Source organism: Drosophila subobscura, chromosome E, assembly GCF_008121235.1.
Source record: "Drosophila subobscura isolate 14011-0131.10 chromosome E, UCBerk_Dsub_1.0, whole genome shotgun sequence".
NCBI lineage: Eukaryota > Metazoa > Arthropoda > Insecta > Diptera > Drosophilidae > Drosophila > Drosophila subobscura.
Window position 1 is genome coordinate 673,537 of NC_048531.1, and position 243,793 is coordinate 917,329.

At 40.5% G+C, this 243,793-nt stretch overlaps 23 protein-coding genes and 5 long non-coding RNA genes across 44 annotated transcripts; 15 read left to right on the forward strand and 13 right to left on the reverse strand.

Annotated features, from left to right (window-relative positions):
- Nucleotides 1–2,954: 2,954 nt before the first annotated feature.
- Nucleotides 2,955–29,870, forward strand: LOC117890413 (laccase-2). 3 transcript variants are annotated; one of them, XM_034795225.1, is made up of 8 exons: nucleotides 2,960–3,336; nucleotides 15,605–16,094; nucleotides 16,831–17,591; nucleotides 18,371–18,555; nucleotides 19,055–19,250; nucleotides 19,303–19,515; nucleotides 19,573–19,803; nucleotides 19,869–20,213. In XM_034795225.1, the coding sequence occupies exons 1-8, from the start codon at nucleotides 3,216–3,218 to the stop codon at nucleotides 20,015–20,017; spliced, it is 2,346 nt and encodes a 781-aa protein (XP_034651116.1). In that variant the 5' UTR covers nucleotides 2,960–3,215; the 3' UTR covers nucleotides 20,018–20,213. The 3 variants fall into 3 exon arrangements, with proteins under 3 accessions (XP_034651115.1, XP_034651118.1, XP_034651116.1); XM_034795224.1 differs by lacking the exons at nucleotides 19,055–19,250; nucleotides 19,303–19,515; nucleotides 19,573–19,803; nucleotides 19,869–20,213 and adding exons at nucleotides 27,814–28,009; nucleotides 29,106–29,870 and having other exon boundaries at nucleotides 2,955–3,336; XM_034795227.1 differs by lacking the exons at nucleotides 19,055–19,250; nucleotides 19,303–19,515; nucleotides 19,573–19,803; nucleotides 19,869–20,213 and adding exons at nucleotides 27,814–28,009; nucleotides 28,180–28,901 and having other exon boundaries at nucleotides 2,955–3,336.
- On the forward strand, nucleotides 13,055–13,582 carry LOC117890414. Its single transcript, XR_004648573.1, has 2 exons — nucleotides 13,055–13,402; nucleotides 13,459–13,582. It is a non-coding gene; the product is annotated as an uncharacterized LOC117890414 (long non-coding RNA).
- Nucleotides 29,871–34,312: 4,442 nt separating the features above from the next.
- LOC117891039 (presequence protease, mitochondrial-like) lies at nucleotides 34,313–37,716 on the forward strand. 2 transcript variants are annotated; one of them, XM_034796208.1, is made up of 3 exons: nucleotides 34,313–35,046; nucleotides 35,109–35,383; nucleotides 35,426–37,716. In XM_034796208.1, the coding sequence occupies exons 1-3, from the start codon at nucleotides 34,463–34,465 to the stop codon at nucleotides 37,633–37,635; spliced, it is 3,069 nt and encodes a 1,022-aa protein (XP_034652099.1). In that variant the 5' UTR covers nucleotides 34,313–34,462; the 3' UTR covers nucleotides 37,636–37,716. The 2 variants fall into 2 exon arrangements, with proteins under 2 accessions (XP_034652099.1, XP_034652098.1); XM_034796207.1 differs by having other exon boundaries at nucleotides 34,315–35,046; nucleotides 35,109–37,715.
- A 32,662-nt stretch (nucleotides 37,717–70,378) lies between these two features.
- LOC117891321 (INO80 complex subunit B) lies at nucleotides 70,379–71,621 on the forward strand. The gene is made up of 2 exons (XM_034796736.1): nucleotides 70,379–70,507; nucleotides 70,581–71,621. The coding sequence occupies exons 1-2, from the start codon at nucleotides 70,492–70,494 to the stop codon at nucleotides 71,507–71,509; spliced, it is 945 nt and encodes a 314-aa protein (XP_034652627.1). The 5' UTR covers nucleotides 70,379–70,491; the 3' UTR covers nucleotides 71,510–71,621.
- LOC117891322 (intraflagellar transport protein 20 homolog) lies at nucleotides 71,526–72,018 on the reverse strand. The gene has a single exon (XM_034796737.1). It carries the CDS (start codon nucleotides 71,920–71,922, stop codon nucleotides 71,530–71,532), a length of 393 nt encoding a protein of 130 aa, XP_034652628.1. The 5' UTR covers nucleotides 71,923–72,018; the 3' UTR covers nucleotides 71,526–71,529.
- Nucleotides 72,019–77,295: 5,277 nt separating this feature from the next.
- On the reverse strand, nucleotides 77,296–78,713 carry LOC117891315 (BTB/POZ domain-containing adapter for CUL3-mediated RhoA degradation protein 3). The gene is made up of 2 exons (XM_034796727.1): nucleotides 78,256–78,713; nucleotides 77,296–78,198 (listed from the first exon to the last, which is right to left on the reverse strand). The coding sequence occupies exons 1-2, from the start codon at nucleotides 78,422–78,424 to the stop codon at nucleotides 77,474–77,476; spliced, it is 894 nt and encodes a 297-aa protein (XP_034652618.1). The 5' UTR covers nucleotides 78,425–78,713; the 3' UTR covers nucleotides 77,296–77,473.
- A 3,728-nt stretch (nucleotides 78,714–82,441) lies between these two features.
- Nucleotides 82,442–85,181, reverse strand: LOC117892268 (probable protein phosphatase CG10417). Its single transcript, XM_034798390.1, has 4 exons — nucleotides 84,755–85,181; nucleotides 83,633–84,700; nucleotides 83,048–83,581; nucleotides 82,442–82,986 (listed from the first exon to the last, which is right to left on the reverse strand). The coding sequence occupies exons 1-4, from the start codon at nucleotides 84,863–84,865 to the stop codon at nucleotides 82,603–82,605; spliced, it is 2,097 nt and encodes a 698-aa protein (XP_034654281.1). The 5' UTR covers nucleotides 84,866–85,181; the 3' UTR covers nucleotides 82,442–82,602.
- A 2,171-nt stretch (nucleotides 85,182–87,352) lies between these two features.
- Nucleotides 87,353–87,868, reverse strand: LOC117892275. The gene is made up of 2 exons (XR_004648714.1): nucleotides 87,724–87,868; nucleotides 87,353–87,606 (listed from the first exon to the last, which is right to left on the reverse strand). It is a non-coding gene; the product is annotated as an uncharacterized LOC117892275 (long non-coding RNA).
- Nucleotides 87,869–103,207: 15,339 nt separating this feature from the next.
- LOC117892273 lies at nucleotides 103,208–112,959 on the forward strand. The gene is made up of 4 exons (XM_034798395.1): nucleotides 103,208–103,326; nucleotides 112,212–112,386; nucleotides 112,446–112,788; nucleotides 112,861–112,959. Exons 2-4 carry the CDS (start codon nucleotides 112,236–112,238, stop codon nucleotides 112,937–112,939), a joined length of 573 nt encoding a protein of 190 aa, XP_034654286.1. The 5' UTR covers nucleotides 103,208–103,326; nucleotides 112,212–112,235; the 3' UTR covers nucleotides 112,940–112,959.
- LOC117892271 lies at nucleotides 109,432–111,798 on the reverse strand. The gene has a single exon (XM_034798392.1). It carries the CDS (start codon nucleotides 110,932–110,934, stop codon nucleotides 110,236–110,238), a length of 699 nt encoding a protein of 232 aa, XP_034654283.1. The 5' UTR covers nucleotides 110,935–111,798; the 3' UTR covers nucleotides 109,432–110,235.
- Nucleotides 112,960–114,459: 1,500 nt separating the features above from the next.
- On the reverse strand, nucleotides 114,460–116,208 carry LOC117892269 (methyltransferase-like protein 25). Its single transcript, XM_034798391.1, has 2 exons — nucleotides 114,906–116,208; nucleotides 114,460–114,832 (listed from the first exon to the last, which is right to left on the reverse strand). The coding sequence occupies exons 1-2, from the start codon at nucleotides 116,148–116,150 to the stop codon at nucleotides 114,677–114,679; spliced, it is 1,401 nt and encodes a 466-aa protein (XP_034654282.1). The 5' UTR covers nucleotides 116,151–116,208; the 3' UTR covers nucleotides 114,460–114,676.
- Nucleotides 116,209–117,052: 844 nt separating this feature from the next.
- Nucleotides 117,053–128,738, reverse strand: LOC117892272 (presequence protease, mitochondrial-like). 2 transcript variants are annotated; one of them, XM_034798394.1, is made up of 4 exons: nucleotides 128,694–128,738; nucleotides 117,981–118,494; nucleotides 117,654–117,928; nucleotides 117,053–117,611 (listed from the first exon to the last, which is right to left on the reverse strand). In XM_034798394.1, the coding sequence occupies exons 2-4, from the start codon at nucleotides 118,034–118,036 to the stop codon at nucleotides 117,409–117,411; spliced, it is 534 nt and encodes a 177-aa protein (XP_034654285.1). In that variant the 5' UTR covers nucleotides 118,037–118,494; nucleotides 128,694–128,738; the 3' UTR covers nucleotides 117,053–117,408. The 2 variants fall into 2 exon arrangements, with proteins under 2 accessions (XP_034654285.1, XP_034654284.1); XM_034798393.1 differs by having other exon boundaries at nucleotides 117,055–117,928; nucleotides 128,694–128,734.
- Nucleotides 125,171–128,651, reverse strand: LOC117892267 (presequence protease, mitochondrial-like). 2 transcript variants are annotated; one of them, XM_034798389.1, is made up of 3 exons: nucleotides 127,836–128,651; nucleotides 127,505–127,779; nucleotides 125,172–127,462 (listed from the first exon to the last, which is right to left on the reverse strand). In XM_034798389.1, exons 1-3 carry the CDS (start codon nucleotides 128,417–128,419, stop codon nucleotides 125,253–125,255), a joined length of 3,069 nt encoding a protein of 1,022 aa, XP_034654280.1. In that variant the 5' UTR covers nucleotides 128,420–128,651; the 3' UTR covers nucleotides 125,172–125,252. The 2 variants fall into 2 exon arrangements, with proteins under 2 accessions (XP_034654279.1, XP_034654280.1); XM_034798388.1 differs by having other exon boundaries at nucleotides 125,171–127,779.
- A 4,349-nt stretch (nucleotides 128,739–133,087) lies between the features above and the next one.
- LOC117890681 lies at nucleotides 133,088–134,776 on the forward strand. Its single transcript, XR_004648592.1, has 2 exons — nucleotides 133,088–133,204; nucleotides 134,144–134,776. It is a non-coding gene; the product is annotated as an uncharacterized LOC117890681 (long non-coding RNA).
- On the forward strand, nucleotides 133,402–134,776 carry LOC117890680 (ARL14 effector protein). The gene has a single exon (XM_034795664.1). It carries the CDS (start codon nucleotides 133,473–133,475, stop codon nucleotides 133,833–133,835), a length of 363 nt encoding a protein of 120 aa, XP_034651555.1. The 5' UTR covers nucleotides 133,402–133,472; the 3' UTR covers nucleotides 133,836–134,776.
- Nucleotides 134,777–135,301: 525 nt separating this feature from the next.
- Nucleotides 135,302–136,484, reverse strand: LOC117890679. The gene is made up of 4 exons (XM_034795663.1): nucleotides 136,187–136,484; nucleotides 135,894–136,129; nucleotides 135,708–135,818; nucleotides 135,302–135,644 (listed from the first exon to the last, which is right to left on the reverse strand). Exons 1-4 carry the CDS (start codon nucleotides 136,391–136,393, stop codon nucleotides 135,500–135,502), a joined length of 699 nt encoding a protein of 232 aa, XP_034651554.1. The 5' UTR covers nucleotides 136,394–136,484; the 3' UTR covers nucleotides 135,302–135,499.
- Nucleotides 136,485–137,164: 680 nt separating this feature from the next.
- Nucleotides 137,165–139,204, reverse strand: LOC117890678 (zinc finger protein DPF3). Of its 2 annotated transcripts, XM_034795660.1 has the most exons (4): nucleotides 138,545–139,204; nucleotides 138,097–138,366; nucleotides 137,956–138,032; nucleotides 137,165–137,904 (listed from the first exon to the last, which is right to left on the reverse strand). In XM_034795660.1, the coding sequence occupies exons 1-4, from the start codon at nucleotides 138,984–138,986 to the stop codon at nucleotides 137,227–137,229; spliced, it is 1,467 nt and encodes a 488-aa protein (XP_034651551.1). In that variant the 5' UTR covers nucleotides 138,987–139,204; the 3' UTR covers nucleotides 137,165–137,226. The 2 variants fall into 2 exon arrangements, with proteins under 2 accessions (XP_034651551.1, XP_034651550.1); XM_034795659.1 differs by having other exon boundaries at nucleotides 137,165–138,032.
- A 1,085-nt stretch (nucleotides 139,205–140,289) lies between these two features.
- Nucleotides 140,290–141,300, forward strand: LOC117891138. Its single transcript, XM_034796347.1, has one exon. It carries the CDS (start codon nucleotides 140,295–140,297, stop codon nucleotides 141,156–141,158), a length of 864 nt encoding a protein of 287 aa, XP_034652238.1. The 5' UTR covers nucleotides 140,290–140,294; the 3' UTR covers nucleotides 141,159–141,300.
- A 75-nt stretch (nucleotides 141,301–141,375) lies between these two features.
- On the reverse strand, nucleotides 141,376–142,337 carry LOC117891139 (josephin-like protein). Its single transcript, XM_034796348.1, has 2 exons — nucleotides 142,183–142,337; nucleotides 141,376–142,070 (listed from the first exon to the last, which is right to left on the reverse strand). Exons 1-2 carry the CDS (start codon nucleotides 142,259–142,261, stop codon nucleotides 141,565–141,567), a joined length of 585 nt encoding a protein of 194 aa, XP_034652239.1. The 5' UTR covers nucleotides 142,262–142,337; the 3' UTR covers nucleotides 141,376–141,564.
- An 8,393-nt stretch (nucleotides 142,338–150,730) lies between these two features.
- On the forward strand, nucleotides 150,731–155,974 carry LOC117892003. The gene is made up of 3 exons (XR_004648672.1): nucleotides 150,731–150,743; nucleotides 155,166–155,172; nucleotides 155,334–155,974. It is a non-coding gene; the product is annotated as an uncharacterized LOC117892003 (long non-coding RNA).
- Nucleotides 152,006–152,950, forward strand: LOC117892001 (ribonuclease kappa). Its single transcript, XM_034797889.1, has 3 exons — nucleotides 152,006–152,166; nucleotides 152,288–152,407; nucleotides 152,577–152,950. Exons 1-3 carry the CDS (start codon nucleotides 152,098–152,100, stop codon nucleotides 152,673–152,675), a joined length of 288 nt encoding a protein of 95 aa, XP_034653780.1. The 5' UTR covers nucleotides 152,006–152,097; the 3' UTR covers nucleotides 152,676–152,950.
- Nucleotides 155,975–156,243: 269 nt separating the features above from the next.
- Nucleotides 156,244–216,634, reverse strand: LOC117891994 (guanine nucleotide exchange factor DBS). 8 transcript variants are annotated; one of them, XM_034797875.1, is made up of 18 exons: nucleotides 216,351–216,616; nucleotides 207,234–207,762; nucleotides 206,653–206,743; nucleotides 206,342–206,572; nucleotides 206,119–206,268; nucleotides 205,953–206,065; nucleotides 200,963–201,083; nucleotides 200,588–200,896; nucleotides 200,311–200,520; nucleotides 183,652–183,822; nucleotides 167,904–168,017; nucleotides 167,681–167,776; nucleotides 165,814–165,999; nucleotides 165,439–165,756; nucleotides 165,181–165,378; nucleotides 164,652–165,104; nucleotides 156,628–156,754; nucleotides 156,244–156,501 (listed from the first exon to the last, which is right to left on the reverse strand). In XM_034797875.1, the coding sequence occupies exons 1-18, from the start codon at nucleotides 216,583–216,585 to the stop codon at nucleotides 156,398–156,400; spliced, it is 3,756 nt and encodes a 1,251-aa protein (XP_034653766.1). In that variant the 5' UTR covers nucleotides 216,586–216,616; the 3' UTR covers nucleotides 156,244–156,397. The 8 variants fall into 8 exon arrangements, with proteins under 8 accessions (XP_034653766.1, XP_034653765.1, XP_034653769.1 ...); XM_034797874.1 differs by having other exon boundaries at nucleotides 200,963–201,185; XM_034797878.1 differs by lacking the exon at nucleotides 216,351–216,616 and adding an exon at nucleotides 210,085–210,234 and having other exon boundaries at nucleotides 200,963–201,185.
- On the forward strand, nucleotides 157,849–162,485 carry LOC117892002. Its single transcript, XR_004648671.1, has 3 exons — nucleotides 157,849–157,994; nucleotides 161,219–161,221; nucleotides 162,476–162,485. It is a non-coding gene; the product is annotated as an uncharacterized LOC117892002 (long non-coding RNA).
- LOC117891467 lies at nucleotides 178,089–180,522 on the forward strand. Its single transcript, XM_034796950.1, has 7 exons — nucleotides 178,089–178,478; nucleotides 178,538–178,694; nucleotides 178,756–179,003; nucleotides 179,062–179,200; nucleotides 179,278–179,897; nucleotides 179,950–180,064; nucleotides 180,131–180,522. Exons 1-7 carry the CDS (start codon nucleotides 178,110–178,112, stop codon nucleotides 180,520–180,522), a joined length of 2,040 nt encoding a protein of 679 aa, XP_034652841.1. The 5' UTR covers nucleotides 178,089–178,109.
- Nucleotides 184,705–187,030, forward strand: LOC117891996. The gene is made up of 2 exons (XM_034797882.1): nucleotides 184,705–184,873; nucleotides 184,934–187,030. The coding sequence occupies exons 1-2, from the start codon at nucleotides 184,793–184,795 to the stop codon at nucleotides 186,941–186,943; spliced, it is 2,091 nt and encodes a 696-aa protein (XP_034653773.1). The 5' UTR covers nucleotides 184,705–184,792; the 3' UTR covers nucleotides 186,944–187,030.
- A 5,345-nt stretch (nucleotides 216,635–221,979) lies between the features above and the next one.
- Nucleotides 221,980–223,281, forward strand: LOC117892000 (craniofacial development protein 1). Its single transcript, XM_034797888.1, has 2 exons — nucleotides 221,980–222,864; nucleotides 222,926–223,281. The coding sequence occupies exons 1-2, from the start codon at nucleotides 222,167–222,169 to the stop codon at nucleotides 223,014–223,016; spliced, it is 789 nt and encodes a 262-aa protein (XP_034653779.1). The 5' UTR covers nucleotides 221,980–222,166; the 3' UTR covers nucleotides 223,017–223,281.
- A 1,049-nt stretch (nucleotides 223,282–224,330) lies between these two features.
- On the forward strand, nucleotides 224,331–236,200 carry LOC117891998 (2-hydroxyacylsphingosine 1-beta-galactosyltransferase). Of its 4 annotated transcripts, XM_034797887.1 has the most exons (7): nucleotides 224,332–224,944; nucleotides 232,646–232,728; nucleotides 232,852–232,909; nucleotides 233,783–233,966; nucleotides 234,556–234,852; nucleotides 234,910–235,697; nucleotides 235,762–236,199. In XM_034797887.1, the coding sequence occupies exons 2-7, from the start codon at nucleotides 232,650–232,652 to the stop codon at nucleotides 235,925–235,927; spliced, it is 1,572 nt and encodes a 523-aa protein (XP_034653778.1). In that variant the 5' UTR covers nucleotides 224,332–224,944; nucleotides 232,646–232,649; the 3' UTR covers nucleotides 235,928–236,199. The 4 variants fall into 4 exon arrangements, with proteins under 4 accessions (XP_034653775.1, XP_034653776.1, XP_034653778.1 ...); XM_034797884.1 differs by having other exon boundaries at nucleotides 224,331–224,944; nucleotides 234,556–235,697; nucleotides 235,762–236,200; XM_034797885.1 differs by having other exon boundaries at nucleotides 224,331–224,914; nucleotides 234,556–235,697; nucleotides 235,762–236,200.
- Nucleotides 236,201–238,007: 1,807 nt separating this feature from the next.
- LOC117891997 lies at nucleotides 238,008–243,490 on the reverse strand. Its single transcript, XM_034797883.1, has 3 exons — nucleotides 242,293–243,490; nucleotides 238,382–238,987; nucleotides 238,008–238,314 (listed from the first exon to the last, which is right to left on the reverse strand). The coding sequence occupies exons 1-3, from the start codon at nucleotides 243,138–243,140 to the stop codon at nucleotides 238,104–238,106; spliced, it is 1,665 nt and encodes a 554-aa protein (XP_034653774.1). The 5' UTR covers nucleotides 243,141–243,490; the 3' UTR covers nucleotides 238,008–238,103.
- Between the last annotated feature and the right edge of the window lie 303 nt (nucleotides 243,491–243,793).

A 243,793-nucleotide genomic window follows, 5' to 3' on the forward strand; every position in this document is an offset into this window, starting at 1 on the left:
TTAGTGAATGTGCAAAAATAACCAAAGCTGCTGGAAGGGGTGGGGAATAGAAATTGCAATGAATTTTCTCATTCTTTATTCGGAGATCTAATAGATATGACCATCCTTTACGGAACTGTTTTGAAGGGGGCGGGGATAATTTTTTTAAAACACTTGAATCATTGTGATATCACTGCAGTCTGGATGGAAAATTTGGTTGCTCTAGCTCCTATAGTCTGTAAGTTCTAGCCGTCAAACAAGACGTATAGGCGAAATGACAGACAGACAGGCATAGACTCGGGTACTGATGCTGATCAAGAAACATGTACATACATATGTATGTATATTTAATGGGGTCGGTAATGATTTCTTCTGTGCGTTACAAACACCCCCTTTCGACCAAAAATACAATGTACTCTATTTATTATTCGAGAACAGTGTATAATAACAATGTCCAATCGCCAAATGATTTCTGCACGAAAATTCTTGATAAGTCGAGGTCCTGTGTGTGTTTCTTTTTTTGCGGTTCAATTAACATACATAGGCTTTTATATCGAACATAAGACTTTCAGACTGAGGTTATTCGATTCGAACTTTCTGGAAAGGCGTCCAATATTATATACATTTATTTATATATAAAAATAGAAGTTTAGGGCGTAACCCATCAATAAATAAGCGGTAATCCCTGTTCAAATGCGCATATGTTGTACGTTTGGCTGAGCCAAACATTTTTTGTATAACCGTACTCGAAGAGTAAGTAGGGTATATTGTATTTGTGGGGAATAACGGATGTATTTTTTTTTTTTTTTTAGCCGTTTTTTAACTTTTATTTAAGATCTGTCTTTTTGCAGACAATTATTAAATTTCCTCTATTTTGGGTACTTTAACAATCTTATTTCAGTTATCTTTATCGGTTGTTGAGTCCGAAAATCCTTAGCAGGCTGCTGGATATGCTGTTATGTTATTATCATTACTAGCATTTGAACCACTGACGTTTGTTCGGTTCGGTTGTGGCAGCCAGATGAGAGTTTAACGCTCAGCACCATGGCTTGTGCCACGGATGTATGTAACGCACAGAAGGAAACGTTTCCGACCCCATAAAGTACATATGTATATATATTCTTGATCAGCATCAATAGCCACGTCGATAGAGCCATGTCTGTCTTTCCGTCTGTCTCTCCGTCTGTCCGCCCGTCTTGTTAAGCGCCTGGATCTCAGAGACTATAAAAGCTACCGACACCAAGTTTACACTGTTACTCACACTGTAACAAGTGTATTTAAAAAATGAGCCCCGCCCCCACAAAGAGCGAAAATCTCCCACAGCCACTACTTTGAATATAAAAGAAAACTAAAAACGCCATTCCGAGGGGATGGACTATCTATCAGATCAGACCAATATTGGGATCAGATTGTATTATTATATATATAAAGAAATAAATAAATATATAAAATGTTTGTAAATTACACTACTCGATAGGATTTTGCTGATTCGATCCAGACTCATTTTTTCTGAAAGGTAAGTATGGGCACTAAGCAAACTGAGTTGTTTGCTTAGTGGTATGGGGCTTAGAAATGATTTGATAATTGTCTTTTTTTAAGAAAGAATTTTTTTTTAAGAATTACAAAAATTGGAAATTTGTTTTATCGCTTTTTTTCACATAACTTAAGTAAAAAACTTACTACTCTAAAAGTTCTATAAAAAAAAAACATGCCATAGAAAGAAACCATAATTCTTAAAAAAACTGTAAAGGCCTCAGTCTATCAGAAAAAGTCGGTTTGGTTCGAAGCGGGAAAAAAGTTCGATTTTGTCGAGTAGTGTTATCTATTGAGTGGTCGTGTCCTGCGAGCCTTTTTTCAAAGGGCCTTGGTGGGGTAAACATAAAAATTAATGGTGATGGTGTTACCTGTATTCGCTTTTTCCACAAATTTTTCATAAATAAATACAATTACTTTTTTTATTATTTAAGTTTCTTCTTGATTTTGAAGCCTGCCAGACGCCATTGAATGAATTCTTGTCGATATATAAAAACGACATAAGACGCTTCTTACACGTCACAACTTAAATAGTACGTCAGTAAATACCTTATTTTTTTCCGAATTTTACATATGATATTTTACATTTGTTCTACATCTTTTATCTACATCTACATCACTTCTCAAGAAAACACGATCTTTTAGCTCACCTTCGTAGAGCCGCACCCTACACGAAGGAGAATGTGGAATTAGTGAATGTGCAAAACTAACCAAAGCTGCTGGAGTGGGTGGGGGTCCAATCTAATCTCAATTTGGAGATCAGATAGAAATGGTCATTCTCTACGGAATGGCATTTTCAGTTTTCTTTTATCTTTAAAATTGTGGATACAGCAGATTTTCGCCCTTTGTGTGGGTGGAAGGGGTCGGGGTGAATTTTGAAATACACGTATAACACTGGATGCATCATTTGGTTGCCCGATCTCCTATGGTCTTAGAGTACTAGGCCGGACGGGCAGACCGTCACACCAGAACCAGGTACTTATATTTTGTATTCATTTGCTAATTATGGTCCGAACTAATGAAATATATACATGATTTTGATAATATATATATATATATGTATGTACACCTATTTATGCATGTACATACATATGTATGCACATATGTATGTATGATTGTCTACATATTGGAATTAAATCCATTTTACAGCCTTTAAACGCCCAAAACACTCTCTAATTTGGACTTCAGACGCAGAAATAAAAAAGCTGACTACGTTGTCTTTTTATAATTGTATTTCTCCATTCGTGCTTTACGAAGCTTTTGTGCGCTGTGGCAGCTCTGAGCTGAACGACTTACTCTGAGATCATGATCAAGTTGGCTGCTGCAATTTCTTGCGCTCTTTGAGCCATGCCATGGAATGATTCACACAGCCATTCCTTTCCCCTATTCGTTTGTAAGCTTGGTTTGCATTGACTTTTACGTTTGAAAGATTTTATATAGTCATACGTTCGGAGCTACTGCTTCAGTTTGGTGGTTAATCGCGTTGTGCGTACTTCGTAACGTGGTACTCGACTCAGCTGGAGTATCTTTCACTTAGTATATAAGGAAAAATCTTGTCTCATTGTTAACTGCGCCTGCTTCCTGCTTCACATAAAAGATACTAGGAAAAAATTGTGTTATTGGGACGTGGCTAAAACTCCAAGTGAAAGAAAGAAATAATAATTGCATACTTTGTTTTGAAAATTTAACCCATACCGCTGAAGATGAAGCGCAAAGGATTTAAGCAGGTTATTACTCTTTTCTCGTTAATGACCATATATTTGGATTTTCCTGATGTTGAGGCGGTGCGCGTCGCCAGTTTGCAGCCAAAGCAACGTGTTAAAGGTAAAACAGAAAACAAAAATCCATTTCACTTTCTCCTAGCACCTAACTATTTTTTGAAAGTCGGATATTAATATGAATGTGCTTTTCGTTATTAAGCCCAACTCAGACTTAGTTTCAAGAATTGTAACTATACTTATATTGCTTGCCTAAACCCACCAAATCAAGAAAATTAAATTAAATTTTTTAACAAATGGGTTCGCACTCAAAGAAAAACATAATGGTCCGGCCTTGTCCATGAGTACTTTCATTTTTTGATGGCAAGAAATAGCGTCTTTTATGTAAAATATTCAAACGGATATGCACAAAATACTCTACAACGAGCATAACACGTTATCACGCTACACAACACACGTACACAAAGAAACTGTGAAAAGCCAAGAGTTGATGCAGGTTTCAAACTTTGTAGCAGGCATTATGTACACATGTATATTTATGTGAGTAAGTACATACATATCAGAGTATGTACAAATTCACAGTTAAACCACAGTAGCAAGTTTACGTTCACTAAGGCAATAAATTCAAATTCAAAGAATGCTACAATTGAGAGTGCTTGAGTACAAGATAACCGGTACCCAGTTACAAAACACAGGCCAAATGAGGGCTTTTCCTCGCCGAAGCTGGTATGCTCTAGCCAATGCACCATACGATATAAGGTTGGATCAAACTTATTAAATTATTATTTGTATTCCATATTTAAAATTAATTTAGCCTTGAAGAAAGGTGACCTGACTTTTTTTTAAGAACAGGAGAATCTACATTCACATGTGTACATATAAGACACACATAAATATATTGTACCTCTTGTATAGTAAAAGTCTTATGCTGTAACAAAAAATAAATTGTCCGAAGTTTAGAAAAACATAGAAACCAGAGAAACCCGGTAATTATCAACAATTTTTAGGCAAGCCTACATCCGTTGTAGCTCAACTAGGGAATTGTTTTAATATTTACTAATAACAGTAAATGGATTGCATTGAAATGAATTTGGGAAGTAAACACAAGGTGTACAAATGTACATACACACATATGCATGATTATTTAAACTATGTTTAATGCCGGAAATGGTATGATGAATATATTTTTAAAAATTTCATAGTCTCCGATTAAGATCGACTAAACGAAAAAATGCATGGATTATTCAGGACTACTTAAAATTTTAAACTTCAGTAAGAAGTGCAAGCTTCTTGGATTTCATTTAACTTAGGAAAAGCTTTTATAAGTTTACACTATCAAAACAAAAAAACAGCAACTGCACTATGTGAGTATTACTGTTCGTCATTTCGCGATGTTTATTGTGGTGTTGTCTGTGCTACCACACCCCAAATACATACATATGTATATATGTATGTACATACATACAAATGTAGAAAAGTGCATGCATGCTAGAGCAATCAAAGACAATACAATAATTATATAATATTGTATATGTATATTCATACATACATAGTTACATATATACATATATATATATACATATATAATAATTAATATTATATTGTCTTTGGTGGAATTGTGTCAGCCAGATGTGACATTTTAGCTTTGACGGAAAAAAAACACACAAAAAACCAAATGCAATTAATAATTTAAAAAAATAATAAAACAAAAATGTATTTAAAAACACTCATTTTTCTATACATCCATTTGTATGATTTTACCAAAATATTCTGCAAATAGTATTTGGGAATTTTTCGCGCATAGTAAAAACGTCAGTGGTACTTTAATGTGTGGTTATGTATGATTTTTAAACAATAAAGTATACAGATGCTTATATAAAGTGCATATATTTGCATATAGTATGCATGTATATTTATGTGCACATAAGATAAATTTAAATTCAGCAACAAACCCGTTCAACGTGTTGTCTCGATTTGTTGATTAGGGGTCTGAGACTGGTATGTATGCACATGTTCCCTATAACGCAAAGGTTGAGTGCAAATGTCACGATTGATTATTGACAAAATAACGATATCTTGAAAATTTTAACTATTTTTTTAAACTAAAAAATAGTTAATTCCATGTCTTTAATATTGGATATGTAAATTCATATTGCATTTATTGGACGTTATTATTTAATTGTATAGAATCGGCCACACATATCATTAGGAAACACACTAATTAATCCAAATCAGTGTTAAAACATTATAACCCTTATAAAAACTGGTAGATGTAACTATAGGACTCTAGTACTATAGGATGTACATTGTATGTTCAATCTAACTCCATACTATTTAATAGCCATAGTCTCGTAATTTGGAGTATATTTCAATATCAATTGGAAATATACATATTTGTATTACTTTTCCAATATAAATGACATAAATAATATATGCCTTATAGATTCGCTTAAGTTTTAAACCGGTCCATAACGGGTCTAAAATTGTGCAGCTTTAAAACGAGACAGAGAGAAGGCTTGGCCACTTAAACCCACAAATTTCTATGTGTACTTTTTTAAAACTTGGCGAAAATTTGCATAAGCAGAGTGGAATAATATTCTAATTCATATACATACAAACATACATACATACATATGTACATATGTACATATATATTCATGTATCGATACTTTTGTTTTACTAAAGGCAGGTTCACATTCAAATTTCAGAAGAAGAGAATGGAAGTAACTTTGTCATAAAAAAGTTTACATATACTCATGCAAATAAATCGGAATTTAAAGGAAATCACACTGATTTGCAAATTGATATAAATTACTACAAAATAAATAAAACAATCTGGGTCAAAACCACTCCAATTTTTGTCTGAATTTATGGTGGATTCAAACCACAATTTCACACACAGAAATATAAATCCATAGACATATGTATGTATGTACATACATATATACGGATGTATGTATGTATGTATTTAATTTGTATACAGGCACGGGACTAACCATCATGATAAGCAACGAACAAGGTCTCAATCTTTCAAATGGTTAGCTAATTTTTAGATGATGAACGAGAAAAAGACAAGTATTTCCTTCAAAATTGCAAAAAATACAAAACTGACTTGGAAGAAATTGAGAAAAAGGCCTGTTTTAATATAATTTGTACTGCAGTCAGTTTCCTTATTCTATGGAGGTTACTGAGTGTGTTCCACTTGTTTATAGCGTGGGTTTCCCCTTTCAAGAAATTTGATTTGTTGTGACAGCTATGTATGTACATATGTATGTACATGCGAATTCTTGACTACTATGCAGAAATAATTTGTGCCAAATAAAATGCGGGCCAAATCAGTCAAAATAACCTACAAAAAGAGACGGCATTATGGAGCAAACTAGTCGACACTGCATCTGTATATGTAATGAATGTACAGTTATATGAACATTTCTATATACAAATGCATAATCGCTTTTGTATGTATGCAACAAGCTTTGTGTAAGCTCAACGAAATGGAGCAGAAAAACTTGTTGACGCTGAAGCTAAATGCGACAAGAAACGAGAAACTAGTAGTGCTGTTTCAGTCACTCATACTGGCCAAAACATTTTAGCAATAAACTAATATAAAACCGACCACAAACTAACAAACCAGACTCTACGACCAACGAACCTTAGCAAATGAAAAACTAATCTTAAACGCAATTTACTTTGTCTACTACGTGGACTGATCTTGTTACCCCACAACGTTTGCAATTGACAGCAGGCTGCATACTTATGTACATATGTATGCACGATATGTACATATGTATGTATGTATACACTATATACATACATACATACTTACTCTTACATATAAATGTATATACATACATATTTATGAATCTATGTACATACATATGTGAGTACTTACAACACCTCCTACACATTTACTTACATACATACGTTAGCGAAACCAACTTTCTTCTTAAGAAACGGATACATGAACATGTACATATGAACAGTGAGAAAAAATATCCAGAAAATAAATTTGGCGGTGTTAAGCTCATACATATGTATGTATTTATGTACATACATACACATATATACAAACACATACATATACATATGTACACGTATGTACATACATACATACATACATATGTATGAGCTAAAGACTGGATAATGTGCATATTTTTTCTAATTGTTCTTTACTTTAAATGATATATGTACTCGTATGTGTGTGTAACATGCTCACAAAATAATCGTATCCAAAAATATTTGGGGGAAAAAAGTAACCCCTGTTATTTGCTGTTACGAGTATACATATGTATGTATGTATGTATGTACATACATATGTAAATACATCAACAACTAATGGCTACAGTAGGCCGGGTGACTTTGACTCAATCATAACAATACACACCTGTGAAAGTAGGTAAATGATTGCTAAAAAAAGGTTTAACTAATTCTTATTAATTTAATAATTTTCAGACCTTGATCTTGATTTGAATTTACACATACAATGTGCATAGTATGTATTGCTGTACATATGTATGTACAACAATAAACAAAAATGCCACCGCTTGATTACACTACCCGACTTGATTTTCCCTCATGGAACAAATTATCCTTTTTCTGAAAGAAATTGCCTGAAGATACTTTTTTTCTAAAACATAACTTTTTTTTTTTTAATTGTAAAAATTTGTATTTTTTTAGGTTTTTTTTCAGAGGTGGCGGTTCTTTTCTTCACACAACTTAAGTATATTACATTTGGTTGTAAAGAACTTTGTCATTTTGAAAAGGTAGTTGATGCAACAAAACTTAAAAATACTCAGGAAATTTAAAAAAAAAATTAAATTAATAGACCTAAAAAAATATAAGGACACAGGATATAATTTTGTTCAAGTTTTCCTGAGTTTTTTAAGTCGAAATTTCGTAAAATATACCGCACAAAAATAGTCATTTTTTAATTTTAAGGCTTATTAATCTCTAAACGGTAAACTAAAACCACAAAGTGTTTGTGTTAATCTTTTCCGATTGGCAATGTTATGTACAATCACATGTAAGATTCTTAAGCTACTTATGTGTAAAAAAAAAAGCCGATACTTCTGAAGAAAGCTTAAAAACAAAAGAAAAGAATATAAAAATCTTTCATAAAGTATTCTGACGATTTTGCGCGATAATTCTGTAAAAAACCCATTTGATAAAGAAGCATTTTTAAACGTACTAGTACAAACTGTACAACCAAATTGATTTAAAAAAATTTACTCGTTCGTTGTTAAGAGAAAAAGCGACAAGGCATTTTTCGAGTTTTTTATGGCATACAAATGCACTTACTTATATATTGAGACATTTTCGCATGGCTTTCAACATAGGACCCAGAAAAAGTTGCAAATCTTGTTAAAATTTAACAAGAAACAAGGGTAGCTTTCGGGGACGAAGCTTTAGCTGCCGTTGCATCAAAACTATCAAAAATTTAAAATTGTTAATATTTTAAAATACACAAAACAGCCAAAACAGAAGCACTAGTGGAATAAAAGAAGCAACTTATAAAAATATAAAGGAATATTTTAAAAATGTTTGCAATTAGATAATAATAAGGGAAGGAATTTTTACCAAAGCAATGTTTTATATTTTTTATACCCGGTACCCGGTACCATAAAGTATATATATTCTTGACCAGCATCAATAGCCTAGTCGATTGAGCCATGTCTGTCTGTCTGTCCGTCCGTCCGTCTTGTTGAGCGCCTGGATCTCAGAGACCATAAAAGCTAGAGCCACAAAATAGCCCCCGCAAAAGGGCGAAAACCTCCCAAAGCTAAAATTGTTCCTTCATTCCGTAGGGAATGACCATATCTATCAGATCACCGAATTGGGATCCGATGGAATCGTTATTCTAGCAAGAATGAAGAAATTACTCTTGCAGTTGCTAAACCCACCCCGTCCAGCAGCTTTTGTTGTTTTTTTCACATCCTCTCATTCACACTCTGCTTCTGCAGTGTGCGGCCTCTGCCTTTGCCGCGCCTCTGCCTCTGCCGTGACTCTGTAGTGTGCGGCTCTAAAGGAGGCGAACTTACCTGAAGAGCTGCAGTTTTTTCTTATCTTCAAAATTGTGGATATGCGAGATTTTCGCCCTTTGTGGGTGCGACACGCCGTCTAAATTTTTAAACAATTTTGTTTGAGTGTAATAAGTACTACACGAGCTTTCACACAAAATTTGGTGACTCTAGGTCTTATAGTCTCTGAAAAAATGGCATCAGACGAACAAATAGACAGACCGACGGACAGACAGGCATGGCTATATCGACTCGGCTATTGATGCTTAGATCCTATACTGGGTATCTATACTGGGTTCGTTACATACATACATGTATGTATATGTATGTATCTTTAACATCCATACATATGTCACACTTATGTACATATGTACATACATGTGTATGTATGTACATATTAGATTTCATAAACAGATTGACATAAGGAAATTGCTATAAGACAGTTGAAGCTACATACAAGTTTAGAAGTTCGAGCTACTGTTTTGGCCTATGCTTATAACTATAACTGCTTATAACATAAAATATTTTTTTTTTCTTAAACTCTTTTTATTAAGAATATATGTAAGTGGAAACTAAAATGTACAGATACATGTTAACGACGACCACAACGATGACTCGTACTATTGGGGAAAATCGTTACGGTCTCATTGCGCTGGCTTTTGAAGCAGCTACATATGTACATATGTATGTATAAATTCATTTTATTTTCGATCACTTATTCACCGATTCTGTCGGTTATGCTGGTGCTCCACTATTGCTGCAGATTTCACAATATAACTTTTCCATTTCCATTCTGTACATCATCTCTCATATTCAATTAATAAATGGGCACAAAAAAAACATTTCCATATAATTCTGTAGCGATATTTTTATCAAAATTAATTAAATTATTCATTTAATTAATTAATTTTTCTGATTGAAAGGTAATTAATTTTCCATTTTGGGATGGAATTTTATTAACTTTTATGTGAAATCCTATTCCACTAAGCAAAACTTCAATGTTGCGGTATTTTTGATATTTTTCATGTTGTTTAATTTTACTTTATCTCATAAAATAAAGGTGTTCCTTGAGAAAAGCTTTTCGGCAAGTCTTTCTAAAATATTAAAATATTTTTAACTATATTCAAGACGGGTGCTTTAATTTAATTTTTAAAAAGTACGAATCGTATTTTTTTAAAACTTTATAAACACTTTAATGGACCACATTTATCAGAAATTCGCATTTATTTATTACAAAAAGTTTCGCTGAAATCTGGGTTTGAATCTTCCGTATTTATCCCGTACGAATCACTGGGTTTTTTTAACCAAACCAATATCTGGGGTATATACAGCTTTCAAATGTTGTGCAAGTTGGTTGTTTCTTTGTACAACTCCATCTTTTTGCTGCACGCAGTATTATTATATATGTATATATTATGTACATAGTATGTGTGTATGTATTATATATTACGTACATATGTATGTATGTATTATATATTATATATGCTGCAGAAAGACACGGATATGTATGTACATATATATGGACTCTGCTTTCTAGGCTGATTAAAATATAGTGTCAGATACATACATACATATGTATGTACATATGTACATACATATGTACATACATATACATATATGTATGAACACAGGGTCACTTATGCTTATTTTTTTCCAGGTTAGTTTACGAATACAGAATAAAAAGTTTACTAAAAAGCATCTATGTATGTATACAACTTCAGCATAAAACGAGAAGGGACGTGTGAGACGCTTCTTACGTGTCACAACTTTTATACCCGGCACTCAGTGCTACATCTGCACTTTAGCGGTTATTTGTCAAATTTTACATTTTTTCTTCATCTTTTATCTACATCAACAACACTACTCACGCCAACACGCTCCTTAAGCTCGCCACCCTCCCCTAGAAACACACACTGCAGAGTCAGGGCAGAGTCGCGGCAGAGGCAGCGGCAGCGGCAGAGACGTGTGAGGGGCAGAGGCCATAAACTGCGCGAAGCAGAGTGTGCTGCTATAAGCTGCGGGAAAATTTCTCCATTGTGGCTATAATAATGATCCAATCGGATCCCAATTTGGTGATCTGATAGATATGGTCATTCCCTACGGAATGACGTTTTCTGTTATCTTCAAAATTGTAGATTTGGGAAGTTTTCGCCCTTTTGCAGGGGCGGAAGGGGGCGGGGCTCATTTTTTAAATATACTGGTTTCAGTGTGAGCATACAGCAGTCTGGAGCCAAAATTTGGTGGCTCTTGCTCTTATAGTCTCTGAGAACTAGCCGACAAACAAGACGGACAGACGGACGGACGGACAGACAGACATGGCTCAATCGACTCGGCTATTGATGCTGATCAAGAATATATATACTTTATGGGGTCGGAAACGTTTCCTTCTGTGCGTTACATACAACCGTTATCCGCACAAATACAATATACCCTATTTACTCTTCGAGTACCGGGTATAAAAAGCAATTGAAAAACAATAAGAGCTTTAAAGCATTGTATGTATCAGTGCACTTTGGTATAAAAGAAAAAAAATACACAAGCAGCTCAAAAGTTTTAAACCTCAAAGATATACATATAAGTTTGGAAAGGCAAATTTTTTGACCTTTCAAGTTACACTTACATTTTTGTTGCAGCTTTTGTTACACTTTCCCCTATGTCAGGCGATGTATTTTTAGTTGAAAACGGTGGGCTGTTTCAAATAAATGAAGTCATTTTAAATCCAATTGAAAGGAAACGTGAAGGGACGTGTGAGACGCTTCTTAGGCGTCACAACTTTTATACCCGGTACTCAGAACTACATCTGCACCTTAGCGGTTTTTTGTCAAATTTTACATTTTTACATACAGATCCACGGCAGAGACGCGGCAGAGGCCGAGGCAGGGGCCGCACACTGCAGAAGCAGAGTGTGAATGAGAGAATATGCAAAAAACAAACATAAGCTGCGGGACGGGGTGGGTTTAGTCACTGCCAATGAATTTCTCCATTCTGGCCATAATAATGATCCAATCGGATCCAAATTCGGTGATCTGATAGATATGGTCATTCCCAACGGAATGGTTTTAGTTTTCTTTTATCTTCAAAATTGTAGCTTTGGGAGGTTTTCGCCCTTTTGCGGGGGCGGGGCTAATTTTTGGAAATACGCTTGTAACAGTGTGAGCATACAGAAGTCTGGATGCACAATTTTATAGTCTCTGAGATCCAGGCACTCATAAGGACGGACAGACGGACAGACGGACGGACGGACGGAGAGGACAGACATGGCTCAATCGACTCGGCTATTGATGCTGATCAAGAATATATATACTTTACGGGGTCGGAAACGTTTCCTTCTGTGCGTTACATACAACCGTTATTCCCCACATATACAATGTACCCTATTTACTCTTCGAGTACCGGGTATAAAAACTGGAATACAGTACGGTGATTGTATCAACCTTATATCTCAAAAATAATGTGTGCAACTGTTTCTCAACATTCAAGTTGTTTGCTTGAGTGAGTAAACTGCATCAAAGGGGCAGCAAGCATGCACAACTCCTAGAACGTGCACATCCGCCAGAAGAAAGAATAATAGACGTTTTTTTTGTTCGCCTCTTGTACATATGTATGTATATATGTATGTACATATGTATGTATGTATGTATGTACATATGTATATTTATTAACATTCACAAATAACATGCATGCATACATATTTATGTAAATACTTTATAAATACAATGATGACAAAGGTACAAAAGTCATATTATACCATACGTATATTTTAAGCAATTCTTTGCAGAGAAAAAGTGAAAGTTCATTTGAGCTTTTACTGAGCAAGCACAAAAAGCTACAAGGCGCGGCCAACGTAAGGTGACCTTGATAGATATAACCCAAATGAATAGCGAAAATTTTAAGTTATAACATACTTTATTCAAACCAGGCAGTCCCAACACTCAGACTCGTTGCATGACCATACAGATTAAATTAATTTCGCAGTAAAACTATTGAGAAGATGTAAATAATTCCTGGTATATTTCTATATAAAACGAGACAGAGGAAAATTCATTTAAAGGCAAAGTCTTTTCTCAAATATAAATGAATTACCTGATAAACTTTCACTCTGGAGCTTTCAAAAGGTTTTTTATTTATAATTTTTGGTTCGGCCTTTGCTTTATTGTGAGTATGCTACCCTTTCAAGTATATGAAATGTATTCATTTAAATTTAAATAAAGACAGACAACAATGGATTTGAAAGTACATGGCCGTTGCTCCATTGAAATTGTAAACCTGGCTTATCCGACATTGAAAATACACTCGATATTCCCAATCGCAATTGCCTCTACTTTCTATTTGGATCCAATGAAAAATTGCAACATTTAACCACATAGACTACATTACCTCACTTCATATACATTTGTAAATTTAATATATACATACATACATATGTACAAATGTATATCGACGCTTAAGAAAAGCTATCTCGTACATTTTTTTACAAGATTTTCAAGCTTTGAAAATAGATAATAAATAAAAGAATCGAATCTACCAAATTATTATATAATTGAATAAAAATTTATATAAATATTCTGGAAAAACAATGGCATAGAAACGAACTTTTCTTCGAATTATTTTATTATACCCGGTATTCGAAGAGTAAATAGGGTATATTGTATTTGTGCGAATAACGGTTGTATGTAACGCACAGAAGGAAACGTTTCCGACCCCATAAAGTATATATATTCTTGATCAGCATCAATAGCCGAGTCGATTGAGCCATGTCTGTCTGTCCGTCCGTCCGTCTGTCCGTCTTGTTTGTCGGCTAGTTCTCAGAGACTATAAGAGCTAGAGCCACCAAATTTTGGCACTAGACTGCTGTATGCTCACACTGAAACCAGTGTATTTCAAAAATGAGCCCCGCCCTCTTCCGCCATCGCAAAAGGGCGAAAACCTACCAAATCTACAATTTTGAAGATAAAAGAAAACTAAAAACACCATTCCGTAGGGAATGACCATGTCTATCTGATCACTGAATTGGGATCCGCGACTCTGGCGTGAGTAGTGTTGTAGATGTAGATGACAGATGAAGAAAATATGTAAAATTTGACAAATAACCGCATAAGTTGCAGATGTAGTACTGAGTGCCGGGTATAAAAGTTGTGACGCGTAAGAAGCGTCTCACACGTCCCTTATCGTTTTTATATATGTATATCATAGCATATGTATATATGTACATATGTATGTATGTATGTACATATATATCAAAGTAGTCAGGTAGTTTATTGTATTTTATTAAATGGTGAAAATTGGATTATATCCGGTACTCGAAAAGTTAAAAGGTTATAGTGTACTTGTGGTCGAAAGTGGATGCATGTAACGCACAGAAGGAAATGTTTCCGACCCTATAAAGTATTTATATTCTTGATCAGCATTAATAGCCGAGTCGATATAGCCATGGCTCTCTGTCCGCCTTATTTGACGCTTCGTTATCAGAGACTATAAGAGCTAGTTCTTTGTGTGAAGACTCATGTGATATCACACTTAATTGAGTTTGTTTCAAAAGTGATGTAGATGTAGATGACAGATGTAGCACAAATGTAAAATGTAAAACTCGAAAAAATTAAAAGGTTACATATGTACACTTGTTCGTACAAACAAATATGCACATACATATGTATGTATCACACTAAGGTTACATAGACACATGCATATGAATGAACATATATGTATGTATGTACATATACATACATATGTACATATGTACGTATGAGTACTGATTGAGTACCGGGTATAAAAGATACAACGCGTACGAGACGTCTCACGTTCCTACTCTTTTTTTTCCAAAAAATGTAACACGCATAAGGAAACGTTTCCGATTCTATGAAGCAGTTCTCTGCACGCATACATTCACCCCGCCATTTTTGCGTTTGTGTGCGAAGACACGCGCAAAACGGAACATTGCAATGTATTGATATTGGTACGAATCACTATCATCCACGCGTATGTGAGCGGCAGCGCCGCGACGGAGCCTTTCCTGTGCACAATGGATAGGTCCGTGCCGAGCCCTGCTATTCAGTATTCTTGATCAGCATCAATAGCCGAGTTGATATACATACATACATATGTATATACATACTATGTACATAGCTATTTTTGTCTGTCCGTCTGCCCGCCCTAATGAGAGCCTAGTTCTTACAGACGATAAGACTGCTATAGACTACCACACTGTTAAAAGTGGCCCCCGGCCACCACTGGATTCCACTGGATTGCCAACTTAAACTTAGATAACGTACATATTACGTTTTCCCAAGATACGGAATTATTATTTAAGAAAATGTATTTTATTACATAACGGAAATTGTTTTTGCTTATTCTTTTCAGACAATCAATCGGACCTCACGCCTTCCGGCTCTTACTGGCAGCAGCACGTGGCCACACCCAGCAGCTCGACCCCCTTCGAATCGCCCTTCTATTCGGCCACACATGGCCTCGTACAGACCCACCCCTCTTTAAGTGGGGGTCATCCACGCCCTGTACCTCTGAGTAGCAATAGTTTGGGGTCTGGAGTGCCTGTGTCAGGGGCTACCAGCGGGAACCCATCCCTGACCGCTGGCAGTGGCTATCTCAACTCCCGCGGAAGTCTGCCGAGCTCCGCACGTTATCCAGTCAACAAAATCACCGGAACCGTAGTTGAGCCCAATCCAAAGTCTCCATTTCGTCACTTAGATTTCTCTACAAGTGCGACTGCGGAACTACGACGCAATCCTGCCCTTTCTGCGCCAGACGAATGTGCTCGGGCTTGCCGAGAAGGAGAGCCGCCAAGAATATGCTACTATCACTTTACACTGGAATACTACACCGTCCTGGGCGCGTGAGTACTGATTAATTGTTCAAAGAGTTGATTCTTGATATTCAGATTCAGGGTTAGACGTTTTTTATACTCTTACAGCTTTATCGCTCTCATGGTAGTGGATATTTGATTTGCATTTAATCCCATAATTATTCATTTGGTTTTGAATGTGTTCAGAAATAAACAGTCCTGACATTGTGAATCGCATCACACGTGCGACTGTGAAACTGCCCTATCGGGCTCTGCGCAAGTGCCGTGTGATATTCATATGACAAAAATCTGACCACGAAATTTGGTTGTTTGGGCTATTTGCATAGTATGAGAAATAATTATGACAAAATAAGAGGGAGGAACGGACATGGCTATGTCGACTTGGGTATTGAGATTGATAAACAATAACACATACATCATATGTATATATGTACATATGTTTACTTTATGGCTCAAAAAACTTCGTTTGTTTCCTGTTTTACTTATGTAGATCCGCACTAATCTAAAATGCCACTTTTCCTTTCGAGTAACTGTTTTTTTTTTTGTTTGGTGGGTCTTTGTCAAAGTTTACATACTGCAAGAAGAACATACCGACAATTGTTATATTTAATTTTATTTATTTGAATCACTTTGAGGAGTCCGAAATTTTCTTTTCCTGTCATTGTATCCACCTCGTCAAGAACACAAAACCATCTGCATAACGAAATATTCACCACTTAATTATCTTAAAGTTTCTCACATTCTCGTTTCCTATTATTTAATACAGCGCTTGCCAGGTATGCACGCCAAATGCAACGAACACTGTTTGGAGTCACTGCCAATGTGTCTTAGCTGATGGCGTTGAGCGTGGAATACTTACAGCGAATCGCATGATACCTGGACCCAGCATTCAGGTGTGCGAAAACGATAAGGTTGTTATTGACGTGGAGAACCATATGGAGGGAATGGAAGTGACCATCCATTGGCACGGTATATGGCAACGTGGTTCGCAATACTATGATGGTGTACCGTTCGTCACCCAGTGTCCCATTCAGCAAGGTAATACTTTCCGTTATCAGTGGACAGGAAATGCTGGCACACACTTCTGGCACGCCCACACAGGTCTTCAGAAACTGGATGGACTTTACGGTAGCGTTGTTGTCCGTCAGCCCCCCTCTAGAGACCCGAACTCGCATCTATATGATTTCGATTTGACCACTCATATAATGCTTATAAGCGACTGGTTGCATGAGGATGCTGCAGAACGCTATCCTGGCCGTCTGGCCGTCAACACAGGTCAAGATCCTGAATCAATGCTGATTAATGGCAAGGGCCAGTTCCGCGACCCCAACACTGGTTTCATGACCAATACACCGCTCGAAATATTTACGATTACACCCGGCCGTCGTTACCGTTTCCGTATGATTAATGCGTTTGCCTCTGTCTGTCCGGCCCAAGTGACGATAGAGGGTCATGGTATGACTGTTATTGCGACTGATGGTGAGCCTGTTCATCCTGTTGATGTCAACACAATCATTTCCTTCTCAGGTACGTTAAACGTATGTATATACATTTTACATAAGTTAGCAAAAATTGTCTATTATAATTACATAATATCGAGTATTTTTATATAATTGTATAATGAATCATTTGCATATATTTTGTGTTTACATAGCATATGTAAAAACATAACGAGAAATGGCGTGTGAGACGCTTCTTACGCGTCACAACTTTTTTACCCCGTACTCAGTGGTACATCTGTACCTTAGCAGTTTTTCAAATTTTAAATTTTACATTTTACGCTTTTTCTACATCTGTCATCTACATCATCACTTCTCACGCCAACATGCTCTTTTAGCTCGCCCCCTTCGTAAGAAACGTCTCACACGTCTTCTACAATTTTTGTACAATTATGTGCATATGTACATTGTAAAATGATAAGTCAAGGTCCCCGTTTCCTTGTGGGATTTTAATTAGTCAAGATATATGCATGTATTCGATGAATGTTCCAATTGCTGGTTGATCATGCACATACATATACATATAACCACATACATAAATACATGTTTATATGTATACTCGTACATATCAATATACAAAGTGCCTTTCACTTTTCTGACCATTCCGAGTAGCATTCCATTCTTCAGGTGAGCAAAAATACTAGCTATGTAGCTCAGACATAATCAGCATCAACTTAAAATGCCCGAGAGGCGGAGATAGTAAAGAATAGTCCATGTATTAGAAACTGAAAAAATTGCATTACAAGTTTCAAAGAACAAGTGGTGTTGAGCAGTGTAACTTATCTCTGCACTAACTTGTAATTTTAGGCGAGCGATACGATTTCGTTATCACTGCGGATCAGCCCGTAGGAGCATATTGGATACAATTACGTGGCCTTGGTGAGTGCGGCATTCGTCGTGCTCAACAGCTTGCAATTCTACGATACGCCCGTGGTCCATATCAGCCTGCGTCGGCTCCCCCAACATACGATGTAGGAATACCTCAGGGTGTGGTAAGTACCAATAACATATTTTAATTTTACTGAATTTGGAAATTAGGTCGATTTTTGGATAAATGGGGCTATGGGGTTGTATAGTATTGTAAAATATATGTTCAATACATACATATACTTATATGCATATACATATATATATACAGCTAATTTCTTTAAAAATTATGACATTTCTGGCTAAGTAATCTAACACATATGTATTTACATACCGTAACTCCTTACTATTATAAGTAGAAAATAAATGTCCCTAACTTTAGTCAGTACAGCGTGGCGACAACAATTCTTAAAAACAATTAAAGATAATGCGCACCTAAAGTAAAATGTATAATTATATACATATGTATATCTATGTAATCCCTTTCTATATTCTTTTTTCAAAATCTCAAATGTGTAAATACCGACACTTTCAAATCGACTTAATCGTTTTCTTATGCACCTGTAAATAAAAAACGACACAAATAATGGTAAATCTTGACGAACGAAAAATACGACAAAAAAGGTCATGAATCCCCTGGATGCTCAATGCAACCGTCAACGGAACGATGCCATATGCGTGAGTCAATTGAAAAACGCTCTTGAAATAGATCGCGGAATTTTGGCAGAGAAGCCAGACGTGAAGATTTTCCTGCCGTTCCGATTCTTTGTATACCGTGCAGAGGATCTTTTCCAGCCAAACACATATAACAGATTTCTGGGTAAGCAGTTTAAAAGCTACAAAAAATTCAATTTTAATTAAATATATTGCAGTGGCACCCACGGGAGATCATGTTATTTCGCTTATCGACGAAATATCCTATCTTTCTGCACCAGCGCCACTCACATCGCAGTACAGTGACATTAACCCCGAACAATTCTGCAACGGCGACAATCGACCAGCCGACTGTGGACCGAATTGCATGTGCACTCATAAGATCGATATACCTCTTAATGCTATTGTGGAAGTTGTTTTGGTGGACGAAGGTAAGCAGCACCAATAAAATCCTCGAGATTTATTTTGTCATATATATATATTTTTAGTGCAACAACCAAACCTGTCCCATCCATTCCATTTGCACGGGTACGGGTTCAGTGTTATTGGTATTGGCCGATCGCCTGATTCATCAGTAAAGAAAATTAATCTAAAGCATGCTTTAGACTTAGACAGACGGGGACTTTTGCACAGACAGTATAATTTGCCACCGACTAAGGATACGATTGCGGTGCCAAACAATGGCTATGTCGTGCTCCGCTTCAGGGCCGATAATCCCGGTAAGTTGTTTGGACATAGTAAACATTTAATGCAATAAAGGCTAATGCAGCGTTCTCTTCTTCAGGCTTCTGGCTTTTTCACTGTCATTTTCTATTCCACATCGTTATTGGTATGAATTTAATTTTGCAGGTCGGCACTAACGCTGACCTGCCACCCGTGCCTCCAGGTTTTCCAACATGTGGCGATCACACTCCACCCATACCCATAAATTAGGCAATGGCAATGCCAGCAATGGAAATGCCAGTAGCACACAAACAGACCAAGTTTAATACGGATGCTCATCAATTGAAACACGACTTAAAAAATGATGCATTTAAACTTAAAGAAAAGACGACACCTACTGATTGTAGTGTGTAGACAATTTCCGTATATATGTATTTGTACGTGTATATGAATGTACATAGATGCACGTATAGATGTATGTACATACATACATATGTATATACTTATAAGTACTGTATCCTAAAGAAAAGCACTGCCAACTTCCAATTGTATGATAATGACAACATTCGATAAAATTTTGACTATTTCTCCTTACAAACACAACCAGGTGATCTGATTCTTATACACATGCACATATGTTTAAAATATTTTTTATATACATTACCGTGTCAGGCGAAAAGATGTCTATACCTATTCAATAAACCTCACTTCAGCGCATGGCATACTTAGTAACGTGCATAATACGCTCTCAATCTGCACATGCACCACCTAATACACATCTTCATAATTGTGTACATTTTGTATTCCCCTGTATGTTTGAAATGACTGCAAGCATCCGAATTATTTCTTTAATTTCTGCAGATCAAACCGTGTTCACTATATTATAAACTAGTAGCTTTTTCAATGTTTAGTTAATTCCCTTTTTAAAAGATGTACATATATATAGGTATAGGTATATACATACACAAGCCTGTATTATGCTCGCATATATATACCATATACCTTACCTGCTGGTGCCTAATCGTTCAACACCTGTAAAAGCATTTGATGAAAAATGAAATAGTATCGTTTTACATTCAAAATATTTCGTCTATATAAGTTGTATTTATATACATATGTATACATATCAATAAAACAATAATGCTATTAATTTTTAATGTATATACAATGTTTATATAAATAAAATATCTATAACGCTTAAACTTGTACTTATAGCACTTCTAGGAACACGTCCACATATTGCACATATACACATATGTACATATGTATGTACACATTTGTCACTCAATGTACTCCATGCAACAGTTAGAAAACGAGAAGGGACGTGTGAGACGCTTCTTACGCGTCACAACATTTATACACGGTAGCGGTGTTTCGTCAAATTTTAAATTTTTTCTTCATCTGTCATCTACATCTACAACACTTCTCACGCGCTCCTTTAGCTCGCCCCCCTTTCCTAGAGCCACACACTGTAGAGTCTGTGTGAATGAGAGAATGTGCAAAAAACAAATATAAGCTGCGGAACGGGGTGGGTTTAGCCACTGCAAATTAATTTCTTCATTGTGGCTATAATAATTATCCAATCGGATCCCAATTTGGTGATCTGATAGATATGGTCATTCCCTACGGAATGGTTTTCTGTTATCTTCAAAAAGGGAAGGGCGGAAAGGGGCGGGGCTCATTTTTGAAATACACTAATTTCAGTGTGAGCATACAGCAGTCTGGATGCAAAATTTGGTGGCTCTAGCTCTTATAGTCTCTGAAAACTAGCCGACAAACAAGACGGACAGACGGACGGACGGACAGACAGGCATGGCTCAATCGACTCGGCTATTGATGCTGATCAAGATCCTTCTGTGCGTTACATACAACCGTTATTCGCACAAATACAATATACCCTATTTACTCTTCGAGTACCGGGTATAACTAGAAATGCTAAGCTTAAATGTATGGGTTTACTGATAAAGTATGTATGTACATGTTGAATATTTTTAACCGGTCAAATATATATTCGAATTTGGGATCATCTAAAAGATTTAGGCTTAGATTTAGGTTAGGATACCATTTTATTAGGCAGCCTGACACAGGCGAGACTTTGGCGTTTTTGTATACCCGGTACCATAGAGTACTATATGTATGTGTAAATATATATATATATATATATATATATATATCTTCTGTGCGTTACACCAACTTTCGGCCGGAAGCGACCAACTTCGAAAGCCGAAAGTTGGTGTAACGCACAGAAGAAAACGTTTCCGAACCGATAATATACATATATATATTCTAGATCAGCTTCAATAGCCGAGTCGATATTGCCATGTCTGTCTGTCCGTCTATCCGTCATCCGTTTGTCCGTATGTCCATCCGTCTTGATGAACGCGTGGATCTCAGAGACTATAAAAGCTACACATTGTGCATTGAAACTGCTGTGATACCAAATATCAGTCGTCCCCAAAAAGGACGAAAATATGTGGCATCCACAATTTTGTGGAACAACACGCTGTTCCGAATTAGGGTCAGATTGGATCATTATTATAGCCAGAATGAAGAAATTTATTTGCAGTAGCTATCCACACCCCTCTGGGAGCTCATCGACAACTTACTCATTCTAAATGATAGAGATGTAGATGTATGCATAATATGCATAATATATACATTGTATATAGATGACAGTTGTTGAAATAATGTAAAGAGAAAATTTTAAAAAATCATACGGTTTAATTAATCTTCTTTATATAAAATTCTCGTGTCACGGGGCTTGTAACTGAACCTAAGCGGAGAAACGTTTTGAAATTTTTGTTGCATATTAAGTAAGTCTGCGAATCGCATTTAAACTATTTTTCGTCTCCATATTTTTTAATCGCGGTTTTAGTAATTTTGGTCAAGTTGCCTTTGCGTGAGCTGTCAGTTTTTGACATAAAATAATTTTCGTCTATGTTTATATTTTATTTATTTTTTTAAATTGTTCAATTTGCTTTAATTTGTTAAAAAATTAACATTTCCAGCAAAGAGGTATATTTTTATTTATTTTTTTAAATTGTTCAATTTGTTTTTATGTTTTTGCAAGATCCATCAAGAACCAAGGTCCCTGTTGCACCGTCGAACAGAAAGGGCATACGATCAAAGAAGAGAACATAAATGTGCATATGGGCATGTCGTTTTTTCTTTAATATCAGTTACAAGAGGTGCAAAATGGTCGAAATCAACATAGAACAATGAAAAGGAGACAACCGCGACTGCTCATAATTGACACTGTCAAACAACATTACCAACAACTCCAACAAACTCTAACAGGAGTCAGATGGCAGGAAGAGTGCAACTATCTGGCCCCATCCAAAAAATTTAGCGGTCTGCTGATAGGCACAGATCAACAAGACTATTCGTACATTCAAGAGAAGGTTAGGTTAGGTTAGGTTAAGGCGGTTGTCGGGATTTCACAATCCCGACACACTTAGGCCGGTGGTGATTCCGCTTGGTTCTTTTCCTCTTCTCTTCCCGTTTGTCAAGGTGTCAACAGTGCTTCCATCCAGATGCTCCCACTAAGTTTGCTATCTTCCTGGGGCCTATAGTAGACATTTCTGAAATGTGGTTAAGAAAAGGTGAGCCCAGGTGAGCCTCCTTCTACTGAGAGCCGGGCAGGAGCAGAACAGATGTTCTACTGTCTCCTCCTCATCCTCGTCTCTACAGCTACGACAGAAGTCGTTATAGGGGGCACACAGCCTATTTACATGGTTGCCTATCAGCCAACGACCTGTAAGGAAGCGAATGACTACGCTGCACCTATGTCTGCTGAGTTTGCATAATTCAGCGATGCGTTTTTTCGAGATGTCTGGCCACGTTTGTCGGGTGATGCGACATCCCGTGACCATTTTATGTCCCGGAACCCATATAAGGCTAATAGCATATTGCATTGCCATCTCATGTAGAGATTTGCGACAATTGTTACGCGCGGAACCCAGCCCTCCTCCCGCCCAACCGACCGAGGGGCGCTGCCGCATGACGCGTGGCGCGATTTTTATCAGAAACAATGCAAAGCTAAAATGAAACTAACTACGGGAGAGGTAGGCTAGTATAAGAGATTTAAGAAGAGGAAGGGAGTTAGTTGAGGATATAATGTGGTACAGGGAATTATAATCCGAGCATAAAACCCTAAAGGGTTCGTGTTAGGCATAATTCGATCTACACATTGGAAGGAACAAAGGAATATAGTTTCTAGTGGGTCTAATGGGAATCGTAAAGTTTACGCGGCTCAACAAGTCAGGGCTGTCTACATCACCCCTGATCAAGTTGTGCATAACAATTACACAAAGCATTTTTCTACCATTAACTAAGGATGGATGGTTTATTAGAAGGAGTCTACTACGGTAGGATGACAGTATCATAGTTGCATCCCAGTTGAGGCCACGCAGGGCAAAAAAGTAAAAAGTTGTTCTGCACTGATTCAATCCGGTCCTGATGTATGTATGTTGTACTGAGGGCACATGAGCCGTATTCTAAAATCGGACGAACAAGCGAAATATAGAGAGTCTTCGTTATATAGGGGTCATCAAATTCCTTTGACCACCTCTTTGTAAACCCAAGCTTTATTCACCATGGTAGAAATGTGTTCAGAATACTTTAACTTGGGGTCTAGTTTAACACCTAGATCATCAACCAATGTAATTCTCTCAAGAGAACTACCGCAGAGGGTGTAAGGAGCCAGGAAGGGGCTGGAGCGATAAAAAGTCATTACATTGCATTCGAGGCATTAAGGTGTGACATACATATATAAAATATATATAATATATTAAACGATAAAATTGTATTACGACTGCTTCACAAATGTTGTTGGTCCAGACCTCCAGCAGCGCTGCATGAGTAAACTCATAAGCATCTGCAAATTTTAAAATTTTCCGAAAAGGGGCAAAAACGGGCAAAAAGCATTAACAACACATGATTCTATAATATTTGGTTAATAACATGTAGCTTGCACCTCTGTGCAGTGGTGTGCTGTGCAAAAGTAATATTCCACAGAAAACACGTGCAATTGTTAGTACCAACATTGGACAATTAAATAACTACACACAACTATACAAAAACATGTATAAATAATTAATTTAAATACATCTGCCTGTTATTTCCATATTTTTACTTGTATATAAAGTTTGTAGTCGAGCTACAACTACTGATGCAAGTTGCTCAATTTTTCCAGCACTTTTTCACAAGTCAAAGCATCTCAAAATCAGCATCTCAAAACATTTTACCCAAAAAAATTACATAAATGCCAAAAATTCGGGCTTTTTACCCATAGTGCAGTTGATGGGTTGGTCCCCAGCCTTCTGAAGTTGAGCTGGGACGACCTTGTCTGGACCTGGCGATTCGAACGGTTTAAAGCTGTTCACCGCCCAGCAAATATTCCGTTTTGTGAGGAGGTGCGACATCGAGTTGGTTCGGTGGTTGTGCACCCTGGGAAGTGGGTATCGAGTAGGATGTGTAGGGACTCCTTGCTGGAGTTGGTCCACGCACCATCTGTACTCTTGATGTATCCCACAGAGGTATTTGTTTTCGATAGGATCTTGCGCAGCCTTGCGGCCTCTGCCGTCTCTTCGATTTCGGTACAGAATTTTTGCCAGGAGGCTCTTTTCGCTCACATAGTTTCTTTTTTTTATAGGGCAAGGCTGGTCTTGTAGTCTGCCCATAGTTCGTCCTCGTTGTTGTTTTTGGCTTTATTAAAATTAGCCCTGCAGCTTTTACGTAGGACTTCAATGTTCTTCGACCACCAAGGGGGTTTCTTTTTATACCCGGTACTCGAAGAGTAAATAGGGTTTATTGCATTTGTGCGAATAACGGTTGTATGTAACGCACAGAAGGAAACGTTTCCGACCCTATAATGTAGGGACAGACGGACGGACAGCCACACATGACTATATCGACTCTGCTGTTGATGCTGAACAAGAATATAAATACTTTGTGGGGTCGGAAACGTTTCCTTTTCTGCGTTATATATGTATTTATGTACATCTACTTTTCCACAAAAATACAATATACTCTATTAACTCTTCGAGTACCGGGTATAAAAATCTTGGATACTTTACAGCAGCATTCTTATTGCAAACTGTATCAATAGATTTGTTTGATATCAATTTTCCTAGCAACAAGTGCTATATGTTGAAGTTTAATGAGTCGAAATTCACATTTTTAATTGCCAAAATGGCTGTTACTGCCAGCCATGCAAGATTTAGGTATTGTTTTTCTACATCTGGAAAGACATGTTTAATGAGATAAACAACAAATTCGCAGTTTAAGGCAGCATTTTTTTTTTTTTTTAGCTTTTCCATCGCTGATATCAAGCATCAATCGTCCATCATCTTTTTCACACATTCTCTCATTCCACCCTCTGCTTCGTGCTGTTTGCGGCTGCTGGGAGGACAGACGGACGGACAAAGACTCGGCTATTGATGCTGAACAAAAATATACATATATACTTTATGTGGTCGGAATCGTTTTCTTCTCTGCGTTACATACATCCACTTTTGTCAAAAAATACAATATACCCAATAGCGAACTTAATAATAATATAATAATAATACTCTTTGAGTAACGGGTACAAAAACAATAAGGTACAGATAAACTGACTGAGTACCGGGTATAAAAGTTGTGACACGTATAAAGCGTCTCACACGTTCCTACTCGATCAACTTTGTCTTGATTTTAAAAAAGTATACCGATACATTTTCCCAAGTTATTTGTGTTATATTTTCGTTGAAAATTCTTCTGTCTAAGTTTAAAAGCGCATCCTATCTTAGCGCATCTTATCCGCTCGGCAAAAAGCGGTCAAATAAGATTTTGTGGGATCCTTTCTGGTATATTTTCTGTTGATATGAATACTCAACTGCAAAATTCTTGCTACAACATTTTCTGTCGAACAAAAAGCAGGGTTGACTTCTTATCGTTTGTGTGGGAAAATCATCACTTTTTTGTGTCTGAGTACTGGGCTTTAGAAATAACGAGAAGGGACGTGTGAGACGCTTCTTACGCGTCACAACTTTTATTCCAGGTACTTAGTACTACATCTATACCTTAGTGGTTTTTTTTCAAATTTTAAATTGTTTCTTCATCTGTCATCTACATCTACATCAGTTCTCACGCCAACACGCTCTTCAAAATTGCGACTGTGGGAGATTTTCTCATATTTAAAATACAGTGGTTTCAGTGTGAGCATACATAGTCTGGATGCAAAATTTGGTGGCTCTAGCTTTTATAGTCTCTGAGATCCAGGCGCTCAACAAGACGGACGGACGGACAGACAGACATGGCTCTATCGAATCGGCTATTGATGCTGATCAAGAATAAATATACTATTCTGTGGACGGAAACGTTTCCTTCTGTGCGTTACATATATACATCCTTAATTTCTCACAGATACAATATAAGTACCCTATTTACTCTTCGAGTACCGGGCATAAACAATTGTCGGTAAGTATTTATTGAAGTGAATAAAGGGTTTACGAGTATACTGTTCAAGAATATACTTTACTTTGAGGTTTTTTTTTTCCAACGAACAATTGTGCTCCCCCTTGGTAAGATCCAAGGCGCTGAAGAAATTTTAAATTTTTGATTTGAAATCGCACTATTACGATTCAATTCTTATAAATGTTAAGGCCTTCGACCAGTTTTGCCATGCAATTAAGATTGTATATGAGTCGTTCGAGAGGGGTATTTCATCTAAAGCTAGAACAGTTTTAAAATCAATATCGGACTTGTTTCATTAACGCATTGTAGGATTTCTTTTAAAAACCTTGTTCATTCGAAACCTTTTCTACTAGCAACCAGTGATAGCTTGCTTGGTTGTCTCAGAAACTGATTTTGTCGTATGTAATCATTTGAATTTATGTGTGCATTTCTGTATTTTCATATTGTAAGTAAATATAAGACAGTAAATAATCTAATCAAATTAAGTTCTTACCTGTTATACATATTTCTAGCATGATAATTAATGTTCATATTTAAAATAAATATGATATGAATTAAGACATGGATATATGTATATGGTTATATATTTCAACAATGTTTCATATTCACAGATTCTCAACCCACTTGATGCTGTTTGTGATCGCAAACGGCAAGATGCAATTTGCGTTTCAAACTTAAAAAATGCAAAAAAGGTCGATAAGGGCGTTTTAGTCGAGAGGCCAGATGTGAAAATCTTTTTACCTTTCAGATTTTTTGTTTATGAACCAAAAACTCTCTTCATACCAAATACATACAACAGATTCTTAGGTATGTACGTTTCCTTATTTATATTTTTGTCGAATGACTAACTTCCGTGACTAATATGTTTATTTTCATATACACACGTACCTAACTTTGATTTTTTTTTAAAATATGTATATACGCTTAAATGGGTATTAACCAAAAACAAAATCATCAACTCTCACCGTTTCTCACAGTTGTGCCTAGTGGTGATCATCTGACATCTCTGGTCGATGAAATTTCGTACATATCACCGCCGGCACCCCCTCTTTCACAAATTGATGATGTACCATCAGAATATTTCTGCAACGGTGACAATCGGCCTCCCAACTGTGGACCCAACTGCGAATGCACGCACATGGTCGATATACCTCTCGGAGCGATCGTCGAAGTAGTTTTGGTCGATGAAGTGCAACAGGTTAATCTAAGCCACCCCTTCCATTTACATGGCACTGCATTCTATGTCGTAGGACTGGGCCGCTCGCCGGATAAATCAATAAAAAAAATCAACCTAAAACATGCTCTTGAGTTGGACCGAATGGGAATGCTTGAGCGAGATTTCTCGAAGCCTCCACTTAAGGACACGATAGCTGTGCCCAATAACGGATATGTTGTTATGCGGTTTCGAGCTGATAACCCAGGCTATTGGCTTTTCCATTGTCATTTCCTTTTTCACATCGTCATTGGCATGAATTTGATATTCCATATCGGCACGCAAGCTGACCTACCGCCAGTACCACCTCGATTTCCCACGTGCGGAGACCATGTACCACCCGTAACTTGGTACTGAAATAGCAGCTAAAAGTAGCTAATATTCACCATAGTATACTCTGTGCTTTTACTTTTCAACCCTACATTACGTGTGTATGTATTTATTAACTGTTCGCCTTAGCTTAAGTTACTCTTAGTCCGAAATAATAATGCGCAATAGAAAAGAAATTAAATATTTAGTCTGAAGATACTGAGTATCTCGCCTGTTTATGTAGATATGTATCTAAAAACATGATCTGTCTGTATTTATTTTAAAAACTAAACAGCTGGTCGGTATGTAATAAAACTGTCTTATAACCAGAAATGAACAGCACCAGTAATAACATCCGCACTGACCAATTTAATTTTATAGTCGCTTCTGACGCGGACCATCTCGTATCGCTAATCGATGAGGTTTCTTATGTATCGCCACCATCGCCAATGCTTTCACAGTACAACGACATACCTGAGGAGTACTACTGCAACGGGGATAATCGACCATCCGACTGTGGCGAAAACTGTCAATGTACTCACAAGATCGATATACCACTTAATGCAATCGTCGAGGTGGTTCTGGTCGATGAAGTTCAACAGATAAATATTAGCCATCCATTTCATTTGCACGGTACGTCATTTTATGTAATAGGACTTGGACGTTCACCTGACGCAAATATCAAGCGAATGAACTTAAAGCATGCACTGGACTTAGATCAACGCGGTATGCTTGAAAGGCAATATCAGAAGCCCTCGTTAAAGGATACAGTTGCGGTACCAAATAATGGATATGCTGTATTGCGTTTTCGAGCAGACAATCCCGGTTTCTGGCTTTTTCATTGTCATTTCCAATATCACATTGTAATTGGCATGAACTTGGTCTTTCAAATTGGTACTCTTAATGATCTGCCTCCTGTGCCTCCAAACTTCCCGCGATGTGGTAATCATCTACCCCCGATAACGCCCACCAACGTATGGTAGTAACAATGGCCAGTCCTAAGTGAACCTTGTCGACTGGCTTCTTTTAGTATAAATTATCTATCTGAATATGTGTGTAGCGTATGGCTGAGAGCCATCTTTTCTAACGCCATTAAGTTCTTATCATTGAATAAAAAGCCAATACTTTATGAATTAAAATTTATCAGTCTGGCAATATTTAAATTTGTTTTATTACTTTGCTTCATGAACGGTGCTCTACTACTTAGGAAACAATTCCATTTCAAGTTTCATTTACGGTACGATTTCGGGGAAAAGGCGCTCGGGCTTTTCAGAATGGCAATGTTCGTTACAACCAGATCTAAGATACTTCAGTTATGTGAAAAAACAAAGCGCTACCTCTGAAAAAAAGCATTAACAAAAAAATACCAGTTTTTAAAGACTCTTCAAAAAAATGTCTTCCATAAACCCAGTACTGAGCATAAAGCAACTATAAAAGAGGTCTCGTCGGCTTTGTAGAGGGAAGCGTACCAATGCTGTCAATAAGTGCAAGTGAGAGGGCGTGCAGAGAGAGAGAGAGAGCAACTTTACAATAATAAGAGTACAAGCTGCTCATACTTGCGTCCCACCACTGCCATCAATAGCCGAGTCGATAGAGGCATGTTTGTCTGTCCGTCCGTCGTATATACTTTGTGGGGTCGGAAACGTTTCCTTCTCTGTGTTACATACATCCACTTTGTGCACAAATATAATAAAAAAGGTATAAAACCCACTGAGGTTCAGATGTAGTACTGAGTGCCGGGTATAAAAGTTGTGACGCGTAAGAAGCGTCTCACACATACCTTCTCGTTTTATACTATATATTAGACAATATTTTCATAGTTCAGGTTTCACAAGACCTGGAATTCCTCTGTGTCAGACTGACTCTTCCCGGCCAGTCAATTTATGTCACCTGTCACAGTATTGAACCTACTGTATTGGATTGTGCGGGTATGCTTTCTGAACGCGTCCGCTGCTTTCGTAAAACCGAGTTTACGAAGCTCAATTACTTAATAAGGGATTTTGATTGGTCCGCTCTGTACTCGTGCACTGACGTTATTGAAGGCACAAACATTTTTTACAATGTACTTGACACAATTTTTGACTCGTGTGTCCCATTCTCATGTCCGACTAGATCTGCGAAGCCAAAGAGGCTTCACCAAAGGGTTATCCAGTCTAAAAAACCTAAAATCAAGACTATTTAAAAAATCTCAAGAAGTCGGTTCTCCCTCTTCTCTTTCTAGTTACTTAATAACTCGGTCAAATTTCACTGTTCTTAATGCTCAATGCTATAGGAACTACCTACTTCGATGCAGGATACGTTCTACAGCTTTGTAAACAGTAAGCGTAGAACGTCCGCACATCCATCCTTGCTATAATTTTTGAATTTGTCGGCAAACAATGATCAGGCAATCGCCGATCTTACCCAGGAAAGCTACCCAGGTCATGTGTAGTTTACCAAGGTCGAATGGCATTTTCTGCCCTTTGTTTAAAGAAAGCTCCTTACTTCATGAACTTCAATTAGTTAAGCCGGTATTTTCACCGGGCCCTGACGGAGTTCCCGGCTGTGTACTGTGTGCCGAGTCTCTGCGCGGACCTTTGCTTAAACTATTCACTCTATCCATCCATTCTTGATTTCCCCCATCTGGAAGGAATCCTTTGTAATTCCTTTCCATAAGAAAGGTAGCAAGTCTGACGCTAAAAACTATAGAGGTATATCTAAGTTATCCGCTATTCCTAAAATGTTCTAGAAAATTTTAACTCCGCACTTGCAACATCTCTGCAAATCACTTATATCTCCAGCTCAGCAGGGATTTATACGGCGACGATCAACAACCACTAATCTTTAAGAGTTCACCTCCTTTGTCATTAAAGGCTTCCAAGGTAACCTACAGACGGATGTTATTTACACTGACTTCAGTAAGGCTACCTGTGTTCTAGGTCTCAAAGAGTCCTCTTCAAAAACTCCTCATCTTTACCTCTTATGGTTACTTCTGGAGTACCACATGGTAGCCATTTAGGCCCCTTACTTTTCAGACTCTATATTAATGACCGCCTTCTGTATTGACAAATTCTCGAGTACTTATATATGGGAATGATGTTAAGCTCTGCGTCCAGTCTGTCTGTCCGTCCGTTCGTCTTGTTTGTCGGCTAGTTCTCAGAGACTATAAGAGCTAGAGCCACCAAATTTTGGCACCAGACTGCTGTATGCTCACACTGAAACCAGTGTATTTCAAAAATGAGCCCCGCTCCCTTCCGCCCACGCAAAAGGGCGAAAACCTCCCAAATCTAGAATTTTGAAGATAATAGAAAACTAAAAACGCCATTCCGTAGGGAATGACCGTATCTATCAGATCACCAGATCAGATTGGTCAGATTGGATCATTATTATAGCCACAATGGACAATGGATTATAATTTTCAGTGGCCAAACCCACCCCGTCCCGCAGCTTATAGCAGCTCTGCTTCGCGCACTTTATGGCCTCTGCCCCTGACACATCTCTGCCGCTGCCTCTACCGCTGCCTCTGCCGCGACTCTTTTATTTATTTATTTATTTCAATTAACAATTATCTGCAAATAATGGAATAGGAATAATAATAAACTAATTATATATGTACAAGAGAGAAAGGAAAGATACAATTTAAACATTTTCTAAACTAAGGTAATGATAAATGTTAAATATAATTTTTTCAAGGGATAATTCGGGGGATATTAGATGGTACAAGTAATTATAATTATTGCATAAAACCCGGAAAGGTTCATGCTGGGAGTAGTTAGATCTACATATGAATAATCGGATGGGGCGGAAAGTGGGGGTTGGTCTGGAGGGAACCGAAAAATAGATTCGTCCCAAAAGCGTTTGGGAGTCCACAATCCCAAGAATGAGCTTATGCATGAATACCACACCATTGCAAATTCTGCGATGGTGTCCTGACTCTACAAAGTGTGTCTCTAGGGGAGGGTGGCGAGCTAAAGGAGCGTGTTGGCGTGATGTAGTTGTTGATGTAGATGACAGATAAAAAAAAATTTGACAAATAACCGCTAAGTTGCAGATGTAGTACTGAGTGCCGGGAATAAAAGTTGTGACGCGTAAGAAGCGTCTCACACGTCCCTTCTCGTTTTAATATATAATAAGTCGACTTTTATTACGTATTACTATGTTTCCAAGCACAATGAAATTAAATGTGAATGTACATATTTTAATTGTGACAGGTTTGTGTTATTTATTTTTTTTTTGTTTTTTTTTAATTTCTATGTTTCTTATACATATATATTCTTTGTTTATGGCTGTGTATAAAGGAGCTTATTTCAAAAGCAAGTTCCATTCAAATAATATGTACTAAACACAAAAATGAACCATCTCGGCACGCCCGCACACTCTAGCAATACTCAACAACTCTGGTGAACAATAATACGATACAAGAGCTCTTTAATTTTTACTCTTTGAAAATCAGGTATAAAAATGTGTATAATAAACAAAAACATGTTAAAAATGTTATGAGAAAATTTTTGAAAAAGTTGTATGTCTGTTTGAATGTTAAATAGGTAGCGCCATAGGTTAGCCACGGCCGCCACGTTAAGCGTGAGCCTGACACATCACCCAAAGCTACAATTTTGAAGATACACCATTCCGTAGTGAATGACCATATCTATCAGATCAGCGATTTGGGATCAGATAGGATCATTATTAAAGCCAGAATGAAGAAATTAATTTGCAGTGGCTAAACCCACCCCGTCCAGCAGCTTTTGTTGTTTTTTTCCCATTCTCTCATTCACACTCTGCTTCTGCAGTGTGCGGCCTCTGCCGCGCCTCTGCCTCTGCCGTGACTCTGCAGTGTGCTGATCTTGGGAAGGGGGGCGACCTAAAGGAGCTTGTTGGCGTGAGAAGTGTTGTAGATGTAGATGATAGATGAAGAAAAAAATTTTGATAAATACCTATAACGGGCAGATGTTGTACTGAGCACCGGGTATAAAAGCTGTGATGCGTAAGAAGCTTCTCACACGTCCCTTCTCGTTGCTTTGTATACAGGTGCATTAATTTGGAGTCGAGCTGACCAGATTCCGCACTACACTCCCCTTCACCAAGACAAGGAGAATAAGTATTTGTATGCCAATGTCCACCTGTAAGCGCACCATAAAGAAGAAATATGCGCTACTAACAAATAGTATATTGGAAACGGGACCACGATGTCGTATAACTTGGCAAACATAGCCTAACACTGAGCAATGCCAACTCTTTAGGGGTAGGTACAGCGTGGTCATACGTTCCCTCACAGGACATTGGCTATTAGGCAACCATGGGATGGGACCACTGCAAACTTTATATACCACAGGATGAAGAAGAGGAAACGATCTAAAAACCGGCCTAAGTGAGCCTGGATCGTGACGATCCCGACAACAGCCTCAACCTAACCTCACTTAACGAACAGCAAGTACCGCTCTAGTAACAGAAAACTTTGTTAAAATTAAAATCTCTATTTGTTTCATAGGATACGTAAATTACAGAAAGTAAATCAATTTTCTAGCTCGTTATATCTACATATTTCCGAGAATCTTGTCATCGGTTCTGGGTTACGAATATAAATGTTTTAACATAAAACATAATATATTTACCTGTATTCAATGAATGCCTGGCTGATGTAACTGAAGTTCAAACGTGTGTTGCCATTGCGTTAAACAATTCAGTTGTTATTCTGTCTGATGGTTTCATCATCTCATCTGAAATCTATATTGTGTATTTATCATTCGTAGCTAAATACAATGTTATCACGTTTCAAATTTATGAGTTTGGCTTCGCATAGGACGACTGTGCTGCGTGCTCAACGGTCAAGAACCCATTGCAAATCTGTGTCCAAATTTGATGACATATTAAGCGGTGCAAATCCAAAGGAAGCAAATGTTGCGACCTCATCTCAGATACAAGTCCCACATTTCATACAAAAGCAAGAATACAAATTTAATGAAGGCAAGCTGTATCATGGGTTCCAATGTGAACGCGTCGAACGTATACCTGACTTTGATCTTACGTCCTATACACTGCGACATGAAGGAACTGGCACGGAATTATGGCATATCGACCGAAATGACGCAAATAACGTATTCTCAATTAATTTTCGGACCACACCCTTTGATTCCACAGGTCTTCCGCATATTTTGGAACATCTAGCGTTATGTGGATCAAAAAACTATCCCGTCCGAGACCCATTCTTTAAGATGCTTAATCGCTCTGTAGCTACGTTAATGAATGCCATGACAGGACCTGATTACACACTCTATCATTTATCAACCATGAATGAAGTGGACTTTAGGAATTTACAACGTATTTACTTGGACGCTGTTTTTAAGTGAGTCCGCGTGTGTTAAATTATAAAACTTAAATTCTAATTCTGCTAATTCTTCATTATAGCCCCAACCTTGCGTATTTGGACTTTCTGCAAGAGGGTTGGCGTTTAGAACATAAGGACTTACATAATCGGGAGTCCGAACTTGTTATCAAGGGTGTGGTTTATAATGAAATGAAAGGCGCGTTTTCGGATAATTCTAAAGTTTTTAATCGGAACCTCCGAAATAATATTTTACCTGACCACACATATGGACATGTATACGGTGGAAATCCATTGGAGATACCTAAATTAACGCACGAGGACTTGATTGAATTCCATCGCAAATACTATCATCCAAGTAACGCCCGTATCTACTCGTATGGTTCTTTCGATTTGACAAAGACGCTCGCGCTTATTGATAAAGAATATTTATCTCTACACACCAGAATAGACAACTCTTATAGCCGTATCCCTCTTCAACAGCGATGGTCACAGCCACGACACGTACACATTTCCAGCAGACTGGACAATATGGGCGCTGCTTTCGATCGACAGAATCAAATTGCCATTGCTTTGCTTATGTGCGAGATAACCAACATACAAGAAACGTTTGAATTAAACGTCCTCTCCGAAATATTGATCCGTGGACCTAACTCTGCGTTCTACAAGAGCCTAATGGAACCAAACTTTTCCGGGGGCTACAATCAGAGCACTGGGTATTCTTCAGGCACTAAGGATACGGTTTTTGTTGTAGGTCTGCAAGACCTGCTCGTTAAAGACTTCGAAAAGTTCAACGACTTCTTTAACCTAACAATATACAAAGCCTTGAAGGAGGGATTTGAGTCCCAGCATGTAGAAAGTATTCTCTACAATATTGAATTGTCCTTACAACATCAAAGCCCACATTTTGGTAATGCTTTGTTATTTAACTCAACAGCACTGTGGAACCATGATGGCGATGTAGTGAGCAACCTTAGGGTTTCGGATATGATAGCAAGGCTGCGAACATGCTTAAAGCAGAATAAGAACTACTTCCAAGAAAAATTGAACACATATTTTGAAAATAACTTGCATAAACTGACACTTACGATGTCGCCTGACGAGTTGTACGAAGAAAACTTTAAACAGGCTGAATTGGAAATGCTAAAGCACAAAACTGATGAACTCGATAATGAAAAGTTGGAAGAAATATATCAGAATGGGTTGAAATTGGACGCCTCTCAAAAGGCCACACCGAATACCAACCTTTTGCCCTGTCTATCGCTTACCGATGTGAAAAAACAACCGATTTGGCCAAAGTTGAGAATCCAAACTATTCAAGGAGTTCAAACTCAGATTTGTGAAGTTCCGACCAACGAGATAACCTATTTGAAATGCCTATTTAATATAACTGGTCTCAGTGAAGATGAAGTGAAGCTCGTTCCACTATTTTGCAATATTATAAATGATATGGGAACCATCAAGCATGACTTTCGTGAATTTAACAAACTTGTACTCTCTAATACTGCTGGTATCGACTTCAAGCTAAATTTCGTCGAAAATGTTGAAGATGCCAAAAGCTACCAGCTGAGCTTGATGATGACAACACATGCACTAGATAAAAATGTGCCAGATATGTTCCCATTGTGCCAAGATTTGCTGCAAAACTTCACGCTTGAAGACACGGTCCGTCTAAAAATGCTTATTGAAAATTATATATCCAATATTTCAATAGACATCGCAAACTCTGGTCACTTGTATGCAATGTTAGGAGCGGCCGCGTTAGTTAGCAGTGCAAGTAAATTGAAGTCTCTTCTATCAGGAATCGATCACATAGAGTTCATGAAGAATTTTGTGCAGAAAAACAACACAGCGGACATTCGAGACCAGTTGAAGTCAATTGGCAAAAAGGTTTTTAATAAGAGCAATATGCGTGTGGCCATTAACAGCTCAGATTCATACCTACCAAAGGCCGTAGACCATTTGAAAAATTTTTTGGACAAAATGCCCACTCTAGAAAAATTTAACGAAAGCAGCGATATTACTCTCTTGCATCCAAGCTGTCAACAATACCTCATGAACATACCTGTCAACTACTGTGCAAAAGCATTCTTTGCAGCTCCATATTTGCATAAAGATCATCCCTCGTTGTGCGTTCTTGCCAAGCTTTTGTCGTCTAAGTATCTTCTGCCTGTGGTTCGTGAACAGAATGGGGCCTATGGAGCGGGCGCTAAAATAAGTTCGGATGGAATTTTTAGCTTCTACAGCTATCGTGACCCCCATTCAACTAAAACGCTAGATGCGTTTGAAAAAACATATGAGTGGTTGCAATCGGAGAATAAACAGATGGATCAACAGGCTATTCTTGAGGCGAAACTCGGAGTACTACAGCAGCTGGATTCGCCAATTGCACCTGGAAATATTGGGACGGATTACTTTTTGAATGATGTATCGCAAGAGATGCTAACGAAATATCGTTCTCGAATGCTATCTATAACTATTGATAAACTCCACGACGTAATTGAACGTTACTTTAAGGAAAACTCAAAGAATTATGGAAAGTGCATTTTGGGGCCACCCATTGAAGGTTTGGAGCTGGAAACTAGTGAGAAATGGAGAATAATAGCCTAGAAATTCGTATTTAAAACTTCGACAGAAGTGTAACTGCTTTATGTAAACTTAAAATTATGTGTTTCATTCTCGTTAAATATGTATGTATATTAATACGTATTATGTAAAAATAGATAATATATATAAAAGATAATATAAAATGTTCTATCTATTTCAATCCTCCGAACTGTACATTTTCAGAATGTTTGCCAATCCTGAGAATAATTTTGTGTCAATAGTAACATTATCGACATAAGATTCACCTTCTTCGTTAGTCTTTTCCGCACGTGGCGGGTGGAATAATCAGGAATAAACCAAACAAGAACAAACATACATGGTACATTCCCGGCAAAAATGTTCGCAAGAAACACCGCAAATGAAATGGCTCAGAGGCGGATAGCGAACGGCTATCTCGGTAGGTAGGTGAGCTGCGAAAAAGCGGTAATCCCAAATAATGTTCATTGTCTCATAAGTAGTGTATTGAGAATAAGCAGTTCCGACAGCCAGCGGGTGTTTGCGAAGCAGCAACACTGACAATGCGCTTGTGGTGCCGCCGCCTAGAAGTAGCTTACACACTTTCCTTCCTTACATACTTACCACAAACATCCCAAGGTATCATTCGACCTGTGCCGAAAGTCAGCTTGACTGGGGCTCGGTATAAATACTGGCCCAGTCGTTTACGGGGAGCTCAGGGAATTGGAAGCCCCTGTTTTAACGATGTTTTACCCGGGCAACGTGGATCTTTGCCGGGGCTGAACGTTCCCCTTCTCTGCATCTCTTGGGATTATTATGGATCAAAAATAATAATAATAAACGAGAAGGGACGTGTGAGACCCTTCTTACGCGTCACAACTTTTATACCCGGCACTCAGTACTACAATGTTCGGTTATTTGTCAAATTTTACATATTTTCTTCATCTGTCATCTACGTCAACAACACTACTCACGCCAACACGCTCCTTTAGCTCGCCACCCTCCCCTAGAAACTCACACTGCAGAGTCAGGGCAGAGTCGCGGCGGAGGCAGCGGCAGAGACGTGTCAGGGGCAGAGGCCATAAACTGCGCGAAGCAGAGTGTGCTGCTATAAGCTGCGGGACGGGGTGGGTTTGGCCACTGAAAATTAATCTTCATTGTGGCTATAATAATGATCCAATTCGATCCCAATTTGGTGATCTGATACATATGGTCATTCCCTACGGAATGGCGTTTAGTTTTCTGTTATGTTCAAAATTGTAGATTTGGGAGGTTTTCGCCCTTTTGCGGGGGCAAATATCAAATATCAGTTCTCAAATATCACCATGGGAAGAGTTCTCATTCATAATTTTTCAGCCATCAATAATTTTTGTTACTGCAGTGTAACTGCTTTATGTAAATTTAAAATGATTTGCTTCACTCTCGTTATATATGTATGTATATGCATACGTGTTATGTAAAACATTCGTAGCTGAATAAAGTGAACTGAGAATATTAAATTGTATATCTATTTAAATACTCAGAAATGTCCATGCTCAGCCCGATTGTAAATCCTGAGAATTATTTTGTGTCAAGCCCAGTACTCAGGTGCGCGATAGAAACGATAAAAAATTAACCGTATTTTATATTATATTTATTTTTATAGTATACATATATATTTTTATACCCGGTACTCGGAGAGCAAATAGGGTATATTGTATTTGTGCGAATAACGGATGTATGTAACGCACAGAAGGAAACGTTTCCGACCCCTTAAAGTATATATTCTTGATCAGTATCAATAGCCGAGTCGATTGAGCCATGTCTCTTTGTCCGTCCGTCTGTCCGTCCGTCCATCCGTCCGTCCGTCTTGTTGAGCGCCTGGATCTCATAGACTATAAAAGCTAGAGCCACCAAATTTTGCATCCAGACTTCTGTATGCTCACACTGTTACAAGTGTATTTAAAAAATGAGCCCCCTTCAGCCCCCGCAAAAGGGCGAAAACCTCCCAAATCAATTTTACAATTTTGAAGATAAAAGAAAACTAAAAACGCCATTCCGTATGGAATGACCATATCTATCAGATCACCAAATTGGGATCCGATTGGATTATTATTATAGCCACAATGAAGAAATTAATTTTCAGTGGCTAAATCCAACCCGTCCCTCAGCTTGTATTTGTTTTTTGCACATTCTCTCATTCACACTCTGCTTCGCGCAGTGGCTGCACACTGGCCGTTGGCCGCTGGCTCTGCCTCTGCCGTGAGTCTGCAGTGTGTGGGTCTAGGGAAGGGGGCGAGCTAAAGGAGCGTGTTGGTGTGAGAAGTGTTGAAGATACATATAAATGAAGAATGAAGATGTAGATGTACAATTTGACAAATAACCGATAATGTACAGATTTAGTATTGAGTGCCGGGTATAAAAGTTGTGACGCGTAAGAAGCGTCTCACACGTCCCTACGCGTCACACCTTTTATACCCGGTACTCTGTCAGAGGTTCTGTACCTTTAGTCGATGAGAGAATGTTCAAAAAAAGCTGCGGGATGGGGTGAGTTTAGACAATGGTCATTCCCTACGGAATTGCGTTTAGATTTCTTGTTTCTTCAAAATTGTGAATTAAGCAGATTTTCGCACTTTTTGTGGTCGGAAAAGGGCGGGCGATATCTTAAAATACACTTGTAACAGTGTGAGCATACAGCCATCTGGATGCAAAACTGGGGGTCTCTAGCCTTTATAGTCTCTGAGATCCAGGCGCTCAACAAGACGACTATATCGACTCGGCTATTGATGCTGATCAAGAATATTTATACTTTGTGGGGTAGGAAACGTTTCCTTCTCTGCGTTACATACATCCACTTCTTGCACAAATACAATATACCCTATTTACTCTTCGAGTACGGGTATAAAAACTGCTGGACACCCCGTCCCACGGGTTTATCCCACAGTTGCAAAGTTTGCTAGCAAACGTTTTTTTTTATACCCGGTACTCGAAGAGTAAATAGGGTATATTGTATTTGTGCGGATAACAGTTGTATGTAACGCACAGAAGGAAACGTTTCCGACCCCATAAAGTATATATATTCTTGATCAGCATCAATAGCGGAGTCGATTGAGCCATGTCTGTCTGTCAGTCTGTCCGTCTTGTTTGTCGGCTAGTTCTCAGAGACTGTAAGAGCTAGAGCCACCAAATTTTGGCACCCCACTGAAACCAGTGTATTTCAAAAATGAACCCCGCTCCCTTCCGCCCACGCAAAAGGGCGAAAACCTCCCAAATCTACCTAAATTTTGAAGATAATAGAAAACTAAAAACGCCATTCCGTAAAGAATGACCATATCTATCAGATCACCAAATTGGGATCCGATTGGATCATTATTATAGCCACAATGAAGAAATTAATTTTCAGTGGCCAAACCCACCCCGTTCCGCAGCTTATATTTGCTTCGCGCAGTGTGTGGCGGTCTGCCCATGCCGTTCCTCCGCCTTTGCCTTAGCCGTGGCTAAACCCACCCCGTCCCGCAGCTTATATTTGTTTTTTGAAAATTCTCTCATTCACACTCTGCTTCGCTCAGTGGCCGCACACTGGCCGTCTGCCGCTGGCTCTGCCTCTGCCGTGAGTCTGCAGTGTGTGGGTCTAGGGAAGGGGGGCGAGCTAAAGGAGCGTGTTGGTGTGAGAAGTGTTGTAGATGTAGATGACAGATGAAGAAAAAGTTTAAAATTTGACAAATAACCGCTTATGTACAGATGTAGTACTGAGTGCCGGGTATAAAAGTTGTGACGCGTAAGAAGCGTCTCACACGTCCCTTCTCGTTTGATCTGAGTACTAGGCTTTAAACATAAAATCCTAGTACTCAGATCGCAAAACGCGGTTGCTAGCAAACAGTGGCACTTTGCTAACAGCAGAGTGTGACCAGAGGTTAAAAAGCGCATTCCGTACGGATACACTTCTCAGGAAGACGTTTAGATTTGTTTACATCTTTGAAAATGTGTGAAAATTGAAGAAAAGGGTAACAAGACAATGAAAGCAATATGGATCCATGCAAGACATTTCTTTTAGTGGGATTGGCGGCTCTTGCATTAGCGGAGGAGCAGGACAATCAACGAAATAAGCGCCGACAACTTTAATTAAACCCATATCTGCAGGAGAGGAGGGTTTGTCTATACATGTATTATAAATACGAGTAGGTTAGGTTAGGTTAGGTTGAGGCGGCTGTCGGGGTTGTCAGAGACCCGACACACTTAGGCCGGTTTCGGCCCATTGTGATACCGCATGTTTCGTTCCCTTCTCTCCCGTGAGACCCTATTTTATCCATTATCCCATCCAGATGCCCTTATGAAGCCTGCGATCCGTCTGGAACTTTTTGTAGACATGTCCGAAATGTCATTTAGAAAAGGAGCGCCCAAGTATAGGAGTCTCCTTCTACTGAGAGCCGGGCAGGAGCAGAACAAGTGTTCCACAGTCTCCTCCTTGTCCTCATCTCTACAGCTTCGACAGAAGTCGTTATATGGGGCTCCCAGCCTGTTTGCATGTGTGCCTATTAGCCAGTGTCCCGTAAGGGAGCGTACGACTGAGCTGCACCTACTCCTACTGAGTTTGCAGAGCTCATCGGTGCGCTTCCTATTAATGTTAGACCATGTTTGCCGAGTTATGCGACATAGTGGCACAGTTTGCCATTTGTCATTTATTAGTTGCTTAAAATGTTCTTTTATTTTGAGCTTGCAGGTGGCCATTGGCATACGAATATCCTCCTTATCATTGAGAAGGGGGATTGTTGTTCCAGCTCTGGCCAGCTCGTCTGCTATACAGTTGCCTTCAATGTCCTGGTGGCCCGGGACCCATATTAGGCTGATGCCGAACTGATAAGCCATCTCATGAAGAGATTTGCGACAGTTTGCCACGGTAGCCGAGCTTGTTGTTATCGCATTCAGTGATTTGATTGCAGCTTGGCTATCACTATAGATGTTTATGTGAGTTGCCGCAGGGGTTAGTTCCTGAAGACAGCTCAAAGCTTCCTTGATCGCTATGACCTCCGCTTGGAAGACACTGCAGTGATCCGGGAGCCATAAGGAGTAACTTATGTTCAGCTGTTCGGAGTAGATTCCTCCTCCGACCTTTTTGGCCAGCTTTGAGCCATCAGTAAAGATTCGAATGGCTCCCTTTGGACCAGGTGGTCCCTCAAGCCAGTTGTTTCTGTGAGGGATGATTGTTTCAAAGGGGGTATCTGCATACTCCCTCGGAACGCAGTAGTCCGTTTTTGTGGGGACGATTTTGTTTTCATTTAGGATGGACGCATGGCCGGTGTGATGTGACACCCATTGGTCAGAGTCTCTAAGACGGATTGCTGCCATGTCTGCCTGCTCCTTACCTGCAAGGTCAAGGCTCTGCAGGCATAGTATAGCACTTAGCGCATCCGTTGGTGTTGTGCTCAGAGCTCCACTGATGCTTAGGGCTGCAGTACGCTGCACCTTGCCTAGTTGTTTAGTGATGGTCCCCGTCGATAGGGCAGTCTACCACACTGCGACTCCGTAGAGCAGTATTGGTCTTACTATTGCTAGGTAGATCCATTGGACTATTCTTGGGTTCATGCCCCATTTTAGCCCAATGGCCTTCTTGCAAGTGTAGAGGGCTATCGTAGCCTTCTTCACTCTGTCTTTGATGCTAAGTAACTGGCACTGTCGCTGAAGGAGAGCCTGCATCCGTTTAGTATTGGGGGGTTGACGGACGGGATTTTGTATTTGGTTGTAAACAACACAAGTTCCGTTTTAGAGGGACCGCGAGCTTCGCGGTCATTAGTTCGCAGAGTGTTTGAGGGAATTTTCCCGAGAAGATAATGGCAACGTCGTCCGCGTATGCTACCACCTTGCAGCCCTCCCCTTCCAAGTCACACAAGATCTTATTGACGGCTATGTTCCATAGAAGGGGAGACAGGACACCGCCTTGCGGGGTGCCTCTGTTGACATACCTTGACTGAGTGGACGATCCCATTGATGATGTCACTGTCCTGCATGAGCAATTGATCTATGAGCATCACCAAGTGACGATCCACTCCCAGGTCAGTCAGGGCCTCTGTGATGGCTCCCGGTATGACGTTGTTAAAAGCTCCCTCAATGTCTAGGAAAGCGATTAAGGAGTATTCTTTGACGTGTAGAGATTTCTCTACCGCCGAGATTACTTCATGGAGTGCCGTTTCCTTGGATTTCCCTTTTCGGTAGGCATGTTGAGCGCCTGACAGCCACTGAGGATTAATGGTTGTTCTCAGCTGCAGCCCGACTAGTCTTTCAAAGGTTTTGAGAAGGAAGGACGATAGACTTATTGGTCTGAAGTCTTTTGGGGTTGTGTGTGAGGGTTTCCCTGCTTTGGGGATAAAGACTATTTTAGCCTTTAGCCAAGCGCGGGGGATTTTTCCCACTGTCAGTATCTTCCTGAAGATACTTTGTAGCCAGTTGATGGCCATGTCCCCGGCTTTTTGTAGCTGAGCCGGAATGACTTGGTCCGGGCCAGGCCATTTGTAGGATTTAAAGCTGTTTACTGCCCAGCTAATATTCCGTTTTGTGAGGATGTGCCCCTTCGAGGTTTCCGGGCCTTCACTTGGGGTGTCTGCCGGCTCGATGGTCGTACACCCAGGAAAATGAGTTTCGAGAAGAATGTGTAGGGAGTCCTCGCTAGAGTTTGTCCACGTACCATCAGTTCTCTTGAGATATCCCACCGAGGGGGATGTTTTTGACAGGATCTTGCGTAGCCTTGCGGCTTCTGACGTGTCCTCAATTTCGGAGCACAATTTTTGCCAAGAGGCCCTTTTTGCTCTCCTTGTTTCTTTTTTGTATAGGGTTAGCTTACTTTTGTAATTTTCCCAGTGCGCTACCTCGCTGCTGCTTTTGGCTCTGTTAAAGAGAGTAATGCAGTCTTTCCGGAGGGTATCTATGTATATGTTTAGACCACCAGGGGGTTTCTTTTTATACCCGGTACTCGAAGAGTAAATAGGGGATATTGTATTTGTGCGGATAACGGTTGTATGTAACGCACAGAAGGAAACGTTTCCGACCCCATAAAGTATATATATTCTTGATCAGCATCAATAGCCGAGTCGATTGAGCCATGTCTGTCTGTCTGTCTGTCCGTCTGTCCGTCCGTCCGTCTGTCCGTCTTGTTTGTCGGCTAGTTCTCAGAGACTATAAGAGCTAGAGCCAACAAATTTTGGCACCAGACTGCTGTATGCTCACACTGAAACCAGTGTATTTCAAACATGAGCCCCGCCCCCGCAAAAGGGCGAAAACCTTTTGAAGATAACAGAAAACTAAAAACGCCATTCCGTAGGGAATGACCATATCTATCAGATCACCAAATTGGGATACGATTGGATCATTATTATGGCCACAATGAAGAAATTAATTTGCAGTGGCCAAACCCACCCCGTCCCGCAGCATTCACACTGCTTCGCGCTGTTTATGGCCTCTCCCCCTGACAAGTCTCTGCCTCTGCCTCTGCCGCGACTCTGCAGTGTGTGTCTATAGGGGAGGGTGGCGAGCTAAAGGAGCGTGTTGGCGTGAGTAGTGTTGTTGATGTAGATGACAGATGAAAAAAAAAATTTAAAATTTGACAAATAACCGCTAAGTTGCAGATGTAGTACTGAGTGCCGGGTATAAAAGTTGTGACGCGTAAGAAGCGTCTCACACGTCCCTTCTCGTTCCCTCTTGGTTTGGTTGAGGGGCAAGCTGCCATGAAGGCCTTGTTGCAAGCTTCCGTGAAATTGTCCACAAGACGATTAAGATCGTCGTGTGTGTCCGGGCATTTTGGGGCTAGAGGGGGGAGTAATTCCTCCATTTTTGCACTATACGTATCCGAGTTGGCTTTTCTTGGGTTTATATAGCTAGTGGGTGTGGTGATTTCGAGCGATAGGATTGTCTCGATGTACCTGTGGTCGGAGAAGGAGTGGTCCTCTAGGACTCTCCAACTTTTCATTATGTCTGACAGTTTGTGAGACAATAGAGTGAGGTCAATAACCTCTTGACGGTTTTTTATGATAAAAGTGGGGTCATTACCCCGATTACCAATAATTAGGTTGGAGTTTAGGATGAAGCTGAAAAGTGACTCACCCCTTACATTTGTATCCGAGCTCCCCCATTGGGTGTGATGAGCGTTGGCATCGCAGCCTATTAGTAGGCTTGTATCCGACCTCTCGCTGTCGCTGGCAATCTTGCGAACGAGGTCACGGGGAGGATCGCTTTCCTCATGAGCCATGTAGGACGACACCAGGTTCAGGCGAGTCCCTTGTAGCTCTAGGCTAGCCGCCGTGTTGTCGCCATTGCTAAAATTGTGGAGCAGAAAGATATTTAAGTGCTTTCTTGCTAATATGCAGGTTCTAATTATACCCGGTACTCGAAGAGTAAATAGGGTATATTGTATTTGTGCACATAACGGTTGTATGTAACGCACAGAAGGAAACGTTTCCGACCCCATAAAGTATATATATTCTTGATCAGCACCAATAGCCGAGTCTATGTCTGTCTGTCTGTCTGTCCGTCTGTCCGTCTGTCCGACTGTCCGTCTGTCCGTCTGTCCGTCTGTCCGTCCGTCTTGTTGAGCGCCTGGATCTCAGACACCATTAAAGCTAGAGCCACCAAATTTTGCATCCATACTTCTGTATGCTCACACTGTTACAAGTGTATTTCAAAAATGAGCCACGCCCCCTTCCGCCGCCGCAAAAGGGCGAAAACCTCCCAAATCTACAATTTTGAAGATAGCAGAAAACTAAAAACGCCATTCCGTAGGGAATGACCATATCTATCAGATCACCAAATTGGGATACGATTGGATCATTATTATAGCCACAATGAAGAAATTAATTTGCAGTAGCCAAACCCACCCCGTCCCGCAGCATTCACACTCTGCTTCGCGCTGTTTATGGCCTGGCCCCCTGACACGTCACTGCCTCTGCCTCTGCCGCTGCCTCTGCCGCTGACTCTGCCGCGACTCTGCAGTGTGTGTTTCTAGGGGAGGGTGGCGAGCTAAAGGAGCGTGTTGGCGTGAGTAGTGTTGTTGATGTAGATGACAGATGAAGAAAAAATGTAAAATTTGACAAATAACCGCTAAAGTGCAGATGTAGTACTGAGTGCCGGGTATAAAAGTTGTGACGCGTAAGAAGCGTCTCACACGTCCCTTCTCGTTTTACCTTCCGTTTGGGCTACAATCAGCTTGCAGTCCTTCGTCGCTAATCCACAGACCCTGCCTCCTACCACCCAGGGCTCTTGGATTAGGACTATGTCCCCTCCGCTCGCGACTAAGCGGAGTATCATGGCAGCGGATGCTGCTTTACAGTGGTGGAGATTTATATGCAGAAGCCTCAGAGACTTCATTAGAGTCATTCTCCACCACTGTTATATCGGCGTCCGAGTCGTCGAGGATATCGTCCCGACACATCGCCTCAAAATCGAGCAACAGCTCCGTCTCCGAGGAGTAGCTCTCCAGGGCCGGCTCCGGCTCCGGGTCTACTTCGGGTGCCTCGATCTCCGAGACAACGTCCTGCTCAACTGGGTTGTTGACAGAACGCGCCTCGGCCGCTGCATCCTACTTATAGACCTTCATGGTCACCGAGCTGAACCCGAAGTTAAGCTCTCCCCTGGCTGCCTCGATCGGGGCTAGCGATTCCTTGTTCAGGATAACCACCGCCTGATTTGTGGGGCCCTTTGATGCCTCCACTTTAACCACCTTCCAATCTGAGGTTGGCAGTGTGGGGTTGCATCTCTGCAACATCGTGAGGATCCGCTCGGGCTCCTTGAAAGTGGCCGGTACCCATATACGGGCCCTTGGTCTACTGGGCACCTCGACCCGGCGTAGACCTCACCGATTTGCGCCACCGCAGCTTTGTATAGCTTTACGGAGCGCTCATCCTCGCAGGCTACCACTTTGATGCTTCCCTGGAACCATCCCATGTCTTTGCAGACTGGGGGTGGCCCGGGATCCTTCTCGAGAAGCTCGAAGCAGCGGTCGGCCAGTGCCGCTTCCACCCACTTCCATTGGCTTCTGGGTATTTTCCCCTCCGCGCTGCCTTTGTCGAGAACGCCTATCAGCGTCCTCTCCTTGGCAATCTGCGCGAAGGATACGTTAGGTAGAACCCTGGATCGCTTCGCGGCAGGTCCGGGCGTCTCTTGAGAGCGTTGCATCTTCGGTTGTGCGGCCACCTTCTGTGGCTCCACACTGAAGTTGGGCAACACCACCGAGGCCCATTCCACTTTCTTCAGCCAGTCTGCTGTTGGACTGACTTCCTGGCTGGCGTTCTGCCGACGGAGTATGTGCCCACTCCTCTTTTCGGCATAGCTATATTTTTTGGTTTGGACGCTGGTTGATGGTAAGCCATCACCCGCCGCTTCACCGGAAGGTTGAGCAGCCGCAATATTGCTTAGCTGCCCTACCATGGTATCAGTTTTGGGTGTTGGCTTTCCACCCATCCCAGGTTTGGGATGGGACCCACCGTGCAGGTCTTTCCTGCGTCTGAGCGGATCGGGCCAGGCCTTTGGGCCGCTGCCTTCTCCCGCTTGGGATTTCTCCCTGCCGGCATTTGGGGAGTGCCTCTCTCGTTTTTGTTTTTGTTGTTATCAATATATAATAGTTTTTCCATAAAATTCCCACGAGCTGCAGAGAAGAGAGAGCAGAGCTCTGCGTTACCCGGGTAAGGCATAATTAGAACAGGGGGCTGCCAAGTCCCTGAGCTCTCCGTTCACGACTGGGCTAGTTTTTATACCCGGCCCCCAGCCAGGCTGACTCTTGGCACGGGTCGAGTGACACCTTAGTCCGGCCCGGTGTGAGGTGAGTGTTGGGGCTAGGATGTGGGTAGGTGTTGTGTAGGGATGGGATTGTGTGAGCTACTTAATGAGAGGCGGCACCACAAGCGCATCGTCAGTGTTGCTGCGTCGCGAACACCCGCTGGCTGTCCGGGACTGCTTATTTCGGTACTCTCCCTCAGAGCCAACTTAGTTGATGCTGTTTAAGATGCCCGCCTATTCGCAGCTGACCTACCCACTGGGGTAGGCCGTTCGCTATCCGCAACCTGTGACCCGTCCGGTGGCCTCAGCTAGGCCCCCTCTGAGCCACCTCAAAGCCCAATAGGATCATCGGATAAATACGAGTATCTATATACATATAAAAGAAAGTCGTATTTGTTACAACACTTATAACTCGAGAATGGCTGGACCGATTGACATGGTTTTTGATTTGTTGGATTTGTTTCCGTCCCGAGTAGCAGATTACATCTTAAAAACAACTTATGGCCTGTTTGTTGCGGCCTTAAAGCCAAAACTTTATTTTTTCTGAAGACATCATGTGTGTGTTCAGAAATTTGTCTAAAAAGTTCTTTTGTTCATTTGTTGTTCATTTGTATATGTTTAATCATATTTAATATTTGTTTTATTTATTTGTTTAGCGTGTATTTGTTTAATCATATTTAATATTTGTTTTATTTATTTGTTTAATTTTGTATTAATCATTTTAATAACAATGCCAGCGAAGCCGTAATGCAATTAGGCAACGGAATATCGCGAGTCAATTATCTGAAATTGCACGAGAACAGCGCTGCGTTAGTATGGAGCAAAGAAGGGCCTTAATTCGTGCTTCTCTAACACAAGAGCAAAGAGAGAGAAATCGTCGAGCTTATCGTACAGATGAACAGAGGAATAATCTTCGAAGTGCAAGAAGAAATGGTTCAAGTATTGATTTGAATCGAAATGAATGACGCATTTAATAGAGAATTGGAACGTGAATATGATCCACATGAACTAAGCCAATCAGTTTAAACAAATGTACCTCTGTTGAATCCTAAGCAGAGGAAAGTCTATGATACACTGATTAATGCAATTGATGATGGAAATGGCGGCTTATTTTTTGTTGGATGCCCCCGGTGGAACTGGGAAGACATTCATCATGTCATTGATTTTGGCCACTGTACTTGCGAGATCCGAAATTGCGGTAGCAATTGCTTCTTCTGGAATAGCGGCCACATTGTTAGATGGATGCCGTACGGCTCACTCAGCGTTAAAATTGCCATTAAACCTTCAAACTACTGAACAACCGTCATGTAACATTTCGAAAAACTCCGCAATGGCCAAAGTTTTAGTAGCATCAAATTTCATCATATGGGACGAATGCACAATGGCGCACAAACGCGCATTGGAAGCACTAGACCGAACATTAAAAGATCTGCGCAATGACTCGAGATGTTTTGGTGGTGCAGTGATTTTATTATCTGGCGATTTCCGACAAACACTACCAGTCATTCCAAGATCTACTGCTGCCGACGAAATAAACACTTGCCTCAAAGCATCACATTTGTGGCGATATGTAAAGAAACTTTAACTGTCTGTAAATATGAGAGTTGCATTGTTGAACGATCTATCTGCTGATGATTTCTCGAAGCAATTGCTGACTATCGGTAATGGCCGTGTTCCTGTTGACAAATCGAGCGGTTTGATTTCATTTCCTCCAAATTTTTGCAATTTCGTATCATCAAAAGACGAGTTTATCAACAAAGTATTCCCGGATATCATTGCTAACCACAAAATTACTAAATGGTTAAGTGAGCGAGCAATTTTCTTAGCAATCTTATAATTCAAAATCAAATCGTTGGTACTCTGTATTCATTCAAATCTATCGACTGTGTAACAAACGAAGAAGAAGATACTTATTATCCAACTGAATTTTTAAACTCCTTGGATGTGTCTGGTTTACCACCGCACAATTTAAAACTTAAAGTTGGCTCGGTAGTCATCATGCTTAGAAATTTAAACCAACCAAAACTGTGTAATGGAACGCCTTTGGTGATATGAAAACTGATGAGCAATGTGATTCACCCGTCGATACTTAAAGGAAAATTTAAAGATGAGGAAGTTCTTATTCCAAGGATTTTGTTGATCCCAACGGATATGCCTTTTGAGTTTAAACGAATTCAACTCCCGATTCGTCTTGCCTTCGCCATGACGATCAACAAATCACAGGGCCAATCCTTGACTATTTGTGGCCTCAATCTAGAAAATGCATGTTTTTCTCATGGTCAATTGTACGTGGCATGCTCACGTGTCGGCAAACCATCCGCTTTATTTGTTCTTGCGCCTGACCAAAAAACAAAGAATGTCGTTTACCACAAAGTGCTTGAATGAAAATCCTATTACCATCGCATTGGATCATTGCAACCTATAAAAGATGCACAGCATAAGTTCTTGCAATATACTTCAAGGGCAATATGGAAGAACAACTTGACAGGCGTCAAGGGATCAACACAGCTACGAAGAGATCAATTCTCCAAGATCTGCAGCAAATGCTTCATGAACATCATGCATTGGTCAGACTGTTCAAGACTGCTTTAGAGCGCATGCCAAGTGATTGTAATTCGGTCAAGCCAATTAAATACATTTGCAAATATGTCACGAAAAGGAGCGACATGGCGGTTTTTGGTATCCAAACATCCAATACCACCGATGAAATCACGCGCTATCAAGTTGGTACTTTTTTGTTTCTATCTATATAAACATATTATTTTGTATCATTGTTTTACGTTCAACAAAGCCTAAATTAGTTCAGCTAAAAAGTAACACGACATTCATTGGCTGTTAGGCGGTGTGAAGTTCGCCGGGTCAGCTAGTATGAATATAAATGGGGACGGCTAATAAATTAAATATTTAAATATTATTTTTAATATATGTATATGTTTATGTATGCATGTATGATGGGCGTTTATTAATGAGCAGGACGTGACCCAAGGGTGACGGAAGATTTCCGGACTCCTGGACACTGGGGCATCCGTAAGTGTCCTCGGAAAGGGCAGTCGTGAGCTCCTAGACGACCTCGGGGTGGAGATGGACAACTATGTCTCGATCGTGAAGACCGCCGCAGGAGAGGACCGGACCATAAATTAAATATTTAAATATTATTTTTAATATATGTATATGTTTATGTATGCATGTATGGTGGGCGTTTATTAATGTGCATTTAATTTATTTGCTGCTGGTGCTGCGGTGGCGTGCTCGCGCCCAGGCAAGGGGTATGACTTGGATTCTCGGGCCAGGGGATGGAATTTTTGCCCATGTGCGGGAGGCCAGCCGGTTCAATCTATTTTCTATGGGTTTTAAAATATTGAGTTTGGGATTCTACCCCTTTGGAATGGACTCACTTCTGAATTATATGCTGATAAAAGGGTCCTCTAGATTTTCCCGCCGGTCTGTTTTCTTCTCCCGATTTGTTTCCGATTTTTTGTTGTTCCACGGTCACACAAAAAAACGCTCCAACACTGCCGATATTTATTTTTCAACTAAATGCAAGCTGCCCTATGCAGTCCCTCTTACTGCAGCTGATCTGTTCTCTTCTATTGCCCTTGAACCTAGTTCAAGGGCTTGGCATGGCATTCATTTGAGGGTGTGGGTGAGCTGGCTCGTGGATCCCGCAATAATATTTGAGCCTCTCTTAAATTATCCCCTCTCTCTAAACTGCTAAATCCAGTATTTCGTCGCGAAAATTCAGGCGGGCCTGGACGGAAGAATTATTCGCAAACACTCGAAGGAAATTGAAACCTAACGGCTTTACCTTAAGATCTTGCAGCGCCCAACGTAGGCTCACACCCATTCGGTTTGTATATGAGTGTCCTATTCTTCTTCCCTCCTCCTAAAGCTTCCCACTACAATTTCAGGTCTTTGGCGTGAAAAATCCCCACCGGCTTCCCCGCCAGGTCTTCAAGCTCGTAGGCATTATTTCCTACTGGGCGTACGACTCAGCACTTCAGGAATTTCCGGGCGAATTTGGCGTTGTAGCTCTTCCCAAAGTCACTGAGGGTGAAGTTGCGCCTGTATACCTCTTGCCCAGGTTTGGCGAAGAATATTCGGGCCCTTTTGTTATAGCGCTGGCTGCTGCGCTCATACGCTATGAAGGAAGGTTGGCCTTGATACATTCCCGGATGATGTGGCATTTATCAGCGGGGTCTAATGCGTGCACCTCATGCTCCGTCAGTGACTGCAGCTTCCTCGCCAACTTATAGCAGTTCCCATTAAGGAACATTTGCTGACCAAAAACTGCAAAAAACGGCGTCACGCCTGTGGCTTCGTGCGCTGACTCACGGATCGACACTTCAATCTCCGGTAGGTACATATCCCAGTCTCGATGATCCTTCTCTAAATAAGTCCTGATTGCAGCTAATATTGTCCGGTTCACCATCTCGGCGGCATTGCTCTGTGGTGAGTAGACTGCTGTGCGCAGATGTCGGACGCCAAAGGTGCTGATCATGTCCTGGAAGATCTTCGACAGGAACTGCTTTCCGTTGTCGGAGTGGATCACCTCGGGCACCCCAAACTTGTAGAACACTTCCTGTACTAAGAATTGAACTACGTTCGCCGCGGTCGCCTCTCTCATCGCTTTCAGGAAGGTGAATTTAGAGAAGTAATCAACGAAGACAAAAATCCAGGCTTGTCCCCTTTTCGACCGGGGATACTTTCCCAGAAAATCGATGTATAATTTCTGGAACGGTCTCTCGTTACGACTTCCTGACCGATCCCTACCTGGCTTCGATGCTTTGGAGTCCGTGCTTTGGACTCCTTACATGCATCGTCATCGCTGGCCAGTAGAATTGCCTTCTAAGCCGATGCAGGGTCTTCTTAAGTCCACCGTGTCCAGCTGTGTGGTCTTCGTGGGCCTTGGAGATGAGAGTTTCCGTCAGTGACGCGGGAATCCATAATTTCCAAATGGACCCTTCCACTTGGTCGTCCATTTGCGTGAAGGCCATCCGCTTGAATATCAAATCCCCTTCCACTCGTAAGTCGAGCAACATGTCTTGATTCTTGCCGATTTCTCCTTTCAGCTCCTCATATCCTGAAGACTCAAACTCTGTCGTCTGGAATCCGAGGATCTCCGTTGGATCTATCACCACTTCGTCGATGCAGCGTGAGAGTGTATCCGCCACGACGTTATCGACTCCTTTCCGGTGTTCGATCCTAAAGTCAAACCTCTGCAGTCGCAATGACCACCTCGCAAGACGTCCGTTTAGATCCTTCAATGACATGAGCCATTTCAGGCTGGCGTGATCCGTGATAACCGTGAAGGGCATAAATTCAACGTACGGTCTGAATTTCTCAATGGCCAACACCGCAGCTAAACACTCTTTTTCCGTTACAGAATAATTTAGCTGATGCTTGTTTAACTTGGGAGAAGAATGCCACCGGACGCTCGGCTCCTTCGACGTCCAACTGAAACAACACCGCTCCCACTCCGTAATTCGATGCGTCGCACTGTACGTAGAAAGGCTTCTTGAAATCTGCATGACTTAATACCGGAGCCGTGGTGAGTGCCTTCTTCAGGGATCCTATCACCGTCTCGGCCTCCGCGGACAGGGAAAACTTTCCACGCGGATGCTTCTTCAGCGCGTCTGTCAGCGGCACTGCAATGGAAGCGTAATCCTTGATGAAGCGCCTATACCATCCTGCGGTTCCTAGGAAGCTTCTTAGTTCCTTCACTGAACTCGGATTGGGAATCCTTTGAATGGCCAAAACTCTCTCAGGATCCACCTGCAACCTGCCACCTCCGATGATAAATCCCAGGTATGTCAGTGACCTAAAGAAAAATTTTGATTTTTAAATTTGCTTTTCGCAAGCACTGGGCCACCAACCGAAGGTACCGGAGATGCGTCTGGAAATCGGGAGCTATCACCAAGAGATCATCCAGATAGACGAAAACGTTTGATCTCAACTGCGTCGGGATCACTTTGTCCATCACCCGGCATAGCATCTGTGCAGCGTTACACAGATGGGACGGCTAATAAATTAAATATTTAAATATTATTTTTAATATATGTATATGTTTATGTATGCATGTATGGTGGGCGTTTATTAATGTGCATTTAATTTATTTGCTGCTGGTGCTGCGGTGGCGTGCTCGCGCCCAGGCAAGGGGTATGACTTGGATTCTCGGGCCAGGGGATGGAATTTTTGCCCATATGCGGGAGGCCAGCCGGTTCAATCTATTTTCTATGGGTTTTAAAATATTGAGTTTGGGATTCTACCCCTTTGGAATGGACTCACTTCTGAATTATATGCTGATAAAAGGGTCCTCTAGATTTTCCCGCCGGTCTGTTTTCTTCTCCCGATTTGTTTCCGATTTTTTTGTTGTTCCACGGTCACACAAAAAAACGCTCCAACACTGCCGATATTTATTTTTCAACTAAATGCAAGCTGCCCTATGCAGTCCCTCTTACTGCAGCTGATCTGTTCTCTTCTATTGCCCTTGAACCTAGTTCAAGGGCTTGGCATGGCATTCATTTGAGGGTGTGGGTGAGCTGGCTCGTGGATCCCGCAATAATATTTGAGCCTCTCTTAAATTATCCCCTCTCTCTAAACTGCTAAATCCAGTATTTCGTCGCGAAAATTCAGGCGGGCCTGGACGGAAGAATTATTCGCAAACACTCGAAAGAAATTGAAACCTAACGGCTTTACCTTAAGATCTTGCAGCTCCCAACGTAGGCTCACACCCATTCGGTTTGTATATGAGTGTCCTATTCTTCTTCCCTCCTCCTAAAGCTTCCCACTACAATTTCAGGTCTTTGGCGTGAAAAATCCCCACCGGCTTCCCCGCCAGGTCTTCAAGCTCGTAGGCATTATTTCCTACTGGGCGTACGACTCAGCACTTCAGGAATTTCCGGGCGAATTTGGCGTTGTAGCTCTTCCCAAAGTCACTGAGGGTGAAGTTGCGCCTGTATACCTCTTGCCCAGGTTTGGCGAAGAATATTCGGGCCCTTTTGTTATAGCGCTGGCTGCTGCGCTCATACGCTATGAAGGAAGGTTGGCCTTGATACATTCCCGGATGATGTGGCATTTATCAGCGGGGTCTAATGCGTGCACCTCATGCTCCGTCAGTGACTGCAGCTTCCTCGCCAACTTATAGCAGTTCCCATTAAGGAACATTTGCTGACCAAAACTGCAAAAACGGCGTCACGCCTGTGGCTTCGTGCGCTGACTCACGGATCGACACTTCAATCTCCGGTAGGTACATATCCCAGTCTCGATGATCCTTCTCTAAATAAGTCCGGATTGCAGCTAATATTGTCCGGTTCACCATCTCGGCGGCATTGCTCTGTGGTGAGTAGACTGCTGTGCGCAGATGTCGGACGCCAAAGGTGCTGATCATGTCCTGGAAGATCTTCGACAGGAACTGCTTTCCGTTGTCGGAGTGGATCACCTCGGCACCCCAAACTTGTAGAACACTTCCTGTACTAAGAATTGAACTACGTTCGCCGCGGTCGCCTCTCTCATCGCTTTCAGGAAGGTGAATTTAGAGAAGTAATCAACGAAGACAAAAATCCAGGCTTGTCCCCTTTCGACCGGGGATACTTTCCCAGAAAATCGATGTATAATTTCTGGAACGGTCTCTCCGTTACGACTTCCTGACCGATCCCTACCTGGCTTCGATGCTTTGGAGTCCGTGCTTTGGACTCCTTACATGCATCGTCATCGCTGGCCAGTAGAATTGCCTTCTAAGCCGATGCAGGGTCTTCTTAAGTCCACCGTGTCCAGCTGTGTGGTCTTCGTGGGCCTTGGAGATGAGAGTTTCCGTCAGTGACGCGGGAATCCATAATTTCCAAATGGACCCTCCACTTGGTCGTCCATTTGCGTGAAGGCCATCCGCTTGAATATCAAATCCCCTTCCACTCGTAAGTCCCGGGCAACATGTCTTGATTCTTGCCGATTTCTCCTTTCAGCTCCTCATATCCTGAAGACTCAAACTCTGTCGTCTGGAATCCGAGGACCTCCGTTGGATCTATCACCACTTCGTCGATGCAGCGTGAGAGTGTATCCGCCACGACGTTATCGACTCCTTTCCGGTGTTCGATCCTAAAGTCAAACCTCTGCAGTCGCAATGACCACCTCGCAAGACGTCCGTTTAGATCCTTCAATGACATGAGCCATTTCAGGCTGGCGTGATCCGTGATAACCGTGAAGGGCATAAATTCAACGTACGGTCTGAATTTCTCAATGGCCAACACCGCAGCTAAACACTCTTTTTCCGTTACAGAATAATTTAGCTGATGCTTGTTTAACTTGGGAGAAGAATGCCACCGGACGCTCGGCTCCTTCGACGTCCAACTGAAACAACACCGCTCCCACTCCGTAATTCGATGCGTCGCACTGTACGTAGAAAGGCTTCTTGAAATCTGCATGACTTAATACCGGAGCCGTGGTGAGTGCCTTCTTCAGGGATCCTATCACCGTCTCGGCCTCCGCGGACAGGGAAAACTTTCCACGCGGATGCTTCTTCAGCGCGTCTGTCAGCGGCACTGCAATGGAAGCGTAATCCTTGATGAAGCGCCTATACCATCCTGCGGTTCCTAGGAAGCTTCTTAGTTCCTTCACTGAACTCGGATTGGGAATCCTTTGAATGGCCAAAACTCTCTCAGGATCCACCTGCAACCTGCCACCTCCGATGATAAATCCCAGGTATGTCAGTGACCTAAAGCAAAATTTTGATTTTTAAATTTGCTTTTCGCAAGCACTGGGCCACCAACCGAAGGTACCGGAGATGCGTCTGGAAATCGGGAGCTATCACCAAGAGATCATCCAGATAGACGAAAACGTTTGATCTCAACTGCGTCGGGTTCACTTTGTCCATCACCCGGCATAGCATCTGTGCAGCGTTACACAGATGGGACGGCTAATAAATTAAATATTTAAATATTATTAATATATGTATATGTTTATGTATGCATGTATGGTGGGCGTTTATTAATGTGCATTTAATTTATTTGCTGCTGGTGCCGCGGTGGCGGGCTCGCGCCCAGGCAAGGGGTATGACTTGGATTCTCGGGCCAGGGGATGGAATTTTTGCCCATATGCGGGAGGCCAGCCGGTTCAATCTATTTTCTATGGGTTTTAAAATATTGAGTTTGGGATTCTACCCCTTTGGAATGGACTCACTTCTGAATTATATGCTGATAAAAGGGTCCTCTAGATTTTCCCGCCGGTCTGTTTTCTTCTCCCGATTTGTTTCCGATTTTGTTGTTGTTCCACGGTCACACAAAAAAAACGCTCCAACACTGCCGATATTTATTTTTCAACTAAATGCAAGCTGCCCTATGCAGTCCCTCTTACTGCAGCTGATCTGTTCTCTGCTATTGCCCTTGAACCTAGTTCAAGGGCATGGCATGGCATTCATTTGAGGGTGTGGGTGAGCTGGCTCGTGGATCCCGCAATAATATTTGAGCCTCTCTTAAATTATCCCCTCTCTCTAAACTGCTAAATCCAGTATTTCGTCGCGAAAATTCAGGCGGGCCTGGACGGAAGAATTATTCGCAAACACTCGAAGGAAATTGAAACCTAACGGCTTTACCCTAAGATCTTGCAGCGCCCAACGTAGGCTCACACCCATTCGGTTTGTATATGAGTGTCCTATTCTTCTTCCCTCCTCCTAAAGCTTCCCACTACAATTTCAGGTCTTTGGCGTGAAAAATCCTAACCGGCTTCCCCGCCAGGTCTTCAAGCTCGTAGGCATTATTTCCTACTGGGCGTACGACTCGGCACTTCAGGAATTTCCGGGCGAATTTGGCGTTGTAGCTCTTCCCAAAGTCACTGAGGGTGAAGTTGCGCCTGTATACCTCTTACCCAGGTTTGGCGAAGAATATTCGGGCCCTTTTGTTATAGCGCTGGCTGCTGCGCTCATACGCTATGAAGGAAGGTTGGCCTTGATACATTCCCGGATGATGTGGCATTTATCAGCGGGGTCTAATGCATGCACCTCATGCTCCGTCAGCGACTGCAGCTTCCTCGCCAACTTATAGCAGTTCCCATTAAGGAACATTTGCTGACCAAAACTGCAAAAACGGCGTCACGCCTGTGGCTTCGTGCGCTGACTCACGGATCGACACTTCAATCTCCGGTAGGTACATATCCCAGTCTCGATGATCCTTCTCTAAATAAGTCCTGATTGCAGCTAATATTGTCCGGTTCACCATCTCGGCGGCATTGCTCTGTGGTGAGTAGACTGCTGTGCGCAGATGTCGGACGCCAAAGGTGCTGATCATGTCCTGGAAGATCTTCGACAGGAACTGCTTTCCGTTGTCGGAGTGGATCACCTCGGGCACCCCAAACTTGTAGAACACTTCCTGTACTAAGAATTGAACTACGTTCGCCGCGGTCGCCTCTCTCATCGCTTTCAGGAAGGTGAATTTAGAGAAGTAATCAACGAAGACAAAAAATCCAGGCTTGTCCCCTTTTCGCCCGGGGATACTTTCCCAGAAAATCGATGTATAATTTCTGGAACGGTCTCTCCGTTACGACTTCCTGACCGATCCCTACCTGGCTTCGATGCTTTGGAGTCCGTGCTTTGGACTCCTTACATGCATCGTCATCGCTGGCCAGTAGAATTGCCTTCTAAGCCGATGCAGGGTCTTCTTAAGTCCACCGTGTCCAGCTGTGTGGTCTTCGGTGGGCCTTGGAGATGAGAGTTTCCGTCAGTGACGCGGGAATCCATAATTTCCAAATGGACCCTCCACTTGGTCGTCCATTTGCGTGAAGGCCATCCGCTTGAATATCAAATCCCCTTCCACTCGTAAGTCGGGCAACATGTCTTGATTCTTGCCGATTTCTCCTTTCAGCTCCTCATATCCTGAAGACTCAAACTCTGTCGTCTGGAATCCGAGGATCTCCGTTGGATCTATCACCACTTAGTCGATGCAGCGTGAGAGTGTATCCGCCACGACGTTATCGACTCCTTTCCGGTGTTCGATCCTAAAGTCAAACCTCTGCAGTCGCAATGACCACCTCGCAAGACGTCCGTTTAGATCCTTCAATGACATGAGCCATTTCAGGCTGGCGTGATCCGTGATAACCGTGAAGGGCATAAATTCAACGTACGGTCTGAATTTCTCAATGGCCAACACCGCAGCTAAACACTCTTTTTCCGTTACAGAATAATTTAGCTGATGCTTGTTTAACTTGGGAGAAGAATGCCACCGGACGCTCGGCTCCTTCGACGTCCAACTGAAACAACACCGCTCCCCACTCCGTAATTCGATGCGTCGCACTGTACGTAGAAAGGCTTCTTGAAATCTGCATGACTTAATACCGGAGCCGTGGTGAGTGCCTTCTTCAGGGATCCTATCACCGTCTCGGCCTCCGCGGACAGGGAAAACTTTCCACGCGGATGCTTCTTCAGCGCGTCTGTCAGCGGCACTGCAATGGAAGCGTAATCCTTGATGAAGCGCCTATACCATCCTGCGGTTCCTAGGAAGCTTCTTAGTTCCTTCACTGAACTCGGATTGGGAATCCTTTGAATGGCCAAAACTCTCTCAGGATCCACCTGCAACCTGCCACCTCCGATGATAAATCCCAGGTATGTCAGTGACCTAAAAGCAAAATTTTGATTTTTAAATTTGCTTTTCGCAAGCACTGGGCCAGCAACCGAAGGTACCGGAGATGCGTCTGGAAATCGGGAGCTATCACCAAGAGATCATCCAGATAGACGAAAACGTTTGATCTCAACTGCGTCGGGTTCACTTTGTCCATCACCCGGCATAGCATCTGTGCAGCGTTACACAGATGGGACGGCTAATAAATTAAATATTTAAATATTATTTTTAATATATGTATATGTTTATGTATGCATGTATGGTGGGCGTTTATTAATGAGCAGGACGTGACCCAAGGGTGACGGAAGATTTCCGTCCTCCTGGACACTGGGGCATCCGTAAGTGTCCTCGGAAAGGGCAGTCGTGAGCTCCTAGACGACCTCGGGGTGGAGATGGACAACTATGTCTCGATCGTCAAGACCGCCGCAGGAGAGGACCGGACCATAAATTAAATATTTAAATATTATTTTTAATATATGTATATGTTTATGTATGCATGTATGGTGGGCGTTTATTAATGTGCATTTAATTTATTTGCTGCTGGTGCTGCGGTGGCGTGCTCGCGCCCAGGCAAGGGGTATGACTTGGATTCTCGGGCCAGGGGATGGAATTTTTGCCCATATGCGGGAGGCCAGCCGGTTCAATCAATTTTCTATGGGTTTTAAAATATTGAGTTTGGGATTCTACCCCTTTGGAATGGACTCACTTCTGAATTATATGCTGATAAAAGGGTCCTCTAGATTTTCCCGCCGGTCTGTTTTCTTCTCCCGATTTGTTTCCGATTTTTTTGTTGTTCCACGGTCACACAAAAAAAACGCTCCAACACTGCCGATATTTATTTTTCAACTAAATGCAAGCTGCCCTATGCAGTCCCTCTTACTGCAGCTGATCTGTTCTCTGCTATTGCCCTTGAACCTAGTTCAAGGGCTTGGCATGGCATTCATTTGAGGGTGTGGGTGAGCTGGCTCGTGGATCCCGCAATAATATTTGAGCCTCTCTTAAATTATCCCCTCTCTCTAAACTGCTAAATCCAGTATTTCGTCGCGAAAATTCAGGCGGGCCTGGACGGAAGAATTATTCGCAAACACTCGAAGGAAATTGAAACCTAACGGCTTTACCCTAAGATCTTGCAGCGCCCAACGTAGGCTCACACCCATTCGGTTTGTATATGAGTGTCCTATTCTTCTTCCCTCCTCCTAAAGCTTCCCACTACAATTTCAGGTCTTTGGCGTGAAAAATCCTAACCGGCTTCCCCGCCAGGTCTTCAAGCTCGTAGGCATTATTTCCTACTGGGCGTACGACTCGGCACTTCAGGAATTTCCGGGCGAATTTGGCGTTGTAGCTCTTCCCAAAGTCACTGAGGGTGAAGTTGCGCCTGTATACCTCTTGCCCAGGTTTGGCGAAGAATATTCGGGCCCTTTTGTTATAGCGCTGGCTGCTGCGCTCATACGCTATGAAGGAAGGTTGGCCTTGATACATTCCCGGATGATGTGGCATTTATCAGCGGGGTCTAATGCGTGCACCTCATGCTCCGTCAGTGACTGCAGCTTCCTCGCCAACTTATAGCAGTTCCCATTAAGGAACATTTGCTGACCAAAACTGCAAAAACGGCGTCACGCCTGTGGCTTCGTGCGCTGACTCACGGATCGACACTTCAATCTCCGGTAGGTACATATCCCAGTCTCGATGATCCTTCTCTAAATAAGTCCTGATTGCAGCTAATATTGTCCGGTTCACCATCTCGGCGGCATTGCTCTGTGGTGAGTAGACTGCTGTGCGCAGATGTCGGACGCCAAAGGTGCTGATCATGTCCTGGAAGATCTTCGACAGGAACTGCTTTCCGTTGTCGGAGTGGATCACCTCGGGCACCCCAAACTTGTAGAACACTTCCTGTACTAAGAATTGAACTACGTTCGCCGCGGTCGCCTCTCTCATCGCTTTCAGGAAGGTGAATTTAGAGAAGTAATCAACGAAGACAAAAATCCAGGCTTGTCCCCTTTTCGACCGGGGATACTTTCCCAGAAAATCGATGTATAATTTCTGGAACGGTCTCTCCGTTACGACTTCCTGACCGATCCCTACCTGGCTTCGATGCTTTGGAGTCCGTGCTTTGGACTCCTTACATGCATCGTCATCGCTGGCCAGTAGAATTGCCTTCTAAGCCGATGCAGGGTCTTCTTAAGTCCACCGTGTCCAGCTGTGTGGTCTTCGTGGGCCTTGGAGATGAGAGTTTCCGTCAGTGACGCGGGAATCCATAATTTCCAAATGGACCCTCCACTTGGTCGTCCATTTGCGTGAAGGCCATCCGCTTGAATATCAAATCCCCTTCCACTCGTAAGTCGGGCAACATGTCTTGATTCTTGCCGATTTCTCCTTTCAGCTCCTCATATCCTGAAGACTCAAACTCTGTCGTCTGGAATCCGAGGATCTCCGTTGGATCTATCACCACTTAGTCGATGCAGCGTGAGAGTGTATCCGCCACGACGTTATCGACTCCTTTCCGGTGTTCGATCCTAAAGTCAAACCTCTGCAGTCGCAATGACCACCTCGCAAGACGTCCGTTTAGATCCTTCAATGACATGAGCCATTTCAGGCTGGCGTGATCCGTGATAACCGTGAAGGGCATAAATTCAACGTACGGTCTGAATTTCTCAATGGCCAACACCGCAGCTAAACACTCTTTTTCCGTTACAGAATAATTTAGCTGATGCTTGTTTAACTTGGGAGAAGAATGCCACCGGACGCTCGGCTCCTTCGACGTCCAACTGAAACAACACCGCTCCCACTCCGTAATTCGATGCGTCGCACTGTACGTAGAAAGGCTTCTTGAAATCTGCATGACTTAATACCGGAGCCGTGGTGAGTGCCTTCTTCAGGGATCCTATCACCGTCTCGGCCTCCGCGGACAGGGAAAACTTTCCACGCGGATGCTTCTTCAGCGCGTCTGTCAGCGGCACTGCAATGGAAGCGTAATCCTTGATGAAGCGCCTATACCATCCTGCGGTTCCTAGGAAGCTTCTTAGTTCCTTCACTGAACTCGGATTGGGAATCCTTTGAATGGCCAAAACTCTCTCAGGATCCACCTGCAACCTGCCACCTCCGATGATAAATCCCAGGTATGTCAGTGACCTAAAGCAAAATTTTGATTTTTAAATTTGCTTTTCGCAAGCACTGGGCCACCAACCGAAGGTACCGGAGATGCGTCTGGAAATCGGGAGCTATCACCAAGAGATCATCCAGATAGACGAAAACGTTTGATCTCAACTGCGTCGGGTTCACTTTGTCCATCACCCGGCATAGCATCTGTGCAGCGTTACACAGATGGGACGGCTAATAAATTAAATATTTAAATATTATTTTTAATATATGTATATGTTTATGTATGCATGTATGGTGGGCGTTTATTAATGAGCAGGACGTGACCCAAGGGTGACGGAAGATTTCCGTCCTCCTGGACACTGGAGCATCCGTAAGTGTCCTCGGAAAGGGCAGTCGTGAGCTCCTAGACGACCTCGGGGTGGAGATGGACAACTATGTCTCGATCGTCAAGACCGCCGCAGGAGAGGACCGGACCATAAATTAAATATTTAAATATTATTTTTAATATATGTATATGTTTATGTATGCATGTATGGTGGGCGTTTATTAATGTGCATTTAATTTATTTGCTGCTGGTGCCGCGGTGGCGGGCTCGCGCCCAGGCAAGGGGTATGACTTGGATTCTCGGGCCAGGGGATGGAATTTTTGCCCATATGCGGGAGGCCAGCCGGTTCAATCTATTTTCTATGGGTTTTAAAATATTGAGTTTGGGATTCTTCCCCTTTGGAATGGACTCACTTCTGAATTATATGCTGATAAAAGGGTCCTCTAGATTTTCCCGCCGGTCTGTTTTCTTCTCCCGATTTGTTTCCGATTTTTTGTTGTTCCACGGTCACACAAAAACGCTCCAACACTGCCGATATTTATTTTTCAACTAAATGCAAGCTGCCCTATGCAGTCCCTCTTACTGCAGCTGATCTGTTCTCTTCTATTGCCCTTGAACCTAGTTCAAGGGCTTGGCATGGCATTCATTTGAGGGTGTGGGTGAGCTGGCTCGTGGATCCCGCAATAATATTTGAGCCTCTCTTAAATTATCCCCTCTAAACTGCTAAATCCAGTATTTCGTCGCGAAAATTCAGGCGGGCCTGGACGGAAGAATTATTCGCAAACACTCGAAGGAAATTGAAACCTAACGGCTTTACCTTAAGATCTTGCAGCGCCCAACGTAGGCTCACACCCATTCGGTTTGTATATGAGTGTCCTATTCTTCTTCCCTTCTCCTAAAGCTTCCCACTACAATTTCAGGTCTTTGGCGTGAAAAATCCCCACCGGCTTCCCCGCCAGGTCTTCAAGCTCGTAGGCATTATTTCCTACTGGGCGTACGACTCGGCACTTCAGGAATTTCCGGGCGAATTTGGCGTTGTAGCTCTTCCAAAAGTCACTGAGGGTGAAGTTGCGCCTGTATACCTCTTGCCCAGGTTTGGCGAAGAATATTCGGGCCCTTTTGTTATAGCGCTGGCTGCTGCGCTCATACGCTATGAAGGAAGGTTGGCCTTGATACATTCCCGGATGATGTGGCATTTATCAGCGGGGTCTAATGCGTGCACCTCATGCTCCGTCAGCGACTGCAGCTTCCTCGCCAACTTATAGCAGTTCCCATTAAGGAACATTTGCTGACCAAAAACTGCAAAAAACGGCGTCACGCCTGTGGCTTCGTGCGCTGACTCACGGATCGACACTTCAATCTCCGGTAGGTACATATCCCAGTCTCGATGATCCTTCTCTAAATAAGTCCTGATTGCAGCTAATATTGTCCGGTTCACCATCTCGGCGGCATTGCTCTGTGGTGAGTAGACTGCTGTGCGCAGATGTCGGACGCCAAAGGTGCTGATCATGTCCTGGAAGATCTTCGACAGGAACTGCTTTCCGTTGTCGGAGTGGATCACCTCGGGCACCCCAAACTTGTAGAACACTTCCTGTACTAAGAATTGAACTACGTTCGCCGCGGTCGCCTCTCTCATCGCTTTCAGGAAGGTGAATTTAGAGAAGTAATCAACGAAGACAAAAATCCAGGCTTGTCCCCTTTTCGACCGGGGATACTTTCCCAGAAAATCGATGTATAATTTCTGGAACGGTCTCTCCGTTACGACTTCCTGACCGATCCCTACCTGGCTTCGATGCTTTGGAGTCCGTGCTTTGGACTCCTTACATGCATCGTCATCGCTGGCCAGTAGAATTGCCTTCTAAGCCGATGCAGGGTCTTCTTAAGTCCACCGTGTCCAGCTGTGTGGTCTTCGTGGGCCTTGGAGATGAGAGTTTCCGTCAGTGACGCGGGAATCCATAATTTCCAAATGGACCCTCCACTTGGTCGTCCATTTGCGTGAAGGCCATCCGCTTGAATATCAAATCCCCTTCCACTCGTAAGTCGGGCAACATGTCTTGATTCTTGCCGATTTCTCCTTTCAGCTCCTCATATCCTGAAGACTCAAACTCTGTCGTCTGGAATCCGAGGATCTCCGTTGGATCTATCACCACTTAGTCGATGCAGCGTGAGAGTGTATCCGCCACGACGTTATCGACTCCATTCCGGTGTTCGATCCTAAAGTCAAACCTCTGCAGTCGCAATGACCACCTCGCAAGACGTCCGTTTAGATCCTTCAATGACATGAGCCATTTCAGGCTGGCGTGATCCGTGATAACCGTGAAGGGCATAAATTCAACGTACGGTCTGAATTTCTCAATGGCCAACACCGCAGCTAAACACTCTTTTTCCGTTACAGAATAATTTAGCTGATGCTTGTTTAACTTGGGAGAAGAATGCCACCGGACGCTCGGCTCCTTCGACGTCCAACTGAAACAACACCGCTCCCACTCCGTAATTCGATGCGTCGCACTGTACGTAGAAAGGCTTCTTGAAATCTGCATGACTTAATACCGGAGCCGTGGTGAGTGCCTTCTTCAGGGATCCTATCACCGTCTCGGCCTCCGCGGACAGGGAAAACTTTCCACGCGGATGCTTCTTCAGCGCGTCTGTCAGCGGCACTGCAATGGAAGCGTAATCCTTGATGAAGCGCCTATACCATCCTGCGGTTCCTAGGAAGCTTCTTAGTTCCTTCACTGAACTCGGATTGGGAATCCTTTGAATGGCCAAAACTCTCTCAGGATCCACCTGCAACCTGCCACCTCCGATGATAAATCCCAGGTATGTCAGTGACCTAAAGCAAAATTTTGATTTTTAAATTTGCTTTTCGCAAGCACTGGGCCACCAACCGAAGGTACCGGAGATGCGTCTGGAAATCGGGAGCTATCACCAAGAGATCATCCAGATAGACGAAAACGTTTGATCTCAACTGCGTCGGGTTCACTTTGTCCATCACCCGGCATAGCATCTGTGCAGCGTTACACAGATGGGACGGCTAATAAATTAAATATTTAAATATTATTTTTAATATATGTATATGTTTATGTATGCATGTATGGTGGGCGTTTATTAATGAGCAGGACGTGACCCAAGGGTGACGGAAGATTTCCGTCCTCCTGGACACTGGGGCATCCGTAAGTGTCCTCGGAAAGGGCAGTCGTGAGCTCCTAGACGACCTCGGGGTGGAGATGGACAACTATGTCTCGATCGTCAAGACCGCCGCAGGAGAGGACCGGACCATAAATTAAATATTTAAATATTATTTTTAATATATGTATATGTTTATGTATGCATGTATGGTGGGCGTTTATTAATGTGCATTTAATTTATTTGCTGCTGCAAGGGGTATGACTTGGATTCTTGGGCCAGGGGATGGAATTTTTGCCCATATGCGGGAGGCCAGCCGGTTCAATCCTTTGGAATGGACTCACTTCTTAATTATATGCTGATAAAAGGGTCCTCTAGATTTTCCCGCCGGTCTGTTTTCTTCTCCCGATTTGTTTCCGATTTTTTTGTTGTTCCACGGTCACACAAAAAACGCTCCAACACTGCCGATATTTATTTTTCAACTAAATGCAAGCTGCCCTATGCAGTCCCTCTTACTGCAGCTGATCTGTTCTCTTCTATTGCCCTTGAACCTAGTTCAAGGGCTTGGCATGGCATTCATTTGAGGGTGTGGGTGAGCTGGCTCGTGGATCCCGCAATAATATTTGAGCCTCTCTTAAATTATCCCCTCTCTCTAAACTGCTAAATCCAGTATTTCGTCGCGAAAATTCAGGCGGGCCTGGACGGAAGAATTATTCGCAAACACTCGAAGGAAATTGAAACCTAACGGCTTTACCTTAAGATCTTGCAGCGCCCAACGTAGGCTCACACCCATTCGGTTTGTATATGAGTGTCCTATTCTTCTTCCCTTCTCCTAAAGCTTCCCACTACAATTTCAGGTCTTTGGCGTGAAAAATCCCCACCGGCTTCCCCGCCAGGTCTTCAAGCTCGTAGGCATTATTTCCTACTGGGCGTACGACTCGGCACTTCAGGAATTTCCGGGCGAATTTGGCGTTGTAGCTCTTCCAAAAGTCACTGAGGGTGAAGTTGCGCCTGTATACCTCTTGCCCAGGTTTGGCGAAGAATATTCGGGCCCTTTGTTATAGCGCTGGCTGCTGCGCTCATACGCTATGAAGGAAGGTTGGCCTTGATACATTCCCGGATGATGTGGCATTTATCAGCGGGGTCTAATGCGTGCACCTCATGCTCCGTCAGCGACTGCAGCTTCCTCGCCAACTTATAGCAGTTCCCATTAAGGAACATTTGCTGACCAAAACTGCAAAACGGCGTCACGCCTGTGGCTTCGTGCGCTGACTCACGGATCGACACTTCAATCTCCGGTAGGTACATATCCCAGTCTCGATGATCCTTCTCTAAATAAGTCCTGATTGCAGCTAATATTGTCCGGTTCACCATCTCGGCGGCATTGCTCTGTGGTGAGTAGACTGCTGTGCGCAGATGTCGGACGCCAAAGGTGCTGATCATGTCCTGGAAGATCTTCGACAGGAACTGCTTTCCGTTGTCGGAGTGGATCACCTCAGGCACCCCAAACTTGTAGAACACTTCCTGTACTAAGAATTGAACTACGTTCGCCGCGGTCGCCTCTCTCATCGCTTTCAGGAAGGTGAATTTAGAGAAGTAATCAACGAAGACAAAAATCCAGGCTTGTCCCCTTTTCGACCGGGGATACTTTCCCAGAAAATCGATGTATAATTTCTGGAACGGTCTCTCCGTTACGACTTCCTGACCGATCCCTACCTGGCTTCGATGCTTTGGAGTCCGTGCTTTGGACTCCTTACATGCATCGTCATCGCTGGCCAGTAGAATTGCCTTCTAAGCCGATGCAGGGTCTTCTTAAGTCCACCGTGTCCAGCTGTGTGGTCTTCGTGGGCCTTGGAGATGAGAGTTTCCGTCAGTGACGCGGGAATCCATAATTTCCAAATGGACCCTCCACTTGGTCGTCCATTTGCGTGAAGGCCATCCGCTTGAATATCAAATCCCCTTCCACTCGTAAGTCGGGCAACATGTCTTGATTCTTGCCGATTTCTCCTTTCAGCTCCTCATATCCTGAAGACTCAAACTTTGTCGTCTGGAATCCGAGGATCTCCGTTGGATCTATCACCACTTAGTCGATGCAGCGTGAGAGTGTATCCGCCACGACGTTATCGACTCCTTTCCGGTGTTCGATCCTAAAGTCAAACCTCTGCAGTCGCAATGACCACCTCGCAAGACGTCCGTTTAGATCCTTCAATGACATGAGCCATTTCAGGCTGGCGTGATCCGTGATAACCGTGAAGGGCATAAATTCAACGTACGGTCTGAATTTCTCAATGGCCAACACCGCAGCTAAACACTCTTTTTCCGTTACAGAATAATTTAGCTGATGCTTGTTTAACTTGGGAGAAGAATGCCACCGGACGCTCGGCTCCTTCGACGTCCAACTGAAACAACACCGCTCCCACTCCGTAATTCGATGCGTCGCACTGTACGTAGAAAGGCTTCTTGAAATCTGCATGACTTAATACCGGAGCCGTGGTGAGTGCCTTCTTCAGGGATCCTATCACCGTCTCGGCCTCCGCGGACAGGGAAAACTTTCCACGCGGATGCTTCTTCAGCGCGTCTGTCAGCGGCACTGCAATGGAAGCGTAATCCTTGATGAAGCGCCTATACCATCCTGCGGTTCCTAGGAAGCTTCTTAGTTCCTTCACTGAACTCGGATTGGGAATCCTTTGAATGGCCAAAACTCTCTCAGGATCCACCTGCAACCTGCCACCTCCGATGATAAATCCCAGGTATGTCAGTGACCTAAAGCAAAATTTTGATTTTTAAATTTGCTTTTCGCAAGCACTGGGCCACCAACCGAAGGTACCGGAGATGCGTCTGGAAATCGGGAGCTATCACCAAGAGATCATCCAGATAGACGAAAACGTTTGATCTCAACTGCGTCGGGTTCACTTTGTCCATCACCCGGCATAGCATCTGTGCAGCGTTACACAGATGGGACGGCTAATAAATTAAATATTTAAATATTATTTTTAATATATGTATATGTTTATGTATGCATGTATGGTGGGCGTTTATTAATGAGCAGGACGTGACCCAAGGGTGACGGAAGATTTCCGTCCTCCTGGACACTGGGGCATCCGTAAGTGTCCTCGGAAAGGGCAGTCGTGAGCTCCTAGACGACCTCGGGGTGGAGATGGACAACTATGTCTCGATCGTCAAGACCGCCGCAGGAGAGGACCGGACCATAAATTAAATATTTAAATATTATTTTTAATATATGTATATGTTTATGTATGCATGTATGGTGGGCGTTTATTAATGTGCATTTAATTTATTTGCTGCTGCAAGGGGTATGACTTGGATTCTTGGGCCAGGGGATGGAATTTTTGCCCATATGCGGGAGGCCAGCCGGTTCAATCCTTTGGAATGGACTCACTTCTTAATTATATGCTGATAAAAGGGTCCTCTAGATTTTCCCGCCGGTCTGTTTTCTTCTCCCGATTTGTTTCCGATTTTTTTGTTGTTCCACGGTCACACAAAAAAACGCTCCAACACTGCCGATATTTATTTTTCAACTAAATGCAAGCTGCCCTATGCAGTCCCTCTTACTGCAGCTGATCTGTTCTCTTCTATTGCCCTTGAACCTAGTTCAAGGGCTTGGCATGGCATTCATTTGAGGGTGTGGGTGAGCTGGCTCTTGGATCCCGCAATATTATTCGAGCCTCTCTTAAATTATCCCCTTTCTCTCTCACCAGTACCGTAGATCGCCTTGCCCCTTCGCCTATCGACCTGCCAACCTCCAAAAAAATACTGCTAAATCCAGTATTTCGCCTATCGATCTCCTTCGAATGCAACACCTACCAGATGGTAGATAGTCAAAGATTTGCATTGTTCAATGTTTCAACATATACGGGAATGCCCTTTTTCAAACGTTAATAGGTGGTAATAGTTGATCTTTGTATCTACAAAACTATCGTATATTTAATTATATTCCATCCTCAACTGCCTAAAGCGGTTTTTATTGTTGCTATTAAATTCCATAAATATTTTCAAAGTATGGGGAAAGTTGAAGGTAAAGTAAAAATGTTATATTTATATCAATATGTATTATATTATTTTATTATTATAACTGTAAATACTCTAAGATCGACGCTCAAAACGGGCAAAACGGCAAAAGCCAGCAAGATTTGCCTCGCCTACAGAGTCATCTTTGGCAAGTCCTGCAACCAACACAGAGCCAACTCCCACCCTTTGTCAAGATACTTTTAAATCTTTGCCACTGCTGGAATATTCTGCAAAAAGAGAAGCCCAGACTCGCAATGTGAATATCCAATTTGTAAACATACGCACAAGACCGGCGAGCACAAAAAAACCAGCGCAGGCCTCAACGTCACTCAGCAATGCAATGAAAAAGATTAAGCGTCGACGAAACAGCGATACTTCTAGCGATGAAGAACGTTGGCTGAATGCCATTGAAACTGGGAAGCTAGACGATGTCGACGAAGAGTTAAAAAAGATAAAAGACCCAAAATTAATGACGGCTCGTCAACGAGCTATGTATGAACGGACACAAGATTCGGATAATAATATGATTGGATTTGTTGAAGAACTAATTGCTCTTCCCAGTGGATATAAGGAAAAGGAAAAACCTCAGACAGCGGAAGAAATCGAAAAAGCAGCGCTAAAGTCGCAAAAACGTAAGCAACAGGCGGACGAGCGTCGCGAAAAAGATAAACAAAAAACAATGGATCGCTTGCTAAAAAAACAGGAGAGCAGTAAACAACGCTCAGGCGCTCGTAGCAAACAAGCACAAAAGCCTTCACACCCAAAGCTTACCTATATGAATACTATTGAAGGTGCCTACATCTTGGTACCTCCAGGTCATGAGTTTCCGATGGAAGCGAAAGTGTCACGGCCTTCACCACCAGCTCACTTTTGTTACATTAGTGACTGCGGAAATCGTAAGGCGTACTCCTGCTCTAAAACCAACGTTCCTCTATGCAGTCTAGTTTGTTACCGTAAGCATATAACAGCCGCAATATTGCAACAAGATAATCCTAACCGTATAGTTTAAATGTTTTCATGCACTTTTTTTTATTGATTTAATACAAAAATATTTATAATTTCTTGTTGCTCCGTTTCAGTACGTTGCAAGTATTGGTATTCGCTCTTCAAACGCTCTAATTTGACTGTCTGCTCCATAATCTTGCTCTGACAGATTTGTTGCTCGGCTTGCCGGTGCTGTGACATTGTTTTAAGTTGGTTTTGTGTCCCAATTGCACGCAGCTTTTCCACCTCGACATCTTTGGCAAATGTTTTTGATATTTTATAGAAGTCATGGATCAAACTCTTGAAGTGTTGAAGATTTCTTGAATACTCCAGACACTCATGTCTCAGCTCTATTTTTTGAGTGGCAATACTGGGATCCTGAACTCGCAGCCTGTAGATATCGTCTATAAACAATCCAAATTTTTTCAATTCCTCCATTTCGACTCTAATATGATATACATATTTACAAAAACAATCGATTTTATCTTAGGTATACCACAGCATTTTCTGTTTTGGCAAGCCTTCGTTGTCATTGACAACGAACAATCATACCATTTTAGTTTCAGTCGTTGCCAAAGGATACACGAATTGAGTTGTACCACAGACAATATACATAAAAGCAAGATAATTAATGCCAAACGATTTTTTTGCACACGAATTTTTCGCCTGGCTCTACGCCCTTAATGCAGAGAGGTCAAGTTCTAGAGTTAGCCTCTCTCATAATTTCAGCGGCATTCGACAATTATTTTAGATCTGCTTTCATGCATAGGTGTGTAGGTTGCATTTTTTTACAGTGTAGACCTTTTGGAAGCCGTTTTCCCCCAATACTAAAAAACACCTAATTTAGTATAGTCTTTCTATGAATGCTATTTGTTTAAATTATAGAATATATGTAGCCGATATAAAACACATATGTAAATATAAGTAAAATATTTTATAATAAATGCATTATTCATCGTGCGTCATGTCAATATTCTTATTTTGTTGAAGCCCGTAGTTGTGCTGGGTCCTTAATAAACGAACCAACAAAAAAACGAGAAGGGACGTGTGAGACGCTTCTTACGCGTCACAACTTTTATACCCGGCACTCAGTACTACATGTGTACATTAGCGGTTATTTGTCAAATTTTAAATTTTTTCTTCATCTGTCATCTACATCTACAACACTTCTCACACCAACACGCTCCTTTAGCTCGCCCCCCTTCCCTAGACCCACACACTGCAGACTCACGGCAGAGGCAGAGCCAGCGGCAGACGGCCAGTGTACTGCTATAAGCTGCGGGACGGGGTGGGTTTGGCCACTGAAAATGAATTTCTTCATTGTGGCTATAATAATGATCCAATTGGACCCCAATTTGGTGATCTGATAGATATGGTCATTCCCTACGGAATGGCGTTTTTAGTTTTCTGCTATCTTCAAAATTGAGCCATGTCTGTCTGTCCGTCCGCCTGTCCGTCTGTCCATCCTGATGAGCGCCTAGTACTCAGAGACCATAAAAGCTAGAGCCACCAAATTTTGCATCCAGACTTCTGTATGCTCACACTGTTACAAGTGTATTTCAAAAATGAGCCCCGCCGCCTTCCGCCCCAGCAAAAAGGGCGAAAACCTCCCAAATCTACAATTTTTTAGATAAAAGAAATCTAAAAACCATTCCGTAGGGAATGACCATATCTATCAGAACACCAAATTGGGATCCGATTAGATCATTATTACGGCCACAATGAAGAAATTAATTTGCAGTGGCTAAACCCACCCCGTCCCGCAGCTTATATTTGTTTTTTGCACATTCTCTCATTCACACTCTGCTTCGCGCAGTGGCAGAGGCCTCCGCCTCTGACACGTCTCTGCCTCTGCCTCTGCCGCGTCTCTGCCCTGACTCTGCAGTGTGTTGCTCTAGGGGAGGGTGGCGAGCTAAAGGAGCGTGTTGGCGTGAGTAGTGTTGTTGATGTAGATGACAGATGAAGAAAAATGTAAAATTTGACATATAACCGCTAAGGTGTCGATGTAGTACTGAGTGCCGGGTATAAAAGTTGTGACGCGTAAGAAGCGTCTCACAGGTCCCTTCTCGTTTGGTCGTACCAAAATGAACTAACGAAAAAGAACGATTAACAAATAGAACACATTAAATGAACTAAAATAACGACTTTGTTCCCTGAATTAAAATTAACGCTGAAAATGTTCAGTCAAATGAACGATGTTTACCCAACACTAGAGCCAATTTTAATCTGATAGATACATATGGCCATTCTCTACGAAATTTTGTTTTTATTCTCTTATCTTAAAAAATTGTGGGTACAGCCGATTTTCGCACTTCGCGGAAGGGGCGGGGCAAAATTTTGAAATACACTGGTATCATTGTGATATCACAGTAAGTCTGGAGGAAAAGTTCGTTGGCTCTAGATCTTATATTGTCTAAGAAGTAGCCGACAAACAAGACGGACGGACAGACATGGCTATATCGACTCGGCTATTGATACTGCAAATAAAGCAAAGCCCTACTTGATCCAAAAAACACACAAATTTAAATCGTGATTATTATTACTACACATCCTGCTCGATACTCACATCCCAGGGTGCACAACCACCGAACCACCTCAACGCCACTGTGAAGGCCCAACCATCTCGAAGGCGCACTTCCTCACAAAACGGAATATCTGCTGGGCGGTGAACAGCTTCAAACCGTTCAAATCGCCAGGTCCAGACAAAGTCATCCCAGCTCAAGTTCAGAGAGCTGGGGACCAACCTATCCACTGGCTACAATGTATCTTCAAAAAAGATCCTAAAGGTAGGAAAGATTCCTAAGGCATGGCTCAAGGCAGAAATTGTCTTCATCCCGAAAGCGGGAAAAGCCTCCTACTCGACGGCTAAGGACTTCAGACCGATAAGTCTGACCTCCTTTCTCTTAAAAACATTCGAAAGAAGAGTCCGACTACATCTGAGGACAATCATCAACCCTCAGGTGCTGTCAGACTCACAACACGCATACCGGAAAGGTAAATCCACGGAAACGGCCATACATGAAGTGATTTCAGGTATAGAGAATCTCTACACCTTAAGGAATACTCCCTAGCGGCCTTCCTCGATATTGAGGGAGCCTTCAACAACGTCGAGCCAGGAGCCATTACGACGGCCATGACTGACCTGGGGACTGACATGCAGGACTGTGACATCATCAATGGGTTCGGCCACTCAGACAAGGTATGTCAACAGAGGCACCCCGCAAGGATGTGTCCTGTGTCCCCTCCTATGGAACATTGCAGTCAATAAGATTCTGTGACTTGATTGGCCAGGGGGAGGGGGGTGGTTGCAAAGTAGTGGCATATGCAGACGACGTTGTCCTTATGTTCACGGGAAAATTTCCCCAAACTTGCGCGATTGTCAGAATGGACAAGATCGTGCGGACTGGGTGTAAATGCATCGAAAACGGAACTTTTACTATTCACTAAAAAGTTCAAAGCTCCGCCGCTCAACCCCCCAACACTAAACCAATGTAGGTTACCCTTTAGCGAAAGTCCCAGTTACCTTGGGTTGGTAATAGACAAGAAGTTAAATTGGAACCTATCCACGAAAGAAAGAGTGAAGAAGGCTACAATGGCCCTATACACTTGCAAAAAAGCCATCGCAATAAAAAGGGGCATGAACCCACGTATAGTTCAATGGATATACCAAGCTGTAGCAAAACCAATACTGCTCTACAGAGTCACAGTATGGTGGCCAGCTCTGTCAAAAAAGACAATCACCGCTCAACTGGCAAACATCCAACGAACTCTTTGCATCAGTGGCGCTCTCCGCACCACACCAAATGATGCACTAAATGCCATCCTATGCCTGCATTGCATAGACCTTGCAGGGAAGGAACAGGCAGCAAGGGCAGCAATACGTCTACGAGATTCGGACCTATGGACGTCACGACCATATGGTCACTCAGCGATCTTTAGGGACACTAATATATTACCTCATAGGACTGATTATTGCGTTCCCAGAGAGTACACAGCCACCCCATTCGAGGCTATAATCCCCCCCAGAGAGGAATGGCTCGAGGGCACACCTGTCCCAAAGGGGGCCATAAACATCTTTACAGATGGATCCAAGCTAGATAACAAAGTTGGCGAAGGAATCTACTCCGGGCAACTAAATATGAGGCATTCATTTCGCCTTCCAGACCACTGCAGTGTCTTCCAAGCGGAAGACATTGCTATAAATGAAGCGCTAATATGCCTTCAAGAGATCGCAGTCGCGGCTACTCACCTCAACATCTATAGTGACAGCCAGGCGGCACTGAAATCACTAAGCGCGATTTCGTCTTAGTTTTATTTTCATGCACACAGCTTAAAAAAAATACATATACTGACGTATTATTGGGTATAAAAGTATTACAGACCTTCAATAAAACTTTTTGTACACTGAACTCGATGAGTAACGAGAAGGGAAGTGTGAGACGCTTCTTACGCGTCACAGCTCTTATACCCGGTATTCAGTACTACATCTGTACCTTAGCGGTTTTTTTTTTTTCAAATTTTACATTTTTTCTTCATTTAAATCTACATTACTTCTCACGCCAACACGCTGTTGTAGCTCGCCCCTCTCCTAGAGCCACACGCTACACGAAGCAGAGTGTGAATGAGAGAATTTGCAAAAAATAAAATAAAACTGCTGGACAAGGTGGGTTTAGCCACTGCAAAATAATTGTTTCATTCTGGCTATAATAATGATTCAATTTGATCCCAATTCGGTGATCTTATAGATATGGTCATTCCCTACGGAATGGCGTTTTTTCTTTTTTTTTATTATTATGGTTGGTCTTGTCTCACTGATGAAGAATATACATAACTTTTCCATTTCCAGAAAAAGTCAAAATTGAAAATTGAGTTTTATTTTTGAGCATAAAATAATAATCAACGAGTAATCAATTTTTGTTGTTTTATTTTATTGCTCAAAAAATAATCATTATTGATTGAGTAGTAAAGTATAACTCAAAATTAATCATTATATTGTGAGTATTTCGAAATAACTTGAACACACTCAAATCATGGTGGATATGCATAGATTATCCTTTAGGATGAATATTGGCACAATTCTGCCAGCCTCAAAGATGCCGCAAGTGAACGATTTTTTTATTTAAAAAATTTCAAATAATCATTATTTGCAGTCCCTGCCATAAAGTGCTAGGGTCCATTTTTTGGTTGCATCAATCAGCTTCTCAGAAAAACAAAGTTCTTACAACCAGATGTAAGAGACTTAAGTTATGTGAAAAAAAATAATCGCTACCTTTGAAAAAAGCTTTAAAAAAATACCAGACTTTAAAAATTCTTTAAAAAAAATGTTCTGCCATAGAAAAAAAAACCATAATTCATTACAAAAAGATAATGCCCGATATCTATAAAGGTCGGTTTGGTTTCTTGAGAACTTTACTTGGGTCTTTGATTCATGTATTTTGTTATTACATATTCTTACCAATTGCCAAACAATTACTTGATTACACAACTATATAACTATATAAACAACTACTTCTGAAGGTTGGACAGAAATAGACAGAAATTCTCTTCAAAAAATTTGGACCCTTGACCCTTAGAGTCAAGACCCCTGAAGAACAAATTTTAAAATTGAGCATACTTTTTTAGCATAGGCACTTTTTTTCCCATGGCTTCGCTTTATTGTTGACTCCCATATCCTTATGTATATCCATATATTATTCTGGAAAGCGAATAAAGGATATTGTATGTATATTTATGTATGTACATATGATGCATAAATATTTAGTTATCCATTATTAAGCCATACCTAAAAGGATATTGACTGTCATTTTAATATTATGTTTTTATAAACAGTTTCAAATGTGGTTTTTATTTAAAAATATATTAATTCTCAACACGGCCGATCGCTTTATAGTTATACATACACGTATTGAGGATAGAAGTCAGAAATAAGATTTGAACTAGTAGCTATGCAAAGCAATACAAAACTAAGATAAATGAAAGCCTATGCATGTCATGTAGGGTTGTTCCGTTTGTTGGATCGTAATCGCGCAAGTCCAGTCCGCTCTTCCTCTTCGTCGCTTGTATACTGATGCATGCTAGTCCCGCTGACACCACCCACACGTACAGATGACGTGGCCTGCATTAAATCTTGGTCGGGAGCGTTTCGATTCTCGTATAGCAACACTTGCAGTGTTTCTTCGTAAATACGTGCCTCAGGAAATTCCACTTTAGTATGTTTTCGATCAGTTGCATAAACTATAGAGGTACAACACACTTCAGCAACCTTTTTCCCGTGCCCGTAAAAGGACCAGCAACATATTTCACTTGGACCTATAACATCTTTGATGAACAATATACGTTCGTTGAAACGCAAGGAGAGCTTGTCGAAAAGTTCAATATTTTTTAATAAATTATCATCGGATGTGCTTGTGTATGAATACTTGTTGTTTTGTCGCTGCACCACTAATATTACAGCTGGTTTTGAAGACGCGCTAATGAGAAGTTGCTCCTCTTTTTGAGAAGTTATCAATGGAATGCGGCAAATAGGTTTTGGCTCAATATGTGCATGTAGTGCCCGTTCACATGACATGGCAAGCTCGGTAATGCAGTAGTATTTTGATTCTGCATGTAGCTCAGCTATTTCTTTGTTAGTTTCGGGTAATGGGACACTGCCATCCCGCAAAAAGTTGAGTATGATTCCGAAGTGATTTCCACAGCGATCTATTAATATCCAACCTGCAATGCGATTTTTCATATATTACTGAATGACTTCAGTGAATGCACATTAAATACCTTCCGAATCAGTTAACACCTCCATCCGACCACTAAACATAGCGCTTAGCATTGTATCATTATGTTTTGTCAGTGTTCCAATTGTAGTATAATACAAGCGACCACCAACATTTAGCTTCACATACTGAGATGAATGACCTTTTAACAACACTTTTTGATCACCGGACATGACTTCAGACTTGGCATGCAGAACAAGTTGGTGGCAACTTCCCACAGGCTCCAAAATCACTTTGTCTTGTAAAGCAGGTCCTAGGAGGTCTTCAATACAGCCAGCTACTTCTTTTGCACCTTTGACGCCAACGCCCTTTTGTTTGGTGCTTTTGCAAACGCTATCTCTTGCGTTGCTTACGCCCGCACAATCCTCAGTCGCTAAGGGATCAATTTTGACAAATGTATTAGCAACGATGGAAAAAATTAAGGCAAATTATGTTACAGTAGTTTGCTAAACTAAATTATGTATACATCTAAAACGGACAGTAAACAAAATTATATATCGATATCAATATTGATTCCGATACTTTCCATCCGTAATCTCATCTAAAGCCATGACGAAACTATAAAGGAGGTCTCGTCGGCAAAATTAAGAAATTTGTACGAGTGAAAAGTGCGAGCGAAAGGGCTCTCGCTGTAACATTCCGCATTGACAAGCAAACGAGCACTGACAGTAAGAAAAAGCAGCGAGTAACTCTGCCACCGACGAGCCCTCCTTTATAGTTTCTTCATCATCTAAAGGCTAGTACTCAGATCGAAAAACAGGGCCGCTGGAAATATCAGGGATGATATTCGTATGGAACCGATAAGAAATTTTGCGCGCACAAGTTACTTTCTAGCGTCTGTACGCCAGGCAGTACTCAGATCGACAAAAAAAACAGGCCGATTAAATCTAGAAAGTCAGTATCTTGTGGTATTGATAGTATTTGTGTGGTATTGATAGTTTTTGTGTGGTATTCGTTGGTATGTTGCCAGCAGTTCGACAAATACAAATTTGTTTTATATTCCGATAGGGTACCTTGCAAACAGAGAGTAAAGTCTCAATCAAATGGAGGCAACAATGCCGCTAAAGTGGAAAGATAAATGACCACCGTGCTTCTAAACGAGCTTAAGGCCATCAAACGGCAAAAAAAGGAAAAAAATATAAAGATTAATGAGATTATTTTGAATGTTTTTGCATTTTTAATTATCTATCTTTCCTGCATGTTCGCGACCTGTTCGGTTAAACGCGCCGCGCATCATGCGGCAGCGTCCCTCGGTCGGTTATGCGGGAGGAGGTCTGCGTTCAGCTGGGTTCCGCGCGTAAAGAAAAGAAGATAAATGCTGTCATAATTATGAAGGTCCAGCAGAATTCTTAAAGAAGATAGGGACCAATCTGACTTACTTATGTTCAACTGCAGAAGATGATCTGTTTCACGAACTTGATAAGTTCTTAAAAGATCTAGTACTATCAATAAAAAAAAACCATTTAAATATGTTTGAGTACAAAAAACGAACTCAAAAATAATGATTAAATTTTGAGTTTTATTTTTTTGAACAAAAAAAAGGCAAAAAGTTAAATACTTAAAAAAATATGGTTACATATTCTTACTAATTGAGTCAAAACAAACGGCTACAAAATGTTTTCAACAAAAAATATTCTCATAAATTTTGACACGAGGAAGGAAAAAATCAAAACAAGCGCAAGAGGGCTAGAAAAGAGCATTAAATAAATACGATTTAAAAAAAAATGAATGCAGTCGAACGTAAACTTATTATATGGATATAATTCAATTCATAAAGAGATAAAACATATGTTTATTGAATTTCTGTCCCGCCAGAACGGACTTATCCAATAATGAGGTGCTTTCTTCTTGAATTGTTGTCCTCCAAGCTCCATATTCACTCTGAAATAACACACTCCGCCAGATTTCAAACAAAATTTGAATTTTCACAAACAAAAATTGATTCACAAAAACCTTAAAAAACACTCACAACAATCGGAAGATTACACTACCCGACACGATTTTTTATTCAAGGAACCAAACCTACTTTTTATGAAAGATATGTCGCTTAGAAATGGTCTGATGACAATTTTTTTTTTCTATGGCAGAACTTTTTGTTAAATAATTTTCAAAATCTGGAGAAACCATAATTCATTAAAAAAGTTGTAATGCGATATTCATCAGAAAAAGTCGGTTTGGCTCCTCGAGGATGACAATTGTCTGATGACAATTTTTTATACCCGGTACTCGAAGAGTAAATAGTGTTTATTGTATTTGTGCGAATAACGGTTGTATGTAACGCACAGAAGGAAACGTTTCCGACCCCATAAAGCATACATATGTATACATATGTATATTCTTGATCAGCATCAATAGCCGAGTCGATAGAGCCATGTCTGTCTGTCCGTCTGTCCGTCCTGATGAGCGCCTAGTGCTCAGAGACTATAAGAGCTAGAGCCACGAAATTTTGCATCCAGACTTCTGTATGCTCACACTGTTACAAGTGTAAGCCACGCCCCCGCAAAGGTCGAAAACCTCCCAAATCTAAAATTTTGAAGATAAAAGAAAACTTAAAACGCCATATCTATCAGATCACCAAATTGGGATCCGATTGGATCATTATTATGGCCACAATGAAGAAATTAATTTGCAGTGGCTAAACCCACCCCGTCCCGCAGATTATAATTGTTTTTTGCACATTCTCTCATTCACACTCTGCTCGCGCAGTGGCCGCACACTAGCTGCCGGCCGTTGGCTCTGCCCCTGCCGTGAGTCTGCAGTGTGAGCAGTGTTGTTGATGTAGATGACAGATGAAGAAAAAATAAAATTTGACAAATTACCGCCAAGGTGCAGATGTAGTACTGAGTGCCGGGTATAAAAGTTGTGACGCGTAAGAAGCGTCTCACACGTCCCTGCTCGTTTTTTTCTATGGCAGAACTTTTTGTTAAAGAATTTTGTTAAAGAAATCATATCCATCAGAATAAGTCGGTTTTGGCTCCTTGAGGAGCCGATTATGTCAAGTAGTCTAATGAGACAAATACCAAACCACATTGAGAGAAGTGCAAACACAATATAGACGTCACAATAAATTAAGGTAAGTCCTACTTGACCCAAAAAACACATTAAAATCGCGAGTATGTACATATACTTATAAGTAAAGTGGTGATATATGAAGAATAGTATTTTACCACATATTTGCAGACCAAATTAAAAAACAGCAAAGATTGCATTATTTTTTTCCGTACATTCTCTTGAATGTACGAATAGTCTGCTTGATCTGTGCCGAAGAGCAGACCGCTAAATATTTTGGATGAGGCCTCATTTTCAGGTAGTTGCACTCTTCCTGCCATCTGACTCATGTAAGAGTTTGTTGGAGTTGTTGGTAATAATGTTTGACAGTGTCAATTATGAGCAGTCGCAATTGTCTCCTTTTCAATGTTCTATGTTGATTTCGATCATTTCGCACCTTTGTAACTGATATTCACGAAAAAGCAAATTGCCCATATGCAAATTTATGTTATCTTCTTCGATAGTATGACCTTTCTGTTCGACGGTGCAACAGGGACTTTGGATCTTGCTTTAAATGTTTCCACAAACAAATACAAACACTTTAAAATGAAATAAATACAATCTAAAGACAAATATATTTGTACATCAAAAACTGACAGCACATGCAATTAAACAGCTAATAAGTGGTTATATGGACTTAAAAAGTAGTTTACAGCCGATTCGCAAACATACCTTATATGCAACGTAAGAATCGTTTGAGCCGTAATACACGTGTACGTGAGCGGCAGCGCCTCAACATACATAGCCCTTTCCTAGGCTGTGCCGAGCTCTGATTTACCTGTATTGCAGAAAGTATCGGAATATAAACCTATTAATCAAACTAGATTTAATTCGCCTTTATTATTGAATTTTAAAGGCCAGCTAGCCTCGGGCACTTTTTGTTCCTGCGAAAGATGGCATACAAATATACATATGTATGTATGTATACTTATGTCCAACAACGAAAGAAAGAAAAAGGAAACAAATTTGTTTTTATGAATATATTTATGGATATAAATCAAAATTGGATTTTTCATTTTAGGGAAATTAATAATTGATGATGCAAGATGCAGAATACAAAAAAAAAATGTACATGGTTGATCTTCAAATTTAAGTAAACTACATGTATGTATGTACATATGTGTACAAATATAAATTTCTTGGTATACGCCTGCAGTTAAAGATCTTTAAATGTTTTTTCTCAATTGGTATTTAGCTCAAACTCTAAGAGCTTTGGTTTGAATGAAACAAATTTTTAAGTAAATGTTTTATATATAATCATAGTAGTCGTGCACTTTCTACTGCTTGAATCCAATAATAGCTTTTACGACGATGAGACGACAGTAGATTCGCTGTCTGCTTTGACGCTGAGGCATTCCTTCTGTTCTACAATTGATGTTGGGCCACTTACTTTGTCCGCTTCTGGTTCATTTTCAGTCTTTAAACGTTTTGATTTATTGGTTGTTTTATCCAGATCAGCTTCTGGTGCGTTGTCTGGCGAAGCACTTCGTTTGAGCATGTTATCATTTTTGACATCTGCAGATTGTTCATTTTCCTTTCTGGCAAAAGACACATCTTCCGTTTCGGCTGGATTAATATAAGTCGGAAGCTGTTGAAGTTTAGGCTGAAACTTGACAATTACGGCTGTCATGTTATCACAACCAGTTCCGTCTCCCATAGTATTTGGCGCCAAACAGTTGTCAAAAAGCTAAGTTTAAAGATTGTATTATTGAAAATGCAACTACAGTATAAATATTATATCATGTTACCTCTTCGCAGATGTTAGATAATTTCTTATTTTTATCTTTTAGTCGCATTCGGACAAAATCAACGACTTCTTCACTAGACATATAGTTCCATATACCATCGCATGCCAGCACCATAAACTCATCGGTAGGCGTAATTATTAATTTCTTTACGTCTGGTAGGGCGGATATCATTTGTGCCTCAGCTGGAAGTTCCAAATTTGTTTTGTAGGCATGATCGCCAAGGGCTCGAGATAAATTAAGGCCACCATTGACACGACCATCAAGGGTAACACGTCCACCTGCTTTAACAATCCGCGTGGCCTCCTCATCGTCTTCAGGCTTGTGGTCGAGACTCATTTCAATAGTTTTACCATTGCGGGATATAACACACCTTGAGTCGCCTGCGTTCGCCACATACAGATCACGGCCATGCAACAAACAGACAACAGCAGTACATCCACTGTCTTTGCCAGGCTCTTCAATCATATTCGCACAAAACTGATCATTGGCTAGCTGATCCTCATCTGCTTCCTCTTCATCGCTTATCTCGTCGTCCTGGGGATTTTTAGATTAGGTTCACGTAAAATAAAATGTTTGAGAACTTACGTCGTCTTCATCATCGTCCTCGTTTTCAGCCTCATCGTCCATGTCTTCATCAGAGCTATCCGCAGTTGCTACTTCCGGTTCCTCGATTATAGCACTTTCATCGTAGTCTGCATCATCGTCAGTCGATTCATCGTCTTGTGTAGCATTGAGTTTCTTTGAATTTTTCTCAGATTCCTTGCTGGTTGATGAAATTACGGATATGTCAGGTTTGGATCCTGTTGAACTGACTAAACTACCATTTTCATTCGCGTCACCGATGTCGGTAGACCCAGAAACTACAGATTCTACGGGTACAGTATCGACTGCTTTTAAAACCTTAGATGAAGTAACACTTCCATTCTGATCAGTTGAAAGCTTTAAAGTTGAGCCGCTCCCATTCGTCTTATCAGTGTCAGTTGCACTGTTTATTAAATCTTTAATGCTCTGGTTGGCGATGGAATTGCTACTGCTTGTCACTGCTGATTCATCTTCAGGTTTCGCTGCCTTAGAATGGCTGGGACTTGGACCGGGGACCTCTGATAGAGAAGCAGCTGCTGCTGAAGCTGAGGTTGACGAGCCTTCTGGCTTAGCTGTTGGATCCATTACAGCCTTATTAGCAGCTTCGGCAGCCACTGCTGCAGCGCGACGACCACGCAAACAAGGCACTGGCAATTTTGAGTTTTCCTCCACTTCGGTTTTTAGTCTGACCAATTCGTGTGTTTGTGGAAGTCCTTTGTATTTTTCTAGTACTTCGTTTAATGGTAAATTGCTCTCCTCATGTAACTCAGCTAAATCTTCGTCCTCATCTTCCTCGTACACTTCGGCATCTTCACCATCGACAAAGTTGTGTTCGCCGGCAAGTATTTTTAGTATGGTTACAACTGGTGGATCGAGCAATGTTTTGTCGAATCCCAAAAATGCATCTTTCAGAGCCTGTACGAACTGACCTTTTTTGTAAGCATCTAGGTTTTTAAGGAACTCAGGCAATTTGTCTGCACAGTACTGGGCCACCTCGGCTCCACCATGACCATCATAAACAGCAAAAAATGAAGTATTGATATCAAAATTTAAAATAGAATTGTGCGCATCCTGTAATATCATTAATTGTTAGTGTCTTGAAACGTATTTGTCTCACACCCTTACCTCTTGACTGTTGCGCCAGCCCTGCATTGAGCTAGAACCTACTGCCAGCAAGTCGTTCACTTCATTCGTAGACGACTTTTCCGTCTTCGGATGCGACAAGTAAGCACCCATTTTGTGTAATCAAATATTTCGATGCTTACAAAGCTAAGAACACAAAATTATTTCTTTGAGCCGCTAAGAAGGCCGATGTCTCCTCTGCTGTTTCTGATTTCTAAAACGTTGTGCGGAAAATCGATGCCTAGCCAACGCACGCGTTGCTTTGCCTTACAATTATTTTAGCGCCGCCGGTTGAGAAAAAAGCCACTAAATACAATTTTCGATTTTTTTAAATTTAAGTTGAGAGACTCACTTATTTTTAAATCTCATTTGGTTATGAGTTTTAAAGGAAAGAAATTGTTTTTTTTATTTGCGATTCTTACAAAATGATGCTATATATGTATGTATGCAGTCTGACGCAGTTATCGATAGAATATACCGACCCTCGGAAATATATCAAAATATACCCTTGCATTTTCAAAATATACCGTCGTCTAAAAAGGGAATTCCTCGATTTTGATGTTCTATTTAATATTATTAGCTTGCAAAGACATTTAACACTGAAACAATAATTTAATCCGATTGAAGAATCAATTTTTCTTATTTTAAATACTCTTTTTTATTGGATTACCTAATGACCCTATATTTTATATGAATTTTTCATTCAAATCACCCCTTCAGGAAGCAAATGAGCTTTCACGCTGCGACATTTGTGTCAAAAACTAAGGTGTCGACAACAGGTAAAAACGTCACGAAAAATTCCAGGTGCGCAAGGTAAATTACACCAGCGTTTTGAATCCTCGATGATGCATATTCAGGAAAAATAATGATTTTGATTGGTTGATATCAACTTTCAAACTCGGATTTGGTAGGCAATTACTACCCCGGAATCATTTTTGCGCTCCGATCTAAGAATTTCTTTCCTTCCTTATATTATAAAACATTAGTTTCCTTTATTATCACACTAGTTTGAATGAGCTCATCTATCTCTCTCATCTTTCTCTGCAAGTTGCAAAACCACCGATAGCTTTACATCTGCGAGTAATAAAAAAGCTTAGCAAGCCTTTAGTTCAAAATGCTGGTCAGGGAAATTCTCTCCAGTCAGATGCTCTACCGCATGGTAGAATTACTAATAGGTAACGTCGTCAGCTGAGTGCAGGCCCATAAGCTTATTCACCACGCTCTCTCAGCTCTCAGAGAGGCAAGCTATCTCTCTCTAGCAGATAGCAAACGTTTTACGTTCTGCACTCTTCGTTTTTAATGTTTCTGCTGACAGCAAAGAAAAGGTGTTCGATAATAAATGAGCTAAATAATGGAGCTAAAATACTTCCATGCAAAGTTTTGGATCGGCACAGCAAACAATATTTTGCAGACATTTTCATTTCTAAAAATAAAAAATACATCCAAAATAAAAAAGTACTTGCATGTACAGTACTTAATTTCATTGTCTTCCGCTTACGCCTTCATTCGCAAGCAATGAAGAAAAAGAAGAAGAAGACAATGAAAAAATTCGTGCGCTACACAACCTCTTTCGTCGACGTTTGGCAAACGACTGACAAGATTTATCGGCCTCGAATGAGAAGCACTGTGGTGAATCCGTCACCTATTAGTAATTTCACCATGCTCTACCGTACTCATCAAGAACATATTTAGATATATTGCACGCTGTACAGTCTCATTTCTGCGTTTTTACTATGAGCACAGAAATTCGCGCTTTTACTTGAAATCATTTTTATACCCGGTACTCGAAGAGTAAATAGGGTATATTGTATTTGTGCAGATAACGGATGTATGTAACGCACAGAAGGAAACGTTTCCGACCCCATAAAGTATATACATATATTCTTGATCAGCATCAATAGCCGAGTCTATGTCTGTATGTCCGTCTGTCCGTCCTGATGAGCGCCTAGTACTCAGAGACTATAAGAGCTAGAGCCCCCAAATTTTGCATCCATACTTCTGTATGCTCACACTGTTACAAGTCACACTGTTACTCAAAAAAGAGCCACGCCCCTTCCGCCTCCGCAAAAGGGCGAAAACCTCCCAAATCTACAAAATCTGCAGAAAACTAAAAACGCCATTCCGTAGGGAATGACCATATCTATCAGATCACCAAATCGGGATACGATTGGATCATTATTATAGCCACAATGAAGAAATTAATTTGCAGTGGCCAAATCCACCCCGTCCCGCAGCATTCACACTCTGCTTCGCGCTGTTTATGGCCTCTACCCCTGACACGTCTCTGCCTCTGCCTCTGCGGCGACTCTGCAGTGTGTGTCTATAGGGGAGGGTGGCGAGCTAAAGGAGCGTGTTGGCGTGAGCAGTGTTGTTGATGTAGATGACAGATGAAGCAAAAATGTAAAATTTGACAAATAACCGCTAAAGTGCAGATGTATTACTGAGTGCCGGGTATAAAAGTTGTGACGCGTAAGAAGCGTCTCACACGTCCTTTCTTGTTATACTTTCTTCTTAGTCCTTATATTATAAAACATTAATTTCCTATATAATCACAAATGCAATTCTTTTTCAGGTTCACAATTTTAACAGACGATTTTTCTCTTCGATTTTCGCGAATATATATATTGAATACATTTGTGTTCGTAAATCTATTTCTAATGTTGCTTTATATTCAAGTCACTTCAGAGAACATTCTCTCACACGAAAGCGTTTGATACGAACAATATAAGGCTTATATTATAAGTCCATTGCACGTGACGGTGGTCGGTGGTAGTGCTCTGCTGCAGGCGCTATTACATTCATTCGGCTCTTCTAACTTTCGCGGCAAAAGTTGTTGCCTCCAAGGACGAATCAATCTATAAAAGAAAGACGATTATATTAACATAGCTAACAAGAAGCTAATATAAGAGTAAAAATAGGTATTTAAATATCTTAGATCGTCCGCAAAAGGTTGTAAGGAATTTTTTTCTTACTGCTTTTGTGGGGCAGCGTGTTGTCAAATTGATGCAATTCTCCTTATAATGTTGATACTGCAAGCCTTGAAATAGGCAACGAGCGAATTTTTGATTCTCCATAAAAAAATTGTTGTGTCTGGTGGAGCCTTCCACTTCTGTTTATTTTTTTTTTTTTTTTGATATTTAATCGCTACAGCGAAATTGGTTGGTCGCAGAGATGAGTCCGCATTGACCAGGTACTTCAGTTTTGTGTTGAATATTATAAAAAGTTACTGAAAATTTTGAGCTCAAAAAAGAGTTGTTTGCCGAACGAACACTAGAATTAGAATGTATTTTTTTTTTTTTTTGATATTTAATCGCTACAGCGAAATTGGTTGGTCGCAGAGATGAGTCCGCATTGACCAGATACTTCAGTTTTGTGTTGAATATTATAAAAAAGTTACTGAAAATTTTGAACTCAAAAAAGAGTTGTTTGCCGAACGAACACTAGAAATAGAATGGTATTTTTCTTTTATATCTGTTTGAAATCGTCTCGAAAATGTGTGGAAAGTGTTACCTTCTCACATATACCGTAATATACCGAACAATTGACGAAGTATACCTATATATACCGATATACCGTCCACCCAATTTCGACAAGCAAACACGCACGGAACTCTAATGGTGCGATAACGAAGCGATTAGGCAGCCGACGGTACCACCTTAAATAGTTTCATCATAGAACAACGATAGCAGAACCCCGATACTATAAAAAAATTTGAAACCTCAATAAGGAGACAAAATGTACGAAAACCATTCAAAAGATGACAAAAAGAAATTAAAATAAAGAGATCAGTTTCAAAAGAATAATCAACTCTGCAATTATATTCAATTTCAATTATAATGTCTCCATGCTGAAATAGTGTCTGCCACTTCGCTGAAAATCCGTCCAGGCTCTGTTGAGGAGGCGGCTTAAGCGCTTAAGCCTAGTACTCAGATCGAAAAAAAGCGCCGCTGAAAAAATCAGGGATGATATTCGTATGGAACCGATAAGAAATTTTTGTGCGCACAAGTTACTTTTTAGCGGCTGTACGCCAGGCAGTACTCAGATCGACAAAAAAAAACTGGCCAAAATAATCTAGAAATTCAGACGATAGTATTTTAAGGTATTGATAGTATTTGTGTGGTATGGATAGTATTTGTGTGTTATTCGTTGGTATGTTGCTAGCAGCTCGAAAAGTATAGATTTGTTTTAATATCCGAGCAACAATGCCGCTGAAGTTGAAAGATAAATGACCACCGTGCTTCTAAACGAGCTTAAGGCCATCAAACGGCAAAAAAAAGGAAATAATTATTATAGATTAATGGATTATTTTGAATTTATTTGCATTTTAAATTTGTTTAACTTATTTGAACGCCAGTATCTTCATGTTGCCAAGACACAGACCCGGCTGGGCTGTTAACAAAATTTTTAAAGTTGTTTTCCTTTTGGGACCAAGTACTGCTGCACAGGGTCGTGCCTATGGGCGATGGCGACAATCTGGGCTCGAAACTATTCAATGTTGAATAGAAAGGGTGCTTGGAGGCGCCGTTTTACAACTTTGCAACGGCCGCAAATATTTCTTGGCACGGCCTTGCTGCTCCACCAATCAAAGAAGTCTGCAGATGTTACTCCCAGCCATATGCAAATTCTCTGTCATATTTTCAAACTTGGAATATGTAAAGGGTATCGTTTCATGGGTTTCCATAAATGAACACATATTTATATGATTTATAATACTCAAATGTATAGACAACGACCGTCCTGGATTCTTTCCTGCAGATATATGTTTAATGAAAGTTGTCGTAGCTTATTTCGTTGATTGTCCTCCTCCTCCGATCATGCAAGAGCCGCCAGTCTCACTAAAATAATCTCCTGCATGGATCCATTTTGCATTTATTGTTTTATTAACCGTTTATTAAATTTTCAAAAAGGTAAACAAAACAACACAGCTGTCTGAGAAGTGTAACCGTACGGAATGCGGTTTTCACCTCTGGTCACACTCTGCTGCTAGGAAAATGTATTGCACATTTTGCTAGCAAGTTTGTTTTCGATCCGAGTACTAGGCTTAAGCCAGCACGAAAAACAGTGTACCCAGAGAGCATGCACTTTGTCCACTTTGGGCATACTAATACAGTGCGAAATATACGGTACTTTGTGTCACAAGATTATCTTGCGTGTCTGAGTACAGGGCTTTAAATTCAAACATGTTGATTTTTGTTCTGTATTTTTAAAAAAATGTTAACTTTAGGAAAAGTCGAAAACAAAAATTTAAAAATGGTGTCCTATATTGTTGTATGTACTGATGCATTGTTTGGGATTATCACAGATACCTTAAACGACCCCAAATTATTGCACCTATACACAACAAAAAAATTACACAGGATATCAGTTTTGTTCGACTTCTACTGAGTTTTTAAAATCGAAATTTCGTTAAAAAAATAACGCACAAAAATCAACATTTTTGAACTTCAAAGCTTAATATTTCCCAGAAGATAGGCTAAAAACCACACAGTGTTTGGGTAAACAAAGTTCTTTACAAGCAGATCTAAGATTCTTAACCTACATATATGAAAAAACAAACCGCATTATTCATCGGGTCGAGATAGAGGATATTAGTCCGTCTGCCCGTCCCCAATCGTGTGCCCACTCTCTTGTCCGATTAGATCTGGGAAGCCTCCTTAGTTCACCAAAGAGTTCACCAAAGAGACCTTAAAATCAAGACTATTTAAAAAATCTAAAGAAGTTGGTTGTCCTTCTCTTTCTAGTTACTTAATAGCTCGGTCAAATTTCACTATTCATAATGGTCAATTATAGGATATTAACTATAGGAACTACCTACTTCAATGCAGGATACGTTTTTCACAGGACCCTACACAGTTTTAAAGCTTTGTAAACAGTAAGTGTAGAACGTCCAAGCATCCATCCTCGCTAAAATTTCTAAATACTTCGGCAAACAATGATCATGATAATGAATTTCCATATTTTTTGCACAATTTTTCCAAACAACTTATTCTCAGGAAAATTACTCTGGACATACATATTTCATCATACAGTTTACCAAGGTCCAACGGCATTTTCTGCCCTTTCTTAAATAAAGCTCATTACTTCATGATCTTCGATTTGTTAAGCCGGTGTTTTCAACGGGCCCTGACTGAGTTCCCGGCTGTGTACTCAGGTACTATGCACTCTATCCTTCCATTCGTCATGCCCCCCCACCTGGAAGTAATCTTTTATAATTCCTCTCCATGAGAAAGGTAGCATCTAAGTTATCCGCTATTCCTAAAATGTTTGAGAAAATTTTAACTCCGCACTTGCAACCTCTCTGCAAATCACTTATACATATGTATGTACGTCTTAATAATAATCTTTTAGAGTTTACCTTTGCCATCGAAGGCTTTCAAGCTCACTTGCGGGCGGATGTTATTTACACTGATATCAGTAAAGCATTCGATTCTGTAAACCACTCTCTGATTGCATAGAAGCTTGACCTTCTGGGTTTAATTTCCCTCTCGCTTGCAATCATATCTCAATAACTTTCAGTCGTGGTGTTGTGCAAATATGTTACACCTTAATGCCCCGAAAGTTTTTTATTTCCTCTGTTTGTTCTATGTTTTACTACATACTTAATTAATTTCAAACAAATTGTATAACGAATTATTGTTACGTAAATTAGTCCCGCAGGACCTTACTAAAGTACAAGTTTGTCCTGCAAAAACTGATAATGAAATTGTTCTAGAAAAACTTCTAAAAATTGTTTATAAAATCCACCGAACCTATGTTTGACGACTAGTTCAAGTTTATTTGAAGTGCTAATTGCAACAACATAATAAATGATGATATCATACTGCATTAACAAGCTTATAGAATCCCAAAACTTTAATGCAAGGATACGTGAAATTAAGAATATCAGTAGTGATAAAATTAGTCAACATAATTGTTTGTAAAGATGCGAGGTAACATACATACATATGTACATATGTACATGCATACATACATATGTATGTATCATTTTATCATTAGGTTAGGTTAGGTTGAGGCGGTCGTCGGGATTTCACAATCTCGACACACTTAGGCCGGTTTCGGCCCGTTGTGATTCCGCAGAACAGATGTTCTACTGTCTCCTCCTCGTCCTCGTCTCTACAGCTTCGACAAAAGTCGTTATAGGGGGCACCCAGCCTATTTGGTTGCCTATCAGCCAGAGCCCTGTAAGAGAGCGAACGACTACGCTGCACCTACATACATATGTCTGCTGAGTTTACATATGTAGTTCAGCGGTGCGTTTTTTCGAGATGTCTGGCCACGTTTGTCGAGTGATGCGACATCTTGGGACCATTTGCCAACTGTTGTTTGTTTGCAGGGTATAGTACTCCTTTATTTTGAGCTTGCAAGTGGCCATTGGCATACGTATTTCCTCCTTATCTTGGTTAAGGGGGAGTGTAGTGCCGGATCTGGCCAACTCGTCTGCTATGCAGTTGCCTTCAATGTCCTGGTGTCCCGGGACCAATATTAGGTTAATAGCATATTGGCATTGCCATCTCATGTAGAGATTTGCGACAATTTGCCACTGTGGTCGAATTCGACGAAATTGCGCTTAGTGATTTCAGTGCCGCCTGGCTGTCACTATAGATATTTAAGTGAGTAGCCGCGACAGAGACCTCTTGAAGGCACCTCAGCGTCTCATCTATCGCAATGACTTCCGCTTGGAAGACCCTGCAGTGATCTGGAAGGTGGAAAGAATGCCTCATATTTAGTTGCCCGGAGTAAATTCCTCCGCCAACTTTGTTATCAAGTTTGGATCCATCTGTAAAGATGTTTATTGCCCCCTTTGGGCCAGGTGTGCCCTCTAGCCATTCCTCTCTACGGGGGATTATAGCCTCAAAGGGGGTGGCTATGTACTCTCTGGGAACGCAATAGTCAGTTCTATGAGGTACTATGTTAGTGTCCCTAAGGATCGCCGAGTGACCATAGGGTCGTGATCGATGAGCATCACCCAGTGGCGGTCCACCCCCAGGTCAGTCAGGGTCGCCGTTATGGCTCCTGGCTCGACGTTGTTGAAAGCTCCCTCAATATCAAGGAATGCCGCTAGGGAGTATTCCTTAAGGTGTAGAGCTTTCTCTACACCTGAAATTACTTCATGTAGGGCCGTTTCCGTGGATTTATGTAGATGTAGAGTAAAGTCCGTTGCATTTTTTTTTTTTTAATTATCGTTTGTTATCGTGTGTGTTCGAGATGTCCGAACAGTTGGTTTGTTGTGCGACCTGGGGGCCTGGGAAGAACTCAGCCCTGGGATGACTGGCTAGCCGGCCTTGCCCCAACACCAAAAACAGGTTCGTAACAAATCTACAGGTTGTTTACGGAACGGAGTATGGAGGTAAAATATATCTGGAAATGAGACTGAGGTTCGGATAAACCTGAATTCTGTGTGGTATGTACTGGTAAGCTTGGGCCTGGCCAAGCTGTCGAATTGGGTACGGATGTGGACGACTCACGGGATGCTGGAGTACCGCGATGCAGCAGCGTGTGGTGACGGGCTCCACACGTGACGCAATTGTGGAGTTCCGTCGAGGTTTTATGGAGCTGATGGCTGCCATAATGGAGGCAATGACGCCCCTGCGCCAGAAGGTAGAGCTGATTCAGGATCTGGTCTGGGAGGAGGATAGAAACGGCAGAGAAGGCGGTCAGACGGCTCCGGAATTGCGAAGGCAGAGCATCGGCGCCAGGCCCAAAGGTTACATGAAGAGCAGATTCCCCAAACGACTCCAAGGAAGCCGGAGAGACGGAGCCAAAATTGGTCTTTCATGGGGGATGATGACGAACTGGATCCGAGACCGGAAATACAGGAACGGAAACCAGCTGGAAACGGCGGAGCACGGAGACGCCCTACGCCCTTCGAGAGGCGAGACGGGTGGAGGATATCCAGCCAGAGTCGCAGCTGTTGGAAGGAGAAAAGAAGGAGAAGAGGATACTCACGTGGAAACCGAGTGGGTGTGAGCCTACGTTGGGCGCTGCAGCAGCCTAGAGAAAAGCCGTTAGTATCATTTCCTTCGATTGTTTGCGAATAATTACGGCGTCCATGTACGCCTGAATTTTCGCTAGGTGTTGCAGTGGATTTAGCAGTATTTTTTTGGAGGTTGGCAGGGCGATAATTGAAGGGGCAAGGCGATCAACGGTGCCGGTGAGAGAGAGAGGGGAGAGTAGAAGAGAGACTCGAAAACATTGCGGGATCCACAAGCCAGCTCACCCACACCCTCAAAAATACCATGAACTTGGTTCAAGGGCAATAGAAGAGAGGGGATCAGCTGCATTAAGAGGGACTGCATAGACTCAGCTAAGCTGAGCATGCAGTTAGTGGAAAAATAAACTCGGCAGCGTTAGATCGTTTTTGTGTGTGACCGTGGAACAGAAAATCGGTGACCAGCCGGACAATCCAGAGGATTTTGAACCGCATCCAAGCAAAAGGAAAATATAGAACAGGCTGGCCTCCTGGATTTTGCCAAATTTCCATCCCCCGGCCCTCGGAATATTGGTCACGTCCCTGCCCGGGCGCGAGCCCGCCACAACAGCGCCACCAGAAAATTAATTAAATACGCCTGGATGAATACATAAATACATACATAAATATATATTAAATATAATATTTAATTTATTGCCGTCCCCACATATACATATTTATCCACCATATTTATGCAACAAATTGAATGTAGTCATCGTATTTATATTTCTGTGTGGAAGAGGACCAACGGCGACATGGAGAAAGGCCGCCGCACTTGGGAAAGGAGATTCATAGTTGTTTTGAGTCGGATCTCAAGTAGAGTACGCCTGAGGTAGAAATTCGGCACCTCAGACTTGTCCACGTCTGTGTAGGCGAGATGTTTGTCCGTTAGATGTAGAGTAAGGTTAGGTTAGGTTAGGTTGAGGCGGTTGTCGGAATTTTTCAATCTCGACACACTTAGGCCGGTTTCGGCCCGTTGTAATTCCACTTGGATCTAATTCCTCTTCTCCTCCCGTTTGTCACGATGTCAGCAGTGCTTCCATCCAGATGCTCTCACAAAGTTTGCTATCTTCCTGGGGCCTATAGTAGACATGTCTGAAATGTCGTTAAGAAAAAGTGAGCCTAGATATCTTAGTCTCCTTCTACTGAGAGCCGGACAGGAGCAGAACAGATGTTCTACTGTTTCCTCCTCATCCTCGTCTCTACAGCTGCGACAGAAGTCGTTATAGGGGGCACCCAGCCTATTTGCGTGGTTGCCTATCAGCCAATGCCCTGTAAGAGAGCGAATGACTACACTGCACCTATGTCTGCTGAGTTTACATAGTTCAGCGGTGCGTTTTTTCGAGATGTCTGGCCACGTTTGTCGGGTGATGCGACAACCCGTGACCATTTGCCATCTGTTGGTTGTTTGCAGGGTATAGTACTCTTTTATTTTGAGATTACAAGTGGCCATTGGCATACGTATTTCCTCCTTATCTTGATTAAGGGGGAGTGTAGTGCCAGATCTGGCCAACTCTTCTGCTATGCAGTTGCCTTCAATGTCCTGGTGTCCCGGGACCCTGTGACGCCCAGCGCCGCAACACAAAGCGCAGGCGTCACAAGCTATATTTAAATAAAGCTCACATATAATTACACATTCAAATGCAAACAAAAGAGGCGCGCGCGCCATACCAACCGCGGACGAACGGCCACACTAAAACAGCCAGGCGCAGAACGCGTTAGGGCTAAACCCAAAAATCCCGAATGCCAACAGCTGATCGCCGGCAATATAAGGAGGATCACCGGACCGAAAAGTGGCAGTCCGTCTGGGCTAGCCTGGCAGTCCACCTTGGATAGACCGGGATTAACCTCCCAATTTTGCTAAGCGGTGCTAACGACAAAGTATTCTACTTTGCCGAGCGGCCTGCTGTACATACCCTCAGAGCGTGTTCAACCTCTGAATCCTCCTCCCCGAGTGTACTTCTACCTCGAACTCCCCACCAGAGCGTGCTCCACCTCTGAATCCCACTTCCCGAGAGTGCTCCACCTCTGCGCCAGCCTTTCCGAGCGCGCCCTGCCCCTCGGAATCCTCGACAGAGTGGGTTCCTAACTCGATATCCTCACCCGAAGCGGGCTCCACCTCTGCGCCAGCCTTTCCGAGCGTGCCCTGCCCCTCGGAATCCTCGCCAGAGTGGGCTCCAATCCCGGAATCCTCGCCAGAAGTGGACTCCCATCTCGGAATTTTCTCTAGAGTGGGCTCCACCTCTGCTACTCGTCTCCTCGGAGTGTGTTAACCTCCGCAACCGAATTTTCTCCTCGGAGTGTGTTCAACCTCCACAACCGAATCTTCCCCTCGGAGTGTGTTCAACCTCCACAACCAAATCTTCTCCTCGGAGTGTGTTTAACCTCAACAACCGAATCTTCTCCTCGGAGTGTGTTCAACCTCCGCAACAAAAATCTTCTCCTCGGAGCGTTTCCAACACCTCCACATCACTGTCTCCGCGAAGAGCAGCCGCCTCCAGCCGAAGGAAGATGGCCGCCCGGCCCACCGAAGGGCTCCACATCCAATACTTTGTAAACTTAAGGACAAATAAAGACGACACTACTTTTACCGCCTAATCCTCGCCTAATTATTGATCTTACGGAAACCTCTCTTTCAGCTACCACATCCAGAAACCAATAAATTTCTGTGAACCCGGCGCGGCGAGCATACCCCGGCCGAAACGACGTCACAACCCATATTAGGCTAATAACATATTGCCTTGCCATCTCTTGTAGAGATTTGCGACAATTTGCCACTGTGGTCGAATTCGACGTAATCGCGTTTAGCGATTTCAGTGCCGCCTGGCTGTCACTATAGATGTTGAAATCAGTAGCCGCGACTGAGATCTCTTGAAGGCATATTAGCGCTTCATTTATAGCAATGTCTTCCGCTTGGAAGACACTGCAGTTGTCTGGAAGGCGAAATGAATGCCTCATATTTAGTTTCCCGGAGTAGATTCCTCCGCCAACATTGTTTGTCTAGCTTGGATCCATCTGTAAAGATGTTTATTGCCCCCTCCCGGGCAATTCCTTCCTTTCTGGGGGGGATTATAGCCTCGAAGGGGGTGGCTGTGTACTCTCTGGGAACGCAATAATCTGTCCTATCAGTCCTATATTTTTTGACAGAGCTGGCCATCATACTGGCTTTTTTGCAAGTGTATAGGGCCATTGTAGCCTTCTTCACTCTTTCTTTCGTGGTTAGGTTCCAATTTAACTTCTTGTCTATTACCAACCTATGGTAACTGGGACTTTTGCTAAAGGGTAACCTACATTGGTTTAGTGTTGGTGGGTTGAGCGGCGGAGCTTTGTACTTTTTAGTGAATAGTACAAGTTCCGTTTTCGATGCATTTACACCCAGTCCGCACGATCTTGTCCATTCTGACAATCGCGCAAGTTTGGGGAAATTTTCCCGTGAACATTAGGACAACGTCGTCTGCATATGCGACTACTTTGCAACCACCCCCCTCCCCCTGGCCCATCAAGTCACAGAATCTTATTGACCGCAATGTTCCATAGGAGGGGACACAGGACACCTCCTTGCAGGCTTTTCCCGCTTTCGGGATGAAGACAATTTCTGCCTTGAGCCATGCCTTAGGAATCTTTCCTACCTTTAGGATCTTTTTGAAGATACATTGTAGCCAGTGGATAGGTTGGTCCCCAGCTCTCTGAACTTGAGCTGGGATGACCTTGTCTGGACCTGGCGATTTGAACGGTTTGAAGCTGTTCACCGCCCAGCAAATATTCCGTTTTGTGAGTAGGTGCGCCATCGAGGTGGTTGGGCCTTCACAGGGGCGTTGAGGTGGTTCGGTGGTTGTGCACCCTGGGAAGTGGGTATCGAGTAGGATGTGTAGGAACTTCTTGCTGGAGTTGGTCCATGCACCATCTGTGCTCTTGATGTATCCTACAGAGGTATCTTGCGCAGCCTTGCGGCAATCCTCTTTTCGGCGTTTGTGAATCGTTTTGCTTCGGCGCTGGTCGATGGCCCAGCCTCCCCCTCTACTTTGCCAGAAGGTCGGGCAGCCGCAGTGTTGCTTAGCTGCCTCTCCAAGGCGTCAGTGTTGGGGGGTGCTGTGCCACCCACCCCAGGATTTGAGTGGGGCCCCAACGGGCTCGCACACTCGCTGTCCACCGGGCAGGTCTTTCCTGCTATTGAGCGGGTTTGGCCAGGCCTTTGGGCCGCTTCCTTTCCCTGCTTGGGATTGTTCCCTTCAGACTTTTGGGGAGTGTCTTTCTCATTTGTTTTTTCTGGTTATTTTTTCTTCTTTATTTTTATTATTTTCATACATTCTGATCCCACGAGATGCAGAGAAGGGAAACGGTCAGCCCGGGCAGAGATCCACGTTGCCCAGGTAAGGCATCATTAGAACAGGGGGCTGCCATTTCCCTGAGCTCTCCGTTCACGACTGGGCTAGTTTTTATACCGGGCCCTCAGCCAGGCTGACTCTCGGCACGGGTAGAATAACACCTTAGTCCGCCCCGGTTTGAGGTGTGTGGGTGGGATGAGGATAGGTGTTGTGTGGGTAGGGGAAGTGTGTGAGCTACTTATACGAGGCGGCACCACAAGCGCATCGTCAGTGTTGTTACTTCGCGAACACCCGCTGGCTGTTCGCTATCGGCAACCTGCGACCCGTCCGGTGGCCTCAGCTAGGCCCCCTTGAGCCACCTCGCGCTCGTTGGATTCATCGGACCACATGCTTTACAAACTATGTAAAATTTTTCGTCCAGAACCACATCTGGATTTGATCTAAGCCAAATTGAAACCTAGGAAAATTTTGCCGAGAAATCCAGAGATGGATTTTAAAACATAAATACCATGTAATAGTAAAGCTATGAAATACAAACAGCCATAGCAATAATACAAAATTGGTGAACTCTATTGCAAATATATGTACATACGTACATGTACATAACAAAAATGTACAAATTGGTTTTAAATTTACCTTTTATATCTCGTATCTTATCACCTTAGTTCGAAATCCGACCATATCATTCCAATTGCTCTAGTTTCTTAATTTCTGAATGATCAATCTTTGGCAAGTCCGTTGGTGAAGCGGATGCTAATAGTTCTGAGAATTATTAAAAGACTCTAGAGTTAAATTAATTGAATTAATAGTTTATGAATCAGAGGTTTCAGCTTAACAATTAAGAACGTATTGAACCAGCACAATTTCAGCTAAATATGTCGGCGCATATGTATGTACATATGTATATAAACGAGCTTATAGAAAATTGTGCAGATGTAAATAAATAAAAACCCATCAAAGGCTTCCAAGCTCACTTGCAGGCGGATGTGGTTTACACTGCACCCCGAAATGCAAGTAATGACATACATCAGGACCGTAATAAATCAGTGCAGAAAAACTTTTTGCCCTGAGTGGACTCAACTGGGATGCAACTGTGAGACTGCTATCCTACCGTAGTAGATTACTTCTAATAAACTTCTTCCATCCTTAGTTAGTCGTAGAAAAATGCTTGGTGTAATTTTTATGCACAACTTGATCAAGGGGGATATAGACAGCCCTGACTTGTTGAGCCGCATAAACTTTACGATTCCCATAAGACCCACTAGAAACTTTATTCCTTTGTTCCTATCACTTTGTAGATCGAAGTATGCCTTACATGAACCGTTTAGGGTCTTATGCTCGTAATATAAGTCCCTCTACCATATTATATGCTCCACTAACTCCATACTATTTATACTAGCCTACCTCTCCCGTAGTTAGTTTTATTTTATTTTTGTTTTATTTTTATTTGGGTAATTTTGGTTGTTATGCTCTTTTGGTTGTGTTTAGCTCTAATTTTCCTCGAATATTACATTCAAATCTATCTTCCCTTCATGTTAGCGACCGGTTCGGTTAAACGCGCCGGGAGTCATGCGGCAACGTCCCTCGGTTGGTTGGGAGCGAGAAGGTCTGCGTTCTGCCGGAACGGGTCGGCTTCGGCTTGGTGTCGCATGGGCCACTTGATGGGGCAGTAATTGCATATCAACGTCCAGACAGGATCTGATATTAAGCTTTGAAATGCAAAAATTTGGATTTTTGTGCGGTACTTTTTACGAAATAATTCAATCGGTATTAGCGACGGTCGGTGTGTACAAAGGGCAAGAAAAGTCGAAAAAAAAAACAAGAGGGGACGTGTGAGGCGCATCTTACGCGTCACAACTTTTATACGCGGCACTCAGTCAGTGTACCTGTACCACATTGTTTTTTTTTCGAATTTTACATTTGACATTTTACATTTTTTCTACACCTCACATCTACATCTACATAACTTCTCACGCCAACACGCTATTTTCGCTCGCCCCCCTCCCCTGGAGCCGCACACTACAGATCCACGTCAGAGGCAGAGGCCGCACACTGCAGAAGCAGAGTGTGAATGAGAGAATGGGAAAAAAACAACAAAAGCTGCTGGACAGGTTGTGTTTGCCTCTGCAAATTAATTTCTTCATTCTATAATAATGGTCCAACCGGATCCCAGTGGTGATCTGATAGACATGGTCCTTTCCTACGGAATGGCGTTTTTAGTTTTCTTTTATCTTCAAAATTGTAGCTTTGGGAGGATTTCGCCCTTTTGCGTGGGCGGAAGGGAGTGGGGACGGACGGACAGACGGACAGACAGACAGACAGACATTGACTCGGCTATTGATGCTGATCAAGAATATATATACTTTATGGGATCGGAAACGTTTCCTTCTGTGCGTTACATACAACCATTATTCGCACAAATACAATCTACCCTGTTCACTCTTCGAGTACCGGGTATAAAAAGGCGGTTTGGTTCCTACATACATACATATGTATATATTCTCATATTTATACCCGGTACTCGAAGAGTAAATAGGGTATATTGTATTTGTGCACATAACGGTTGTATGTAACGCACAGAAGGAAACGTCTCCGACCCCATAAAGTATATATATTCTTGATCAGCATCAATAGCCGAGTCGATTGAGCCATGTCTGTCTGTCCGTCTGTCCGTCCGTCTTGTTGAGCGCCTGGATCTCAGAGACCATAAAAGCTAGAGCCACCAAATTTTGCATCCAGACTTCTGTTTGCTCACACTGTTACAAGTGTATTTCAAAATGAGCCACGCCCTCTTCCGCCCCCGCAAAAGGGCGAAAACCTCCCAAATCTACAATTTTAAAGATAAAAGAAAACTAAAAACGCCATTCCGTAGGGAATGACCATATCTATCTGATCACCAAATTGGGATCCGATTGGATCATTATTATGGCCACAATGAAGAAATTAAGTTGCAGTGGCTAAACCCACCCTGTCCAGCAGCTTTTGTTGCTTTTACACATTCTCTCATTCACACTCTGCTTCGCGCAGTGGCAGAGGCCTCTTCCCCTGACACGTCTCTGACTCATCTTCTGCCACGACTCTGCCGCTGCCTCTGCCCTGACTCTGCAGTGTGTGTCTCTAGGGGAGGGTGGCGAGCTAAAGGAGCGTGTTGGCGTGAGTAGTGTTGTTGATGTAGATGACAGATGAAGAGAAAATGTAAAATTTGACAAATAACCGCTAAGTTGCAGATGTAGTACTGAGTACCGGGTATAAGAGTTGTGACGCGGCTTAAGACGCGTCTCACAACGTTCCTCCTCGTTTTTATTTATTACAAAGCAGTTTTGTCAATTGTTGTGTGTTTAAAAGTGAGAGACAGAAAACAGAAAAACGAATAGCGATAATGAAAATGAATTGAATGAAATGTAGGCAAAACGAGAAGGGACGTGTGAGACGCTTCTTACGCGTCAAAGCTTTTATACCCGGCACTCAGTACTACATCTGTACATTAGCGGCTTTTTGTCAAATTTTACATATTTTCTTCATCTGCCATCTACATCTACAACACTTCTCACGCCAACACGCTCCTTTAGCTCGCCACCCTTTCCTAGAGCCACACACTGCAGAGTCATGGCAGAGGCGGAGGCAGAGACGCGGTAGAGGCAGAGTATGAATGAGAGAATGTGAAAAAAACATATATAAGCTGCGGGACGGGGTGATCCAATCGGATCCCAATTTGGTGATCTGATAGATATGGTCATTCTTTACGGTATGGCGTTTTAGTTTTCTTTTATCTTTAAAATTGTAGATTTGGGAAGTTTCCCCCCTTTTGCGAGGGCGGAAGGGGGCGGGGCTCATTTTTGAAATACACTTGTAACAGTGTGAGCATACAGAAGTCTGGATGCAAAATTTGGTGACTCTAGCTTTTATAGTCTCTGAGATCCAGGCGCTCAACAAGACGGACGGACAGACAGACATAGCTCTTTCGACTCGTCTATTGATGCTGATCAAGAATATATATACTTTATGGGGTCGGAAACGTTTCCTTCTGTGCGTTACATATGTACAACCGTTATTCGCACAAATACAATATACCCTATTTACTCTTCGAGTATCGGTTATAAAAAAAACTAACTTTTCAAATAGCAAGAAAAAAATGCTGTGGACGACATGAAAGTATCATTGGAAGATCAAAGTCTATGTTGCACGATACCGCAGAAAATCGAGTTCCTTCTAGAAGACAGTTTTATTTTCGCAAAAACACACCAGTCCAGATATATGTATGTACATATGTACATATGTACATATGTATGTATGTATGTATGTATGTATGTATGTATGTATATATGCATATATGTACATACATATACATACATTTCAATCTGAGCTTGGCTTTTGATTGTCTATTTATTACGATAACTTTGTCCACAACAAACATTGTAATGGTTGCCTTGCCCATGAAGGAACAGACGTTCGCCCACGACGGTACATACAATGACGAGAGCATTTCTCCGCAAAATCATTTTACCATATGTGCTATTACCGGCAAAGAATATTTCAAAGCGGAAATATTGTCAATTGCATTAGTACGCATGGGCTAAATGGGGTTTCGTTGTTGTTTTTTATCTAATTGGTACTTGAGTGTGTCATATTAGATTTATGTGTTCCCAAATATATTTCGTCCTAAACTGACAAAATTTTAGATTAGATACGAATACCATTTAATGGATTAAATCCAACACCTACACCATTTTTTTTTTTAGCCATAACATACTAGATAGGTACTAAATATATAGCGTTACAATTGAACACACTGAGAATATAGAATATTTTCAATTACATTTATATATACACATTATCCTGAGAAGATCTTTGATAAAGCTCTTAACATAATATTTTTTTGCACTTGCAAAAGCAACATGTTGCTCTCCATGTCCATCCTAAGTTGGCTGTGACCAACGGAAACAAAAGCAACCGCAATACATAAACTGATGCAGCAAAAGTCACCTGCCGACAAGAGGGGTGATGCGAAGCTCGTTCCATATATAGGGCTATCTCACACTTCTACTCGACAAACTAACCACCACCCGCATACACACACTCACTCACCAGCATGATGGGATACTGTTGTGTTGCTTCGCCGCAGCGCGTTCTTCTAGATATAAAAGCAAAGGCAGCCAAAGGATGTGCGTTCATTCAGTTCGGTGGAGTTCTGTGCAAACGTTCGCGGTGATACGACCAAGCAAAGCCAAAGCTTCCTAGGGCACTGGCTATTGTGATAGCAGAGCCACTACTGTCACATTTTTTTGTAAGTAGCCGTTAAAATGTATATTTCATGTATATATGTATATATATTTAAATATATGTATATACATATGCATTCCTGTATTTCTTGTTTTGAGTTACATATGCTCTTTTATTAGACCGGTCTTATTCGAAAATCTCAGAAGGAACACCTTTGAAATACAAAATAATAGATTCCGGTGAAAGTTTTGCATGTCCTCTGTATGTTCTATGTTTTACTAAATACTAAATTAATTTCAAACAAATTGTATAACGAATTATTGTTACGTAAATTAGTCCCGCAGGACCTTACTAAAGTACAAGTTTGTTCTGCAAAAACTGATAATGAAATTGTTCTAGAAAAACTTCTAAAAATTGTTTGTGTCAAACATAGTTTGACGACTTGTTCAAGTTTATTTTCTTAATTTCAAGTGCTAATTGCAACAACAGAGATGGATTTTAAAACATAAATACCATGAAATAGTAAAGCTTTGAAATACAAACAGCCATAGCAATAATACAAAATTGGTGAGCTCTATTGCAAATATATGTACATACATACGTACATGTACATAACAAAAATGTACAAATTGGTTTTAAATTTACCTTTTACATCTCGTATCTTATCACCTTAATTCGAAATCCGACCATATCATTCCAATTGCTCTAGTTTCTTAATTTCTGAATGATCAATCTTTGGCAAGTCCGTTGGTGAAGCGGATGCTAATAGTTCTGAGAATTATTAAAAGACACTAGAGTTAAATTAATTGAATTAATAGTTGATGAATCAGAGGTTTCAGCTTAACAATTAAGAACGTATTGAACCAGCACAATTCCAGCTAAATATGTCGGCGCATATATAAACTAGCTTATAGAAAATTGTGCAGATATAAATAAATAAACAACCTATAAGTGAACCGAGGCAATAAGTAAATTTTGACTTAATAATAATAAATATGTATGTATGTATGTAGCTAATTAAGTTGGCTGCAAATTACTAATAAAAAAGCGTGGCGAGCGAAAAACTTTACGCAACAAAAGGCTCCAGGGTTGACGCAGGTTCTTTCAATCAATATTCATGAGTTGAGCGGCATCCGCTTCTTAGCGGTGAAATAAAGAGCATCCCGTTGATTGTACGTTACTGCAGAGTGCCAACTTTTGTCCCGACACCGCAGGCTCTTATAACAGTTTTGTTTTACAGTTTTGTGAAAAATGATACAAACGACTTCAAAAATAATTTGTTTCACCATATATTGCTATGGTATCTATTGGTCTGGTTCACAGAAATGTTTTATTTTGTAAAATATTATTGATCATATTGACCGGTCTAATAGTTAAGCCATTTTGAGGCTTTGTTATTTAAACAACGAATTTATTTTATTTAAACAACGAGATATATAAATCTTCACCAGCCCAATCCTATACCGGCCCATTGGCGATGGATTAAATGTTTACCTTGCTTGCGATGAATAATATTTAAAACATATTTTATTTTTTTTTATAACCGGTACTAGAAGTGTAAAAGCGTAAAAGGTATGAAACCCAGTCAGATATGAAACAGCGAAATTCTTTTGTTTATCTGAAAACATTTTCATAGTTTTACCATTAATAAATAGGTTTGATAATGAAAAAAATATAATTAAATCACAATATGCTGAATACAATATCTTCGTATTTTTCCTTTCCTTTTTCAAAAAATTTACAAAAGTGTAAAACACTTTATTTATTTTCAATCGATTGCCGCACTCCACTCCCATAACCAATACCAACATTACAGCAGGGTTTCATTCATACTCTTACTTTCAGACGGAGATTTTATTAATGTACCTTTGTATTTACATATGTATGTACATATGTATGTATGTACATATGTATGTATGTACATATGTCTGTCGTTTAATATTTATTCAAGTTCATATGTATGTATTCATATGTATTATATTATTCATATTATACATATATACATATGTACATACATATGTATGTATGTGCATTTACCCTATCCAAACAAAAATGGAATTTGTGGCAACTGTTTATATTGTTGTATTGTCAGAATGTGGGAACCTCTGTGTGAACCTTTTTTTTCGCAGTATCAAATTCCTTTTAGATTATTTACTTATTTTACTGCAACTATCAGTACAATATCTATGTACGTTTACAATAGACTCCTCATAAAGTTGAGCTACTTATGTATGTATGTATGTATGTAGCTCTGGAAGTAAGTATGCACGGCATACAAAGACACAACAAACTTACGGAAAGGTTTCCCTGCTCCATACCATAGTGATATAACTTATATTTGTAACATATGTATGTATTTTGTATGTATGTATGTACATTTTTAACAACGTAATTTTTCATAGAACGGTATATTTTTTTGAACTTATTACGAGCCATGTGCTTTTAAAAATAGTTTTCCAATACGTTTTAAATACTAAAATTATTTTAATGACCCTACGTTTGATTGTGTACTTGAACTGCCCCTTAAGTTCTGGTATGCTTGGCAAAATAATTTTAATGACGCACACACTTAGCAAATGCTGGGTGATAAATATGTACATACATACATCTGCTTATCTGTGGCGAAAATGCTTAAAAACTTTTAAATTGAAGTACTGCACAGGAAGGACCATTTTAGCATTAATTAAATAGGGTTTAGGTAATTACTCAATCTTAGGTAGAGGGTCGTAATTTCCCTAAGCTATGCTGGCGTTGAGCTAAATTTGGTTTAAATATTATTAAAGTTTTACAGAAGTTTTGCCGAATACTGTTCAAATTGCCTTATTAAGGGAACGGGGCATCTGCCGATGAAAGGTCGGACTTTCAGGCCCTATAAAGTTTTTCGAAAAGAAATGGCTGGTACCATTGCCATCGAGGCTTCGCTGACGCACAAACTGAGAAAATAAAGATTTCGTACGTGTGTACGGCCGTTTGCCCTTTTTAAGACATCTTCTACCTTATTTAGGTTGTTAAACGATGGTGTTTACAGTAAAATCGAATGTTGGCTTTACTCTGGACAAGCCATCACTTCGGTATGGTCTGTGGTTGAGAATGGGGGCTCAGAGGTAGATAACAGTATTTACGATGCATGACCGACCTCAACCCATAAATTTTGATTTAAGAACATTCACATTCGCTTTGTTACGCCCTGATGGAAATTATTGCGAACGATAACCAAAATTGAACAAAATTTATGATTGATGCAATTACATTGTTGGTCTCCGAGTACGTGAACACTCCACATAAGCTACAGGTGCGTTGCTTGACAAGCTCTCTCCGAAATTTATAAAGCCATTAAAATAGTGCAACCGTATAATTTCGGATAATTTCAAAAGCTCAGCACTATGCATATGTATGTACATACATATGTATGTACATACATATTGAGATTTTAATTATTTAAAATATTATCGTGTATCCTTGAGTAGTGCCTATCACCTGAACCAAAGAATGGCTTATTCATATTAGGAAAAATACAAATGTTTGACGGCATATCTTGGCACTTAAGTATTCATCCGAATATTCAGTTTCATTCGCGATACTAAGATAGGTTTTTTAATGCCACGAGTCGTTTTAAGCCTAAGCTTTACGCTACCACCAAGTCCTTGTGGTTGAATGATTCAATTGATTCTTATTGTTCTTTGCTCTGTTTTCTGAGTAAAGGCTCACCAGTCAATTACCAAAAATCGCTAATTGCAATTAAGGGGGAGTTAATGCTGCGTTTCTTACCTAGAGACGTCTATTAAAATTTATTTGTTTGTGTCAGTGATTGTTGACACTTAATGGAGTTCCCGCCCGCTTATAAGATACTGTACATATGTATGTATGTACATATGTACATATGTATCTGGAACGCCAATGAGCAATTACAATAACATTTTGTTTAGTTTTGGAACCTGAAGAGATTTTTATACCCGGTACTCGAAGAGTAATTAGGGTATATTGTATTTGTGCGAATAACGGTTGTATGTAACGCACAGAAGGAAACGTGTCCGACCCCATAAAGTATATATATTCTTGATCAGCATCAATAGCCGAGTCTATGTCTGTCTGTCTGTCAGTCCGTCTGTCCTTCCGTCTTGTTGAGCGCCTGGATCTCAGAAACTATAAAAGCTAGAGTCACCAAATTTTGCATTTAGACTTCTGTATGCTCACACTGTTACAAGTGTATTTCAAAAATGAGCCCAGCCGCCTTCTGCCCCAGCAAAAAGGGCGAAAACCTCCCAAATCTACAATTTTGAAGATAAAAGAAATCTAAAAACCATTCCGTAGGGAATGACCATATCTATCAGAACACCAAATTGGGATCCGATTGGCCCATTATTATAGCCACAAAGAAGAAATTTATTTGCAGTGGCTAAACCCACCCCGTCCTGCAGCTTATATTTGTATTGTGCACATTCTCTCATTCACACTCTGCTTCGCGCAGTGTGCGGCTTCTGCCACTGCCTCTGCCGCGAGTCTGCAGTGTGTGGGTCTAGGGAAGGGGAGCGAGCTAAAGGAGCGTGTTGGTGTGAGAAGTGTTGTAGATGTGCAGTAAGACCACATATTTTTCGTACACCGTCATCACCCAAGTTTGAACCCCTATAGCTTGGCGTACGGTCAACGTAAACAAAAAAAGTTAATTTTATATCAAAGATCAATTAATCTACTATATGTTTATGAAAAAAGTTTTTAATTTACTTCTATGGTATGCTTATAAAAATTAACTTAAGCAAAAAAGTCCTTTTATTTCGCACATAAATTATTCGTACAGCCGTCCGATCCTTTAAGTAATATTAAAATATTAAAGGTAACATGTACAATGAACATTTTTGTTTTGCTATATTTAGTCTTTATGATAACTAAAAGCACTATAAACAATCTTTCCCCCAAGGTATTGGTGCCCCATGAATTCATTTTGACCCCCTCCACAAGCAGTACCGTTTGCAATAGTAGTGAAATCTTCAACTGGTTGCAGTTTTAAATGATCCAGATTTGGTCCCAAAAAAGGTAAATTTTTGTGTAATTTATTACGAATTATTACCAAATGGAATGACACAAGGATGCCAATTGTTACTCAAAATATAGTTTAATACACCCTTTTTCATATTTCCATTAAATAAGACCACTCGTAAAGCTCCAGTTATGAAACAACACAGGTAAAACAATAGGCACCCTCCGATGACCCATACAGGAGTGACCACCATTTTCTCATCATAGGATACATTTATTTTCGCAAGGCCAACCAATCCAAAATATGTATTAGATGGACTCTCTAGTCAAATCACATTCTCTAGAAATTAATCTGGCCATGGGTCTCTCCAAAAGTCTTCCGGAAAATAAACTTAACATATTTTGAGAAAAATCGTATGGGTCATCGGATCGGATCGGAACATTTTTTCATAAACATATAGTAGATAAATTGATCTTTGATATAAAATTAACATTTTCTGTTTACGTTGACCGTACGCCAAGTTATAGGGGTTCTTGGGTGATGACGGTGTAAGAATAATATGTGGTCTTACTGTGCATATGACAAATAAAGAAAAAATGTAAAATTTGACAAAACACCGCTAAGGTGCAGATGTAGTACTGAGTGCCGGGTATAAAAAATGTGACGCGTAAGAAGCGTCTCACACGTCCCTTCTCGTTTGTTTATGGGTCTTGATATATTAATTGTATTTATACATATAATATGGTTTTACATGTGTGTACATACCACGTACGTGTATGTGTATGTTTGATCTATTTGGGAACAGTTAATTCTAACCCAATTTCTAAAAATGTTATATTACATACTCGCTAGGTACATACTATGTAAATACATTAGTAAGTAAGTACATTTAAAAAAAAATGTGTGTTGAAGTCTGATATAGAAAGGTGTCTGTCTTGGCACTTGACACTGTTGCTGGATTTATGGAGCTTTTATTTAAAACTATTTAAAAACGTATTTAAAGTTGCAATTAATCAGAGCTAACCATTAGATCGGAACGAACTAATGCGAAGGAAATTATGACTCACTAGGTGACATAAAAATGTTGGCATTCAGTGCACTACATTTCGAAATTACAGAGTAAAACAAAAAGAAACAACACCTTCATAAGGGAAATGAGTGTTCGTGGAGAGCACACTCAACCAACATCAGCCGTGGTCCGGTTACAAATGACACCATCAAACCTCAGTAGACAGCGGACGCCCTCAAAAGAAGGGTTAATATGAGTAGAAAGCATGCCCCAATGACCACACATTTAATGAAGCAGGTGTTGCAGGCAACAGAAAATGGCACGATACAATAGTAGAAAGGTACATACATAGCTCTTTCGAAGACCAACTCTGTAATAATGCGAACTCCAAGGGTCAGCAAGACCTCACGCCTCTGGGAGACCAAGGGCGTTTCACCGAAACATGTTGACGTGCGACATATGACTGCTGACACAGTGGGGGTGGTGTGGGGACTAATATACATATGTATGTACATACATATGTATGTACGTGTTCACAGCAAAAGTTTAAGTCACCCTCAGTGGGTCAGCGTTTTGATCTTTAGAGGTGACAATTATGCAAATTTATGTCGCATAATTTTACCACACATTTAAGTAAATAGTTCGGTGCATTACATCAGTTAGCATTACAATATTTTTCTTTTACAAGAAATTATACATTTTATAACTGAGGAATTATTGTATATGACCTACGTATGTATGTATGTATGTACATACATATACACCAACAACACCAAACATATATTTGGACATATGCACAGATGTATTTATATGGGGTACAAGAAAATGGTTTATTATTGACATACATATGTATGTACATATGCATATATTAATTATACTCGTTCCGCCGAAGCCTGGAGGCCTGAAGGATATATAAACTAGTATATTTAAAAAAAAAATGCCTTTGCACGCAAAGCAGGGTCTCATCTATCGATTTCTTCTCAGTATTTAGTACCAATTATTGACAGATTTTCCTGCGGTACTTCCAGAAAGCCAATGCCCAAATCCGATTGATTCTATATTTGAGGGCGAAAAATGATTGTTTCCTGATCCAATAACAGAGAGCGGGTTAACAGCTCCCGGGTGCGCGTTTCTTGTGAAGTGACCAAGGTTGGCCGCCTCATGTTCGGTTTTCTGGATTTCTGCAGCAGCTGCATGAGCAGCAGCATGTGCCACAGCTGCCTTTGAAGCAGCAAGACGCTGCTGTATCGCCTCAGAACGTTGAATCGCAGACGCCGCCTGGGACTTTTGCTTCAGTATTACAGCCTGGGTTTGTCTTTCCGTGGCGATGCGTTGCTGATTCAGCACGTTCTCCTTAGCTGCTTGCAAATGTTGCTGCGCTATAAGAACGTTGGCTGAAGCCTGCTTAGCTACCGAAATAGCGTGTGCCACTTCATTGGGTGTCGGCCCGATTCCCAGCGACGTGTGCCCCCCACTCCAAATGGGCCAACCAAGGCTCCATCCGCCTCCGTTCAAAGCTCGCGGACCGCTGGTTGCAGCCCATGGAATGCTAGCTTCGTCCAGACCGAGACTCCGCTTCTCCAACGGCTTGGAGCTAGCAGCACACCAAGCACCAGCAGTGAGAAAAATTAGAAGAAGCATTTGAGGAATTGCTGACTGGCAGCATCTTGTTTTTGCGAAATGCATTTTTCTGAGGAAAACTGACTTATGCTGAGCTTTGTGCTGATAGCATTACTATTTATACATAGCTTCGCCTCAATTTCTTGCCAAGTATCAACAATTACTCACGTAGGGAAAACTTTCACTCTTTCAAATTATTTAGTAACTGTTTGGCAAGTACTTTACTTGCTTTTGCCGGAAATGAAAGGGAGTGCTCAAGTAATCCTTATTATTTCGGACCAGTTTTAAAAATGGTCAATTAGTTCATCGCAATGAAGCTTTTCACTCTTGCGTAAGATGTCTGCAAAGTTAATTTGTCAATTCTGATTACTGGGTCTGCTGATGAGCTGCTGGCTCATGTCTGAAATAAAAGCTGCCTATTGTGAAAAAGTAATTACAACAGCCGCGCAATGTACGTGACCAAAAGGTATCATTCTGTACGTTGCTGTCCATGAAAGGACAAACTTAAAACTTAAAGCTTTAAAATCTTAAATGTTTGCCCTCCATTCTACCCGCGAAAATGACACAAAATATGTTTTATGAACGTATCTATACAGTCCTAGCAAGACCCCGGCGGCTTCGTTCGCTGATATTTTAACAAGAAGATTTGTAAAAGTACATTGTGTATAAAATATACAATAATGGAGGTAAATTATAAGGCGCACTTGTTTTTAACGTGATGTGCCTTATAGGCAAGCTTCTTTGGCTTCTAACATCACATCAGATATTTTACTATCCAATTCCTCATTATATACAAGTCAATTTTTTGGTGGGAACGCCTAAACAGAGCTCAGCGATCTGCATAACTTCGTTTTGACATTTGTAATTAAACAATATACGGTGCCATAAATATAACGAGTTGGATCGTTTGTGACTTTGAACTTGAAACTTTGAAATACACTTGTAGCAGTGGGATATACCAGCCATCTGGATGCAAAATTTGGTGGCTCTGGCTTTTATAGTCTCTGATATCTAGGCGCTCATCAAGACGGACGGACAGACTGCCAGACGGACGGATGGAAAGACAGGCTATATCGACTCGGCTATTGATGCTGATCAAGAATGTATATACTATATTGGGTCCGAAAAGCTTCCTTCTGTGTGTCACATTTTTCGAACAGAAATACAATATATGTACATACATACATACATATGTACCCTATTTACTCTTCGAGTATCGCATGTAATTAAGTCGTTGCAGCCACTGCAGTAGTAAAGACTGTGAAATGTTGATTTTAAAAAATGCCCTATCCAAATTTGTATTTAGATTTAAGCTGACTCGCAATTGACTTATTCTATTGTAGAAAAATTGTTAAGAGGTCATCAAAATGTGGATTTCGAATCTGCCCCCTGCACATCAGCGACAATTTTATTTGGGCATACTATTGATTATGATTTGCTCGGCGCTGTCTGAAAACGTTTGTGCATTGCCCACAGACCAATCGTATGTTGATAACACGCATCGGCAGGACGGCGGAGGTCTGTAGCCTGTACCCAATAACTTAATATATTATATTTGCAATTGGTTAACTTTTTAGCAATGCAAACATTACAAAAAAGGCCCGCCTTCTTTGTAGGAAGTCGCTATGGGCGATCCAGCGGCAATGATGTCAATGGCGGGGGGGCGTCTAGCGTGGGCAGCTCTAAAACGCGACGTCTCATTATTGTACCACGAAATGATCGTTTTTTTCTGGGCTCTCGATATGGAAAACGAAACGGCGAGTTCTTGTCCCCCTACGAACAGAACAGCCTAAACCTGGCCCTCAGCAAGGACTCGTTGCGCGATAAGGAGCAACAGGCAACAAACACCGACAGCAGGTTACGGACATCTCTTATGTCGTGCGTCTACACAGGCATAACCAATTACTATCGTTGTAAAGGGTGAGTTTATCTACATAAATTTATTTACAGGGATTTGACATTTCACTCAAAATGGATATTTATCAAACACAGCAATGACCTTCACTCCGACGTTGAAGAAAGTCTCGATTCCACGAGCTTGGCAGGTGATGCAAACAACGCTATAAACTAAGAAAGGAATTCATAAAGAATGAAGAAAATAAAAAATGTTGACGATTGATTGACAAACATTCAGAGCTTGTAGTGGCACATTCTTCTATGACATTTAATACGGTTCATGCTATCAAATGGCTGTTCTGCGATTTTTTTAAATTGATAAGCACAAGGTATTAAAACTTTTCAATGGGGCTGGAAAAAGTTTTAATATTTAACAAATTGAAACTATTGTCATTAGATATATAAATACACAATAAACAAAAAACTATTATGGGCAGCTATCTATGCACATTAATTAGTATGTGCCGAATCAAAATCGTTTAATATTTTGAAAACCGAATTAACGCGCGCACATACTCTCTATGTAAATATACATATACATATACATACATATATATTATACGCTTTATTTATAAAAAGATACAGTACATACAAGAAACATTTATAATAATACCTAATAAACTCAGTTGATAAAACAAAATGTTTTTTGAAAATTTAATTGATGTTATGGCATTTTGCTATTGGGATGGCTTGTTGATGGGTTTATACATTATTCTGAGTACTACTTATGCATGTATGCAAATATTTCTGTAGGTATTGGAACAAAGGCTTTATTTAAAGCTCTGTCGTGGTAAAGCTAAAGCAATTACATTTGTATGATGTAACTCCCTCCTGAATCAGTTCCCCTATGAATATGCTTGTGTATGTGGGTCATGCATACCTAGAGCCACAAGAAATTTAATTACCATAGACTCCCCCCAACGCTCTGCGGCGTAATGAGCAAAAAGACTGAGCACTTACTTGTAAAATGCTTACTTAAACAATAAATGAAAAATAACGAGAAGGGACGTGTGAGACGCTTCTTACGCGTCACAACTTTTATACCCGGCACTCACTACTACATCTGCACTTTAGCGGTTATTTGTCAAATTTTACATTTTTTCTTCATCTGGCATCTACATCAACAACACTGCTCACGCCAACACGCTCCTTTAGCTCGCCACCCTCCCCTATAGGCACACACTGCAGAGTCGCGGCAGAGGCAGAGGCAGAGACGTGTCAGGGGCAGAGGCCATAAACAGCGCGAAGCAGAGTGTGAATGCTGCGGGACGGGGTGGGTTTGGCCACTGCAAATTAATTTCTTCATTGTGGCTATAATAATGATCCAATCGTATCTGCTATCTTCAAAATTGTAGATTTGGGAAGTTTTCGCCCTTATGCGGAGGCGGAAGGGGGCGTGGCTCATTTTTGAAATACACTTGTAACAGTGTGAGCAAACAGTGTGCAAAATTTGGTGGCTCTAGCTCTTATAGTCTCTGAGTACTAGGCGCTCATCAGGACGGACAGACGGACAGACAGACAGACAGACATAGACTCGGCTATTGATGCTGATCAAGAATATATATACTTTATGGGATCGGAAACGTTTCCTTCTGTGCGTTACATACAACCGTTATTCGCACAAATACAATATACCCTATTTACTCTTCGAGTACCGGGTATAAAAAGAACAGGCCAATGGCAACATACACCATCTTGCGAAGCTCGTATTGATTTTAATTGATGACAGCAGACAGTGCTCTTTTTATATAAGGGCCATCCTCCTACATCCTCGCTTAAAATAAAAATTTAAACAACACAAAGCAGAGTGCCTGCTAATTGTATTAGTGCTGGGCGTAGGCAACAAAGCCATGTGAAAATCTAACGTACGGCCACCAAAATGACACACAGGCTGCCAGAAGTTTTGCCCGCATTAGGACAACTTTTCGGCAACAAGAACGTGGCATCGAGGCGATACCTTTTCATCAAGCAATTGTTCATATCGCACCCCTACATGCACTTTGTGTTCGGCAGCAGCTTCCTGAAGATAACACAATCGGTCAAATAATATCACGTTCTCACAGAGCTTCTACATAATTCAGAAACGTTTATAGTCGGTTATTGTTGCATGGATTAGTTAAGGACAAAAACACAATCGTTACCTGCATGGCGGTCTGCAAGCATTGCAAACCCTCGGCTAGACGGGGACCTTGTCTGTCTGTGTATTTTTCGCTTATATCTTGAAAGCGCTCTTTGTGTATTGGTTGCCATTCCATCGGTGTGCCTGTGTTCTTTGAGAACAACTGAAATCTTTTTACAAGCTCCCAAAAAGTAGAATGATTTTCATGATCCGGAAGGGAACGCTTTCTTGGTTTTACCAATTCGTTTGAGTATCGAACGGAATCCGCCATTGCACGCATGTACATCTGACATCCGTGCTCAGAATGTTCTTCACAGCTTGTTCGCCGCCAGCGAGCTCGAGTTTGCTGGCACGCTAGTCTAAGAAACGGACGATTAAGATATAATTCTCTTTTACATGCATTCACCGCCTTGCGCAGGGCAGTGCTAAGCGGAAAATTCACGAAAGTTTTCTGATCGGTGTTATCAGTTCCACTGCAATCAGATTGCAAAGCTAATTTATGGTAGCAGCAGGGAACAATGTGAATACTTTTCACACGATCCATTTTCAAAAATAATCGCATTGCGTTAATACTTAAATCTGCACAAGCATGCAAGCCTATTATTGACATAGTTTTCACCTCCAAGCATCCGTTGTTTTTCGCTAGTTCTAATGAGTGTTTGTCAATATAAACCCCTGAGTCAGCGTCAACAAATTTTTGCTGGTAGCTAATTGACTTTGTGGCTGCAGGTGGTAAGCACTGACGGCACCGGTTGCGTGCCGTCTCCACCCGAGTTTCATCTGCTTCCAATCCAAGTATTAAGTAATTTTTATTCAGTTCGAATAATGCTTGACTTAGGTAGCCCAATCCTGAACCCAAGTCAACCACAATTTGCGCTTCTAGGCAATGAGCGTTAATGTGAGTGGCAAAGTGTTTAATTTCATGTTGTTTTTTTTTCGATATCCTTAGTTTACTGATGGTTTGTCGACCCGTTGCTTCCAAAGATATGTTTTCGAACGTTTCTTCTGGTGTTAAACGTGCTAGTTTTTTCCGGAAAATTAATAATGATGCGGGGAATGCGTCAAAATTCTCGTGAAAAAATGGAAATTCATTAAGCATTTCGTTTGATACTGCAAGAAAATAGTTTTTGAAATCCTGTGGCATTGAGTCTATTGAAACAAGACATTCTGTGTTAGCCCTGCGATAAACCCACGAGTAGGAACTCAAAAAGTCGACTACTGACTCAAAATAAATCTCAGGATTATCAAACTGTCTGGGCATGGACATTTCTGAGGAATAAAAAAGAAATACAAGTTTAATATTATGTGTCAACTTATTTACTCGACTAATATTTTTACATGGTAAGAATTCGTGTGTTTCACGAAAGAGAAAAGCATCGGCGTAACATAACATAAAGCTGAACTAACCACAATGATTTTGTCGACGGATCGTGTCTTCAAGCGGGAAGTTTTGCAGCAAATCTTGACACAATAAAAACATACATATCTGGCACATTTTTATCTAGTGGATGTGTTGTCATCATCAAGCTCAGCTGGTAGCTCTTGGCATCTTCAACATTTTCGACGAAATTTAGCTTGAAGTCTATTCCAGCAGTCTTAGAGAGTACAAGTTTGTTAAATTTACGAAAGTCATGCTTGATGGTTCCCATATCATTTACAATATTGCAAAATAGTGGAACCATCCTCACTTCATCTTCACTGAGACCAGTTATATTAAATAGGTATTTCAAATAGGTTCCCTCGTTGGTCGTATCTTCTCAAATCTGAGTTTGAACTTCTTGAATAGTTTGGATTCTAAACTTTGGCCAAATCGGTGGTTTTTATACCCGGTACTCGAAGAGTAAATGGGTATATTGTATTTGTGCTGAAAAAATGTAACACAGAAGGAAGCGTTTCCGACCCCACTGAGTATTTATATTCTTGATTCTTAATTTGCAGTGGCTAAACCCACCCCGTCCAGCAGCTTTTGTTGTTTTTTGCACATTCTCTCATCTACACTCTGCTTCTGCAGTGTGCGGCCTCTGCCTCTGCCGTACCTCTGCCGAGTCTCTGCCGTGGATCTGTATGTAAAAATGTAAAATTTGTCAAAAAACCACTAAGGTACAGATGTCCTACTGAGTACCGGGTATAAAAGTTGTGACGCGTAAGAACCGTCTCACACGTCGCTTCTCGACGTATTCTCTCACAAATCGCTTAGCGTTAAAGAGGGCAAAAGGTGAGTATTCGGTGTGGCCTTTTGAGAGGCGTGCAATTTCAACCCATTCTGATATATTTCTTCCAACTTTTCATTATCGAGTTCATTAGTTTTGTGCTCTTTACATCGCCATCATGGTTCCAGAGTGCTGTTGAGTTAAATAACAAAGCATTACCAAAATGTGGACAAAAAACGTATCCTTGGTATCTAAAGAATACCCAGTGCTCTGATTGTAGCCCCCGGAAAATGTGGGTTCTATTGTGCTCTTGTAGAACGCAGAGTTAGGTCCCCGGATCAATATTTCGGATAGGACGTTTAATTCAAACGTTTCTTATATTTTGGTAGTCTCGCACATATTCAAAGCAATGTCAATTTGGTTCTGTCGATCGAAAGCAGCGCCCATATTGTCCAGTCTGCTGGAAATGTGTACGTGTCGTGGCTGTGACCATCGCTGTTGAAGAGGGATACGGCTATAAGAGTTGTCTATTCTGGTGTGTAGAGATAAATATTCTTTATCAATAAGCGCGAGCGTCTTTGTCAAATCGAAAGAACCATACGAGTAGATTCGGGCGTTACTTGGATGATAGTATTTGCGATGGAATTCAATCAAGTCCTCGTGCGTTAATTTAGGTATCTCCAATGGATTTCCACCGTATACGTGTCCATATGTGTGGTCGGGTAAAATATTATTGAGAAGATTCTGTCCAAAAACTAGAGAGTTCTCAGAAAACGCGCCTTTCATTTCATTATAAACCACACCCTTGATAACAAGTTCGGACTTCCGATTATGTAAGTCCTTATGTTCTAATCGCCAACCCTCTTGAAGAAAATCCAAATACGCAAGGTTAGGGCTATAATGAAGAATTATCAATATTTATGTATGATTTAATTTATGCGGACTACCTTGAAAACTGCATCGAAGTAAATATGTTCCTGTAAATTCCTAACGTCCACTTCATTCTTGCTTAATAAATGATATAATGTGTAATCAGGACCTGTCATGGCATTCATGAACGTTGCTACAGAGCGACTAAGCATCTTAAAGAATGGGTCTCGGGGTAGTTTTTTGATCCACATAACGATAGATGTTCCAAAATATGCGGGAGACCAGTGGAATCAAAAAGTGTGGCCCGAAAATTAACTGAGAAAGTCAAAGTCAGGTATCCGTTCAATGCGTTCACATTGAAAACATAATACAGCTTGCCTTCATTAAATTTGTGTTCATGCTACTGTATTTAATGAAAGACTTCAGCTTAGCTAAGGACGCTAAATTCGCATCCTTTAGATTTTCACCGCCTAACATGTCATAAAATTTGGACACAAATTTGCAATTGGTTCTTGACCGTTGAGCACGCAGCACAGTCGTCCTATGCGAAGCCAAACCCATAAATTTCAACCGTGATAACATTGTATTTAGCTACGAATGATAATTACACAATATAGATTTCAGATGAGATGATGAAACCATAAGACAGAATAACAACTAAATAGCTTAACGTAATGACAACACCACGTTTGAACTTCAGTTACATCAGCCGGCGTTCATTGAATTCGGGTAAATATGTTATGTTCCATGTTAAAACATTAATATTCGTAGCCGAGAACCGATGACAAGATTGTCGGAAATATGTATACAGATAAATAGATATAGCTAGAAAATTGATTTATTTTCTACACCTTACCTATAATATCAAGTAAATAGAGATTATTATTTTTTACAAAGTGTTCTGGTACTGAAATATGTGTGACCAAGTTTTTTTTAATGAGACGACCATAGTTATCGGTTTCAGCTGTTTGTGTAAACATACTAGAATACAATTCTAATAAAGATATTCCGCTAAGTGATTTAGTAAGAGCTGCAAATAATTCCAAAACTATTTAATTGGTAAATAAAATATATGTAAATGTAAAGATCTTTAAAAACTTCATAGACATGTATCATTATGTGTTTTCTTTTCAAACATTTATAGCACATCCTTAAATAAGTGCAAGTATGAGTTAACCGTAAGCCAAATTAATATTTCAGTACACGCTAAATAACCTAATTACATTTAATCGCAAGCGAATCTAGAATGCCACAAAATCGTACTGCGTTACTCATTTTATTCACGATACAGAAAAACAAGATTGCGCAATGCGTAGCACCTTTATGATAGAAAAGGGCAGGTATAGTGACGAGTGTAGTATATGTTCGACAACAGAACCGCTGGCTTTTTGTTTTCGAGCATTTTATTCTCTGTTTATGTGCAATGCAGAGCTGTGTTAAAAATTGCGAAAACCTGTTTAAAAAGAATATATACTCAGCACTTCCCAACACTTACGCATGTATTAACCTTTTACTTAGGAGGTATTCAAAGAAATATAGCGCTGAAGCTTTTCTTTTACGACCTTCAAGACAAAGACAAGCTTCAAGTTATCATGATTTACTGCTTAAAACAGGACGTCATAGAAAACTTTTTTGGTGTTATTATGTAAAAAAATGGCTGCGTTATCACCTAAATATGTACATATGTATTTAGATCGAGAAGAATTCAAGTCCAGACCAGTTCAAGACGAATTTTATTTGGGTCCAACATTTGAGTCACCATTCAGTTTTATGTAACCCTTTTGTGATATTTACATATGTACATACATACATACATACATATGTAACCTTTTGATGTGTTCGAATTTTGCATTTTACTTTTCTTCTACACTTCTTCACTTCTCATGCCAACACGCCCTTAAAGATCGACCCCTCCGCTAGAGCCACAGCGATTTTCGCCTTTAGTGGGAATACTTGTACCAGTGTGATATTATAGTTATTTCTGAAGTACTGATCTACATTTGCTCCAAAAACAAAGACAAAACACCCGTCCAGTTACATATTTACTCGTACCCGTCCAGCTATGTACCTGTTCGCACTAAAAGTTGTTATACCCGGTACTCGAAGAGTAAATGAGGTATATTGTATTTGTGCACAAAGTGAATGTATGTATGTAACGCACAGAAGAAAACGTCTCCGACCCCATAAAGTATACATATGTATATATGTACATATTCTTGATCAGCATCAATAGCCGAGTCGACTGAGCCATGACTGTCTGTCCGTCCGTCTTGTTGAGCGCCTAGATCTCAGATACCCTAAAAGCTAGAGCCACCAAATTTTGCATCCATACTTCTGTATGCTCACACTGTTACAAGTGTATTTCAAAAATGAGCCACGCCCCCTTCCGCCCCCGCAAAAGGCCGAAAACCTCCCAAATCTACAATTTTTAAGAAAAATGCAAACTAAAAACGCCATTCCGTAGGGAATGGGATCCGATTGGATCATTATTATAGCCACAATGAAGAAATTAATTTGCAGTGGCCAAACCCACCCTGTCCAGCAGCTTTTGTTGTTTTTTCACATTCTCTCATTCACACTCTGCTTCGCGCAGCTTGTGGCCTCTGCCTCTGACACGTCTCTGCCTCTGCCCCGTCTTTGCCCTGACTCTGCAGTGTGTTGCTCTAGGGGAGGGTGTCGAGCTAAAGGAGCGTGGTGTTGGCGTGAGGAGTGTTGTTGATGTAGATGACAGATGACAGATGAAGAAAATATGTAAAATTTGACAAATAACCGAAAATTGTAGTACTGAGTGCCGGGTATAAAAGTGGTGACGCGTAAGAAGCGTCTCACACGTCCCTTCTAGTTTTAAATACACTTAACAGTGTGAGCATACAGCCATCTCGATGCAAAATTTGGTGGCTCTAGCTTTTATAGTCTCTGAAATCCAGGCGCTCAACAAGACGGTCGGACAGACGGACGGGCAGGTAGACATGGCTAAATCGACTCGCCTATTGATGCTGATCAAGAATATATACACTTTATAGGGTCGGAAATGTTTTCTTCTGTGCGTTACATAAATCCAATTTTGTGCACAAATACAAAAAACCCTATTTACTCTTCGAGTAGGTACAATAAAATACTAACTGAGTAAGGGGTATAAAAGTTGTGACGCGTAAGAAGCGTCTCACACGTCCCTTCTCGTTTACAATGTACTTGACACAATTTTTGATTAGTTTGTCCCTATCTTTTCCAATTAGATTTGGGAAGCCTCCTTGGTTCAACAAAGAGTTATCCAGTCTAACCTAAATCACGACTATTTAAAAAATCTCAAGAAGTTGGTTCTCCTTCTTCTCTTCCTGGTTTCTTCCTGGTCAAATTTCTCTGTTTTTATACCCGGTACTCGAAGAGTAAATAGGGTATATTGTATTTGTGCGGATAACGGTTGTATGTAACGCACAGAAGGAAACGTTTCCGACCCCATAAAGTATATATATTCTTGATCAGCATCAATAGCCGAGTCGATTGAGCCATGTCTGTCTGTCCGTCTGTCCGTCCGTCCGTCTGTCCGTCTGTCCGTCTTGTTTGTCGGCTAGTTCTCAGAGACTATAAGAGCTAGAGCTACCAAATTTTGGCACCAGACTGCTGTATGCTCACACTGAAACCAGTGTATTTCAAAAATGAGCCCCGCCCCCGCAAAAGGGCGAAAACCTCCCAAATCTACAATTTTAAAGATAACAGAAAACTAAAAACGCCATTCCGTAGGGAATGACCATATCTATCAGATCACCAAATTGGGTGGATCATTATTATAGCCACAATGGAGAAATTAATTTTCAGTGGCCAAACCCACCCCGTCCCGCAGCATTTACACTCTGCTTCGCGCTGTTTATGGCCTGGCCCCTGACACGTCACTGCCTCTGCCGCTGCCTCTGCCTATGCCGCTGCCTCTGCCGCGACTCTGCAGTGTGTGTTTCTAGGGGAGGGTGGCGAGCTAAAGGAGCGTGTTGGCGTGAGTAGTGTTGTTGATGTAGATGACTGAAGAAAAAATGTAAAATTTGACAAATAACCGCTAAAGTGCAGATGTAGTAGTGAGTGCCGGGTATAAAAGTTGTGACGCGTAAGAAGCGTCTCACACGTCCCTTCTCGTTAATGATAAATTCTTAAGGAACTATCTACTTTGATATAGGATACGTTTTTCACAGGACCCTTAACAGTTTTACAGCTTTGTAAACAGTAAGAGTAGAACGTCAGCACATCCATCCTCGGTATCATTTCAAAATACATACTTCGGCATTCACTGATCATGATGATGATCTTTTTGCACAACTTTTCCAAACAACTTATTCTCAGGAACATATGTATTCATTCAGTTTACCAAGGTCGAACGGCATTTTCAGCACTTTGTTAAATGAAAGCTCACTGCTTCATGGTCTTCGATTAGTTAAGCCGGTATCTTCACCATTCAAGGTAACTTGCAGACGGTATTATTTACAATGATTTTAGTAAGGTGCAAAGCTTAACCTTCTAGGGTTCTTTATTCTAACTACCATTGTTCTAGGTCTCAAAGAGTCCTATTCAAAAACTCTTTCTTTCTACCTGTCATGGTTACTTTTGTAGTACCACAGGATAGCCATATAGGCCCCCTACTTCTCACATTCTTTATTTATGACCTGCCTTCTGTGTTAACAAACTCTCGAGTAGGTATGCGGATGATGTTAAGCTCTGTGTCCAGTAAACTGCCTCAAAATGCAAAGTAATGACATTTCATCGCTCCAGCCGTTTCCTGGCTACTTGCACCCTCTGCGGTAGTTCTCTTGAGAGAAGAACATTGTTTGATGATCTTGGATTTATACTAGACCCCAAGTTAATGTTTTCTGAACACATTTCTACCATGGTAAATAAAGCCATGTGTGTGTTTGGGATTATAAAGGGGTAAAGGGTAAGGAATGTTAAGACCATGACCATGTTATAGTCGCAGAAAAATGCATGGTGCATTTTATGCATAACTTGATCAAGAGGGACGAGATAGCCCTGACTTGTTGAGCCGCATAAACTTTACGATTCCCATTAGAACCACTAGAAACTTTATTCCTTTGTTCGTTCCACTTTAAAGATCGAATTATGCCTTGCATGAGCCGTTTAGGGGCTTATGCTCGTATTATAATTCCCTCTATCATATTATATCCTCCACTAGCTCCCTTCCTCTTCTTAACTCACTAATACAAGCCTACCGCTCTTTATTTTATTTCTGTTGTTTTATTTTAGTAATTTTTCTTGGGCAGACGTCTGCATGGTTCCGCGCGTAACAGGCATCGTCTTGGTGTCGAATGGGCCACTTGATGATGCAATCACTGCATATGAACGTCCAAACAAAAATTTGACTTCAATTCCGCTACATTGGCTGTTTTGCCCAGTGTGCAGCATGGTGATCTCTGGATCTCACTCTGGATCGTTATGATGCTGGTCCAGGCGTCTCCTGTGACACTAAAGTTTAAAAGCACTAGTTGAGGTCCACTCAACTTTATTCAAGCAGTCGGCTCATAGTCTTCCGTAGCCACGTTCTTCCAACGGAGTATATGCTCAGAACACCTGTTTTAGGTGCATTTTCGGCTTCGGATGGTCGCGCAGCCGCAATATTGCCTAGCTGCTTTTTCAAGGTGTCTGTTTTAAGAGGAGCTTCGCCAACCACCAAAGATATGGGGTGGGACCCCGAGCTCGCAGCCGCGCCTTCCACCGGTCAGGTCTTTCCTGCTCTAGAGCGGTTTGGCCAGGCCGTTGGGCCATCCCCGGCTCAGCATTACTACCTGCTGGCTTTTGATTGCCACCCACATTCGTTTTTATACCCGGTACTCGAAGAGTAAATAGGGTATATTGTATTTGTGCGGATAACGGTTGTATGTAACGCACAGAAGGAAACGTTTCCGACCCCATAAAGTATATATATTCTTGATCAGCATCAATAGCCGAGTCGATTGAGCCATGTCTGTCTGTCCGTCCGTCTGTCCGTCTTGTTTGTCGGCTAGTTCTCAGAGACTATAAGAGCTAGAGCCACCAAATTTTGGCACCAGACTGCTGTATGCTCACACTGAAACCAGTGTATTTCAAAAATGAGCCCCGCCCCCTTCCGCCCCCGCAAAAGGGCGAAAACCTCCCAAATCTACAATTTTAAAGATATCAGAAAACTAAAATTCCGTAGGGAATGACCATATCTATCAGATCACCAAATTGGGATCCGATTGGATCATTATTATAGCCACAATGAAGAATAATTTTAAGTGGCCAAGCCCACCCCGTCCCGCAGCTTATAGCAGCACACTCTGCTTCGCGCAGTTTATGGCCTCTGCCCCTGACACGTCTCTGCCGCTGCCTCCGCCGCGACTCTGCCCTGACTCTGCAGTGTGAGTTTCTAGGGGAGGGTGGCGAGCTAAAGGAGCGTGTTGGCGTGAGTAGTGTTGTTGACGTAGATGACAGATGAAGAAAATATGTAAAATTTGACAAATAACCGAACATTGTAGTACTGAGTGCCGGGTATAAAAGTTGTGACGCGTAAGAAGGGTCTCACACGTCCCTTCTCGTTTATTATTATTATTTTTGATCCATAATAATCCCAAGAGATGCAGAGAAGGGGAACGTTCAGCCCCGGCAAAGATCCACGTTGCCCGGGTAAAACATCGTTAAAACAGGGGCTTCCAATTCCCTGAGCTCCCCGTAAACGACTGGGCCAGTATTTATACCGAGCCCCCAGTCAAGCTGACTTTCGGCACAGGTCGAATGATACCTTGGGATGTTTGTGGTAAGTATGTAAGGAAGGAAAGTGTGTAAGCTACTTCTAGGCGGCGGCACCACAAGCGCATTGTCAGTGTTGCTGCTTCGCAAACACCCGCTGGCTGTCCGGAACTGCTTATTCTCAATACACTACTTATGAGACAATGAACATTATTTGGGATTACCGCTTTTTCGCAGCTCACCTACCTACCGAGATAGCCGTTCGCTATCCGCCTCTGAGCCATTTCATTTGCGGTGTTTCTTGCGAACATTTTTGCCGGGAATGTACCATGTATGTTTGTTCTTGTTTGGTTTATTCCTGATTATTCCACACGCCACGTGCGGAAAAGACTAACGAAGAAGGTGAATCTTATGTCGATAATGTTACTATTGACACAAAATTATTCTCAGGATTGGCAAACATTCCGAAAATGTACAGTTCGGAGGATTGAAATAGATAGAACATTTTATATTATCTTTTATATATATTATCTATTTTTACATAATACGTATTAATATACATACATATTTAACGAGAATGAAACACATAATTTTAAGTTTACATAAAGCAGTTACACTTCTGTCGAAGTTTTAAATACGAATTTCTAGGCTATTATTCTCCATTTCTCACTAGTTTCCAGCTCCAAACCTTCAATGGGTGGCCCCAAAATGCACTTTCCATAATTCTTTGAGTTTTCCTTAAAGTAACGTTCAATTACGTCGTGGAGTTTATCAATAGTTATAGATAGCATTCGAGAACGATATTTCGTTAGCATCTCTTGCGATACATCATACAAAAAGTAATCCGTCCCAATATTTCCAGGTGCAATTGGCGAATCCAGCTGCTGTAGTACTCCGAGTTTCGCCTCAAATAGAGCCTGTTGATCAATCTGTTTATTCTCCGATTGCAACCACTCATATGTTTTTTCAAACACATCTAGCGTTTTAGTTGAATGAGGGTCACGATAGCTGTAGAAGCTAAAAATTCCATCCGAACTTATTTTAGCGCCCGCTCCATAGGCCCCATTCTGTTCACGAACCACAGGCAGAAGATACTTAGACGACAAAAGCTTGGCAAGAACGCACAACGTGGGATGATCTTTATGCAAATATGGAGCTGCAAAGAATGCTTTTGCACAGTAGTTGACAGGTATGTTCATGAGGTATTGTTGACAGCTTGGATGCAAGAGAGTAATATCGCTGCTTTCGTTAAATTTTTCTAGAGTGGGCATTTTGTCCAAAAAATTTTTCAAATGGTCTACGGCCTTTGGTAGGTATGAATGTGAGCTGTTAATGGCTACACGCATATTGCTCTTATTAAAAACCTTTTTGCCAATTGACTTCAACTGGTCTCGAATGTCCGCTGTGTTGCTTTTCTGCACAAAATTCTTCATGAACTCTATGTGATCGATTCCTGATAGAAGAGACTTCAATTTACTTGCACTGCTAACTAACGCGGCCGCTCCTAACATTGCATACAAGTGACCAGAGCTGGCGATGCCTACTGAAATATTGGATATATAATTTTCAATAAGCATTTTTAGACGGACCGTGTCTTCAAGCGTGAAGTTTTGCAGCAAATCTTGACACAATAAGAACATATCTGGCACATTTTTATCTAGTGCATGTGTTGTCATCATCAAGCTCAGCTGGTAACTTTTGGCATCTTCAACATTTTCCACGAAATTTAGCTTGAAGTCGATTCCAGCAGTCTTAGAGAGTACAAGTTTGTCAAATTCACGAAAGTCATGCTTGATGGTTCCCATATCATTTATAATATTGCAAAATAGTGGAACGAGCTTCACTTCATCTTCACTGAGACCAGTTATATTAAATAGGCATTTCAAATAGGTTATCTCGTTGGTCGGAACTTCACAAATCTGAGTTTGAACTCCTTGAATAGTTTGGATTCTCAACTTTGGCCAAATCGGTGGTTTTTTCACATCGGTGAGCAATAGACAGGGCAAAAGGTGGGTATTCGGTGTGGCCTTTTGAGAGGCGTCCAATTTCAACCCATTCTGATATATTTCTTCCAACTTTTCATTATCGAGTACATCAGTTTTGTGCTTTAGCATTTCCAATTCAGCCTGTTTAAAGTTTTCTTCGTACAACTCGTCAGGCGACATCGTAAGTGTCAGTTTATGCAAGTTATTTTCAAAATATGTTTTCAATTTTTCTTGGAAGTAGTTCTTATTCTGCTTTAAGCATGTTCGCAGCCTTGCTATCATATCCGAAACCCGAAGGTTGCCAACTACATCCCCATCATGATTCCACAGTGCTGTTGAGTTAAATAACAAAGCTTTGCCAAAATGAGAACTTTGATGTTTCAGTGACAATTCAATATTGTGGAGAATACTTTCTACATGCTGGGACTCAAATCCCTCTTCAATGGCCTTACATATAGTAAGGCTAAAGAGGTCGTTGAACTTTTTGAAGTCTTCAACTCGCATGTCTTGCAATCCTACAACAAACGCCGTATCCTTGGTATCTGAAGAATACCCAGTGCTCTGATTGTAGCCCCCAGAAAAGTTTGGTTCTATTAGGCTCTTGTAGAACGCAGAGTTAGGTCCACGGATCAATATTTCGGAGAGGACGTTTAATTCAAACGTTTCTTGTATGCTGGTTATCTCGCACATAAGCAAAGCAATGGCAATTTGATTCTGTCGATCGAAAGCAGCGCCCATATTGTCCAGTCTGCTGGAAATGTGTACGTGTCGTGGCTGTGACCATCGCTGTTGAAGAGGGATACGGCTATAAGAGTTGTCTATTCTGGTGTGTAGAGATAAATATTCTTTATCAATAAGCGCGAGCGTCTTTGTCAAATCGAAAGAACCATACGAGTAGATTCGGGCGTTACTTGGATGATAGTATTTGCGATGGAATTCAATCAAGTCCTCGTGCGTTAATTTAGGTATCTCCAATGGATTTCCACCGTATACGTGTCCATATGTGTGGTCGGGTAAAATATTATTGAGAAGATTCTGTCCAAAAACTAGAGAGTTCTCAGAAAACGCGCCTTTCATTTCATTATAAACCACACCCTTGATAACAAGTTCGGACTTCCGATTATGTAAGTCCTTATGTTCTAATCGCCAACCCTCTTGAAGAAAATCCAAATGCGCAAGGTTAGGGCTATAACGAAGAGCTATCAATATTTTTGTGTTATGAATTAATATATGCGGACTCACTTAAAAACAGCATCCAAGTAAATACGTTGTAAATTTCTATAGTCCACTTCATTCATGGTTGAAAAAGGATAGAGTGTGTAATCTGGACCTGTCATGGCATTCATGAACGTAGCTACAGAGCGATTAAGCATCTTAAAGAATGGGTCTCGGACGGGATAGTTTTTTGATCCACATAACGCTAGATGTTCCAAAATATGCGGAAGACCAGTGGAATCATAGGGTGTGGTCCGAAAATTAATTGAGAATACGTTATTTGCGTCATTTCGGTCGATATGCCATAATTCCGTGCCAGTTCCTTCATGTCGCAGTGTATAGGACGTAAGATCAAAGTCAGGTATACGTTCGACGCGTTCACATTGGAACCCATGATACAGCTTGCCTTCATTAAATTTGTGTTCTTGCTTTTGTATTAAATGTGGGACTTGTATCTGAGATGAGGACGCAACATTAGCTTCCTTTGGATTTGCACCGCTTAATATGTCATCAAATTTGGACACAGATTTAAAATTGGTTCTTGACCGTTGAGCACGCAGCACAGTCGTCCTATGCGAAGCCAAACCCATAAATTTCAACCGTGATAACATTGTATTTAGCTACGAATGATAAATACACAATATAGATTTCAGATGAGATGATGAAACCATAAGACAGAATAACAACTAAATAGCTTAACGTAATGACAACACCACGTTTGAACTTCAGTTACATCAGCCGGCGTTCATTGAATTCGGGTAAATATGTTATGTTCCATGTTAAAACATTAATATTCGTAGCCGAGAACCGATGACAAGATTGTCGGAAATATGTATACAGATAAATAGATATAGCTAGAAAATTGATTTATTTTCTACACCTTACCTATAATATCAAGCAAATAGAGATTATTATTTTTAACAAAGTGTTCTGGTACTGAAATATGTGTGACCAAGTTTTTTTAATGAGACGACCATAGTTATCGGTTTCAGCTGTTTGTGTAAACATACTAGAATACAATTCTAATAAAGATATTCCGCTAAGTGATTTAGTAAGAGCTGCAAATAATTCCAAAACTATTTAATTGGTATAAAAAATATAAAATGTTATATTTTTTCCAACAAAGAGAATAACATGATCGAGTGATGAAACGAACCCGCCGCTCAAAGCGTCTCAAACTTTTAAAAATATAATGCGCTTGCATGTGTGAGCACGCTTGGGGCTGGTAGTGCGTTAGTCTACGTACATGTAAAAGGCGGACGATTTCAAAGACAAAAATATATTTTTATGAAATAAAAAATGTATTATGCCTTTAGAGTGTTATGCTCGGATTATAATTCTCTCTATCACATTATATCCTCGACTCACTCCCTTCCTCTTCTTAAATCTCTTATACTAGCCTACCTCTCCCGTAGTTAATTTAATTTTTGACTTTGATCATTTTGCTTGCTTAGCTATAGTTGCTCTAGTTTAGTTGTGTTTAGTTCTAATTTTCTTCGAATATTAGCCTAACATCTATCTTTCCTGCATGCTCGCGACCGGTTCGGTTAATCGCGCCGCGCGTCATGCGGCAGCGCCCCTCGGTCGGTTGGGCGGGAGGAGGGCTGCGTTCTGCTGGGTTCCGCGCGTAACAGGCTTTGGATTGGTGTCGCATGGGCCACTTGATGGTGCAGTCATTGCATATCAACGTCCAGACCATTATGTACCCTCCCCGAATTTCGGCAAAATAAAATGTAGTCCGTTCACACTTGTATGCATACGGGCTTCAACAAAATTATCTTATCTTAAATTATCTTAACTATATTGCGGATATTTTCGTGCATACATATGTCCGCAGATCGCCATTAATCTATAACACAAAAATAGCATATATATGCAGGATTTATAAAATAATATAGTTTGTGGCGACTTCCAGAAGGTTTTAAGAATAAAGTCATAAAGTGATGCGCTGTAAAAATATCGAATAGCACATCTCGAACACACATATGTACAATCTCCGAATGAACCGCCGCTGAACGTTTAGCGGCTGACTCTAGAGCCCGCTTTCTCTGGATTTCGAACATAATTTCGAGAGAGCCCGGAGCCAGCTCCAGAGCCAGGCAGTAAAGTTCGAGTGGCAAAAAAAAAAAAAAAACCGTGCGGCGTTACTCATATTATTATTCTATTGTCCTTGGTATACATCCCAAGCATATCAAAATAGATTTCAGGAGTACCTAGACTTTTTTATTGGATTATTTTATTTAGTATTTTTTTTAGAACATTTTTGTCAGGTTTCGGTCTTGACTTTTAACCAATCAGAATTGTTTTTCCTGTTTGCGCTCTCTTTCTCTCCTTTGGCTCTAACAATTTTCACAATTATAATTATAATTATGTTGAGCCATTGGGCTTATTTTTGAAATACACTGGTTTCAATGTGAGCATATAGCAGTCTGGACGCAAAATTTGGTGGCTCTAGCTCTTATAGTCTCTGAGAACTAGCCGACAAACAAGACGGACAGACGGACGGACGGACAGACAGACATGACTCTAACGTTTCCTTCTGTGTGTTACATATGTATGAACAACCGTTATTCGCACAAATACAATATACCCTATTTACTCTTCGAGTACCGGGTATAAAAATCAAACGATCTAGAGAAAGAGTCCGAAACAGACACGCCTGAAGGAAATGGATTGAAAAATAATGAATCGAATGATAAAGAAATCTGCGAAGATGGAAAAAATGTAGATGCGCATGCCAGCCAAAAAAGACATCCGGAGAGCCGGTCTCAAGTGCATTATATCTTCTTGCGGTTGTGGATATAGAAATACTTCGAAATAATCCTCTATTCGATTATTCAGATTTGCAAAGGATAAATTATTCTTCGGTGAATGGGCTGAGGTTTGTAATTTTGACAAAGTTTTTTGGAAAGCGTAAATTAAAAGCTAAAGCAATACCAACATTAAACATTGAACCATCGACCACTGGTACTTGTGATGAGAATTTATTTTCAGGAAATTCAGCTACCAATAAATAAACAGAAAATAGGATGAACTGAAAGAGAGTAAAACTGGGCCATGTGGATAATATTAAGGAAATATCGAACGAATTAGAGCAAGGTTCCGACACAGATACCTCTGATGTAGATCCATTTGAATGTAGTGAAACGAGTGTTATAGAAATTTTGCGAAGCTGAAGACAAAAACGAGCCGTCTGCTAATCATGAACACAAGCAAAAATCCAATGGAAAATGCATTATATCCTCCTGCCGTTTTGGAAATATAGAGAGCTCGACCGATTTTCCTGTGAGGTTATTCTCTTTTCCATCGTATCTATTATTCTTCAATAAGTGGGTTGAGGCGTGTAATTTGGATAGAATGATTGTGAAAAGAACTTCACTAATTTGCGAACGTCATTTTGAGGCCAAGTGGTTAGGGAAGAATGGTTTGAACAATGGAGCAATTCCAACATTGAACTTGTCTGATAATTCCGAATTGGCTCCATTGAATGCAAGAACTTGTGATGAGAATTCATTTTTAAGAAATTCGTTAGATAACAAATCAATAGAAAACAGAAATCAGAACGTGTAACGTCTAGCATGTAGATACAAGTGTACGTACATATCTCTTCCAATACAGAAGACTGTCGAGGTTCCTACATACAATGGGGATTCCTATATGGATTATATGAATTAAAATTATCAGTGCATTGCGCTCTAGAGACAGGCAGTTGATTAGTTAATAACTAAAAATACAAAACGAATAATACCAAACTACTGCTCGCGCCGTCGCTTGAAATGCGCTCACTTGCCCAGACATACCGATGTCCAGATATCCCGAAGAGCCGTTCTAATGTTTATTAGGTACTAGTCCCGTCCCTGGGGTCCGTCAAGCTCACCATCAGGCTCAGCACCCAGCTGAAAGTTTGAATGGCATCCGACGCGTTTGACAATGTTTCTGGATGAGTTGTATTAATTCTCCGGAATACCTCCCCAATATTGATCTTTAGTGATTTTCCAAAACGCTCCATCCTTCCACTATGCAAGTGCGTCAGCCTGAATGGATTCCATCCATGGCCAACTTGCGTCGTACAACAGCCTGAATTTCCGTCACCTCCTGAACGTGGACGTCGTGCACATTGGCCGGTGGAGCTATCTCCTCAATGGTTGGGAACTCCCGCTCCCAATTGTCCCCATACGTCCGGGTATATAAGCCCGTGATGGCTGTATCCCAATGGCGGTATTTATGCCACATTCTTTCCCGCAAATGATACCTCTGCGCGGCGTACATCAGTGCCTCGTGTTTGGCAAAACATCCATCGGCGACAACGGCAATCAAGTTGGGATCCACGTTACAGATCTCCAGCATATGTAGCACCTTCTTCAGGGCGGCGAGGATCTCCATGCCTCCTAACTCCTCGAGTCTCCGCGATGCCACAGTCAGATGAACGGTACGGTAGTGGGTGCCATCAATATGGCATAAAGCTATCGCCAACGCCTTCCAGTTGCTGTGCTGATCCTCTCTGCCAATGGAGGAGAAGTGGTACTCGTCCATGACCAAGAAAAAGGGCTGCCTGTAGTCCTCAAGGGCCCCAAATCGGTTTATTTTGCCTCGCGCTAATTGCTGTTTTTGCGACGCCCGCTTAACATGCTTGCAAGTCCGGTTGATGTCCCTTACTCGTCCTCGGAAAATGTCCAGATCAAGGAAGATAGTCCGCAGTGTCCTTAGATCCCTGTTGCTATTCGAAAACTGAATACTGAATACTATTCTGGTCCACTATTTATACAAGAAAATGTACATATGTAGGTAGAAAATCGATTCAGTTTGGAAATTCCACCAGAACCCTTGTAAAACTGACCCGTAATAAAGTAGTTTGTGGTCGACGTTTTTTTTCGTAAATTTAGGGATTTTAGGTAAATTAGTTACATTATTTTCTGTGCCATTCAATAGGCAGGCTAAACTCAGGTGGTTATGCGTATATATTCTGGTATAACCGAACATGCAATAAAAATTATGTGTGAAAAACCCGCTACAATTTAAATTGTGTGGCAAGTTCAACAACCTGTAATACAAAAGTACTTCGAAAGATTTCCCTGCCCAGAACAGATCTAAGATTTAGTTCCTATTACTTATTATTATTCCCGCCAAGTACTTTGAAATTCTATTTCGAAAATAAATACTTTTAATACTTTTTCCGATTTTTACGCGTTTTCAACTTTTAATCAGAATTGTTTTTCCTGTTTGCGCTCTCTTTCTCTCCTTTCGCTTTTTATTGCCAGCGCTCTCTCACTCTCCAAAGTCGTAAGGTGGCAGCGCCGCATAAACAGCTGGTCTGTCTGTGTGCCCACAAAAACATATATCGATATACCAGTCCATGCATCACAGCGACGCTAAATTCCCTCGAAAAAATCGCGTGTGTAAGTAACAAGCGGTTACCTGGTCAATGCGGACTCATCGTCGTGCGACCATCCAATATCGCGTCAGCGATTAAATACCAAAAAAAAAAAAAACAAGCGGACACTAACAACTCTTTTCAACAACATTTTTAGTAACTTTTTATAATATTCAACACAAAACTGAAGAACCTGGTCAATGCGGACTCATCTCTGCGACCAACTAATTTCGCTATAGCGATTAAATATAAAAAAAAAAATAGTGTTCTAGTTTGGAAGACAACGAACAACGATGAGTTCAGATATTGATCCTGATTATTCCACCCGCCGTTTGCGGCAAAGACAAACTAAGAAAGGCGAATCTAATGACGATAATGTTGCCAATGAATCAGAGAAGAACAAGCGAAGAGGAAAGAAAAGAGGTCAACATTACGGGAAAAATAGTGCTTATGATGAATATGGGATTATTCGCTACAATGGATTAGATATCTGCGACTGCATGAGCGCAAAGTGTGATGGATGCTGGTACGAATGTCAATGTTGTGGCTCTACCAGGTGCGGTCCTACCTGTAGAGCTAATCGAAAGTTTTTCTACGAAGGAATTAACTACGATGGAAAGGACTTATCCATAACTAATCAATTCCTTCCGAAATGAACTGAAATAGTTTTAAAGCAGCTATGTACGTATGTAAATATGTATGTATGTACATGACGCTGTTAAACTAGATCATGAGCTAAGTAACATACATATGTACTACTATTTTTAAATACACATTTTAATGTAAATTTGATTCTATACAAAACTACAACGGATCAACGTATTCGCATCCTGGCGGTAAAGGTTTGGAACTACTGGGTGTTGAAAAATGTTATATTCCTTAAACAAAGGCCGCTTGTTCATCTGTGGGGGTCCTTCAGGCATCTAAATATAACCAACGATTTTAGCAACCAATTTGAGTTCAGGACTTCGGCCAGATCCAGAGAATAGGGTAGTTGAAGGAACAGTTCGTTCCGGTTCCCGAAAAGGAGACAGACTCGCAAAGAGATGGCTGAAGCATTCAGGCGTGGAGCAGGACGCGATCCACGGGTTTTGCAGAGGTCCGTTAGTGTCCTCGGAAAGGGCAGTCGGTAGCTCCTGGACGACCTCCGAGTGGAGATGGAGAACTATGTCTCGCTCGTCAAGACAAGGCCATAATCGGCAAGGCGAACATCTCTGTGGAGTCTAACAGAATGAGCAAAGACTTTCCTTTAGATACATATGCCCGTTAGTGGAGGGCGCTGAACCTGGGCATTACTCTCAAGAAGTGGACAAGATGCTGGAACTAGAAGTGATAGGCCCTGTCGATAGACCGTGTAACCTTGATTAGCCGTCCCTATATATATATGTATAGGTATATCTATTTATTAATTGCATATGTAGTACATAGTATTAATATATATGTATGTACTGTATTTATTCATAGATTTAATCAAATCTTCCCCCATTACGTAAAGATTATGAGGCCGCAACAGTCGAGCGCTCAGCCAAATTTTTGTGTCATAGTTACAGTTAAATGTGTTGAAACGTTCGGTTGAAAATTATAACGAAAATATGAAGAGCTAAGCGTTTTTCGTAAGGGGGGAAGACCCAACGGCGAAATGATGAAAGTCAGCTGCACATGGCAAGGAAGTTCTGAGAGGTTCTGAGCCGGATCTCAGGGAGGTTGGTAAATGTATATTACCATATAAATCTTTAACTTGCTGTGAGCGTTTTGTCCTTTTTATACCCGGTACTCGAAGAGTAAATAGAGTATATTCTATTTGTGCACAAAGTGGATGTGTGTAACGCACAGAAGGATCTTGAAGGATATTCTTGATCAGTATCAATAGCCGAGTCGATCCTTATGAGCACCTAGTACTCAGAGACTATAAGAGATAGGGCATCCAGGTTTTGCATGCAGACATGCATGACTTGTATGCTGACAGTGTTACAAATGTAAACTTCCGCCACCACAAGGGGCGAAAATCTCCCACAGCCACAATTTTGATACAAGAAAACTAAAAACGCCATTCTGTAGGGAAGAACCATATCTATTAGATCACCGAATTGGGATCCGATTGGATTATTATTATAGCCAGAATGAAGAAATGAATTTGCAGTGGCTAAACCCACCCCGTCCCGCAGCTTTTTTTTGTTGTTTGCACACAGATGGTGTGGTACAGATGTTGCACAGGATATAAAAGTTGTGGCGCGTAAGAAGCGTCTCTCACGTCCCTTCTCGTTTACTTTGAATACATGTATCTAAAAATAACATCTTCCTATACACATATTAAAGTGAACTAGATTTTCAAGTTGGCTTCATGCGAAAACCAATCGATCAGATCTATATTGCAGTCGTACCGTCGACAATCGTTCCAGGATGCTTCCTCCGCAAATATGAAATCAGCAGCAACATCGAGTTTAGAGTTCAAACTAGATGTGGGACTGCAAGTACAAATAATATTTTGAATATTAAAGAATCAATTTAGTCAGTTAAGAAAATCGCACCTTAATAGTAAATTAATTAGCTCAGCTCCAACACTGAAGTCCTTGGAAAATCCAATTCTTTTGGCTTCACAGATGGCTTGTAAAAGGCACTCGTGACCGTTGTAACCGTAGCTTAAATATAAATAATGGTTAAATATAATTAAAAGCTTGTGCAACAACAGAATTCATACGAAGATCGCGCCATACCCGTTAAGTAAATATTCAATGACAGCGTATATATGCCAGCGTAGACGCGTGGGCTTCAGGTACATTTTCCTTTCTTTTCCAGTTTTTAAAAACGTGTTGAGGTCATATTCGGGTAAAAAGGGGCTCTGGCGAAACACCGTAGCATTATAGGGTAGATAAAACTCGGCTTTCAATACGTAGCCCACGGTGAGCGATTCATAGTCGAGATTTGCTGGTATTCCTATTCCAGCAATGAACTAAACTATTTGGATAAAAATATTTATGCTTAAAGGTAAGTCTTTAATATACATCACCTGATGTCTAGTTGGAGCTTGCCTTGGAAATATTAGGAATCGTTTAGCTCGCATATACATATCAATTTTTTTGGGTTTAAACGTTACAATAAGACATATTGTTAAGACCGAAGACCACACGCTCCTATTCATTTCGCTGACAGCACAATAACTGCTCTCAGAAAGACATCTGAAGTCAAAATACAAAATTTCTTTAACAATTAGCATTGAACTGCAAAACAGTCCAGAAATAACCAGGCTAACAGATTAGTATCACAGTCGTTAATACAGTAGTCAGAATTCGTAAGTGTTAAAAGTTCTAGTGGTTCTCTTATATCTACAATGTACACATGTACTCATCGGGCCATGTTGGAAGCATGCAATGACGGCAGATCGCCGATGAAGAATCCAGTGGACTAGAACACAGACACAACGAAGAAGACTTCAAATCGAAGCGGAAGGCCTTGAACTGAGCCATCAAGAAAAGGAAGGCTTAATGTTTTTCCGAACCCTTTAGGCTCCAAGTCGTACGCAGAAGATGGTCATGGGGAAGCTCTGCAGAACGCCAATGCTTCCCAGTGCAACTTAGTTCATTACGAGAATACTGTGCCTATCCCAGAGTGTAGTTTATTCGAGAGTGATACTTGATGGCAATCATCCGAAGCCATTCTCTGATTTCTACAGAACGAATAATATAATCGATTCTAAACAATACTGACTATATGTATTTGCCTGATGAATTGCATAATTTATTGATTATGTAAAACTTTGAAGTCTATAGAATTTGTTGTAAATATGCATACATTTTAGACAAATTTTCAAAGCCGAGGGGAATACTTAGAAAAATACTAGTGAACTTCACTTAGGAATTAGTTAGTTGTACAAATAAAAATGACACACGCAAGTAAAATAAACTTACGAAAGAAATACATACATACTTAACATAACTAAATTAAAATTTCGTTTAAATGTAAATGTATGAGGACTCGAATTTGTTCATTTTTTTAAAACTGAGCATTTGCATTATTCCATTCATGTTTGGAATCTATAATGTAAGTTGTTTATTTGTGCTTGTGAAATTCCTCCATGCAAAGCTTGCAGCTCCAAGATCCTTCTGGTGGAGTAACGAGAGGCGGAGATAGGCAATACATGTGATATCCGCGATCACAATCGTCGCAAAATAAAAGCTGATCGTCATTGTCAGAGGTCCCACAAATGGAGCAATACTTGCATTCTATGCATTGCCAGCGATACCGTTTAACTGATATAATCATATTTGCTGTGAACTGCAAGCACGATGGATGACCAGAACGCCCACAGTCGGAACAGGAAACGAGCTCCTCCGGCATGCTAGTTTTTTTGTTTTCACGCTGATCGCCCAAGCAAAAGTCACAGTAGGGAGATGGTTGCGCCACTTCTCGTTCAACACGTTGTTTGAGCTTTTTCGGACTAGCGCCCGACGACCCAGCTGATACTGCTGCTGCTGAAGGGTTAACAGCGGAATATATAGGAGGTCCAGCGGAGACGTTTGATGATGCGGCTATGCCCATCCCTGCAATTCCAGCCATGGTTGCCAAGGGAATCGAGTCATTGGATGCTCCTGCATCACTTAAATTCTTGTCGTAGGATGAAGCAATGTTGGTCGGCATTACCAGAGCCGATTGGGAGGTTTCATCATTAATCGGAATGGGAGACGCTGAGTTTGAGTGCGATGCATAGAGTCCTGTGGCTGCAGCTGCTGCCGTGTTAGCTGCGTGGGCAACTGCTGCTGCAGCAGCCGCTGCAGCTGCAGATGTGTTTCCACTGTTTCCGCCGCCTCGACGTCTCCGATCAGTTTCCCCGTCAGCAATGTTTTTACGACGATTGCCTGTATCAATAAGCAGCTTCAGTGATCGTAAGGTCTAAGCTCATGAAATTAATTTGTTACTTACCACCGCCCTTACGACCACGTTTAGGTGTACCTTCTACAGTCGCATTGGACCGCCGAGGTCGTGAGCTCCGCTTGCGTTTTCCCCTATTACTGTATGATTCATCAAACTCGTTATCCGAATCAAAGTCATCTTCATAGTCGTCGCCGCCATGATGATAGTGGGAGGAATCTATCTCGTCGTGGAACCACTCCTTTTCGACATTTGCATGTGAATCTTTACTATCATTGTCTCCCGACGCACCCATAGAATTTCCGTCAGTAGCAGCAATAGCTGAAAGAAAAATATGATAATGGTAGCGTAGTTTGACACTATTTTTATTTTATTTATTATCCTTCACAAATGCGAAAAATATCATGCTTCGAAAATTTCACTATCCCAAAGTGACCTTCGTGATTTGTGGTTTGTAAATTGTTATTGATTTTTGATACGACTAAAGTTAGTCCCTTACCAGCACTTTCAATCTGATGATGGTCACGTACACCGACTGTACATGTTGGTACATGGTGATGGTGATGCTGTTGGTGGTGGGTGTGGGAAATATGATGCTCGCGGTACTGATAGGCACGGTAGCTGTGATTTGGGTTAAGTAAATACTGTCGCTTCGGCTTACGCCAACGAGTTGATGGGTACGTATAAATCTGTCCATGGCGAAATCCTGGCATACGCTGTTTTTTCTTCATGAAGAGAGCACAGTGTGTCTGTGCAACACCGGTTTGGGGGTCAAGAAATGGCATTCGAAGACGCCTTTCGATACAAAGTCGCGTGTTAAAGTTCTCGCTGTTTTCTAGAATCTCCTTATACCTTTCCTTGTCGTTCAGAAAATTTTGAATTCTCTCAAAGTTTCCAATGTTTACGACCAACGTTTTTTCAATTTCGGAAGCGGAAGCCATATTGATGCGGTTAATGACGGCGTGCGAACGTTCAGACCATTCGAATTTAAGTATTCCGAATTAAATTAACTTTTTTCTCAAATTTTCTGCAGTCAATGAGATTTGGTTTAAAATAAAGGACCATGCATTTTTCCCAATTGTATTCGTTGCACAAACATCTTTTTACAGTACAAAACAAAGGGACGCAGAACAAACACACAAACAAAATAAATTTTCTCGAAGTGGCAACGATACAATAATTTCAGTATTTCGACTATTTAAGTGTTTGGTATTTGAACGAAAAACTACCGCTACTTTTATTGATAAATAACAAAAATAAGGGTAGTCTTGTAAGAGTTTAGGAGTTTTTTTAAGCCTACTTAGAACATAGCACATATTCGAACAAAAGAGGCATAAATGAATAAAATAAACACCTCCGACTGGGATCAATATATATTAACATTGATATGTATGGCAACGAGAAGAAATCATCCTTGTCCCATGCACGACAAAAAATTGAGCCAGATTATATATATATATAATTAAATTAAAATATTAAATTCAAAAATTAAAAAAGGGAAAAAGAGAACTTGTCGTTGCAATAGGAAAGCATTCAAGTTATCCAAAAATACATACTGTGCGCCAAATGTGCATTATGGCTAAATTGCAATAATATTCAAAAATTATATTTTTAATATCAGTTCAATTATTTATATCACAATAATGGCATGGGAGAAGTATTTGTTGACCCCGACGATGTATTTCAACTCTCTTTTACGTTTTTGCACACCGTATTTGCTTCCTATTTTCAATCCAAGAATAATGACGAATAAAACGAAGCAAGAGCAAGAGGGCTAGGAAAGAGCATTAAATAAAGACGATTTAAAACTTATTAATGCAATCGAACGAAAACTGATTATATTATATTACAATATTACAATTACAATTTATTAATCTTATACCCGGTACTCATTTTATCAATTTTTAATGAGATAAAACCCGTGTATATTTCATTTCTGTCCAGCCAGAACGGACTTATCCAATAATGAGGTGCTTTCTCCATGCATTGTTGCCCTCTAAGCTCCTTATCAACTCTGAAATAACACACTCCTCCCACTTTCATACAAAATTTGAATTTTTAATTGATTTATACTTTCTGTCACAAGAACATATATCGCATCTGAGTACAGCGCTAGCGATACAGGATATATATAGACAGTAGTAAATAAAGAATACTGTTCAAAAATATAATTTAATTCATACGTATTTTATTTTTAAAAGCGGTATTTTTTTGTTAAACGGTTACACTACAGGGCGTGTGTTGTGTTTATGACGCAAAGGCTTGGGTGTTTTTTTTTTCGTTCGTATAGTCAAACGGCAACTATCCCGCGATCGAAAATGGGGGCGTCGAACCGCAGTACGCAAGTGGCTCTTTGCATTTCCGGAATTTCATTTCTGCTTTTTATCATTGCGTTTTCAACACCCTATTGGTTGGTTACAGATGGGCGTTTAGAAAAGCCACGCTTTACCAATCTGGGTCTATGGGAAGTGTGCTTCAATGATTTTCAGGATATTCACCGTTTCTACGACAACCCTTTCAACGGATGCATGTGGGTCTTTGAAGAGGAATACTACATCATACATGATTTTCTACTACCGGGGTTCTATATAGCAGTGCAGCTATTTGCAACGCTTTGCTTCGTCATGTGCCTTATTGGCCTGCCTCTTACACTGGCCTTCTTGAGGACCTCTCGCGACGATGATCGATACGTTGTGCTGCTACTGACCATTGGGTCTTGCCAAGTGTTGGGCTCGATTTTCGGATTTATTGCCGTAGTAATTTTCGGTGCCAAGGGAGACTCTCGGGACTGGATGCCTGGATGGCAGAATAATGACATGGGCTGGTCGTTTGCGTTGGGCGTGGTTGGAGCTGTGTTGTTGTTACCTGGAGGAATACTTTACATGGTTGAAGCCCGTCGCGAACGCTACAAGCGCCTCAACGAAATAAGTAATCGGGAAGTTAGCGAATACGGAGATGACTGCTATCAGCACCAGGCAAATGTCGCAACGACCCCGACTGCTCCATCACCGTCCCAATCTTACTTTGCACCAGAGCCAAGCCGTCCACGTCGTCCTCAGTCAGGACGTACGCCTAACATTCCGCCACATGGAGGAATTCAAACAGATATATAACTGTTAAAGTCACCCAATCTAAACATATCTACACATATATTTTAGTAACGTGTCTCGATTATTAATTTTTACTTGATTCATTCCATCAATTAGAGTGTATCCAATTGTAATCACAGTTAATTGAAACATATCCGTCCATTAATGCATATTATTTCAAATTGTACTACCACTATTTTAAGAAAACATGAAATAAATTTAAAAAAACTTTAAACGTGGGTTGAGTTAAGTTGAGATAGTTTATTACATGTTTTCATAATGTATAACATTTCGTTAACCAATATAAAGAATTATGTGGCTCTTAAACTACAATTGCTGCTTAGAAACCCCTTGCTGAGATGTTTTTTACCTATAACAAATTCATTTTACCTCCATTTCATTCATGTATTTATGAAATTTTTGTTAATGATCATGTTGACCCTGTTGTTTTATTTATGTCGTGCGACTCTTCCATGCATCGCTGTGATGGTCCAGTACAGTCGTTACGATAACTTACAAGAAAAAGTTCATGCTGCTGTTCCTTTTCCCCAAGCTGTTCTCGCAAAAACTGGAGGACATCGGAATCAGTGCCCAATAATTCAGGCTGTCGAAGTTTGGAATCAAGATTATAGTAGTGCTGCCCTATACGACGCACTGCTATCCAGTGTCTCTTTCGTAATGGCAATGTTATTGTGCCGATCTTGTAATCTGATGGAATGTTGAGTATGAAACCCACAATTGAATCTAAGTCAATGCCAGACGGGTCTTTTCGTTTATCAAACCAAAAGGCTTCACAATTTTTTAGTTCTAAGGCGGTCATAATAACATTAATATCATAATTTCCGAGTCCAAGAAGGGATCGATGAGGATTTATCCATACGTTGGGACTTAAGTTAGTGCATATATTGTCCAGCTCTTCCTTTCTGTAAATATGTTCTGGCAATACAGTTATATTATACATACATATGTATATTAACATGCATACATGCATATGTATGTCAATTTATCAGAATGGTATTCAAAAGCTTTTCAGTGAAATGTAACTAACCTTGGAATAGATTGTTGAGAGCGTGGAGGGCACACAATTGCTTTGTTTGCTTTTCATGATATATCTTTAAAATTGGCATGTTAATCAGTAGGTACTCAGTAACCAGTAGTAGTAGTAGAATTGTTAAAACAAAAAAAACTCAATTGGTGTACGGTATATATGTACATATGGTATATTTAGTACATTTATTGGCGTTTTATATCAGTTTTAGGTATTTTACAGTCAATTTTAATAGCAGGCAAACATAAAACAAAAGAATACAAATTTGCTCTAAAAATTTGAGCTAATGTAAAAACAAAATTAAATCGTAATACATACTGGGCATAAGGTGAAATTTAAACCTGCAAAGATCTCTGACCAGCTCTGTCATATCTTCCGGTCCTATAAATAGCCAGAAGACGTTGATGTCCGCTAAAAAAAACTATACTTTTGATATATATCGATTTGATGATATCGTCTTCTGCTGCTGAGCTTTAGTAAGTTTTATTGACCCCTAATGCTTGACCGCTCATATTTATGACAGCATTTATCCTCTCGGAGTGGTCCATATCTACAAATATGATACAGAGACAAATGCAACAAACGGTATTTTGTTCGTCTGTGCAAAAGCAGAAGAAGCCCTCTAGTACTGGGTACTAGCTCGTAGCTGGTGATATACATAAGTACTTATTAGGAAACCACCTCTACTTACTTTGCTAACCCTAAGCAATGCAATTCAACATTTCGTTTTTCGAATAGCCTAGTACTCAGATCGAAAAAAAGCGCCGCTTAAAAAATCAGGGATGATATTCGTATGGAACCGATAAGAAATTTTTGTGCGCACAAGTTACATTTTAGCGGCTGTACGCCAGGCAGTACTCAGATCGACAAAAAACAACTGGCCAAAATAATCTAGAAATTCAGACGATAGTATTTTAAGGTATTGATAGTATTTGTGTGGTATGGATAGTATTTGTGTGTTATTCGTTGGTATGTTGCTAGCAGCTCGAAAAGTATAGATTTGTTTTAATATCCGAGCAACAATGCCGCTGAAGTTGAAAGATAAATGACCACCGTGCTTCTAAACGAGATTAAGGCCATCAAACGGCAAAAAAGGAAACAATTATTATAGATTAATGAGATTATAATGAATTTATTTGCATTTTTAATTTGTTTAACTTATTTGAACGCCAGTATCTTCATGTTGCCAAGACACAGACCCTGCTGGCTGTTAACAAAATGTTTTAAGTAGTTTTCCTTTTGGGACCAAGTACTGCTCCACAGGGTCGTGCCAAGGGGCGATGGCGACAATTTGGGCTCGAAACTATCCAATGTTGAATAGAAAGGGTGCTTGGAGGCGCCGTTTTACAACTTTGAAACGGCCGCAAATATTTCTTGTCACGGCCTTGCTGCTCCACCAATCAAACAAGTCTGCAGATGTCATTCCCAGCCATATGCAAATTCTCTGTCGTATTTTCAAACTGCGGAATAGGCAAAGGGTATCGTTTCATGGGTTTCCATAAATGAACACATATTTATATGATTTATAATACTCAAATGTATAGACAACGACCGCCCTGGATTCTTTCCTGTTTAATCAAAGTTGTCGTAGCTTATTTCGTTGATTGTCCTCCTCCTCCGATCATGCAAGAGCCGCACAGTCTCACTAAAGTAATCTCCTGCATGGATCCTTTTGCAATCATTGTTTTATTAACATTTTATAAATTTTTTACACATTTTCAAAAAGGTAAACAAAACAACACAGCTGTCTGAGAAGTGTAACCGTACAGAATGCTGTTTTCACCTCTGGTCACACTCTGCTGCTAGGAAAATGTATTGCAAATTTTGCTAGCAAGTTTTTTTTTCGATCTGAGTACTAGGCTTATGAAAAGTTCTCAAATACACATCATTTACCGCGAAAGGGTACTTACATGGGTAAGAATTTTGAGCTTATTTGATGTGTATTATTTTTTATTTTTCAAACTGTTGTTCTCCTCATTTTTATACCCGGTACTCGAAGAGTAAATAGGGTATATTGTATTTGTGCGAATAACGGTTGTATGTAACGCACAGAAGGAAACATTTCCGACCCCATTAGGTTAGGTTAGGTTGAGGCAGACGTCGGGATTTCACAATCCCGACACTTAGGCCGGTTTCGGCCCGTTGTGATTCCGCTTGGATCTTTTCCTCTTCTCCTCCCGTTTGTCAGGGTGTCAACAGTGCTCCCATCCAGATGCTCTCACAAAGTTTGCTATCTTCCTGGGGCCTATAGTAGCCATTTCTGAAATGTCGTTAAGAAAAGGTGAGCCCAGATATTTTAGCCTCCTTCTACTGAGAGCCGGGCAGTAGCAGAACAGATGTTCTACTGTCTCCTCCTCGTCCTCGTCTCTACAGCTACGACAGAAGTCGTTATAGGGGGCACCCAGCCTATTTGCATGGTTGCCTATTAGCCAGTGCCCTGTAAGAGAGCGAATGACTACGCTGCACCTATGTCTGCTGAGTTTGCATAGTTCAGCGGTGCGTTTTTTCGAGATGTCTGGCCACGTTTGTCGGGTGATGCGACAACCCGTGACCATTTGCCATCTGTTGGTTGTTTGCAGGGTATAGTACTCTTTTATTTTGAGCTTACTCCTTTTCTCGATTAAGGGGGAGTGTAGTGCCAGATCTGGCCAACTCGTCTGCTATGCAGTTGCCTTCAATGTCCTGGTGTCCCGGGACCCATATTAGGCTAATAGCATATTGCATTGCTATCTCCTGTTGAGATTTGCGACAATTTGCCACTGTGGTCGAATTCGACGAAATCGCGCTTAATGCATCATTTGGTGTGGTGCGGAGAGCGCCACTGATGCAAAGAGTGGCCTTTCGTTGGACTTTTGCAGTTGAGCGGTGATTGTCTTTTTTTACAGAGCCGGCCACCATACTGTGACTCCGTAGAGCAGTATTGGTTTGGCAACAGCTTGGTATATCCATTGGACTATACGTGGGTTCATGCCCCATTTTAGTCCGATGGCTTTTTTGCAGGTGTATAGGGCCATAGAGGCCTTCTTCACTCTTTCTTGCGTGTTTAGGTTCCAATTTAACTTCCTGTCTATTACCAACCTAAGGTAACTGGCACTGTCGCTAAAGGTTAACCTACATTTGTTTAATGTTGGTGGGTTGAGTGGCGGAGTTATGTACTTATTAATGTCTGTACGTTGATATGCAATGACTGCACCATCATGTGGCCCATGCGACACCAAGCCAAAGCCTGTTACGCGCGGAACCCAGCAGAACGCAGCCCTCCTCCCGCCCAACCGACCGAGGGGCGCTGCCGCATGACGCACGGCGCGATTAACCGAACCGGTCGCGAGCATGCAGGAAAGATAGATGTTAGGCTAATATTCGAGGAAAATTAGAACTAAACACAACTAAACTAGAGCAACAATAGCTAAGCAAGCTAAATTATCAAAGTCAAAAATTAAATTAATTACGGGAGAGGTAGGCTTGTATAATTATTTAAGAAGAGGAAGGGAGTGAGTCGAGGATATAATGTGATAGAGGGAATTATAATCCGAGCATAATACTCTAAAGGTTTCATTGGAAGGAACAAAGGAATATAGTTTCTAGTGGGTCTAATGGGAATCGTAAAGTTTACGCGGCTCAACAAGTCAGGGCTGTCTACATCCCCCTTGATCAAGTTGTGCATAAAAATTACACCAAGCATTTTTCTACGTTTAACTAAGAATGGATGGTTTATTAGAAAAAGTCTACTACGGTAGGATGGCAGTCTCACAGTTGCATCTCAGTTGAGGCCACGCAGGGCAAAAAGTAAAAAGTTTTTCTGCACTGATTCAATACGATCCTGATGTATGTTGTACTGAGGGCACCATACACATGAGCCGTACTCTAAAATCGGACGAACAAGCGAGATATAGAGAGTCTTCGTTATATAGGAGTCATCAAATTCCTTTGACCACCTCTTTATAAACCCAAGCACACCCAGTGCTTTATTTACCACAGTAGAAATGTGTTCAGAAAACTTTAACTTGGGGTCTAGTTTAACACCAAGATCATCAACTAATGTAATTCTCTCAAGAGAACTACCGCAGAGGGTGTAAGGTGCCAGTAAGTGGCTGGAGCGATGAAAAGTCATTACTTTGCACTTCGAGGCATTAAGGTGTAACATATTTGCACAACACCATGACTGAAAGCTATTGAGATCAGATTGCAAGCGAGAGTGAAATGAAATGTCCTTATACTGGACACAGAGCTTAACAGCATCCGCATACATAAGTATTCGAGCCTTTGTTAAGACAGAAGGCAGGTCATTAATAAAGAGTCTGAAAAGTAAGGGGCCTAAATGGCTACCCTGTGGTACCCCAGAAGTAACAATAACAGGTAAAGATAAGGAGTTTTTTAAAAGGACCCTTTGAGACCTAGAACACAGGTAGCTAGAAATCCATCTCAACAGATTGGGCGGAAACACAAGAAGGTCGAGCTTTTGTGCAAGAAGAAAGTGGTTTACAGAATCGAATGCCTTACTGGAGTCAGTGTAAATAACATCCACCTGCAAGTTACCCTGGAAGCCTTTAATGACAAAGGAGGTGAACTCTAAAAGATTAGTGGTTGTTGATCGTCGCCGTATAAATCCGTGCTGAGCTGGAGATATAAGTGATTTGCAAAGATGTTGCAAGTGCGGAGTTAAAATTTTCTCGACCATTTTAGGATTAGCGGATAACTTAGATTTACCTCTATAGTTTTTAGCGTCAGACTTGCTACCTTTCTTATGGAGAGGAATTATAAAGGATTCCTTTCAGCTAGAAGAATGGATGGATAGAGTGAATAATTTAAGCAAAGGTCCGCACAGAGACTCGGCACAGTACCTGAGTACACAGCCGGGAACTCCGTCAGGGCCCGGTGAAAATACCGGCTTAACTAATTGAAGTTCATGAAGTAAGGAGCTTTCTTTAAACAAAGGGCAGAAAATGCCATTCGACCTTGGTAAACTACACATGACCTGGGTAGCTTTCGTGGGTAAGATCGGCGATTGCCTGATCATTGTTTGCCGACATATTCAAAAATGATAGCGAGGATGGATGTGCGGACGTTCTACGCTTACTGTTTACAAAGCTGTAGAACTGTTTAAGGTCCTGTGAAAAACGTATCCTGCATCGAAGTAGGTAGTTCCTATAGCATTGAGCATTAAGAACAGTGAAATTTGACCGAGTTATTAAGTAACTAGAAAGAGAAGAGGGAGAACCAACTTCTTGAGATTTTTAGGTTCTTCTTTAGGTTCTTTAGACTGGATAACTCTTTTGTGAACCAAGGAGGTTTCGCAAATCTAGTCGGACATGAGAGTGGGACACACGTGTCAAAAATTGTGTCAAATACATTGTAAAAAATGTTTGTGCCTTCAATGACGTCAGAACAGGAGTACAGAGCGGACCAATCAAAATCCCTTAAGTTATTGAGCTTCGTAAACTCGGCTTTACGAAAGCAACGAAAGCCTACCCGCACGATCCGATACAGTAGGTCCCATATCTACCGTCACTTCGAAAGTAGGATGATAGCAGTCTTCAGGTATAGTGAGCGGGAGTGCTCGTGTTAACAACGCTACGGTCGGATCCGAGACAAAACACAGATCAAGCAATCGACCCAAGGAGTTTTTCACATGGTTGACTTGAGACAGGGACAGGTCTAATAAGCCCAAACAGTACCTGGCAGGTCGTAGTCCCCAAGAACTATTAAATGGTCTTTATTAGATAGCGAGGAAGAAACTGTTTTTAAGGCGGACAAGTGCTGCTCGTATATTAATACATCCGAAGTAGGTGGTATATACGAGCAAGTGGCATAAATAGACTGGCCGGGAAGAATCAGTCTGACACAGAGGAATTCCAGGTCTTGTGAAACCTGGACTATGAAAAGTTCCGACGTGAAGTAACAGTCTACTGCAATCAGAACCCCTCCTAAACGATGAGACGAACGATCATTCCTATAAATTGTGTACCGATCTGCCAAAACTTCGGAACTAAGAATGTCCGGGTTTAAACAGGTTTCGGTAAACACAATAACATGGGATGAAAATGTAAAACTGTCCATAAAAAGAGTGATTAGCTTACTACGTGAGCCGCGAGCATTTTGATAGGCTACAAAGAGGGGAAATTAGTGGGTGATCTGCTTCTTGCAAGTCTTAGCATACAAATCATTTTCTCAAAAAACAAATAGCAGTGAAACCAGTGTGCCGACAAATGCAAATAAGCAGTGCTTAATGCGGGATCGAAAACAGATGAGCGCAGAGAGGAAAGAAGAACAAACGCAGCGACAGCTAGCGCGCGCCCCTGCACAGAAAGTATTGAGAGCGAGAACAGTTACTCGAGCCAGAGAGTGGAAGGCAGAAGCGCAACTACAAGAGAGAGCGGCTAATAGTGAGGGCGTACTTACAAAAAAGAAAAAGCACAAACACTCAAATTAACCGAAGCACAAATGAAAACGATTAAATTTTAATTTTAAACAAATAAAAGGCATGCACTCGCGTATTAGGATATGTAAGAAAAGTGGCAAGTTATTCAGTAATTATTAGAAGAGTTATTTTGAAAAAAACCCGGTTGTTTATCCAAAATAGAAAGGAAAATACGGAGCGCAAAACAAAAACACGTGAATATGTATGTAATACGTATGTTAGTGAATAGCACAAGTACCGTTTTCGAGGCATTTACACCTAATCCGCACGATCTTGTCCATTATGACAATCGAGCAAGTTTTGTGGTCATAAGATCACAGAGTGTTTGGGGGAATTCTCCCGTGAACATTAGGACAACGTCGTCTGCATATGCCACTACACTCCCTCAATATCGAGGATGGCCGCTAGGGAGTATTCCTTAAGGTTTAGAGCTTTCTCTATTCCTGAAATCACTTTATGTAGGGCCGTTTCCGTGGATTTACCTTTCCGGTATGCGTGTTGTGAGTATGACAGCATCTGAGGGTTGATGATTGTCCTCAGATGTAGTCCGACTATTCTTTCGAATGTTTTTGGGAGAAAGGAGGTTAGACTTATCGGTCTGAAGTCCTTTGGCGTCGAGTAGGAGGCTTTTCCCGCTTTCGGGATGAAGACAATTTCTGCCTAGAGCCATGCCTTAGGGATCTTTCCTACCTTTAGTGTCTTCTTGAAGATACATTGTAGCCATTGGATAGGTTGGTCGGCGTATGTGAATCGTTTTGCTTCGGCGCTGGTCGATGGCCCAGACTCCCCCTCTACTTTGCCAGAAGGTCGGGCAGCCGCAGTGTTGCTTAGCTGCCTCTCCAAGGCGTCAGTGTTGGGGGGTGCTGTGCCACCCACCCCAGGATTTGAGTGGGGCCCCAACGGGCTCGCACACTCGCTGTCCACCGGGCAGGTCTTTCCTGCTATTGAGCGGGTTTGGCCAGGCCTTTGGGCCGCTTCCTTTCCCTGCTTGGGATTGTTCCCTTCAGACTTTTGGGGAGTGTCTTTCTCATTTGTTTTTTTTGGTTATTTTTTCTTCTTTATTTTTATTATTTTCATACATTTTGATCCCACGAGATGCAGAGAAGGGAAACGGTCAGCCCAGGCAGAGATCCACTTTGCCCGGGTAATGCATCATTAGAACAGGGGGCTGCCATTTCCCTGAGCTCTTCGTTCACGACTGGGTTAGTTTTTATACCGGGCCACCAGCCAGACTGACTCTCGGCACGGGTCGAATGACACCTTAGTCCGGCCCGGTTTGAGGTGGGTGGGTGAGGATGAGGATAGGTGTTGTGTGGGGAGGGGAAGTGTGTGAGCTACTTATACGAGGCGGCACCACAAGCGCATCGTCAGTGTTGCTACTTCGCGAACACCCGCTGGCTGTCCGGGGCTGTTTATTTCCGCTTATTCATAGCTGACCTACCTAAACTAAGTAGGCCGTTCGCTATCCGCAACCTGCGACCCGTCCGGTGGCCTCAGCTAGGCCCCCTTGAGCCACCTCACGCTCGTTGGATTCATCGGACTCCGACCCCATAATGTATATATGTTCTTGATCAGCATCAATAGCCGAGTCGATTGAGCCGCGTCTGTCCGTCCGTCCGTCTGTCCGTCTGTCCGTCCGTCCGTCTTGTTTGTCGGCTAGTTCTCAGTGACTATAAGAGCTAGAGCCACCAAATTTTGTCTCCAGACTGCTGTATGCTCACACTGAAACCAGTGTATTTCAAAAGTTAGCTCCGCCCCTTCCGCCCCCGCAAAACGGCGAAAACCTCCCAAATCTACAATTTTAAAGATAAAAGAAAACTAAAATCGCCTTTCCGTAGGATATCTATCAGATCACCAAATTGGGATCCGATTGAAGCATAGTTATGGCCACAATGAAGAAATTAATTTGCAGTGGCAAAACGCGCCCTTTCCCGCAGCTTATATTTGGTTATTACACATTCTCTCATTCACACTCTACTTCGCGCAGTTTGTGGCCTCTGCCTCTGACACGTCTCTGCCTCTGCCTCGACCGCGTCTCTGCCCTGAGTAGTGTTGTTGATGGAGATGACAGATGAAGAAAAAATGTAAAATTTGACAAATAACCGCTAAGGTGAAGATGTAGTACTGAGTGCCTGGTAGAAAAGTTGTGACGCGTAAGAAGCGTCTCACACGTCCCTTCTCGTTTTATTTATACTGGAGCTGGAGTTTTTAAAGTAGTGCTTCTTGCGTTGCGTTTATTTTTATTATAAACAATCTTTTCTTTTTTTTTGTTATTTAATCGCTACAGCGAAATTGGTTGGTCGCAGACGATGAGTCCGCATTGTCTTCGCCAACAACCAAAGGCATTGTCCATCGTTTTTGGTTAGTTGCTCACTTCTTTTCTTTCCTTTTCTTCTTCTACTGGTTATTTTCTATTCTTTGAGTGGTTTGGCGTTCGCTTAACATGGGGCTACTTCGGAAAGTAACCATGTACAGTAATGAGTAATGAGGCTCACAAAGGTGTCGCCGCCTCTTTGGACAAATGATTATTTTCTTTAAATTAAATGGATGCAATGCAATGCATTGGACAAAGATTTGTTTCTATGACATCCCTTATAATTAACATGTTTATGGAAGAATAAATATAAACTTACTTAATTAAATGCACTTTTATTTAGAATGCTATGAGATCTGGATGGGAAAAAGATTGGACGTTTGTGTCAAATGTAGTTGAGAATATGGGCTCATGTATATTTGCCTAGCGGATGTCTTATTATACCCGATACTCGATACTGTACCCGATACTGTACAGACCAGCCACCGCTGGTACTGCATAGCGAAGTCTTATGTTTGGCTGGCTTTGTATGTGCGTACAAATCGCTATGTTGTGCATTAATACTAGACTTAAAAAAATTTAAAAAGCATTTCCCATCGGCGGCTGCATCTAAACTTTGCATGCGGAATCTTGCATCGGGGCATGACACGGCTTTTGCTTATATATGTACATATGTGTACATCTTAGGTATTTTAACCTTAAGACCAGTACTCAGATTCCCAAAATTTTCTTGCGACAGAATCAGGGATGATTTTCCCATACAAACTATAAGAAATCAACGGTTTTTTGTTTGACAGAACACACCATTCAAATGGTGACATCGAAAAGCGTACAAAAAGTTAAAGGCAGATGTTTTAAAAATGTTTAACTTACTGCTCCAGCCGCTATTTTAAAATGTATTCCGCATTTCGCAATTGCAAAACGCTAGTGTGCGAAGTAAGTAGAAGTAAGTGGGAAAATAACTAAATTGGCAGCACTGTCTCTGGCCCCAGGATTTTACCTGGAAATAATATTACTCTGTGAAAAAAATACCAAACGGAAAACAAAATGTATTTTATATTTTTCTACGTACGGCTACACTGAAATTTGGTCACATGATATTCACCTGACAAGTTTTCTGTGTTTGGGAGAAAATTTTTACGAACAAGTAAACTGAAAGTAAAGCAAAACAAAAGACGGCAAAATGAAAATCTGTGGTCCAAAATTATCCCTTTGTGGTTTGATTATCTCCGTTTGGGGAATTGTTCAACTGGTAAGTAAATTGATTCTGTCAGCTGAATGTATGCGGTTTTAATCACAGCTGAAAGTCACAAGGTTTCAGTGGTCTCATGATATTTTTTATCAAATAAATTTTAACGTTACTTCGGTTTTAGGTGCTGATGGGGCTCTTTTTCTATATTAATAGTGTGGCCCTTATTGAGGATTTGCCCCTAGGAGAGGAGTACCATACTCTCGAAGAATTTTATGCAGCTGCGAATAGAGCGTACAATCAGGTTAGTTTATATCACGGGATAAATCGGTCTGCTTGACTTTGACATGTAACAAAAAGTGTATGAATGTGTGTACATAGCCATTAATAACATACATAAGTGCATAACGCATATAATATTTCGGCTCAACCAGTAATTTTTTGTTGCAGTAACAGGTATTGGTTTTTTTCAGAACGCCTACAACTGCTGGATCGCAGCTTGCATTTACGTTTTAACATTGTTGCTCTCTGCGCAGCAATTCTACATGAATAGCAGAGTAACTGCTAATTAATTATTTCAGTTTAAGATTTCCAACTGGTACAACTGATATATAATTTACTGGTGTATTCATCAAAGTTTGCACTAAAAAAGTATTGAAATGTTCAATTAAATATATTTGTTAAACCCTTTACATTAATTGTTAATATTCGCTTACGTGATGTCGTTGAAGTATAATCTGAAGCATTTGTTGTAATCCTCACACAAAAGTCCACAGATATACAGTTTGCGTATGTAATATACTTAATTGTTTTTGTTCATAAAATACATTCCGTCTTGGTTTAATTACTTCCAAATATTCGCAGTAATGAGTAATGAGGCGACACAAAGGTGTCGCCGCCTCTTTGGACAAATGATTATTTTCTTTAAATTAAATGGATGCAATGCAATGCATTGGACAAAGATTTGTTTCTATGACATCCCTTATAATTAACCTGTTTATGGAAGAATAAATATAAACTTACTTAATTAAATTCACTTTTATTTAGAATGCTATGAGATCTGGATGGGAAAAAGATTGGACGTTTGTTTTAAATGTAGTTGAGAATATGGGCTCATGTATATTTGCCTAGCGGATGTCTTATTATACCCGATACTCGAAGAGTAAATAGGCTATACTGTATTTGTGGGGAATAACGGATGTATGTATGTAACGCACAGAAGGACATGTTTCCGACCCCATAAAGTACATATATCTATTCTTGATCAGCATCAAAAGCCGAGTCGATACAGCCATGTCTGTCTGTCCGTCCTTATGAGCGCCTAGTACTCAGATACCATAAGAGATAGGACTCTGCATGCTCACACTATTACAAATGTATTTCAAAAATGAGCCCCGCCCCCTTCCGTCCCCACAAAGGGCGAAAATCTCCCACAGCCACAATTTTGAAAACGAGAAGGGACGTGTGAGACGCTTCTTACGCGTCACAACTTTTATACCCGGCACTCAGTACTACATCTGCAACTTAGCGGTTATTTGTTCAATTTTACATTTTTTCTTCATCTGTCATCTACATCAACAACACTACTCACGCCAACACGCTCCTTTAGCTCGCCACCCTCCCCTAGAAACACACACTGCAGAGTCGCGGCAGAGTCAGCGGCAGAGGCAGCGGCAGAGGCAGAGGCAGTGACGTGTCAGGGGCCAGGCCAGAAACAGCGCGAAGCAGAGTGTGAATGCTGCCGGACGGGGTGGGTTTGGCTACTGCAAATTAATTTCTTCATTGTGGCTATAATAATGATCCAATCGGGTCCCAATTTGGTGATCTGATAGATAAGGTCATTCCCTACGGAATGGCGTTTTTAGTTTTCTGCTATCTTCAAAATTGTAGATTTGGGAGGTTTTCGCCCTTTAGCGGAGGCGGAAGGGGGCGTGGCTCATTTTTGAAATACACTGGTTTCAGTGTGAGCATACAGCAGTCTGGTGCCAAAATTTGGTGGCTCTAGCTCTTATAGTCTCTGAGAACTAGCCGACAAACAAGACGGACGGACGGACGGACGGACGGACGGACGGACAGACAGACATGGCTCAATCGACTCGGCTATTGATGCTGATCAAGAATATATATACTTTATGGGGTCGGAAACGTTTCCTTCTGTGCGTTACATACAACCGTTATCTGCACAAATACAATATACCCTATTTACTCTTCGAGTACCGGGTATAATAAAAGAAATTCTGTAGGGAATGACCATATCTATCAGATCACCGAATTGGAATCCGATTGGATTCAATTGGCAGTGGGTTAGTGGGTTTCTGAGGGGTTTTATGCTTATGAATCGTATTACGCAGGGTGTGGGGAAGGAATGGGTGACAGCCGGCGAGTGTCTGAAGACTGCATGTGGATTTATTAGTGGAATTATTTAACTGGATGGTTAGTTTAATGATCGAAAGTTATGCTAAAGTAGCTTTGGGTGATTTGTTTATGTAAATTTGAACCGGGCACCGTCTTATTCCTGTAGGTGGCAAGTGCAATGATCGTTAGTTATCTTGCGCAATGTCGCGAGCTGGTAAACCAAGAACTAAGTTATGCATTTTATGCTTACTTGGCAGTTTAGTGAGCATATTTGTGAGCATTGGTTAGTGAGTTAATAGTCAAAAAAGTGCATGTGACCGAACCATTGAAAAATGGTTCGTTACAGTACAAGTTACAAGTCCATTTTATTCCCGACACTCGAAGATGCTGGATGCCCCATACGATGATTGTTGCCGCATCTGTAAAAACTAGGAAGAGAACGATACAGTGGAACATCTGTTCTGCTCCTGCCCAGCCCTCAGCAGAACGCGACTAAAACAGCTTGGCTCTCCTTGTAAAATTTTAACAAAGAGTTCGTGTTTTTGTTCTGTGGTGATGCGTATACATATTTATTTACCTGAAGAATCTAACAAAGATAGACGTAATGTCAAGGATAGTAATAATAATAACAGTATGTAATCGCAGCGTCGATGTAGTCATTAATTGTATATTAGTTTTCCGGTTGACTTTAACAAGATATATGCCAGGCGACCAGTATTCCGTTACCAAGGCGGTTGCCGTCTTCCTCAAGAAGACTGGCAAATTGAAGGTTCGCGACCAGATGGACATCAAGACGATCCCGACTGGTCTATTGCACCTCGATTCTGCGTCATCTGCGTATCACCAAGATCTATGGTGGTCTGCTGTTCCTGGAGGAGGGTGGCCGCAAGCTCAGCTCCATCGGACAGCGTGATTTGGATCACATTGCAAACCAGATTGTGGCCAAGCAACGTGATGCCGCCAAGCAAACGGATCCCCTTTTACGTTGTGGATCGCTGGATCCCCCAGTTAAGAGAAGTCTGTAACTTTTTTAGCTTATAATTTAAGAACCAAATGGTTCAAATGAACCATAAACAAAAATTTGAATATTGCGAAAAATTAATAAAAAAAAACAGCATAAGACACATATAAACGAGGAGAAACGTTGTGAGGCGATCTCGAACGCGTCTCAAATTTTGTACCCGGTACTCAGTCAGCATATTTTGTACGTACAAATGTACAAACCCATACGATTTTCCGGATTTTTTTTTCGGTTTTTTTTTTAGTTTAAGAAACCTTACAAAGTCGATCGAAAAAAGTAGGATTCATTTTAAGATTCAAACGAAATTTAGATTCAATCTGTCAGTCAGAACAAAATATATTTAAAATAATTTTAATTGGTTGCAGATTTCGATTCATTAACAACGACATTGTATGCTATTAGGTTATGTTACCCTCGCATAGGCCAGTGTGGCTTTTAGTTATCCGAGTTAAGAGAGCGTGTTGGCGTAAGAAGTGATGTAGATGTAGATGACATACATATGTAGAAAAAATGTAAGATGTAACATTTAAAATTTGAAAACCACTAATGTACAGATGTACCACTGAGTACCGGGTATAAAAGTTGTGAAGCGTAAGAAGCATTTCACACGTCCCTTCTCGCTTTTATTTGAAAAGGTCCGCAAAGGTGACCAATTTGTATGTATTTAATTAAACAATTTTTAATATTAGTTTGTAATATTCAAATGGATATGTAAACTATACGGCTTAAAATTATAGGTACTATTAGGTTCACACAAAATCAAATCCTTTTACCCACAGGCATTTAGGTCTGATTTAAATATTTATTTATATATTTATTTACTTATACTGGTTCTGTTAAATTTCACGAAAATAATAAATACGCGGCACCAAAATATTAGAAGGTTCTTTTAGAGTGGTGGAATTATATTAGATTAAATTATCCGAAATTTATTCGCTCCTGATTGCAACTCGATGATCGTGAAGATTTTCGATTGATTGATTCCAAATACGCGGCTGGGGTCCAGCCTTCGGAATTGACATCTGTGAATGTGCAAACATGGATATTATGATTATGTCAATACATACAACAAATATTTGGAAAATAAGTAAACAAATGAGGTTTTTTTTTAAATTTGGTTGGTACATGCGTTAAATTTGATCATTTACCTAAGATTCGCACAAACCACCAGCCGGCACAGCCCACTTTAAGCAGCTCGACAGTTTCGCCTTCACGCATCGAAACTTCTGAGTGTCCCATTGCAGTATAGTCAGCCAAGGCAATGAATTTACTACCCTGTATTATAATTCCCGAAAAGTTTTAGTATATTCATATGTATAACGTAAGCAAGAAACAATGTGATGAGATAAGGTACATATAATGAATAAGGTTAGTATTCAATTTTTAGTAGTGATAAACTAGTTATATATGTATGTATGTATGTACATATGCAAATTTATGTAGAGCACATGTCTCCACAAGTAATGCTACTAAGTGAGACAGCTTTTAATAAGAAACTATTGTTTTTCCGGCGTTCTACGCAGCAAGTCGACATAGGCGATATACTTCTATAAATATGTACATATGTACATACATAAACAGATATGATCTGTATTTTGACAGTACGGAATAGTATATTGACAGGAAAATTGTATTCTTGTATGGAGGAGAATTTAGTAATGGCCTTAAAAGCTTCGAGAGAATTCAAAAAAATACTCATTTTAGATATATGTATGTACATATGTACATATGTACTTGCATTCATACATACATATATGTACATATATGTATGTACATTTGTACGTATGCATGTGGCAGTGGTGCATGGAAGCAATATCTTTGAAAGAATATACTTTCGCAAAAACAAAATAATTAAATCGACTATTTATTGCAAAAGTCGAAAATATTTATGTGCTATTGGGATATAATGAATATACGCAATAGACGTTTACATTGCCGCACCACGCTGCTGGCGACGATGTTTGCCTTTTCTGTCCCGCCACCGCCGAACCACGTTAATAAAGGCGAGGCGGCTTTCGGCGTCTAAGCTCTTTATAAAATTTTATAAGCAAAAATAAATGAAAATTACAATATATATTGTATGCTTTCGAGGAAATCACAATCATTATAAGCAAAAATAAATGAAAATTACAATATATATTGTATGCTTTCGAGGAAATCACTAAAAACACAGAGTTAAGAAAATGTAAAGAAATGTCGCACGAACAATTAAAACGAGAAGGGACGTGTGAGACGCTTCTTATGCGTCACAACTTGTATACCCGGCACTCAGTACTACATCTGCACCTTAGCGGTTATTTGTCAAATTTTACATTTTTTCTTCATCTGTCATCTACATCAAAAACACTACAACAAGCACCCGCAGGGTGGCCGCAAGCTCAGCTCCATCGGACAGCGTGATTTGGATCACATTGCAAACCAGATTGTGGCCAAGCAACGTGATGCCGCCAAGCAAACGGATCCCCTTTTACATTGCCAAGTAAATGTGGATCGCTGGATCCCCCAGTTAAGAGAAGTCTGTAACCTTTTTTAGCTTATAACTTAAGCGTTTCTCCTTTGAAGCGCGTTCTCAGAAATGAGAGAATTTAAATGAACCATAAACAAAAATTTGAATATTGCGAAAAGTTAATAAAAAAAACAGCATAAGACACATATAAACGAGGAGAAACGTTGTGAGGCGATCTCGAACGCTCGTACTCAGTCAGCATATTTTGTACGTACAAATGTACATAACCATACGATTTTCGAATTTTACATATTAAATATTCTCTACATCTGTCATCTACACCTACAGCACTTCTCACACCAACACGAACGTTTAGCTCACCACTTGTAGTCTCACTTGTAGTCTCTGAGAACTAGGCGTCAAACAAGACGGACAGGCAGACATGGCTATATCGACTGGGCTATTGATGCTGATAAAGAATATATATACTTTATCGGGTTTCATTCTGTGCGTTACGTGCACTGCTTCGACCACAAAGCACCCTTTATCTCTCCGAGTATCTACCGGGTATAAAAAATAAGTGACTGATTTTATTTGTCAATCAAAGGACTAACTTTATAAAGTAAATATAAAAGCTCAGAATTTAACCTTCATTCATTAATATTTAAATTGATTACTTTCAAAATTGTAATAAAGTTGATTCTTTACACATAGAGTTCTGGTTGATTTGTCGATATGAAAAATAAAGAATTTGAAGAATCCAAAAAGTTAGTTTTACACAGTCTTTTCAGTAAATAAATATTTTCTCTGTCTCGGTTACTGAGTAGATAATTCAATTTAATTTCTTTCAGAAAACAGCAATTTTTGTATTTTCGGATAAGAAACACAGTCTGCAGGATTCCGACTATCAGGAAAGGTCGAAAAAACTATTTGGAGGCAACTGTGTGACATTTTGCAATTTTCAAGTCTACATTTTTAGAATTCATGGAAAAATGCATTTTGGGACTTTTCCTTGCAAAATAGTTAATAGGTAAAGAAAACGGTTTTTTTTCAGTTTAAGAAACTTTACAAAGTCGATCGAAAAAAGTAGGATTCATTTTAAGATTCAAACGAAATTTAGATTCAATCTGTCAGTCAGAAAAAAATATATTTAAAATAGTTTTAATTGGTTGCAGATTTCGATTCATTAACAACGACATTGTATGCTATTAGGTTATGTTATCCCGGACGGGCCCTCAAAGAGGCCTCGCATAGGCCAGTGTGGCTTTTAGTTATCCGAGTTAAAAGAGCGTGTTGGCGTGAGAAGTGATGTAGATGTAGATGACATACATATGTAGAAATGTAGAAATGTAAGATGTAACATTTAAAATTTGAAAACCACTAATGTACAGATGTACCACTGAGTACCGGGTATAAAAGTTGTGAAGCGTAAGAAGCATCTCACACGGCCCTTCTCGCTTTTATTTGAAAACGTTCGCAAAGGTGACCAAATTGCATGGATTTAATTAAACAATTTTTAATATTAGTTTGTAATATTCAAATGGATATGTAAACTATACGGCTTAAAATTATAGGTACTATTAGGATCACACAAAATCAAATCCTTTTACCCACAGGCATTTAGGTCTGATTATGCCCGGTACTCGAAGAGTAAATAGGGCATATTGTATTTGTGCGGATAACGGTTGTATGTAACGCACAGAAGGAAACGTTTCCAACCCCATAAAGTATATATATTCTTGATCAGCATCAATAGCCGAGTCGATTGAGCCATGTCTGTCTGTCCGTCCGTCCGTCTGTCCGTCTTGTTTGTCGGCTAGTTCTCAGAGACTATAAGAGCTAGAGCCACCAAATTTTGCATCCAGACTGCTCTATGCTCACACTGAAACCAGTGTATTTCAAAAATGAACCCCGCCCCCTTTCGCCCCCGCAAAAGGGCGAAAACCTCCTAAATCTACAATTTTGAAGATAACAGAAAACTAAAAACGCCATTCCGTAGGGAATGACCATATCTATCAGATCACCAAATTGGGTCATTATTATAGCCACAATGAAGAAATTTTCAGTGGCCAAACCCACCCCGTCCCGCAGCTTATAGCAGCACACTCTGCTTTGCGCAGTTTATGGCCTCTGCCCCTGACACGTCTCTGCCGCTACCACTGCTTCGACTCTGCCCTGACTCTGCAAAGTGTGTCTCTAGGGGAGGGTGGCGAGCTAAAGGAGCGTGTTGGCGTGAGTAGTGTTGTTGATGTAGATGACAGATGAAGAAAAAATGTAAAATTTGACAAATAACCGCTAAAGTGCAGATGTAGTAGTGAGTGCCGGGTATAAAAGTTGTGACGCGTAAGAAGCGTCTCACACGTCCCTTCTCGTTTAAATATGTATTTATATATTTATTTACTTATACTGGTTCTGTTATATTACACGAAAATAATAAATACGCCGCACCAAAATATTAGAAGGTTCTTTTAGAGTGGTGGAATTAGATTAGATAAAATTATCCGAAATTTATTCGCTCCTGATTGCGACTCGATGATCGTGAAGATTTTCGATTGATTGATTCCATGTGATTCCATATTATTACATCTTATATCACATAAAAGTAATAAAATTATATTTCAATAAGGTAAATAAGTTACCCTTCAATAAGTTTTAATAATAATATTGCGACAGAATTATATGAAAATGGGTTTTTATTGGTTTTTGATCTCGGTGGACCTCGTCAGAGAAAATCGTACATGTAAGTTAACAAGTCTGAGAAGTATTACTTTTAATTTGTATTAAATGCGTTGTTTTTTTTTAACTTCCAATTAAACCGTTGAAGTCAAATTTGTTTTAATTTAGAATCAAGTGTATTTACTTTCTTCAATTACTACACTGCATTCAGTGTGCAATAATATATTGAGCTCTCCTTCATTTATTAATTTAGCAAGCTGAAATTTCCCGCTGTGTGACTGGTCTGAGTCTCGATGGGGTTCCGAAACAATTTCTCCGCTTCGAACCAAAACTAATTTTTTCTGAACGATATGGGGCTTAGAAATGGTTCTTCTATCAGAACTTGATTTTAAAGATCTTTTAAAACCTGTTTTTTTTTTTTTTGGCTTCTTAAAATTATTCAACCAAACCAAAAAACACGTATATTTCCGTTGAATACCGACATCTTTTAGGATTTTTTTTAAATGTTAGTATTTTTTCATTATTTATGGTAGAGTATATGTATATATACTAGTATATAGTATAGTGACTTAAGCCTAGTACTCAGATCGAAAAAAAAAATATTTTTCTAGCAGCAGAGTGTGACCAGAGGTGAAAACAGCATTCCGTACGGTTACACTTCTCAGGCAGCTGTGTTGTTTTGTTTACATTTTTAAAAATGTGTGAAAATTGATAAAAGGTTAATAAAACAATGAATGCAAAATGGATCCATGCAGGAGATTATTTTAGTGAGACTGGCGGCTCTTGCATGATCGGAGGAGGAGGAAAATCAACGAAATAAGCTACGACAACTTTGATGAAACCCAGATCTGCAGGAAAGAATCCAGGACGGTCGTTGTCTATACATTTGAGTATTATAAATCATATAAATATGTGTTCATTTATGGAAACACATGAAAGGATACCCTTTGCATATTCCGCAGTTTGAAAATATGACAGAGAATTTGCATATGGCTGGGAATAACATATGCAGACTTCTTTGATTGGTGGAGCAGCTAGGCCGTGCCAAGGACTATGCGCCTCCAAGCACCCTTCATATTCAAAATTGGATAGTTTCGAGCCCAGATTTTCACCATCGCCCCTTGGCACGACCCTATGGAGCAGTACTTGGTCCCAAAAGGAAAACAACTTAAAACAAGCCCAGCCGGGTCTGTGTCTTGGCAACATGAATATACTGGCGTTCAAATAAGTTAAACAAATTTAAAATGCAAATAAGTTCAATATAATCTTATTAATCTATAATTGTTTCCTTTTTTTCCGTTTGATGGCCTTAAGCTCGTTTAGAAGCACGGTGGTCATTTATCTTTCAACTTCTGCGGCATTGTTGCTCTGAAATTAAAACAGATCTATATTTTTCGAGCTGCTAGCAACATACCAACGAATACCACACAAATACTATCAATACCACAAAATACTATCGTCTGACTTTCTAGATTATTTCGGCATGTTTTTTTGTCGATCTGAGTACTGCCTGGCGTACAGCTGCTAGAAAGTAACTTGTGCGCACAAAAATTTCTTATCGGTTCCATACGAATATCATCCCTGATTTTTTTAGCGACCCCTTTTTTTCGATCTTAGTGATAGGCTTTAAGTCAGAAATACTCTGGCAGTTGGGCGCGCAACCCTCCAACAGGTTTTTTTTTCATTTTTTTTGGGTAGGTTGAACAGTTTTAGCTCATCCGACTCTCCATCGATTTTGATGAGCAATACCTTAAACGACGCCTAATATATGCACACAAAATAAAAAGACACAGGAAAAACAAAATTTCGTAAAAAATACCGTGCAAATATCAACAATTTTGCATTTCAGAACTGAAGATTTTTCAAACGTTAAGCTAAAACCACAAAGTGTTTGGGTTAACATTAAAGATACATTAAACAAAAATTTAAAGCCCTCCGTCAATCAGAAAAAACGGATTTGGTTCCAAAAAAGTTCAATTTTGTCGAGTAGTGGCATACGCGCATACCCCGCCACCCCTCATGTAACATCTTGGTATTGTATAGTCTTTGGTATAACATACTTTTGGGAGTTCTATATTTGATTAATTTAACGGTTATCGCTACAAAGTAAACTCAAGCTGTCAATCCATAAAATTTCTAGCATCTTTAACTTATCTGTTACGAATATTCTAATTCAAATTTCGATTATTACTTGGCTTGGCTTTAAAATATAGTTACAGATTGTTGATCGAATGAAACATGGACAAAATAATTTGATTTGCTGTTTCCTGTAACTGTGTCACATACTGTGTAAGACTAAGTGAAATAGTTCAGATTTTGCACAATTTACCAGGAATATTTTGGTTTTTATGGTTTGTCCATGAAAATAAAGAAACAAACCAAGAATATACAACTTAATAGAACAATTTTTTATTTAAATATATTTAAAAGTTGAAGCGATCTCAATGAAATATTAATGTCAAGCAATTGCCTGATCCGTCTTACTTTATAGATTATTGTAGCAGCCCGCAAAAACATTTTCAAATCCATAAAGATTATAAAGGGTGGCTACTTATACATACCGTGGGTAACGGAAGTGATCACTGAGATCAGCACGATAACAACCTAGCTATTGGCCTGCTGGCCAACAGCACAACCACAAGAAGACTTAAAAGAGATCACACGCTGGACCTCTCCTGAACCTAAGCAGCTAGACATAACAAAACTATTCATAATAACATAATTATAAGATAACTGAAATAAAATTGCCAAGTACCCTAAGAGGAAATTTAATAATTGTCTGCAAAAGACAGATCTTAAATAAAGTTGAAACACGGTTCAAAAAAAAAAAAAACTTATAGCTGACCTACTTAACTTTTCAATATCATAACAAAATAAATTGGGAATTTTATGTCGAAAGCTCATTTTGTTCAGTCGTTTTAGAAAAGAGATGCAAGCTTCCCTTATCGGGAATATCGTCCCCAATTTTTTTCGATTGCCGGTTAAACTACTCCAAATTACGTTTTTTAGACTTTTGAATTTCCAGCACCTTGTTTGCAGAAGTTCAATAAAATGAATCCCTAGAGGATAGATTCGGAATGAATCCCGAAAAATCCAGCAGAACAAAACACGTGTATTTCATAAAGCAGATATGGCTCTCAACTTTGGAAATCTCAAAATTGTTTTCCTATTAGCTGGAATATTTACCATGCTTACAAAAATATATGCGTTTAAACCAGGCCTCGGCCCCCATACAATTAACGAGCCGTTTTTGCGTTTGTGTGTGAAGACGCACGCAAAACGGAACATTGGTATTGGTACGAATCACTGTAATACGCTTGTACGTGAGGGCAGCACAGCAGCAGCGCCTTGTCCCGCACCCATGGGATAGGGCCGTGCCAAGCCCTGGTTTAAACCTTGTCATGTATGAGTGTGATATCACAGCAGTCTGGAGGCAAAATTCGGTGGCTCTAGCTCTTCTAGTCTCTGAGAACTAGCCGATAAACAAGACGAACGGACAGACAGACATAGCCCCGGCTATTGATGCTGATAAAGAATATATATACTTTATGGGGTCGGAAACGTTTCCTTCTGGTCGTAAAGCCTAGTACTCAGATCCGAAAACACGTTTGCTAGTAAACTGAGCAAAAAATATAAACTCTACTTTAGTGTAACGAACATTTGCGGCAATTTGTAGCGGTCTACTTTTTTTTTGGTTTAATGACAAAAAATTGATCTTTTTACCCATATGTAGTATGTACATGTTTATGGACATATTCATTATATAACCATGTGTACATATTTATTTATGTAACATTAGTGTGAAACATACAAATGTATTTAACCTCATGATTTTTTCTAATTTTACATTTAAAATATTTTCTACATTTGTCATCTACATCTATGTACATATATAGATTCTCCCGCCAACACGCTCTTTTAGCTCGCATAGATTGGTCGAATAACAAAAAGTAGGTTTGGTTTTGAAAATTGTGCGGAAAATATAGGATGGATTCTGGTACTATGCGAAATGAAACACTAACATAACCATTAATATCTAGGTCCACTCACCGGGGTGCTATTGTCTTCGAAAAGAGATAATTCGTCTTCGCTGTTGGAGCAGTCAGAGCTCCATCCACAAACTTCCTGTTGCTCTTTGTCCGCAGCGCCACTAAGAGAGTTGACGGAAGCAGCTCCAGCATTGTCATCACTGCTGCAGTTCGAGTTTCGGTTTGAAGACTCTGTAGGGGCGTCAAAGCTTATCGTGTTCGCAAGAATAATGTTAGGGGTGTCCCACGAAGTCGTTTGCCTGAGGCCACGGTGGTTTAGGCTGTATTGCTTAATTTTTTCGCCTTTTAATTCCTCTAGTTGATTTAGTAAGACACGCTTGATCTCTGCCACCCACTTGTTTTTTAAATCGACTGTCGCTGCTTGCATGGTATGCACCTCCTGTCGACCCTGAAGCCAAACTTCAAAACGTTTGGTATCGCCTCGCACAGATTCGGTCAACCCGATCTGAGACACCTGATAATGAAAGTTGGTACGTATTAAATAAAATATAATTTGGCTCGATGTATTGTCCACTTTTAACGAGACTCACCTTTACGTGGTGCTTAAACTGGTAGGTACTTTTGTTATGACCAGACTTTGAGGTTTGCTTACAGAACAACATGGATTTCTGGTAAAAAAATATGTGACGCTGCTGTGGCTTTATGCGCAGACGAATGTCCTTTTTTGACTCTGTCCAAACTTGGAATGAGTCCTGGAGAAGTAGTTCGCCCTGTTGCGATAAATCGGTCTGTGAAAATGACAAAAGTGGACATTATGGAATGAAAATGGAGTGGAAAAATCTCATTACCGGAAAGCCCGTTATAGCCACTTGATGCATGGAATCGTTGACGCACTTAAGGACGATCAACATGCAATCTAGCGCCTTCTGAAGCTCTTTGGTGCAGCTGCCACTGTCGCTGAAGCGGAGCAAGTCTTTCAGAAGAAGTTGGTACTTGGTGATCCTTTGTACTGGCTTTAGCAAATACGCAGCTAGCGGGAGCTTATGACCCAATCGCATTTGGCACTCTTGTAGAAATAGATGTGTGTCCACAAGAGTTTCGCGCAATCTTTCCGATCGTGGGATGTTTTGACAATAAAATGAATACAGCCGGTAAAAAGTATCTCTCTGGAGAAATTTAAGAGGCTTAAAGTTTTAGGGAGATCTATGATTAAAATCACTCACCCGCTGAACAAAGCAAAGCGCCACAAGCTCAGTGGTTGAAATACAGTTTTCCAGATCTTTAAGAAAAATATCGTTGTGAAAGGTATAGAGTTCGTGTAGGTTGCCAAATAAGATATCCTCTTTCCCATTTAGGCTCGGGGGGGCAAGATGCGAGAGATCTTCAGATTTCAACCGATCATAATAGCCCTAGAAAAAAGCATATGAAGATAAAAGCAGATTTAAAAAACCATCGCAGCAATTCATATAAAATAATCAAATGCATTACATCCACATATTCAATATTATTGAAAGCGGATCCCTCCTTGCTGCCCTTGATGAACTGTCCAAATTTTTGCTCCACATACTGTGCAACGTTGCCATAGCCTTGCGCTTTCACAAATTCCTTGAGAACCCGTTCATACTTAGATGGCTTATAGTGAGAGTGGCGTCTCTTAGAAAGTGAGAGGGCATCGCTTTTCATGAGACTTTCTTGAAAAAATGTGTGGCAAAATTTGAGTATCTCGTCGTAGTCGCTGCGTATGTTTAATTGTTCGCCGCTTCTGTTTTTATTCTGTGAATTTGGGCTTCTTTCCAGGGGACCCAAATGGTTTTTTTCCAGGTTCAGTCGACATTTGCGGCATATGCGACTGTCGATCGGAGGCATGTAGTTGGATGCTATCAGGGCCTTGGGCGTTGATAAAAATTTTTCGTTGTTCAACAAGCTGAGCGAGCTCTGTGCACGTGCCACCGACGAGGACACGGACAAAAAGCTGTTCTGTTCGCTATCTTCGAGATATGCCAATATGTCAGAGTAATTCTTACGTTGAAGATACTGCCTAAACTCTATATCGTTTTCAATTTCAGAATAAGTGTTTGACTCTAAATAGTCTTTAACCAGTCGGTATTCCAGCGATTCGTCACAGCTGGACAACTCAATAAGCTCTTTGAAAATGGTGCGGCGTTCGTCCTTTAAACGTTGAAGGCTATTGCTTGGTGTAATTAAACCTGATTCAGGCTCCACTATCATATTTTTGGCAGAAAATGGCGTTTCTTCGCACTTTTGTAGTTTGTTCAAGATACTGATGGTAGATTTTCCATTTAGTACGTTACTCGTGGCGAAATTGCAGAAATTCAAACCAAAAACGTAGCTTCCGTCATGCCCAACGATGGTTGGGGAGAGGTGGGGTCGAAAATCGCTAGGACGATAGCAGACGAATCTTTTTGACGGGTGAGACTCAAAAAGGGAGCCTTGGAAAGAAAGGGGCGAGGCACGAGTGATTTTCGAGTCTCCCATCGAAAAGTTAAACTGCCTGCTCATGGAGCTCCCTAATTTAAAATTTAAGCGACTGACGATATTGTTAGCAGCTTTTTGTACCCGTCGCAACTGAACGGAATATTGCCCTCCCGAAATCTTAGGTTTTGATGCTTTATTAATATCGTATCCGCCATATCGCATATTTTTATTTGCTTCTAGATTTGAGATGAGATCAACCGACGCGTTTTAAAGCTAAGCACAGAATGACTGGACTGCAGTACCACTCAGGTACGTCTGCATTAGATGTTCTCGAGGCTGATAAACGTTATAAACTTAATGCACTAATTACAAACACATGCATTCAAGCATGGCTCGGGCCTTATGATAGTGGGACTTTAAACAATTCCGCTTCGGCTCCAGTTCGCTGACCCCTCTTGGGCTAGAAACCTCCGGAATTAAAACTGGGCGCATCATGGTTGGATGCGCGAGCTGCACGCGGAAAACCGTCAGTGCATCTGAAATTGGTTTTAATTAAACGATTTTTTGTAGGCACACAATAATAACGGCATAATTGCCGTTAATACCTTGAAAAAAATATTTAAAAATTCGATGGGTATTATTGAGTTTTCCTACCTTAAGAATTGAACTCATTTCGTGAACATAGATACGTTCCGTCTCTAAAAGCTCCGTTAGCACATGGCCACGTTTAAGGCGTCGTGCCTCCACGTCCTACAATTAAAAATGTAATTATATTTTTACGAATCTGAGCAATAGCATTAAACAACACTTTTCCTTTGAACTGTCTTGCGGCTCAATACGAAATGAGTTTTGAATTTGTCTATTTTGAATTACTAACCTGTTGTATTTGTACGTTCTCGATGCTGTCTGGGTTCGAGTTGCTGGTTATCGATATCCCCGAATCCGTTACAACATCGATAGACGTAGGCCTAAACTCATGGATTCCATCAGTCTGTAAATAAAAAAAACAAAATACATACCAAGTAGTTAGTAAATTGAAATTAGTTTAAATACAAAGTAAAGGAGTAAAGTATGCCATACTATCGATCTTCAATTAGGCCTACATTCTGTGCCAAATCGTACAACATTTGAGAGGATCATAAACAAATTTTGTATACCCTATTTAATTTTCGAGTACCGTAAACATATGTACATCTGTGTAACGCATACCAGTAAAAGTTTCCGGCTCCACAAAATATATACATATATAATCTTGATCAGCATAATTAGCCGAGTCGATATAGCCATGTCTGTCTGTCCGTCTTGATGAGCGCCTGGATATCAGAGACTATAAAAGCTAGAGCTACCAAATTGTGCTTAAAAAATGTAAAATTCGAAAAAATCATTAAGGTACAGATATACTGACTGAGTACCGGGTATAAAAGTTGTGACGAGTACGCAGCGTCTCACAAACGTTCCTACTCGTTAAACTTCAAAGAGAGGCATGCGAGTCATCGGTTGTCATAAATCCACTCGATTCTCAGACCAATTTAAATCTACTAGGAGGGCTATTATTGTGTGCTTTACACATCAAGAGCTGTCCAATTTTGCCATTTCAACAGAAAGCAGACTTCGAAACTTCTTAAACTATATTCGCTAATTTATATGGGAAAACGGTTCTTTGAGTTTGTCAATCTTAGCATGGCCAGAGCTACTTTCATTTGGCTTTCGTGTCTTACGTTTTTGTGGCAGTCATAGTCATGCCATTGACGTTGTTGGGCTTGAAATCGAAAATAGCTGTAATAGTCATTGGCAGTGCTAAGTTATGAATCTAACCAATGTCTGGTGCTGATTAGGGGATAATAGTATCGTTTCATACGAGTTTACCATGATACAATGCCACGCAATTTCTACACTAGCAAAAAAACGACAAAAATGATACGTAATTTCATTAGGCCAAAATATGTTCATATTATTTTTATGTACATACATACATATGTATGTATAAATAAAAAAGTTTTATAAATGCATTAAAAATTACATAGTTGTTCCTATGTTCCTATGTCGAGAGTGGCTTTTAAGGGTATGCAAGGTTCGATAAATGTTAAAGAAATATGACGCTTTCATTGAGCTTTGCGAGCTTAGCGCTACCTGGCTCACATTCAAAAGAAGAGTTGAATTAGGGGCATGAAAACTAGAGTACGACGCTCAATGGCTACTTGAATATGTGCTTCTTTCGAACAAAGATTTCGCCACGCGTGGCCACGATCGACTGAAATCGCTTAGAAAGTAATATTAAATGTTTAACGACTTAATACAACCTGTCTGAGTTGGTAAAATGTGAATAATATTGAGTAGACGACTGAGTGACTGGCATACGCAGTTCGATGATTTCTGTAACTTCTTATTTATAACTGTTTCGATTCAAACAAAGAACCTGCTCTTTTATGCTCTGCTGCTTATACCTTTTGAGAATTCGAAGTTAGATTTGTAAGCAGCTTTCGGTGCGAGTAGCTTCCAAAGCAGATTTCCAGTTTTGTTTGCATAAAATAGGGTCACTGAATGTAAACATTTCTTTGTGGGTTTTTGTACCGTTAGCTTACAAAGAACTTTATGCGTACACCTTCTGGAAAGTATTTCGGATGCGACGGTTCTACCTGTGAGATTTTAAACCAACAAAACAATCAGCTCTGATCTGACCTGAACGCACACTGCGTCGCATTCAAGTCTTGGAAATGCACAAAAAGTAGAGAAAGTGAAAGGCCAAGCGGCATATACGTGTCGGTGATGATTCGAAGACGATTTTATGTGGCTACACACTTATGTAAGTAACCTTAGGCATGTGGACACTAGTATGTGTACATATGTATGCAAATAGATAGTGGCATGGGCGTAACGATCCAAGTCAGCATTAGCAGATGCCTGTCATTTACGGCCTAATAGTGGAAAAAAAGGTGCATCACAACATGCCAACGCGAATTCTCGCCATTTTCGATCGCAATGATTATTGGTAAATTAGGAGAGAACAGGTTGGCTACATATTATATTCAGTCTTGAAAGTTGCAGATCCGTAGATCCTACAGGATATGTCTGAGATTAATACAATCTACGAACATATGGCATGAATAGTCCCAGTTTTTCGTATGATGTACGGGAAAGTTCCATAGACAACCGGAAGCCTTAAGCTTCATGCCCAGCTCCCAGCACAACTTCCGCCTTATTAGACAAAATAATTATTAGGTCTGTATACTTAGTACGATATTCGTTTCCTACCTTGAGCAGTAATTTTTTGTTTTTTATTAGCTCTTTGGCAGTGTGTGTCAGTTGGCCGTTTCGCCAAGTTTGCATGTACGCTATGTCTGTACAAAAATCCCCATTGTAGTAGGAGCAGTCATCCTCGTCGCAGCTGGATATGCTGCAGCAACAGCTAGCCGCAACGTCCGTCGAAGTTTCGTTGTATGAATTGTTCCAGAAAACACCACCAACGGCATTGTAACTGTGTCTCGAAAGCAAGTTCGCTGATTTTGAGAGATTGCATTGACTACAATCCTGTTCCGAGTCACACTGTGAGGTAATGTCAAAATAGCATTCCTCGCCGCAGCCAGATGAAGACGTTGAGATGCTTGATGACATGGATTCAGAATGACTTCTGGGAGCTTCCTTAAACTCATTGCTGCTGCTGTTTAGAATCGTTTTCAAGTTGTCCATTTGGATCGCTTTTGAAAACGATTGAGACTCGGTTTCCATGTAGTCATCATAGGGATCTATGCTAGACTCCAGGACCCAACTGTCGTCGATGGCCATGATTGTCGACTTGGTGTCCTTTACAATGAGACCGTTTATGTTGCGTTCTTTTTCAATATTACATTGCTTTGCATGTACTGTCGCAGCTTTCAGCAGCTCGTTTGTAGTAGCCTTAGTGAGATTCTTCTTGGCAAAGTTTTGCACATCGTTGTGATCAGCGGGCGACTTCATCTGGCTAGGCACACTTGTTTCATCGCATTCTTTAATCTGGCTTTGCTTTTCCACACCCTTTCTGCAGCCCAAACACTCTCCATTCCGGCGGATGTTCGACTTTTTACTCCGTTCGTCGTTCGTCGTATTGTCGTTAGAGAAAGATACACCAGAGTCAGAGCAGCTCTCGATAGAAAAACGCTTCTCTCCATTAATAGTTATCTTATTTCGACCCATATCATGCAGGGAGAGCGAACAGTATGCATAGCTGCATGTTGAAAGTTCGGAATTGCGGTTCGAAACCAGTAATTGTTTGCCACTCTGTGGCTTTTTAGCCTCTAAGTGATTAACGATAAAAAGTGGCTGTCGCTTCTTTCGAATGTGAACACGATCCATCTTTACTTTTTCCTGAATGCGTGGAGACTCCTGGTCTGTAACTAATCTTGAACAGCTCCCGCTGGCGACCACAGTCTTCTGAAACATCCATTTTGGTGCAGTTTGATTTAGATCGTGATTCGTCAACGCGTTCTGAATTTGGAGCGGCGATTTTAGACGAGAATTGCACTCTCTGTATTCGATGCGAGCGATACGATCTGCACGTGATTTGATGCCTCCAGCAGCGCGCTGTAAGTCGCGATTATTCCTGTGGTACTTCCAGCTCTGCGATTTCTTACAGTTATCTAAGATGGTGGCATTGGCCTCAGTGGTGTCAGAGTGCGAGTCAGCACATGAGCAGGATGAATTAGAGCAACACTGCGACACAGCACATTCCGATTCATTCGGCAGAGTGGTCTGTGCATCTTTCTGAGAATGGACCCTAAGCAGAGATGTGCGCCCATGGTCTGGTTGCAAGAGCAGCTGCCACGACTCTATTGTAGGGGATGGTAAAGAAGGCTTTGAGTCCCGTACACTCTTGGGTGATAAGCAGCCCGATCGTCCTGACTTGTTCATCGAAGCATCGGTACTTAATTGCGGCGGTTGTCTACGGTATCCACCAAAACGAGCGGGATTGTTTAGACGAAGAGCCTGTGGGGACTCATTTGTCTTGTGCATCACAGCATGCTTGCACTGATGCACATAGTTAACCTTTAATAGCTCCATTTTGGGTATTTCGGCGATACCACTGTTAGACATTCGTGAGTCAATCGTACTGTCCTTCCCACACATTTCGCTTGCAAACGGCTTTGCCGGTAGGGGCAAAGGCACTTTGAAAACGGGCATTTTTATCGCACTTTGTTAGAATTCGTTTTGTACAGTATTAACATAAACATTAACATAGATTCACACTAGTACATACATACATGCACATATGTATATTGTCTCAAAATTCAGTACCCACATATGTATCTGAAACTCTTTTATTTGTTCACTATTCAGATTATCAATTTGATTTAGGAGTACGGACTCGGGAGGTTACAGTCGCTCTCGATCACAGTTCAGCCAAACAGTTACTTTTTACGATTTCACCGCAATTTTTACGAAAATATGAAAACGAAAATTTTTGTTGGACATAGCAACTACTTTCGTTGTCCGCAGTCTGAAAGAGATTGATGCAGACAAATCCACTGTGCCTTCATTCCAGTGTCTCACCCGACGGCTACGCCATGATGCCCACTACCATGAAGAAATTATACAAGGTGGTCCCCTCCGGTGGCGTTCGAGTGTGTTCGCTCTATTACTTTTCAGTGCGTGCTCGCTTGACCACCTATTAACCACCGTTTTAAGCATATGCGCGCTGAAAATTACTTTTCAATTTTTTCAGCAATGAATTTTTCTTTAAAACTAAGAGCCTAACCAAAAAAAAACAAAAATATCGACTGCTTTCAACAGTGTTCGAACCTTGGTGGTAGTGTTTGGGTCGACATTTACAGTTAGAGTTGTGTTCGAAGAGAATAGAAATGGTTCTATCTTGGCTGTATTCGTGCGAACGTGTTCGTCAATGGATGGCAAGGTTGGAACGAACATCATTTGTACAATTTTCGGTTGAGTGAACACCTTCATTTAAAATGTCCAAAAATGTTTGCAAGAATTTATAGATTGCCTGCAAAACGAGCCTGCGCAGTGGCAAGCTAAAAGCAATTCTTATAAAAACAAAAATGATTTTTTTTTTAGCCGTTTTTCAACTTTTATTATCTCTGGGTACATGGCAATCTTATTTCAGTTATCATTACTAGCATTTGAACCGCTGACGTTTGTTCGGTTCGGTTGTGGCAGCCAGATGAGAACTTAACGCTCAGCACCTTGGCTTGTGCCAAAAATATAAAATAAAATAAAAATATAAGAAACAAATCATGGGAAGTGCTCTTAAACAAATTTAAAGAAGTTGACGAAGAGGCAACTATTGACACGGTGAAAAAAAAGTCAATTCGCTGCGTGCGACATACAGACGCAAGCTAAATCAACAGGATATGTTTCTTTTAGCTCCTTAAAGAGATTAGTATGGGTGAATTTCTGGCGCTTTGCGTACCATTCTTTCATCCACATACTGTGCTTTCTTTTTGTCGATTGCTCTTTTTTCTTTTTTTTCTCCGAACATATACATACATATGTATGTATGTATTGCCATCAAGGCAATTAGTGTCTCGGTGTCCGCTGACATGTTTACTCGTTGACAACTTAAAGAAAATGATGTTTACGAGAAATATTCGTACAACATGTTTTCCAACAAATTGTATCGTGGATGGCCTGCTTAGTTATTAGTTAGCTTATTGAAAAATCAAATTTAAATAATGATCCCATTTTTGTGATCTGATAGATATGACCATGCCCTACGGAATGGCGTTTTTAGTTTTCTTTTATGTTCAAAATTGTAGATTTGGGAGGATTTCGCCCTTTTGCGGGGGCGGGGCTCATTTTTGAAATACACTTGTAACAGTGTGAGCATACAGAAGTCTGGATGCAAAATTTGGTGGCTCTAGCTTTTATGGTCTCTGAGATCCAGGCGCTCAACAAGACGGACGGACAGACGGACGGACAGACGGACGGACGGACAGACACACATGGCTCTATCGACTCGTCTATTGATGCTGATCAAGAAGTTATATACTTTATGGGGTCGGAAAAGTTTCTTTCTGAGCGTTACATACAACCGTTATTCCCCACAAATACAATATGCCCTATTTAATCTTCGAGTACCGGGTATAAAAAAAAACGCAAACTCTTTTTCCTGTAATGGGCAACTTTAAACCCCATGCCATCATAGGGTTAATAATCACACGATAGTTTCGTTTCACTCACACTTACTACGCAAAACCCTTTCATTTGCACTTACAAGTAGCATAAATAGTAGAGCACTTTTCCGACGGGACCACCTTGTATAGTTTCATCAAGCCCACTACTTGCATGTTGCTGGTAAACCGGTTTCGGTTGTACAAATTTCTGATTATAAACGACTTGTTCACCCTATTTGAGTTCATTAATATTGAAATTCTGTTTGGAAGGCTTTTTCTAAATATTTTTGTTTTGTTTGAAATTCACTTTCACCTAGGGGGTTTTCAGGAGATTTGAATCTTGAGCCAAAAGACTAGAAAAATGCTTACCTGTTTTTAAAATATATTTCCTAATATGAGTCTCTTGATGTAAAAGGCCCATACAACTGATAAAATTGGTCGTATCTATCTATTAATAGATAATAATACTTACTTATAATATAATATAATTTGAATACTATTACATTATATGTATGTATGTTTATACCATGGGCCCACGAGATGACACATATGTATCTTGCGCATACATATGCTTTTTACCAAGGGTGTACATATATAATGTTGCTAAGGTTACCGTATGTTGACCACTCTCGTCCACATGTTGCTGGGATCGTATGACCTTCGTGTTTGGAGAGAACTGCAGCGAGTTTGATGCAACATGTTGTGAGTGATTAAAATTAATATCGACGAATCATAGAATTGTTTAGATATATGTATATATGTACATATGTTTGTACATAAAACATTATTTAAAATCATATTCTGTTTCTCAGGGTCCTACATCAGGAGAAGAAAGCACACTTAAAATAACAACAGTACAAACAGAAACAAGGCTGAACACTTTTTGACTGTTGGACAACGCAAGACAAACACCACTAAAGAATATTTAAAACTTAAAGGTTGTGTTCTCTTGTACGAAAAGACAAGCAATAAAAATGCAAGCAACTGTTTCTATCCGGTTCTCTTAGAGTGAAAAGGGTATATTGTGTTTAAGGAAGGAAACCTTTTCGACCCTAAAAATTGTATATATTCTTGATCAGATATTAGCCGAGTCTATGTCTGTCTGACTGTCTGTCCGTCCGTCTTGATGAGCTTGCTGTGATATCACACTGTTCCCCGAATTAGGTTCAGATTGCTGTGATATCACACTGTTCCCCGAATTAGGTTCAGATTGGATCCTTATTATAGCCAGAATTGCGAAATTTACGCAGTGAAAAGATACATCAGCTCTATCAGATACGAACCGTTTCTTGGCCGTAATCTCACCTTGTCCCCTCTTCTGCTCTCATTGTAACTGACTGGGTCGGGTTTCGACTAATGACTTTTTGTTTTTATCTTTCCTATATGAATTTGTTTTGCTACCAAATATTGAGTATATAGACTATACAGTTTCTATAGTCTTTACTTGCATATGTAACATCTAAATTAAATAACTCGACTCTCTACAATACTACTTGTAATGGATTATGTTGGATTAGGTGGATTAGGTTATATTTCAACATAAATTTTACATCTGTCATCAACATCTACATCACTTCTCACGCCAACATGATTCAGTGTGATATCAGAGCAGTCTGGATGGAATATTAATTACTCATCTCCTATAGTCTCTGAGAAACAGGCGTAACACGAGATAGACAGACAGGTTATATTGACTAGGCTAATGATGCTGCTCAAGAATATATGTACATATATGTATGTATATATGTATATATATGTACAGTTGCGGCGAAAATAATAGCACCGCGTGGTCTTTATTGTTTCAAAAAAAAAAAAACAAACAAAATACAACATTTTTTGCACTCTGCAGTAATATGAAGTAGGTTGAGATATTTCCTATCTGAGATAAGTGTCCTTACTCTTACAATTATGGAGGCTCTCAAATATGTAGCCAATTTTTCGAAAAAGAAGCGAAGTTGAACGGCAACAAAAATAGCATCAAAACTTATATTTCATAAGAACTTTGACTTTTCCGAGCTTTTTGATATATTATGTTTTTAATTGATAGTCGTTGGTTTAAGTCGCTTGTAACCAGATAGTTACAAAATATTAGTTGTTATGGGTCGTCGAAAACACTTTAGGGAAGAAAAAAGCCAAAGGATCAAAACTTTAACTCCAAAAGAAGAAAGCTGTCCTTATGTGAGGTAAATAGTAGGTTCATCATCTAAAATGATTCGTAAAGCTTTAAAACATATTACCCACAAGAAACTTGTGAAAGAATTGGCTCAATTTCCACTTTTCGGTTGAAAATTCTGGTTTCTGAGAGCAAGAGGTGTCCTTTTAAGCCGACCAGAGAGCTTAAAATGGATCTTAAAAAATGTCCGAAGATAAGTAAAAGCTAGATCTAGCTTAAAAGAATATAAATTAAGTTTTTGAAGTCTGAGAAAAAAATCCAGTTTAGCAGAGAACCCATGGGGCAAAGTAAATACAAGGTAGAAAAAGCACTGGAGTTGGCCCAAATAAATATGGATATAGATCCTGTGATCCGGAGGTAGACAAATTTTTTTTTTTTTATGCCGAAACTTTAGATCTTATGTAAAACGACTACCAAATGAAAAACACAACCCTTTGCTGAGACATGAATCATGGTATGTGCATGCTTTTCGTATTATGAAGGTATTGTACCCGTGCTGGAATCGATGATGAATCAACATGTCTTTGTTATGTACATATATATACTTTATGGGGTCAAAAACTTTTCCTTCTGTGCGTTACATACATCAAATATCGAGCACTTATACTTACATATACCCGTTTCCTTTTCGAGTAAAAATATACATACATATATATTTATTATAAGAATACTAAGAAGGTCTTAAAGCGAAAAGCATTAATATAACACAAAAAGATTAGATTACAGTAGCTTACACTGGAAAACAAAATTCAAAAGAAACGAGCGCAGCAGAAATTTTAATTGAAAGAGAAACTTCGTCAAAAACTATGAAACTGAAAATATCAGATTTTCATTAATTAAATTAAACAAAACGCGACAAGAGAAACTATCGCGTAACAAATAAGCGTATATAAAATTGTAATTTTTTGATTTTTATCGTCGACACCAAACCCAACCTTTGCTGTGTACAGAGAGTGACGACACAATACCGATGATAGACTTAAAGTCGAAAACACAATGCGGCGTTGAAACTGCTTCAATCCAACAGTATGAAACTTCAACAGATTATGCTTCAATTGGTACCTTTGTAAGCCTATTCCATACCTAACTGAAAAATGGCGTTACACTTTCTCTCACTAGTGACAAGTGTGTTTACTAGTGTTTAGAATGTGAGAAGAGGCCAAATGTGGGCAAATGGGTTAATAGTACGTATGTACATACGAATTTAAATACAAATCGACTTAAAAAAGTGTTTTTTGGTTTTGAATATGAACAAGTTTTCTGAACATATGTTTTGCCCTCATTTTGTTCGGACGGTGTGAAGGAAAGCCACTGCAAATGAATTTCTTCTTCTGGGTATAATAATGATCCGATGTGAACACATTTAGGATCCCTGAGTCTGGTAGATGACTATTCTCTGCGGAACAGCTTTTTTTGTTTTCTCGTATCTTCAAAATTGTGAAATGTGCAATAGATTTTCGTCCTTTATGGGGGTGTCACACTTGTGAACGCACTTGTGTCACAGCCTTATCCTTTGTTTTATATACTTCTTATACATATATGTACACTTGTTTGATTTAAAATCACTAAGATTGTTCTACTCGTTCCCCTTCTACCACATAAAAATAAATTGCAGAATAAGATTCGAATTGATATACCCTTCTAAAACCACTAAACGTTAGCGTTATGAATTAAGAATAGAGAACCGTTTATATCAATTTTTTCAATTGCTTAATTGGATTAACAAATACAAAACGCAAAACGGTCAAAAGTATGGCAGTTCCAGCTTAATTTGGTATAAATAAAACGCTCGACTACCGACCACCGAATGTTCAAAATGAAACTGTTATTTGTGCAGCAGAGTTGGTCGCTTGTTCTTAATTCCATAAGTAAGTTCTTATATGGCGAGCAAGGCCTTAATGTACAAGGATTTAATGTCTTACGAAATAAAGTAGGGACCTATTTAAATGGGAGTACCATATGCCTATTTTGGAATAGTAACTTTGAGTTCCAGCCACAAGTCTTTGTAGCAGATTATGCCAGCTTCGTGGGTATTCATATTAATAATCTGAAGGAAAGTTTCGATGAAGATGTTGTTGATGTACGTCCAAGGAAAAAACAGCTGCAGGAGAATAACCTGCCATACGACGATCTCCTGCTCAAGCTTATGATATCAATTGAGGTGACACACTGTGAGGTACAACTTTCACATTTTTTCTAGAATCTTCAATTCAAAATTTGTTTTCTTTAATGCAGACGTTCATGGTCTTTGGAAAGGACATAGCCCGTTTTGTGGGAGCTTTTACAAATGCATCCATGTATTCCATATGGCGCTCTTTGCACAACAGGTTCGTTTTCTCGCACATGGCTGATGAGTTAAACGAGGATTGCTATAAAAATATCTTCTTTGAGGGTAATATTTAAAACTCCATCCACGGAAGCACTTTTGAATAGTCGCCCCTGAATATCTTCAGATCAGCCAAACATTCTGTTTATTGTTCAGACCGATGCATCTGGGACAGTCCTTGAAATGAAGACCAACAAATATGTGGGTACTAAGGCGGAGAAGCCGGCACAATTACAACTATTAGATCGATACTATGTTGTTGAGGAACGATTTCAGCTAAATAATTCATTATTCCCGAATAAGCTAAAAGACTTGCAAGGACGTGAGGTAGTCATCGCCGGCTTTGACTATAGACCCTATACGGTTATAAAATGTGTAAGCTATTTGCCGCTCGTCGCAGCTAAAACTTTAGGCATTTGTTTCCATTATACAGAACACAGAGAATAGTAACACACGTGATATAGGTGTGGCACAGGATTCGGAGTTGAGTAAAGTCTTCATCGATGGCACGGAAGCACGTGTAGTTCTGAACTTTTGTGAAAAGTTCAATTGTACAGTTCAAATTGACACATGTAAGTAGTCGTGTACTATTTTATTTAAGTCCCAATTAACTCAATTGAGGTGATTCCTTCCCGTTTAACATTGGCAGCTGACGCCGACGATTGGGGCACCGTTTACCAAAACATGTCTGGGGATGGCGCAATGGGCATGATTATTAATCACAAAGCAGATATTTGCATTGGCGCAATGTATTCGTGGTATGAGGGCTACACATATTTAGATCTATCAATGTATCTCGTGAGGTCTGGAATAACTTGTCTGGTACCAGCACCCCTGAGACTGGCGAGCTGGAACCTTCCCCTTCAGCCGTTCCAAGCAAACCTCTGGGCTGCGGTCCTGGTGTACCTCTGTTTGGAGACATTGGGGTTAGTGTTGGCCTACAGAAGCGAGCAAGTGCTGTATGTCTCGGCAAGTGCCCGTGAGGGCTGGTGGTGCTGTGCAATGCTGGGCCTGGCGACGTCATTTAAGCTTTTCATATCGCAGTCAGGAAACAGTACAACGACTTCGTTAACTGTCCGTGTGTTGCTCTTTGCCTGTTTTCTCAACGACATAATCATAACCAGCATTTATGGTGGCGGTTTGGCTAGTATATTGACTATACCAAGCATGTCTGAGGCGGCGGACACTGTGCCACGGTTGCGAAATCACCGTTTGCAGTGGGCAGCTAACTCGGAGGCATGGGTTTCAGCTATTCGTGGTTCTGATGAAGTAAGTTGTGTTTCATGCCATATCTATGCCACAAGATATTTATTTTTTGCAGCCTTTGGTGCAAGACCTCTTGAGCAATTTCCACATCTACAGCGACGAGCAGCTGCTCCGATTCGCACAAGAAACTCAAGTGCGACTGGGCTTCACTGTTGAACGTCTGCCCTTCGGTATCTTAGATATTTTGATCATTTATACCTTTAATGTCATTTAATGTTAATGTCCACTGTATCTAGGCCACTTTGCCATTGGGGACTATTTAGTACCAGAAGCCATCGACCAGATGGTCATCATGCAGGAGGACCTCTACTACCAATACACGGTGGCCTTCGTTCCCAGACTGTGGCCATTACTTGAACAGTTCAATACGCTAATTTATAGTTGGCACTCTTCCGGATTCGACAAATACTGGGAGTACCGTGTGGTCGCCGACAATCTCAACGTTCAGAAGCAACAGCAGGTGGAGAGCACCATGTTGAGGAGCCAAGAGGATATTGGCCCTGTCCGACTGGGGATGTCGAACTTTGCCGGAATTATTCTCGTCTGGGTATTGGGTTCTATAGTAGCCACTTTGGTCTTTGTGGCCGAACTGTTTGCCACCAATTTGAAAACCCCAATAGATAATTGATTTCAATTAATAGAATTAATAATATTAAACTAGCCTAGAGCCTATATAGTCTCTGAGATCCAGGCGCTCAACAAGACGGACGGACAGAGGGACGGACATGCCTATATCGACTCGGCTATTGATGCTGATCAAGAAAATATTTTGTGGGGTAGGAAACGTTTCCTTCTCTGCGTTTCATACATCCACTTTTCCACACAAATACAATATACCCTATTTACTCTTCCATTAACGGGTATAAAAAAGCAAAGATGAAATAACTGCATGGAATAAAAGCTATTTAAATTGTATCAATGAAGAAAGTTTATATTCGTATAAGTTAAAAAGAAAACTTTTAATTCGTACACGTAAGTACTGTGGAAGTTTGTACGTCGTCAAAAAATAGCGTCCAGTTAGTCGGTAGGTGGTCAGGTCATGCTCAAAAGTATTTATGCGACATGAAAGTATCTTGGCAGACTGGCCACAGACATGCGACATATTTTTTGGCTGTAAGGTTAGTTAGCTGAGTGGACAGCTTTCTTTTCTTAATCTCGATAGGCATCAAAAAATATAATATTTCCCAGACGGTACGGTAAAACCACAAAGTGTTTGGATTGACTTTTTACCTGCATCAATCAGCTTTTCAGATAAACAAAGTTCTATTCAACCAGAACTAAGATACTTAAGTTATGTGAAAAAGCAAACCGCTACCTTTGCAAAAAAGCTTTACAAAAATACCAGATTTTTCAAATTCTTTAAAAAAAAGTTCTGCAATAGAAAAAAAAAATGTCACAAGACTATTTCTAAGCCCCATATCTTTCATAAAAAGTGGGTTTCGTTCCTTGGGGAAAAATCGTGTCGGGAAGAGTTATCGGTAGCATAGATCGCTTTGCCTATTCGTATACTTGTGTCAAATGAAGGATAAAGTAAGGCAATGCAATATGAAATGGTATGAAAGCATGAGGGCTAACTTGGGCTCGACGACAATTAAATGGCGAATACAGCTGCAGTAAAGAGGATACAGAATGCATCTGAAATAATTGATTCTCCTTTACGAATCATAGGAGTATGTAATGCAAAGAGAATGAAGCCAAGAAGCCAATGAAGTCCCTAGCCAATAAATACTTGTTTTCACTTATCAGAGAGTGGCTCCGAAGTCACGAACAAGGCGCGCAGCGTGACCTCCGATTTACCCGTCATTATTAAATTTGAGAGTACAACTTACTGTATGTACATACATACATACATTTACTTGCTAACCTTACGTGCACAGCTTTAACAATGTTAAAAATTCGAACAAAATGAAACAAAAAACAGCGCGGCGAGTACAGGAGACCAAAAATGTTATAATAATATTTACAATAGATTATGCATAAATATGTGGTGAAAGTGAAAAAGCTAGCACAAGCGGATCGTTGACAAGCCTAGAAATTCGAATTCATTTTATAATTATGGGTAAGCTGAAAATATATGTTGCAGTTGCCTTCTGTAATGGCATTAATTTTCATCAAATGCTCCGGGAGTCTTGATTCCCGTATCTTGGAGGTGGTGAAAAGGTGCGGTAAAAGCTGGTCGATAATCACGCATTGTAGTTTCATGTTTTGTTGATGCATTTGCTGAGTGTAGTCAATATAAACACATGATAGACGCATAATATGACTGACTTTCGATTGTTTGCTTGATTAATAGGTGTATAAATTGATTGGCATGTACAATTGTTGTGTACGAGTCGAACGCTGCTCAAAGCGGACTTTTGACATGTTTAAAGCGTCTCTAGTAGAAAGCTCTGAAAATTATACGGCCAACATATGTTCAACCCTAGCCTAGTTTTGCGAAGAAACACAATAAAAAGCGGAAACAAATCGGTCTCAGCATTAATCATCCACCCAGAAGTGCAGAAAAAGGTCTTAATGCGCCAAGTATAATGGTAGCCTCTTTGTTTATTTCTTGCTTGACAGTCTCAGAAGTAAATTTGTTTGCATGCTGGCGCCGAGAGTGACGGTCGTATGCCAAGCAGTATTCGGATATGTCTTTCAATAGCATGGAAAACAAATTCCGCTCTCCGGAAGAAAACCCAACGGTTTCAACAGTTAGAGCATGTAACAAAATTAGATTAGATTGTTGCTGCCGTTATCAAGTGTATATGTTTGTATGTATATCTGACCCTCGCTGTACAGCCACAAGCCGCGGCGAGCGTACGTGCTTATTCATATGTTCAAAACGTGAGTACGAATACATATACTGTGTATGTATGTACGTACATATATGGAAAAGCATCTAAGGCTACCGAAGGTGTGACCAAGAACTGAGAACAACATTTTCCGCGTTTTGTAGTGCAAACTTGTATGTACCCGTTAGCGTCTTGACTTGATTTGGATTCGCTTATGTAAATGTAAGCCAATGACCGCCAGTGTCGCCCAGCTCTTGGGCTTCTAGTTGCTATGTATGCTGTTATGAAAGCAAATGCCTTTAAATGGCTGTTGGTGTCATTAAGACGATCTTAATGCTAAATACAAGCAACGGGTTCAACTCAACTATGATTTATACGCAAACAAAACATAGTGCCGCAACGCAAAGGGGTCATTAAACAACCGCGGATTGCTGCTGGCGGTTCCAAGTATACATCCAGACCTTACATTTTGTAGACTCGGGCTGTGGGTCGAGTCGATCTCCGAATAGAGCAAAAGTGAAATTTTGTATAGAGATTTCTTATCAAGCAGAGCCAAGCGACTTGGCTTTGTTTCGCCCTGAGTTATTGTTAAACTAATTTGGTGCAAAGAAACAATTGCTCATAGCCGCGAGGCCGAGTCTTTTGTATATGTAAGTAGATAAAAAGATCACTGTGTGAATTTCGCACAATGAACTTGAAACATGTACCACAACAGTGCAAGAAAAAAGAAAATCCCTTAATGGGAAGTTTCACTTTAAACAAAACTCAATCTAGACATTTGCATACCCTGTGTAACATATGTATGTATGGTACTTTTGTGGTGTGTACTATCTGATTAATTATAATTGATAAATGTGAAAATATTACCAAATGGAATTCATTTAATCAATTACTTTGCAAATAATTTAGATGTAAGCTAGAAATACATTGTATTTATGCGTGTAGAATACTATTTCAATAAGACTTTAAATTCTGGAACTTACTTTATTGTACTTGCGGCGAAGTAGGTGTGGTGCCCCACCGGGGGGTTGAAGAGGAACAGCCGGCTCCGGCGTAACTTGTTGCACAGGTCGCGGGGGTTTCAGCGCCAACTTCTTGAGACTGGCAATACGCTTGTCGCACATCAAAGACACATCATCAATTCTCTGCAGCACCTGAAATAGTTCAAAGTATTTAAAGTATTATTTAATTTGACAAATGATGGGACTATTTAAACGGGCCACCTATATCAAAAACATGAAATTTATAGCACGGCCTCACTTCTGTTCTTATAAATTTTTTGTATTGTTTAATTTAAGGCCTTCTATTATTTCAGATTCAATAACTTCTGAACGAATACAAACGATTTTGTACGCTTTGTATGCGTAACAACTTTTATACCCGGTACTCAGTCAGTAAACAGTCCCTTATTGTTTTTTGTCTTCGAATTTTAAATTTTACATTTTTAAAACGTCCACATCACATCTCACGCCAACACGCTCTTTTAGATCACCCCCCTTCCCTAGAGTCTTCCTTCCCACTGCACGAAGCAGGGTGTGGCCACTGCATTCTGGCTATAATAATTATCCAATCTGATCCCGATTCGGTGATCTGATAGATATGGTCATTCCCTACAGAATGGCATTTTTAGTTTTCTCTTATCTTCAAAATTGTGCACATAGCATGTTTTCGCCCTTTATGGTGGCGGAAAGGGTGGCGCGAATTTTGAATACACTTGTAAAAGTGTGAGCATACAGAAGTCTGGACCTAATTGTAATTACCAAATTGTATATATACTATTTGGTTAGTGATCATACCTTCTGTGATGAAACCTTTTTTTATAAAAAATACAATAAAGGGGTCCTTTGTAATTAGCCAAACCGTAAGAAAATGTGTTCCTCAATCGGAAACCATTATAAGATCAGTGTTGAGAGTCCCAACTAGCTTGCAATAGCAAATTGAATATACAATTTCAGGAATAAATGGTTTTGGGTATTTTTTGAAAAAGATAAGGTATATTTCGGTATGTTCCGCGTTCACAATAACAGCCATTTTTTTTACTTCAAATGTACCGCTTCTTTTCTGGCGCCGCTTTGTTTTTTGTTTATTAAAAAACGAAATTAGCATAAAGCTGAATGTGCAAACATGTCGCACGCCGTAGTGAACGAAGAAACATTGGAGAGGCTGGTGTACGAGCGCTCCAAAATCTGGGCGAACTTGATACAGGTGAGGCTTTCCTGCATTTCTGCTTTGCGCTCCGAATGCTAAGCGATTTTGTTGTTGCAGCACTTCATGGAAATCGACGATGGCGAAGAGCTTGATGTGGAGGATTTTGAGGATCTGTTTAAAGGCGAAGACATAGACCCCGATGTGCCGGAGGGTGAGGAGGCGGAAGAAGATGCCCGGCAGGAAGAGGACCTGGGCATGGGGAACATTAATACAACAATAGCCATGAGCAAGGCGGAGCTGACGATGATTTTGTGCGCTGGAGAGAACAAAGCTGAAACGGCCGAACTAGAGGAGATTCTCAATCAAACGATGCCGGTTCTCCAGGAGCACAATCGCAAGTGGAAGGCAGCTGGACTAGATCAAATACTTGACACCTTCGATCCGCAAAAGATCGAACAACAAGTGGGCCAATGGATGCGCCGCAACAACAGTATCTATCTGGAGGAGGAGAATTCCCGAATGTACGATTACAGGCATGAACATTCCCATTCCGTTGAAAGCGACAACTACCTAGTTCAGACTCCCAGACGCAATGCACCCAACCCCAAGATGTCCAACGGGTCGACCATTAAAATGTATCGCACTCATCCACGCAGGCGTGCTGACGAGCTGTGTGGCAAGTACGCATATGACGAGCAAGAGCACCGCCGTCACATGCAGGTTGTGCTGCAACGCCGTCGTGAGAGGAAGCGGAAACTGGCCAACGTAGCCAGCACTTCCCTGCACCGTTCCTACAGCAACCGCTGCCATCACTTGTATCTGCGTAAGCGACGCCCCGATTCTTCGTTGTTCGGGTCGCCATCGAGCGGGGAAGATGCCGCCTTAGCCGGCTGCGATTGCAAATCTTGCCAGAGACTTTTGCTAACCAAAAGCGCATATGAATACTGTGCATACCGCGGCCGGCGAGATTATTATCACCAATCAGCATCATCACGCTCCATGCTATGCTTGCGACATCCACACAGCTTTCGGGAGGAGCTGGACCTGCGGCCACGACTCTTGAAAAACGAATGCAGGTGCTGCGACAGCTACAGTCTGTGCACTGACGTGGTGCACATTGCCAACAGCTCGACAGAGGAATGGGTTGTGAATAATTGCAACCGTCCCGTACTTATGGAGACGCCAACCAAATGCAGCAATCGTCTGCAAACCTGCAGAGAGAAACATTTAAGGCTGCTAAAAGCACCACAAAGCGTTCGCTCGAAGTGCAGCCGTGACCTTGCCATGCGTGAAACTCCGCATAGAGTGACCAGAAAGGCAACTTCCGCTGGAGCATCATATACTCCAGGGCGTGAGCGGACCAGGCAAATGGCTAGAAATGTAATGGACAGCGACACTTCCGATGAAGACGAGCGAATGGAGCGCAGGAAGCCAGCAATCTCATCTGTAGAAAAGGCGCCCAAAAAAAAAGCCAAATCAAGAAGACTGCCTCCAATCAGCGAAAATGTGGCCAAGACAAAGGCTGAAGAGCATCGCCACGAGCTTCAGGTGATGGAAACGGATTCTTCGGATGACAACGAACTCACAGGTAGAAGCCGTTTAATGAGTTTCTCGGAGCGAAAACAGAAAACGGTGGCCAAAAATAAAAAAGCGGTGAAAACACCAAGCAAGCCAATGTCGGCTGTGAAAGAGACACCAATGAAGAAAACTGTGGTGTCCGGACATACAAAGAATTTGCCTGCAATCGGGGAAGACGAGGCAAATGCAAAAGAATCCTCAACTTTGCCGGTAACCTTCAACGAAGAAGTGGCCAAGCCTGTGAAGGGAGTGACGCCAGATGTAAACAAGATGAGCCAAACATTCGCTAAGATTTGCATAAATTATCAAAGTGAGCGGCCAGTTCCCAACTCTGGTGCATGTTCCAAGAAGATTGTAGCAACAGAATCATCCGTGAGACCCAAAACTGCTGCCAAGAAGAAACCAAATACGAAATCTGCTTCAAGTTTGCCTCAAATCAGCGAAGAAGCAACAGATTTCCAATGCACATCCAACAAAGAAACGGCAAAGAAAGCAATTGTAAAACCAAAAACAAGCGCCACTCCAGCCAGTTCTCGCAGCCCCTATTAATGGCCACCGAGCACGTCAACAAGTAAGAGCAATTCGAAGAAACTAAATGAAAGGGATGCGGAAATAAACCGACCAGACCAGAGGTCATCGCAGGAGCAGTCTCTCTTCGATAACAACAGCGTGGCCTGCAACGTCACCGCCCTGGCCAATGATACGGCCAGTACTCGGGTCCTACCCAACAAACTGAGCGCTAAGAATCGTTCTGCCGTGAGCAGCTCGAAGCAGGAACCCAAAATAGATGAAATTATTATACTTGACTCATCCACGGAGAGAGTCGCAGGTGAGGAACCAAACAAAGCGGGCGGTGAGGCTGACTGCACTGTGGTGACATCGACAACCAGCTGTGAAGCAAAAGGGGCAAAGCCGTCACCACTTTTCATCACCAAGAGGGGCATCCTGCTGCACAGCAGCAACACAGCCGGATCGGAAACCTATACGCTCACCGAGCAGGATCTTGGGCGGGTGATTGGAGAACGACGGGCCAGAAAATATCTCAAGTATCACATTGGCAGTCGCAGCTACGACAGTCGTCGCTCAGTGTATTATCGCCCCTCTCCCAAGCTGGCGTCCGCACTCAGTGTCAGCCCGGACACTGCCCATACTCTGGTGCACGAGTTGGAGACCTCCAATGGGTCTTGTTCCAGCGAAGATGACATCTTTGAACACTTTGAGCGATACGGGGAAGTGTACAGCGTTCTGGGGAACCCCAAAGATGATTAATTTGGCAGTTTTATATATGTATGACGTTAAGTTTAACCAATTGATTTCAATACTTGTTCCTTAGTTCGTATCGGATATTTTTGTGGATGTTTTCAAAACATCCGATGAGCGGAGTTATGAAATAAATAAATAAATATATTTAAATAAAATAAATAATAACAAAACATTAATAATAGTCAATAATCTATCGTAAATGTGTTCTCAAGTATTAAACCTTTTTAAGTCAATCTAAGACATTCAAATTGGTAATATTGGTTATAGGATATAATCACTAACCAAATAGTATAATAAATGGCCAGCTGTGAAGAAGCAAAACGTCATCGCTAAATGTGCGTCTTGAAGTCAAAGGCCTCTGCCCGGAGTCCCGACTACAAGTATTAGTGCGTGTAGAACACGCAGCAGAAGCCCAAGCTACATGGGTATTAGTGCGTGTAGAGCGCGCAGCTAGAAGCTACATTTGTATAAGTGAGTGTAGCCAATGATTTTGTAGCGCTCCAAACCAGTTTTGTCTTCATTCACACGGACACTGCAAGCAATGTATGTGTTCGTGCGTTGACATGCTGAACTGTGATGGAACGAAAATTCGTTTTGATGATTTGATTTTGTTTTCGGGGCTTGGCGTATGAACCTGACCTGCCGCAACATGTGCAGAATGAGGGGTGGGGGTTGGTGGACAGACCCTTGGGGGTTGGAAAAATTAAATATACCAATAAAAATTGTTATTGTATTTGAATGCTGTAATTGTTTTAAATGCAGATTTTATACTGCTTTATTCAAAATTGTATGCATACTTATTATGGAAACGCCGTCGCTTCTCGACTTCTTTGCTGCCGTATTATCAACATTGTTACCAAATCCATCTTTTACAGACAAATCATTTCAGATAAATATAAACCAGGGCTCGGCACGGCCCTATCCCATGGGTGCGGGACAAGGTGCTGCTGCTGCGCTGCCCTCACGTACAAGCGTATTACAGTGATTCGTACCAATACCAATGTTCCGTTTTGAGTGCGTCTTCACACACAAACGCAAAAGCGGCTCGTTAATTGTATGGGTGCCGAGCCCTGATATAAACACATATCTATGTATATATATGCATATACATGTGTATATATGTATATGTATGAACATTCAACTTTTCAACTGCTGTTCTCGTCGTCGTTTCTGTTTTCGACTTCATGTGCGCTTTAATTGTTAGCGCTTGAAACCTTTTCATACATATATATATACACATGTATGTGTTTATATTTATCTGAAATGATTTGTCTGTAAAAGATGGATTTGGTAACAATGTTGATAATACGGCAGCAAAGAAGTCGAGAAGCGACGGCGTTTCCATAATATGCATACAATTTTGAATAAAGCAGTATAAAATCTGCATTTAAAACAATTACAGCATTCAAATACAATAACAACTTTTATTGGTATATTTATTTTTTCCAACCCCCAAGGGTCTGTCCACCAACCCCGACCCCTCATTCTGCACATGTTGCGGCAGGTCAGGTTCATACGCCAAGCCCCGAAAACAAAATAAAATCATCAAAACGAATTTTCGTTCCATCACAGTTCAGCAAGTCAACGCACCAACACATACATTGCTTGCAGTGTCCGTGTGAATGAAGACAAAACTGGTTTGGAGCGCTACAAAATCATTGGCTACACTCACTTATACAAATGTAGCTTCTAGCTGCGCGCTCTACACGCACTAATACCCATGTAGCTTGGGCTTCTGCTGCGTGTTCTACACGCACTAATACTTGTAGTCGGGACTCCGGGCAGAGGCCTGGGACTCCAAGACGCTGGCCATCTATTATACTATTTGGTTAGTGACCTAGAGCAACCAAATGAGGCCAAGCATCTGGGCTTCACACTAGACAAGCGTCTGGACAAACGTTTGGCCCAAATTTGAAAGTCACGGCCAGAAAGTGTCCAAAGGATGCAGAAATTGCGGTGGCTTACCAATAGAAGCACCATGACATTGAGAGATTAAAGAGCAGTATGTGGCAGTCTGGCTTTACGGTGTGCAGATTTGGGGACTAGCTGCAAGGTCGAATTAAAAACGAATACAGGTGTTACAAAATTGCGCTATGCGACAAATAACAAGCTGACCGTGGTATGTGCAAGGCTCCATCCTACAACGGGACCTTAATCTGCACCCTACCATTTTTTATACCCGGTACTCGAAGAGTAAATAGGGTATATTGTATTTGTGCACATAACGGTTGTATGTAACGCACAGAAGGAAACGTTTCCGACCCCATAAAGTATATATATTCTTGATCAGCATCAATAGCCGAGTCTCTGTCTGTCTGTCTGTCTGTCCGTCTGTCCGTCCTGATGAGCGCCTAGTACTCAGAGACTATAAGAGCTAGAGCCACCAAATTTTGCATCCAGACTTCTGTATGCTCACACTGTTACAAGTGTATTTCAAAAATGAGCCACGCCCCCTTCCGCCTCCGCAAAAGGGCGAAAACCTCCCAAATCTACAATTTTGAAGATAGCAGAAAACTAAAAACGCCATTCCGTAGGGAATGACCATATCTATCAGATCACCAAATTGGGATACGATTGGATCATTATTATAGCCACAATGAAGAAATTAATTTGCAGTAGCCAAACCCACCCCGTCCCGCAGCATTCACACTCTGCTTCGCGCTGTTTATGGCCTGGCCCCTGACACGTCACTGCCTCTGCCTCTGCCGCTGCCTTTGACGCTGCCTCTGCCGCTGACTCTGCCGCGACTCTGCAGTGTGTGTCTATAGGGGAGGGTGGCGAGCTAAAGGAGCGTGTTGGCGTGAGTAGTGTTGTTGATGTAGATGACAGATGAAGAAAAAAATGTACAATTTGACAAATAACCGCTAAGTTGCAGATGTAGTACTGAGTGCCGGGTATAAAAGTTGTGACGCGTAAGAAGCGTCTCACACGTCCCTTCTCGTTTATGATGTCTTTGTGTTATGTCATCTTTATGTTCAGGTTTAAAATGAATGATTCTTTCATGTGCAGGTAACTTATTGGCAAAGCCATACGTTGATAATTATGTACCTGTACTTATATGTACTTATATACCCTTTTTCCATTTCCATTTTCCTAGGACTCTGTTATTGCACAGAGTTATTTTAATGGAAATTGCAGTCAATTTGCGGTGTCATGCCGTTTGACATTTTACGTAATTGCGGCAAAGCGACCCCACTTTGGCTATATCCACGTCCACTTTCTCTTTCACCTGAGTTGGGACTTTATCGAAAATGCTTGAGCGCATCTTCAACTTGCCAGAGGCACAAGCTTCGATGCTACACGATGCTGGCAATGCCCTGAGCTGACCAGTTTTCAACAATTCGAATTTTACGGAAAGTCCAGTCAAACAATGTAACTTAACATTTTCATACTAAACATTTTCCTTTGGCAGGATGGTCGGCACGATATTGAATTTCAACGAGAAGGGACGTGTGAGACGCTTCTTACGCGTCACAACTTTTATACCCTGCACTCAGTACTACATCTGCACCTTAGCGGTTATTTGTCAAATTTTACATTTTGCCTTATCTCTCATCTACATCAACAACACTACTCACACCAACACGCTCCTTTAGCTCGCCACCCTCCCCTAGAGCAATACAATGCGGAGTCAGGGCAGAGACGCGGCAGAGACCGAGACAGAGACGTGTCAGAGGCAGAGGCCTCTGCCACTGCGCGAAGCAGAGTGTGAATGAGAGAATGTGTAAAAAACAAATATAAGCTGCGGGACGGGGTGGGTTACTGCAAATTAATTGCTTCATCCCAATTTGGTGATCTGATAGATATGGTCATTCCCTACGGAATGGTGTTTTTAGTTTTCTTTTATCTTTAAAATTGTAGGTTTGGGAGGTTTTCGCCCTTTTGCGAGGGCGGAAGGGGGCGGGGCTAAATTTTGAAATACACTTGTAACAGTGTGGGCATACAGAAGTATGGGTGCAAAATTTGGCTCTAGCTTTTATGGTATCTGAGATCCAGGCGCTCAACATGACGGGCGGACGGACAGACAAACATGGCTCAATCGACTCGGCTATTGATTCTGATCAAGAATATATATGCCTTATGGGGTCGGAGACGTTTCCTTCTGTGCGTTACATTCATTCACTTTGTGCACAAATACAATATACCCCATTTACTCTTCGAGTACCAACAACCAGTTGGGAAAAAAACTTCCGTTGACCTCAACCTCCACTTATACCAGCTTTCATCGATAAACAAGCTAGTTTTAGCGGTTGAATGAATTAGCGAATGAATTTCGGGTGGAACCAAATTTGAAAGAATGGTTATATATTATTGTTACTCTCGTTGTCGATTGGTGATGAGAAATGCATTTACTTACATTTTAATTCAATCTAAATTTCTACACCAGACATCAAAAATTATACCCGGTACTCGAAGAGGTAAGGGGTATATATTGTATTAGAAGGAGTAAAGTATATATGTAAATTCTTGATCAGCATCAATAGCCGTGTCGTTATAACCATGTCTGCTTGTCCATCTTGTGTGACGCCTGTTTCTCAAAAACTACAAGAGCTAGATTTCGACCTCGCCCCCCCGTCACCACAGAGGTCGAAAATCGGCTATGACAGACAGACAGACAGATATAGACCTGGCTATTGATGCTGATCTAGAACATATGTTGTTTATGGGGTCGGAAACGTTTCCTTCTGTGCGTAACATACATCCACTTTTGTGCACAAATACAATATACCCTACTTACTCTTCGAGTACCGGGTATAAAAAAAAAAATGGGTCAGGAATAATTGGTATACTCGGAACGGGTTTGTACGACCCATTTCATGCATACTTGGACAAGCTTTTCTGGAATAAAAAAAAAGAACACAAACTTTTCTTCGGGTGCAACGGAACTTTCCTGACTCATGACTGGGAATGATAGCCACATCTGCCTCACCAGGATATTGCCTAACAAAAAGACTGCAGTAGTGCGCATAAATATTTTTAATGGTCCTTATATACATATGTACATACATACATATATATGTACATACATACATATATATGTACATACATACATATGTATTATGCATTTAGCTTGAGTAATAGGAAACCAGTTCGAAACGAGTACGAACGTGTGAGGCGGTTCTTACGCGTCAAAACTTTTATACCCGGTACTCAGTTAGTACATCTGACCCTTGTTGTTTTTTTTCGAATTTTAAATATGACATACATTTTTTTTAGATATGTCATCTACATCTTCATCACCTCTTACGCCAACACGTTCTTCAACTCGTCACCCTCCCCTAGAGCCGCACACTACACGAAGCAGAGTGTGGAATGAGAGAATGGGTTGAGATTGGAAGTTAATTTGTTCATTCTGGCTATATTAATGATCCAATCCAATCTTAATACAGTGATCTAAAAGATATTGTCATTCCATACGGCGGGGATTTATAGTATTCCCTTAACTTCAAAAAGGTGGCGTTATAGTCTCCCGGATCAGATTAGATCCGGACAGACATTTCTATATCGACTCGGCTATTGATGCTGATCAAGAATATATATACTTTGTTTAGTGGGAATCGCTTCCTTCTGTGTGTTACATTTTTCCCCACAAAAACAATATACCCTATTTACTCTTCGAGTACTGGGTATAAAAACGAGAATGGAAGTCTTTCAAGTACAATTTAACGAAACAAGTTTGACGGCTGAGCAGTGTAGCCTGAGACAAGTGGAACTACCTAAATCTATTTGTTCGATTCATTCGATTTGACATTTTTAAGAACTACATTAAAATAATTGTTTTTTATTTTCCGTTGCAGATTGGCCACACCACCGATCTTTATCCCAAAAATTTTACTATTTTTTTCGATTTATGCATGAATGTACATGTGTACGTCAGTTTTTCAACAGAAAGGATTCAAAACAGACGGGCATGGCTGCATACATATATCGACTCGGTTGCTTATTCTGGTCAAAACAGTTTTCTTCTTTTGTGCGTTTCAATCTCTGATCAAAAAATCAAGTTACCTTCTAAAAGAGTAAATTAAGAACGAATACACCAGTTCTGGCACATAGACTGTCCAGTTACTTGTGCGAATGAACTGGTTGAGCAGCTTTCGAGCCTGGTAACGCGTCTTTCTTTAAATGGGACAGATGTAGTTGCAGTAGGCACTTCACTGGACACAGTGAAATTATATAATCTAAGTAAACCGAATGACGCATAAAAGCATCAGCCGAAAAATCATAGCTATTAGTTGCATGATCGCACACATTTTTATACCCGGTACTCGAAGAGTAAATAGGGTAACGCACAGAAGGAAACGTTTCCGACCCCATAAAGTATATATATTCTTGATCAGCATCAATAGCCGAGTCTATGTCTGTCTGTCTGTCTGTCCGTCCTGATGAGCGCCTAGTACTCAGAGACTATAAGAGCTAGAGCCACCAAATTTTGCATCCAGACTTTTGTATGCTCACCCTGTTACAAGTGTATTTCAAAAATGAGCCACGCTCCCTTCCGCCTCCGCAAAAGGGCGAAAACCTACAATTTTGAAGATAGCAGAAAACTAAAAACGCCATTCCGTAGGGAATGACCATATCTATCAGATCACCAAATGGGATCATTATTATAGCCACAATGAAGAAATTAATTTGCAGTGGCCAAACCCACCCCGTCCCGCAGCATTCACACTCTGCTTCGCGCTGTTTATGGCCTCTGCCCCTGACACGGCTCTGCCTCTGCCGCGACTCTGCAGTGTGTGTCTATAGCAGGGCTCGGCACGGCCCTATCCCTGGGGTGCGGAAAAATGCGCTGCTGCTGCGCTGCCCTCACGTACACGCGTATGACAGTGATTCGTACCAATACCAATAAAGTGAAATGTTCCGTTTTGAGTGCGTTTTCACACACAAACGCAAAAACGGCTCGTTAATTGTATGGGTGCCGAGCCCTGGTCTATAGGGAGGGTGGCGAGCTAAAGGAGCGTGTTGGCGTGAGCAGTGGCTAATATTCGAGGAAAATTAGAGCTAAACACAACTACCAAAATCAGAAACAAGACAAAACTAAAATGAAACTAACTACGAGAGAGGTAGGCTAGTATAAGAGATTTAAGAAGAGGAAGGGAGTTAGTTGAGGACATAATGTGGTAGAGGGAATTATAATCCGAACATAAAACCCTAAAGGGTTCGTGTGAGGCATAATTCGATCTACACATTGGAAGGAACAAAGGAATATAGTTTCTAGTGGGTCTAATGGGAATTGTAAAGTTTATGCGGCTCAGCAAGTCAGGGCTGTCTACATCCCCCCTGATCAAGTTGTGCATAAAAATTACACCAAGCATTTTTCTACGTTTAACTAAGAATGGATGGTTTATTAGAAGGAGTCTACTACGGTAGGATGGCAGTCTCACAGTGGCATCTCAGTTGAGGCCACGCAGGGCAAAAAGTACAAAGTTTTTCTGCACTGATTCAATACGATCCTGATGTATGTTGTACTGAGGGCACCATACACATGAGCCGTACTCTAAAATCCGACGAACAAGCGAGATATAGAGAGTCTTCGTTATATAGGAGTCATCAAATTCCTTTGACCACCTCTTTATAAACCCAAGCACACCCATGGCTTTATTCACCATGGTAGAAATGTGTTCAGAAAACTTTAACTTGGGGTCTAGTTTAACACCAAGATCATCAACCAATGTAATTCTCTCAAGAGAACTACCGCAGAGGGTGTAAGGAGCCAGGAAGGGGCTGGAGCGATAAAAAGTCATTACATTGCACTTCGAGGCATTAAGGTGTAACATATTTGCACCACACCATGACTCAAAGCTATTGATATCTGATTGCAAGCAAGAGTGAGAGCTTAACATCATCCGCATACATAAGTACTCGAGAATTTGTCAATACAGAAGGCAGGTCATTAATAAAGAGTGTGAAAAGTAAGATAAAGTAAGTAAATGGCTACCCTGTCGTACTCCAGAAATAACCATAACAGTTAAAGATAAGGAGTTTTTGAAGAGGACTCTTTGAGACCTAGAACACAGGTAGCTAGAAATCCATCTTAAAAGATTGGGCGGAAACCCTAGTAGGTCAAGCTTTTGTGAAAGAAGAGAATGATTTACAGAATCGAATGCCTTACTGAAGTCAGTGTAAATAACATCCGTCTGCAAGTTACCTTGGAAGCCTTTAATGACAAAGGAGGTGAACTCTAAAAGATTAGTGGTCGTTGATCGTCGCCGTATAAATCCGTGCTGAACGAGAGATATAAGTGATTTGCAAAGATGTTGCAAGTGCGGAGTTAAAATTTTCTCGAACATTTTAGGAATAGCGGATAACTTAGATATACCTCTATAGTTTTTAGCGTTAGACTTGCTACCTTTCTTATGGAGAGAAATTATAAAGGATTCCTTCCAGATGAGGGGTAAGCTAGAAGAATGGATGGATAGAGTGAATAATTTAAGCAAAGGTCCGCACAGAGACTCGGCACAGTACCTGAGTACACAGCCGGGAACTCCGTCAGGGCCCGGTGAAAATACCGGCTTAACTAATTTAAGTTCATGAAGTAAGGAGCTTTCATTAATCAAAGGGCAGAAAATGCCATTCGACCTTGGTAAACTATATGGATACACATGACCTGGGTAGCCTTCCTGGGAATAGGTTGTTTGAAAAAATTTTTAAAAAAGACATTTGCCGACATATTCAAAAACGATAGCGAGGATGGATGTGCGGACTTTCTACGCTTACTGTTTACAAAGCTGTAGAACTGTTTAGGGTCCTGTGAAAAACGTATCCTGCATCGAAGTAGGTAGTTCCTATAGCATTGAGCATTAAGGACAGTGAAATTTGACCGAGATATTAAGTAATTAGAAAGAGAAGAGGGAGAACCAACTTCTTGAGATTTTTTAAATAGTCTTGATTTTAGGTTCTTTAGACTGGATAACTCTTTGGTGAACCAAGGAGGTTTCGCAGATCTAGTCGGAAATGAGAGTGGGACACACGTGTCAAAAATTGTGTCAAGTACATTGTAAAAAATGTTTATGCCTTCAATGACGTCAGCGCAGTACAGAGCGGACCAATCAAAATCCCTAATTAAGTTATTGAGCTTAGTAAACTCGGCTTTACGAAAGCAGCGGACGCGTTCAGATAGCCTACCCGCACGATCCGATACAGTAGGTCCAATATCTACCGACACTTCGAAAGTAGGATGATAGCAGTCTTCAGGAATAGTGAGCGGGAGTGCTCGTGTTAACAACGCTACGGTCGGATCCGAGACAAAACACAGATCAAGCAATCGACCCAAGGAGTTTTTCACATGGTTGACTTGAGACAGGGACACGTCTAATAAGCCATCAATGTTACAAGGTTATTAGACTCGTTAACCAAAGACCAAACAGTACCTGGCAGGTTGAAGTCCCCAAGAACTATTATATGGTCTTTATTAGATAGCGAGGAAGAAACTTTTTTTAAGGCGGACAAGTGCTGCTCGTATATTAATACATCCGAAGTAGGTGGAATATATGAGCAAGTGACATAATAGACTGGCCGGGAAGAATCAGTCTGACACAGAGGAATTCCAGGTCTTGTGAAACCTGGACTATGAAAAGTTCCGACGTGAAGTAAGAGTTTACTGCAATCAGAACCCCTCCTCCACGCCGAGACGAACGATCATTCCTATAAATTGTGTACCGATCTGCCAAAACTTCGGAACTAATAATGTCCGGCTTTAAACAGGTTTCGGTAAACACAATAACATGGGATGAAAATGTAAAACTGTCCATAAAAAGAGTGCTTAGCTTACTACGTAAGCCGCGAGCATTTTGATAGGCTAAAAAGAGGGAAATTAGTTTTTTGACTGCGAGGAATTGCAGTGGGAAGAGGTGGATGGAGCAGAGGAGGAAGGAGCACTGGCCTCACTACTAGGAAGAGCTAAGGGGGCATATTGTTCTTCTTGGCCATTTCAGCTCGCTAGCTTCTGAAAGATTCCAGATATATCGTGATGAACTAAACTATATTTATAAGGAAGACCTTTCAAAATGTAGTCTGCACAAATACATGGTATTACAATAAATTTATTTATTTAAAAAGAATAAAATTAAAATGTTGAAGTAAATTGTATTTAGAGTTAAGAAAAAGGTTTTTGATCCGTTATTCGTATTGATAAGGGTTCTTAATTTTAAAACACTGTCGCACCTGCCAAAAATGCCTTTTTTAATACATATGAATGTAACAGTTGCAAATAAACATGAAAGCCGAGATTTAACCATTTTTTGTTTATTTTTTTGATAGTTTATAATGTTAGAGAGACAATGCGAATAATTTTTTTCTTCAGAATCATCTACATATGTACATACATAATATGGGTTTTTATTGTTTTTTGGTCTCGGACCTCGCCTGAGAAAATCGCATATGTATGTACGTAAGTTAAAAAGTTTGCGAAGTATGTTCATATGTATATTTTAAATGAGGTTTTGTTTATTAACATCCAACTTTTTATTACACAAAAAAATTGTATTTACTAACTGCATAAGCTGCCGCCGACCGAAATTTCGACGGCGTAGATGCCGTGGCATCCAGTGGCAATGTTTTCCAGTATCTTGAATGCCCAAATGGCATACATATACATACATACATATGTATTTACAATTGTCATTATATGTCACAGATAATCACAGTCAACAGCTAGTCACAAATGGAGGGAAACGTGCAAGGGCTGGAGTGCAAACAACATTAGCAATATACATATATGTATGTACATATGTACATACATATTTGGAAAGATATACTCCTTTATTTTGAGAATTTAAAATAGGAGTGCAAATAATTTAAAACGAGAAAGGACGTGGGAGAAGCTTCCTACGCGACACAACCTTTCTACCCGTACTCAGTAGTATATATGTAACTTAGTGGTTTAGTGGTAGACACTGCAAATTAATTTCTTCATTCTGGCTATAATAATGATCCTATCTGATCTAAAAAATATAGTCATTCCCAAAGGCGGGGATTTATAGTTTTCCCTTAACTTCAAAAGTGTGGCTACAGCAGATTTTCGCCCTTTTTTGTGGTCGGAGCGGGGCGGGACGAAATTTTGAAATATACTGGTATCAGTGTGAGCATACAACAGTCTGGAGGCAAAATTCGGTGGCTCTAGCTCTTAGTCTCCGAGAAGTAGCCGACCAACAATACGGACAGACGGACGGACAGACAGACATGACTATATCATCTCGGCTCTTGATACTGATCAAGGAAAACGCTTCCTTCTGTGTGTTAAATTTTTTCGCCACAAATACAATATACCCTATTTATTTTTCGAGTACCGGGTATAAATAGAATTTGGTATGGTATTTAACCCTGTTACAGCCCATGCTTGTCCAAGTTTGATGATAGGTAGCGTCACTTAAATCGATCTAGAAACCAAACGGCTCTCAGCTGTAAAAAGCGTGAACACATAAAGGAATATTTAAAGAGCATGTACAAACAAAATATCGTGAAAATGTAGGGATATATTTTTTAAAAGTCAACTTTAAGTTGAAAAGCATCGTATATGGTTTAAATTGGTTAAGAAGTTCTCTTAAAAACTGTTTAGGCAAAAGCCCAGTTTAATATTGAGTATTGGTAACAAGGAATAAACGTAATAAATTACACTAAATACAGAATCAAACGTTGCATCCGTTACTTTTAATTCTACCTTAAAGACAGCATGTAAATTTAAGGTTGAATACATTTTTACACACAGAAATAATTTTAGCAACTCTGAGTTTAAACATAAAAGTTTAAATATTGAATGGTCTTGAAAATTGTCTATAAGATGAGAAAATTTATTGTTTACAAAAAGACCACCAACTTCTTAGACTTTAGCCACCTCATTTCGGCTGAGGTCACACTGGGCGTCGAGATATTTATACCCGGTACTCGAAGAGTAAATAGGGTATATTGTATTTGTGCACAAAGTGAATGTATGATCAGCATCAATAGCTGAGTCGATTGAGCCATGTCTGTCTGTCCGTCCGTCTGTCCGTCCGTCCGTCTTGTTGAGCCCCTGGATCTCAGAGACCATAAAAGCTAGAGCCACCAAATTTTGCATCCATGCTTCTGTAAGCTCACACTGTTACAAGTGTATTTCAAAAATGAGCCCCGAGCCCTTCCGCCCCCGCAAAAGGGCGAAAACCACACAAACCTACATTTTTAAGATAAAAGAAAACTAAAAACGCCATTCCGTAGGGAATGACCATATCTATCAGATCATCAAATTGGGATCCGATTGGAGCATTATTATGGCCACAATGAAGAAATTAATTTGCAGTGGCAAAACCCACCCCGTCCCGCAGCTTATATTTGTTTTTTGCACATTCTCTCATTCACACTCTGCTTCGCGCAGTGGCAGAGGCCTCTGCCTCTGACACGTCTCTGTATCGGTCTGCCGCGTCTCTGCCCTGATTCCGCATTGTGTTGCTCGAGGGGAGGGTGGCGAGCTAGAGGAGCGTGTTGGCGTGAGTAGTGTTGTTGATGAAGATGACAGATGAAGAAAAAATGTAAAATTTGACAAATAACCGCTAAGGTGCAGATGTAGTACTGATTGCCGGGTATAAAAGTTGTGACGCGTAAGAAGCGTCTCACACGTCCCTTCTCGTTTTGAATGCAGTCTTGCTGACTTTTAATAAACTTAACATACTTCCTCTTACCTGCGATACAAGAGCTTTGGTCTCAGGAGTAGTGCTATCAAGGAAAATTTTTTTAAATTCACTTGGACTAGATAATTTAAAGTTTGAAGCAGAAGCGATGAAAGCTTGTATCTCGTGAAGACTCTGCTCGGCCAGCTCTGCTGATACTGAGCACTTTTCGATGCGTTGGGAGGCCAATAACTTCACACCATTGGCGCACCACTGATTAGCCTTCATAAAAAAAAAGAATAAAACGTTATTAGTAAAAGCTTGATTGGACAAATTTAAAATTGCTGACCTTTTCAACTCTCTCCATTAGTTCGCTATTTTTGGCCAGGATTTCCAACCTTTTCGTTAGGCGCATGTTAACTACATGGCAAATTCGCTGGAGTTCATCGCATTTGGGCTGAACGACCTCCCAGGGGTAAACTCCGCGTGAGCCTATCAGCTGCTGTCCGGCATGTAAAACTTCTTCAGTACGCTCAACGTCAGCCCTAATCATTGTTTGAAAATCCTCGGTTTCTTGTATTAACATAGCAACCCGTTCAACGCTCTCGCCAATTTCAGTCATTTCATCTATCGTCTTTACATGGCCATCGAATAGGTTCTATAGTACGGGTTAAGAATACTTAGAAAGTTGTTCAAGAGACTGCATAATGGTACTGCGCCATACCTGTAGATCGCGAAACCCTTGCTCGAACATCCGCAGACGCAGACACTGTTCAAGGCGATTTCGGTGCGTCCGCCAGAACTCATCGAAGCGTCGTTCCGTCTCCTCCAGCTGTACAAGAAGTCTACGGTAATCGCGACAATCATCATAATGTTTGGGTTTTTTAAATGTATATTGTTGGTGATAAATAATTTGCTGACGGTGCATCGGCTGCCCTGCACTGGATCTGCACGTCGGGTTGTTGGAACGTCGAATAGTGCATTGAGTTCATTTAATTTTGAAATATTATTTTGTAATGTGACATATATATGCACACATGCGCACGTTGGGAAAGACAAAAGACGACAACTTTTATAAGCAAGATGGGCGACACTTAAGTGAGATTTAAAACATTTTATCAATTTTTGAAATGCACCTAAATGTGTTCGTGTTGAATGAATAAAAGGGTGCCAATTTAAAATTCGAATGTAGCTAGTGATTTTATTCAAAAAACATATGAACACATGAACATAGTAAACATATTTTAAGGAGAAAATTCTGTGGACCGTCTTTCTATCCTAAAAGCTTCCTTGACTCGAATAACGACAATATTTGAATTAACTATAGATGTAGATAACACTACTCGCCAAAATACACTTTTTATTTAACCTTGTACCTTGATCAGCATCAATAGCCGAGTCCATATAGCCATGTCTGTCTGCCCGTTCTGATGAGCGCCTGGACTTCTGTAATATCACACTGTTACAAGTGTATTTCAAAAATTAGCCCCGACCCCACAAAAGGTAAGAATCTGCTGTATCCACAATTTTGAAGATATGCTTGCCTCTTGTTCTTATACCCGGTACTCGAAGAGTAAATAGGGTATATTGTATTTGTGCGGATAACGGTTGTATGTAACGCACAGAAGGAAACGTTTCCGACCCCATAAAGTATATATATTCTTGATCAGCATCAATAGCCGAGTCGATTGAGCCACGTCTGTCTGTCCGTCCGTCCGTCTGTCCGTCATGTTTGTCGGCTAGTTCTCAGAGACTATAAGAGCTAGAGCCACCAAATTTTGGCACCAGACTGCTGTATGCTCACACTGAAACCAGTGTATTTCAAAAATTAGCCCCGCCCCCTTCCGCCCCCGCAAAAGGGCGAAAACCTTCCAAATCTACAATTTTGAAGATAGCAGAAAACTAAAAACGCCCTTCCGTAGGGAATGACCATATCTATCAGATCAACAAATTAATTTTCAGTGGCCAAACCCACCCCGTCCCGCAGCTTATAGCAGAACACTCTGCTTCGCGCAGTTTATGGCCTCTGACCCTGACACGTCTCTGCCGCTGCCTCTGCCGCGACTCTGCCCTGACTCTGCAAAGGGTGTCTCTAGGGGAGGGTGGCGAGCGAAAAGGAGCGTGTTGGCGTGAGTAGTGTTGTTGATGTAGATGACAGATGAAGAAAAAATGTAAAATTTGACAAATAACCGCTAAAGTGCAGACGTTGTACTGAGTGCGGGGTATAAAAGTTGTGACGCGTAAGAAGCGTCTCACACGTCCCTTCTCGTTTTTTTTTTGAGCCGTGTTTTAACTTTATTTAAGATCTGTCTTTCGCAGACAATTATTAAATTTCCTCTCTTTTGGATACTTGGCAATCTTATTTCAGTTATCTTTATCGGTTGTTGAGTCCGAAAATCCTTAGCAGGCTGCTGGATATGCTGTTATGTAATTATGTATGGTATGTATTACTAGCATTTGAACTATGAACTATGCCTCATGCTGTGTGCCTCACTGGGAGAGGGTGGCGAGCTAAATGTAGATGGTGTAGATGTAGATGACAGATGTAGAAAAATTTTAAAATGTAAAAATGTTAAATTCTAAAAAACCACTAAGGTACAAATATACTGACTGAGTTCCGGGTACCACAACCGTTCCTTCTCGTTTTGTTATGCTATTTTCAGAGGAAGCGGATACTTTATGTCTCTTTTACTGGTTGTAAAGAATATTGCCAATCTGAGAAGCTATATGATGCAGCTAAAAACTAATCTCAAGCACTTTGTGAATTTAGTTTACCGTCTGGGAACTATTAAGCTTCCGAATGCAGAAGACAAATTTTTGAGAGTTATTCTTAACTATAGTTTGACTTTAAAAACTCAGGAAAAGTCGAAAAAAAAAGTATGTATATTCTGTGTCCTCTTTTTATACACGGTACTCGAAGAGTAAATAGGGAGTATTGTATTTGTGCACAAAATTGGATGTATGTAAAACACAGAAGGAAGCGTTTCCGACCCCACAAAGGATATATTCTTGATCAGTATCCATAGCTGAGTCGATATTCTCGGTATTCTCGATATTCTAGTTCTCGGAGACTATAAGAGCTAGAGCCACAAATTAATCATCCAGACTGCTGTATGCTCACACTGAAATGTGTATCTCAAAATATAGCCGTGCCCCCTTCCCCACCCACACAGAGCGCAAATAGCCAACATTTTTAAGATACAAGAAAACTAAAAACATTCCGTAGGGAATGACCATATCGATCAGATCACCGAATTGGGATCATTTTTATAGCCAGAATGAAGAAATTCCTTTGCAGTGGCTAAACCCACCCCGTCCAGCAGCTTTCATATATTTGTTTTTTTCACATTCTCTCATTCACACTCTGCTTCGCGCAGTGTGCGGCCTCTGCCTCTGCCGTGACTCTGCAGTGAAGCAAATATAAAATATGAAGCAATTCCAACAATTATCATGAAGTATGTTTAAAGCCTTAAATCTATAAAAAACGAGAAGGGACGCGTGAGACGCTTCTTACGCGTCACAACTTTTATACATACAGAAGTCTGGATGCAAAATTTGGTGGCTCTATCTTGTATGGTCTCTGAGATCCTGGGTATAACGAGAAGGGGCGTGTGAGACGCTTCTTATGCGTCACAACTTTTATACCCGGCACTCAGTAGTACATCTGCACCTTAGCGGTTATTTGTCAAATTTTACATTTTTTACATTCATGACAGGAATTTTTGTAGTGCAGGCCTTAAGATGCATTAAATCGAGACGGCTTAGTTAAAATTGGCCAACTTATCTTAAAAATTTCTTTAGGAAGGTTGCTGGCCCAACTGTCACAGTAATTCTGGCTTCAGTACTCGAAAAATACTGAAAAAATACAATAATACAAAAACATCCTAACAAAGTCAGTCACAAAAATCATTATTTTCGAATTTGAAAGCTCGATATTTCCCAGACGGTAAGCTAAGACCTGGTAGTGTTTAGGTATACTTTATAGATGCGTTTATCAGCTTTTAAGAAGGGCAAAGTTAATGAAAATCAGATGCATGATCCTTAAGTTATGTAAAAACAGCGCTACATCTAACAAAGATAAACAGTTTTTTTTTAATTCTGCAAAAACATGTTCTGCCATTGAAACAAACAATTATCATGAAGTATGTTTAAAGCCTTAAATCTATAAAAAACGAGAAGGGACGCGTGAGACGCTTCTTACGCGTCACAACTTTTATACATACAGAAGTCTGGATGCAAAATTTGGTGGCTCTATCTTTTATGGTCTCTGAGATCCTGGGTATAACGAGAAGGGACGTGTGAGACGCTTCTTATGCGTCACAACTTTTATACCCGGCACTCAGTAGCACATCTGCAACTTAGCGGTTATTTGTCAAATTTTAAATTTTTTCTTCATCTGTCATCTACATCAACAACACAACTCACGCCAACGCGCTCCTTTAGCTCGCCACCCTCCCCTAGAGCCACACACTGCAGAGTCAGGGCAGAGACGCGGCATAGGCAGGGACGTGTCAGAGGCAGGGACGTGTCAGAGGCAGCGACGCGGCACTGCGCGAAGCAGAGTGTGAATGAGAGAATGTGCAAAAAACAAATATAAGCTGCGGGACGGAGTGGGTTTAGCCACTGCAAATTAATTTCTTCATTGTTGCCATAATAATAATCGGATCCCAATTTGGTGATCTGATAGATATGGTCATTCCCTACGGAATGGCGTTTTTAGTTTTCTTTTATCTTCAAAATTGTAGGTTTGGGAGGTTTTCGCCCTTTTGCGGGGGCGGAAGGGGGCGGGGCTCATTTGAAATACACTGGTTTCAGTATGAGCATACAGCAGTCTGGATGCAACATTTGGTGGCTCTAGCTCTTATAGTCTCTGAGAACTAGCCGACAAACAAGACGGAGGGAGGGACGGACAGACAGACATGGCGCAATCGACTCAGATATTGATGATGATGAAGAATATATGTACTTTATGGGGTCGGAAACGTTTCCTTCTGTGCATTACATACAACCTTTATTCGCACAAATACAATATACCCTATTTACTCTTCGAGTACCGGGTATAAAAAGGTGGTTTGCTTCGAAGCGGAAATATATGTCTGGTATAGCGTACTCTATGTTTTTGTATCCTAAAATTTTTGAGATACATATGTACATATGTACATGATCTACTAAAATAAGCACGAACATGTGCACAAGCATTCATGCAAAGGGAATTGAGAAGTACATATTACTTGCACTAATTGATTACAGGAAATAATATAATCTAAAATCATAACTAATAGCAAATTAATATTTGTATTAAATACAGAAAACCCAAAGAGATAGTACTATGTCACTAAATATTATTAAATATGATAGGGTTAAAAATGGTCAACAATATTTTATGAATGTATTTAAAACATTTTTTTAATAATTGTTGAAATCTTTTGAAATCTCAAATGCCCAACAATTGAAATATATAGAATAGAATATAATTAAATTTAGTCTGACTTGTAAACGCAATCATGCCCCTCAATCGAATGTCTTAGTTTTTTTAAATTATGAGAATACAAAACCAGTGCAGAGCTTTTAAACCGAATTTACTTGGAGTTAGTTGTGAACTTTGAGTTTTAGTTGTTTAAACACAAACAAGTTTCTTAAAATTTATCAAAATCGTTAAGTAGAATTATTTGTGTTACTGTTTTTATTATTAATTTGAATGGATGCTTACAAACCTTTCAATAGCACTAACGTTACCAGTGCGCTCAGAGAATTCTTTATATTCATCAATTAATTTAATGTTTTCCAGGAGCGATTCTCCGTGTTTAGCTGCAGAAAGTATTTCTTCCTACGTAAATACACAAGTTAGGAACATAAATATCAGAATGGACTGAAACTGACCTTTAAACGGGTATAGTCTGTCCCTTGAGCTTCTAATAGATTTTTGGTTGCCTCTACAGAATTTGGAAACTCAGTATCGTGAATAGCTTGAATAAATATATCCAGTTCAGCAGAAACTTGGTGTGTAAGGCTCGAAAACTTTTCAAGCGACTGTAAAGTATGTTGTACTTAAAATAAAACAAGTATATACATGTCTATATATGTGTATCATGGAAATACATACAATTCTTTGCTGTATCCATTCGTGATGTGAGTAGATCAAATCCCCACCCATATCGGGTGTTAATTGGCTAGCATCAACAAACTCATGCAGATCAGTAAGAGCCGAGCAAACAACGAGTCGAAATCTATATTCATCTTTGGAAAATTTCGTGCTTACTTCTGATATAGCTTTTTGAAACAGACCCGAAGGTCGAAGCACATATACAACATGAATAATACCAGGAAAATAAACCTGGAAATTTTATTTTTTATTATTTTAAATTTCTGAGTAAATGTTGGGCTGGCTTTAAGCAGTCGGTGCCAGATAATTACCGAAATTCTTTGCAAAACAGTCTTCACCGAAGTCCATCTGTCCTTTCGTCGATCCACAATTAAATGAAATCCAAGGTCAGCGTCTTGTAATCTAAAATATAACATGTAACTTCAACGACCTAATAACAGCCCAGCGTAAAGGCCTGTCTCCAGCACCGCAAAAAATTCCTGTACGTCAAATCTCCATTATTGCCAAACATACACAAATATTAGGGAAATCATTTATTTATTTCAGTAAAATTCTTTAATTTTGAATAAAGGCATGGGAGAAATCTTTTTTTGACTTCGACAAACTATTTACAGTCTTTTTTCGTTTTGCGCACAGTTGTTTCTAACATCTTTCGCTTTTCACTCCAGGAATAGGTTTATTCCTGGCCTGTCTACCAGCTGTTCTTATCAATCCGCACACGCTCTTGACCATCGATCTATCGATTCGAATCTTTGGATTTCGTTTAGGTTGCTGGATGCTCGAAACGAAGAATTCCTGAGGCATTTTTTTTTTAAATGAAGTTTGGCAGGAATTTTTTTTTTTTTTTTTCCGCGGGGCTGGATACCCGACTTAAGCAATAATGGGTACTTACGACGGTACTGAACTAAGATACAAAATTAGCTTTTGGTAATCAGCTTCTTCTAACAAATTAAAATTATTGTTATCTGGAAAGATTATTAGCGGACAACCCTCCTGTGAACGTCCACCAGTAATGATAGCATGTTGCGGGTGTAAGAGATCTGCCACATCAGCAATGTTTAAAACACCTTCACCGGTCATTGCAGCTGTCAATTGGGCTGAATTTATGTGTTCCACAAGGGAATTTATTAGTTCTGGTGGATGCTGGGAGCTCAAAGCGTCTGTTGCGTAGACAACACCTTGTGTGTTGACAGATGTGGCGGATATGCTACTAAACGTTGACGTCGTAAGGTGCATGGGTTCTGTGGCTTGATGTGCCGGGGAATTGTTAAGAGACTGAAAAAAAGCCGTTTGTATGGATGCGCCACTGCTGATCGAGATTTGCGAGTCGATCATGTGCTGGCTGAACTTTTGCTGCTGACGCTGAGAATTGCCAACCACTTTTTCCTGTGATTCCGTCTGCGGGCTCCCGACATCATTATCTGCGTTTCATTGACAAAAAAGAGAGAACATAGTAAATTTATAAATTTATGAACCCATGAACAATTTCTAATTTAGTAACAAAGGTCGTTTATAAAGGTATATAGCGGAAAATTTAAACATGGACCTTGTTTATTTGTTATTCTCTATAAAATTGTATCCTTGAACTCTCCCTTGCAGAGATTTTGATTTTTACCACATTTTTTCGAATTTTGTATAAAGAAAATATAAAATACAACAACATACATATGTACATAGTAGAACGCACAACAGATATACATATGTCTGTAAGTACATACATATTTATGTATGTACATGCATACTTACATATGTACATATGTACGTGGGGAGCAATGATGAGTACATGTTCACATTAACTGACTTTCGTCGCCCATAACTTCTAAACGCATAATGCAAACGTAACCAATTTTTTTGTAGAAATCAATCACTTTATCCTTAACAAATAGGCAACACCAGAAAAATACAAATGTGAAGCTTTTAAATAGCGAAAAATAAAAAACTAAAAAAAGTCGCATGTACTCATTTATGCACTTTTCGTTGTTTTCACTTATTTAATATTTCAAAATTTTCTAATCAACAACATGCCTGCAGATTTGATGTTAAATATTTTTTTGGTTATATTCTAGTAATACTAACATCAAATTAAGACATTTCTCATAATAATCGAAGCAGATTTCATGAATTTATTAAATAGTGCCTATGTTGTACCTGAGACGGAAGAAACAATATCTAGAAAATGTAAATATTATTGTGTAGCTCACTGAAAATGGCTATGCGACAGCTAATACTGCTGAAAAACATGGCATTAGTCAATTGGTGGTGATCAGAGTGGAAAAGACGCGAAATTTTGTCCCGAAACAGCAAAGCCAAGGTCGCCCTAAGGCGCTAGCAGGCCCAAAAGCCGCACTTATAATGTCGCAATTTAGTAACAAGGACTTTCTGAGGCCCAACGAGGTTCTTTTCGCATAATACTATCAATGTTGTTCTAGATGGCTAAGTTTGGCCATTGTTCCACCGCCTAAAACATACTTACACCATTTTACATCTACCGGCATGTATCATGGTTTGCTTGATATGATGTCCTTAAAGCCTTTTTTCGGACTTACGCTAACACTACTGCCACCCATATGATTATTTGGACTCATCAGACCTGATAACACGTTTTCAATCATCCGTGGTCAAATGGTTATGCTAATTTGAAAATTTCGGGTTTGCTTTACCATTATTTACCTACCACGCGAAAAGTGCCGGTAGATGTAAAATGGTGTAAGTATGTTTTAGGCGGTGGAACAATGGCCAAACTTAGCCATCTAGAACAACATTGATAGTATTATGCGAAAAGAACCTCGTTGGGCCTCAGAAAGTCCTTGTTACTAAATTGCGACATTATAAGTGCGGCTTTTGGGCCTGCTAGCGCCTTAGGGCGACCTTGGCTTTGCTGTTTCGGGACAAAATTTCGCGTCTTTTCCACTCTGATCACCACCAATTGACTAATGCCATATTTTTCAGCAGTATTAGCTGTCGCATAGCCATTTTCAGTGAGCTACACAATAATATTTACATTTTCTAGATATTGTTTCTTCCGTCTCAGGTACAACATAGGCACTATTTAATAAATTCATGAAATCTGCTTCGATTATTATGAGAAATGTCTTAATTTGATGTTAGTATTACTAGAATATAACCAAAAAAATATTTAACATCAAATCTGCAGGCATGTTGTTGATTAGAAAATTTTGAAATATTAAATAAGTGAAAACAACGAAAAGTGCATAAATGAGTACATGCGACTTTTTTTAGTTTTTTATTTTTCGCTATTTAAAAGCTTCACATTTGTATTTTTCTGGTGTTGCCTATTTGTTAAGGATAAAGTGATTGATATCTACAAAAAAATTGGTTACGTTTGCATTATGCGTTTAGAAGTTATGGGCGACGAAAGTCAGTTAATGTGAACATGTACTCATCATTGCTCCCCACTGTATGCAGGCAAAAAAGATTACTAGAATTGGGAATAATATGTAAACCTAACTCATACATAGTGGTTAAATATAATTAATATATACGCACATTCTTAAAGGGGATTTGAAATAGAATAAACCCTACTCACAATACCGATTAGAAGTACAACGTTTGAATGTTTTTGCCAATAAAAAAAGCCAGTGTAAATAATATGTGCATTCACTAATGCAAACAAGCTACTGTGAGTGACTGTTAAACGATCTTATGCATATTTATATAAATTGTACATGCAAACTATTGGTATAAACACCGGTCATTAACTTACTTACATACATGAAACTTACAAATGGGGTTTAACCTCCCGGCAGAGAATAATCGGTTACCGATTTTTTATTTGCAGTTATTTGCAAAACCGTCACACCAATAAAACTTAAATAAATGTATTTGTCATATATTAATATAATATGTTGTCGGTTTTTTTTTTTTTTTTTTTTTATATTTAATCGCTACTGCGAAATTGGTTGGTCACAGAGATGAGTCCGCATTGACCAGGTACTTCAGTTTTGTGTTGAATATTATAAAAAAGTTACTGAAAATTTTGAACTCAAAAAAGAGTTGTTTGCCGAACGAACACTAGAAATAGAATGTGTTGTCGGTTTATTTATAGTGTTTATGCATAACGTTGTGCGTCAAAATGCTTTAGGAGATTTCTAGCGTGCGGCATATTAAAAATTGTATTGTACAACGTTAGTATTTTTATTTCTTTACAATAGGGGTACTTTTGATCATATTTGTTGGGTCCTTTTAGAATATACCTTATAATCGGATTGATAAAATTTGTTGCTTAACTTTGAATTGAAACTAATGTCGAAATGTGAAGAATATAGACTTAAATGCTGTCTTTAATGTCTGGACGTTGATAGGCAATGACTGCACCATCAAGTGGCCCATGCGACACCACCTCCTCCCGCCCAACCGACCGAGGGGCGCTGCCGCATGATTAACCGAACCGGTCGCGAGCATGCAGGAAAGATAGATTTTAGGCTAATATTCGAGGAAAATTAGAACTAAACACAACTAAACTAGAGCAACAATAGCTAAGCAAGCAAAATTATCAAAGTCAAAAATTAAATTAACTACGGGAGAGGTAGGCTAGTATAAGAGATTTAAGAAGAGGAAGGGAGTGAGTCGAAGATATAATGTGATAGAGGGCTTTATAATCCGAGCATAACACTCTAAAGCAGGGCTCGGCACGGCCCTATCCCTGGGGTGCGGAAAAATGCGCTGCTGCTGCGCTGCCCTCACGTACAAGCGTATTACAGTGATTCGTACCAAAACCAATGTTCCGTTTTGCGTGCGTCTTCACACACAAACGCAAAAACGGCTCGTTAATTGTATGGGTGCCGAGCCCTGCTCTAAAGGGTTCGTGCAAGGCATAATTCGATCTACACATTGGAAGGAACAAAGGAATATAGTTTTTAGTGGGTCTAATGGGAATCGTAAAGTTTACGCGGCTCAACAAGTCAGGGCTGTCTACATCCCCCTTGATCAAGTTGTGCATAAAAATTACACCAAGCATTTTTCTACGACTAACTAAGGATGGAAGATTTATTAAAAGAAGTCTACTACGGTAGGATGGCAGTCTCACAGTTGGTGAAAATACCTGCTTAACTAATTTAAGTTCATGAAGTAAGGAGCCTTCATTAAACAAAGGGCAGAAAATGCCATTCGACCTTGTTAAACTATATGGATACATATGGCCTGGGTAGCTTTCCTGGGAATAGGTGGTTTGAAAAAATTGTGCAAAAAGATCGGCGATTACCTGATCATTGTTTGCCGACATATTCAAAAATGATAGCAAGGATGGATGTGCGGACATTCTACGCTTACTGTTTACAAAGCTGTAGAACTGTTTAGGGTCCTGTGAAAAAAGTATCCTGCATCGAAGTAGGTAGTTCCTATAGCATTGAGCATTAAGGACAGTGAAATTTGACCGAGATATTAAGTAATTAGAAAGAGAAGAGGGAGAACCAACTTCTTGAGATTTTTTAAATAGTCTTGATTTTAGGTTCTTTAGACTGGATAACTCTTTGGTGAACCAAGGAGGTTTCGCAGATCTAGTCGGAAATGAGAGTGGGACACACGTGTCAAAAATTGTGTCAAGTACATTGTAAAAAATGTTTGTGCCCTCAATGACGTCAGTACAGAGCGGACCAATCAAAATCCCTAATTAAGTTATTGAGCTTAGTAAACTCGGCTTTACGAAAGCAGCGGACGCGTTCAGATAGCCTACCAGCACGATCCGATACAGTAGGTCCAATATCTACCGACACTTCGAAAGTAGGATGATAGCAGTCTTCAGGAATAGTGAGCGGGAGTGCTCGTGTTAACAACGCTACGGTCGGATCCGAGACAAAGCACAGATCAAGCAATCGACCCAAGGCGTTTTTCACATGGTTGACTTGAGACAGGGACAGGTCTAATAAGCCATCAATAAAATCATGTCGAGACATGGGCACAAGGTTATTTGACTCGTTAACCGAAGACCAAACAGTACCTGCCAGGTTGAAATCCCCAAGAACTATTAAATGGTCTTTGTCAGATAGCGAGGAAGATACAGTTTTTAAGGCGGACAAGTGCTTCTCGTATATTAATACATCCGAAGTCGGTGGAATATACGAGCAAGTGACATAAATACACTGGCCGGGAAGAATCAGTCTAACACAGAGGAATTCCAAGTCTTGTGAAACCTGGACTATGAAAAGTTCCGACGTGAAGTAAGAGTTTACTGCAATCAGAACCCCTCCTCCACGCCGAGACGAACGATCATTCCTATAAATTGTGTACCGATCTGCCAAAACTTCGGAACTAAGAATGTCTGGCTTTAAACAGGTTTCGGTAAACACAATAACATGGGATGAAAATGTGAAACTATCCATATAAAGAGTGCTCAGCTTACTAAGTAATCCGCGAGCATTTTGATAGGCTACAAAGAGGCAAATTAGTTTTTTGACTGCGAGGAATTGCAGTGGGAAGAGGTGGACAGAGCAGAGGAGGAATGAGCAGAGGAGGAAGGAGCACTGGCCTCACTACTAGGAAGAGTTATGGGGGGCCTATTTTTATACCCGGTACTCGAAGAGTAGTAAATAGGGTATATTGTATTTGTGCACAAAGTGAATGTACATATGTAACGCACAGAAGGAAACGTTTCCGACCCCATAAAGTATATATATTCTTGATCAGCATCAATAGCCGAGTCTATGTCTGTCTGTCTGTCTGTCTGTCCGTCTGTCCGTCCGTCTTGTTGAGCGCCTGGATCTCAGAGACCATAAAAACTAGAGCCACCAAATTTTACATCCATACTTCTGTGTGCTCACACTGTTACAAGTGTATTTCAAAAAAAAGCCACGCCCCCTTCCGCCTCCGCAAAAAGGCGAAAACCTCCCAAATCTACAATTTTGCAGATAGCAGAAAACTAAACATTCCGTAGGGAATGACCATATCTATCAGATCACCAAATTGGGATACGATTGGATCATTATTATAGCCACAATGAAGAAATTAATTTTCAGTGGCCAAACCCACCCCGTCCAGCAGCATTCACACTCTGCTTCGCGCTGTTTATGGCCTCTGCCCCTGACACAGCTCTGCCTCTGCCTCTGCCGCGACTCTGCAGTGTGTGTCTATAGGGGAGGGTGGCGAGCTAAAGGAGCGTTTTGGCGTGAGTAGTGTTGTTGATGTAGATGACAGATGAAGAAAACATTTAAAATTTGACAAATAACCGCTAAGTTGCAGATGTAGTACTGAGTGCCGGGTATAAAAGTTGTGACGCGTAAGAAGCGTCTCACACGTCCCTTCTCGTTCTTCTTAGCCTTAAACTCTTTCACAACCAGGTGCTCTGGCCGATATTTGGAAGAGCAAATGGTCTCGAAATGAGTTGCAGACACGCTAATCTTGAAAGAGGATATCTCCCTGGCATAAGAGAAATTAAACTTCTCCACCTTTAAGCCATCGGCTTTTATTTTGCTTTGTATAAAAGCAGTTACATCATTAGATGTGTGGTCAGGGCAAGCCGAGAGACAAAAACTTGCCGCTTTGGTGGGACTCCCACCAGAGGTTTTGGCACCACAGATCTGATACCTGTGACGGCAATATCCGGTGGTCCGGGACGTTTATTAACTGGTGGGATCGAAATAGATGGGATGGGCTTTGGAACGGACTCGACAGACACGGACGCTACAGTGCTAACTGGCTGCATGTTCTCCGAGATGATCGATTCGGTAGCCGAAACTTGATCACCAGCAGCTGTCGTTGCCCTTATAAGGTAGTAAGTTATCAAAATCTAATCATTCGATTCTAATGTCATTTCTTTCTTTTCGATTTTTCGCGTATAGACGCCAAAACGGGTTTGGCTACTCTCTGGTACTCGCATCCCTGCAAATACGGCCAAGGCTCCCGATGCTGCCGTGCCTGCTCTTACCGACATGGTCTCATCCGCAAATACGGCATGAATATCTGCCGTCAGTGCTTCAGGGAGGGCTGCAACAACTAATTTAAGATTTGGGGATTTAAATGTGCATTGTGAGTAATTTGGATACAACCTGATTCCACATCATTTTTCAATAAGTAAAACAACGCACGAACGACCATAAGAACTGATGGAAGTAAGATTGATTCCTCCAAAACAACTTATTACTGGAGAGGACTTTAGCATATAAAAAACTATAGTCAAACCGTTAGTCTAGTCAAATCTAGTTCATGAAATGTCCACTTGTTCACATTGGACGAATATCGACAGCAATATCGAACAGCCAGCCAAAGCAATAACGACTTTTACAGTTACATAACCATAAAGCAACTATAAAGGAGGTCTCGTCGGCTTTGTAGAGGGAAACGTACCAATGCTGTCAATAAGCGCGAGTGAGAGGGCGTGCAGAGAGAGAGAGAGAGAGCAACTTTACAATAATAAGAGTACAAGCTGCTCATACTTGCGTCCCACCACAGTCATGGCAGTGAGCTGTAAGTGTGGCTGAAATGACAATGGAGTATGCTGATTAACCCTTTGAATGCAATGCGAAAAAATACGAGTTTTGTTTGTTTTATAATTTAATTTTTAATAATTTGCTACATGATAGTAGTCTTTCTTTTTGCTTTTGAATATTCATTTAAATTTTTTATTAATATTTTCTGTTGCATTAAAAACGGCTCTCTTGCCTCTATTCTTCAAAATCTTTATTTGGGTCTCGGTGAAAATGGCTCTTAGACTGGTTTCCAATTCCTTATGGTACTCAAGTTGCTGACGTAACGAATGCAATTCCGTCTGGATTTGACGATTCTGTTTCCTCAGGCTACTAACCAAATAGTATAATAGACTTCCAGCTGTGAAGAAGCAAAATATACTATTTGGTTAGTGCTCAGGCTCTCGTTCTCCACACGTAGTGCATGATTTATCACTTTGTCCCTACATTACAAAAAATTAGTATTGGCATTTATGTAAATATTTATTTCAGCATGTTTAGCTTACTCTGTTTGCGTACTCGCGTTGGCAAAGCCTAATTTTACAATTTCTTGTTGTCGCCCTTTAATTGTGGACGACTTCCACTGTGAAGCATCGAAATGTGAATCGCAAATTTTCGAGTTCACAGTAAGGCTGCAGTCCAGACTTTGCGCCCACGATTTTCTCTTCTCTAAACATACCGGTTCATTAACCAATTTCACATCGTTCGCGACCTCGCGGCAGAAACTGTACCACTTCATTTTTTGGCGCACATAGGGTTAAACTTCAAAAACAAATTTGTCCGCACACAACCTTCCGCGTCGATTGGATCATTATTATGGCCACAATGAAGAAACTAATTTGTAGTGGCTAAACCCACGCCGTCCCGCAGCTTATATTTGTTTTTTGCACATTCTCTCATTCACACTCTGCTTCGCGCAGTGGCAGATCCCTCTGCCTCTGACACGTCTCTGCCACTGCTTATGCCACGTCTCTGCAATGACTCTGCAGTGTGTGGCTCTAGGGGAGGGTGGCGAGCTAAAGGAGCGTGTTGGCGTGAGCAGTGTTGTTGATGTACATAGATGACAGATGAAGAAAAAACGTAAAATTTGACAAATGAGTGCCGGGTATAAAAGTTGTGACGCGTAAGAAGCGTCTCACACGTCCCTTCTCGTTTTTTTTTTTTTTTTGGTTCTTTGGTCCTTGTCTCGTCATTGGGCATTCTGTGTTGGGCGACTTGCTTGTACACTGTCTATGTCACTTGTTATTGGATTCTGGGGACCAAAACGGACTGAGTCAGCTGGGGTATTGACGACCAGCAGAAGACAGGTACAGAACAGAATCACTAACCAAATAGTATACTATTTGGTTAGTGACAGAATGTAACCCACGTCCCCTGTTATAGAACAGCTGTTTGGGGTCTTGTCCAAAATCTTAGTAATTATATGGTGTTGGTCTTCATATAACTACATATATATGTATGTCAAATCTTTGCTAATACGTATGGAAAAACATGTACATTTCTGTTAGCTTGCCAAAATAGGAAAATCGATAGCAGTACATTTTTAGTGGCCTAGTGGTATTGGCGCCCTTGAAAATTCTGGTGATACCTACCTTTTGATGCGGATAACACTAAGCTGTTGGACTGGCTCATAGTTTTTTTAAAGAGCTTTGCTGTTTGATGTAGCGGACTTCCTGGTTGGGCAGAGACTGGGGCTGATCCTTGCATGCATTTTCCATTACTCCATTCGCCGACATCAATATCGACGGCCTTAGAAGCACTACGTTGAAAGTGCTCAAGGAAATTATCAATTTTTATTTCAATGGAATGGGACGGTGAGTTTTCCATTACAGAATCCTTCTATTTTTACATATGTGTGATAAATATGCAGGTCAGTTTTAAACAAATTTTTTTTTTTCATTTGAAACAAGTTTTAACTTTGTCATTAGAAGCACTTTCACAAATGGTAACAACAAAAGCATTGACGTTGCGTTTATAATAAAAAAAAATCTATGCATCCGGCGCCACTTTTCGGAAAAAAGAATTCTCCGAACCGGCGATTTTAATTGCAGAAAAGTTTGTGTTTGATGTTGCTTGGCATTTCAAACTTGAAAGCCAAAAGCATTGTTTGGTTTTCAAATGCATTGCTGATGAAGCAATGATGGGCATGCGCCCTTCATTTCTTCTCAGTCGGCGTATGGTATACGCCGTATACATATGTACATATGTATGTATGTAAGTACACATGTAAATATATATGTACATGTACGTATATATATTAATTGTTAAACTTGTACATATTTACATCAATTTATGTTTTTATTATGACGGTATTCCACAAATTGTTTGTGAAATTAATTAATTAATTAGAGAAGGAAACGCTTCCGACCCCACAAAGTATATGTATATTCTTGATCAGCATCAAAAGCCGAGTCGATATAGCCATGTCTGTCTGTCCGTCCGTCTGTCCGTCCTGATGAGCGCCTAGTACTCAGAGACCATAAAAGCTAGAGCCACCAAATTTTGCATCCAGACTTCTGAATGCTCACACTGTTACAAGTGTATTTCAAAACGAGAAGGGACGTGTGAGACGCTTCTTACGCGTCACAACGTTTATACCCGCCACTCAGTACTACATTTGCAACTTAGCGGTTATTTGTCAAATTTTAAATTTTTTCTTCATCTGTCATCTACATCAACAACACTTCTCACGCCAACACGCTCCTTTTAGCTCGCCACCCTCCCCTAGAGACACACTTTGCAGAGTCAGGGCAGAGTCGAAGCAGTGGTAGCGGCAGAGACGTGAGGGGCAGAGGCCATAAACTGCGCAAAGCAGAGTGTGCTGCTATAAGCTGCGGGACGGGGTGGGTTTAATTTAATTAATTTAATTAATTAATAAATTAATTTCTTCATTGTGGCTATGATAATGATCCAATCGGATCATTTGGTGATCTGGTAGATATGGTCATTCCCTAATAATGATCCTATCTGATCCCAATTCGGCGATCTGATAGATATGGTCATTTTTAGTTTTCTGTTATTTTCAAAATTGTAGATTTGGGAGGTTTTCGCTCTTTTTCGGGGGCGGGGCTCATTTTTGAAATACACTGGTTTCAGTGTGAGCATACAGCAGTCTGGTGACAAAATTTGGTGGCTCTAGCTCTTATGGTCTCTGAGAACTATCCGACAAACAAGACGGACAGACGGACGGACGGACAGACGGACAGACAGACATGGCTCAATCGACTCGGCTATTGATGCTGATCAAGAATACATATATACTTTATGGGGTCGGAAACGTTTCCTTCTGTGCGTTACATACAACTGTTATCCGCACAAATACAATATACCCTATTTACTCTTCGAATACCGGGCATAAAAAAATGAGAACCGCCCCTTCCGCCCCCGCAAAGGGCGAAAACCTCCCAAAGCTACAATTTTGAAGATAAAAGAAAACTAAAAATGACCATATCTATCAGATCGCCGAATTGGGATCAGATAGGATCATTATTATAGCCAGAATGAAGAAAATAATTTGCAGTGGCTTAACCCACCCTGTCCAGCAGCTTTTGTTGTTTTTTTCACATTCACTCATTCATACTCTGCTTCTGCATTGTGTGGCCTCTGCCGCGGCTCTGCCTCTGCCGTGACTCTGCAGTGTGGGGCTCGTGGAGCGTGTTGGCGTGAGAAGTGTTGTAGATGTAGATGACAGATGAAGAAAAAATGTAAAATTAGACAAAAAACCGCTAAGGTACAGATGTAGTACTGAGTACCGGGTATAAAAGTTGTGACGCGTAAGAAGCGTCTCACACATCTAACAATGCCCTTTGCACGTTCCGTGTTTTGAAAGTATGACTCTTTGAGAAATAGAATATGTCTGAGAAAAACATCTACAGCCTTCAAATCTGCATATACAAAAAAAGACCCGATTTAGGATCTGCTTAGAAACAAATTATGCAAGTACATACATACGTGAGCCAAATTAGGTAAGATATTATCCTGATTCAAAATTTCTTCTAGCAAACCATGTTCGTTGACGGCTGTACGCCAAGAAATACTCAGTTCATAAAAATGAAATACTGACTTTTCCTAGAGCATGCAAAATTGGGCACACTCTCGACAAAATCCAACTTTTTTTTCCGATTCGAACCAAGCCGACTTTTTCCGATAGACTGAGGGCTTTAAGATTTTTTTAAAGAACTATGGTATTTATACCCAGTACTCCAAGAGTGAATTGGGTATATTGTATTTATGCACAAAGTGGATGTATGTAACGCAGAGAAGGAAACGTTTCCGACCCGAGTCTGTCCGTCCGTCCTTCCGTCCGTCCGGAATTAAGAATTTAAGAAGCGTCTCACACGTCCTCTCTTGTTTTTTCTACGGCAGAACTGTTTTTAAGGAATTTTTAATGTCTGGTATTTTTTTGTAACGGTTTTTTTAGAGGTACCTCTTTTTTTTCTCACAACTTAAGTATATTACATTTGGTTGTAATGAACTTAGCCATTCTTTAAAGCTAAAGAATTCATCTATAAAGTGTGATTAATTTTAGCCCAGGCGTCTCTTCATAAATTTTGACGAGCAATACCTGAGACGACGCCAAATTAATTCACCTATTATAAGTGGTCACATGACTTATTTCTTTTTCGACCTTTCAAGAGTTTTTAAAGTCAAAATCTCGAACAAAAATAACTCACAAAAATCAAAATTTTTGCATTTCAAAACTAACTATTTTTCAAACGGTAAGCTAAAACCACATAGGAATATTTATTGGGTGAAGAAAAAACCTTTTAGCCTCTTCAAAAACATCATATCTTTAAGGAACAGTGATACATTTTGACAGATGTGAAACTCAGAATCCCACCATTCATGCAAAAAACAATGCCCGTGGCGAAGTTGTAAAACGGCGCCCCCAAGCACCCTTGATATTCAAAATTTGCTAGTTTCGAGTCTAAATCGTCAATTAGACAAAGTGAATGTATGTAACGCACAGAAGGAAAAGTTTCCGACCCCATAAAGTATACTTTCTTGATGAGCACCAATTTTGAAGATAAAAAAAAAACTAGAAAGAAAACGCCAGATAACCAAATTGGGATCCGATAGGATCCTTATTATAGCCACAATGTAGAAATTAATTTTCAGTGGCTTAACCCACCCACTCTGCTTCTGCAGTGTTTGGCCTCTGCCTCTGCCGGGGCTCTGCCTCTGGCGTGGATCTGTAGTGTGTGGCTCTAGGGGAGGGGGGCGAGCTAAAGCAGCGTGTTGGCATGAGGAGTGTTGTTGATGTAGATGACAGATGAAGATTTATGTAAAATTTGACAGAAAACCGCTAAGGTACAGATGTAGTACTGAGTACCGGGCATAAAAGTTGTTACGCGTAAGAAGCGTCTCACACGTCCCTTCTCGTTCTGATAGATATCGGGTATTACAGTTTTTTATTGAATTATTGTTATTTTTCTATGTCAGACCCTGTTATTGAAATAATTGTAAAGTCTGTTATAGTTTGTTACTCAATAACATAAATATATCTCAATATAGAAGAAAAGAAGAGAACAGCAGGTGGCAGGGTAAATGGTCATCGGAGATGGAGAGCCTGCTGATAGACTTCTGGCAGGAGAATATTGAACATCTGCGTGGAGCCCGGAAAAAATCCAACTCAAACTTACCAGTTGCACTTAGGCACTGTGGAAACCCAATCTCTTCGAATCCTTGAACACATTCGTAAAGAATCTTCAAAATCTCTTCAAAAACATCATATCTTCAAGGAACAGGGATACATTTTGACAGATGTGAAACTCAGAATCCCACTATTCATGCAAAAAACAATGCCCGTGGCGAAGCCGTTTGGCTTTGTTTACCTCTTTGAAAATGTGTGAGTATTGAATAAAAGGTTAATAAAACCATTAATGCAAAATGGATCCATGCAAAAGATTGCTTTTAGTGGGATTGGCGGCTCTTGCATTAGCGGAGGAGGAGGACAATCAACGAAATAAATTCGAATTATTTGAATAAATTTGATTAAAACCAATTCTGCAGGAAATAAACCCTAATTTTGAGTATTATAAATCATATAAATATGTGTAAATGTATGGAAACCCATCTAACATCTAACAACACCGAAGTTTGAAAATATGACTCAAAGGCCATCAATGACCATCACTAATCTTTGAGAATTTGCAGATGGATTGACTCTTTCAGCTCATTTAGAAACACGGTGGTATCTTTCAATTTCAGAGGCATTGTTGCCTCCATTTTATTGAAGCCTAGTACTCAGATCGAAAAAAAAGGGCCGCTAGAAAAATCGGGGATGATATTCGTTTGGAACCAATAAGAAATTTTGCGCGCACAAGTTACTTTCTAGCGGCTGTACGTCAGGCAGTCTCAGATCGACAAAAAACAGGACGATTAAATCTAGAAAGTCAGCCGATAGTATTTTGTGGTATTGATAGTATTTGTGTGGTATTGATAGTATTTGTGTGGTATTCGTTGGTATGTTCCTAGCAGCTCGACAAATATAAATTTGTTTTATATTCCGAGAGGGTGCCTAGCAAACAGAGAGTAAAGCCTAGTACTGAGATCGAAAACAAACTTGCTAGCAAAATGAAATATATTTTGATATCAGCAGAGTGTGTATATATATTAAGCCCATATCTGCAGGAAAGAACCCAGGACGGTCGTTGTCTATACATTTGAGTACTATAAATCATATATATATGTGTTCATTTATGGAAACCCATGAAACGATACACTTTCGTATTCCGCAGTTTGAAAATATGACAGAGAATTGGCATATGGTTGGAATCTGCAGACTTCTTTGATTGGTGGAGCAGCAAGGCCGTGCCAAGAAATATATGTATGTATGTATTTGCAATACATACATATATTGCACAGTTTGCTAGCAAGCGTTTTCTTCGATCTGAGTACTAGGCTTGCGACTTTACTTTTTAGCTAGGTACCCTCGCGGAATATAAAACAGATCTATATGGGTCGAGATGCTAGAAACCTACCATCGAATACCACAAAATACTATCGGCTGATTTTCTAGAGTTAATCGGCCAGTTTTTTTTTTGCAAATTTGGGCGATTTTGTATGGAATAGTTTTGGCCTGCAATATTAAAACAATCACCCACCTGACCTTCTGAAATCTATTCCACACATCTGGGAGTACCCTAAATAATTGTAACGTTAATCGATTAATTTTGCTAGTAATATTTTGCCATATCTACGTCTCCGTTTCAAGCGATTTTTAGTAGATTTCCTGCGTGTATTGTGTGTATCGAGTGGTTTTTATAATAATCTTCTTCTAAAGAGTGAACTAGTGGGATAACACTATAAATAAAGGCTTCTGCCCCTAGAGGGATACATACAGTGGTAAAATAACGGTTCAGAAAAACAACATAATTCGGTGTGAATAAAAAGTAAAATAAAAAATATGAATAAGGGAGAAGAAAATGCATCGGAAAGCGAAAACGACGAAGATTTTTGCATTGAGGGTGAAAATATTGAGTCTGGCAGTGACGACGAAAGCGGTAATAATGACTCTGAGTCGGAAGACTTTGATTCTGACGACAACTCTTCCGAATCGACCAGGAATAAGAAAAAAAGAACTATATCGTCTAATGTACTTGAATCTGAAAGTTCCACACCTCGTAAAACCAGACAAGCAAACCGAACCAAAAATGGTATACAAAATATGGAAAAAGACGAGCTGGAATCAGATGAGGAAACAGATAAATCCCGTTCTAACGCGCTCTGGGCTGAATTTTTAAGTGACGTTGGGAGTGAGAATGAAATTCAACATAAGCCGAAATCAGTGGAGAAACTAGTAGAACCCACCGACGACACCAATATCGCTTCAAAGGAAAAGATTCCAGCAATCCACAAGCCACAATCCAAAAATTCTACCAATGCAAAGGAATACCACGAGCAACCTACAGCCACCCATTCGATATGCTCACCTCGTGAATCCAAAAGATCGCTAAAAGGCGATGGATTTGGCTCTCTTCTTAATCAGTTATGCAAAAAAAAGAAACTGTCTGTGCTAGAAAAGTCGCAAATGGATTGGAAAACTTTTAAAACAGACGAAGGTATCAATGAGGAGCTACGCACGCACAATAAAGGCAAGGATGGGTAAATATGATCTTGTACTTTTTACGCCACCTTTCACTAATATTTATTTTTATTTTTTAAGCTATTTGGAACGTCAGGACTTTTTACAGCGAACCGATTTGCGACAATTTGAAATTGAGAAAAACTTACGCCTAACGCGCCGGCAAAACTAAAACAACCAATTATTCCTGCCTCGGCCATCATTGATACTCATTCCCTTTTATGGAAATTTCAAATTTAAATGCAGACACCGATTCCACGCAATGTTTTAGTTGAAAGAGTTATGCTTCAATTCAAATGAATTGTTTAAATTTAAATATAGTAAATTACTACGAATATTTATATGTGTAATTTAGACATTTTGATTGAACTTCTGTTCATGATCACCCGAATGCCAATAATAATAAAAAACAAATGCTTTCTGTATTACTGAAACGAGTTAACGAGTTTTTATTTTGTATTTAAAGGAAAATTATTAATATCACGTGTATGTAAATTAAATACATAGGGAAATTTCCACTGGCAGCGATCGTACGCTCGCACGCTTTCAATATATGTACAATGTACAAAAAATATAGAAAACATAAATTTCAAAATGATGTATGTATATATTTATTTGTTTATTTGTTGTGAAACAAACATGATTCAGTATTATATTATTCATGAGTGACCGATTCTTCGTCAAGCTGGTTTCAAAAAGTCGCCCCGCACCCTTCCGCCACGACAAAAGATCGCAAACCAAGTACCATTTGGAAAATATGAAAAAACTGAAAACGCAGTTCTGTAGAAAATGGCCATATCAGATTGGCACAGATAATTATTATGGCCGGCATGAAAAAATTAATTTGAAGGGGCATCCGCCCACCCCTTCCAACAACTTTTCTTATGATTTTACATATGTATGTACATACATACATACATATATTGTCATTCTTTCTCGATCGCACACTCTGCCTAATATGCATATACATATGTACATACATATGGACCTATGTACGTATACATATGTCAGAAACGTTTACTTGTGTACGTTACGCACATGCTTCAAACACAACTACAATACAAACCGTTAACTGTTTGAGTACCTGGTATAATAGAAGCTCTGGTATATGTATATCCTTAAATATGTATTTATATGTATGTACATATGTAAATATGTTTGAGTATGAATGTACTCAAATAAACACATACATACATATGTATGTATATATGGGGATTATAAAATACAAGCGATCAGTCTGGAATTGATAAGATAGATCTTATTGATAGTACATAGATCTGGCTAGGGCCTGTGGTTTTTGAAGATGGAATGACACTAAAAAATACCACGCAGCTAATGCAGTGCCGACCAAAATAACTCAAACGTAACCGAAACCGATGCCAATCGTCGACTTTGCGTTATACTCGTATGCACATATTGTTGTAACACCAGTCTCTGGTCGTTACGTTAAGCAGCGCCAAAAAGCAAGCCCAACGATCAGTTGTTTCAGTTTGTTTCAGTATACCCGCCGAGAAACTTCGTAAAGGCAAGAGCTCAAGCTCCGAAGAAAAGTGAAAAGTTTTGTGGTTTTCGTTTTGTTTTTGTTGGACTAAAGTGTCAATTGGCCAATAAGTTCAATTGGTTAGCGACGACGCGTCGGTATCAGAAGTTATAGCTACCCAAAAAAAGCGGGGAGTGTTGTGGCTCTGCCCCGTTTTGCCTCTGCTCCCTTCTGGGGGATGGCAACCACGACTTCGAAGCTCGAACGGAGTAATATGTTTCATTTTTGTTATCACTGTATGCAAATCGGATATTAAATAATACGTATGGATTGGTGAAAGTGTGTTAACAGCTTTGCATATGCTTTAAGAGTAACGCGACCAAAGCGATAACAATACCAACAAAAAAAACGTGCCTCATCTTGAATCCAAGTTTATGCATATGCATGGAAGGTTAAAAGTGCAGCACAATAAAAAGAGAATTTAACATGCGACTGTGCAAAATCAATCTCAAGCTATTTGAATAACTCGCCCAACCAAACCGAATCCAAGTGCTCCTATTCTCAAAGCTAAGACCTCGTAGTTGCATTAGGTATGAACCTACCCATATGGTACTGTAACAGTATGTTAAGAAACGGGTGTATCTAAAAAACTGATTACAATTATTAGAAAAAAAAATTCTTGTTGTCAGTCAGGGCTCAAAGCTTAAAAAAAAAATCAAATATTCGCAAGATGACCCAGTTGTGATAATAAACTATCGCCAGTTCGGTTGAATTTTAATATTTTGCCAACCATGTTGAAACCATACGTTTTTTTTTAGTCTTATAGAGTGACGACTTGAGTCTAGTAAGTCCATTGAGTCTTAGTAAAAATATTGAGAATATATTGAAGAGACTAAAAGTATGTTATTCAGGTTGTTTGGAGTAACGCAAGGTCAAAACAAAGTAAAACAAATAAAGCCAAATTACTGAAATTATAAAAGGAGGCACAACAGAAGACTCAAGACACGAACATTTTGCTCTCATCACTCTGTGAATAATAATTAATATGGAATCTGGAGCGGTGTTGACTCTCAGCTATAAAATAAAATGAATTACATAATAAAATTAACAATCTGTTCATGCATATGTACCTACATACATATGTACATGTACATGTGCATGTACATATGTACATATGTATATATAACGTTTGATATAGCTATACTCGTAGCTGCAATCTTTTTATTAATGTTTAACGTTTCTCAAATCTGGTCAAGGCTGATCAGAGTCGTTGGGATTTATTTTGTTTTTATTGCCTGAGTTGTCATTTGCTGTGTGTCATCCTAAAATTGTTTATTAGGTGATAGCTTTTGTAAAATCAAATGTCCAGACACACCAAAAATATTAGCAAAATTGCGAGAAATGTAGAGAAAAACCTTGTAGTTTATATATGGTTAAGCCCCTATGATCTAAAACTGTTTTGGCAATGGCCTCAGAAGATTTTAGACTCAATGACTTGAAGTAAATCTTCCAAATTGATTTTTCTGTTTTTTTAAGTCTATCAAATTAATCATTATTTTGCCGTGTATACACAACTGGAAGTTGTATTAGCTAATTGTTCAAAGTCGTTGAGCTACTATTAACGAGAAGGGACGTGTGAGACGCTTCTTACGCGTCACAACTTTTATACCCGGTACTCAGTCAGTACCTTATTGTTATACCCGGTACTCGAAGCCATGTCGATTGAGCCATGTCTGTCTGTCCGTCCGTCCGTCTGTCCGTCTTGTTTGTCGGCTAGTTCTCAGAGACTATAAGCGCTAGAGCCACCAAATTTTGGCTCCAGACTGCTGTATGCTCACACTGAAACCAGTGTATTTCCAAAATAAGCCCCGCCCCCGCAAAAGGCCGAAAAACTCCCAATCCTACAATTTTGAAGATAAAAGAAACTAAAACGCCATTCCGTAGGGAATGACCATATCTATCTGATCACCAGATTGGGATACGATTGAATCATTATTATAGCCACAATGAAGAATTAATTTGCAGAGGCCAAACCCACCCCGTCCCGCAGCTTCGCGCAGTTTATGGCCTCTGCCCCTGACACGTCTCTGCCGCTGCCCTTTCCCCGACCCTGCCCTGACTCTGCAAAGTGTGTCTCTAGGGGAGGGTGGCGAGCTAAAGGAGCGTGTTGGCGTGAGTAGTGTTGTTGATGTAGATGACAGATGAAGAGAAAATGTAAAATTTTACAAATAACCGATAAGGTGCAGATGTAGTACTGAGTGACGGGTTTAAAAGTTGTGACGCGTAAGAAGCGTCTCACACGTCCCTTCTTGTTTTTTTTTTGAATTTCACATTTTACTTTTTAAATTTTTTCTACATCTGTTATCTACATAGCTTCTCACGCCAACACGCTGTTTTAGCTCGCCTCCTCCCCTAGAGCCGCACACTGCAGAGGCAGAGGCCGCACACTGCAGAAGCAGAGTGTGGATGAGCGAATGTGCAAAAAACAAAAAAAACTGCTGGGCGGGGTGGGTTTAGCCACTGCAAATTAATAATGATCCAATCTGATCTCAAGTCTATGATCTGATAGATATGGTAATTTTCTACGGAATGGCGTTTTTAGTTTTCTTTTATCTTCAAAATTGTGGCTGTGGGAGATTTTCGCGCTTTGCGGGAGCGCAAGGGGGCGGGGTTAATTATACCCGGTACTCGAAGGGTAAATAGGGTATATTGTATTTGTGCGAATAACGGTTGTATGTAACGCACAGAAAGAAACGTTTCCGACCCCATAAAGTACATATATTCTTGATCAGCATCAATAGCCGAGTCGATTCAGCCATGTCTGTCTGTCCGTCTGTCCGTCTGTCCGTCCGTCCGTCCGTCCGTCTGTCCGTCCTGATGAGCGCCTACTACTCAGAGACTATAAGAGCTAGAGCCACCAAATTTTGCATCCAGACTTCTGTATGCTCACACTGTTACAAGTGTATTTCAAAAATGAGCCACGCCCCCTTCCGCCTCCGCAAAAGGGCGAAAACCACCCAAATCTACAATTTTGAAGATAACAGAAAACGCCATTCCGTAGGGAATGACCATATCTATCAGATCACCAAATTGGGATCCGATTGGATCAATATTTTAGCCACAATGAAGAAATTAATTTTCAGTGGCCAAACCCACCCCGTCCCGCAGCTTATAGCAGCACACTCTGCTTCGCGCAGTTTATGGCCTCTGCCCCTGACACGTCTCTGCCGCTGCCTCTGCCGCGACTCTGCAGTGTGTGTCTATAGGGGAGGGTGGCGAGCTAAAGGAGCGTGTTGGCGTAAGCAGTGTTGTTGATGTAGATGACAGATGAAGACAAAATGTAAAATTTGACAAATAACCGCTAAAGTGCAGATGTAGTACTGAGTGCCGGGTATAGAAGTTGTGACGCGTAAGGAGCGTCTCACACGTCCCTTCTCGTTTTTGAAATGCACTGGTTTCAGTGTGAGCCTACAACAGTCTGGAGGCTAAATTTGGTGGCTCTAGCTCTTAGAGCTCTCTGAGAACAAGCCGACAAACAAAATGGACAGACAGACATGGCTCTATCGACTCGGCTATTGATGCTGATCGAGAATATATGTATGTATATACTTTGTGGGTTGGGAAGCGTTTCCTTCTGTGCGTTACAAACATCCGTTATTCCCCACAAATACAATATACCCTATTTACTCTTCGAGTATCGGGTATTAAAAAATCTCCACTGTGTGGTTTGGCTGTCTATTTTTTGGCAGAAGCACTTAAGCAATTCGCTACCCGTTGTCGGCCTGACACATGCCGCAAAACCCAAACAGAGGACAGCAGCCTCAATAACATAAGACACTGGGTTCCATGCGACACTTGGCAAAGGTGTTAGGCCAGACGTAGGGTAATTGGCATAAAGCAGGCACATAACTTAGCGAAATAGTTAGTGTAGCAACGACAAAATGTTTTACCATTTTAACGGATGTAAAAAAACGCGTCTCTAGCTGTCTTTTGGCTATGATGTAAGGCCGAGGCAAGCAAATAATGACAGTATGAGCATCGCCAAAGTCAATGGAAACAGTTGTCCCAAAAACATAGGCCATAAAAAGCGGGCATTCCAATATTCTAGGTAAATATAGTTTTCTTCCATTCCAGTTGCAAAATGCTGGAAACCATGAGAGCCAGCGTTTGTGATTACTGGGTTAGTTTACACTAAACTTCTGAATTCTGCACTTGGTCGCTTTCCGGATTGCATCATGTTATTTGCTTCGCTAAATGTACAGTGTGGAACACCTTTAAATTTGTTTCTCTATCTGAGAATATCTTGCCATGATTTTCGGCCAATATGGGGAACCTGTTCAAAAAGAGCTTTGATTGTTCCATGCGTACATACATACATACTACATACGAATATGTGGCGAATCGAATGGCGATTGCAGCTAAATGACGCGTGCAGCGTCTGTGTGTATGTACATACATATGTATACGCGACTTCATTGTATTGTCGGCGATGGGGTTTTTCTGAGCGCCGCCTGAAACGCCTGCACTTTCGTTTTCTTTGAGCGCATTCAACCTGATACTACACTGCCTGCATGATAATGATGAAACACGTAATAATGATCTTGCCACCAGTTGCCAGCCCAGCCTACAGCCGACAGCTGCAACTGGTTGCACTTGCAGAGAAACACAGCGCAACGCAAGTACGAGGATAAGTATGCCCCAATCGTTGTGTTCGAAAGCCGGAGCGCACATGCATTTATTTGTTGTGCCCCATCCTGGACTCCACTATTTAAAATTAAGTAAAGCTCTGAAAACTACCGCTGGAATAATACCGGCTTCTATAAGTTCGGTACAGAGGCTAGATTGACTCCGAAACGCAAGTACTTGTACTACCCACAGTCGAAAGTGAAAGCCGCATGCCATTTAATTAATTATTTTTTTATTGATTTAACCAACACTTGCATACAAACACATAGGAAGTACAAATGTACATACATAAGTACATATGTATGTATATGTGAGCATCGGCTGACGTCTCGTCTGGTACCGTAACCAATTAAAAGCAACACTCAAAACGATTTTATCCCTTTTTCCCTTTTTGTTTTCGTTACGCATTCTGCGTCTGCAAAACGATTTTGGCTTTTTCGGCTGTCATGTGCATACGCATAAAAGAGATAACCGTGCTTACGTTACGACACCGATTTGATGACACGCTCGTACAACGTACATATGTATGTATGTATGTATGTACATATGTACATATACATATATGTATTCACTTGGCCCGAACCACTTGGCGAACTGCACTATCGCGGTTACTGGCCACATATGCGAGCTATGGGATTGAACGTGTCGCGCATAAACTGGGGATCGTAATTCCCATCGGGCAGTTACACTGCACAGCAAAAATGTTTACCTACAATGGGATATAAATACATAAGTACATATGTACATATGTAGCTTCCGGCACACTCTATTTTGATTTTAAACTTTTACATCTATAAGAGTATGATTTTACATATGTATGTATGTATGCACATATCTCCATAAGAATTTTCCATTTCGCTGACATATGTAGGTATGTATTTATGTATGCATGTACAGAAATGTACATACATACATTTTTTTTTTTGTATAGGAGGGAAAAGCTTTGAAAGCCGATAAGTGTGGGACTTGGAATTACCTCACCCACTAAAAACCCCCCTACTCTCCGTATCCCTCTCGCGGTACGACCGTTAAGTATTACTTCGCGGGGGGGAGATGGCATGAAAGCCGTCACTAGGTCCTATCTAGGATTTGAATTTTGATTCCGCTGTCTTTCAGCGCGACGCAAGGATTGGATGATCTCTGCAGCGTAGGTGCTCACGGCATCCCAATTGTTTTGCGAGCTAAGTAGGATATCCATTAAGCCATTGACTATAAATGGCCTCCCAATGCCTAGGCTTAGCTCTTCCCGATCAGCACATACATACATATGTGTACATACATATGTAAAAATATTATTAACATACATACATATGTACATATTTTTTTACCTTTTATTTTTAGTTAATGTGCTTACTGCGTGATCATTCATTGTTCGTCTTACGACAAGGGTAGTTAAAGTTCGGGGCGTTCGGAATCGGGGCGTTCACATGATTGTTGGGTATGGTAAATTGGTTATATTGATATTGTCTCTGCACTATTGTGAGCGCGAGACATACTCAAAACAATAAGTACATGAGTATAAGTGTATATTTTTTTTTGTCTGGTCATTGATATGAAATAACACATATGAAATAATAGCACCATCAAATGGCCTAAGACACCAAGACGAACTCTGTGGGCCTTCCGCCCAACGCTTGTAACCGAACTGGTCGCTCTTATAATTTAAAATTCGAGCACACATAAGACCGAGTAAGGCATAATTCGATCTACAAAGTCGAAGGAATAGAGAATCAAGTTTCTAGTGGATCTAATGGGAATCGAAAAGTTTATGCTTAAAGTTATGGCAACGCTATGGTCGTATCCAAGACAAAACACAGATTAAGCAATCCACCCAAAGAATTTACACATGGTTGACTTGGGACAGGGACATACATACATATGTATCTAGTTAGCCATCAATAAAGTCATGTCGAACACCAAACAGTATCTGGCATTTTGAAATCACCAATACACATTACATTAAGGCGGACAGGTGCTGGCCGTATATTAAGATATCCAAAGTCGGTGGAATATACGATCAAGTAACAAAAATACAGTGGTCAGGAAGAATCAGTCTTACACACAGGAGTTGCAGGTTTTGTGAAACCTATAGGAATGGAAATTGTGTGGTCGGTACACAATACTTCAATACTTCGGAACTAAAAATGGTTTTAACCAAGCCGAGAGACAAAAACTTGCTGCTCCTATGTGTTGGACTCCCATCATGACTGTATGTTTGTATATGTACGTGAAAAATTGATACTAGTCAAATTTTGTATAACCCACGTCATAAAAATACAATTTATTTGTTCTAAATTGTATCGGGTAAAGAATAAATAAATTCCGATTTTTGTGAGGCCTTTTTGTCTGTCAGATGCATATGGGCCCCCAATTGAAGCTCATTTACTTAAATATTGTATGAACTTTGGTATCTTTTGCTGAAATTTTGGAAACATTACGAAATACATGGCTCTCTTGATATGTTAGCATTGTGTAATAGTCAAGTTAGCTATTTTGCAACTTGCTCAAGAGAACTGAAAAATTAATTGCACGGCGAAACATTTTCGGTCTACACAGTTTCTAACACTTTTGGCAATCCTGTCTTGCCTTGAGCTCAATGTTTACAATATAACGTTTACGTTTACATGAAATATAAAAAAACATGATTTGTTATTGGTATATGATGTGTCAACCAAAATTTATCAAATTAGAGATTCTATAAAGTTTTATCTATCGTTGTGACCGAACATTTTTTACAGTTTTATTTTAAGCATTATGTTACACATTTAAAATGAAATTTTTGAGTTTTCTTGATTTTAAAGATACAATTTTATATGTGCGACGACTGACTACTGCTTTAAAGATTTAACCATGTATAGAAAGTTTTCTTTTATATAATACCCAAATATAATATTCGATTTACACTTCCGATTTCCAGCTTTTTGGTAAGAGTTTTAGAATATTTTTTGTCTGAATCCATACCTCCTAAGTGTCACAGATTTTCGCCCTTTACAGTGGCGATGGCAGTGTGATATTACAAAAGTAGTGTTGCCTAAATAAATCTTTTGTAGGATAGATAAGTAAACGAGGAGGGACGTGTGAGACGAGTCCCAACTTTTATACTTTTATACCCGTACTCAGTAGTACGTCCGTACCTTGTGGTTTTTTTCAAATTGTACATTAGTCGGAAGTAATCGAAAGTTCCAATAAAGTATATTAATACGCGTACATTGTCTCTTTGTGTACATATGTAGATACATACATTTGTATGTATGATAGGGTCATTCGATTTAGACCAGTTTCCCTTCAGGTCGAACCGAAGTCTGCCCCCTGTCTCCAGTTAAGTGGAATTTCGGTTTATTGCTTGTTGACTTTTTACTGACACTGTGCGTAAGCTCTCATTATTAAAAAATTCCTTTTAGCAGTGAGAACAAAACAATTATATGTACATTATAAACTTGTGTGTCGTGTACTAAACGCTCGATTAAGTGACTTAAACATCACGCGCATGAAGCTGACTCGTATTAAATCTATAAAGTCTGGGAACGTGCGTGGTTGCGTCCCAAACACTGATCCGAAGTCGCGACAAACGGTTTAGAAGTTCTACAACTTGTAAAAGTTAGCAAAGCTGACCAAATTTGTTGTTTCCCTTGCAGCAACATGCATCGAACTGTCGGCTTGTTGCTGATCCTTTGTATCTGCTGCACAGTGGCGGTTGACATTCTAATGGCTACACAAGGTAAGCGTTTCAAATCCATAAACTGCTGAGTTATACATATGTATATACCTGTGAGACCATTTTAAAAACGCATAAATTATTTTGTATTTGTAACTAAAAAACAATTCATCAACATTATTACAGGTGGAACAAAGTCACACAAAATACCATTTTGGGAGTTGGCCAAGGGATTAATAGCCAGGTGAGTGTTCTTAATAGATTTCGCACACTTCACAATTACCCAACGGTGCAAAAAGCCCATACAGTTCAGGGTAGAACCTATCTAATTTCCACACAATAATATATAAAAACGATTAAGAACGTTTGTTAGACGCCTCGTACGTATCACAACTTTTATACCAGGTACATTATGTACATATGTAACGCACAGAATGAAACGTTTCCGACCCTATTAAGTACATATGTATATATATTCTTGATTAGCATCAATATCCGATTTTATATCTGTCTGTCTGTCTGTCCGTCTGTCCATCTCGTTCTCAGGGGCTATAAAAGCTCGAGTCACCAAAGTTTGTGTGAAGACTCATGTGATATCACACTGAGTCAAGTCGGTTTCATATTTTAGCCACTCCTTCATCCGCCCCACAAAGGCCGAATATCTGCTGTATCCACAATTTTGAAGGAAAGAGAAAACTAAAGATGCAATTCCGTACGGTCATCGCGATGACCAATGAAAAGATCGGAAGGATTCATATTTGGTATATGTAGGAATTAGGAGTCTTAGTTAAATACATAAGTCAACGAAAAAAATTAACATTAAGCAAGATTGGTTTTGAAAGAGATATTGACAGAGTCAAGTAGAACTTTCGTATGTATATTCCCCTTTTGTTTGAGATTTCTTCGAAATGACATTTTTTATTGCGATGGGGCGAGACTCTGAGTTTCTAGTAACAAAAATGTCTATCAGTCTACAAGTCAAAGTTGTCATGAATTAGATAACTGGTCCAAAGGGAATTATGGAGAAGCAATAACTTACGAAAATTTTTTCTCGTTCCTTTGTAGTTAACAATTGTACTTGAATGTTCATCTAATATATAACCTTTTTTGATTCCAGAGGACATAATATTACCTTCCTAAGTGGGTTCCCGGCAGATTTTCATATCGATGGCCTGCAAGAGGTGACGCCAGCTGGCCTTGTTGAATACATTCAGAACTATACGAATTGGGATTTGTTGGGCGCTCGAATTGCTGGAGAAATGCCTATAAAGCCGTGGGATGGTATTCGATATGCTTTTGAGGTAAGCAAATGGTTAATTGTATAATCTTGCAGGGATATTTTTGGTCAGGTAATAGAGCTCACAGAAGGAAGCATAAAATGCTTAATACAAATAGTCTTTGTACTTTAAAGTAATGTGGGTACAAATTTGGACAGACCTTGCTTTGTATTTGAAATTATGATACAAAAATCAATGTTTAATTTACATCCAAAAAGAAATCTATGTACATCACGATTACTTGCAGTAAATTTCATAGCTAATGGCAGCTTCACATCGCTCTCGAGCATATATCGATGGGTGTCATTTTTGTGAACATTGATCAGGTATCAGGTTATTCTTAAGGTTATTCTAACCGAACCCTACTGTTCTCGTCTATTTATCCGAACGTGACTATTTATGAAATATTAGCTACTGGATGGTCAAATTTGGTTGCAAATCCTACAGTCTGTCAGCCCCATATGTATGTACATATGTATATGCCTTACCAAAAATATATACAATGTACATTTGTACTCAAATTTTCATGACTTGACATTCGATTGATAAAAAAAGAGCATCACTCCGCTCTAGTGATGCTAAATAAAATTTGTATTTGAACTTCTGTTGACAGTCGTGTGATGCTATGCTTGGCGACGCGGAGACCAAAGATTTGGCGAACCGTAGCTTTGATCTAGCCATATTGGACGGAGCTTTTCCCGAGTGTGTGCTGGGACTGGTACATCAATACAAAATTCCTTTCATGTACATAAACACTGTAGGCTTCTATACAGGAAGTCTCTCGGTAGCGGGGAACCCCATAAGCTATGCCATAACTCCAAACTTTTACTCTCGCTTTACGGACACCATGAGCCTATACGAGCGGGCAATCAACACGGGAATGCAGATCGGACAAAATCTAATGCACATGGTAAGTAAGATCTGCGCATGGCTTCACAATGTAACTTTATTCTCCATTTATCTACAGTATGTTATTCGGAGAACGCATCTCGTCCTGCGAGAACATTTGGGCTCCCACATGCCACATCCCTACGAGATGTCACGTAATGTAAGCTTTATTCTGCAAAATGGCCATGCGGTGGTGTCATATCCCAGAGCTCTCAATCCTAATGTAGCAGAGGTTGCTTGCATACATTGTAAGCCAGCAAGAAAGCTTCCCAAGGATTTGGAGGACTTCATTGGCGCCTCCGGTGCGTCTGGTTTCATTTACGTGTCGATGGGGTCCTCGGTAAAGGCTGCCAATATGCCAGAGTCTTTACGTCGAATGCTCGTCAAGACTTTTGCCCGCCTCCCCTATCATGTGTTATGGAAATACGAAGGCAGCTCCGCAGATATGCAGGATCTGACATCAAATGTGAAACTATCACGATGGTTGCCTCAGCAAGATATTCTGGGCCACACAAAGCTTCGCGCCTTTGTCACTCATGGGGGCTTATTGAGCATGTTTGAAACAGTCTATCATGGAGTACCCGTGGTAACAATGCCTGTTTTTTGTGACCATGATGTGAACTCCGCCAAGGCTGAGGCCGATGGTTACGCCATTAAGCTGGACCTGCAGACACTATCGACCAATCAGCTCTACAAAGCCATTATGAAAGTGATACACGATTCCCGATACAGAAATGCCGCCAGATATCGACAAAACCTCCTGCTTGATCAGCGCTCGACAGCTCTTGAGACTGCCATATACTGGACGGAGTATGTGCTCCGCCACAAGGGCGCTTATCATCTTCAAGCTCCAGCACGAAATATGAAGTGAGTTGATGTACATCCACACTTCCCGCTTATGCGAATTAAAAACCTCTGTCGCTTTTCTCAGCTGGGCCCAATACTATCTACTAGATGTGGTGGCAGTATATCTTCTTGCCTTTTATGTGCTCGTTTTGTTAATAAAGCGCCTCGACTTCCGCTCTGAAAAGCTGAGCCTACAAGTTCCTTCGACTGCCGCGCCTACAGCAGGCAAAACAAAGTCGAAGAAGATTTAACTGGATCCCAACCTTAGATAAATGATTAGCCCTATATCAGTTTAAACATTAATCTTAAGAGGGTTTTCTTGTGATTTTCATCAAAACCAATTTAGCTTTCTTTTCCTTATATTGATGTGAGAAATTTCCTTGTAAATATTTACTTTCTCAATAATGACCGAAAATGACTTCACCAATAGCCTAGAAGAAATTTTATTATGGAAAATTGAAGCCAAAGTCTACAAAACAAAATGCAGAGAAAATTTGAAACGAAATAAAGAATAATAATAAGTTTTTAATTGTAATACCTGCTATTTTAATATTTGTTCTGGTAGAGCAATGCCGTGCAACCTACTTCAGTTTTGGACCATCGGAGAATTTGCTATACTTAGGGGCTTAGAAAAGCACTTCAGTAGGGGGAGAACCATTTCGTTGATAAGGAGATAGTATTTTGAGTCAGATTTTTTGACAACACACATTTTTCATGACTACATTAGTGTTGTAAGCATAATACAAACAATTTAAACGGCCCGGTTATTTATGACACACTACCTGGATTTGTGTTATTTTATGTACATATGTGTAATGTTTGTTGTTTAGTTTTCACCTAATGCATTTTAGCCATGACAACATAGGGAAAAATCATTTAATATTTATACAAAATGTATTGTAAGCATAGCGCATCTTCATATGCAAGAAAGAAAATTTGTCATGTCAAATAATTGTTGTTCATTATGCCTGTAAAGACTCTTAAAATAAATACAATTTCAGTTTCAGATTATATGTTATGATTTCCTTTCATATTATTTTCGTTTTATATATACTTTCTTTTTAAATATCAAGTACTAAATGCTTGATAGCTGGCAGTTACCTAAGACCTAAGAACCGAAGAACTTTTAATTCGTTTGTATAATTTGTAATTAATCAAAAGTCATGAGCCAAAAAAACAATAACACAACCGGCAACTTTCCCCCTAATTTACAAATAACACTACCCGACACGATTTTTCCTCAAGGAACCAAACCCCCTTTTTATGAAAAATATGGGGCTTAGAAATGGTTTGATGATATTTTTTTGTTCTATGGCAAATTTTTTTTTAAAGAATTTTTTAAATCTGATATTTTTATTAACGCTTATTTTAGAGGTAGCGTTTTTTTTTCACATAACTTAAGTATCTGGTTGTAATAAATAATAGAAATATTAATAGTCAAACTTTGGTAAAAAATACCTCAAATAAATCTACATTTTGGTATTTTAAAGCTTAATATTTTTCAAACGGCAAACTAAAACCACAAAGTGTTTGGTTACACTTTATAGATGCATTTATCAGCTTCTTAGAAAGACAATGTTACCTACTTAAGTTAGGTCAAATGGAAGAGCTACCTGTAATTCTTAGTTTGGTTCTTTGAGGAAAAATCATGTTGGGCAGTGTACTTAGAAACATTTTTATCTTCCATTCAATATAAATAGATGTTCATTTAGATACATAGTTCATAGAATGTCATTTTTATATTGGTATCTGTAGACATACTTTTTTTATTGAGAGATGATTCTAATAAGAAACTCTGAGATTGCCCAAAAAGGCTTTAATTAAGTATCGAAATCGGATATCTCATATTCTTCATTGAAAATCTTGCAAACCAGGAAATATTAAATCTATAAATGTGGATTTTACTAAGACAATTATTAATATTGGCGTTGAGATTCTTTGTTGAAAATTGTTAGGCTTTTAAAGTGATTAGAGGACGATGTTGATCAACATAAACAATAATTTTACATTATGAGATCTTTACAGCTAGAAAAAAACCTTAAATATGATTATATTGGATTTATCGCTTTACATACATCTGTAGGTACATATCTTCACATATTTACTCATGTGTTTATTTAGTTTTGAATATGGCATTTCTTATATTTATCAACGAACATCAGTAGGAAATAAAATAATTTAGTTGTACGGTTTTCATGGCCTTTCACGCTGCTTAAAATTATAGTGTCGAGAATGAAGATTATGTAATTAGTTATATGCTCCTATATTTTGCTCCTGTAAAATTCGGAAAATTCGGTACAGTATAAATGTATAGTAGTATGAATGTAGATATGAGTATGTACTCATATGAAATTGAAAATCAGTCAGTCAAGTCAGAAGATCATTGAATAATTCCCGAAACGTATTTTGTTTTGGAATCACCAGACTCTAGTCAAGCTCAGCTTCCTTATAAAGCGTTTGCATTTCGATCCCACGCATTAGAGGTCCAGCCTCACGCATGTCCTCGATCTCTACCTCTTTGAATGATGTCTGACTGGGTGCTTCACGGATTAGCAGAACCGGATGGTGTTCCTCAGATGCATGCTCGCTCGTTTGTGGTAATTGTAAAGGTGTAGGTGTACCCACCGATGCCGAAGTGCTGTAATGAAGGATAATTTTGGTAATTTCAAGGACGGTATCGATGCGAAGGGAAAGCCTATGCTTACTTGAGGGAGTAGGTCGAACGATATAGCGGCGGAGGAGTGTTCAGTCCTAATGTAGCATAAGCGGCTGCAGCTGCTGCCGCTGCCGGATGCGCACTATGATGATAGATGAATGCGTACTCGTTTAGCGAAGTTAGATATGAAGGCGGCGGTTGCCGATGCTGGAACTCTGGGTACAAATAGCTACCGGGAAGAAGGCGGTTGTTGCAGTGTGGGCTGTTGCAGTTGCGACAGGTTTCCATTCGTCGAAAGCAGGGACAGTCATCGACATCATCGGGAAGACTCAGACGCCAAATGGCGCCCGATATCACCAACAATGATACACCAATGCCGATCATCAACAGCGCCGCACTTAGATACTGCGTAGAATGCTCTATCAGACCTGTGCTGCCAAGCACTATGCCGCCAAGTGTACATGCCACGCCACCAAGAGCAAATATCCCTATTACGAAAGGGAGCGACGGACGAGCGAACCACTTTCGAAGACAGCTCACAGCCAGATTCTCGGAGGATTCAACAGTACCAGACATGTTGATGTTTGTTCTGACCAAAGTGTTGCTGACTTCCACGCTGCTACCGGCCAGCGGTACAGCCACTTCAAAGAGACTTCTGCAAAAGAGTGAGGACACACATTAGTTTTCTTTTAAGGTGCCTGGAATCTACCTGAAGGTATTCAATCGCACTGGCCCTTGGCAGGTAGATGGCTGCTGGTCCCTCTCACATAACCTTATTTTCTATTGATCTTGGCGATCATCTATACATACATATAACGTAGATTATATATACCATCGATTCCTATTGATTGCTTTTGAAACTCTACTCGAACACACATTAATCTTGATAACATGCTCATAAGGCACATATTGTTAAATCTGGTACGTTTCACCTGCCTATTGTCTGCTCCATAGCCATTCCTAAATGTTTGTCTGCGTTTATTTTTATCGTTTACGATATGACCGCTTCGAGTCCACGCTGTTATTTTCAAGTATTCAATTAAATGTTCGGACATCGACAGAGGAAAATTAACGGATAATTAAAATACTTATATACCTATACATATGTACATATATCCGAAAAACCCTGAATTGAATCAGGAAATAATTAGTCACATCTTTTCATCGTAAGCCAAAGAATGCCAGAAAAATTCAATATATCCAAAGAAAAACGAGAAGGGACGTGTGAGACGCTTCTTACGCGTCACAACTTTTATACCCGGCACTCAGTACTACATCTGCAACTTAGCGGTTATTTGTCAAATTTTAAATGTTTTCTTCATCTGTCATCTACATCAACAACACTACTCACGCCAAAACGCTCCTTTAGCTCGCCACCCTCCCCTAGAAACACACTTTGCAGAGTCAGGGCAGAGTCGCGGCAGAGGCAGCGGCTGAGACGTGTCAGGGGCAGAGGCCATAAACTGCGCGAAGCAGAGTGTGCTGCTATAAGCTGCGGGACGGGGTGGGTTTGGCCACTGAAAATTAATTTCTTCATTGTGGCTATAATAATGATCCAATCGGATCCCAATTTGGTGATCTGATAGATATGGTCATTCCCTACGGAATGGCGTTTTCAGTTATCTTTAAAATTGTAGATTTGGGTGGTTTTCGCCCTTTGCGGGGGCGGGGCTCATTTTTGAAGTACACTGGTTTCAGTGTGAGCATACAGCAGTCTGGTGCCAAAATTTGGTGGCTCTAGCTCTTATAGTCTCTGAGAACTAGCCGACAAACAAGACGGACAGACGGACGGACAGACAGACATGGCTCAATCGACTCGGCTATTGATGCTGATCAAGAATATATATACTTTATGGGGTCGGAGACGTTTCCTTCTGTGCGTTACATACATTCACTTTGTGCACAAATACAATATACCCTATTTACTCTTCGAGTACCGGGTATAATAAAGATAAACCTATTTTTATTTTTTAAGTGTTTATGACAGGGACTGTAATCATTATTGTAATCAATAGCCGAGTCGATAGAGCCATGTCTGTCTGTCCGTCTTGTTTGTCGGCTAGTTCTCAGAGACTATAAGAGCTAGAGCCACCAAAATTTGACAAATAACCGCTAAGGTGCAGATGTAGGACTGAGTGCCGGGTATAAAAGTTGTGACGCGTTAGAAGCGTCTCAAACGTCCCTTCTCGTTTAAGTAGTAAAGTATAACTCAAAACCAATCATTATATTGTGAGTAAGTCAATAAAACCTAAACCTTAAACCTAAAAAAACCTAAAACCTAAATCATTGTGGAAATGCATAGATTAGACTATCCTTTAAGATAAATATTAGTATATTTCCCGCTGGCTCAAAGTTTCCACAAGTGAATGATTTTTATACCCGGTACTCGAAGAGTAAATAGGGTATATTGTATTTGTGCACAAAGTGAATGTATGTAACGCACAGAAGGAAACGTCTCCGACCCCATAAAGTATATATATTCTTGATCAGCATCAATAGCCGAGTCGATTGAGCCATGTCTGTCTGTCCGTCCGTCTGTCCGACTGTCCGTCCGTCTTGTTGAGCGCCTGGATCTCAGAGACCATAAAAGTTAGAGCCACCAAATTTTGCATCCAGACTTCTGTATGCTCACACTGTTACAAGTGTACTTCAAAAATGAGCCACGCCCCCTTCCGCCCCCGCAAAAGGGTGAAAACCTCCCAAATCTACAATTTTGAAGATAAAAGAAAACTAAAAACGCCATTCCGTGGGGAATGACCATATCTATCAGATCACCAAATTGGGGCATTATTGGAGCTTTATTATAGCCACAATGAAGAAATTAATTAGCAGTGGCCAAACCCACCCCGTTCCGCAGCTTATATTTGCTTCGCGCAGTGTGTGGCGTCTGCCGTTCCTCCGCCTCTGCCATAGCCGTGGCTAAACCCACCCCGTCCCGCAGCGTATATTTGTTTTTTGCACATTCTCTCATTCACACTCTGCTTCGCGCAGTGGCCGCACACTGGCCGTCTGCCGCTGGCTCTGCCTCTGCCGTGAGTCTGCAGTGTTTGGGTCTAGGGAAGGGGGGCGAGCTAAAGGAGCGTGTTGATGTGAGAAGTGTTGTAGATGTAGATGACAGATGAAGAAAACATTTAACATTTGACAAATAACCGCTAATGTACAGATGTAGTACTGAGTGCCGGGTATAAAAGTTGTCACGCGTAAGAAGCGTCTCACACGTCCCTTCTCGTTTTATTTAAAAAATAATAAATTATGATTATTTGCAGTCCCTGGTATATGCTCGAGGGAGGAATTTTGAATCGGCCTTGGTTAAAGGGAATTAATATTTCCTTCATCTTTTGTTTTTAATGTAACACTGCCGTTGCAGCTTTATGAGAAAGTTTAGGCCCTCATTCTGGAGCGTGTTAACTGGCCTACATGCAATGTTTAAGGAAGCTATTGCAACTACGCGTTGGATTATCAGAGAAAATATTTGGAGCTTTGACTAAAAGAATATAGTCAAGGCATTGTATTTCTTTATCAGAAAAGTGATTGCGAACATGCGCACAACCTAATATACATACATATGTACATATGTACATATGTATATAAAATATAGTAAAATGTACACATTAGCCAGCTGGTTATATTTTTCAGCGTTGACCGACTCAACCACAAATGTGAAACTCGAACTGACTATTGATGAACTTCCGTCCCTCGGTTTTTGGCAGTGTCAAATAACAACCACTAAGAATGGCATGATAAATTTTGGGGCTGTAGTAAAAGGAACGGAACCGGTTGAATTTATTCAAGCTTAACAAATTCAAGAAGCGGATGGGTACTTATAAATAAAATTGAATATTGAAACAAAATTTTTTGCAAAAACTACTTTTTGAGTACATAAGAGACAAAGATGGATGCAGCGTATCTATCTTATAGGGTTGGATTTGGTTTAGACAGTTTTCTATCTGCTTCAGTTACCTTCGCGGGTGATGCAGATGATGATGATGTCCGAGTGCCACGTTACCCATTCCCGGGCGCTGCTGACAGTATTGATGATACTCTATAAAATTGACAGCGTCGGATCCTGTCCCTTGCCCTGGGTTGCCACTTAAAAATGGCGATGAGATGACTGGTCCCGTCAACTGAGCGTTCGCTGTTACGCCACTGTTTCCATGGTGGCGGTCCAGAAAAATTGCCGTATATTGTGGAGGACGGAGGACGTCTGCCACTGACGGCACTGTGGGCGTCGGAGAGCCGAGTGCATTAGTGGAGCAATTGATCTTGGCTTTGTCCGCCTTGCGCCGCATACGCTTGCCTTGCCTGGACTCGGAGTCGGACCGCGAACACGCACTCGTGTTGAGCATGTCCAGAGCACGATTTTGGAGCGATAAGGTTGCTGCTTGAACGCATAGCGAATTAGACATCTGCAATTCATTGCAGGTGCTAGACTCTAGTATGTTACTTTCTGAACTGGTGCGGTTCAAGACGAACTGTTCGAACTCAGACTCTTCCTCTCCTTCTCGCTGATGAATTTCCAGAAGCGACGTATGCTCCCCAGACGGTTCATTCCTGTTAATGGTTGGACTAATTCTGTTGATTGCGCTGGAACTCGACACATCACAGGGACTTCGATTGTTGTAGATACTATTGCTGCTCTGACTGAAACTAATTACTATTTCCGGTACAACAAATTGCGACTGATTGCCTAGGAACTGGACCTTTGCATGGGAGTGCTCACAACTCATGGAGCCTAGCACTGTACCGTTTTCAAAAACCACTGGAGTTGGTGCCGTAGATCTCGATGCCATCTCAACAATTAAAGACATTCAGTACGGGAATTGGTCCACCACATACATACATATGTATGTATGTATATGTAAGTACATATACATATACATATAACACCTTACGCCTTTCTTTCACTATGATCACGATAATCCAAACTATGATTCAACTACTAAAATATAATTTTGTTTTTTAAATGTAGACACAGCAGCTCATTGCGATGGCTCACTATTTATACCGCGATTCGCTACACTGGCAAATTTAAAGCAAGAGTCTAGCCCCTCTCATATTATTCACCATCGAAAAGGCAGTTAATTTGAAACTATTGCACGAGCACCGCACGAAGCACAAACCGTCTCGTTCCACGTTCCGATTGATTGTGGCCGGATTTGTATTTTGTTTTGTGTTTGGCCGTTTTGTTGTGTCTACGGCTTCTTTTACTTCTGGTTTTTCAACTTCTCCTGCTTGCCGGCGCACGGTGGGCGAAACGGACAATCAAGCCTTCAAAAACGATTATCGTTATCGTCAACCGGTCCTTCCTTTATATATATAAAATAATAATAAAATAATATTATTTAGATTACGAAACAGACTAAAAGACTCTGAATTTTGAACTGACTAGTTTAAGACTAAAAAAGTCCATGCAAAAACAAAACACAAATCGAACCTTTAAAATTTACTAAGCTAGATTGTG

Bases quoted from the DNA above. Each gene is read 5' to 3' on its own strand.
- LOC117891138 (XM_034796347.1), top strand. From the start codon at position 140,295: ATGACGCAAAGGCTTGGGTGTTTTTTTTTTCGTTCGTATAGTCAAACG.
- LOC117891139 (XM_034796348.1), bottom strand. From the start codon at position 142,261: ATGCCAATTTTAAAGATATATCATGAAAAGCAAACAAAGCAATTGTGT. The intron at 142,071-142,182 runs GTTAGTTACATT...CTGTATTGCCAG, and splicing joins TCTCAACAATCTATTCCAAG to AACATATTTACAGAAAGGAA.
- LOC117891997 (XM_034797883.1), bottom strand. From the start codon at position 243,140: ATGTCTTTAATTGTTGAGATGGCATCGAGATCTACGGCACCAACTCCA. The intron at 238,988-242,292 runs GTAACTGAAGCA...ACTCTTTTGCAG, and splicing joins CATCTGCATCACCCGCGAAG to AAGTCTCTTTGAAGTGGCTG. The intron at 238,315-238,381 runs GTAAGCATAGGC...CCTTCATTACAG, and splicing joins CGTTCGACCTACTCCCTCAA to CACTTCGGCATCGGTGGGTA.
- LOC117890679 (XM_034795663.1), bottom strand. From the start codon at position 136,393: ATGCTAATTGTTAAAGAAATTTTGTATTTTGACTTCAGATGTCTTTCT. The intron at 136,130-136,186 runs GTGATGTATATT...CAAATAGTTTAG, and splicing joins AAGCTCCAACTAGACATCAG to TTCATTGCTGGAATAGGAAT. The intron at 135,645-135,707 runs GTGCGATTTTCT...TTGTACTTGCAG, and splicing joins CTAATTAATTTACTATTAAG to TCCCACATCTAGTTTGAACT.
- LOC117892001 (XM_034797889.1), top strand. From the start codon at position 152,098: ATGAAAATCTGTGGTCCAAAATTATCCCTTTGTGGTTTGATTATCTCC. The intron at 152,167-152,287 runs GTAAGTAAATTG...CTTCGGTTTTAG, and splicing joins TTTGGGGAATTGTTCAACTG to GTGCTGATGGGGCTCTTTTT. The intron at 152,408-152,576 runs GTTAGTTTATAT...GGTTTTTTTCAG, and splicing joins CGAATAGAGCGTACAATCAG to AACGCCTACAACTGCTGGAT.
- LOC117891315 (XM_034796727.1), bottom strand. From the start codon at position 78,424: ATGTCCGGTGATCAAAAAGTGTTGTTAAAAGGTCATTCATCTCAGTAT. The intron at 78,199-78,255 runs GTATTTAATGTG...ATCGCATTGCAG, and splicing joins GGTGTTAACTGATTCGGAAG to GTTGGATATTAATAGATCGC.
- LOC117891322 (XM_034796737.1), bottom strand. From the start codon at position 71,922: ATGGAGGAATTGAAAAAATTTGGATTGTTTATAGACGATATCTACAGG.
- LOC117892267 (XM_034798388.1), bottom strand. From the start codon at position 128,419: ATGTTATCACGGTTGAAATTTATGGGTTTGGCTTCGCATAGGACGACT. The intron at 127,780-127,835 runs GTGAGTCCGCAT...TCTTCGTTATAG, and splicing joins TACTTGGATGCTGTTTTTAA to CCCTAACCTTGCGCATTTGG.
- LOC117892271 (XM_034798392.1), bottom strand. From the start codon at position 110,934: ATGCATTTCGCAAAAACAAGATGCTGCCAGTCAGCAATTCCTCAAATG.
- LOC117892272 (XM_034798393.1), bottom strand. From the start codon at position 118,036: ATGAAGTGGACGTTAGGAATTTACAGGAACATATTTACTTCGATGCAG. The intron at 117,929-117,980 runs GTAGTCCGCATA...TCTTCATTATAG, and splicing joins ACTTCGATGCAGTTTTCAAG to CCCTAACCTTGCGTATTTGG.
- LOC117892269 (XM_034798391.1), bottom strand. From the start codon at position 116,150: ATGTCCATGCCCAGACAGTTTGATAATCCTGAGATTTATTTTGAGTCA. The intron at 114,833-114,905 runs GTAACGATTGTG...TGAATTATGTAG, and splicing joins GCTTGCAGACCGCCATGCAG to AAGCTCTGTGAGAACGTGAT.
- LOC117892273 (XM_034798395.1), top strand. From the start codon at position 112,236: ATGTGGATTTCGAATCTGCCCCCTGCACATCAGCGACAATTTTATTTG. The intron at 112,387-112,445 runs GTCTGTAGCCTG...TTAACTTTTTAG, and splicing joins GCATCGGCAGGACGGCGGAG to CAATGCAAACATTACAAAAA. The intron at 112,789-112,860 runs GTGAGTTTATCT...TATCAAACACAG, and splicing joins AATTACTATCGTTGTAAAGG to CAATGACCTTCACTCCGACG.
- LOC117891994 (XM_034797874.1), bottom strand. From the start codon at position 216,585: ATGGAAAACTCACCGTCCCATTCCATTGAAATAAAAATTGATAATTTC. The intron at 206,744-207,233 runs GTAAGTACCCAT...GTTATATTTTAG, and splicing joins TATCTTAGTTCAGTACCGTC to ATTACAAGACGCTGACCTTG. The intron at 206,269-206,341 runs GTATGTATTTCC...CATACTTTACAG, and splicing joins AATGGATACAGCAAAGAATT to TCGCTTGAAAAGTTTTCGAG.
- LOC117891467 (XM_034796950.1), top strand. From the start codon at position 178,110: ATGTTCAAAATGAAACTGTTATTTGTGCAGCAGAGTTGGTCGCTTGTT. The intron at 178,695-178,755 runs GTAATATTTAAA...GAATATCTTCAG, and splicing joins TAAAAATATCTTCTTTGAGG to ATCAGCCAAACATTCTGTTT. The intron at 179,201-179,277 runs GTAAGTAGTCGT...TAACATTGGCAG, and splicing joins TACAGTTCAAATTGACACAT to CTGACGCCGACGATTGGGGC.
- LOC117891996 (XM_034797882.1), top strand. From the start codon at position 184,793: ATGTCGCACGCCGTAGTGAACGAAGAAACATTGGAGAGGCTGGTGTAC. The intron at 184,874-184,933 runs GTGAGGCTTTCC...TTGTTGTTGCAG, and splicing joins TCTGGGCGAACTTGATACAG to CACTTCATGGAAATCGACGA.
- LOC117892268 (XM_034798390.1), bottom strand. From the start codon at position 84,865: ATGGGTGCTTACTTGTCGCATCCGAAGACGGAAAAGTCGTCTACGAAT. The intron at 83,582-83,632 runs GTAAGTTCTCAA...AAAAATCCCCAG, and splicing joins AGGACGATGATGAAGACGAC to GACGACGAGATAAGCGATGA. The intron at 82,987-83,047 runs GTAACATGATAT...CTTTAAACTTAG, and splicing joins TATCTAACATCTGCGAAGAG to CTTTTTGACAACTGTTTGGC.
- LOC117892000 (XM_034797888.1), top strand. From the start codon at position 222,167: ATGAATAAGGGAGAAGAAAATGCATCGGAAAGCGAAAACGACGAAGAT. The intron at 222,865-222,925 runs GTAAATATGATC...TTATTTTTTAAG, and splicing joins CACAATAAAGGCAAGGATGG to CTATTTGGAACGTCAGGACT.
- LOC117891039 (XM_034796207.1), top strand. From the start codon at position 34,463: ATGTTATCACGTTTCAAATTTATGAGTTTGGCTTCGCATAGGACGACT. The intron at 35,047-35,108 runs GTGAGTCCGCGT...TCTTCATTATAG, and splicing joins TACTTGGACGCTGTTTTTAA to CCCCAACCTTGCGTATTTGG.
- LOC117890678 (XM_034795659.1), bottom strand. From the start codon at position 138,986: ATGGCTTCCGCTTCCGAAATTGAAAAAACGTTGGTCGTAAACATTGGA. The intron at 138,367-138,544 runs GTAAGGGACTAA...TTTTTCTTTCAG, and splicing joins TCATCAGATTGAAAGTGCTG to CTATTGCTGCTACTGACGGA. The intron at 138,033-138,096 runs GTAAGTAACAAA...TTATTGATACAG, and splicing joins ACGTGGTCGTAAGGGCGGTG to GCAATCGTCGTAAAAACATT.
- LOC117890680 (XM_034795664.1), top strand. From the start codon at position 133,473: ATGAGTTCAGATATTGATCCTGATTATTCCACCCGCCGTTTGCGGCAA.
- LOC117891998 (XM_034797884.1), top strand. From the start codon at position 232,650: ATGCATCGAACTGTCGGCTTGTTGCTGATCCTTTGTATCTGCTGCACA. The intron at 232,729-232,851 runs GTAAGCGTTTCA...ACATTATTACAG, and splicing joins CATTCTAATGGCTACACAAG to GTGGAACAAAGTCACACAAA. The intron at 233,967-234,555 runs GTAAGCAAATGG...TTCTGTTGACAG, and splicing joins GTATTCGATATGCTTTTGAG to TCGTGTGATGCTATGCTTGG.
- LOC117890413 (XM_034795224.1), top strand. From the start codon at position 3,216: ATGAAGCGCAAAGGATTTAAGCAGGTTATTACTCTTTTCTCGTTAATG. The intron at 3,337-15,604 runs GTAAAACAGAAA...TATTCTTTTCAG, and splicing joins GCCAAAGCAACGTGTTAAAG to ACAATCAATCGGACCTCACG. The intron at 28,010-29,105 runs GTATGTACGTTT...TTAATTTTATAG, and splicing joins TACATACAACAGATTCTTAG to TCGCTTCTGACGCGGACCAT.